The 263,364-nt window shown below is 34.8% G+C and overlaps 1 protein-coding gene across 2 annotated transcripts; it reads right to left on the bottom strand.

Moving 5' to 3' along the window:
- Nucleotides 1–47,304: 47,304 nt before the first annotated feature.
- On the bottom strand, nt 47,305–205,449 carry CLMN (calmin). Of its 2 annotated transcripts, XM_074291380.1 has the most exons (13): nt 204,685–205,449; nt 102,232–102,293; nt 90,542–90,637; nt 85,810–85,893; nt 82,377–82,469; nt 80,643–80,833; nt 79,083–79,276; nt 78,637–78,719; nt 70,029–71,672; nt 60,679–60,872; nt 51,158–51,218; nt 50,003–50,070; nt 47,305–47,505 (listed from the first exon to the last, which is right to left on the bottom strand). In XM_074291380.1, the coding sequence occupies exons 1-13, from the start codon at nt 204,764–204,766 to the stop codon at nt 47,340–47,342; spliced, it is 3,018 nt and encodes a 1,005-aa protein (XP_074147481.1). In that variant the 5' UTR covers nt 204,767–205,449; the 3' UTR covers nt 47,305–47,339. The 2 variants fall into 2 exon arrangements, 1 of the variants encoding a protein (XP_074147481.1); XR_012486627.1 differs by lacking the exon at nt 60,679–60,872.
- Nucleotides 205,450–263,364: the final 57,915 nt, after the last annotated feature.

The raw sequence follows: 263,364 nt of genomic DNA, 5'->3' as shown, positions 1-263,364 counted from the left end.
ATAGCACTATTTTAGATCAATTGTTTTTGCAATACATTTCCTTTGATTTTTTTTCTCCTATCTTTTGACTCATTTTAATATTTCTTCTTATCTCATGGAGTCTTTAAGTTTATTTTGATTTGATCCAATTTTAGGGATCTATGTCTTGGAAAAAGTTTTGTACCTCTTAATTATTATGTTGTTCATTCTCTTTCCAAATGTCTCTACCATAGCTGTCATTTCTTTTTCAGTTGTTTCTTCTATTACTCTCATTTCATTACTAATACCATTTTAAAATCCTAAATCAAACAAACAATAAATGCCAACTACATCAGGCACCATGCTAAGTGCTGAAGATACAATTAATAACAAGATAGTTTTTGTCCTCGAGGAATTTATAATCTAATAGAGGGAGACAACACACAAAAGAAAGCAGGAAAGCAAGGGACAGAGTAAGGAGAGGGGAGTACCTGATTCAGGAGCATTTTGCTTTTTGGAGTTTAAACAGGGAATAGTAGCAGAATGGAGTGAGCTCAGAAGTCCAGTTTCTATAAACTCTATAAAGGAAGGCATTGAGAAGAATAGTTCTCCACTATTCAACTCTTCAATCAAAGATGAAAGAAGTTAGTCAAGGTTTCAGTTAACAACACAGTGATGAGATTAGAGGTGTTAAGCTTAAACTGGTGAAGAACATCTTATTCCTTAAGAGTTGAAACCAAGCATCATTTCTTCTAGAAATGCTAAATGATCTCGTAAGTATGTTACATTTTCTTTAAGGTTTTTTCATACAGATGTTTTTGAAGTGATTTTTCTCCTTCTGACTCTGTGTATTGGGTATCTCTAGTCTCATAATAGCTTTTTTCTTGTTTTTTGTTTTTGCTTTTATTTAGTCAATTTTCCAGCAATATGGTCTGGGTGAACTGGAATTGCAGACCTAATTGGAGATTCTTTCAGGGTGAATTTATAATCCTGGCATTTCTGGAAAAATCCCTTTGGAATGCTTTCCCAGCCTAGGCAGAGGACTGAGTCAGGATCCATTCAGAGTGATTCTGTACTGAGAAACCACTATGGATTTAGTTTGTACTAAGTCCCAGATTCAAAACCATGAGCTGCTTTGGCTGGGTCAGAGCTCTAGGCACTACGGAGCTGTCAGCTCAGGGGAAGCTGGATACTAATTCCATTGTACACTCTAGGCTGTCCTAATTCAGAGCCCTGGAAAAACCTGGAAAAATTCTGTGTTGAGTCTGAATCTGCCAGAATCAATAATCAACTCTGGGTACCCTCACACTGCTACCAGAATTCAGAGCTCTGAAGACTAAATTTCATAATCCCAGGCTTTTTTCCCAATTATTATCCTGATCACCTCCTCATAAGCCAAATATATAATGTTGGACTAGAAAAAATGAGCCATTGAAAAATTCTCTTTTAAAGGGAAGTAAACAAATTGGGAAAAATATCTTTAAAAGCAAAGGTTCTGACAAAGGTCTCATTTCCAAAATATATAGAGAAACTGACCCTAATTTATAAGAAACCGAACCATTCTCCAATTGATAAATGGTCAAAGGATATGAACAGACAATTCTCAGATGAAGAAATTGAAAACTATATCCACTCATATGAAAGAGTGTTCCAAATCACTACTGATCAGAGAAATGCAAATTAAGACAACTCTGAGATACCACTATACACCTGTCAGATTGGCTAAGATGACAGGAACAAATAATGATGAATGTTGGAGGGGATGTGGGAAAACTGGGACACTAATACATTGCTGGTGGAGTTGTGAAAGAATCCAGCCATTCTGGAGAGCAATTTGGAACTATGCCCAAAAAGTTATCAAACTGTGCATAGCCTTTGACCCAGCAGTACTACTACTGGGCTTATATCCCAAAGAAATACTAAAGAGTGGAAAGAGACCTGTATGTGCCAAAATGTTTGTGGCAGCTCTTTTTGTTGTAGCTAGAAACTGGAAGATGAATGGATGTCCATCAGTTGGAGAATGGTTGGGTAAATTGTGGTATATGAAGGTTATGGAATATTATTGCTCTGTGAGAAATGACCAGCAGGAGGAATACAGAGAGACTTGGAGAGACTTACATCAACTGATGCTGAGTGAAATGAGCAGAACCAACCCCCAACCAAAAATTAAACTCGAAATACAAAAATTAAAAGGAGAAATCAATGAAATTGAAAGTAAAAAAACTATTGAATTAATAAATAAAACCAAGAGTTGGTTTTATGAAAAAGCCAATAAAATAGATAAACCTTTGGTAAATTTGATCAAAAAAAAGAAAGAGGAAAATCAAATTGATAGTCTTACAAATGAAAAGGGGGATCTTTCCACCAATGAAGAGGAAATTAGAGAAATAATAAGGAGTTACTTTGCCCAACTTTATGCCAATAAATTTGATAACTTAAGTGAAATGGATGACTTCCTCCAAAAATATAGGCTCCCTAGATTAACAGAGGAGGAGATAAATTGCTTAAATAGTCCCATTTCAGAAAAAGAAATAGAACAAGCTATTAATCAACTCCCCAGGAAAAAATCCCCAGGGCCAGATGGATTCACATGTGAATTCTACCAAACATTTAAAGAACAATTAGCCCCAATGTTATATAAATTATTTGAAAAAATAGGGGATGAAGGAGTCCTACCAAATTCCTTTTATGACACAGACATGGTACTGATACCTAAACCTGGTAGATCGAAAACTGAGAAAGAAAATTATAGACCAATCTCCTTAATGAATATTGATGCTAAAATCTTAAATAAGATATTAGCAAAAAGACTTCAGAAAATCATCTCCAAGATATATACACTATGATCAAGTAGGATTTATTCCAGGAATGCAGGGCTGGTTTAATATTAGGAAAACTATTAATATAATTGACCATATTAATAATCAAATTAATAAGAACCATATGATCATCTCAATAGATGCAGAAAAAGCATTTGACAAAATCCAACATCCATTCCTACTAAAAACTCTTGAGAGTATAGGAATAAATGGATTATTCCTTAGAATAATCAGGAGTATATATTTAAGACCGTCAGTAAGCATAATATGCAATAGAAATAAAACTGCAACCTTTCCCAGTAAGATCAGGAGTGAAACAAGGTTGCCCACTATCACCATTACTATTCAATATAGTACTAGAAACGCTAGCCTCGGCAATAAGAGCCGAGAAAGAGATTCAAGGAATTAGAGTAGGAAATGAGGAAATTAAACTATCACTTTTTGCAGATGACATGATGGTATACTTAGAGAACCCCAAAGACTCTGCTAAAAAGCTACTAGAAAATAATTCAAAATTTCAGCAAAGTGGCAGGATACAAAATAAATCCACATAAATCCTCGGCATTTTTATATATCACTAACAAAATGCAACAGCAAGAGATACAAAGAGAAATCCCATTCCAAACAAATGTTGAGAGTATAAAATATTTGGGAATCCATCTACCAAAGAAAAGTCAGGAATTATATGAGAAAAATTACAAAACACTTGCCACAAAAATAAAATCAGATTTAAATAATTGGAAAGACATTCAGTGCTCTTGGATAGGCCAAGCGAATATAATAAAGATGACAATACTCCCCAAACTAATCTATTTATTTAGTGCTATACCAATCAGACTCCCAAGAAACTATTTTAATGACCTAGAAAAAATAACAACAAAATTCATATGGAAGAATAAAAGGTCAAGAATTGCAAGGGAACTAATGAAAAAAAACTCAGAGGAAGGTGGTCTAAGTGTACCTGATCTAAAGCTATATTATATAGCAGCAGTCACCAAAACCATTTGGTATTGGCTAAGAAATAGACCGGTAGATCAGTGGAACAGATTAGATACAAAGGACAAAAAAGGGTACATCTATAGCAATCTAATCTTTGACAAACCCAAAGATTCCAACATTAGGGATAAAAATTCATTATTCGGAAAAAACTGTTGGGAAAACTAGAAATTAGTATGGCAGAAATTAGATATGGATCCACACTTAACACCATATACCAAGATAAGATCAAAATGGGTCCATGATTTAGGCATAAAGAGGGAGATAATAAATAGATTAGAGGAACAGAGGATAATCTACCTCTCAGACTTGTGGAGGAGGAAGGAATTTATGACCAGAGGAGAACTAGAGATCATTATTGATCACAAAATAGAAGATTTTGATTACATCAAACTAAAAAGTTTCTGTACAAATAATACTAATGCAAACAAGATTAGAAGGGAAGTAACAAATTGGGAAAATATTTTTAAAAACAAAGGTTCTGACAAAGGTCTCATTTCCAAAATATATAGAGAACTGACCATAATTTATAAGAAACCGAACCATTCTCCAATTGATAAATGGTCAAAGGATATGAACAGACAATTCTCAGAGGAAGAAATTGAAACTATATCCACTCACATGAAAGAGTGTTCCAAATCACTACTGATCAGAGAAATGCAAATTAAGACCACTCTGAGATACCACTACACACCTGTCAGATTGGCTAAGATGACAGGAACAAATAATGACAAATGTTGGAGGGGATGTGGGGAAATTGGGACACTAATACATTGCTGGTGGAGTTGTGAAAGAATCCAGCCATTCTGGAGAGCAATCTGGAATTATGCCCAAAAAGTTATCAAACTGTGCATACCCTTTGACCCAGCAGCGCTACTACTGGGATTATATCCCAAAGAAATACTAAAGAGCGGAAAGAAACATATATGTGCCAAAATGTTTGTGGCAGCTCTTTTTGTTGTAGCTAGAAACTGGAAGATGAATGGATGTCCATCAGTTGGAGAATGGTTGGGTAAATTGTGGTATATGAAGGTTATGGAATATTATTGCTCGGTAAGAAATGACCAGCAGGAGGAATATAGAGAGGCCTGGAGAGACTTAAATCAACTGATGCTGAATGAAATGAGCAGAACCAGAAGATCACTGTACACTTCAACAACAATACTGTATGAGGATGTATTCTGATGGAAGTGGAAATCTTCAACATAAAGAAGATCCAACTCACTTCCAGTTGATCAATGATGGACAGAGGTAGCTACACCCAGAGAAGAAACACTGGGAGGGGAATGTAAATTGTTAGCACTAATATCTGTCTGCCCAGGTTGCATGTACCTTCGGATTCTAATGTTTATTGTGCAACAAGAAAATGATATTCACACACATGTATTGTACCTAGACTATATTGTAACACATGTAAAATGTATGGTATTGCCTGTCGTCGGGGGGGAGGGAAGAGAGGGAGGGGGGGTAATTTGGAAAAATGAATACAAGGGATAATATTATAAAATATATATATATATATATATATATATATATATATATATATATATATAAAAAAGAAATGAGCAGAACCAGAAGATCACTATACACTTCAACAACAATACTGTATGAGGATGTATTCTGAAGGAAGTGGAAATCTTCAACATAAAGAAGATCCAACTCACTTCCAGTTGATCAATGATGGACAGAGGTAGCTACACCCAGAGAAGGATCACTGGGAAGTGAATGTAAATTGTTAGCACTAATATCTGTCTGCCCAGGTTACATGTACCTTCGGAATCCAATGCTTATTGTGCAACTAGAAAATGGTATTTACACACATGTATTGTATCTAGGTTATATTGTAACACATGTAAAATGTATGGGATTGCCTGTCATGGGGGGAGATAATTTGGAAAAATGAATACAAGGGATAATATTATAAAAAAATATGTAATTAAAAAAAAAAGAAAATTCTCTTTTAATTTCCCACTCACTATTCAATCTAGCATTATTCTCAGATCATTATTATGGAGTAGTTGTGGGAAAATATAGATGTATTATATATATTGCTTCTTCCTACTTTACCACCTTAGCTGTGTTCATCAACTGACTTTTTTGACACTTCAAACAGTATATAACATAAGCATCTTAAACTCAGTAAGTCCAAAACAGATTCATTATCTTTTCCCACAAAACTCTCATCTCTTCCAAAACTTTCTAAAAACTATCACTATCTTCTCAGCCACCCAAAACCTCAACCTGACTGCCACTGACTCCTCATTCTTACTCATTTCATATATACAATCCTTTGCCAATTACTGTCATTTTTACCTTTATATCTCTCATATATGCTTATCACATAGCTCACACAGTCAATATCCTAGTTCAGGCTCTCATCATATCTTGTCTGGACTATTCTAACAGTTTTCTAACTAGTGTTCCTATCTTAAATCTCTCCCTTTTGGAACCTTGCCTCTAATTAGCTATCAATATGGCCTTTTTTTTCTTTTTTCTTTTTTTTGAGAGTGTATACCTTTTACTTCCAGGATTAATTATAAAGTCTTCTGTTGACATATAAACTCCATCATAACTTGATCCTTTCTTATAACTTCAGTCCTCTTATACTTTATCTTCCTCCACGCACTGTACAATCCAGATACACTGGCCTACTTTTTAGAGTGTAGTGCAAAGACTATACTCTTGTTTCATATCGATACCTTTGCAGCATGGTACTGTCTCATGCCTGAAATACTCTGCTCTTTCACAGCAGCCTCTTAGTTTCCATGGTTTCTTCAAGGCTCTGCTCAAATCTTACTACCTACAAAAGTTTCATTTCCCCATTCCCCTAGCTGCTAATATCCTCCCTTTTGATATTATCTTTCATATACTCTGTATGTCCTTATTTTCATGTATTCCTCATTAGAATGTAAGCTCCTAGAGGAGTATTTTTGGCTCTTTTTTTATATCCCCAGGATTTTATATGGGACATAGAAAGTGCTTAATAAATACTCATTTCCTAGACCCATATTCACTACTCAATAGATAAACCTACCACCTCTATCATTAGGGAAAAAGATGGCATCCTTTGCAAGTTCCCCAATTGCCTCTATTCTGCACTAAAAACACCTTTACATCTTCACACAGGGCCATCTCTAATCATCCTAATCTATATAACTTCCTAGTGGACCCAGATAGCTCTGGAGAAAAAAGTGAAGCTGAACTCTGGACAGCTCACCCTCACTTAAAGTCAATTTGCTTGTCATGATATCACCTCTCTGATACCATGGTATTCTTCAAGAATAAAGGACATCCAAAACAATCCCAATTTTTTTTCCTCTCCCCTGGTTTTTCCCTTTTGTTCTAATTTTTCTCCCCCAACATGATTCATGAAGCAATGTATATTAAAATATATATATATATTTTTTATATATTTATATATATATATATATATATACATATATATATATATATATATATACACATATATATATATATATATATATATATTTTTTTTTTTTTTTTTTTTTTAAAGAATGAAAGACAAACAACCTCTGTGAGTAGAGATGATGCACAGGGAATTCAAATGAAACTGGTCACTTTGGCTACTTTGTTTCTCTCCTTCCTTTTGCCTCTACTTCCTTCCTCACTGCCTTTTCACTTTCCCTTCTGTCTGTATAGGGTATCATATCCATACCTGCAAGTGCTCTTGCAAAGTGAATGTTATTTTTTTTTGAACACTGAAACCCCCCAAGATATCTTGGGGTTTAGAACCTGAATTTCTTTAAGAACCATGCCTTAAACTCAATTCATTCAAGATTTCATAGATTGGCCAACAATAGGTCTCAAACCAAACCCCAATTGGTCAAGGTTTGGGACTTGACTTTGGGACTTTGACTTACAGTGAATGAAAATAGCAATTGTTTCTGTTTTGGCAGAAATCCTAAGGCTCTTCTCCCAGAGTAATTATTTTCTGGACTGAATAGAAGAGGACACTCTTTGCCTCAATTCCTATCTAGACTGAATGAACATTCTTACCACTGGAACCAGGTGGCTCTAGAAGAGAAAGTGAGGCTTGTGAAAATGCACAGTTCACTTAAATCCCATTCACTTGCATATCATGGCAGTACCTTCCTGAAGTTCTAGTCCTCTTCAAGCATAAAGAACAAACAAAAACATCTCTTTCTTTCTTTGCTATAGTCTCTGAGGGAGAGATAATTCATTCCAAAGTTTCTATATATAACTTCCTCACCACCTAAACATGTTTTCTACTCCTTTCTGAAAAATTTTTCATTTGACCCCCATATTTCCTCAAATAATGATCACCACAAAACTATTTAAAAAGAATCAACTATCTACCAGAGTTTTTATTCCAAAACCCAGGAACTTTTAAAAAAAAAAAAAAAATTCTTAACAGCATTTCAAAATAATTGGGTTCCACTATAATCCTATGTATTCTACCCATTTAAAAACCTTATTTTAAAAGGGTTGCATGGGCTTCAGCACATGGTCTGTGGCACCATAAAAATTAATCCCTGATCAATAATGCTTCCACTTACTCATTTTTCAATTCCTACAACCTAGTTAGCAATCCTACTCTAAGAAATATAATTCTTTCCAGTAATCTCAACTGCTAAATCCAAAGTCTTTATTCTCACCAGGCTAGTCAGGGGACTAAAACACAAAAGTGATACCATCCCTGTCTTTAAGGAGTTTACAATCTACCAAAATAACAGTCACAGATAAGCTAATTTAAGATAGATAGATAGATAGATAGATAGATAGATAGATAGATAGATAGATAGATAGATATAAAATGCACAGTAATTAAGGTGACAGTACAAAGACCAGAAACTTAAAGAATTAAGATTTTTTAAAGAATTATTTACAGACTTCCCTCAGTATCCTTTACCCATTTACCACCTATTACTAGGTTTGTAAATTCTGAATCATCCTTAATTTTTTCCTCTTCCTTATCTCCCACACCCAATTCCTTAAGAAATTTTGTCAACTTTACTTCCAGGATACCTCAGTTAAGCCAACATCACTACTCCCCAGACTATTAACAGCCTTTTGCCTGCTTTCAGGTTCTTTCTCTCTCCATTTATCCTCCACAACAATTTTTTAAAATAATCTCTTCCTAAAGAAGAGCTCAGACCATGCCACTCCCCTACCTAAAATAGGTTTCAGTAGCTCCTTATTGCCTATAAAATAAAATACAAAATCCTCAGTCTGATATAAAGATCTTTGACAATCTGGTACTAACCTATCTTTCCAGATTTATTTCATTTTATACTCAAGTACTCCACATCTGACATTCCAAGTATCCTGTTCATCCAAAATACCCATAGTAGAAATGAATTTCGTCCTAGAAGTCACCCCTAACTTCAAACATCAGCTCAGATGATATATCCTTAGTTAAGCCTTCTCTAATCCCAGCTTTGGTCAGTGCTCTGTCTCCCCTCAGATTACTTTGTACAAAAGTAAATTAACAGTTTGCTCATAGTAAATACAACATTTAACTAGACAAATTAAAATGTTTAGGGGGCAACCCTCAGATCATATAAAAGAAACCTGCTAATTTTTCTTGTATTAAAAAAAAAAAAAAAGCTTTTGTTTATCCCAGTCTGTCTCTTCAAACTATTCTATTTCCTTTCTTCCTGATTACTTCCACTCACTTACAACTTGCTTCCGATTTTTTCTCCCTTTAATCCAACCTATAAACAATCAATAGACTAATCTTTCTCTTTGTTTTTCTCTTCTTTCTACATACATGTGACAAATATGATATGTATATATGCATACAGATACAAATAGTTATATGTGTGTACACATATACAACACATATTCTCAAAAATTAGGCCTAGTTCATTTTTACCAGCATACCTTGGTTCAAACTGATCTGCCTTCCAAATCAGAATACTCTTCATACTTTCCCCTATACCAAGCATATTTATTCTTCAAAGTCCACCAAAATCCCCTACTTCTCTATTATACTTTCCACAATTATGCTGATATATTCTTCACAAAAGAATTGGTTCTAAGATTTTAATAGACATTATTAACATTGACTCCATTACTTTCTTCAGTCTATGCAATCAACAAAACGAATCAAGTGTTGATTTGAGATGTTTATCCATTTCTGAGGTGTAAATGCTTACAATGAAAATGTAAGAATCAGGAAGGTCTGGTATGATAAGGCTTCAGCATTTCCAACCTCCCAATCCCCCCAACACACACATACTTAAACACCCTTCCACACCTTAGCATCTTTTTATCTATTCTCTCATTTCAACAACTAAACCACTTACTAGTAAGCTTACCATTCCATTGATAGTCATATACTTTCTTGTATTTTTAATTAACTTTACATATGTTTCTCTTCTCTCTTCAGCAAGACGCAAGGGTACCAGGGAAGGAGGAGGTGTATTGATATTATGTATCTCTGGATTATCTGTATTTGTTAAATATGCAAAAGAACCCAAAATTTAAAAAAAAAATTTTTACAATCTACTACTGGAATATATTTATGATTATATCTAGCCTGTGTACAGAAATAAAGACAATGGATCAAAGTTAAAAAGAAGGAAACCAATTTTCATTTATTAGGAAGTGAGTTTTGTATTACGGGTCTTCTATTGAATGCTTGCTTTTCAAGTATACTATCAAGGGAATTCACTCTCCAGATATGGTATGACCTCTATGATTCCCTCTAGACTATATTTAGAAGGATTAACAGTAGGTATGAGAGCAAGAGGAATTTGTATAGCATTGGATTTTTGGGTCTGCCTTTTTTAAGGGATACATGGGGTCTGACTGTATTGCAAATCAAGTTATTATATAGCAATCTTGTGCACAAATATGCAGAGGTTTATTTTCCTATTAAACCTACATTGTTAGTAGTAAGCAGAAGGTGGCATAACTGAAGTACACTTAGAGCACTGTAAGATCTAAATATTAATTCCAATAAATAGATATTACCTTTATTATTTTACAGGTGAGAAAAGCTGACTTAAAAGTTAAAAGTGTTGCCCACAATCATGACTAAAAAACACTTCAGCATTAAATTTCATTTGCAATATCATGGATGGTCTAGGGAACTAGTCAAAGAATGCTAGGGTAAGAAAGTTAAAAGTAAAGAGTCCATAAGAATAAAGATTACTACTCCAGGCCAAAGCTGACAGCCTCTCTCATCTCTCTGTCTACCTTGTCTCCACTTTGCAACCTCCCTAAGGAAATCAATACTGCAATAAACAAAAGAGCAACTGGCAGAGTATTTTATAAGCTAGGTTAATTTTAATTTCCTCCATAGTACTAATATCAATACAGTTGACAGGAAATAGGATCTAGTCAGCTTCTGAAATAGCTGCTAGAAGCATTTACAAATATTCTACTTCAGCAGCTGCCTTCCTGGCAAAGGGTCAGTCTTTTTCTTTGTTTTCAATAGGACCCAATTGGAGCTATGCAGATTTCATACATTTAATGAATACTAATGAAGCACCTACTTCATGCAATGTACCGCCTGGAGAGGGCTAGAAAGACAGACAAGATTCTTGCCCTCAAGGAGGGCAATCTAGTGGGTTTTTCTACTGAAAACCAAATAAATTACCATGTGCATGGAAGTGAGGATACACATATAGGAAGTGAGACAGTCCTTATCCACAAAGCTTAATGCCTATTCACATACAAGTAAATATAAGATAAATGCATAATGGTGGAGGGTGGGGAGAGAAGGGAAGAAAGGAAAGTGGGTGAGGATTGTGGAGGAGGGGAAGTCAGAAAAGTCCTCTTGAATGTGGTTCCCCAGATGAGACATGAAGACATACAGAGATAAGGAAAGGAGGCATTATAGAAATGAGGACAGTCTATGCATAGGCAAAAAAGACAGAATGACATATAAAGGGAATAGAAAGTAGTCCAGTTTGAATGGACTAGAGAGTATTTAAAAGAGAATAATCTATATAAGGCTGGAGAAATAGGCTGGAATCAGATTGTAAAAGAATTTAAATGAAAAACAGAAGACTTTTATTCTCAAGATCACTAAAGGAAATTGCTGAAGTTTCTTGAGCAGGGAAGTAACATATTCTGTAAGACTCTCAATTTAACAACTATGTAAACCAAAGTTCAGAGGGAGGACAGATTGGATACAGGAAAATCATTGTAATCGTCATATCAAGAGATCATTAGAGCCAGAACTAAGTGTGACTGTGAATAGAAGGAATGGAACAGATAAAAGAAATACTGAGGTAGTAAAACTATAACACTTGGCACAACTGATTCAATAAGAGAAATCAGGAGCAGTGAGAATGAAAAGTCCTGATGACTGCTAGGTTGTAAACTTGGATAACCAGAAGAATGTTGGTGTCTTTCAAGTAAAGTCAAGGAAGATTTAATAAGTACCTAGTGTGTGTCAGGCACTGTACTGTGTTGAGGAGGAAAAAGAAAATGAAGCAAAAAATATTGTTCAATCATGCCCTCAAGAAGCTTAAAATCTGGGGCAGCTAGATGGCACAGTGAATAGAGTATCAGTCCTGAAGTACAGGAGGACTCAAATCTGGAGTCAAACACTTAATATTTCCTAGCTGTATGACCTGAGCAAGTCACTTCACCCCAATTGCCTCAAAAAAAAAAAAAAAAAAAAAAAAAAATTAGAACCTTAAAATCTAACAAAGGAGACAATAACTACGTACAAATAATAAATGTTAAGATAAATTGGAAATAATCACAGATGGAAAATAATAACATAAAGAGCCTAGGAAAAGCTTCTTGGAGAAGATGGGATTTTAGATGAAATTTAAAGGAAGGAACTAGAAATGAGAATGAAAGGTAACCAACAAAAAGGTCATTGGTTAGGTGAGTGTCTTGTCAGAGGAATAGGCATGAATCTTATTACTAGAGTAATGAGTAACTGAAGAAGGATAAAGTGTAAGAAGACAGAAAAGGTAGGAAAAAAACAGTTTATGAATGGCTTTAAAAAAGCAAAAAAAGGATCTTTTATTTGATTTTAGAAAAGAAAGCTACTGAGGTTATTTAACCTGGGAATGAGGGAATATTTTGACTGCTGTTCGAAAGATGGACTAGAGTAGAGAAAGCTTACAGAAATTAAAACTCAAAGTCAGAAGCTTATGACAATAATCCAAGAGTGAAGTGATGAAGGTTGTACCAGGATGAGGGCAGGGTGAGTATTAATAAGAGAGCATATAGGAAAGATGTTTTCAGAAAAAGGATAGTTAGGGGGGATACATTTAAGTAGAAAGATAAATTCAGTTTTGGATGTGTTAAATCTGAGATGCCTAAGGTACCTATAGGGAGAGATGTTCAGATGCCAGCTAGGAACATAGGCCTGGACCTTAGGAAAGTGATGAAGTCAAGATATGAATTATGAGATTTCTGGATCCATGAGATTAGCAACAGAGTAATGCAGAGAGATGAGAGATCAGGAGAAAATCCTATGGTACATGTAGGGAATGAGATAAGGATGAGGCTCTAGCAAAGAAGACCCCCCCCAAAAAAAAAAAAACCCAGTCCAACAGGTAGGAAGGGAACCACAGCACCTCAGTAATATGAAAAACCAGAAAGGAAAGAATGCCCAGATGGAGAAGAGGTGATCAACAGTATAAAATGCAGAGGAGAAGTGATGAAATTTGAGAACTGAGAAAAGATCATTGGATTTAGCAATAAAAGGGTCATTTGAAAAGGAAAAAAGTTTGTATTGAATGGAAGGAAACAACATAAGAGGTTGAGAAATAAGTATAATATGCAATAATCATTCTTCTTGGTTATAAAGAATGTCAATCTATGGCTAAGATGACAGGAAAAGAAAATGATAAATGTTGGAAGGGATGTAGGGAAACTGCAACAATAATACATTGTTGGTGGAGTTGTGAATACAACCATTCTGGAGAACAGTATAGAACTATGCTCAAAGGGCTATCAAACTATGCATACTCTTTGATCCAAAAGTGTCTCTACTGGGCCTATATCCCAAAGCGATCATAAATAAGGGGGAAAAAACCTACATGTGTAAAAATGTTTGTCACAGCCCTTTTTGTAGTGGTAAAGAACTGGAAATTGAGTGGATGCCCATCAATTGGAGAATGACTATATAAGCTATAGTATATGAATGTTAAGGAATATTATTATTCTACAGAAACGATCAGAAGGATGATTTCAGAGAGGCCTGGAGAGACTTACATGAACTGAAATGAAGTGAGTAGAATCAAGAGAACAATAAGGTTATATGGTGATCAATTCTGATAGATGTAGCTCTTTTCAATAGGGAGGTGATTCAGGCCAATTCCAATGGTCTTGTGATGAAAAGAGTCATCTGCACCCAGGGAGAAGACTGTGGGATCACCACATAATATTTTCACTTTTTGTTATTGTTGTTTGCTTGTTTTCTTTTTCATTTTTTTTCCTTTTTGATGTGATTTTTCCTATGTAGCATGATAATTGTGCAAATATGTATAGCAGAATTACACGTTTAACATATATTGGATTGCTTGCTGTCTAGGTGAGGGAGGGGGGAAGAGAGGGAGAAAAAAATTTGGGAACACAAGATTTTGCAAAGGTGAATACTGAAAACTATCTATGCATATGTTTTGAAATTAAAAAACTTTAAGAAAAATAAAGAGAATGATAATGAGCTTTAATTAAATATATGCCATTGGATATGAGATATGGTTAAGTATTAGCACTAAAGAAACCAAAGTCAAAAACAATGACTGAGTCTAGATAGGAGTTAATTCTTAATATTGAAAATAATAATAATAACAACCTATGTTGACTTTAACACTAGTTTCAGTATTATCTGCCTACCCTGCAATTCTAATCATTGCCTAAAAATGACTCTGAGAATAGTCTATTCTATCATGGAACCTATAATCCAGACTATGCCAAAAACATGTATGAATAAGATTTTCAAGATGATTCATATTAAAAGACACAAAATACAAAACTTCTCTAAAGAAACATCATCCTTCAAAAGAAACATCAGTGTTACACATTGGGATCGATTTGTATCAAAGGTGAGTTTATTCTAAACAAAGTAACAATATTTCAAATCCAAATCAAATTATATTAACATTTGAATTTCCTTGGTTTCAGTAGATTAATTTTGATCATGTTAATCATTCTACTAAAGTTTTCAAGTACAAAATTCCACTTATTACTTATTACATACATCATATGGCACCAAAAAAAAACTTTATCTTTAATCACTTTAAAATGACCCTTTTTTAAATGGAAAAGTTTATCTAATTATTTTTAGAGAGAAAATCACAGTCTACCTGTTAATTCCAAGTCTCTCTATAAATACCTTAAGAAGGAAAATCCAGTTGTTTGATCATTTCAATTGGGTGCAACTCTTGTAACCCCTTTAGGGAATTTTCTTGGAAAAAATACTGATTTTCCATTTCCTTTTCCAGCTGAGGAAAATAAGACAAATAGGGTGAAATGACTTGGCCAGGATCACATAGTTAGTTGTATCTGAGCCTGAATTAGAACTCAGGGTTCTAATTCCACATCACCACCAAAGCTGTTAGGTACCACTTTTCAATAAAGATTAGAACATTAATCCTATAGAAAAAAAGTAAATTTCTTTTTATATTCTAGAAATCTTTTCTAGATATAAGACAAAGAATATATCTCAAAACATATCTTAATTAAACTATCTAAATAGAATCTTTACTTAACTGTGTTTTTCCCCCTATTCCTAGTTTTCTGGGGGGGAAAAAAAGAAATCACAAGGAAACAAACATAAGCAAGGAATTTTGCTTAACCATACACACAAAACCATCAAGGATATGCTAGAGCCAGTATATATACTATTAGTAAAACTTCATTAAGACTCCAGTGAGGAGGGGGCAGATAGGTGGCACAGTGAATAGAGCACCAACCCTGAATTCAGGAGGACCCAAGCATTTCAGATAGCTTAGATATTCTTTTAATATCCTGACTGGTATTAGCAGTTGAAATCAAATTAATCTACTGCCAAACTTAAACCAGTAATAGATAATGCCACAATACTATTGACATGTGGAACACATTGACCACTCCGCTATAATAGCATAAGCAAACCCAAGTCATGAAATTCCACTTTAATAATTTTTGGCCAATAGTCCAAGACATACATCAGATTACAAGATCACATACATATACTCATTTAAGACATGAAGAAGCAGAGGCCCAGAAAAATGAAGTGACTTGTTCATGGTCATTTAGCAGCAGAGGCAAAATTTTTTATTCTTACCTCAACTAAATGATCCAAAGTATTCACTTAAAAACACAAGGGATCAAACAATAATTTAGATCATAATTTGCCTGTATGAACTCTATGACAAGATTTACTCCTAAAATCCACACTCTCTTTATTACAATAAATTGAAATGGCCACAGACGGAAGCATACATGAAAAAGTGTAAGAAATTAATATCTGAATCTGTACTACAGAAATATAACTATTCATGTTAATAGTTTCTTGAAAGCAATGTTTCAGTTTTATCTTTGTATATGCAATGGCTAGCACAGAGCTTATCACATGGGAGACATTTAAATGCTTATTGAATTAAACTGAACACTACAACACAATAATAATTGATACCTTAAAGCAGTTAAAGAATATTATGAGAGATCTAAAAATAAAAATGTCTTGTACAACCAAAACTAATGAGACTAAACTCATTACCAAAAATAATGTAGCTAAAGAATACATGTACCATACTGATAATTACACTTATCAGCAAAGTTCAGTAGTCAGGAGAATTTTCAGTGATATATACTATAGTATCTATCTATACTATCTAGAGGGGTTCTCAAACTATGGCCGGAGGGCCAGATGTACCCCTCAGAGGACATTTACTTGGCCCAACGGGTTATGGCAAATGGGCTGAGGGGCGGAGACAGAGTGTGAGTTGTTTTTACTATAGTCTCCAACAGTCTGAGGGACAGTGAACTGGCCCCCATTTAAAAAGTTTGAGGACCACTAATCTATAGTACACTTTACTCACAGAATTTCTGAATTTAAAGAACATCTTACTTATTTTAGTGGATCCGTGATTTCATCAGTGTGGGTCTTCCCTCCACCAAGGCAGATCGAAACCTTTCCATGCCTTCTCATGCTGTTTGATTCTTATCCATGTCTTTCTATAGATCCTTTAAAGAGAATCTCTACCCAACTCACTGGAGGCCTTTTTCTTATTCTTTTAATATCTCCAAAGGTACCAATGTACCACTATTTGTTGAAATTGCAGGAGTTGGAAGTATGAAAAGAAAAACCCTAATCTGTACAAGACATGTGCAGAAAAAGGAATGAAAAAAATTCTTCTCTCTTAACTAATTCACTTTTTTCAAACTCTGATCAAAAAGTGATTTGGTTTTAAGAAAAAGGGCAATGTAAATTCAGCTAGCAATCAATAAAATGACTTATTAATTTGCAAGGCTATCAATAATTTTTATATTGCTTTCATCCTTGAAATCAAAATGGTTTATGATTATTACTAATCTTTAAAATACAATCATGCAACAAAAATCATTAACTGCATACAATTAAAAATTGTTAACTAGCATTAAAAACTTCAGACTGCAAAATAAATTGAGGATTTTTGTTTTGATATCAATCTCCCTTCATCACATATAAGTTTACTCCTCAGATTACTTAAATTATTTTAAGAAGCACTCAAGGCTTAGTTCTTTTAAAAAATTATTTAATAAATAAGGTTTACTTCAGTACTGCCAACATCACTATTTCAATTCTTCTATAGAAAAAAAGGAAAACTGCACATATTGTTTGTCTTTAGAACTTACTTCATTCCTGTCTATTTAGGAACTTTTATTTCCTATGCATTTTACTCCAAACTAACAGCTATCCTAGATTAATGAGGTAAAGGGATAATTTTAAATATGAATGAATTACAAATAAATCTTAAAAGCCAAAGTGATCAGAATATGAGAATAAGCACTATATAAAAGTATGCCTAAAGTTTAATGTATTAGTTACACAGTTAACAAATGTCTGATGATTCAACATAATTTCTTTCCATCTATCAGATATACATTATAAATGGCTCAATAGAAAGAGGGTTTGAACCTAGCTCTGCCTGCAAAATAATTCTGATTAAATCACTTAATCTCCCTCACAGAGTCTCACTTTCATCATCTATAAAATGGAAATACTTTTCATAGAATTGTTCCTATGAAGCAATTTGAAAACTAAAGGGCTACATAAACATGAGTTACTATTATGAAAATAAGGAATCACAAATATAATGGGTTTACATATTTCTTAATTATCTATTAGCATACCGATTCCACTAATTAAATGAATGTACTTAAATGCAACATATTAGAATTTATTCAATTATTTACTGAGAACCTATTATATACTTAAAGCACTGTTTTTAAAATGGCCAGAAAAATATTAAAGATGCACTTAATTGATGGGCAACACGACCAAACTGACCACTTTAACAAATCAATCCAGCATTTCTGGAAAAAACAAAACAAAACAAAACAAAAAACCTATTGAAAATCCTTTTTTAGGCATCCAATTCCCACTAAGAGGGGAAAAAAGGCCTTCTGGTATTCAAGACATCCCCAGCTCCCCTCAGAACAACTGATAAGAGGAGGAGGGGCAAAAAGATGGCCTCTACCCACCTGCCAGTCAGGACTCTCCTTGGTCATCTGCCAGCAAACACAAACAAGCTTTTCACTCTAAATAGTATCATTGCCTCAATCTTTCCTGCCAGCCCTGTCATTTCTCAAGATCATTCCTGCCCGTTTTAGGAAAAAAAAAAAAGGAGTAAAACTGAGGCCAATAATGGGGTGAGAATGATTAGAGGGAAAGGTGGAGGATGGATTGGAACTCACTGCAGGAGACGACACGGACTGGATTAGGTCATTTCTCACTTCCACGACAAAAAGGGTTTTTCAATCACTTGTAGCAGACTTTATGGTTTTAAGTGCTTTAACGGTACTCATCGAAGAAAGGATGAGGCAGAAGAGTTCTAAGAGGACCGCAGCATGGCTGGGGGTTTTTGTTTTTGGTCCCCCACTCCCCTTCGTGCAAAGACATTTTGCAGAAAGGCCGCAGGCTCCATCCCTGGATGGTTTTTGTTTCTCTTCTTTTCCAGGGGGATGAAGGGTACAGGGGAGGAGGGAGGGATGCATGGACCGCACAAGGAGCGAGGATGGGAGGACCAGCCCAGGGACAAGACCGCCAAAGAAACGGATCCCTGCTCAGGCCAGGCCCGCCAAGCCACGAGCAGCCCGAGGGCGGTACGGAGAGGGCCCCGGCGCCGGGGGGCGGGGATGGCGGCCACGCGCGGCCTGGCGCGGCGCGGCCCAGCCCGACCTGGCCTGCTCCAGCCGGCGGGAAGATAGGCCGCTTCTAGGCTGGCTGGCAGGCAGGCCTGGCTGCGCGGTGCAGTCACCTCGTTCCCGGGTTCATGAGGGGCCGGCCTTACCTGCAGGATGGGGCGCAGAAGGGCTCCGGGAAGCATCGGACCCCGATCTCCAGACTTCCCCCTCCCCTGGGCCGCTACAGCCCGAGCTTCATTGTGCCGCTGCCCGCCGCCGCCGCCGCCGCCGCTGCCGCCGCCGCCATTTGCTCTTGCTCGCTCCCTCGCTCGCTCGCTCGCTCGCTAGTCGCCGCCGCCTCTTCCCCTGGCTGTCAGGTTACTCCATTCACCTGGGCCTGGATCAGCCTCCGGCCGCCGCCGCCGCCGCCGCCGCCGCCGCCGCCCCTCCCCGCCGCACTTGCGGAAACAGCGCAGCGGCCGTAACCGGTCCCCGCAACTGCCAGCACTCAGTTTGCGACAGCAGCGCAAAAAGGCTCTGAGAATATCACTGGCTCGCGGCCACCATCACCCTACCTCCCACTGCTTTACTTGCTCTCCTCCCTTGTTCTGCAGCCACTCACAGACCCCCTGATTTCCCTCCTCCTTGTCCTTCTGAGAACGAGCCTGCGATTGGCCAGGCCCGGGGAAAGTGGCGAGACCGAAGGGCGCGATGTTGGAGTAGAGGAGGAGGTGTTTGCGGCCCTGCATGAGACCATGGACTAACCTAGGATAGGACCCTGGGAAGCTAGCCTGGTGCTGGGCACTGTTGGACTGCTCTAGGGGCGGTCGCCCTCTTGAGTTTTTGGGAATCTAGATTTCTTTTCTCACTCTTAGCCACTTCCCTAGAGGGCTTAAATGGATAACAGAATGGTACGAGAGGTAGAAAGGATCTTAGAGATCAATCAACTATCGTTCATGAAGAGCCTACTATATATGTGCCAGGCACTGTGGGAAGACAAGAATCCGCCCCCCCCCCCAAAAAAAAAAAAGTCTTCTATCAAGGAATTCCCGCTCTAATCTTGAAATCAGTGAACATGTTTTGATAACTTGATAGCTGCATTTTGGGGGGGGGGGGAAAGTTTCCTTCCTAATCTGATGCATTTTTTTGGTATTAGTTTAAAAACATTCTGAGGAAAGACCCCAACTTTTGGGATAAGAATTCATTATTTGACAAAAACTGCTGGGAAAACTGGCAATTAGTATGGTAGAAACTAGGCATGGACCCACATACCAAGATAAGATCAAAATGGGTCCAAGATTTAGGCATAAAGAATGAGATCATAAATAGATTAGAGGAACATAGGATAGTTTACCTCTCAGACTTGTGGAGGAGGAAGGAATTTGTGACCAAAGGAGAACTAGAGACCATTATTGATCACAAAATAGAAAATTTTGATTATATCAAATTAAAAAGCTTTTGCACAAACAAAACTAATGCAAACAAGATTAGAAGGGAAGTAACAGACGGAAAATATTTTTACAGTTAAAGGTTCTGATAAAGGCCTCTTTTCCAAAATCTCTAGAGAACTGACCCTAATTTATAAGAAATCAAGCCATTCTCCAATTGATAAATGGTCAAAGGATATGAACAGACAGTTTTCAGATGATGAAACTGACTCTATTTCCACTCATATGAAAGAGTGTTCCAAATCACTACTTGTTAGGTTCTTAGTAAGTGCTAATGAGGTAATGAGATATTAGGTTTTTACTAAGTGCTAAGTAGGTACTTAACAATTCTCTAGTTCTGGCCTTTACTGGGAGTTTTACTTGTGAACTCCTGGGGAGGAGCTTGCATGCTTAGGAGGAACAAGTTCATTGGTTGAAGTAATTTTTCCCAGAAATCCTTGCGTTATCCCACACCCGGCACTCCAGAGATAGAGAGTCTTGTGTGGACCAGACTTGAGACAGCTCTCTGGAGGAAAGAAGAGTCTCTGCTCTAGGCCAGAGTTGAGTCGGCTCTCTGGAGGAAGAAGTCTCTCCTCTAGACCAGAGAGTGATCAGCAGTTTCTGGAGATGACAGCAAGTTACATATTGGCGTCCACAACGTGAGGCAAGGACTTTTGCTTATCCTGACAAGGACTTATTCTGAAACCTTTAGAGGAGCTAGACTGGATCATTGCAACTACTGATCAGAGAAATGCAAATTAAGACAACACTACACACCTATCAGATAGGCTAAGATGACAGGAACAAATAATGATGAATGTTGGAGGGGATATGGGAAAACTGGGACACTGATGCATTGTTGGTGGATTGTGAACAAATCCAACCATTCTGGAGAACAATCTGGAACTATGCTAAAAAAGTTATCAAACTGTGCATACCCTTTGATCCAACAGTGCTACTACTGGGCTTATATCCCAAAGAAATACTAAAGAAGGGAAAGGGACCTGTATGTGCCAAAATGTTTGTGGCAGCTCTTTTTGTAGTGGCTAGAAACTGGAAAATGAATGGATGCACATCAATTAGAGAATGGTTGGGTAAATTATGGTATATGAAGGTTATGGAATATTATTCTGTAAGAAATAATCAGCAGGATGAATACAGAGAGGCTTGGAGAGACTTACATCAACTAATGCTGAGTGAAACAAGCAGAACTAGGGGATCATTATACACTTCAACAATGATACTGTATGAGAATGTATTCTGATGGAAGTGGATATCTTCAACAAAGAGAAGATATAATTCAGTTCCAATTGATCAATGATGGACAGAATCTGCTATACCCAGAGAAGGAACACTGGGAAATGAGTGTAAACTGTTTGCATTTTTGTTTTTCTTCCCAGGTTATTTTTACCTTCCAAATCCAGTTCTTCCGGTGCAACAAGAAATTCAGTTCTTCACATATATATTTGTAAAGGGCTAGAACTGAGCAAATGCACTTGGATAATGGAGCACATGAGACTAATTGCCAATTGGACAATTCTCTATTAACATGTTTGAAGGATGACCCTCCCCAGCTATTCTGTGCTGGCTGGATGGGTGGGTGTGGACAAAGGAGGGGAAATGACATGAGTGGGTGAAATAGGAGGAGGAAATTGAAGCATTCTCCTGGCTGTGGAGAGAGAGGAAGGAGGTGTGGAAATTGCTAGATCTAATTCCCTGACCACGACCGCAAAAGACCAAGAATAAAGACTTTTGATTATCCTGACTCCGGCTGATTCTGGAAAGACAGGGTTCCAACAATATTGTATCTAGGATATACTATAACATATCTAACATGTATAAGACTTCCTGCCATCTAGGGAAAGGGGTGGAGGGAAGGAAGGGAAAAATCAGAACAGAAGGGATAATGTAAAAAAAAAATTACCCATGCATACGTACTATCAAAAAAAAAAAGTTATAAAATTATAAAAAAAGGAAAAAAATATTATCTTCTTTTATTTATTTATTTAAAATAAAATATGAAATAAAAAAATGTATATTTCAAGAAAGCATTAAAAAACATTCTGAGGAGTCCATAAATTTTACCAGACTACTAAAGACAACCAGGACACAGAAATGATTAAGAATTTCAGGCTTCAGGAGTTATAATATAAACTATTTGGGCAGCTAGATGGCACAGTGGATAGAGCACCAGCCCTGAAGTCAGGAGGACCTGAGTTCAAATTTGACCTCAGACATTTTACACTTCCTAGTTGTATCACCCTGTGCAAGTCACTTAACCCCAATTGCCTCAGCCAAAAACAAACAAACAAACAAACAAAAACTATTATAAAACAGCAGTTTTAAAAATCAATTGTATTGGCTAAAAAAAAAAAAAAAATAGAAATCAATGGCACAGAGTAAACAAGGGAGAATCAGTAACATAGAATTCAACAATCCAATGTCATAAAAAGAAAACCATAAATTACTTAGGAAAATTCTAATTTTATTTAAAAAATAAACTACTTGGAAAACTGGAGAGCAGTAAGACAGCAATTATAGTTAAACCAGCATCTCACACCACATTCCACAATGTTAGTGTCAGGCCTAGTACCAACATTTTAATAGTTCAGATCTTTTTTTAGGATGAAAAGAGGCATTCCCTAAGTCACTGGACAGTTTACAAAAGGAGGTTTACTTAGCCATAATATAGCATAGTTGTCCTTAGGAAAACAGAATATAGTGGTTGCTAAATATGGAGATCTCTAGAACCCCACCTAGTTAGGTCCTCTTGAATCTCCCTTACCTCTTGGTATGATCTTTTATCCCAGCAAGTAACCAGAAAGTCTTGTCCCAACAGAGGCTACCAGGAAGCTGACTTTAGGGAGACATGGCCTGAATCTTGCTCCATGCCTAAGAAGAATCAAGTCTTGACTTTGCCTATACATTAGGAAGTTCAAAATGGATAAGTGACTTTAATATTAAAGATGACACCATTAAAAAAATAGAAGAGAAGCAGATTATATACTTTTCATAGCTGTAGAATATAGGCAATTACATATGATAAAATTGATTATTTGGATTACATGAAATTGAAAAACTGCTGAGCAAACAGAATTAACGCATCTTAAATAAGAGAAGTAGTCCAATGTAAAAAATATTTGTTTCTGGGGGCAGCTAGGTAGTGCAGTGGATAGAGCAACTGCCCTGAATTCAGGAGGACCTGAGTTCAAATCTGGTCTCAGACACTTAACACTTCCTAGCTGTGTGACCCTGGGCAAGTCACTTAACCCCAGCCTCAGGAAAAAAAAAAAAAAAAAGACCACATTATAAAACATATTTGTTTCTGATTTCTCAGATAAGAGTTGGTATCTAAAATAAATAAATCATTAGCAGAAATAAATATTTAAATAAGTAGAGATGCATATGTCACCAAAAATTCCCACATATGATAAACCCAAAAATCCAAGGTCAAATAAGGTCAAAATGGGTACATGATTTAACATAAAGGATGGTACAATAAACAAATTAAGAGAACATGAAATAATTTATCTGTCAGATTTAAGGAAAGGGAAGAATTTAAAAGCAAAGAAGATATAGACAGCATTAAAAATAGAAAATATAATTTTTATTGCATAAAATTAAAAAGGTTTTATATAAACCAAATCATTGCAATTAAAATTGCAAGGAAAGCAGAAAACTGGGGGGAAATTTGCAGCAAGTATTTCTGATAAAAGACTCATTTCTCAAATATATAGACAACTAAGTCAAATTTATATATAAAAAATACAAGTCATTCCACCACTCTAAATGCAAGTTAATATAACTTTGAGGTATTTACTTTGTATCTATCAACATGACTGATATGACAAAAAAGGAAAATGTTCACTATTGGAAGGGATGTGGAAAAACTGTAATACTAATACAATATTGATAGAATGGTGAACTAATCCAACTGTTCTGGAGAGTTATTCCAAAAGGGCTATAAAACTATGCATGCTTTTTGATCCAACAATACCAGTTCTAGGTCTGTATCCCAAAGACATTCCAAGAAAGGGAAAAGGACTTATTTGTACAAAAATTATACAATGGTAATGGGATGTTATTGTGTATAAGAAATTACAAGCAAGATGATTTCAGAAAAAAAAATTGTTAAGATTCATATGAACTGATGCATAGTAATGTTACCAGAATGTTGTACACAGTAACAGCAATATTAAAGGATCCAAGATAATCACAAAAGACTAATAATGAATCATACCATCCACCTTCAGAAAAAAAAAAAAAAACTGATATTGATTGAATACAGACTGAAGTTATTTTTTACTTTCTTTCATTTTTTTCTTTTATTCAAGTCTTTTTGTACAAAATGACAAATATGGAAATGTTTACACAATTGCATATGTACAACCCATATTTGATTGCTTGCCTTCAGGGAGGGGAGGGGCAGAAAGGAAGGAGCTATAGAATTTAGGATGGCATTATTAAAACTTTAAATTAAAATGTTATAAAAATAGAGCAATAAAATTTACTTTAAGATAAAGACCTAGATTTGTCCAATCCCTTCAAATGCTTATGAGTAAACCTAGTTCTGGAGAATTAAAATGACTTGCCACATAACCCATAAATGGCAGAACCTTTGTTTCAAACTTAGGTCCACCTTCTTTCAAAACCAGGACTCTCTACCATATCAACTTCTAATTCATCATGCAATTTGCTTCATCCTAAAAAAGAATCTGAGTTTTAAAATATTAGAGCTGAAAGAGAATATGGAATGTCAGACTGAAAAGGACCTCAAAATCATTAGAACTACCGAATGTTTAAGTGGGAACCTATCTTAGACTTATAGGATATAGAATGTTAGTGGCAAAAAGGACTTTAGAGATTTTTCTTCCAACTCTTAAGTAGAAAACAACTGAGTTTCATCAAGGAGAAGAGACATCAAAAATTATATGAAAAATTAGTGGTTAGGCTAGGCCTTTAGATTCTAAATCCTGTGCTCCAAATGAAAATTTACCCTGGTGATAATGAAAATATTTAAACACTGTCAGCAAAGCTTTTGACCAAAGTTTTGTTCCCCCTTCAAAAACAGTCTCTGACCTTAGATACTTCATGTAACTTCTAGGTCTTAATTCCTTCTGTTGCCTTTGAGAAGTCAGTTGTTTTCATGCCAGAGCCTTCAGTGTAGTGTGATAATTAAACTTGTTTTGATTTTGAAAATATTTTTGTATTCCAGAAGGATTAGGAGGACCTCCAGGAGAGTTATCAAATTTGCAACATAGTTTATAAAGTATCTTTCCAGAAATGATTGGCTTATAGAAATTCTACCTTTTTTTTTCTCCTGTTCTCTATAACCCATTAGACATATCTCTTTTAAAACAGGAGATTTTACAATTTGGAACTATGCTCAAAGAGTTATGAAACTGTGCATACCCTTTGATCCAGCAGCATTACTACTGGGGTTATATCCCAAAGAGATTTTAAAAAAGGGAAAGGGACCTGTACATGCAAGAATGTTTGTGGCAGCCCTCTTTGTAGTGGCCAGAAACTGGAAACTGAGTGGATGCCCATCAATTAGAGAATGACTGAATAAATTGTGGTATATGAATATTATGGAATATTATTGTTCTGTAAAAAATGACCAACAGGATGATTTCAGAAAGGCCTAGAGAGACTTACGTGAACTGATGCTGAGTGAAATGAGCAGGACCAGGAGATCATTGTACACTTCAACAACAATACTATATGATGATCAATTCTGATGGACATGGCCCTCTTCAACAATGAGATGAATCAAATCAGTTCCAATAGAGCAGTAACCCAGGAAAGAACTCTGGGAGTTGACTATGAACCACTACCTAGAATTCCCAATCCCTCTATTTTTGTCTGCCTACATTTTTTATTTTCTTCACAGGCTAATTGTATACTATTTCAAAGTCCGATTCTTTTTGTACAGCAAAATAACTGTTTGGACATGTATACATATATTGTATTTAACTTATACTTTCACATATTTAACATGTATTGGTTAACCTGCCATCTGGGGGAGGGGGTGGGGCAAAGGAAAGAAAAAGTTGAAACAAAAGGTTTTGCAATTGCCAGTGCTGGAAAATTCCTATGCATAAATTTTTTGTAAAAATCAAAAAAATAAAATAAAAATTAAAAAAAAAAAAAAAAAACAGGAGATTTTACAATTCAAAATAAGTCCTCCATGCAAAGATAAGGTGAAAAAAAAAATCCAGAGCATTTCATTGTTGTCTCTAGATTTAAAACAAAGAACAGAGACTTGATAAGCAAATTAGAAAAACAAAGGATAATTTACCTCTCAGCTCTGTGGAGAATGAAGGAATTTGTGGCCAAAGAAGAACTGGAATACAATAGATAATTTTGATTACATCAAGGTAAAAAGTTTTTCTACAAACAAAACTAATGTAGATAAGATTAGAAGGGAAGCAATAAACTGGGAAAACATTTTTACATTCAAAGGTTCTTATAAAGGCCTAATTTCTAAAATATATAGAGAATTGATTCAAATTTATAAGAAAACCATTTCCCAGTTGATAAATGGTCAAAGGATATTGATGAGATTTAGAATTGGGGTAACTAAATGAAATTAGGTTAATTGAAGTCTAGTGGCAGGTTCGGGGTACAAGGAGTCAAATGGAGTTCCTCTTCAACCCCTTTGGATTCAGCACAAGGATAGGGAGTTAAATGAGGTCTAGTGGTGGTGCAGAGTCCCCTGTAAAGGAATTTACAGACCCAAAAATCTAGATTGATAAAGGAGGTTTATTTTGGGGTTTGCAAGTAAAGTTAAAGTCTAATTAGTAAAAGGTAAAGATAGAGATAAAAGGGCACCAGAAATAGGATTCCAGTGGGCAGAGATCGTTGGCATGCCAGGTGTAAGGCTGCCATGTTAGGAACCTCTGGAAAGAGAGAGTTCCTGCTTGACTCTTTTATGAGAGATTTAGCTAAAGCGGCCTGTGGGTGGTGTCCCAAGTTAGCTTAGATCTGGGTGGGGGTTGTGAGATCCCAGATCTCCTATTGGGATTCAAAAGGGGGCTTTTGACAGGATTTGTGAATCAAAGGTCCTAACTTCTTGAATTGATAATGTATCAGCTAGGTGGGGCTGGGAATCAGAAAGGAATAAATCAATCTGAAAGGATTAGTTTCTAAAAGGGAGCACAACCCACATCATTATGAACAGATACTTTTCAGATGAAAAAATTGAAACCATTTCTAGTCATATGAAAAAACGCTCTAAATCACTACTGATCAGAGAAATGCAAATTAAGACAACTCTGAGATACCACTTACACACCTGTCAGATTGGCTAAGATGACAGGAAAAAATAATGATGAATGTTGGAGGGGATATGGGAAAACTGGGACACTGATACATTGTTTGTGGAATTATGAACTAATTCAACCATTTTGGAGAGCAATTTGGAACTATGCTCAAAAATTTATCATGTCCATGTTATGGGCCAGAACTCTTGTACTTGAAACAAGGATTCTTACAAGGTACTAACTCAGTGGAATTGATAAGACAATGTTTATCTAATTTAACATGGTGATTAATAGTTCTCTAGTTCAGTACATGTCCTTAATACTTAATATAGTTCCACAAGATTCACACCTATGATAATATAATTAGAATAGAGCATATAAAGCTGAGGCAACTCATCTAGAGACATTCCATCTTCATCAGCCTCTTGGTAGCTCTCCTGGGGGACCAAGAAGCTTGGAGACAGACTCAGAGAAGACAAGAGGATTGGAGGCAAAAGCTCAAGCTCTCAAAGTCAAGGAGAGACATTCACTCCATCTCACACCACCACTGTGGTGGCAGGCCTGTCCTCCTGCTCCCCACACTGAGACCAACGCTCATCTGAAGGGCATCAAGAAAGCTGACTGGGCCCCAGACAAAGACAATAAAGAATTTGGCCTTTGGACTTTAACACCTGGCTATTCTTGTGGTGATTACTGAAATGAAGGGTGGTTCAAAAACCTCTAGAAAACCAACCAAAAAGAACATTACATGTCCATAACCTCTGACCCAGCAGTGTTACTGATGAGGTATAGAGGGAACCAAAATGAGAGGTTTAGATTTGGGGTACCCAAATGAAATTGAGCTCTAGTGACAGGTTCAGAGTGCATGAAGTCAAATGGAGTTCCTCTGCAACCCCTTTGGATTCAGCGCAAGGATAGGGAGTTAAATGAGGTCTAATAGCAAGAGTACCTTGTAAAGGAATTTACAGAACCAAAAACCTAGATTGATAAAAGAGATTTATTATGGGAATTGGAAGTAAGGTTCAAGTCTAGTTAGTAAAAGGTGTTAGGTAAAGAAAGGTTGGCACTGGAAAACAGTATTCCAGAGGGCAGAGAGTCCGTGGCATACCAAGCATGGTATGGCTGGCATGTTTGGACCCTCTGCAAAGAGAGGATTTTAGTCTGGCTCCTTTTATAATGAGAGATTTAGCTAGAGGGGGCTTGTGAGTGGAGTCCCAAGTTAGCTCCTAGCTGGGTTTTATTGAGGGCTAGAATTTGCTTGGTTGGGGTTGGGAAACCTGAGCAGATCATTAGAATGGGGGTTGGGACAGCCCAAGTTGGCTCAGATTTGATGGGGGCTGGGACAACCCAGGATCTCCTATTGGAATTCAAAGGGATGCTTTTGACCAGGCTTTGTGAATCAAAGGTCCTAGCTTCCTAAATTGATAATGCATCAGCTAGGAAGGATTGGCAATCAGAAAGGAATAAATCAATCTGAAAGGACTAGTTTCTTAAAGGGACCACAACCCGCTTCATTACTACTGGGCTTATAGTCCAAAAAGATCATAAAGGAGGACCCACATGTACAAAAAAACCTCTTTGTAGTGGTTAGAAACTGGAAACTGAGTGGATGCCCATCAATTGGAGAATGGCTGAATAAATTGTGGTATATGAATATTATGGGATATTATTATTTTGTAAGAAATGACCACAGGTACCTGATCTAAAAATATATTATAAAGCAGCAGTCACCAAAACCATTTGATAATGGCTAAGAAATAGATTAGTTGATCACTTCCAGTTGATCAATGATGGACAGAAACAACTACACCCAGAGAAGGAACACTGGGAAGTGAATGTAAATTGTTAGTACTACTGTCTATCTATCCAGGTTACTTGTACCTTCGGAATCTAATACTTAATGTGCAACAAGAAAATGTATTTACACACATATATTATATCTCGGTTATATTGTAACATATGTAAAATGTATGGGATTGCCTGTCATCAAGGGGAGGGAGTGGAGGGAGGGAGGGGATAATTTGGAAAAATGAATACAAGGGATAATATTATAAAAAAAATTACTCATGAATATATACTGTGGGGAAAAAAAACAATTATGATATGAAAAAATGCATTAAATCACTGATAATAAAAAAATGAAAATGAGAAATAGAATAGTTGATCAGTGGAATAGGTTAGGTTCATAAGACAAAATAGTCAATACCTATAGCAATCTAGTGTTTGACAAATCCAAAGATCCCAACTTTTGGGATAAGAATTCATTATTTAACAAAAACTGCTGGGAAAACTGGAAATTAGTATGGCAGAAATTAGGCATGGACCCACACTTACTAAGAGAAGATCAAAATGGGTCCATGATTTAAGCATAAAGAACAAGATCATAAATAAATTAGAGGAACATAGGATAGTTTACCTCAGTCTTGTGGAGGAGGAAGGAATGTGTGACCAAAGGAGAATTAGAGATCATTATTGATCACAAAATAGAAAATTTTGATTATATCAAATTAAAAAGTTTTTGTACAAACAAAACTAATGCAAACAAGATTAGAAGGGAAATAACAAACTGGAAAAACATTTTTACAGTCAAAGGTTCTGATAAAGGCCTCGTTTCCAAAATATATACAGAACTAACTCTAATTTATAAGAAATCAAGCCATTCTCCAATTAATAAATGGTCAAAGGATGTGAACAGACAATTTTCAGATGATGAAATTGACTCTATTTCCACTCATATGAAAGAGTGTTCCAAATCACTATTTTTTAAAAGCATATGTTCTTGGGCAGCTAGGTGATGCAGTGAATAGAGCACCAACCCTGAAGTCAGGAAGACCTGAATTCAAGTCTGACCTTAGACACTTAGTTTTTCCTAAATATGTGACCCTGGGCAAGTTACTTAACTCCAATGGCCTCAGGGAAAAAAGAAAATATAGGTTCTTTTCCTTTTTTTCTGATCATCTTTGGAAATAGACTTAGTAGTATTACTGCTAGGTCAAAGAATATGTAGGCTGAGTTTAATAACTCTTTGTGAATAATTCCAGATTGTTCTACAAAATAGTTGGATCAGTTTACAATTCCACCAATAATTAATTAATATCCTGACATTTCCATATCCTTCCAGCATCTGCCACTTTCCCCTTCAATTATTTTAGCCAATCTGATAGGTTTAAAATGATATCTCAAGGTTGTTTTAATATTCATTTTCCTAATCAACAATGATTTAGAGCATTTTTCATATGACTATAAATTATTTTAATTTCTTCATCAGAAAACTGCCTGTTCAAAACCATTTACAAATTGGGGAATTACTTGTTCTCTTATTAATTTTACAAAGTTCTATACATATTTAAAATATAAGACCTATATCTGAGAAAGTGTAATACCCCCCATTTTCTGCTTTCCTTCTGATCTTGGCTACATTGATTTTATTTATATAGACCCTTTTTAATTTAATACAATCAAATGATCTATTTTACACCTTATTTTGCTCTCTCTTGTTTATTCATAATTTGTTCATCTGTCCATAAGTCTTGATAGGTTATATATTTCATGTTCCTCAAGTTTTCTTATATTCTCTCTTTTTATCTAGGTCATGCATTCATTTTGAGTTTATCTTGCTAAATAGTGTAAGAAACTGGTCTATGTCCAATTTCTATTGTGAATTACCATCTACAATGGAAAGCTTTCTAGCTTTCCCAAGAATTTTTTTTGCCAAATAATGAATTCTTGTCCCTCAAATTTAAGTCTTTACACTTGTCAAACACAAGGTTACTGTAAAGAGAATATTTCTATTCTCTTACACTGATCTATCTTTCTATTTTTAAATTAGTGCTAGATATTTACTGTTTTATAATAAAGTTTTTAGAGCTAGCACTGCTAAACTTCCTTTATAGTTTAAAAATTATTTGTTTTGGTATTCTTGACCTTTTTTTTTTTTTTCTAAATAAATTTTGTTATTTTTTCTAACTAAGTAAAATATTTTGGTAATTTAATTGGGATGTAATTGAATATGTAAATTATTTAAAGGTAAATCATCATTTTCATTATATTGGCCCTTCCCAGTCAATTTCTCCAATTACCAAAATACATGTGCAATCATGTTTTTATTGTACTATATTATTGAAATGCTTGTTTTATTCCATAAATCAAAAATAAGCACATTTTTCAAAAGTTTTTTTTTTAAATACTTTTGTCCATATAGTTCCTGGGTTTGTTTTGGCAGGTGTACTCCCACGTATTTTATATTGTCTATAGTTATTTTAACTGGGGTATTTTTTACTATCTCTTGCAGAGTTTTGTTTGCGATATATAGGAATGTTGTTAATTTATATTTCTACCCAAGAACACTTGATATTCTTCCAATTGTTTAGATCTGACTTTATTTGTATGGAAAGTGTTTTGTAGTTGTGTTCATATCGTTCCTGACTTTGTGTTGGCAGGTAGACTCCCGAATACTGTATATTATCTATAGTTATTATAAATAGAATGGAATTTCTCTTTGTATCTCTTACTTCTGGACTTTGTTGGTAACATGTAGAATTGTTAATGATTTATGTGAGTTTATTTTGTATCCTGAAACTTTGCTAAAGTTGTGAATTGTTTCTAATTGTTTTTTAGTTGATTCTCTAGGATTTTTAAAGTATACTATCATTTCATCTGCAAAGAGTGATAATTTGGTTTTCCCATTGTCTACTCTAATTCCTTTAATTTCTTTTTCTTTTCTTATTGCTAAAGCTAACATTTCTAATACAATATTGAATAGCAATGGTGATAGTGAGTGACATTGTTTCACCCCTGATCTTATTGGGAATGCTTCTAGTGTATCCCTATTACATATGATGCTTGCTGATGGTTTTAAAGAAAACTCCATTTATTCCTATGCTCTCTAATGATTTTAATAGGAATGGGTATTGAATTGTGTCAAATGCTTTTTTTGCATCTATTGAATTAATCATATAATTTGTTAGTTTGGTTATTGTCATATTCAATTATGCTAATATTTTTCCTAACATTGAACCCTGTCAAATGCTGTTGATTTATGTGAATTTATTTTATTTCCTACTACTTTGCCAAAAGTATTGTTTCAACTAACTTTTTAGTTGAGTCTCTGAGATTTTACATGTATATCATAATGTTGCCTACAAAAAAAAGAGATGATTTTATTGTCTCATTTCCTATTCTGATTTCTTCTCTTTCCTTTTCTTCTATTGCTAGGATTTTCAATACAATATTGAATAATATTGGTGATGGTCGGCATCCTTGTTTCATACCTGCTGTACACTAGCAGCTTATTTCCATTGTAAATAATGCTTGCTGATGGTTTTAGGTAAATACTTTCTTTTTATCAATTTAAGAAAAAGTTTATGTTTTCAAGTGTTTTTTTTTTTTTTTTTCCCTGGGGCAATTGGGGTTAAGTGACTTGTCCAGTCAAGTGTTTTCAATAGAAATGAGTATTGTGCTTTATCAAAAGTTTTTTCTGAATCTATTGATATAGTAATGAATTTTGTTACTTTTATTTATGTAATCAATTACACGTTCATAGTTTTTCTTATGTTAAACCTTCCCTGCATTTCTTGTATAAATCCCATTTGGCTTTTATAATTTTTGGAATATATTTTTGTATTCTTTTAGCTAGCATTTTATTGATTATTTTTATATCTATATAATGTAGTTGGTCTATACTTTTTTTCTCTGATTTTACTCTTCCTGATTTAGACCAGCATCCTGTTTTGTAAAAGCAATTTGGTAATAAAACATTTTCTTTGCCTATTATTCCAAATAACTTATTTAATATTGGAATTAATTGGTCTTTTAATATTTACTCAAATTCACTTGTAAATTCATCTGGTCCTAGTGCTTTTTTCTTATGAAGTTCATTTGTAGTCTGTTCAATTTCTTTTTTCTAAAAGAAGTCTATTTAGATATTTTATTTCTTCTTCTGCTAATCTAGGCAGTTTACATTCTTATGTTCTTCCATTTCACTTAAATTGTTAAATTTGTTGACATATAATTGAGGGGCAGCTAGGTTGTGCAGTGGATAGAGCACCTGCCCTGAATTCAGGAGGACCTGAGTTCAAATCTGGTCTCAGACACTTAACACTTCCTAGCTGTGTGACCCTGGGCAAGTCACTTAACCCCAGCCTCAGGGGGAAAAAAAAAAGATATATAATTGAGCAAAATAACTAATAATTGCTTTGAGTTCATCTTTGTTATTGTTATATTCACACTTTTCATTTTTAATATTAGTAGTTTATTTTTTAAATCATATTAACAAATAGTTTATCTATTTTATTGTTTTTTTTTTCATAAAGCCAACTCCTAGTTTTATTTGTTAATTAAATGATTTTCTTACATTTGATTTTATTATCTTACCTCTAATTTTTAGGATTCACAATTTAGTATTTCATTTGGGATTTTTAATCTGTGCTTTTTCTAGTTTTTTTTAAAGTCACATTTTAAATTCATTGGTCTAATCTTTCTCTATTTTTAATAATGTAAACATTAAGAAATATAAATTTTCTTTGATCATGTTACAATAGCCTTTCAATAGTGGGTGGTCTGACTTACACAAGGAATTCCATGGGCAGAAGTGACTGTAGGATTTAGGAGGATTATATGACACCTATATAGGACTGTGACCTATGAGGATTACATGACACTTTACCCCATGGCATCATGGCCCCTATGCTCAGATTGCAAATATACCAAACTTTCTTAAAACAGCATCATTCTAGTTTAGTTCAAAAGAGGGCAACTTTGATGGGTGCTGATATTCCCTCCCTCCCCCCAAAAAAAACTTTATTCAGGAGGCACTGGCAAATTTTCTTTTTCTTTCTTTTTTTTTTTAATTTTTATTTTATTTTATAATTATAACATTTTTTTGACAGTACATATGCATGGGTAATTTTTTACAACATTATCCCTTGCACTTACTTCTATTCAGATTTTTTCCCTTCCTACCCCAACCCCCTCCCCCAGATGGCAAGCAGTCTTATATATGTTAAATATATTACAGTATATTCTAGATACAATATATGTGTGTAGAACCGAATTTTTTGTTGCACAGGAAGAATTGGATTCAGAAGGTAAAAATAACAGTTTACATTCATTTCCCAGTGTTCCTTTTCTGGATGTAGCTGGTTCTGTCCATCATTAATCAATTGGAATTGGATTAGCTCTTCTCTATGTTGAAGACATCCACTTCCATCAGCATACATCCTCGTATAGTATCATTGTTGAAGTGTATAATGATCTTCTGGTTCTGCTCATTTCACTCAGCATCAGTTGATGTAAGTCTCTCCAAGCCTCTCTGTATTTTTCCTGTTGGTCATTTCTTATAGAACAATAATATTCCATAACATTCATATACCATAGTTTACCCAACCATTCTCCAATTGATGGACATCCATTCATCTTCCAGCTTCTAGCCACTATGAAAAGGGCTGCCACAAACATTTTGGCACATACAGGTCCCTTTCCCTTCTTTAGTAGTTCCTTGGGGTATAAGCCCAGTAGTAGTATGGCTGGGTCAAAGGGTATGCACATTTTGATAACTTTTTGGGCATAATTCCAGATTGCTCTCCAGAATGGTTGGATTCTTTCACAACTCCACCAATAATGTATCAGTGTCCCAGTTTTCCCACAGCCCCTCCAACATTCATCGTTATTTGTTCCTGTCATCTTAGCCAATCTGACAGGTGTGTAATGATACCTCAGAGTTGTCTTAATTTGCATTTCTCTGATCAATAGTGATTTGGAACACTTTCATATGAGTGGAAATAGTTTTAATTTCATCATCTGAAAATTGTCTGTTCATATCCTTTGACCATTTATCAATTGGAGAATGGCTTGATTTCTTATAAATTAAAGTCAATTCTCTGTATATTTTGGAGATGAGGCCTTTATCAGAACCTTTAACTGTAAAAATGTTTTCCCAATTTGTTACTTCCCTTCTAATCTTGTTTGCATTAGTTTTGTTTGTGCAGAAACTTTTTAATTTGGTGTAATCAAAATGTTCTATTTTGTGATCAATAATGGACTCTAGTTCTCCCTTGGACACAAACTCCTTCCTCCTCCACAAGTCTGAGAGGTAAACCATCCCATGTTCCTCCAATTTATTTATGATTTCATTCTTTATGCCTAAATCTTGGACCCATTTTGATCTAATCTTAGTATGTGGTGTTAAATGTGGGTCCATGCCTAGTTTCTGCCATACTAATTTCCAGTTTTCCCAGCAGTTTTTGTCAAATAATGAATTCTTATCCCAAAATTTGGGATCTTTGGGTTTGTCAAAGATTAGATTGCTATTTTTATTCACTATCTTGCCCTGTGAACCTAACCTATGCCACTGATCAACTAGTCTATTTCTTAGCCAATACCAAATGGTTTTGGTGACTGTTGCTTTATAATATAGCTTTAAATCAGGTACACTTAGACCACCTTCCTCTGAGTTTTTTTTCATTAGTTCCCTTGCAATTCTCGACCTTTTATTCTTCCATATGAATTTTGTTGTTATTTTTTCTAGGTCATTAAAATAGTTTCTTGGGAGTCTGATTGGTATAGCACTAAATAAATAGATTAGTTTGGGGAGTATTGTCATCTTTATTATATTCGCTCGGCCTATCCAAGAACACTGAATGTCTTTCCAATTATTTAAATCTGACTTTATTTTTGTGGCAAGTGTTTTGTAATTTTGCTCATATAATTCCTGACTCTCCTTTGGTAGATATATTCCCAAATATTTTATACTATCGACTGTTATTTTGAATGGAATTTCTCTTTGTATCTCTTGCTGTTGGATTGTGTTAGTAATGTATAAAAATCCTGAGGATTTATGTGGATTTATTTTGTATCCTGAGACTTTGCTAAAATTCTAAATTATTTCTAATAGCTTTTTAGCAGAATCTTTGGGGTTCTCTAAGTATACCATCATGTCATCTGCAAAAAGTGACAATTTGATTTCTTCATTTCCTACTCTAATTCCTTGAATCTCTTTCTCAGCTCTTATTGCCAAGGCTAGAGTTTCTAGTACTATATTGAATAGTAATGGTGATAGTGGGCAACCTTGTTTCACTCCTGATCTTACAGGGAAAGGTTCTAGTTTATCACCATTACATATGATGTTTACTGAAGGTTTTAAATATATGCTCCTTATTATTTTAAGCAATAGTCCATTTATTCCTATACTCTCAAGCGTTTTTAGTAGGAATGGATGTTGGATTTTATCAAATGCCTTTTCTGCATCTATTGAGATGATCATATGGTTTTTATTAATTTGATTATTAATATGGTCAATTATACTAATAGTTTTCCTAATATTAAACCAGCCCTGCATTCCTGGTATAAATCCCACTTGGTCATAGTGTATTATCCTGGGGATGATTTTCTGAAGTCTATTTGCTAATATCTTATTTAAGATTTTAGCATCAATATTCATTAAGGAAATTGGTCTATAGTTTTCTTTCTCAGTTTTCGATCTACCTGGTTTAGATATCAGTACCATGTCTGTGTCATAGAAGGAATTTGGTAGGACTCCTTCAATCCCTATTTTTTCAAATAGTTTACATAGCATTGGAGTTAGTTGTTCTTTAAATGTTTGGTAGAATTCACCTGTAAATCCATCTGGTCCTGGGGACTTTTTCTTAGGAAGTTGGTTAATAGCTTGGACTATTTCTTTTTCTGAGATGGGACTATTTAGACTACTTACTTCTTCCTCTGTTAATCTGGGCAAGCTATATTTTTGAAGGTATTCTTCCATTTCATTTAAGTTATCGAATTTATCGGCATAAAGTTGAGCAAAGTAGCTCCTAACTATTGTTCTAATTTCCTCTTCATTAGTGGTGAGTTCACCCTTTTCATTTTCAAGACTATCAATTTGCTTTTTCTCTTTCCTTTTTTTAATCAGGTTTACTAAGGGTTTGTCTATTTTGTTGTTTTTTTCATAAGACCAACTCTTAGTTTTATTAATTAATTCAATAGTTTTTTTACTTTCAATTTTATTAATCTCACCTTTTATTTTTTGAATTTCAAATTTTGTGTTTGTCTGGGGGTTTTTAATTTGTTCCTTTTCTAGCAATTTTAGTTGTAAGCCCAATTCGTTGGCCCTCTCTTTCTCTATTTTATGCAAGTAGGCCTGTAGAGATATAAAACTTCCCCTTATTACTGCTTTGGCTGTATCCCACACATTTTGGTATGATGTCTCATTATTGTCATTTTCTTGGGTGAAGTTATTAATTATGTCTATGATTTGCTGTTTTACCCAATCATTCTTTAGTATAAGATTATTTAGTTTCCAATTATTTTTTGGTCTATTTTCCCCTGGCTTTTTATTAAATGTTATTTTGATTGCATTATGGTCTGAAAAGGATGCATTTACTATTCTGCCTTACTGCATTTGATTTTGAGGTTTTTATGCCCTAGTATATGATCAATTTTTGTATAGGTTCCATGAACTGCTGAGAAGAAAGTATATTCCTTTCTGTCTCCATTTAGCTTTCGCCAAAGATCTATCATATCAAACTTTTCTAGTATTCTATTTACCTCTTTGACTTCTTTCTTATTTATTTTGTGGTTTGATTTATCTAATTCTGAGAGTGCAAGGTTGAGATCTCCCGCTATTATAGTTTTGCTATCTATTTCCTCTTGCAGCTCTCTTAATTTCTCTTTTAAGAATTTAGATGCTGCACCACTTGGTGCATACATGTTTAATATTGATACTGCTTCACTATTGATGCTTCCCTTTAGCAGGATATAATGCCCTTCCTTATCTCTTTTAATTAGATCAATTTTTGTTTTTGCTTGATCTGAGATGAGGATGGCTACTCCTGCTTTTTTGGTTTTGCCTGAAGCATAATAGATTCTGCTCCACCCTTTTACTTTTAGTTTGAATGTCTCACCCTGTTTCAGGTGTGTTTCCTGTAAACAACATATAGTAGGATTCTGACTTTTAATCCAGTCTGCTAACTGCTTCCTCTTTATGAGGCAGTTTGCCCCATTCACATTTATGGTTAGAAGGACTAATTCTATATTGCTTGCCATCCTTTTAACCCCTGCTTATGCTTTTCCCCTTTCCTTCCCTTTTACCCTCCTATCCAGTATTAAACTGGTGAACACCACTTGCTTTTCACAGCCCTCCCTTTTTAGGATCCCTCCCCCACCTTAAAGATCCTCCCCTTATTTTACCCCTTTTCCTCGAAATTACTGTATTCCCTTCCCCTTAGCTTACTCCTTCCCTTTCACTCTTCGAAGTGGAAGAAGTTTCACCATAAATCGAATATGTCTATTGATACACGCTATGTTCATCTCCCTCCTTTCTTTCTCTCAGATATAATAGGTTACCTTTGCCTCTTCATGAGATGTAGTACCACCACTTTACACTTTTTTATGATATAATCTCCTTTCCACCTCTAGTTTCTAAGACAAATTGTACATATGTTCTTTACATATTATTTTGACAGAAGTATAGTTCTCAAGATTTCTTTTTACCTTTTTAGAAATCTCTTGAGTTCTGTATTTGAAGATCAAACCTTTTATGTAGGTCTGGTTTTTTCATCAAAAATAGATGGAATTCATTTATTTCGTTAAATGTCCATCTTCTTCCCTGGAAAACGATGCTCATTCTTGCTGGGTAAGTTATTCTTGGCTGCATACCAAGTTCCTTAGCCTTTCGGAATATCATGTTCCAGGCCCTGCGTTCTTTTAATGTGGATGCTGCTAGATCCTGGGTTAGCAAATTTTCTTCATTGGTCCTGACACCAAAGACAAAAACCTTTAATTGTCCACTTTTATTCTTTCTCAGTTGCACATCACTTAGATATGACCATAACCCAAGAACCATTGTAGATGAAGATCTTATATGTATTATGCACTATCTCTTCAAAGCACTCATTTGCCATCTGTGCTGCCCATAGTCCTTCCCACAAGAACTTGATTCCCCTAGGTATGCTGCCTTGAGAGGATTGATGGCTTTTTAAAATCCAGTGTGCACCACTTTATTGGATCCAGTGGAGCCATTGGTGAACTAGACAAAACCAGGTCCTTAGAGGCCAGGGCCAGGGCGAGGGCCAGGGCCCATTGGACTAACAGAAAAGTTAGGATGAGATGGTAGGTACTGAAAGTCTCCGTCTCAGTCTCAGTCATAGTCATAGTTAAGGAACCCCTGGGCAGGGAAGTATGGACCCTTTAGCTTCAACTTTACCCAAGATATCCCTCAAATCCCCTTTTCCACTGAAAAATAAATTGGTGATAGGCCTATGGCAGTTAAGTGACCAGCAAATGGACAAACTTCAAGAGGTTGTGAGATCACATAATCTTAGCAATTCTCAATATACTGTGAAACCAGAAGAGGGAAGTTGTGTCTTTAGGTGATTTGTATATATGTTGTTCTAATTTTTGTTTGCGGAGTTTGTGTGTGTGTGTGTGTGTGTGTGTGTGTGTGTGTGTGTGTGTGTGTGTGCGCAGCATCACATCCCAGACCCCTTTCTAGGAAGCATGTCCAATCTAAATTTGTACCACCCCTACGCCTAATACATTACCTTGTAACTCAGTAGGTAGTCAATAAATGTTTGTTGAATTTCATGGGTTGAACTGTGGGAAAGGGATAAACTAATATAGCTTTTGTCGTGAAAAGTATATTTTCATCAATAAATGGTCAGTCGCTAAATCTATATTTTAAAAAGCAACAACAAAGTTTTCCATGTAATGTCAAGACTGCCTACAATATGTTAAGAAGGGGAAAAACCCCAACAAATAAAAAACCCAGCCTCTCCTCTCACAGTGTAAGGGGGGAAGACAAGAAAACAATTATATACATATTACTTCAATTGAGAAAATAGGTTAAAGCCTAATGTATAAATTATTTTCTCACATTATTTCAACAGAATTTGTTCCAAAGTAAATTTTGAACTTGTTTATATATTTTCAATTACTAAAAATAAATTAGGTCAGAAGTTTTAGAGGAAAAAGAGCAGCTTAAATCCATTTCTGTCTGAAATATGCTTTTAAATTCATAGAAACTGCTTAAAAAAATTTGAGAACATTACTTAATTTTAAAAAGCACTAGGGATTAGATTCCCCCAAATTAATCTCACAGTTCTCCCTCCAAAATCACGTCTCTAGTTTTGAAACACATAGCATTTCAAAATGAAACTTCCAAAAGTGCCTTCTGATACCTTATGAGCCAACCCATTAGCCTGGGAATTTTTTTTTTCAAAAATTTTATGTAAATAGTCCCTTTATTAGAGCATAAACCCAAGCTCTAGGATCCTTTAGTTGTCAACATACAATTAAAGATGTTTTTTAGGGGAGAGAAAATTCATGAGAAAGAAAGACTAATCTAGGCTAATCATTGAATTTTTAGAATTGGAAGGAAACTTAAGGCTCATTCAATTAAATCCTTGGCTTTCCTGGCTTTCTTCAATACTTGGCGCAAAGCTCACCTTCTGCAAAAGGGCAGGAACCATGTCTAAACTAAATTTGCATCACCCCAGGGTCTAGTACATTGTACCATGAACACAGTAGGTAAATGTTTTTTAAATGTCATGGGTAAATTAAAGGGAAGTGAAAGCCGGTACAACTTCTGCAGGAGTCTGACTGCCTAGTGTCTTCTCTGAGATTATCTCCAATTTGCACTGAATATATCTTCTATGTATTTAGTTGTTTACTTATTTTTACCATTAAAATATGAGATCTTTGAAGGCAAGGACTATTTTTGCCTTTCTTGGAATCCCTAAAGCTTAGCAAGTGTCTCTTACAAAAGTTAGCATTTAACAAATGTTTGTTGAATGATTGAAAGATTATTCTGTAATTCTGAACAAATTTCAAAGCAGAAAAATTAAAATTGTTCAGCGTGAAACATCATTGAGCAAGTTTCTTTGCCACACATTTTGACTTAATAGTTGGGTTGGGAGAGAAGTGTGTTTAAAAACATGACTGTGTGTGTCATACACAACAAAAAAGGGTTTGTCATTCTCAGAAACCACAACTGATTTCACGGAACGTCTGTTCCTGCTCCTAGTGTGGGAATTATAGACTAGATGATAGATTTTCATCAAGGTTCTCAAAACAACTTATAAACATAAATAAATAAAGCTTCCCAGTACCTTTGAGTGTGGTAATTCAAGACTGGAAAAGGCACTGAATTTAAATAGATTCTGCCTTCTCAAATGGAAAAATTGGAGTCCTGACTAGAAAAATCCTCTTCATAAATCATCAATTTGGGCACACTTCAAATACCGTTGAGATTGCTGAAAATGACAAGTGACTGCCATCCTGTGGATGGAGTAAATTGAGAACTAGAAAACCCTAGTTCAAATCTCAACTCTACTTATTTGTAATTTGTGATTCGATGGATACATCATCTTAGTTTCTTCTTATCTACAATGGGAATAATAATCCTTGTGATGTTACTCTTGTAATGTTTTTGGAAAGTGCTTTGAAAAACAAAGCAGTAAGAAGAAATGTAGACTGTTTTTATCATTATCTTGTGGAGCTCCCAGACCCTGAAAGAAATGCAGTGTACCTCTTTACCCAAATAGCTTTCAAGTCTGGACACTTGAATGAAATTATTAATCTATAGCTCAACTTTTTAAAAAATGAGAATTGCACTTTCTGTTCTATATAATGTTGGTATGTATATTAATAAATGTGATTTCATAGGTATACATATACATATGTGTGTATGTATAAACAAACCCATGATTTCATAGGTGCAGAGAATTACCAATGATAAAATTCCCACTACCAACACAGATGAGCAACTGCTCAGCAATTTATAGTCTTCAGAGTGATACGGAAGGATTATAAGTGACCCAGGGTCACAAAATCTATCATCAGAGATAGAACCTAAATCTTGCTAAGACTAGCTATCAACTATAATACAATAAATGTAATACTTTTAAAAATGATTCAGAAAGCACCTAATTATCTCATGATACCTTAGAGCAAAACAAAAGCCTTCTTTAAAACATTAACATATTTAAAAGCCAGCTAATAGAATATTCTGGATAATAGGATGCTAATTAGATTTTATGGGAGATGGTAGTGTTGTCCAAAGGAGATTTCAACTTTCTTTCACTATCTCTTCCTCTGTCAGGATGGGAGGTGAGCCCTCCAGCCTCCTGCTTCTGGAACCAAGAATACAGGAAAGTGCCAGATGCAATAGATTTTAGGGAATGTGTTATCATTGGGGATTTGAATGGAACAGTCTGTAACATGCTAAAGCAAGTGTCCTGAGGTGAACTCAAAGAGGATAGAGCCCTTCTATGAAGCAGAAAAGCTCACTTGATCTTGATTCTCGGAATTAATACAAATTTTGAAAATTATACGCATAATCCTTTAGACTCTTTAAAAAAATGGGTCCAGAGAAAGACAACTGGGTCATCTACAAAACCTTGCATAGGAGAACTGGATGGAAGAACTGAAGAACTGCATGGAGAAGAGAAAAATGAGAAAATACACAAATGCTTTCTTTAATATTGAAAAGCTCTCATGAAAAAAAGAGACCACATTTTTTTTTTTTTTATTATTGTTTTGTTTTGGGTTTTTTGGCCATGGGGGAATGGCCAGAAAAGCAATGGGTAAGTTTGAAAGATTTTAAACTTAATGTAAAGAAAAAAATGTTCCCAAGTATGAGAACTATTCAAAAGGAGAACTGGTTGCCTTAGGAGGCAGTGAATTCTACATCCCTGAAGGTCTTTAAGCAGAAGTTGGTGATTGAATGTGATTCTTGGTCAAGCATTGACTGGATCTCTTGGTTCCTTCGTTCTTTCATACTCTAAACCCTATGACTAAATTCTAAATTTCCTTTAAGTTTTCACATATTCACATATTAACATTTTAAAAAATATTCATCAACTTACATAATTGCTCAGGTCCCTTCCTGCTTTCATTCTTGAAGCCACCTATTCCAAAGCCCCATCACCATCCTCACCACCATCACTTTCCTTCCCCTTCCTCCAGGTTGGGAACTATACTATTATTTGTTGATAGTATGTATTGATCTGATTCCCTATGACCCCATTTGCCATCCCCTAAACTTTAAGAACCAAAATGGCTTTCCTTGGTTATCACTCTTAGGTGTCTTATTTCTCTCTTGAAAATATAATCTTCTTAAAGGAAGGAACTGGCTTTGGTTTGCATTTATATCCCTCCTGGCTGGCATGTAGTAAGTGCTCAATAAATGCTCTGCTCATTAATCCCATTCAAAATCCTATGATCCTATTTCTTGAAAACATCCTTGCATTAATGGGGGAGAATCCAAAACACTTTTTTTCAGTTACTTCCCCCTCTCTTGGTTTCTTCCTATTCATTTATAAATTGAATTAGGCTACATGATCTCTACAAGTGTTTTCAATAATATCAGCAAGTTCAGTAAGAAATGCATTTATGTGAGATCCCTAGGTTATGGAAGAATATGGTTTCATTTGACAAAAACTTTATTGCTAAGGAGTTTTAAGACCCATATAAATTTTATAGGTGCCATTATTTTGAAGAATATTAATTCAAAGAATAAACCACTGGTTTAAGCTTGGGGTTTTTTAGTTATCCAGAAATTCTTCTTATAATATTACTTATAATGGGATTTGTTTTGCAGTAGCTGGATAAAGCTAAAGTAGAAATAAAGGAGGCTCAGGCATATTTTTCAGGCAGCATTATAACTCATGTCCAGGAGGTTTTGTATGAAAATACAGCAATAATAGTTACTTGAAGATGTCTAGTGATGGGAAGCTTATATCTATTTTCCAAGATTGTATTATTGGATAGCTTTAATTAGTACTTCTTAAAATGAGTTCAACTTTGTCTTTCTGTTATTCTTAATCATTTGTCTATCTCCTTTTCTAGTCATGGCTGGTGAGAATGACCATTTAGAGTGATGCTTCTAAGATTTTATATTATGCTTATTTATCAAAGAAACAACGAATTCAGCATTTTGTAATAGGTTGTAGAATTTTTAATAGTGAGAACTGAAATGAAAAGATTGTGTTTCTATCAGAAATTCAATGAATTAAAATGTTATTCTGAGTATAATGGTTAATTCAAGTTGTACAGAGAGTTGCACAGAACTATGCCTACCATTAATGTGTAATGATTAATTTGATGGGATTTAGAATTGGAACGTTTTTCCAATGACTTATTAACACAATTCAGCTGAAGCACATCTCCTTCACCAGGAGGCTTTTGCTGATCCCTCCAGTTGCTAAACCTCTCCCTGAAATAGTGTTTTTGTTTTGTTTTGCTTTGTTTTTGTTTTTTTGTTTGTTTGTGTAGAAAGCATATCCTTAGTACATATCACAGGACCTAGAATATAGAAGCATGTAAACAAATGCTTGTAGATTGATTTTCACCATGTTTGTCTCCTGTGTCAAGGTTAATGCTACTTAAGAAGTGCTCTCTGTGCATGAAGAAAGAATTAAATAACCCACATAATGCTGAAGACCACACTAGTGCTAAATTGCTAACAAATTCATTATTGTACCTTACTGTACAAAAATTCTTTTTGTTACAACAACCTCTTGAGGTATATAAGTACTACCCCCAGATTATATGAAAATGACAAGTTTCAAAGGGAGATTTATGAGAGTCTTAATTGTGTTATAATCTAATAGGACAAAGACTATATATTCTATGTTTCTTCCTGCAGAAACTTTTTGAGGGACAAAGCAAAAATGTCTATATTTTCAAGTCTGTCCAAAATTTTCCTCTACAGACTAATCCAAATTCAGCTGTCAAATTACAAGTTTAATTTCTAGTTCCACCTGCCTTTATGTTGCCTTCTGTTCCCTAAGCAACACCCACATTTAAACAATTAAGGCCAGGGGTTCTCAAACTATGGCCGGCAGGCCAAATGCGGCCTGCTAAGGACATTTATGCGGGGTTATGGTAAATGGGCTGAGGGGTGGAGACAGTGTGAGTTTTTGTTTTTACTCTAGTCGGGCCCTCTAACAGTCTGAGGGACAGTGAACTGGCCCCCTATTTAAAAAAGTTTGAGGACCACTTTAATTGGCAATTGGTGGCAAAGGACTTAGAGTTGTGGATTTGGGAGTCAGAAAGACCTGAATTTAATTCCAGTTTCAGATACATACTAATTGTATTGTCCCAAGCAAGTCATGTAACTTCTCTTAGAGGCTCATTTTACTCATCTGTAAAGTAAGACATATTTCCCCTATTTTCCAGAGTTGCTTTAAGGGTAAGATGAGACAATATCTGTAAAGTACTTAATAAACATTAAAGCACTACATAATGGGTGCCCATTATTATTATTAAAATTCAAGGCTTTTCCTCAACAAAATCTCTTGCATAGTTTTGCCTATGGCAAAATTTTTATTTGCCACCTCTTCTCAACTAGAATTGTGCCATTTTTGATTTGCTGATACTTACAGCTCATATTGTGATAATGGCATTCATGGGTTCACAAATCAATTTCTTCACAATACTTTTGTGATATAGGAAGTACAAAGTATCATATGCCAATATTACAGATCATGAAACTTCAACGAAGGGAGCCTAACTACTGTGTACAAGATCATATGGCTAGTAAATAAACATCAGGGCTGACACTGAGAAACTAATGATCTTTTCATTACCTCCAGCTTGCCCTCCCTGTATGAGGGCTTGGTTGGAAGAATTTCTCCAACACGTGTACAGAGACCAGATTCCTGGTGTATCTATTTGATCTTGGAGGGAATGCAATATTTTCTTTCACTAGTCAAAGTCTAGCATTTGACTCAGAATCTAGAAAGATAAACAAATCATCTTGGTAAACTTTTGTGATCATCTCTGCTCATATGGTTTTTTTTTTTTTTTCTGAGGCAACTGGGACTAAGTGACTTGCCCAGGGTCACAAAGCCAGGAAGTGTTAAATGTCTGAAGCCAGATTTGAACTCAGTTCTTTCTGACTTTAGGGCCGGTGCTTTGTCCACTGCACAACTTAGCTGCCCCCCTCTGCTCATGTCGAATGAAGCCTTCATTGGCCAGGACCGCAGTTAAACTAGGGCAATTGAACCTGCAGCTCTAAATCCAGATTCCTGCCCATACTTGTTAAATGCACTTAAAGTATGACAGCTTCCTCATAGCATGGGGAGTTTTCAAAACTATTGGAATAAGCATGGAATACAAGTTGTGGCAAGTCCTAACAAGATGGGAAGACATCAAATACAAGTCTACACATGGCCTGGGTGACTCCTGTATCAGGATTTGACCTCACTAAATGAGGTATAGCTATCATCAGAAGGGTGGCTGCTCCCTGATCAATTATTTTTAGCCACAGGACCTAATTAAACTTTCCAACTAAGACATAAAGGAACTATAGCCCAAATTGACATGTAATGGCAGCTTCTTCTTTTGAAGGACTAAATGCAGATAAAGCAAAACCCATCAACTTAAAATTTTTTCTGGTAATTAATTTACTTATTTTTCTTACACATATTTTGTGACAATTTTAGTACCAAGGAATAAAGACAGCCTTATCCTTGAACTGATCAGAGATAAGTTTATATTTCACCCCAATCACTGATCTGTACATACCTTGATTCTTCTCAACAACCACCCCTAATATTTAAAAAAATACAATTAAGTCTCTGTCCTTTATTATTGAAACACACAAATCAAAGTTTTTTGATATCAAGCTGCGGAAAGAGCAAGAGGCAGTAAACCAGCAACCAGAGGAAGAGGATGAAGTACACCAAGTCTTGTTGTTGTGCAAAATGTACAAATGAGTCAGAGTGGGTACCATGATCTTGCAGCATGGCCTCTCCATAATTGCTCACCTTCCTAGAAAAGAAAGACAGGGAGCATTATGAGCTGATACTGGATAAGTAGACAGGGTAGTGGGACTATGAAATGAGTCAGGACCAAGGAGAGGGGTAAACACTGGACAGTAGTCCAACCTGATGGTCTCAATAGAAAATAAGGGCTTTCACAGAAGCTCAAAATCAAAGAATCTGAGAGTCACAGAACTTAAGAGTGATAAGGGACCTGAGAGATGATCCAGTGAATAGGATGAAGAAGGCATCTCTTAGGTATCTGTTAGGCAGCAGAAGGTAAGGACAGTGTAAACTCAGAGACAAGCTCTGATGTTTTCATTTGCTCCATAGAAAGAAAAGCTTTCTAACAATAAGAGTTGTCCCAAAATGGAATGGATTGCTTTGTAAGGTAATGAGTTTTTCTTCACTGAAAGTATTCATGCAGAGGTTGGATAATTGATTCTTGGGAATATTGTAGAGAAAGATCTTACTCAGGTACAGTTGGACTAATTTACCATTTCTGAACATTTGTGTATACAGGTTTTGTTAATTATACCATAATTAAAATAAAATTAATGTCTTTATTATTATCATGAAAATAGGTTTGACTCTTGGGGATCTCCACACCATACTTTGAAAATAAGTACAACTTCTGATTTTTGAGGTCCTTTAGACAGATGAGATACAAAAAATAATAAAAGCTATTATTCTTTCTAGCACCAAGGCTCCTTCTAATGCATGGATTCTCTCAAGCACAATCCCAACTAGTTGTTGGCCTGCCTTCATTTGAACATTTCCACTGACAGGAATATCTCACTACCTATGGAGCAGTCCACTAACAGTAATTTTGTAACTTACCCTCCCATTTGAAATGATTTCTATCACTATTTGTAACATTATTTCTATCATATTTTTAACAAAGATAGTTGACTATATTCATTTCTCAATTATCCATTGGCAGAGAGCACCATTCTTAATCATTTATAAAAATGGTTTACTCTACAATTTGATTTTCAGAAGATTTGTCCAATGGCACTTGCTTTAACTGGTATTAATATTAATTTGAAAAAAAACAAAATAAAAAATAAAAACATAAAAAGATTAGTTTGTATTCCTGTTTGATATGGAGATGGGGGCCTGCTGCATGGCAGAACAGAACCTACAGATGAGGACTGAAATAGTGGCTATTGAAATACAAGCTATGAATTAGGAGATCTACATGCAGAAACCAGAAGAGGTTGCATGTAAGATTAGGCAGTTTTTCCTTATACTGTGCCCAAATCTTCTGTAACATCCTCTTTATGCTATTTTCTGAAAACAAGCACACTGAGTTGAATCCCTTTGATACTTGACAGCTTTTCAAATCCTTGAAGATGATTATTACGTCTTATAGATCTCCTATTTTCAAGGTTAAATTTTCCCATTTTTTTCAAGTGATTCTTAGATGTCAGGATCTTGGGGGCTTTCACTACCTTGTTTTGATTTCCTTTGATGACACTTCAGTTTGTCAATCTTATTTCTAAGATATGCTGTGGAGAAACTATCCATAATAACTTTAAATATGGCCTGACCAGTGTAGAGAACAATGGGACTATCACTTGTCTTATTCTGGAATTCATACTTTGATGTTCTTCTACTTTCTAAGAAGGCAACAAGTGATTTTTCTGGAACTTAACATTTCATAACAACCTAGCCAAACATCATTCTAGTCAAATTAGCTTTAATGTAGATAATTCTTCAACAGTAAGAAAATTTCTTAGATTTCCTTGCACTTTTGCATCCCCTCTTCATGTCTACATTAAATCCACAGACCTGTAAAATTAGCTCAGTGAATTTCTTAGTATGATACCTGCAGTGATATCCTAAAACATTAACTCATTTGTCAGGCTCATCATCATTGGTCACGCATAATCATCAGATGAGGAAGAGGATCCTAGAATTGTTTTTGCTACTTCTCTGTCTTACATACTGGATCTGCTTCCTATAATGAGTTTATGCTATTGTTCTAAATGTATATTCAGGATTCTAACATCCTCTTTTCCCACTTAACACTGATGTTTTTCCCACCCTCACCCTGGGGGTGAAAGTAAAATTGATTTATTTTCTGAACCAGGTATGGAACTGAAATAGTCATCATTCCCCTTCCCCCTAATTTATTTGCCAACCTATCCCCCATTTGTATTAATTTATAAAAATCCCATTGGCTGTATTTTCTAAAACAATCAGTTTAAATTAATTTAAAGATTATGGGTATATTATTGTTATCAATAATATCTTATTATAATAATTAATATGTTTCTATAGTGCTTAACATTTTTATTCCCTTTAAATTACCCTGTAAGAGAAGCAGTAGAAGTACTATCATTCTCTTTTGACAGTTTTGAGACTTGGGCCAACTTTTGTCTTAGAGTTTTAATGCAAATACAGGAATTCTTTCCAACATAATACATCTGCCATCTTATGATGGTATAGAACTGTCATCATGATCATGGGATGTTGTTTTTCAATTTTTAAATATTACCTACCTGATTAATAACCGAGTTCTTCTTTCTTCCATGTCTGAAGGTCTCAAACGGCCATGGCTGACATGATCCTACCATTAAATATACAAACCAAAAAACCAGAATGAAATACTGGAAAGAGAGATATCCATGAAATTTTTAATAGAAATGGGATTTTTCTGGATTCTTGAAATATGAGTATAGATAGATAACTACAATTCTTTATATAAACATATACATATGACATATATAAAAATAACACATAAAATATATATAAACATTATATGCATATGCAATATGTGATATCTTTAATAATAGTATAGCAACAATAATATATGTGTTTAGTGCTTTACAAAGCTCTTTCAGTTCAGTTCAATTAAATAATTTTGTGCACATGCACATGCATCTGTCTGTGTGTGTGTGTGTGTGTATTTGCATCAAAAATGTGAGGGGCCCATACATTATTTTTCTAGTTCTTAGTATGGCAGTATTGGCATTATGCTGACAGCCTCTGTGGTATAGTGAACATAGGCGATTTCAGAGTTGGAAAAACTAATGCACAAGATCCATTTAAATTTAATAAATTTAATAACATGGTTGTATGACCCTGGACAAATCAAAGTCTCTCATTCATTGCTTTAGGTAATTCCCTAAGACTCCAAGTTCAGAACTCTATAGCTTCTATTCTACCTCTGTCTCAAAATATGCTATACTGACCATATGATTTACACATTAAGAAAAAAAAATCCTTTTTCATCTTAGTATATACTTAGCACCTTGGTATAATATCATGTTTATAAATCATCTAAGATGATGTTTAATTCATTTTTATTGAATGGAAAAATTCATTTCTAAATCATTTATTTCAAAATTCAATCGTTTCTAAAGGTAAAATTAATCTTCAGTTACTTTGCTCTATTAGGAAATTAACTTTATAGATTTTTCATATGTTTTCATAGTGAAATAGTTTTTCTAATTCCTAAATCTATTTACATTTTCCTTTTTTGTTCAAATTGGTAATCTGATTGGTTCTTCCTTAACCACAAGATGTCAATTGATTGTCATCTCCTTTCCATATTTGACTATAATTTTGCTTTCAAAACCTGGATTAAGCCTGGGATAGAAAGGACTTGATGAGTTAGCAAGGAGTTGTAGCAAGGAAGAAATGAACATACTAACCATGTCTGAGGATCTATTATTCTGTCTTCGGACATAAAGGCTGGAGTCACTGTGGCTGGTCCTAGAAAACCAATAAATTATTTTAAATTGTTATTAAGCCATCTCTATCCATTTCAGAGTTACAGCCTCCCATATACAGAGTTTTTGTTATATTAGCTTTAGGCACATAGAGACTCAAAATTTCAAATGTAAAGATAGATAAGAGACTTTTTCCTTTCTTTTTGCCATATTAGCAGTGTGTTTATAAATTGTACAATCTAGGCCCTGGTTCTAAAAGAAATGAAATTGAGGGAAATCAAAGAAAGTCATGAAGGAAACTATATAACAGGTATTTAGAATTATATTTTTTTAGAGGGGTAACATGGCTCATGACTGTTAGGGCTGGAAGAGAACTTGGAGCACACTGGATTGAAAGTCAGTGAACATGTGGTGCTGCTCTTTATTACCTGTTTAATCATGGATGAGTAGCCACATTTCTCTAGACCACAATTGCCTCAAATGAGGAAAAATAAGAATGTCTGACTAGATGATATCTAAAGTTTCTTTAGTTCTTGTAGTTCTATAATCAAGGTCAATTAGGAGCTAAAAAGTAGAAATGATACATTCAAAGGTAGAGAAAATTCTGGGGATGGGGTGAAGGGAGAGGAACAGGTTTCCTAATTCCAAATCTATAGCATATCCCCAAATTCTCTTCTCATTTTTTTCATGGTCCCTCAATGAAAATATGGAAAATAACTCTTTGATGCCCTAGAAGAATTAATTTGGTCCATTCTTAGAAAATTTAAAATTCATTCTTGATGCTTAAATCCAAACATGTTTGACAATTTAAATTTAACCAGATATAAGAGTTCAAGAACTCTTATTTTAATTGGTGAAGTCACAATCTAAAATAGAAACTACAAAGACAAAGAACATTTGAGTTAATGAGGTGAAAACAAGAAAGAACCTCATAGAACTTGGCAGGAATTAACTCACCAGAAAAGGAGACAAGAGCACTTGAAAATAAAGGAGTTAAAGTTCCTCTATTTACATAGATATCTAAATTATTTTAAGGGGTTGGCACTTATTGAAAAGAAATACACATTTAGAAATACTTTAAAAAACAAATAAGCCATCAATAATCAATAAAGTCTACTTTTATGTCTCTACAATCTTTTTGAATGTGCTGAGCATGAAATGAAGGAATCTTGGATGAAAATATAAGGAAAGTTTATTTTCTAGAACAGACCACATCTTATAGACATATGAAGGACTGATTGAGAAGTGCTCAAAATATAAGATTCTGTTATTTCTAAGATGTGCCAATTAACACCTCCCTCTTTCCCAAAAAAGTACTTGGTAGAATAGAATGTATAAAGGCACTCCTCAAGGGAATCTCCCATTCATCTATTAATATATTACAAAACTCCATGATAAAGGCTACCACAAGAAATAATTTTGTTCAATAATCCATTGAAAGTCAACATCAAATAAGAAGAATAGCCTCAAATAGCTTGAAAGCTGAGAAGGGTGTAATGGGGAGATTTCCTACAGGAAAAAAATTATTCTATGGAAGTTTCTATTTATGAATAGCAAAGCTGATTGCCTCAAATCCTGGAAATAATATAAACTCTCTTCAGTAAAATCCACAACCTAATCAACCAAACAGGAAAAAGTGGATGAAAAATACATTTCTTGCCCAAATAATGATATGTAGCTGAATTGTCAATCTACTCATAATAAGTTGAGCTAAACACATAATAACTTACATTATTTTTAGTGATCCCTAAAATAAAAATCTATCATTTTAACAACAATAATCTCTGAGATGAAATTCTACAATCTTAGAAGCACAGTGTAGCCTAAAAGGAAATGAAAAGATGCATGATAGTTATGAGCTGTAAGAATGTCACTCACCAACAATGACTTGCATGTGAGAAGCAAAGTAAAAAATACCATTGAAAATATATTTGATCAGAAAAAGAGGGAAGTTAGTTATTTAGTTATCTCTACTGATGTACTCAGTTATGAAATATTTAAAGCAGTAGTTGGCCTCCAAAATATTAGAAAAATCTTCTCTCAAGGATTTAAGGAAGAAGGTCAAAAGTTATTCAGAATGAGAAGATATGAACAAAGCACTTCGATGAAATCATGGATTCATTTAAATATACCACATTTCATTTAACCAGATGTTAAAAGGAGCTCAGAGCCAATCCACCTATACTTGGACTGGGACCCTCCTCTACCATAATAACCACAATAAATGGTGGCCTACTTTGCTTCAAGACTTCTAGTGATGGGGAAATTCACCATTTTCTCAGGCAATTTATTCTGGTTTTGTGATGATTCTAAGTTCTAGAAAGTTTCTTCTTACAATGAATGAAAACTTGTCTCTTTGCAAATTCTACCTTCCAAGGCCAAACAGAATCTATTACATATCTCTTCTACATGACAGTCAAATACTTGAAAGTAGCTATTAAGTAAGTCCTGTGCCTTCTCTAATGTAAACATCCATAAATCCTTCATTCCTTGTTTCTAGGCTTGTCAACATTCTGGTCACCCTCCTCTGGAGCTACTCCTATTTGTCAATGTTCTTCCTAAAACATGACTTTTATAAACCGACACCATTTTTCCAAATGATAGGGAAGAGTCATATAGCTGATCAATTCAATTGTTTCCATGATTCTAAGAATTCAGCCTCTGATATTGGCTTTTTTTTTTTAACTATTCTGTCACTGGGCCAAGATTATAGTTCACAAAAATTCTTAAATGCCTCTCACAATGATTCAAGAAATATTATATACCAATGAGGAAAGTGAAGCTAAAAATGGTGCAGTTATTTGTTCCATGTCAGGTCTTGTTAATAGAAGATCTGAGCCTCTCACTTCGATAACTTCAGAAAGAGCTCTAAGTTCACTTTTGTTCTCTACCACCACCTCTAATACATTCTACTACTGGATATAATTATAATGTTAGTTGTGACATTGATTATAATGGCATTTAATTTATATTTCACAGTTGCATTATATAGCATCATGCCCAAGTGGGTCAGTTCTCCAAAAATGACACATGCATAAACCTACATAAGAACTATCCAGCGGGTATTACCATGATGAGGTCATGTACTTTCACATGATTTCTTCATAGCTATGGTTAGTGTCACAATGAAAAGGCAAACATCCTAATTATGTTTGCCCTAGGGTCATCTTTGGTATTTAAAAGTGGAGGTATGTTTGCCTGGCAAGGCAGGCTCAGACTAAAGTACACAAGTGGAGAAGAAGATGTGTAATACCAGGAATTATATCGTCAAGAAGAAATAAATATGCACTTTTCACCTTCTTCTATCCCATCCCAACCCCTATTCCCTGTAACACTGGTGAGGATTACAAAGAAACAGAGAAAAAGAGAAGTCAGACTTCTTGCTAGCTCCTGCCAGGTTCCTTCACTAAGATTCATCTTGCCTCTTCCCCGTAGTTCCCTTTCCACTGCTTTTCCCTCACCCTAGCCATCAGTTTGTTATTTATATGAAAGAACTGAGGAATTTTTGGAGAATGGAAAAGGTTCTACCAAACTGCAGATGGATAAAAATTCATTGTAATTTTCAAAACAGGTTATACATACTATAGACTTAAAATTCATTATGAGCAATCATGGCACAGTAACTTATTTATTTGTAATCTACTCTTTTGCTCTACTCTCCAAGGAAGAGCGAGTTCTTCTGTTTTCCAAGTCCTATCCCTCTTCACTAAAGCCCTTGATCCTGTCCATTTAATGTGCTGTGCTGTGCTGTCAGAGGTTTGGCTTTTTAATTAATCCCTTCCAAAGAGCTTTGGCCTTTTGATTAATTTCTTCCAAAGATCTCTGGTCTCTTTCAGTCCACTGTCTTCTTTCTATAAGCACTCCATATATATCTATATTCTTCAGCATCTAATAAAAAACCCTCAGTGATGTTTTCTGGATGGCATGTTAAGAACACAATTTGGCAGATTCCAGAAATGAGTAGACCAAATCCAAAGAAAACAGATTAATGGATCTAATACAGTCAGATTATACTGAATAAGGAGGAGAAGAATATTTAGAACAGAGATACATGGATTGGTCTTGACCCTCTCATTTTTCAACATTTTTACTAATAACTTTTTGTACTCATAGAAATTTTCCTCTTCATAAGAAGCTGAATTCATGACCAACTTTCCACTAATGATAATTCCTTCTTCCATAACATCTGACATCGGGCAGAGCCATAACTCAGAATTCTTGCATCTGAAACAAATTCCATTGAATGGAAAAGGAAACAGCCCGTGGGTATGGTCCTTCTAGGACAGAAGGTAGTCTAACTCATAGAATGTTTGATTCATTTTGATCCTGAGGTTGGGGAGGGGGGTTGGTGGCAATGCAGGCTGTGGGGAAAGAAGTTGCTACAGGGATAAAGAGTCATAACCCCCATCTCTATCATCCATGTCAATGGTTATGATAAATCCATGGTTGCCCTGAGCTAGTGATATGGCTTAGAAAATTGGTCAACAATAACAACAACAAAAGACTCAGCAAATTCCTTGCTTATTATTGCTACAATCATAGACTGTAGGTATATAGAGAACATAATCTAAAGGATCATATTCACTAGCATTTCCTATGAGACTTCCTATTTTCTGAGGCTTATCTCCTCTCTAAACCCAGTATGTTTCATCCAAAAGAAGCAAACACTATTTCAAGGGCCAACAGCAATACTCCCAAAGGATGTGTCAGCACTGGGAGGCTATGCCATATGCATACTTGTACTCCAAAACTTTTATTTTGAAGCCTCTACCCTTTTGAAGTTCATTAAATCCATCCATCTCTCTCAATCCAATTCTTTGTTGCTATGATCTACAATTCTCCTTTCTTCCTCCTTTCTTCCTGAATTCAATACTTGGCCTTCAGTTTTTCTCTCTATTCTAGCCTTTATACTTGAGATTTGCATGTAGACATTAGTAAGACTTTGAGCACACCTTCCGATCAATGATCCAAGGTTGAGCCCATCATTCTCCTCACTGCTCCTGCTCCCATGTTGTTAAATGCTACTGGCATAAGTCATACACTTGCTCATCAAGTCAACTGCAAAATTAATTCAATCTAATCTAAAACTGGCTCCTCAGTGCTACATGGCTGTCTTTTTATTTCTCTCTGATTGTCTAGTACAGTTCCTCAAGCGATCTTCCTGCTATCCAACATACGGTGAGCTTTTACTTATCCCATTCTGCATCTCACCACTTGTCTTCTCCCTTGCCCCAGTCTCTGAAGGAGAGCTAGTACTTTCTCATAGTCAACTTTTCTTTGAGGCTCTGATCCCATGCATTCTCCTCTCCTCCAGAATCATTGTCTTTTGATCGTTCCTATTTTCCCTCTCCCTGATGTCAATCTTCAGTTTCTTCCCACTGGCCTAAAGCACACAAATGATAATCCCCATCTTTAAAAACATCCATCATTAAAAAACAAAACAAAAAAGACTTTATTTTAATGCAACCATACCCTTAAACTAGCATCTTCCATTTTTTCTCCCTTTCATAGCCAAACTTATATAAAAAGTTATCTGCTTTCATTTGACTCTAGTTCCTTACCTGCCACTCATTTGAATTTTCACCTTTTTGCATTGATTTACAAATGCTCCTTCAAATTCTATCAGTGATCTTTGAAATGATTCCTCTAACCTTTTCTCAATCTTCATCCAATTTGACCTCTCTGCAACTTTTTGGTGGTAATCATCTCTTTCTCCTGAATACTCTCTTCTTCCTTGGTTTTAGTAACACTGTTTTCTCCTTTTTCTCCTCTGAGCTGACTGGTCTTTTCCACTAATCCTACCTGTAGGACTGCTTCTTTTCAATCTCCTTTGTTGAGTCATCATCCATCTCCCATCTCCTAAGATAGACGTCCCCCAGTGATCTCTTTTGGGTTCTCTTCTCTCTCCACATTTTCTGCCGTAGAGATTTCATCTGCTTCCAATTATCTTTGAACATGAGGAAGCAAGGAGCAGTAAACAGAATCCTGGTTTTGGAGTTGGAGGGCCTGGATTTGAATCCTAGCTCAGCCACCCCCAGTTCTGTTACAATGAATTAGTAAATGAACTTCTCTGGGCTTCAGTTTCCTCAACTGTAAAATGACATCTAGAATAGATGACACATCTAAAGCCTCTTTCTGTTCAATATTTATAATTGTATTTTCTCATGACTTATATCTCTATATCTAGTATCAACTTCTATTAAACTGCATTCTCACATTACCAATTGCTTGCAAATCATCTCTTACTTGGATATCCCAAAGGCATTTCAAATTCCAAGTATTCAAACATTACTTATTCTATTTCTCTCTCAACTTTCCCCTCATGTGAGCTTTTCTATTTTTATTGATAGTACTAGAAAGATTCCTAATCACCCAGATTTATAACCTTAGGGTCATCCTTAATGTTTCTACCTTCACCCAGAAAATCAATTGCTAAGTTGATGCTAAGATGACATTTCTCACATTCATTTTCTCTTCTTTACTTTCAGGGCCACTACTCTTGGCCTCTCTCTAGCCTCTTCCCTTGTCGATCTGTTTTCCAAATAATCTTCCAAAACACAGACTTGAATATGTCACTTCCATATACAATTCTCTCCAGTGACTCCCTAAAGACTCTAAGACAAAAGGCAAACATTTCAATCTAGCATTTAAGATCCTCTACAGTTTGGATTTAACCTACCTTTCCAGACATTTCATATTACCCCCTTTCACATTAATTTATATTGCAAACCAGGCTATTAGTCTTCTATCTCATCTTTATTCCATTTCCCTAGGTCCATGGTCCATTCTTTCTCCTTACCTCTTCCTTTTAAAAGCTTCCCCCCCCCTCCCAGCCCCAAGGCTTATGAAACTCTCTCAAAGCCCTCTAGTAGTTCTCTTCTTTATCAAATTACATTGTAACAAATTATCTGGTACATGTTGTGTCTCCCTGTAGAATGCATGCTCCTTGAGGACAAGAACTATTTTTCATTTTTGTCCTGGTTACCTAGAGACCAGAGACCTAGCATAATGTCTTCTATATAAAATATACTTAATAAATATGTGCTGAATTGAACTTGTCAATACATATTATAGAAGTTGAAGTTAGAAGATAGAATATAGATAATGCAATACTGGATAGTAGAATGCTGATTTCAAAAAATGTCAACCGACTGTAATGACAGGCTAAAAATGAAATTTAAGGAGAGAGATAAAAGTCCTGTTCTTGGATTAAAAAAATATTGAAAAAGTTCAAGAGAGGTGGGCTAGAAAACAAGTAATCTAAAAAAGACTTAAAGGTTTCAGAGACTTGCAAGATCACTATGAAGCAAAAATGTGATGTGGAAGGCAGGCATTAATGTAGAACTAATTCTCTGTTCTGATTAGGCCACAGCATCTAGTTCTAGTTCTGGGCAAACCTTTTAGAAAGAATACTGAGAAAGTGACCTGGACGGTGAGCAGACTTGAAATAATATTTAATGAGGATCAGAGACATCTAATCCAAAGAAGAAAAGACAGAGTAGACATGTTAATGGTCTTAAAACGAATTTATTATCTTTTTCTCCCATGTATTTTTTTTTCACTCTGGTCAAAAGAACTTTCCTAATACAGCCCCACTATTATCATGCTACCCCGTTACTCAAAAAACTTCATTGATTCTCAATATCCTATAAGAAAAAATACAAACACTAACATTTAAGGTCTAAAATTGTCTAGCTTTATCCTATTTTTTCAGCCTTCCTTCTCAGCTCTCTTTTTCATATACAACCTATATTTCAGGAAAGCTTTATTTCCTAATCTATTTTATTACTATTATTACTTATATTATTCCTATCATTTCTTCATCTCATCCAGACCTCTCTTAGCATTTATGCACATGCCACTGTTCACATCTGGGGGGACTGGAGCATTTAAATGTCTCTTCCTCTTATTTCAAAATATAGTTCAGGTACCATATCTCCTCTAAAAATAAATTTCCCTGGCTAGGAATTCCTTCACCAAATATTTTGTGCCTGCTTGGTGTGTTGTGTATATTTATTTTATTCTATCTTCTATTATGATTATTTGGATCTGTCCTTCTTCCCCCAACTAGATTGTTATCATTTTCTCAAGGGCAGGAATTGTCATTTTCCTTTATATTTCAAGGACATAGCATGGAGCCCTGAACAAAGATTAGTCATCTAATGTTTTCTCTTCTTCATTTCTGCTCAGCCGTAGATACAAGGTACATAGGTACAATAGATGGAAATTGGGAAAGAGGGATAAATTTTAGTTTAATAAAAGGTTGAGATTTTTAAGATCTATTCCAAGTTAGGTGGGGTAAGCAATGAGTCTAGTTCAACTTTGGGATCCATTCAAACTCTAGAATATTCAAAGACAGTCTTAAAGATCATATTCAAAGACAGCTGGATATTAATATCTGTCAAATATATTTTCTTTTTTTTTTTTGAGGCTGGGGTTAAGTGACTTGCCCAGGGTCACACAGCTGGGAAGTGTTAAGTGTCTGAGACCACATTTGAACTCAGGTCCTCCTGAATTCAAGGCTGGTGCTCTATCCACTGCATCACCTAGCTGCCCCTCAAACATATTTTCTTAAACATAAAGATATAAGAATCACCATGAATGTTCATTTTTGGATACAGAAGGCTAGGAGATTATTCAGCATATATGCTATTAAACTATCAGGCTTTGTAGAATTTATATCTGAAAGAGATTTTTGAGATTATTTAAGCAGAGACACTGAAACTTAAGACTGAGGAAGAGCTTCATCCAAAGTCATGCAGATGTATAAATGATAGAGATGGAATATAAAAAGCCTGGGTTTATTTCAGCACTGGGTTTCCACTCCTCTTTCTTATGCTTTCTGAATGATCAAAGGAGATGTTTACAATTCACTTTCCATTGCCTTTTAGTGACATTTAGGCCCATTTAAGGCCTACCAGTGATTGCAAATTGACCAAGTTCTTCTGTTTCCTTCTGTTAATAATTATTTCACTGCTGGTTAATACCTCCATCAGAGGGTAAATACAGCTAAAAAGAGGAGATAAAACTTAAATCTTCCTTTTTTTGCTCATTTTACAGATCTGGTGAAGGACTGGCTAATGAAGCTGAGAATAATACTTATGTTATAATTGTCCACATAAACCTCTGCCTTCCCATTATGGTAGTTATGCCTTATACTTAAATGGTCTTTTACAAGTGCAAAATAATTTCATATTTATTAACTAAAATCACATTTATATAGGGTTTTAAGGTTACTTTCTTTGAAATAACCTAGTGAACCATATGGGAGTTATGCCTGCTTTAAAGATGAGGAAACTGAGGCTCAGAGGAATTATATGACTTGTAAAAGTCATGTAACTAGTGAGTGGCAGTTTTGGGCCTAGAACCCAGGTCTTCTGGCTTAAAAGTCCAGTGCTCCTTCCTTTTGTGCCAGGTTGTGCCCCATCATAAAGTGAGATGCAATTAAGAAAGTCATTTTCAGGTTCTTGAATTTGAGAGAAAACTCTGTTAATACCAAATACCTTGAAATCACTTTGCGATCAATGATTTCTTCTTCTAGATCCTCTGAGAAATGAGCAGCTTTAGCTGCCACAAAGAGCGAACTATCTGATTGGTCCCCATGATTCCATTCTTCAGTCTTCTTATTGCTGCTGGCTTCTTCAGGCAATTTCTCCAGAGAGATATATAGCTTGCCCACATTCTTAAAATCCTGGGACTTAAAAGAAATCAGTATTTTCCACTGAGGTGTGAAATAATATAACTTTGTCACACTTCTGTCTCTTCTGACTAAGTCCAATAGAACTTCCTTCACTGCAGTTTCTTCAATGGGATCTATCGTAAATCTCAACCCTGAGTTCTTTTCTAGATTCCCCCATACTTTCATCTGAACTACCCATCCACCCAACTGTGAGCCAACAATAAAATACAAATAACAACTCAAATTTTTCCAGTGCTGTTCACTATTTACAAATCAAGTTTCTTAAAAATAATTCTGTGATTCAGGTAGCATAAGGATTATTATCACTCTTACAGGAGATACTGAAATCAGCACAATTTACTGAAGGTCACACAATTTGTAAGTATATAATAAGTGCTTATGATTAAGAAATGTTTTTTTGACTCAAAGACCAGTTCATTTCCAGTCCATCATAATTCCCATAATTCTTAAATCTGTATAACACTTTGGAAGTATGATACGGAGGGATAAAATGCAATTCTTGAAGTCAGGAAGACCTTAGCTCAAAAACTGTTTTTAGTATCTACTATATAGTTCTGGGCAAAATAATGTGTTTATTTTTAGCTTCAATTTTCTGTATATATATATATATATATATATATATATATATATATATGTTTAGCACTCATCAATCTGGATGGTGGTATAGACCAAATGAAATAATGTATGTAATATTCTTTGCAAATCTTAAAAATGTTTCAGATTAGTTACTTAGTATTATTCTTAAATTATTGTAATACTCATCATTTAAGCCTCAAACCAAATTGAGAGGAGTACATGGAAACAGAACATTATCCCCTTTTTAACCAATGAAAACACTAAATCTCAGAGTAGTGAAGAGACATTTTTAAGGTTAGATTAATAAGCAGGACTTCTAACTTCCAAGTTCAGAATTTTTCTGACTTTATCCTTTGATTAATGATAAGGTTTTTCATTATACTGCTTGCTTTTAATAAGAACACAATAACAATCAACTCAGATCAACAGTTTATATAATTCACTTACCCCACAAACATTGGTTGATTAAGCACTTACCACTTATAAAGCCTTGCCCCCCCTGGTCTGAGAGATATAAAGAAAAATAAGACATGGTGTGTAATTTCTACTCATTAAAAAGGTTAACTCAAATGATATCTCCTTCAAAAAAATTATCCTTTGTTCTTTCCATTTTGGACCACCTACAATCAAATTTTATTTTGGAGCTCTCTAATGTATTTATCATGTAATATTAGGAATTTGGGGGTTTAAAACAGGAAGAGAACTTGGCACTGATAAGTTACTTTCATTTAACAAATGAAGAAACTGAAGACACCAGAAAGTAAAAGTGATTTTTCTAAGTAGCAGAGTTCAGAATCTAAACTAGGTACTCTGATTTCAGATGTAATGTTTTTTCCACTATGTTTCTTAAGTACATGTATTATTGGTTCAACTCAACAATTATGTCACAAAAATTAAATTAAGAGAGAGAATTCAGGAGGAGGGTGCCAAAAACCATACAGAAATTAAGAAAGCTAAGGACAAAGCAAAGAATATTGCAATTAAGTGATCTTTGATAAGTGGAAAGAGCAGTTTAGTTGACTATTGGTACCAGAAGGCAGAGGACATCTAGGTAGTACAGTGGATAGCATTATGATCTTGGAATCAAAAAAAATTATCTTTATGAGTTCAAATCTAGCCTCAGACACTTATTAGCTATGTGACTAGGAAAGTAATTTTAACACTAGAGTTCCCTTAGTTCCTATTTTGTAAAATTAATTGAAAAAGAAAATAAATGGCAAAAGATACCAGAAGGTAGGTTGAGAAGTAAAAGAAATATTAATATGAAGAAAGTATAGATAATGTTTTCTAAGAGCTTGAATGTGAAAGGGGGAAGAGCTTACTGGATGTTGGGATCAAGTGACAGGTGTTTTTTTTTTTGTTTTTTTTTTTGGTTTGTTTTTTAAATGATAGTAGTTATAGAGAGTAGAGAGATTGACTAAGGGTAAGATAGCTTTCCTAGAGAATCAAAGGAATGAGTTCACAAAGAATGAGATCAAGGGCACAAATAAGAGAACTGGCTTTGGCAAGAGAGATGACAACTCGTTACAAACTAAACCAGAGGAGAGAAGGAGCTACTTGAAGGCAGGGAATAAGTTGTATCTAAACTGTACTTCTTCCCCAGTCTAGCAAGTGCAGGGCACACAATAGGAGGTTAATAATTTTTGTTCATAAGAATGGAATTGAGTTCAAAGAGCTTAAAATACAATAGGGAGTAAAATCATGGAGACTCATTGCCATACCATAATAATGTCTGACGTGTGTCAAGAATAGCACTAACAGTTACACAAAGAAAAAGGGGGGAAAAGAAACCATAAATAGTCGAGTATTCAAAAAATCTGAACTAAACTGGGCTTAATGATAGGCAAATCCCAAGTATAGTGTGATAAGACTTTTGCCTTCAGGGTGTTCTCAGAATATTACATCTTGGACCCTGAAAAGTAGAATTAAATTATATGTGAAAAGGAAATGTCTGCCTTTATATATGGTTCTCCCTCTTCCTCTCACCTTAAGAAAAATAAAATAGCTCTCTTGTGATTTAGAGGAGAGGCAAAGTCTGGAATTATCAATGTTACATATCAGGAATCTCCCTAGAGGGCTGGGAGAACCTGCTGCACAGGTTTGTGCCTGAAAGGACTTTAATGGTCAAACTTAGGGGGGCGAAATGGTCAAAGATATGCACAAAGGCTGGTGAGGAAAAACTGTTCGGAAGAATTTGAAATAATGCCTTCTCCTCTCTCCTTCCAATTTACCAGACAAAAGCTATCTTTTTCTTGAAGGTGAGAAGAATCACAAAGGAAAGAAAATTCTGAGAGCTGGCCTCTGGTTAATAATAGACCACATTTACAGTTTTCTTCATAACTACCCAGCCAGGTAACATTAATCTCTCTCTTATTTTTTTTAAGGAGCAAACTGAGGTTTATCTAGTTACGAAATGTCAAGGCCAGCATCCACACTTTGTGATGCCTCTTTATTAAAGCAAGTGTACAGATCACTGGATTTGGGAGTCAAGAAGATTTGAATTCAAATAGTAGCTTAGTACCGACTGGAGAAATGACTTAATTTACATCTGCATCAGTTTTCCCATTTATGAAACTGAGATAAGAGGAGCAACTATCTTCTAGAGTTTCTGTGAAGTTCAAACGAGAAATATTTGTAAATTTTAAAGTGTTATATAAATGTTGTAACTGTCACTTCTCCAGTTTTCTTTCTCACTTTTTCTTTCTCTTCTCACTTCCTTATTCAGGGAGCACCTAGATTCCAACAGGTACCAGAATAACATTCATGTCAAGAGATTGGATTAAAAGTCAAAGGATGATGGATTTAGAGTTAGAAGGGACCTTAGAGATTAGTCCAATTTGTTCATTTATTACATTAAAAAAAAAGAAAGCCCATTGAAATTAAGCTCAGATGGGCTAAATTAAAAGCCTTTCCCAAAGTCACAGTTCTTTAGTGGCCAAGATGGTTTTTGAACTATTCATTTGGGCTTGGAATATCACCAAATACTTGGGTGCTGTTCATTAAAATTTGTTTTTAATTGCAATCACTTAACTTTCCAGTTTACCCATGCTAATGAATTCCCCACTGTGCTGATAGCCAGTTCCTCTCACCCCCTAGTTTACATATGCATAGTGTAAAGGACTAGGCAGGGGTAAGAGAACAATTATACTTTGTATCTGCATTATACATGTCTGGGTAAAAGCCCCGGCTCTCATAGTTTCCCGTTCCTAGAATGTCTTTTCTCTTCATATGTTGAAATTCTACCTATCCCTTAAGGACCAATTCAAATGTCTCCCCCACCCCACTCCCAAAATGTTCAGGAAGTTCTCAATCTGTAGTACCTTGCCTCCTACCCATACCTCACATGGCATGCAGAGTCTGCATTTTTGTGTACTGATTACCATTTTGGATAATAACTATTTAATCCGTATGAATTAAAATTTCCTTTGAGAGAGAATTTCTAAAAGGCAAGGACTATAATATCTAAAGTTGCACTATGATCTAAATATAGTTAGAGATTATTTTTTTTTTTGTTAAAGTTGAAAACATTTTTGTGTCCATATTTAAACCAGTATTGCAAACCATGAATTGAAGCCAAGTAGACATTCAAGCTTCACATTTTGAGTCCTTCTTCCCTAGTAGATTTTTTTCTCAAATTTTATTGGGCTTTGCTTTAAATGACTAGATAATTTCCTCCAGAATTCCATTTCCCAATTGCTTGTGCATGCATCACTCATATGCTGCAGAAAAGCCCTGCTCAGAATCATTCCTAATCCATCCACTCTTTTGTGGTGCATCTTATTTTGCAAGTCTAGAACAGGGAAAAGATATGGAAGATGAAGTTATTCATTGGTCAACTTCAAAGTATTTTTATTTATGTAGAGTAAAAGGATATCAAGATGGACTCTTCACTTGATATCAAACTTGAATCAGCTTTCACCATGCAGGTCGGGGCTTTTCTTACAATACATAGATGAAATGGGAAATACACAAGTCTTATCATAGCCATTTTAAATAAGGAACATTAAGGTTTAGGAGCATGGGGAGTAGATCATTAGAAGCCATTTTAGAGATGAGGAAAATGAGGCTTGCCTAGGACCACACAGTTAAGTAGTTGAGGAAAAACTTAACCTCAGTTTTTCTTGCCTCCAAGCCCAAGTGCTATCCACTGTGCACACAGAGCACTCTAATGCTTTGGGTTCTTTATCTCATTACTTTTTGGATTTGTTCTCTTCTAGGAAGCCTTTAAGGCCCAAGTCCTTTCACCTTACTCCAAAGTACTCCACATTTTGGGGGTATACTCTGATTCAAAAGCATTCATTCTTAAGCTAAATTCCCACTTCTGCTTTTCTGTTGGACTGGGATATTAGGCTAATGAGCAAAATCCAAGGTCAAGAGTGATATAGATTTGTCAAGCCCCTAGGAATTCCCTCTAAAGATAAGACAGTTCTTTAGACATTTACTTGAACAATGAACCAAATAGTGGAGATATAACATCAGTGAAATGCTGGAGCCAGCTAGAACCAATTCACAAAAGGCAATTGTTAAATTTTCAGTGTGAGCACTTATATTTCAGAAATTGGCAGATGCTATAAATCTTGAATTGATGTATTGTTTTGTTGATTGTCTAAGTGAAGGATATAGAAAGTGAGACAGAAAATCCTAATAATGTATATTAAATTAAAAAGTGTACTGTGGGTATATTTTTCCTGCACAAAAGCATAGTTTTAGACATTTACCGTCATATTTGGAATATGGTAATGTAGAAAGAGCTATGAGAGTTGGGAGAGCTCAAATTTTGAGTCCTTATTCTAATAATTTCTATCTAGGTGACTTTGGCAAGGCAATGTGCCTCTGTGCGTCAGTTTCTTCATCTGGAAAACAAATTCTGATATATAGCTGGATGTTATATTAAAGATCATCTAGCCCAGAGGTATCAAACACATGGCCCACAACATTCCCCAACTGGGAATGAAGGGGAGGAGACAGAAAAAGCAGATTAAAATGTAATTAGGAAAGATTTACCAAAATAAATACAATAAAATGTAATGTTAATATATGGTTTCTAAGTCAAGAGGAACTGCAAGAGATCTTTATGTATGGTTTAGTAGCCCCCATTTCTATGAGTTTCTACTGATCTAGCCCACTCTTACCCCCCAAAAAGTAAGGAAACTTCATCTCAATAGATAAAGTTATTTATCTAAGGTCATATATATATTTTAGTATACATTATATATATATATATATATATATATATATATATATATATATATATATATATATAATAAAAAGCAAAGCTGAAATTGAAACCAAGTCTTCTGACTCCAAATCCAGGGAACTTTTCATTATACCACATTATGAGATAATATCTATTATATCCTTCACACAGTTGTTGTGGGGAAAAAATATTTTGCAAATCAAAAATTGGGAATCATGTCAATAGGAATCATGTTATTATTTGAAAGCTTCAGTATTAGAAATTCGATTGTATATAAGGTTAAAAATTTAAACAAAGGCTCTATTTTGTGACTCTCAAATATAATTTTTGTATATTTCCTATAATAGTTATCCATGTTTGTCTTATTTCCCTACAAGAAGATGAATTCCAAGAGCCAGATAATGAGTCCTTTTCTAAATTATGTATTCCTCTTAGTTGCTCATTCAGCATTCTAAACACAGAAACTTAATACAAATTTTTGTTGATAATAAAACAAATCTATCTTGGGGCCTCAGCCTGGGGTAGAAGGCTTCTAGTAAAAAAGACTTAAGCCAGAAAAAATTATTATCTTGGAGTATTTGAAAGACTATCATGGACCAGAATTGTTCTGTTTCGCTCCGAAGGAGAGAACAAGAATTAATTAATAGAAATCTGGGATAGGGTAGATTTTGGCTCACTGGAAGACAAAGTCTCCTATGAATTAGAACTAAATGAATGGTTCTTCTCCATTGGAGTTCTTTAAGAGGAAGTAGATAACCATTTGTTCGAGCTCTTATAGAGTGAGTCCCTTATTCAAGGACTAGTTGAGAACTTTCCAAATCTAAGGGCCTATGATTCTTTGGCATTTTTAATTATTTTGTTTTGTTATCACTACATTCCCAATATCTTTTCCTGTTTTTGATCTAACCCCGCTTAGGATTTTAGAAACTAAACATAACATATCATTCATTGAGCAATCAATTAACTGAATCTTTATACCTTGTGACTATCTCCAATACAGTCATCTTAAATCATTACTTAGCTTCTTATAGTTTTGTTGATCACCTCTTCAACTTACCTATAGACCTCTTCAGGTCATGGATTACAGCATAACTTAATTTTTTTCAACTGTCACAGTACCTAGGACAGACTAAGTAAGCAGTTAAATATATGTTGGTTCTAAATTTTAGATTAGTGAAGTTCAAATTAATGAGCACATATAGAAAGTAATTACCTTTTGCAAATTCAGAGTATGATCTGTGTGTTGGGCTGAATTTTGATCTTTTGAAGTTGATGGGAAAATGATATGTATTTTGTGTTAAGTTTTTCTTAGGAGGCATAGGGAAGAGTTGAGAGAATTAATGTAGGTAGAACATTATAAGTTTACAATTATGTCAAGAGGTTGCACTTCATTGTTTGAATCTTGCATTACAAAATGAACTAAGGAGATAGATTCAAAGAGTTCAGGTTGTCCAATTTGGGGAGTGTATTGAAGAGAAGAGGGACCCAGAGGAAAGAGATGTTTCTGCCTAGGGGGAAATCAGGATGATCCAGACTAAGTATAAGTATGTTTAATTTCAGCTAAGGAATAGGGTAAAAAGTTTGGATGCTATTCAGGTTAATACTGGGTGGATTCCTTTAATACTTTAATTCATCAAGGATGTGTGAATCTTTTATCGACAGATCATCTTAGTAGGATGGTCTCAGGAGTTGCTGAGACCTAGAACATCACCATAATCAATCTAATGATGATCTTTTTTTGAACTTAAAGTAGTCTTCAGAGAAAACATAAATGTGTGTGCATGATGCACACACACACATACACACACACACATACATACACTATTGCTGGGACTGTGCTTAAGGCATTTCTAACTTGACAGAGTTTAATCCCACTGAAATAGCCTTGGAAATCAAAGATCCCCCCTCAATACTATGATGATGCATTAATGAAGGGCTTTAGTGAAAATTTATTTTATATGAACTTCTAATTATTTTGCCCTAGAATATTATTTTAGAATTTTTATGTTATCTTGTCCTTCAAACCTAGAAATATACTTTTACAGCCTTGAGGAGCAAGAAATGAAAAAGGAGAAATGAAAGACCAGGATACCTAAAAATGGTGGCAGTATTAAGAAGTCCAGATAATTCGGGAGGAAGATCTGAGATACTCAGACTTGAGCTGGGGGATTTAAGGAATAGGTAACAATTTAGAGGGCAATAGTAACAGCTCACATTTCTATAGTAAGACTTTCTAAAGTGCTTTCTGGAAATCATGATGATGCTATGAAGTAGATGGTACAAATACTACTGTCCCCATTTTAAATATGAGGAAATATAGGCTTAAAGAATACAGTGACCTTCCCAGGATCACAAAGTTAGTAAATGGTAGCAACAGGACTCAAAAAAGAGCTTCTGAACTTCATTGTTAACTCTCTTTTGATTATATTACAGGAAACTAAGTGAAAAACAGAAGTTTGAGTCTAATGGCAAAAATCCCTGGATTGACTCTGAAAAGAACTAGTGTTCTGACAAGCTGATTGAGAATTGGTGAGGAGCCCTAAATTCTAGGGCTGATCTACATAAAGTTTGTACTATAAGTAGAAGCATGTATGTGGCTTCTCTTTTAGCCATCCTGGGCCCAGTCAGATATAGTCTCTATATAACATCTCTTCAACCTTCAAAACTTCAGACTTTTAACTCTTCAGCTCCTGTTTCTGAGGAGGTAATGAAAGGAACCAGTCTTTTAGTTAAATGGATGCTCAACAGACTACAGGTAGGAAGTTTTTCTTTTACTTATATACAATTTCAAGGCCCAGGTTAAATCTTTTAGTTGATGCTTAATTAGATAATGGACTCCAAAAACCTTTATCTTTGTAACTTGTCCAATCTCAAAGTCTACCTAATTCTTAACCATCCTTTAGGGGCCAAATCAAATTTCACCTCCTTTTTGAAGTCATCCCTCCCCTCAGCCCTCAGACAAGAAATAATCTCTTCCCATCCTCAGTATTCTAGTATATTATTTCTAGTTCTCTTCTCAAGCTTTCGCATCCTGTCTAGTAATATAATGATGTCTCTCTTTTTAAGTTCCTCCTCACTATTCCCTGACCAGATAGTCAGGTCTGGATTAGCCTGAATAATGAATCCCCCACATTGTTTAAATTTGCACAATAGACCCAATGATCATGTTTCATATAATTACAACTTTAAATATTACAAATATGTGACCATTTTAGGAGATTCATTGTTCACACTAATTAAGACTTAGCTATAAAACTGTATACATACAACTATGTCTTATTCATCTTTATATCTTTCCCACAGGACCCGAGATGCATAGTAGATACTGTTGAATTGAACAAGATTGGGAAGGGTCACTGAAATCCCTATCAAATAAATACCTGAGAGCTGTTCACAGATCCACTATATGAAGGTTCCTTTTCTTTATGTTCCACATGGCCGTTTGCCTCAACAGTTTTTGAAGATGGCTGTGTTTCACTTGGGTGACCAGGAGAATCCATCTTTTGGTCGTCAGCCCTCACTTCAGTCACTGAATAGCTAGGTTTGCTCTTGCAATATTTTTGAGGGTCTTTCTCTTTGGTGTCAAGTTCTTGAGCATCTTCTGTGGATTTCTCCGGAACCATTTCTTCATTCTGAGAGCCATGAGAGTCTTCCACGTAGGCTTCTAGAACAGCGGATAAGGGAACATCGTAATGAGGGTAATAGAAAAGGTCATGGGGAATCACTGAGACTTTTGAAGAAGGTGGAGAGAGCTTAAAGTCAAGACTATCTTCACTTTGACTGCCAAGAGTTTCAAGACTGATGCTGCTACTAAGTGGGGTAGAGATCTCATCATCCAGATCATCCTGACTTTCAAGGTGATCTTCAGGTGTAGTATTTTCCTCTTGATCAAAGTGGACAGACTTCTGTTTTGCCTTTTCACAACTATCTAGTTCAGTCATTAAATGTTTTTCTTGTAGGTTCCAAATGTAATTATAGATATCCTTGTCAGGGGAAGCTAGGGACAAATGATCACTGGGATCAATCATGTTTCCATTAGAGCTGTGCATGTCAGTGTCAGATTTGTCTGTAGTTGAATCTTTCATTTTACGACGACATTTAGATGCTTTTTTGGTCAACTGTTCCACATTTGCCTCCGAAATTTTATCAGAAGCATTTTTCTCACTAGGGGAAGAGGTTTTGTCATGGAGGATTTGGCTGACCTCAGTCAAGCCTTTTATTTCAGTGCTTTGTTTAAGAGTCTTCAATGTCATCTCTTCAAACTTTGCAGCTTCATCTAGAGTCTCTTGAATCAGTTTTTGATCTTTGACTTCCAGTGAATGAGGGCTAATATCCTCTTTGTTTGTTTTGACATTTTCCCTTTCAGTAGTCCCTGGTAACACCTCTGAAGCTGAAAAAACAGTATTTTTTTTATGTGTCAAAGGATAGTCATCCAGGATTTTGTTGAGAGCTGAGCCCAAAGTTTTCATACGTCCTTCTTTGGCTTTTGTTTTATTACTTATTCCAGATGATGATACAGAAGCATCCTGTTTCAATGGCTCATTAATCTTCCCTGAGTCTCTTTTAAAGGAAATGTCTTTACTGCATGAAGCATCTCTAGATATGTCTGACTCAAAATGGACTGTTTTCTTAATTGGCAGAGAGTCAGGCCTGTGGCCAGCCTTTTTAGGTAGTAAAATAGATGGCTCTGATACTGATTCATTAATGTCACTTGGCTTATTTAAGCCTCCTGGAAATGCCTGCTCAGCAATATGGGATAGCTGGTTCTTTGGGCTATCAGGACGCCGATGGCCAGAAGATTCACTGGGACATTCACTTGGGATCAATTCCTTTCCCACTTCTGAGGCATCTGAGACAAATATTATTGGAGGAGGTGGTTGGCTGGTTTCACAGTTAATGGTATATGTATGTTCTCCCTTTTCAGGGAGAAGGAGAATCTTGCTCTCTTGTTCAGTAGGAGTTTCTTTGATACGGACGAAGGTAGATTCAATAGGAATCTCTTTATCGGGATCAGTGAAATCTTCCTGCAAACAATTATGGGATACTATGAAGGATGCTTTATAGTTGATATAAAACATAAGAGTATTAGAGCAGAAAGGGCCCTTATGCATTATTAATTCTTGCCCTTCTCCCATCTCCCCCTCACTTTTAAAGAAGAAACTATTCAAGTGCAGAGAGATTATATGTGGAAGAATTTAGAGCAAGGAGAGACCTTAAAGTTCTATTTTAAAGTCTTTACTCTGTAGATGACAAGACTGAAAAGAGACTTGTACAAATTAATATATATGGCAAATGATCAAGCCAAGATTTGAAGGCAGGTCCCCTTTATAATTAAATGTCTGAATCCAGTGTTCTTTCCATGACTCATGGAATCACAGAAATGTCAGAGCTGGAAGATATCTTAATTGTTACATAGTCTAATCCTTTCATAATGTTAATTTTAAAAAAACCAGATTTGGAGAGAATTCAAATGACTCTACTTCTTTCAAAGTTCCTTTTCTCATCTACAGAATAAAGACTTTAAAGCTCCTCTTTCTCATCATTCAATCAATAATGCATTTATTAAGCTCCCTATTATATACTAGGCACTGAGCTCCTTACCTAAACTTATCTGAATTCCTTAATTGGACATTTAATGTCTTCCCTAATCTATTACTATTTGCTTTTTCATTTCAAGTTATTATACAAACCTCCCCCTTACTTGACTCTCCTGTACTATAACTATATTGTACCATAACTATGAATTCATATGTCAAGCTTATAACAGACAAATAATCTTCTTCCACTTTGTCCTCTCTTCTAAATTAGCTTTCAGGACTAATTCCTGAAATTTAGGATTCAGTCAGAACTAAATTTTCTATCTCCCTAAAACAGTTTACATGTTCCCTTATCATTTAGTTGTAAGCTATAAACAAAATATATACATAACCTGGCATTTGTTGGCCTGTAGGACTTTATAAATCTAAGTTGAAAGTAATATAACAAACTCACAACTAACAGAAAAGAAGGATGAGCAATATGGGGAGCTGGGTAGAAGGGATCACTAGATTAGTCCTTTCTTTGGAAGCCATGGAGCTGCATATCACTGGCACTGTGGCTCAACTTGAGCTGTGATGGCAGCACAAGATCAGTACGGACCCTCTATCAAGCTCTTATATATCATGTGTCCCATTCCCTCAAGGAGTTCTCTTCCTTATCTTCTACCTTCTTTCTACTTGTTTGGCTTCTCATGTTTCTTGTTCCTTTCTAAATTCTACCTACAAATCAGTTTTCAAATGTTTGTGCGTGCTGGAGACAGAGGAAGAGGAAGAGCTTGGGAGTTAAGGTCAGCCCACTCTTCCAGAGCAACAGGGTATTTTATCTCAAGTATTCTGTCCCTCTTTTTTTGGGAATGGCTGCCAAGCCAGGGCTACATGTTTTAGTTATTATTGGATGAGTCACATGTCCCATTTCTTCCTATATACCCCAAATTAAACTGTAAGCTTCCATGAGAACAATAACTAAAACTTTCTGTCTTCCTCATGGTTTCATACAGCATTTCCTACATTGTAAGGAGTTAATGCTTGTTGGTTGTACTGAATATTTCAAAAAGTTCTCAGTTAATGAAAATCTTATGATTATTTTGAAGAGGCTGCAAAATCTGAGGTTCAGAGAGAAACTACCAGATAGTGATTGTAATTTTTTTAAATTTGAGCTCCAATTTTCCCTTACTAAGTTGTGGTTTCTTGTTCTTTAAAAAAGCAAGGCACTCCTTTCTAAATCTGTACTTCCAGGTCAGTCTGGTCACAGGATAATGAAGTGTAAGATTTGCTGAATCCTGGTTATAGCCTTCAATGACACAACTTCCAAAACTTTAAAGAAATGAGTGTCTCAAATATCGTGATTTTATTGCTAAATTCAATGATGGACTTTTCTTGGCCCTCATTTCCTTCAAACTTGCTATATCTTTTGATTTAAGGACCTACTTCACAGATTTGTTGTGAAGATCAAATGAAATATAAAGTGCACTTTGCTAACCTTAAAGTTCTACATAAATGCTAGCTTTTATTATTGACTACTGATTGCTTCTGGATTCTTTCTTTTCCCTAGTTTCAGTTACAATTACTCCTCAGTCTCTTGTGCTGATTCACCATCCATCTTGTTCTCAAACTGGGAGCACACCCCAAATTTTATCTTAGGTCCTCTTTTATTTTTCCACAATACTTTCTCCTTTGGTGTTCTCATTTATTCCTAAAGAGCTCAAGAATTACTTTTATATACAAGACTCCTAAAATCTAAATATTCAGACTTAATTTCTCCTTTGAACTGCAGTTTGGCACCAAAATTTCCTGCTGGTCTTTTCCACATAGATGTTTCATTGACATCAAACTCAAATTGTCCCAAATAACTCATATTTAACTTCCAAATACCTCCATTTTTATTGATAGAGACAGCATGTCACTGTGGATAGAACACTGGAAACTGGACTCAAAAAGGCATGTGTTTAAATCTTTATGTTTATTAGTTAAATGACCTTTAATCTTTCTTAGCTTGTCTCTTCTAATATAAAATAGGAGTAGTAATACTTAAAGCATTTTCCACATGGGGTTTTTGGAAAGAGGAATTGAAAGTGCTTTGTGCATGTAAAGTACAATACAAATCAGTTATTAGTTATTATTATTATATATTATATTATTATACATATATATTATATATTATAGTTATTATTATTACACAATGAAAGGTTGTATGGCAGTGGCTAGAAAGCTGAAGTCAAAAGGACCTGCATATGTCACATACTAGCTCTATAATCTTGGGCAGGTAACTTTACAGTTCTTTAGACAACTCTTATAAACTGCAAGAGAGGGTATCAATGTACCATGGTATCTTGGTCCCTTCACTGTCTTATGTTAGATATGTGAGTACCTATTGAATTACATCCCCCAATCCAAACATATGCCAGGTAAAATATATTAGCATGAGGGCTTTATTATTTTATCTTTGCATCTAAAACATATGGCTCATTGCCTTATAAGTGATTAAGACATACTGGTCAAGTTGAATTTTGTGAATTAAAGCTGAGCTGATGATTTTAGAAGTTGGTGATTATGCCATTAAGGTTGTATTTCAACATACAGAACAGATATTGTATGTTTCTGGGAAAGAGAGGTTCATTAATAACAACATTATTTATATAGCACTTTAAGGTTTTGCAAAATACTTTACAAATGATATCTCATTTTATCCTTATAACAAACTTGGGAGGTAAATGAGGAAACTGAGGTAACATACAGCTAGTAAATATGTAAGGCTTGACTTGAATTCAAGAGCTTCCTGACTCTTAAATACAACATTCTATCAAGGATGCCATGTAGCTGCTTCAATAAATACCTTCCTATTTAAACTAGTCAGCACTTACTTATCAAGACTAGTTACTTATTTTCACATGGCAACTGTAGTAAGAACAATCTGTCATGTAGGCAAGTCTAAAATTTCCCTTAAAATACTGAAATAGTCTTTGAGATTTAATTGGCACAAGAGGACTAAATCTTGGACTATTGATGAAACTTCCTGATGAGCAGAGGACGAAAATTAAGGCTATGAAGAAGTCAACTTCTCTTCCCTCAGATTTCTGGCCAACTGACCAGGAAGACCAGAATGGAGACAGCAAAGCTATGCAAAACTGCTTTTTTCTTTATTGACTATTACTTTCCTTGCGTCCTTTTGTTTACAGTAATGTGGTTTATAAATCTCTCAGTCTGTTCTAATTTCAAACCTGTATAACCAGACTAGCCTGAGTCAGGCTTGGCCTATGACACTTGGTGTAAAACCATGATGGCTACCTCAAGATCCCACCACAGTACAGGTAAGTAAGCCTTTGGTGATGTCCACACTACATGTACTGCTAGCCCCATATTGTGAGTCATACTAGGGCCATTCAAGAGTAAACTCCCAACAGGGGGTCAGCAACTAGAGACACATGAATGTGCTCTTTAAGAAATGTGACTAAAGACTGTGTTTTCAAGATGGTAAATGCTTTAAATTGTTGTTGGTTGAATTTGCATAATTTTTGTATTAAAAATGACAATGATCTCCAGACCCACCAGCTGTGGTAGTGCAGGGAATTCCCTAAAGAGTAGAATTTTGAAACTGTCCAGAAACTGAGTGGCTGAAGGAACTGCTTGAGCATTTTTATGTGCCATCTGGGAGGCCATTGGGAACTGTAGCAGGTGTGCTTTGTTTGAAATTTGGTGCTTTTGAAAATAGAGTGCTTAATTCTCCATTGGAACCTAGAGACCTTCCAGAATTGGGATTAAGGACAAATGACCAAATGTACCCCGGGTTATTTATTGAGGATTTGGGAGTGAGGGATGGGGATGGGGATGGGGGAAATAGCATCAATTTTAAAAGCTTTAAAGGACAGGTACTGCTCTCACTACAGTGAACTATAACTTTCATTCTCTCTGGGATTTCCAGAGATGGACAGATGAGGAACTCTTAGGGAATAGGGTCCAATGTAGGCCCCAGCTTAGAAGCAGCAGCAACAGTGCTTATGGCAACTCCTACAGCTGTGTTTTAGTGTGGGAGTAGGGAGAATGCAATCCTTGACACTGAACATGGAGAGGATTGAGGAAACTGTGGCAGCTCCAAGACTTCAGCACTGGTAGCTGTTAGTTGTGCTGAGGCCTGTGGTCCAGCCCCCAGCAAGTAGTAATGCCTAGAAGAGCATTTGGCACAGCACACTTAGGCAATGGCCAGGCCTGTGGCAATGCTCAAGTCCTAGAGAAGGAGAGCAAGGATCACCCAGGCCCTGGCACAGGAAGGTAGGATTTGGCCCCAACAGAGTGGGAAGCTGGGACCAGGGGCAGTGGCTGCAAGCATGGACAGGATGAAGGGCCCATTCAAACAGGCACTGCCCAGGACAATAAAGGCTCAGTGTAGTCTTTGCTGACTTTATCTGGGACCCATAGGAACCTGCCACGTGACCCTCATTTCCATATTACTGTAGTGCACAATAGCATCCTCCCATTTCTTCAGGCTCACAACAGAGGCATCATCCTTACCTCTCCACTATTTCTCCCCTCCCACATCTTCTAGTTGCCAAGACTCAGAAGCCAGAGTGATTTTCCTGAAATACAATCTGACCTCTCCCCACACCTCTAGTCAACACATTTAAGTAGTTTCCTATCACCTCCAGGATCACATACAAAATCCTCTGTTCAGCAATCAAATCCCTCCATGACATAGCCTTGCTCTCCCAAACGCATATTCTTCAATCCAATAATACTAATATTCTTGTTGTTCCACAAACAAGATTCTCTGTCTCTTGGCTTTGGCCATTTTCTCTGGCTGTCTGCTTTGTATAGAAAGGTCTCCCTCCTTATTTCCATCTGATAATGGCTTCCTTTAAGTCCCAACTAAAATCCCATCTTCTACAGGAAACATTTTAGTACCTTCATTCTCTGAATCGTTTCCTTTTTATTCTGTATATAGCTTATTTGTACATATTTTCTTGTCTTCCCCATTAGATTATTAGCTCCTTGAAGAAAGGGACTATCTTTTGCATCTTTTTATATCCCCAGTGCTTAGTGCAATGCTTGGCATATAATGGGCACTTAATAAATGTTTATTGATTGACTTCCAATTCTGAATTCATTCTCTTTAGCAATTACTCTAAAAAATTAGACAATTCCTGCTGCTGAATCAAAATTTTTCTCTCTATAACTTCAATAATAATTAGAGATTTGTTTTTTGGGAACTAGCAAAATCAATCTTGGTCCTTCAGCTACTGAACAGAAGAGCTCATGTCTTCCCTCAGCCTATTCTTCTCCAGACTTAATATGAAGGTCTTTTTTCAACTCAATTGGTCTACATTTAATGCCTGTCTGGTCATTTGCTCCATGGTAAGTTTTGAAGGATCTGATGAATTTTGACTATATCTGTGACAATGGTAATTCTAATCCGTGGTTTACCTTCCATCTTGAGCAGAATAGTGACTAATAAAAAGATTTCAAGGGGGCATGTCTTTTCTAATTTCATAAGATTTAGTTCTACATAGACCCCTAGAATTTAGCTATCCAATGCTTTCTTAATAAAAGAGAGAAAGGTGAAATGATTTGATTGCAAGTCACACAAGTAATTTGTAATAAGCCAGGATTCTAATCGAGATCTTCCCAGTTCGCTGTCTATTGGGGTAGACTTTTTTTAAACAGACTTTAAATCTTCTTGATTAAATATGAATATAAAGGGTCTGGCTCAATTTTTACTTCAGCTTGAAGTAAACAAGACAGCTGTGGCTTATTCTCCAAGTGAGCAGCTGTCTTGTAATTTTCAATGGATTTCAGTAAAATGTGATATGCAGCTTGTAGTTACTAATACAGGATTTCACAGAATGAATGAACACGCCTGGATTCTGTAAACTGCTTTTTTTGGTCTTACTTTTTTTAGATGTGAAAAATGTAGTAAGTGATATTTGATAGCAGAAAGGGAGATTGAACCTTGGCAGGGCAATTATGTGTAGACTTAGTTGAAACTTCTGACTATGAATTTATCGGTTACATGTTTCAGAGTATAGCTCAAAGTCAGCTTTACCAGTGATTAACTCTGAAATATTAAATTAGGACTGAAAGGAAAGAGGGAAAAGAAAAATGAGAATAAAAAGAAAAAAGAATTTTAAAAAAAGAAATTGAAAGAAAAGAAGTTGAAGAAAGGGAAAAGGAAGAAAAAAGAGAACAAAATAAAGAATAAACGAGAAAAAAGAAGGAAAAATAAACAATTCACATTTTTATAGGTTTACAAAAGTTTTTTTTTTTTTCAAAAACCCTCAGGTAAATGCTGATATTATTTTCTGAGTTTCAGAGAAATGACATGACTTTTCTAAGGTCACAATTAATTACAGGAGCTGGAATTTGAACACAGGTCTCTCCTGACTCTAAGTTCAAAACTTAGGAAGAAAGGAATTTTGAAAGGCAGGCAAAGAAGCCAAGAAAAGGAAAAAAAAATACATACTCCTTCTAATTCGGGGAAATGCTCTAGGAACTGTGCCACATATGTCACGATCGACTGTTCATCTGGTGATTCAACCATTATATCTGTTAAGAAATGCACACATATTTAGCATGGTAAGCAAACAAAAATTAAAATAAACTCAGATAATCAGAGATAGGAAGGGCCTTAAGCATCTACTAGTGCAAGTTCCTCAACTTAGATGCAGATTCATTAGAACATTGATTGAGAGCTGGGAAGGAATTTAAGAAATCATCTAACCCAATGTTCTCATTTTACAGGTGAGAAAAGGTTGCTTTGAGAGATTAATTTCAAATTTTAAATACAGACTTTTAGCAGCAGTTTTGGAATTTACCTTTAAGCATTACCTCTGAAGTGAACACCACAAAGCTTACTTATTATGCTTTCTCAGTCCCCATCCATTAATTGTTTGTTTTTAACACTCCTACCTTCTGGCTCCAGAAGTCTAGGTATGTGAAGTTTATCATGTGCTAAGCTAAAGGCTTTCTCCAGGTTCTCCCGGGCAGGAGTCTCCAAGGCTTGTTTTATGTCAACCAAGCTGGGATCAATGGCCTTTATTATGGCGAGAAAAGCAAGACCACTTCTCCAGCTGCCTGCAAAGTCCTGTACGGCCACTCCATATCTAAACAATAACAATAGAAAGAAATATGGTTAGAAAGCAATGGATACATCATTGTTTGAGCTGCTGTCAACTTAACCCACCTCACCTTTGAATAGAAAGTGTTTGAACTTTATGTCCTAACATGACAACATCCTTCCACATTAGACTGTCTAAAATATTAGCATTTCTATTTTGTTCAATCATTTTGTGGAGTAAAAAGCCCTAGTCAGGAGGCCTAGGTTTTGAGTGTCAGATCTAACAGTTATTATGTTTGTGGACAAGTCATTTCACTTTTTTGGGCCTTTCCCATTTATAAGATGGGGATGGCAAAACTGACATGATACACCTCAAAGGGTAATGAAGTAAGTATAAGGATTTTTTGTTTTTGTGTTTTTTGTTATTGCCTTTTTTTTTTTTTTTTTTTTTTTTTTTACTTTGAGATTAGGTCTTCCTATCTCACCCAGACAATAGCCCACAGAACTTATCATTTTCTTCATACTGGCACAGAAACTTTGCCTTCTTCCCTTTACAACTTGGATCATTATGTCTCCTCTTAGGTACTATGTTGTGGCACACTGTTCTCAAGGGCTCAACCATTATTAGACCCAATCAGCTCAAAACTTCTGAAACTAAAGTGATCTACTAGCCCCAACCTTGCCCAGTTACAGGGATTATGGACACACATCAATATACCTGGCTTCTGAGTTTCAAAATGTCACAGACACAGAAGCCAAATAAACTCCAATTCTAAATTTTTAGGTATGCAAATGAGCATATTTCATGAAGTGGACTGTACTTACTGAAACTGCCTCCTTATGAGTCTCTGTATCTATACTTTCTTTTGATTCTAATCTATTCTTTCCAAGTTTCTAAAGTTATCTTCCTTATGTATAAATCTGGTCATGTAATTCCTCCATTCAAAAATTATAAGTTGCTTAACTTCACTGATAGAATAACTTTGATTCTCATGCATTTAAAATACCAAATACAGAATGTTTGGGATGGGATTGATCTTAAGATCAGAAAAACAGAAGGGTAGTGGTAGGAAATGCCTTAGAGATCACTGAATCAAAACCCCTCATATTTTATAGATGTGGAAAATTAATTTTTAAGAGTTTGATGGGACTAAGGCTAGTGAAGGAAAAAGAAGCTGATCTGTGTACTGTGGTATGACAAAAAAGTAAAGACTCTGAAGACCAAGAACAGATTAAAAATGAGCACATCCCAAGGATCTTTTATTCCTTTTTTCCTTGATTAACAGGGATAATTTTTCTTCTAGAGCTTCTGTCCAGGCTGAAAGTGTGAAGCTGAGCTTTAGCTTGTAAAATCAGATAAAAAGCAAAGAACTTAAGAGTATAGTAAGGGGGCCACAAAGAAGGGAACTTACTTTCTTGTTCTTCTTTGGACCCAGTTTAAAAGGGTCCTGATGGCCTTTCTCTGATCCTTCACTGTCAGAGCCACGATGTTTTCTCCTTTGGGAGTCATTGGCAGGGATGAATCTGAGTCAGGGCCTGGAGTGCCAGAGGACAAGCTGGAAGATGAGGAATTCCTATTGAGATTGCCTGTGAGTTCCTTAATCTGAAGGAAGAAAAAAAATTTCAGAATGAGTCTTATATCATCCCACAGAAATTCCACTTTTAGGACCAATGTCCTTATTTCTCTAAGTGCTTTAAAGCCATTTAAAACAATTTTGGGAGATGGGAAATATGGTGAGTGACATTTTAGGGTAGTGGTAAGAGCAACTGCCTTGGAATCAGAAACTTGGTATGGTTGAATCCTGGTTCTATGATCAGTAATACCCAATAGGAACCTGAGAAATAACATTAACAATAATAAAAATGACTTAAAAAGGGAACTTAGAAACCCTTCTTTGGGAGTTTATGATAATCAATACAAATTAAGGACCTATTATATGAAGGACACTGTGAAGGGTTCTTACAAATGTCCTTTAGGACATTTATCCAGTCCTGTGACTCAAGAGAATAATATTTGTATTAAGAACACACAGAGCTGTTGTTAAGGTAGTTCTTTGTAAACTTCAAGGTATTATATAAATGTGAATTATTAAGTATATAATTGGCTTCATCTTAATAATGATAGTGCTCAATGGTTAAAATCATACACATAAAATATATTTAACCAGAGGAAACTCCTTTACAGAATCAACACCGACTTTATGGCTGGTCTTTTTACATTAGGCTACTATGTTTAGTTTCACTTTACCTGGAGAAGATGAGACTTTGAGAGAGGATTGAAGGATGATAGGAGGTTCTGGAGTTAATAGTCAATTAAGAAATTCTTTGTTTAACTTTTTTGTGTAGATAATTAAAGGATAAAGCATCAATTCTACTTCTAAAATGACAAGTTTTTCCAATAAATATGTGACTTGTAATAGTACCTCATTCTGGGAAATAACTTTTAGTAGAACTTTTTTATAAATATCAAACTCTTCCAGCCATTGTAGTCTTCTCAGAATTTACAGATCTCACATTTTCTGTTTTATAAAATCTAAATTTCCAAGATACAGACCAGATTACATTAGGAGAATAAGGTTTTACATTCTCTATGTCACTGCCATGAGTAATTGACATTACTTAAATTGTGGTCTGAATCTGTTTAGTATAGACAATTTAAGAACGTTCTTTTAAATTATGAATAATTCCAGAGAAAAATTCAGCACTTCAAAGTTTGATATTTTTCCTGAAAGGCTTATTTTCCCAACTTCCTTTACATATTTTCAAAAGGAATATGAGGCTCTCTAGAATTAGTTTGTTTTTTTTTACCCTTAAAAAACAAACAAGCAAAAAACAAAACAAAACAAAACAAAAACCCAAATACAACCTAATTTATTTCTTTAGGTTAAATTGGACTGGTGCGGTATTCTAGTAACCTTTATTATTCACTTCCAGTGATTTGTGATTCTCTGCTCTTTGTGAGTATTCATCTCCATCAGCACAGATGGTATTTTCTTTACAGCAAATATTCCCTGAACTCAGCTTTTAAATAAACTAGACTTGTGTTATTCTTTGTTAGTAAACAGAAGAATTCACAATCTGTCAGAAATGAAATTTTGTTGTTTTTTTTTTTACAATCTCCAATTAATGAAAACAAATGATTTTACCTGAAAAAAGAGGATTATATTCCATATCAATCCAAGAACCAAAGAAGAGTTTCCATCTGCTATTTCAGCTGCATCAATGCTAACCAGTTTTACCTAGAAGAAAGGGAAGAATGAGATTAAAGAAATTAGCAATTTTGATTACATTTGTGTTGAATACAATTGTGGAATGTGCTTCTTCCAATCAGTTCAGTGCTATACAAGAATCCCCAGGGGCATCTAACATGCCAAACTGATGTTATATTTCAGTACTTAATTCTCATGGAGACCAGATGAGTACTAAAGGGAGGTGGTATGCCTTGTACTCCAAGAGATAGGAACTGCACCTGAGATTTCACTGTAAAAAATCTCAGCATCTTGTACATAATGTATGTAATTTAAGAGTTGCCTCAAGAACTCTAAGGTTGAATGGTTTATCTAGAATCATACATGCTAATATGTATCAGAGGTGTGGTTGAATGGTTTTTTTAGAATCATACAAGCTAATATATATCAGGTAGGCCTTGAACCCAAATTTTTTAGATTTCCAGGTTAGCTCTTAGTTTACTATGCTATATTACCCTCCATTATAAAACAAAACAAAACAAAAACTCACCATTAAATTAACATAAGCAACACCTAATAATTTAATATTATGTTAACTAACATTTAATGTTTGGCTTCTGGTAGGAAGAGGTTGGTGGAAGAGTAGGGGGAAAAAGAATTAAGAAGGAAATTATGGGAGTAATTTGTATAGGTTGGATTTGAATCAGTGAAGTAGGTCAAAGGTTGAATTTAGAGTAGAAATTTTGGAAGAAATTGAAGAAAATTTGAAAAGAACAATTGCTAGGCCCAGATTATACTGCTATATTGAAAGAAAAGAGTCAAATACAATTGAGGACAATCAAAGATGATTAGGAAGTAAAAACTGAAAAAGACTCAAGAAAGAAAAGAAGGTAATAGGCAAGATGAAGCAAGGTAAACAAGAAAAAGTTAGGAAAATTTGCAGGGCAAAATAAATCGAAAAGAGTGAATAGGCAGATCAAACTGATAAGATATATCTCAAACTGATTATATCTGTAAGGCTCAGGGGAATGGCTTATATATAAATTCAAAGGGAGGTTTAGAGACAGAATCACAACTCTTCAAATTTAGACTTCAGGACCATCTACTTAATTCAATCTAATCCTGAATTTAAGAACCTCCTCTTAGAATAAACTCCAAAAGTGGTTCATGGGATCATAAATTTAGAATTGTTGGAGATCTCTAGCCCATTCCTTTCATTTTACAGATGAGGAAACTGAGGCTGAGAGTGTCATCCAAAGTCATAGAAGTGGTAAGTGACAGAGCTGATTCTACATTAGTTTTCTGCCTTATAGATTCCTCTGACTCTAAATCTCTTTTCCTGCAATACTATGCTGTACCTCCCATTTCTATAACATCTTACAATTCATTCCATTCCTTAAAACAGTTCTGAGAGTCCATGAGTATAAATATTATTATCCCCAATTTCCTGAAGAAGCAACTAGAGCTTGAAGAGATAAACCAAAAAGCATTTATCTGTTATATAATAGTCACAGTACACTTGGAATACAAATAGAAAAGCAGGAGATTGTTTGCCTTTAAGGAGTCAACGTTCTACTAAATTTTAACGTTGTAGACACAAATGATTACTGAATTAGATTATATACAGAATTGAGGTTAAATAGATCAGATTTTCAATGTACATGTGGGTATACAGTGCATTTACAGGGGTGACAAGGAAAAGCACAATTTAGAAATAACAAGTGGACCAAAAAAAGTTATATTATTGCATAAGAATATATTGCAATTATGTGAGGCAAAGTATGCTGACAATTATAAAATATTTTATATATTTTTTTCTGTTTGGTATTTTCAATATCCTTAATGAAGCAAAAGGTAGGTCATACTTTCATACCTGTGTATTTCATGAAGTTATCCTAAGGACCAAATATAGTAATATGGATAAATGTTAAAGCACCAAATAAATGTTTTTATTAACTATTTCATTGAATGTGACTTTTCCTCGATAACTAATGCTACCCTCAAAGCTCCATTCATCATCATGTTAAAACTCCCCATTGGTTTTTTTGCTGTGTTTTCATCTGATCTCTTTTCACCTCTCTCCTCTTTATTTCCAAATAAAAACTTAGCTGTTTAAGAGTTATAATTAATAATAGTTATCATTTATATACTAACATCTACTGCTGAGAATAAGGAAGTGGAACAGTTCTAAAAAGAACTTAAATGTGCATGTTAATGTTTTAGTAGTTTTCAATGCAAAAGTGATGAGATAATGATAAAATATATATTAGGAAATTGACTCAAGATGAAGAAATAAAAAATTTTGTAACAATATACAATTCACATCTGTGTATATCCTGTGTATCATGAACACTTCTAAAAAGTAATTTTTATTAAAGTTCTTTTTAGGAAATTACTGTCATTTTCTAACGACTATCTCTTCTACCCCACACTTGCCCTTATAACAAAAGTACAGTACAAGTTAGCAAAATAATTCAATTCTTTGGAAACTGGTTATATATGACAACACACATCTCATTCTACATCTAAGATCAATATCTCTACAACATTCTGAAGTCCCAAGTGGTCAATATATTAATCAAAGTACTATTGTACTTCAGAATTGTTTTTTTTTATTACGTTATTTTAGCCAATATATAAACCATTCTATTGAATTTGTTTACTGCATTCAATACCAGTTCATAAAAGTCTTCCTAAATTTCCCTAAGTTTTTCATGTCAATAATTTGTTACTGAATTCTAAAATTTCATTCATTTGTATGCCATCATTTGTTCAATCATTTTTCCCAACAGATGGTGACATTTTATTTCTAGTTCTTTGTTACCACAAAACATGAGTTTTTGCACTCATTGTACCCACTTCCACAACTCTGCCACAATGACTGCAGAAGGGTAAAAGAATCACATAATACTTATTTTGAATTTTTCTTCATTTCATAGGTGGTTATTGACCAAAAACTCATAAGCTACTTGTCAGCTTATTTTTGATTAGCTTTTTGATATTTAACTTAGGTTGTTCATTGGCAACCAGCCAATCTGTCATTGGGATAATATTTTCCATTATAAAATGGAAGAGTATGCCTGATAACAGTTTTAAATGGCAAATAATTTGAAAGAGAACTTTAACAATAAAGTAAAAAAAAAAGATTGAATAATAAAATGTTAGGTTTGAAAGAGAGTTCTTATTTGAATGTATGTGAAAAGTTTAGGTAATATTCTGCAAATCAATGAGATTCTACATTGATTTTAAGTATTCAAAAAATGAAGCATCATTATTACTGAAGATTCCTGTCATACCCTTCTCTTGGAGTTTTCTAAAAGCTGTAAAATACATTTCTTTCCTTTTGAAATTGTATAAACAGAGACTGACACCAAACACAACAAATACTTACATTGCTATCCTCCAAAAACTTAAGTGCTTTTGCTATGTTGTTCAACCGAAAAATACGATGGGATGAGGATTTATATTCATGCAGCTATAAAACAAAACATAGTTTATTTAAAGTGGTAAAGTTTTTTAAAAACGGTTTCACTTTAGTTTAAAGTGAAGATCTGGGGCTCATATGTATTGATCTGAATCATAATCACAGATAATTAGAACTAAATGGAACTACTAAAATTATTTAATCTAACATCCTGATTCACAGGCAAAGAGATTAAACTCTAGAGAGAATAAGTAATTTGCCCAAAGGGAGTTAGTGACAAAGCCAGGACTAAAACCCAACCCAGGAGTTTTCACTTCCAGGACAGAATTCTTTTCACTACACCATGAAAAAGAGAGTACTTGTGTGTTTCAGAATAAAGTGGTATCAGTGCTTAAGGTCAAAAGTCAAAGTAACCACAATGGGGTCTGTTTAATTCATCACAAGTGAGGGGAAAAATGAGTTAAGGAATAATAAATTGGTTTCAATTTTTAGTTCACATTGCTTCTAGTTTTTTAACATATCTCATCTGCTGAGAACCATGTCTAAGATTTTTTTATTGCTTGTATTGATGCCTTATGTCATGGCACGAATGATCAACTATATGAATTACCAGGCAATTTCTAAATCATCAGACAAGTTCTTTCCTGATGGCAACGGAAATTTCTGTTTTTGAGCCAAGAAATTTGTACACTGCTATGTGAGGAGGGAGAAAATGTGCTTGTAGGAGCAGATTGATATCTGGAAATGTTAATTTTACATATTGGAAGGAACTATATAAGAGGGCCAAGAATGGAATTCAAATTTCCTTAAAAAAAGTGAACCCATGGTAACCAAAGTTATTTACTAATTAAACACGTTTTTCATGGTCTTTTCTAGCAGATTGGCTACTACAGATATATTATAGTTATATAACATATTTTAAAAATTAGTAGCAGCCAGGGAGTCAGATTAAGATTTGTTTTTATCCTGGGCAGGTCAAAATATAGAATGTTAAGAGCGGAAAAAAGCTCTGCAATAACAGATTCACAGAATATTAGGGCTGGAGGGAACTCAGAATCCAAAAAAATTAAATGTCAGAATTAGAAGGAATCTGTATCAAATAATATAAAGCTGATGTAAAGGTCATTTAGCTGTAGCCCTGTCACATTATTTTTCAGATGTGGAAACCGAACTCTTTTTTTTTTTTATGTTTCCCAAAGCCCTCCACATAGTTCTGCATATAATAAAGGAACTTATTGGTTGGCACCAGTGGTAGGTCCTGAGCCAGCGACGGGCTGTTATGTGATCCTGTCCCACCATCTCTTTAATTCTCAATTTTTTCCATAATAAGAATTTACATTGAGGGATAATTTTGTTGTTGATAATAATCTCATTTGGAAAGTTTTTTTCCCTATCACACCACTACAGATCATGCTTGGATTCAAAGTATCAGGAACTGATGTTTATATAGTCCTTTATTAAAGTTGTGTGAAGAGTTTTACATATATTATCTCATTTGACTCTCAAAATAAACTAGTAAAGGAGGTGCTTTTATAATCCCCAATTTATAGATGAGGAAATGGAGGTTAAGAGGTCAAACAACTTGCTCAGGTTCACACAGTTATTCAATAAGTCTTTGAGGCAGATAAAATTCCCATCAAAACTTATCTGATAAAACAACAACAACAACAACAAACTTAAATGGTAGAAGTGTGGTGTAGTCCTGGATTTGTGGACCGAAGAATGTGAATATAAACTGTTATTACTATGTGGTGACTTCCCTTTTTTTACTAGTCTCATATACAAATGAGGGGGATGGACTAGATACTAACTAAGGCCCATTATAACTCTAAGTCCTATGATGCTGTTATATAATTTTTTTTTTGCTTTTTGGTTATGCACGTACATATGTAAATATTTCCATATGAGTCATGATGGGAGAAGAAAAAAAATCAAAAAAGAAGAAAAATCATGAGAAAGAAAAAAAAAAGAAAAAAAAAAGGTGAAAATAGTATTGCTAATTCCAATAGACTTGGGATAGAAATGGATGCTCTCTGCATCCAGAAAGAGAACTATGGAGTCTAAATGTGTATCAAAGCACAGTATTTTCACCTTTTTGTTGTTGTTGTTTGTTTGTTCACTTGTGTTTTTTTTTCTTTCTTGTAGTTTTTTCTTTTTATATGATTTTTCTTGCATGACAAATATAATTAGAAAAATTGAACATATTTATGTTGGATTGTTTACTGTCTTGGGAAGGGGGAAGATGGAGGGGAGGGAGAAAAATTTGGAACACAAAGTTTTGTAAAGGTAAATGTTGAAAACTATCTTTGCATGTATTTGGAAAAGTAAAATACTATTAAAAAAAAAAAAGAAAATAGTGTGTGTTGATCCACATTGAGTCTCCATAGGTCTCTCTCTGGATGCAGATGGCATTTTCCATCCAAAGTTTATTGGGATTTCCTTGGATCAATGAATTGTTTTGAAGAACCAAGGTTATCATAGTTGATCATCACATAATCTTGTTGCTATATACAATGGTTTTTTTTTGGTTTTACTGGCTTCATTCAGCATCAGTTCATGTAAATCTTTCCAGGCTTTTCTAAATTCAGCTTGTTCATTTTTTATAGAATAATAATATCAGGAGGCAGTACTTTATAATAGAAAGAGAACATAGGCTCTGGAACCAGGAGTCCTGGGTTCAAATTCCATTCCCAACCATCTTTGGAAAATCTCAGCCTCTTAACCTTTTTCAGTTTTATTTTCCTCATGTATAAAATAAGGAGGTGGGTGGGATTAGATGCTCTCCAAGATCCCTTCTAGTTCTTATCAATAATCCTATGAGGATAGCTATGATAAAAAATATGTTTCTTGAAAAAGATTCCCATCTGTTCAGAGAATAATGTAGTTCCCTAATATTTCTTTCCTTTTGTTATGGGAGAAATGACCCTTCTCCTCACCAAAGCCAGTCAATCTCTCTATGTGCCTTTGATCCTATATTCTCCTGTCTTCTCTAACAGATTTCTGCCACTATTATCCCTGATATCTAATCTTCAATCTCTCCCTATATTCTTGTTCTTTCACGTTTGCCTGATACCCAACATCTTTGATTTTGAAAAAGCTAAACTAAAACTTTCTGCTACCTTGCTATGTCATTTTTCAGATTTTCAGCCAAAAACTATGAAAAACCTGTCTATATTTATTATATTTATTGCCTCTCTAGCCTCTCTTTTCACTCATTTTTATTTGGGCCTCAAGAATAAGGAAAGGGAGGATTTTCATTTTGCTAATGTGGGAATAATATAGGGTAGGGTTAAAGTTCAAGCTGAACATCTATATTAGAACTAAGTATGGGTTACTTATTCAAAGGCTTAAGTTTTCAATTGTAGGCTTAATCAGATTTTGATCAGGTTGGATTAGAGCTTGTCAACAGTAATAATGTTGAAAGAGTTGTATGTACATAGTTTCAAAGAGAATGAGAGTGGTAAAAATATCTTGTCTGATTTAAAATCTTCATAAAAATATCCTGTGTCATTGAAATAAGCTCAATGTTAAAAATGGAAAATCTCTGAGTCAAAAGAACTGAATTCAAATAAATACTGGCTCCAAAACCAGAAATTTTGTTGATACCAGGCAAGGTACTTGACTGTTCTAGATAAAAGTTCCTTAAGCAAGAGCCAGCAGGGAAGCTTGAATTTGTACAACCCTCACGCTTAGAATTATTTTTACATTGATTAATAACAAATGTGTAGGGCATGTGATTGAATATTAGAGATGGAAGGGAGCTGATCTAGCCAAATCCCCTCATTTTATAACTGGAGAGGAAACATATAAGATTTACTCTGAGCCTTATGGGCAGTTATTGAGAAATCAGTAATTTTATACATTGCCAGTTGAAACCACACACATCTGCCAATAGTTTAATATTAATATTTTACAGTTAAAATCTAGATATGCTCTTATTTTGTTATTTTGATTCTTAACCCCTATTTTAGTTAATATTACTATTTGTTCTTCAAAGTAGATATTTGTAAGAATTTTAAAATAACAGATATACAAAATGCTAGGTATATTTTTTAGTCTTTAAAAATAAAGACTAAAAAATACATGTTGTAGTGGAAAGCATACTAGATATATGTGACACAGACCTGGGCCTAAGTGACAACTTGAAACTATTTGTATTCTTCCTTGGGGAAAGTCATTGTATCTAAGATTCAGGATATTCAACTTTAAAATGGGAATAAAAATACTTTACCTACTTTACAAGGCTATCTCATGAAAATGATTCATGAACCATAAGATATTATAAAGGTTGTGCCAAAAGTCCAACTTTAAGTTTTCATAAGTTATCTTGCATAAATCATTCTCTATAAATGTGCTGTTATTAGAAATCAGATCTAATTATAAATGAAAAGAATATATTGGTATAAGACATATGTCCAAGTTTATTTGTATATACATGTATATGTATATATCTATGCATACTAGCAGGGATGCAAAAATCAGCTACATAATTTAATAATAATAATAATGTTGCATTTATGTGGCATATTAGTTTACAAGACACTTTTTCCCAACAATTTTATGAGTTCAGTAGTGTTTTAAAGTATATCATTTTATGGATAAGGAATCTTGAGGACCCGAGAACATTAAGTGACTTAATCCAGAGTACACACCTAGTTTTATAATATATGTTTCCAACCCTTCCCCCCACTATACCTACCAGGCTTTGTCCTGAGAGAACTTCTAACAATGCCATCAGGATCTTTCCATCTTGTATATCAATGAATAAATCTTTCACTTCTAGAGGAGGTTTGCACTGTGAAGAAAGAGATAGAAAATATTCACTACCCACAGACCATGTGATCAATTTAAATCCTGAACTTTTATATTGACATTTCTTTTTAAAAAAGGAGAAAGACCACCTTATATTATAACTCTTCCTCCTCTTCAAGAAAATCTTAGAACTATAAGGCCAGATGGATCTTAAATATTCTTTAATTTCTTCATTTTGTAGATAAGAAAAATGAGACCAAGGGAGATTGCCCAATAGTATAAAATAGTTAATTACTTGTTAGATGATAGGTAAAAGCAAATACAGGCTGGAATTAGAGACAGAGGTAGCAAAATATAGGAAAAAAATATTCACTGTGGAGTCAGTTAATTTCTATTTCTAGTATTTAACATCCAAATAATTTTAGGCATCTTATTTCATCTTCCTGTGCCTTAATTTCTCATCTTTAAAATAAGCTTATTCCTGCCTTATTTCCTTGATGGGGTAGCTATGAGAATCAAATGAAATAATGGATAAGAAAGCATTCTTTATTCATAAAGCATCAGGTAATTTTAACCTTTCATTGCTACTCTTAGTCCTTTGAAATTAGTGTAATGGAATGATTTTTTTTTGCTTCATGAGGATATCTTTGATATGTTGTGATAGCCTGGTATGGGGTAACGGTGACCACAACATATAGATAATTATGTTCATGGATATGTGGATGGTGATAGATGGGTAAGGATCACAATTGGAAAATATATAGCTTGGTAGATGATACTTTATGGGTACAGGAATACACTCTTTTAACCATCCCCAAATCATGAATGTATCAAGGATGAGAAAAAGAATTGGAGGAAAAACTAAGCAATTTTTTTGAACGCCTTGACTTTATTCCAGCTATTTTGGGTAAGTAGATAACTATGAGAACAACTCCAGTAACTTAAGAGACTGCTCTTAAGACAATCAATTCCACCAAGGAAAATGTATGTTTCTATAAACATATGAACCAATATTTTCAGTTTTCAGGAGGCATGTATAAACTGAGGGAATATCCCCTACCAGAAAGGTCAAGATTCATCTGCTCCCTAAAAGCCCTTTCCTAACTTCTGAGATTGGATCACATTACTGCTGTTTGAAGAATAGTAATCAACCATTCTAACTGGCACTCATAGAAGCTATATGGCTAAATATACCCATTCAGAATATTTCCCAATTTCAAGCTCCAATACAGAGAAAGCAATTCCAGGTGGACAGAAATAACTGAATATTCTTAACATAAAAGTAAAATTCTTTCTTTGAAAACTTTCATTCTTTGACATATACCATGCCAAGCAAGATAGTATCAGAAGATGAAGACAAGAATCAGCTGGATCTGTATTTTGGTTCCGATGGCTACGTGACCATAGGTAAAATTAGTTTACTACTGGGATACTTAGTTACCTGATAAATAAAATGAGCATAATACTACTTATATACTCATTACCTTGTGGGGTTATTGTGAGGAAACTGTTTTACAAGCCTTAAAAGGCTATATACATGTGAATTATTTTTAGTGATGACCTCACTCCAGACCTTCTTTGAAATGAACATGACAAATGAGTCGATTGACAGGATCCATAGCTACTCTCAGAGTGATAATGCCATGATTTTTGATAAAAATACATTCTATGTAGTGGCAGGAAAAAACTATAATAAATACAGATAAACATTTCTTAGGCCTGCAATGTATCTTAAATTTCATGTGAATAGTACAGCAGAATTCAGATATTGAGGGACCATGGACTACAAACAACACTTGAACCTAAGTCAGCAAAAAGTTGCATGATTTCATCTCCCCAAATTGCCCCTAAACTCAATAAGGATAAAAATAAAACTGTTAATTTTATCAGTTTGAATTTTTGTCATTTATGTTACCCTATAAATTGACTTTGAAAAGGGGTGGGATGGAGAGAGAGAGACTTAATTTCCACAATATATATTTTTAAAATTTTATTAAAGCTTTTATATATAAAACATATGCATGGGTAATTACCCATTTCCACATTGACCCTTGCAAAACCTTCTGTTCCAAATTTCCCCCTCCTTCTCCCCATCCCATTCCCTATATGGCAGGTAGTCCAATACATGTTAAATACGTTAAATTCAATATATGTACGTACATTTATACAGTTAACTGGTTGCACAAGAAAAATCAGATCAAGAAGAAAGAAAAAGAAAAATTAAGAAAACAAAATGCAAGCAAACAACAACAAAGAGTGAACATGCTATGTTGTGGACCACATTCAGTTTCCACAGTCCTCTCTCTGGGTGTAGAAGGCTCTCTCTTCATCATTGAACAATTGGAACTGGTTTGAATCATCTCATTGTTGAAGAGAGTCAGATCCTTGATTTCCACAATTTAAAGGGATGGGGAACAAAATGGGGATTTGAATGCTCTTGGTAAAACTATCAGACAGTATTTCCTACTTCTATGACTTATATCAGATCCTGAATTAAGTATTTCAAGATTTTAGTTTTGAAAAGTCGTTTTTGCTTACTTCTTTCCAAAATCCAAATCCCTCCCACTTTATCTTATGACTGCTAATAATGAATTGATATTCACATACAAAATTGGACATTAAGTCAAACATTTCTATCTTTAACTTATTTTTAAATGTTTAATAATTTTATTTATGTTAAATATTTTCCAATTATATGTAAAAAATTTAACTATCACTTTAAAATAATTTAGTTCCAAAATTTCTCCCACTAATTCATTCTTCTTTCTTCCTTGAGAAGCCAAGCACTTTGATTTCATTTATACATGTGGAGTAACTTCAAAGTTATTTCCATATTAGCCATGTTGTAAAAGAAAATACAAATTTTTAAACAACAAAATAAAGGAAACATTCAGAATCCATCAGTTCTCTCTTTGGAAATGGATAGCATGAGTATTTTGGGATTGTCTTGGATCACTAAACGACTAAGAATAGCTAAGTCATTCATATTTGATCATCATATAATATTGCCATTACTGTGTACAATAATCTCTTGATTCTGCTCACTTCATTTTGTTTCAGTTGACCTCTTTTCAGGTTTTTCTGAAATTATCATTTCTCATAATATTCCATTATTTCATAAACAAGTTATTCATCCATCGCCCAATTGACAATTGCCACCACTACAAGAACTGCTATAAATATTTTTGTACAAATTTTCCCCCATTTTCTTGTGGTATTGCTGGATTCAAATGGTATGCATAATTCTTGAGCACAGATGCAAATTGTTCTCCAGAATGATTGAATCAATTCACAACTCCAATTAACAATGCATTAGAATTACTATTTTCCCACATCCCCTCCAACATCTTCCATTTTCCTGTTCCGTCATAGTAACTGATAACTTAATAGGTATGAGAGTAGTATTATCTCAGAGTTGTTTTGATTTCCCTAATTAGTAGTGAGTTAGCATTTTTTTCCTGTGGTTATAGTTTTTTTTTTTTTTTTTTTCTGAAAAGTCTGTTCATATCTTTTGACCATTTATCAATTGGGGAATGGCTCTTATTTTTATAAATTTGGCTCTGTTCCCTACATATTTGAGAATTTAGAGAAATTTACTGCAAAATTTTCACTGCAGTTTCTTGATTTCTTTCTGATTTCGGCTGCATTGGTTTTGTTTGGACAAAACATCAAAATTATCTATTTTACTTCCCCAAATCTCTTCTGTCTCTTGTTTAGTCATAATTAGATTTCCCCTTAGCCATAGATCAAAAGATACATTTTTTCTATCCTTCCTTATACATTTCTATTTTTTATGAATCCTTTTTTGGGGACAGTAACTTATTTTTAGGTACTATTCATCTGTACAACATCTTAAACAGTTTTTAAAGTACTTTTGTAAAATTTTTTCACTGATCACTCAAAAAAACTGAGAAATACTTGAAAGGTGATGTTGAATGGGAGAACTATTATAAAATCAAGAGTGGCAAATGTTCCAATTTTCAAAAGTAGGTGGAGAGTGACATCTACAAATTATAAACAGAAATGCTTGACTGATTTCTGGGAAAATTCCAGAATATTTTAATTCTTTTTTATCATCACCTTAACATGTAAACAAATGGGAATACTGGAGTATTATTCAAGAATTTAGTTATTAAAGATATGATTAATGAACAGCAAGAGAAGTGGTGAATTAGCCTGCCTGTATCAAAAGTGGATCATTCAAAACTAATTCTGCACCCCACCTCTTTCTAAGTCAGATTGGTAAAGTAGTAAGAGAGTGTGTGTAATACAGTGAATAATAGAACACTGAATTTAGAAATTGACTGAACTAAGTTCAGTTCCCACCTCTGACACTATCTATCTATACTACATCACATCAGTCAATAACATTTATTAAGCACCTACTATTCCAGAGGCACTGAACTATTTATTTAGTACATTTAGTGAGCACTGGCTGGCTATTCACCTGTTTGACCCTTACCATGTAGTTTAATTTCTTTAATTTCTCAAACAATTAAAATTAATAAATTACCTATTGATTAGAGTCCTTCTGCAATGATGGGAGAGAATATCCAATTTAATTCAATGATATAATGGCACATAGGACTGGAAGATAAGAGGAATGCAGTAGGCAAAGTCAGGTATTTGAAACCTGGTTACATGGGTATTTGAAAAATATAATTCTGGACATACAGCAAGGTTTCTCCTCCTTGTCCAAAGTACATGAGTAGTAGGATGGAGTCCTGCTGTGAGGGAAGCTTTTGAATTGAATACTAATACTTGCAAAGCAGGGGAGGGAGAGACACGTGTCTCAAATGAGCAAGCTTAATGAAAAGGCATCTGAAGTGGGAGAGTAAGGCAGCCAAGCTTGGAGCTATAGCAGTCAGAGCCTGAGGTGCCACAACTGCCTTTGCTTTCAGTAAACAGAATGGGATATTCCCCATTCAGGAGAAAAGTTCTAGTTTGTAGAGGATGGTCTCACCTTCTCTCCATCCTCCTCAACGACCCAGTGGGCTAGAAGATGACCCAAAAGCTGATGTCCTGTAAAGGTACTCTTTAATTTCTGTTTTAGTGGTATGACTTTCTTTTGCCAGCTAAATCAGTCTCAGCAATCTCACAACTGATCTATTGCCTTGTTTGTGAAGAGGGAGGAATAGTGTTTGGTATTACTATACAGAGATGCAGAAAGGCCCACTAAATTCCTCCAAATTTCCAGGCTTTCTCCTATCTGGGGCTGAATTAAATTGAGAGAGAGAAATGCTATTATCTTGATCTATTAAGATTAAAACAGATTAAACAAATTAACTTCATGATTGGACTTTTCCTTTTCCCTAGGCTAAAAAAATGAACAAAAGTGAAATTTTTATTGTCTGGGATAAAGATGATCTGTCTGTAAATCTGGCATCATTTGATTTCTTTCCTTCTTCCTCCACACAGGAGTCGAAAAGGCTTTCTGCCAGGGTAGAGTCAAGGGCAGTAACTGGAGGGTTGGAGCTCGTGGGAGGAAAAAGGTGGGGCAGATCCTCACATTCCAAAGATGGGGGCAGGACTAAATGAGTACTTTTCCCCTTGGCAACCTCACCTCTTACCTCAAAAGCGTGTTTCCAAAAGGGTACAGAAATGCTACAAAGTGAGAGCTTTTTCATGAGATTTTTTTTTTCCCCTTGAACTTTTGGTTTCTGCAAAATTTCCTGTATTACTGTTGTTTACTGATCTTGTTTATTTTGAAATTTTTGTTTTCTTTTTCTCTTTGTAGCTACCATCATTACAGTCGATGTTCTATATTCTTATATCTTTATATAATGGCATGTAATTTGGTTGTAACAAAAGGAACCTGGTTATGTTACTACAAGTAGATGCAGAATGTTATTGGTGTTTGTTGTTGATTATTCACATACCTGCATTGTTGATACTTGTTATAATGACGATAATTATCATATGTCAATTGTTTTGGATCATTGCTTTGATTAGTTAATACAGTTTTTGTTTTTTTTTTTGGAAATTGGTCAAATATTGCTAATCGTTACTGACTTTTGCTGATTATTATTGACCAGGTGGGGTATGAGTTGGCTTGAAATGCGTGATACTGTTTTTGCATTTAAATCCATGGAGTGGGATGCTCCTCATTTGAAGGGCAGGACCAGAGAGTAAAAATAAAGTTAAAATAGCACTAAGAGAGTTTAAATAATTAGAAGGTAGTAAAGTAATTCTTGGCAAAGTCAGGGCTGGAGAGATTATCCAGTTAGCATTCTGTACCTTATCCCATTCTGCTGAATCATTTAGAAACACCAGGTGCAAGGACTATAGAAGATAGCACCTGTGGGTTAATCTTCTCTTTAGAAGGAGGGATTGGTCTAGAAGGCAGAGGCCTTAAAGTTTAAAGAGAACTGCAGAAAGAAGAAAGTTGCCTGGGGGTAATAATGGATACTTCACTAGAAGAAAGCTCTAAATTTATATCAGGAAGAGATAGTTCACCTGTAGGAAGAGTGGAAGCCAGTTAATTCCCATGTGGTAGAATTCTGCCCTTGACTTTTTACTACATAACATTTTATTGATAGCACATATCAAATCCAATTAATACACAAAACTGAGAAGAGGTAGCTAATACAGTAGAGAGAAAAACCGGGATCCATAAATGATCTCAAGATGCAAGAACATCAGGCCAAATAAAATAACATGAATTTTAATTGGGAAAAATGTAAGGTCCTTCATTCAGGTTCCAAAAAAAATCAATTTCACATGTATAATATGGGACAAATGTGGCTAGAAAGCAGTTCAGATGCAAAAGTTTTAATAGGCTATAAACAGAATATAAATTAAATGAGACACAACAACAACAAAAAACTAGTGAGACTTTAGGCTCTATCACAGAGACTTGAAAGAAGCTGGTGATATACATGCTACATTCTCTACTGTGAGTACTACTCAGCTAAATTCTGGACACAATATATTTCAGGAAGGACACTAATCAATTGAAGCCTTCTCCAATTAGAGCTTCAAGAGCATACCACACAAGAATGACTGAAGGAACTGGGTATATTTGGACTGAAGAAGAGAAGATTCATGAGCAGAAAAGGATAACACTTTTTTCTCTTTGGCCTTAGAAGGTAAAACTCAAAACAATGGATGGAAATGCAAAGATACAGAAGACTAAAACTTGCTCTGAGGAAAAAGAAAAAAAAAAAAACTTGTTAATAATATCTATCCCAAAGGGGGGGCAGGTTACCTTTAGAGAGAGGATGTTATGTATTATTTATATCAGACTGCTTGCTGTCTTGGGGAAAGGAGAAGTAAGGAAAGGAGGGAGAAGGAAAAAAATTGTAACTATTGAAGAAAAAAAGTAGATACGAGTATGTTATCTTTCCATTAAAGAGTCAGGCTATCACGACAATTTTCTGGGAAGGCTGCAGAAGAGATTCTTGTTAGATATGACTCCGACTAGTTGGCTTCTGAGATCCTTTCTAATGCAAATTTTTCAATTCTCCATGCATTTATTATTAGCACCATTTTGCAGATGAGGACATTTACATTCAGAGTGGTTAAATGAATTGTTCAGACTCATGTATAGCTAGATAAGAGGCAGAATAGAACTCAATCTTTCCACTAAAATTATACTTCTTTTTAAAAATTTTTTCATATGCAATATAAAATGAGTTATTAGAGAATTTGAAATTTTAAACTTTTGTTTTCAACTGTTACAAAGTTTTCAAATATATAAACAACAAAAAAGACAGTTTGAGTAAAACAAAAAGTAAGAACATAAAAAAGAATTGCAACCAGTTAACAAAATGAAAGGGAAAAAATGCAACCTGAAAACAATTCAGAAAAACGTTTTTTTTAAAAGTTGCAAATAACTGTTCAGAAATTGTATTCCTGTGTTAGTTACCAGTTGTTAAAGAATATGTTCATATCAGCCTTTAAGAAGGCAGGAAGTATTAATGATGTCCACTGTATTTGCAATTTAATGCTTTCTTCACTGTATTGAGGTAACTAGGTGGCATAATAGAGTGCCAGATCAAGAAGACTCATCTTCTTGAATTCAAATTTGTCCTTAAACACTTAGTAGCTGTGTGACCTGGACAAGTCACTTAAGCCTGTTTTAGTCAGTTTCTGTAAAATAAGCTGGTAAAGGAAATGATAAATTACACACTGTTTGCCAAGAAAACTCCAAAAGGAGTCACAAAAAATAAGTTGTGACTAAAAGAACTTAACTATAAAGTAATTGTAGACACTTTTGCATTTTTAATTCTGTGTCAGTTCATATATATCTTCCCATATTTTGATATATTCTCCATATGTATTACTTCTCATATAGCAATAATATTCCATTACATTTTAATATTACAATTTATTTAGCCATCTTCTTATTATTGTGATACTTGTTTCTCTTTTGGAGGAATAACATATATATATATATACTGCTCTGTATTTTCAAATATTTTCATTTGGATTTTTCAACAATTCTCAGAGGCAGGAAAAACAAGTGCTATTTTCTCCATAGATAATGGATGCTTAAGGAGATATAGGGATTCACCCAAGATAACAGCTAATAAGTGTAAGAGCTCAAATTTTAATCCAAGTCTTTTGTCCTTAAAATCAGTGTACTTCTACCATATACCTCTGCATTTTTCCTGATCTGTCCTTTCCTGATTCCATGAATTGGCTAACAGTATTCAAGATAACTATGATACATTCATTCTATATTCTTCTTATTCATTCTTTTCCATCTATTAAGTCAAAATTTAAAAGTTCCTTTAAGAATTCTTCCTTCATCCTCAAACTAGAAATTTCTTTTCTTTTCTTTCCCTTCACCCCCAATATCAAACAGCACTTTGGACTTCTATAATGTGCTTTTCATATGTTATTATGTGTTGCCATTGCCTGTGTTGAACCCTTATTAAACCCCTAACTTCATGTGAGAAGATCTTATCTCAGATAAAGTGTACTTCTTGTGCCCCACTTACCCCTATGTTTTTCAGATTTATAAATCCATGGTTCTTTCAATTTCATATTAAAAGAGCTCACAGCCTTCATGATTGAGGTTAAGTAGTGACAAAGAAAATAAGACCTAGGTTTTACTGAACACTGAAGAATATTCTTAATTACATGTAAGATTTTTCAGACAATTTTTCTTATTGTACTTATAGCAGGATCATGCTGTATACTCAGATTTGTTCCTTCTTGTGGGGTATATGGAGTAAATACAGATATTTTCAGTTTTGCTTCTAGTTCATAGCATAGAAACTCCACCTTTAGGAGAGGCAAATGAATGTATGCTTACTAATCATGTATAAAGGCAAAAAATTGGTTTCTTTTGAGTGCAGGAAGGTATGTGTGTGTGTGTGTGTGTGTGTGTGTGTGTGTGTGGTGTATGAATGAATGTGCTCTTGCCAGGGGACTGAGTTAGTTCATCATCACAGTCTAAGAATAAGTCTTCCCAGTCAAAAAAGCAGAGGTGTGGATTATGTATGAACAGATTTAAACATTACCATTCACTCAATCAAAGGTTTTAAACTTACTGTGAAAAGTCCTTAATTTAGAAGTCCTTGAAAATAATTGGATTGCCTAAGCATTGTTTTAATATATAGTTCTCTTATTATTAAGGGATTAATAATATTTTTTCATGATAGCTTGAATTTCTTTTGAAAATTGCTTTTTCAGGCTAATGCAGAAATATAATTAGATGACTGTGTATGCATATGTATAACACACACACATACATATATATATATATATATATATATATATATATATATATATATATATATATATATATATATAAACATTTCTTGCCTTTTTAATAGGTAAGGGAGAGACTAGAAGAAGGGAGAGAATGTAAAAATGAAAAAAATAAATTTTTGAAAAAAAAAAAGAAAAAAGAAAATAATTGGATTGAGTTAGATGATGCTGCAAAATAAAGGTGCTTAAATTGGTTTAGATTGGTCGTATCTTATGGAATAAAAGAGCAGGTCAGGTTAGAAAGCCAGGGATTTGAACATCTGGCAGCTCAAAATGGAAGGAATCATGTCAGGGAGAAGAAAATCTTAGCTCCTCTAATCTCAAGTTTTTGCCTATCATATCAGCTAGAGAAGGCCCTCGTGAGCCTTAAACAATTAAGAGAGGTAATGGTCTTCTAAAACCTGGCCAGGGAAAAAGAGACAGTATCAGGAGCTGAAGTGAAGTGAAAAGGACTCTAATAAAAAAGACATACCACATCTAAAGGGACCATTCTTGAGGAACTTAGCAAAAGGAGATCCAGAAATTTTATTATTTAGCCTTTGGCCAAACATGTTCTTCAAGCTCAAGTCTATTTTCTCTAGGATTCTATATGTATTGGTAGGAATATTACAAATTCCCAGAATTAACTATTCTCTCCATATCTCCTCAGTAAATATCTTTTACCAAAAATTAATTAAGCTTGGTTAACTAATTGATATCAATTGATAATCATAAGGAGTACATCTGTAAGAGCTTGTGAGTCCTAGCATTAGACAAATATTTTGCAATTCCTCAAGGTTAAGCAGCAAAATTCTGAGGGGACAAGATGCAGTATTTCTTTGGGGATCTATCCTGCCAATGCTAATGGAGATCTGGTACATTGGGCAGAATTTGTACTATACAGATAACAAAAGCATACTAAAGAAATACAGTTTTATATTTTTTGGTTAAAAAAACAACATTTTGTGTTTATAAAAGTTTGTTATTTCCCGAGGTGGTCAATGAGAAGAAAGTGGAAAGTCTTGATTTTGCTGTTTACTTTTACTTGGACCATTTGAATTTCAAATTTCACATCAAATAATAAAGTTTTGGACAAGATGACCTAAGGTTTCCTGTAACTCTTACTTTCTATGTTCTAAGGTTATTTTCAGCTTTAACATTCCAAAGTTTTATTAGTCTGTGGAATTAAAAAAAAATTCAAAGAAAGTTGTTCTCTTTAAGAGAAAATATGATCTCATTGTTCATGCTCCTAAAGTCTGTACAAAGTTTGGTAATTTTAAAGAGCTAATAGGTGAGTAGACTTAAAGCCACCAGTAGTGCTGAGATTACCACTAGTATTCATCTCCTTTCTAAGGCATAGTTACACACCACAGAGATCTTACACTGGTAATCCAGCCTTGATTATATATAACAGGAGACTTAACAAAGCTATATTGGAAACACATATAAGCAACTTAATAATGAAACTTTTGGAATTTTAGAATCTGGAAGCAATGCTCACAAAAAAATATTTAAAAACAATCTTTTTTTTTTAAAACTGCAAAAGAACCAAGTATATAGATAGAAAAAAAATCATAGTCTTATTTTTAGTATCAAAAAAACCAAAAATACCATAGTCTTATTTTTAGTATCAAATCAGATCTGATATATCACAAAGCACTTTGCAACCATAAAGACTAGACAAACATGGATGGTTAGTGATATTATTGTCGGATCTATCATATTTCTAATATTTCCCCCCATTCATTGCTAAGGTAATGGAGACATTTTAGAAGGAAAGTGTCAAATTAGGAAAAGTAAGCAGATTGTTAGGTTTGCCTTTCTGAAAGTATTTTATGATAGTATTAAAAAAAAAAGTCAAGAGATATTTCTCATTGAGTCTTCTATTCCACTTCTCACCTCCCACTAAAGAATCCTCCCTTGTAGTCATAGGCTTACCTTTTCCAAGTGTAAATTGATCCACCGGGTGAAGGTTCTCTTCTGAACATTTTCCCTCTCAACTGGAAATAAAGTATAACCGTTAGCTAAGAAAAGAATCATACTTCAAATCTTTACCTCATAATTCCTTATAAAATAAGATGGCAAACTTGAATAATAAATCCAAGACTATAAGGAGGTTATTCTTAACACATGAAGGGATTGTGTCCCAAATTTGGTCAGAGTCAGATGTGTGGAGCTCAAGAGGAGTTTTTCCTATAAAAATTTCACATCTATAAATCACTTCTAAAAAGTTCATAAAGTTCTATTTAACCCTATTTAAGTGTGTATATAAGAATCACAAAATTACAGAGCTAGAAAGGCTTTTGAGACCATCTATTTCAACATTCATGTTCTAAAAGAATAAAATGGACTATTTTAAGAATACAATTTACTGACATCTTTTGCTTTTAAAGATGTGTTTTTACTTTTAAATTATCTACATTTCTCAACATGTCCCTTCTATAATCTATTCCTGGTGAGTCATCCTTAACAATAAAGGAAAAAGTGTTCTTTAAAACTGACCAATGTATCCAAAAAGGCAGACTTATGTAAGGTTTTGCATCCATGATTCCTTATCTCTGGAAAGAACAGCAGGTTCTTTTTTTCTTACATCTCTTTAAGGTAAAACTTATGAATAAGAACAAGGCTTCATCATCATAATTTTGCAGCATTTGGTTTAAACTATGTTGCTATTATTGTTCTTTTTATATTAGATTTTAGTACTTATACATACATATATATGTACATATTACATAATTTATTTAGATATCTTGGAAATCGAACTTTTATTTCCCCCTTTTTCAATATGTATATATCTTCTAATTTTTTAGATATCTTGGATATTTACCAGAGAAATTTGGCACAATTACTTTTTCATTTGACCAATTCCCTTCTTATCATGGTGTATTAATTTTTTTCATGTGAAAGCTTTTGAAATGTATATAGACAAATTATCTATCTCATCTTTTATAGTCTTCTCTTTCCTTTGTTTGCTTAAGAATTTTTCCCATTAGAGTTATGAAAAACATACGGTCTGCTTTACATTTGAGTTTTTTCAACATTATGATCTTTAATCTTCAAAAAAAATGACTCAAGATTTTATAGCTTATTACTATTACAGCTAGGGCTAATCACAAAATCTTAATGTTCAAATGTTCTTTAGAGGTCATCCTATTTTATTTCTTGAAATACTAATAATATTAAAGACAGTACTCATAATATTTCTTTGGATAAAATTTATTTGGAATTCCAACTTATGAATTGTTTTTAGGAATTAAGAATATGTTTTTTCTTACTACAGTCATGTATTTTACAAGCAATGCCCTGACCATGTTCCTTCAAATATGCAAAACATCTTGGTAATGCCAACTTCAAATCATTGGTTGTATCTCCTACATTTTGAGACAAAAATTCCAATAGTTTGGGGGATATGAAGTAAAGGATAAGAATTTTTTTAATGGTTTCTCTTTTACTTTCTGATCTCAAGAAAGCAAAAGATAAAAAAATTTTAATGGTGAGGTAAAGACCTTTATGAAGGAAGAACAGAGAACATGACAACTCTTAGTAGATAGGTTCTATTATTATTCCCATTTTACAGTTGAGGAAACTAGAGGTAGAAAGAGGTTAAGTGACTTGGCCAATTACATAGCTAGTACAAATTCAGAGTCAGGTTTTACTGACTCCTAACTTTATCCACTGTACCAACTAGCTGATTTAATGGGAATAGAGGTAATATTTACCTTCCATTCCCCCTTTCTATTCTGCTCTCCACCTCAGCATCCAACTTCAAATCATCTTTCAAGATGATTCTGTCCTCAGTCATCTCCCTCTTCTTTCAAAATTCATAATACTGAATTAGAACCTTAAAGCTACACTGAAGTGGAATTTGTAGTAGTGATGGGGCAAAGGGAGGAAGGAGAGAGGGAATGCACTAAAAATAGATAAGGAAGAAGAACCTCTGATGTCATTGATCTTGATTAAATACCTTAAAATAAGGACTTAGAATCTCGTAGGAAATTCTTAAACAGAGCATGAAAAGCATAGTCTATTTTCCTTCTATTTTTTTTTTCAATGTTATGATCTTTTCAGGTAATGGCCCAAGTTTATACAGCTCATTAATACTGGAGATAAAGCTAATCACAAAATCATAATGTTCAATTATTCCTTAGAGGTCATCCCATTCAATGGGATCTCAGAGACCCAAATCATCTTCCCACCCACTGTTCCACTTTCAACTCCCCAAATCCTCCTTTCCTTGTGCTCCCCTTTCTCTTCCTATTGGGCTGCTGCTCCTTGCTCCCAGGCGAACTTTCTGAGACAGTGTCTGGTAGTAACTAAGCACTGTGCTGCCTGTGACCATGATTTCTCATCTTCACACTGGCCATTTCTGTCCCAGCCTGATCCTTTTCTCCTTGTCCTCAAAGCTGCTCCCCTTAAAGAGGAAAGTTCAAGATCCTTGAGGGCAGGGGCTGTCTCACTTATCTGTCTGTATCCCCAGCTCTTACAACAGGCAATGTTACACAGAAGAATTTTTCTTAGTCCTTATGACAGCCTTTCAAAGTGATTTGTGATCATTCATACTGCCTTTCTCTCAACATTCATCGGCTTATCAATTTGCTTCCTAAAATGTGGTTCCCAGAACTGAAAAAAACATTTCAGATGTTATTTTTACCAGGTTTTTCACTTCCTAGGTCTTGGACACTATGCTTCTCTTAAAAGTACTTGTTAGTTTTCCTGGCTGCTATATCCTGCTGAGGACTCATAATTGAGCACACAGTCTATTAAAACACCTTGACCTTTTCCAGCTGTCTAGCCAGACATCCCCCATACTGGATTTGTAATTGTGTCCATACAATTCTTAGGTTTATCTTGGCAAGTAGACTCCCAAGTATTTTATTCTGTGTGCAATTATTTTAAATGGAATTTTTCTTTTTATTTCTTCCTGCTGAGTTTTGTTGGTAGTATATAGCAGAACATCTTAAAATCTTTTTTACTTGTGACCCCTTTTCGATGGAGAAATTTTTATGCAACTTTGGGCAGTTAGGCAAATAAAATAAATATACAAATCAAACATTTACTGATAACAAATCACAAAGAAATTTATTTTAAACCAATTATTTGGGGGCAATATAATTTTGCTATTTGTTAAAGATGAAAACAAATTTGAATACTAATATACTTGCTTATTTTTACAAAAAATAATTACATCTAGATGGAATATTTATTACCTTTTACTATTGCCAAATTTTTCATGACTCCCACATTCAGTTACACAATCCCATATGAGGTCACAACCCACAGTTGAAGAAACTTTGGGATATAGAAATGCTGATGATTTATATGGGTTTATTTTAATATCCTGCAACTCTGCTAAAGTTGTTAATTGTTTTCACTAGGTTTTTAATGAATTCTCTAGGAGACTTTATACCATCATGTCATCTGCAAAGTGATAGGTTTGTTTCCTCTTTGCCTATTTTCATTGTCCTAATTTATTTTTCTTATCTTTTTGCTATAGCGAGCATTTCCAATAAAACACTGAATAATAGTGGTGATAATGAACATCCTTGCTTCACCCTGATCTTATTGGGAAGACTTCAGAGCTTATTCCCATTATTACAGATAATGCTTGCTATTCATTTTAGATAGATACTATGTATCATTTCAAGAAAAGTTTCACTTATTCTTATGATTTCTAGTGTTTTGTTTTGTTTTGTTTTTAAATAGGAATAGATGTTGTATTCCCATATTGTATTTCTAAAGTTGATTTATTGAAATCAAGTATGAAACTTAACATTGGTCACCATTAAACTTAATCTTTTATGATTTGGTTCAATTCTACAGCCCGTCAGGATCTTTATGAAACTTCATTTCTCAAGAAAGATAATTTAGCTGCCAATAAAACTAGTTTAAAATATAATTGAGAAAAATTTGATGAAATAAATTAAAATCCTTTAAGAAACAGATAATGTTAACATGTGGTTTTTTAATTGGATCTGTTTCTGAGTTTCTCATCCCTGTCTAAAACATCTACATGCAAAATCTCAAAGGGAAACACAGTTTGGGCACAAATTCAACTAGAATTCCTAGAAGAGATGAAGCAAGAGTTGTTTTTAAAAGTCTTAATTTTTTTTTAATAAATAAAATGTGACCATTAACCACAACATAAGATTTATACTCTTTCTGTTATTGTTTGCTTGCATTTTTATTTTTCTTCTAAGGTTACTTTAAACCGATTTTTTAAAAATCTGATTTTTCTTGTGTAACAAGACAACTATATAAATATGTATACATATATTGTATTTAACACATACTCTAATATATCTAACATGTATGGGACTACCTGCCATCTAGGGAAGGGAGTGGAAGGAAGGAGGGGAAAAGTTGGAACAGAAGTTTTTGCAAGGATCAGTATTGAAAAATTGCCCATGCATATATTTTGTCAATAAAAATCTATAATAAAAAAGAAAGAAATGTGACCACTAGAAGAAAAAAGTGGAAGAAAAATAAAAGTTGTAAAAGAAAAAGTTATAAACTGAATCCACAGCTTAGCAGAAGAGGTATAAAATTTTAAAGAGGAAAAAAAACCTCTCAGAAAATTAGAATGGACTAAAGAGAAGCTAATGACCTCATGAGATAAGTGATATTTTTAAAAAGTCAAAAGTGGAAAAATATTTTTAAAAAATGTAAGGTACTTTATAGCAAAAATAACTGACCTGGAAAACAGTTTGAGGAAAGATAATTTAAGAATCGCCTACCTAAATCACCACCTAAAATCATGACTACAAAAAGAGGTAGACATCAATTTCAACAAATCATAAAAAGAAAACTGCCCAGATCTCTTAAAAAATCAAAGGGCAAAGTAGAATTAGAAAGGATTCATTGGTAACTTTCAGAAAAGAAAATAACCATATGAAAACTTAGAAATATTACAGCTAAAATTCAGAGTTTATAAATCAAAGTAAAAATATTGCATGGAACCAAAAATAAAGAAGTTAAGAGCCAAAGGGCTACAATCCTTACCACATATGATTTAGTAGCTACTGTTATAAAGGAGTAGATGGCTTATGATATTTCAGGAGACAAAAGATAAAGGCTTACAACCAAGAATAACTTACCCAGTTATCTGAATATAATCGTATGGTCAACCAAGAATAATTTACCCAGAAATCTCAATATAATCCTATAAGGAGAGAGGGGGAGAGAAGGAACACAGGGATCTTTAATAAAAGAGAACTTATAATTATCCCTGATAAGACAATAACTACACAGAAACTCTGAAGTGAAAACAAAGGAGTTAAGAGAAGCCTATTATAAAAAGTAAATATAAGTGAACAGTACTAAGATAATAAACACTGAAACTATTTACATTCTCATGTGAGAAGATGATAAATATGTCTTTAAACTTTTTTTTTTTATCATCAGGAGACATAAAAAGGATTCTAGAGGGTTGTTATGATCTGATGATCTTTTAAAAAGACTGCAAAGAGAAAGAAAAAGAACATATAAAGAGGAGCAGGGGATAGGGGAAGGAGAAGGCAGTTAGGAAAAATTACTCTATATAATCAGGGTGCATAAGCACAAGTCCATATAAACAAGGAGAAGGGGTCCAGGTGGGAAGAAACTGATACATGAAAGTAATTTTCATCTGAATTGGATTAAGTAGGGAAAACTTAGAAAGTTTGATATAGAAATATATTTCACTCAACAGTGAGATAAGAGGACAAGGGGTTACATCACAAACATGTGGAAAAAGGAGGGAGAGGAGGTTGGGAATAAGGAGGAGGGTAGTTTAAAGGAGATAGTAATCTTAAACAAAACAAACCCTAAAGATTTATAATATTCATAGCAACTCTTTTTATGATAGCAAAGAATTGGAAATTGATGATATTCATCTATTGGGGAATGACTAAACAAGTTATGCATATTAATGTAATGGAATAATAATTTTAAAGAAATAAGAGGATAATTTAAAAGAAATCTAGAAAGCTTATATGAATTCATGAGGGAACTTAGAGAACAATTTATATTACAATAACACTGTAAAAATGAACAACTTTAAAAAATTTATGAATCAGCATAATGACCAACCACAATCCAAGAAGACTCATGATGATACTATCACTCCTAATTGAGGGGTAAAGGACTCAAGAGTGCAGAGTGAGATTTTTTTTAAATATAAACAATTTAGAAATTTGTTTTGCTTGATTAAATGTTTGTGATATGGGTTTGATTTTTTCTTAATCAGGAGGAATGGAGAGAAAGTAGATTTTTGCTAATTGAAAAGTATCATTATTAAGTGACTACTAAGTGTAAGGCACTGGAGTAAGAATTGGAGATACAAAAAAAGGCAAAATAAAATAACTAACAGAGGGAAAGCATTGGAATCAAGAGAGCTTGGAGAAGGTTTCCTGTAAAAGGTAGGATTTTAGTTGGGACTTAAAAGAAAATATGTTAAGTTAGTAGTAGGGGAAAGGAGGGCAACCATTTAATTAAAAAAAAATCTTCTTAAAAGATTGTCTGGAATGTTTATTTTTGCTTTAGGTTTTTGTACCTGGGAAAATAAATCCTCTCATCATGTCACCTGGGTAGCTTAGACCAGTTACCTTGTCAATAGTGGAAAAGGGGGACTATGTATACAAAAACAGACTGATTAATACATTCATAAATTTAATTGCTAGACCTGAAAGGAATTGTGCTAAATCTTTACATCCTTATCTAGTTTAAACATAACTGGTACAATTCAAAGGTACCTGGGGTTCCACTTATCCTGTATTGCTACATGTATTAAAAAGAAAACACTACTCTCTTCATCTAACAGAATACAAAACAGTATAAACCCATGTTGGGGTAGAATTCAAGGTGTGTAAGTCACAGATTAGCACATATCCTTGCTGAATTCTTGATTTTGATATCTGCACTTTATAACTAGGTTAGGTCCTCTGAGCATGAACTTCATTTCTCTTCTGAGAACCTAAAAAAGGAAAGCTATAATACCACTCTGTCCTCAAATCATAGCTTTCAATTTATAACTGGAAGGTACCTTGGAAATCCACTTTAGAAGACCACCATCATTTTCAGAGGAGGAAACTGATGTTCTCAGAGGGAAAATTACTTGCCTATGGTCATAAGCTAAAAGCAGAGTTCTGGGTGTCTGACTTTCCAATATATATCATGATATAAATTAGAACTTTGTTTTGCTTAATTATATGTGTTTGTAACAGGTTCTGTTTTTTCTTTCTCAATTAGGAGGAATAGAGGGAAAGTGGATTTTTGCTAATTGAAAAATATTAAGTGACTGCTATGTGTCAGGAATGGTGGGGGGGGGAGCAAAAGACAGCCCCTGTTCTCAACAAGCTTATAATCTAATAAGCAAGATAACATGCAAAAATATATATACAAAGCAAACTATACACAGGATAAATAGGAAATAACTAACAGAGGGAAGGCACTAGAATCAAGAATCAATTAGAAGCATTTGCTGAATATTCCATATATTTATTTCTCTGCAAAATGAGAAAAGGTGAGGTCTTAATAAAATATGGTACATTTGGTAAATCTTTGAGGTATTGTAATGGAATGGAATGATCGTTAGAGTTTTGTTTGTTTCCCATATAATTGGACAAGCCACTGGACCTATCTAGGTCTCAGTTTCCTGATCTGTAAAATGAGATAGATTAGGCAATCCCTAAGGTCCTTTGCAGCTTTAAGACATAGGACCTTGTTCTGCAGTCGTATCTCTAGGAGAAGTCTTATGTGCTAGGCTATGCTGTAAGCTCCCAGGGCAGAGAACAATGATGAGTTGGGCGATCAAAATATAAGACACATGTTCTTGAAATCACCTTGTGAGCTTCTCTCTACTCTCTGCCATACCTGCATGTTGGATCTTGGTAGGGACACACTACATTTGCTATTCATTGTCTTTTGCCTAACCTCTGGATATTTCCCCAATTCTGCCAAAAATAGACCGCAGAATACCCTTTTTAATCCTAGGGAGACAAGGTTAGACAATTAACTAAGTATGTCTTTAATTAAATTTTTGTATTCTTTTGTTTTTCTCTTTAATACTCTAATAAATGATGTTGAACCTAAGCGTATTTTAGCTTCATTGCCGGGGAGGGGGGGGAGGAGCTCTTTTTTTTCCTCCTTTCCATACGAGGAGAGGTAAGAGAGCAGTAAAAATTGAGGTGTTACCTCCTTGCCAGATCTGGTATATAGTTAACTAATGGAGGGGGAGGGGAAAAAAAGAAAACTTTAGCTAGAACTTAATCTATGGCTTTAATTACTCATTCCGGCCCTGCCTATGTTTATTTCGTTCCACAGCTCAGGCAATGTAAATATAACATCCTCTTTAACATTTCTAGGGTACTTTACTGTTTGCAAAGAAGCCTCATGACTTTTTTTATACAACTCCCACATGAACCTTTGGAAAAATTAAATGTTAGTATCTCAGTGTAGTAGAGTAGGAACAGCAGTAGATTGGGTTTCAGAAGACCTGGATTCATATCCCAGCTTTATCACTTATAGTTCATTAACAAGTCACTTAATTAAGACTTTGAATATTTGTATTTATATTTATATATTTATATATACCAACTATGTGCCAGGCACTGTGCTAAGTGCTTTTTGCAAATATTAATCTCATTTGATACTCAAAAACTCTTCAAGCTAAGTGCTAATATCATCTTTTTAGAATTGAGGAAACAATGACAAATAGTGGTTGTGGTTTTCCTGAATTATAAATTAGGAAATATTTGAGTTTGGATTTGAACTCGGGGCTTCCTCATCGCAGACTCAGCGCACTATTCACTGCACCAACTAGTTGCCTAGATATCATTATTATTACTCCCATTTTATAGATGATGAAACTGATTGAGAGGTTACATGAGTTGTCCTAGAACACATACCTACAAAATATCTGAGGTAGGATCTGAACTTGGATCTCCCTAACTCCAAGTTCAGCCCTCTATTATAACACACATATCCCATGGAAATTGTAATAGTCTGGCATTAAAACATTTGCATATATTTTTTAAAGTGACTCACTCCCCCTTTACTGTCTATCTCTTCCCTCACTATTCCCATGTGTATCCTAATTAATTACCTATCTATTCCCTCTGTTCTGCCTCTACACAACCCAGTGATCACTCAGATGATTTTCCCCCTCCTCTATCAATTGAGATCTGCAGATACTATTGGAATATTTCAGACAGAAGTTCCTAATGGAAAAGTATTCAAAGATCAAATTCAGTGGCTAATGAAGAAGGCGTCCAGTAGACCCGAACATGGTAGCTTCTTAAGCTTCAGTTATGACTTTCATTACTTTTCTTGAAATGCACTAACCAGAAAACTATTGAATTACCCAGTTTTGGATTTCGACATACCAAGAAAACATATTACACGCACTGAAAGCTACTGCATGATTCTTAAGCAATAAGAAAATAAGAGCCAATTTATCCCTTGGGAAATAAAGGTTACAGTATTTTTATGGAAATTTTTTTCTCCTCCTCTCTCTAATTATTAAGTAACTCCCATAAATCAAATTTTTAATATTTTACTTTTTGATCTATTTAATTAAGGATTCAGTGAATAGTATTACATGTGCTACTACATTCCCTCATTTTTTTCCCCTTTAAGAAGAGGTAGGAACTATTGTATGCCTATCATCATCAGTTCTTCATAGTGGTTAAATAAGCAATTTTAATTATTTCTTTGCTTTGCAGATAGAGGGGATAGGGCAGGGAACCACAGGATTGTGAGCTGAAAGGAAACTTAGAAATCCCCTCATTTCACAGGGGAGGAAACTGAGGCCATAGGAGATAAAAGTATCTCTCTTGTTTGAGGTAAAATTTCTGGTAGTTCTCATAGATGATATAAATAAAGAAGGTAAAAGATTTCTTTTAATTGCAAAATTATGTTCTGGTCTCACTGATTCCTTCAACAAACATATTGCAAAAATGTTTTTGGGAGCATTAAGTACACATTTAACTAAACTTAATCATTAAACAGATTGAGAAATTACTTGTGTATTGGTTTTTGCGTGTCCTTTTGCTTGATACTGAAGAATATTGAAATGTAAAAAATAAATAAATAACAATCCCTAACTTCAAAGACTTTTATCTGAGCAGGAAGATAAGATAGGAATAAGGTAGAATATGAGAAAGGGAGGAATAAGATAAAGTACCAAGATTTGAGAGGAAAGGGAGAGATCTATAGTAGAAAAACCCTTGAATTGAGTCCTAAATTTCTAACCAGGCTCTCCCTTTCCTGAGTTGGGTAATTTCAAATAAGTCATTTAACATTCCTAGCTCTAAGTATTCTCCAACATGAAGAGGTTGGACTAGATCATAAAATTACAAATGACCTCTGAGGTACTTACCAGTTCTTGATCCATACATAAGAAGTGTATGGAAAATCTTGAATATTGATAATAAGTTGGAGATCAGAAAGGCCAAGTTATTTGCAGATATTTAAATCCTTGAGTGATAAAATATTTGTAATCACTGACCTGAAGTACTGGAGAACTTCAATTCAAGTACTATGATATTTAATTATCTTTCTGTCTTTTTTTCCCCCTCCCTTTTGGGACTAATGTTTCTTTATTGATAAAATGGGAATATAAACACATTATTAGCATGAAGGATTGTTTTTGAGGAAATATTCTCTGTCTGCCATAAAGTAATATTAATAACTCATTGACCCACACAAACTGATGGTGAATAAGAAAATAATAGCAACAATAACTACAACAATTTTTACTTTGATTTGAAAGTGCTTTATAAATATCACCTCATTTCATCCTCACAACAGCTCTGTGATAGAGTTTGTAAAATGTAAGTACTCCATAAACTTTATGAAAGTTGAAATTTGGAAAAGAACTTATGAAATAATAAAGAGGCTATCCCACACAGATAAAGGACATAGATAGGGCATCTCATGCATATGGAATCTTGAAAAGATGGACAACTTGTTATAGTGTTGGCATTGGGGAGTTGTGAATAGGTCACAGGATTAATATAATAAAAGAAGTAGACATGTCATTTGATATAAAAAAGTATCCCTATATTCCAGTCCTTTTAGATGAGGGAAAACCAATCCAAACTTCCAATCTGATACCAGGAAAAGGAAATTGAAATGACTTTTCCAAGTATAGAATATAAATAGAATTCAGATTCAGGTTTTCTGATGCTATCCCCACTGCTTTGATCCCTAGATCAATATGATAGAACTAAATAATGAGTCAATGAAAAGTAGGAATGGAGATAAAATTTCATGACAGAAAACTAGAATATGTTAAAAATGTCTAATGAAACTGGCAATAAATATTGTTTCTAAAGATAAATTGTCATGGTAAAGAAGATATATTGAAGAGAAAACTCAGAAAGCTACAGTGATATTTCAGACAAAAGGTAACAATGGATAATGGCTTTTTGGTATGGGGATGGAAGGGAATCTAGGGAGTTTGGTCACTGATGAGCTGTGGAAGGTGAAGGAGAAGGATTGATCAAAGAAGACTCAAAGGTTTGGGAATTTGAGAGAACTGAAAAACAAGGTAGCGGGAGTGTGTGTGGGGGAGCGGTACAGAGTTGGGTTTTAGAATCACATTGAGTCTGAAGTGCCAGCAGAACAGGAAATTAGAAAATTTTAGCAGAAGCTGTTAAGAGAGGAATTCAGGGAAGAGGATGGGAAACAGGATTGGAAACATTGAGAGCCATCAGCTTAGAGGTGAAGCCATAAGAACAGATGAACTCTCCCAGGGATATCTTATAGAGGAAAAGTATAGAGACATGTGTGGGGGAAATGACTAGTAGTCTAGTCTAGTTGCAATATAGAATGCTGGGTATGAGACAAGGTTAGAAAAGCAGATTAGAGCCAGACTGGTCATCAAGGGAGGTCAGATCCTTGGCTAAAGAATTATACACTCTGTGGGAGTCATGAGTGAGAGACTGTATGCAGAGGTATGCCTTGCCAAAAGTTACAAGAGCTTCTTGATCTATCTATGATCTAAGTGAGCTAATAGCTAGTATTTATATTCAATGTTGAATTTTGCTAAACACTTTTTATATGTCAATGAATTGAAATCTCTAGGTCAAATAAGCTTGGTTCTAGGGAACTCTTGTTTTTTCTCCTGGCTAAGGTCAATTGGTCAATAAATTTCTAAAATTCAAGCTGATTTGCCAGAGGACAAATACCAACATAGAATACTGGAAGGATACTGTACCAAAGTACCAAATAACAGGCTTCCTTCCATCATCAGGATAGCCACAGAACAGAAAAACCAAGAACACAGGCTTCTCTAGGCATTCATTCATTCCAAAATCTCTCTGGAGAGCAGAAGCCCTGAGAAGGACCCTATACTCTTTTCTCCCCTGAGCTGCCAAGAGCTAGCTCTGTGTCTCACCCTGTCTGAGCGCCTCCCAGTTGAGGACATTTTTCCCAGCTATGGATTGGTGAGACTTTGTAAACTTTATATACCTTCCATAAATCCAATGGGTTCTTTCTTCCTCTGCATCTATCACATTGTAAAGGTGTCAAAAACCCATTTTCTGGCAGAGCCTGGCCTTGTTATGTACAGTTTGTGGAGACTATAGTGGGTTTACTGGGTGACTAGAGAGCGATAACAACAATATAAAATAATCATTATACATGCCATATGGTTAGGCTGGGCAAGGCTATGCAGTATATCTCATCCAAAGAGGAAGAACTCATGCTGGGGCCATGACCCAGGGGGCTCCAGAAGGAAATGATGGGGTGAGGCCATTCTCTGGCTTCCTTCTAACATTCTGAGAGACAGCATGGTTTGGTGGAAGGAGTATTGCACTAGATTTGGAATCCAGAGACCTGGCTTTAATTTTTAAAAACATGAAAAGATTATTTTAAAAAAATATATTGATATTGTAGGATCATAAATTTAAAGCCAGAAGGAGCCTTAAAAGGCTATTAAGAACAACTTCCTTATTTTATAGACAAGGAAACTGAGGCCCAAGAGTTAAATAATTTTTTCTGAGTCATAATAAGTATCAGGGGCAAGATGTGAACTTAGACCTTCCTGACATCAAGTCCAGTTCCCTATTAATCAAAGCACATTGTGTCTCTACCACCTTTTATTTTAAGATTCTCTTTATTTCCAAATATATCCCCCACCCAATAAGCCATCGCTTATAAGAAAGAGAAAACAAACAAAATATAGTTCAGCAAAGCAATTACAATGTGTTCCATAACCATAGTCCCCCAGGCCTGCAAAGAAGGGAAAGGAGTACAGATTTCTCTGGAGAACATTGGAGAGCTGAGAGATGAGTTCCTAAGTTTCTAAGTAAAAAGAACACTGGTTTGGGGTATCAGAAGACTACTATTCATGTGGCCTTTGGTAAATCACTTAACCTCTATCTAGGGGCCTAACTTTTTTCATTTATACAATGAAGAGCTTAGAGGGGATAGCTTATAAGTTCTCTTCCAGCTTTTGGTCTAAAAATTAGCCCTGATACTTAACTATGTAGTCTCCTTTTTTCTTAAATACCTGAATAACTATTTTTTTTAACCCCATTTGGGTTTTTTTTTTTTTTGTTTGTTTGTTTTTTGAGGCTGGGGTTAAGTGACTTGCCCAGGGTCACACAGCTAGAAAGTGTTATGTGTCTGAGACCAGATTTGAACTCGGGTCCTCCTGAATTCAGGGCTGGTGCTCTATCCACTGCACCACCTAGCTGCCCCCCTGAATGACTATTTTTAATAGCTTTTTATTTTTCAAATACATGCAAAAATAATTTTCAATATTTACCTTTTGCAAAACCTTATTTCAAATTTTTCTCCTTCCCTCCCCTCCCCCTCTCCTAGATAGCATGCAATCCAATATAGGTTAAACATGTGCAATTCTACATCTATTTCCATATTCATCATGCTGTGCAAGAAAAATTAGATCAACTAATTTTTCTTGCACAACATGATAATTATAGAAATTTGTATAGGAGAACTGCATATGTTTAACCTATATTGGATTACTTGCCATCTAGGGGAAAGGGTGAAAGGAGAGAAAAATTGGAACACAAGGTTTTGCAAGGGGGAATATTGAAAATTATCTATGCATATGTTTTGAAAATAAAAAGCTTTAATAAAAAATCAAATCAAAACGTGAAGAAAAAAGAAAAAAGCAAGCACAAAACAACAAAAGGTTAAAAAAAAAAACAACCTATGCTTTGATCGATATTCAGATTCCATAGCCCTCACTCTGGATGCAGATGGCTTTTTCTATTACAAATCTATTGGAATTGCTTTGAATCACTTCATTGTTAAAAAGAGACAAGTCTATCACAGTTTATCATCGCATAATCTTATTGCTGTGTATAATGTTCTCTTGGCTCTACTCACTTCACTTAGCATCAGTTCATGTAAGTCTTTTCAGTTGTTTTTTTTTTTTAAACTGCTCATTATTTCTTATAAAACAACAATATTCCTTTATATTCATATACCATAACTTATTCATCCATTTCTCAACTTATAGGCATCCACTCGGTTTCCAGTTTCTTGCTACTACAAAAAAGGGCTGCCACAAAAATTTTTTGCACATGTTTACTACATAATCTTGAGCAAATCATCTAACATTTTTGGGACATTATAAAATGAAGAAGTTGTTTTATCTCTTCCTGCTCTAAGTGATTATATTGTAAATAGTGGACAAGTAATTTTACTCAATAAGTCTCCATTTTCCTCATTTTTACTAAACAAGAATAATAACACCTGCTCTATTTAACTTGATTTGTCATGAAGGGAGTTGGTTTATAAACCCTGATTCATCACATAAATGTAAGTTAATATGTTCTGAATATGAGAGCTTAGCTTTAGCATTCAATTTGGCATGAAAGGATAGTTTGAATCACACAAAGGGAATAATTTCACCACCTTTTGGGCAGTAAATGCTTTTTTTGAAAGACAATATCTATTAATGACATGACCAGAAACTGAAAAGTAGTAATTCTAATGAATTGAAATGACATACACAAGGATAGGATTCAGTCCTGGGACATCTTCCTGCCAGAAATTAATAATTCTTTGGTTTATTAAATCTCTATCTAGAGTTTATTCTGGAAAAAATTTAAAATATTGCTAATTCTCTATAGTAATGAAAGTCCTTCAGATCCTATATAGGCATTCAAGATAAGTCCATTTATATATACACAGGATAGCCGTTATTCTACATGACAGAAAATGTAAAACAAACATTTATAGTATTTACAGAAACCTATAAACAGTACAGAAAAACACATAAAAGGCTTTATCAATGTCACTTTTATAATGTGGGACCCAGAACTGAACAAAATGATCCAAATGTGGTCTAACTCCGGCTTCTTAAAGAGTTCATTTGAGACCCTACATGGGGTTTTATAACTGAATATGATGGTTATGAAATTATAATTAGCAGTAAATGTTTGATTTGTATATCTATTTTATATACCTATATTTCCTAGGTCATGTAAAAGTTTCTCAAGTTAAAAGGGGTCATGAGTGGAAAAAATTTAAGAAGCCCTGGTCTCAGTACAGCTGCCTCATTTGTTTATAAAAGGGAAGCAATAATGCTTTTACTACCAACCTCATACCAGACTGTTGTAAGAAAAATGATTTGAAAATAGTAATAGGCTACAAAAATATGACCTCTTTTAATAATGGGTATATTCCTCATACTATCTTGGGATAGTGAAAAAGTTACATTCCGTTACTCTTCCATCTTTTCATACCTTGCTCTGGCTCTTCCCCTTTTCCAAAGGTTCATGAGAAAACTCTGTTAAGTTAAAGTCAAAGGAAGGGTATCCCTGAGGTCTGCTTATCTCCCTCATGGGGATTTTTTTTTTTTATTCCTTTCAGTATTTCAACACCTCTGAGAAACACCACCTCCTTCATCCTATTTCCCTTTATTAATAAAACCAAGGAACACTTGAAAACAATGATTTATTTAATTTTATGAATGTATTTGTCTTTTTTTAAACAGGCAATAGTCTTGATGATATGGTACTGGATTAGGTTAAGAGTACTATGGGATTTATACTCATATTTCTACTTTACTAGAATCAGAACTATCAAAAGTTAAAACTAACACTAATTTTGTGATTGCCTTTGTTTCCTTCCAAACCATTTCCCTGATTCCCTCACCAGTTCTCTCTTTTATGGTTATGCTTGAGCTAACACACAACTCTTCTTGGTCTTTCAACCCAAATATGGTGTACGCTGATATCAGTCAACATGGTGAGAAACCAAGATCCTAGTCACTAGTGACTAGTCATATACTTCTGTGAGCTTGCTTTAGTCTTTCCTAAAATTTTAGCCTTACTGTCCTAGAATTTTTGAATAGATTAGTACTGGTCACAGAAAGAAGAGACTAAGGAAATTTGGCCCAGATATAGAGGCAGGTCTCTTGGACAAATTAGTGGTCTCCTAACATGAAGCCATGAAGATTGGAATAAAACAACCAACTTTTAAAATATGGGACTTAATTTCTATGCTCAGAGGAGGCCAAATAATACTCCATTTGACACAACTATGGCCCCCTGTTTCTTAACTGTTTCAAAATACATTATTCATATCTCCAAGTAACTAATCCCCAATACAAACCAAATTGTTTTAAACAATTTGTATATATCACGAAGTTTTGCTTAAAATCCCCCTGCTTCCATCTCTTAAAAGAAAAAAAAAAACCTTAGTATGGATATATGTGTGTATGTGTGTGTGCACGTGTGTGTGTGTGTGTATATATATATATCGCCTTGTACATTATAGCTGGCTTGATCTCATTACTGAATTTCAGCTGATTCTGTTCTTTAACAGATGTCATGTCTATCTATGGGCTGTGGGCTAGCATAGATGGACAGATCAGCATTATATTACTCACTATATTACAATGCCTCTGGAACATCCAGCTGAAGTTGTTAAATGAATTATTTGTCATAAATCACCCTGTCACCAGGCTTTCCTTTCAAGTCTTTACAATACGTGCTAAAATTCTTCTGGAAAGAATTTTGTATTCAAAATCTGGAGAAAAAAATATAGCGTTTGCTGCCGATGCTGTTTGTTGTTTAGTCATTTCAGTGGTGTCTGACTCTTTGTGACCTTATTTTGGGATTTTCTTGGCAAAATTACAGGAGTGGTTTGCCAATTCCTTCTCTGGCTTGTTTTGTAATTGAGGAATTGAGGCAAACAGAGTCAAGCTACTTGCTCAGGATCACACAGCTAGAAAATGAGGCCTAATTTGAACTCCATAAGATGAGTTTTATGTAGAAAAGTGCAATTGTACATAAGTACCAACAGGGGAGGAACTCAATACTTACAATTCATAATAATATGTTTCATAGAATGTTAGAGGTAAAAGGAGATTTAAAATCCCTATCTAATCTCTCCTCCACAAATTGCCATTTCCACTTTCCTCCTGCATAGGTGTAATTGTGCATGGTATTCTTTTATGGGTTTCTCACTGCCTAACTTATTAACCTTTTTTCTTTTCCTTTAAACAATAAAGAGGAGAGAGAGGAAAGAAGAGAGAAGAGAGAGAGAGATTCCCCTTTGGCAATCTAGTAAAACCTATGGACCTCTTTCTAGATTAATATTTTGAAATTCACAAAATAGAATATATATTATTATAAAGCAAACAATTTTTACTGAAATGTAGTTTAAAAGTATTAAAAAATAAAATCTTACATGATCCCAGATTAAGAATCGCTGGTCTAATTAATAAAACCCAACCTTATTAGTGTAGCAAGCAAGTCTTCTAGATTAGAATCCCTGAAGGCTATATATTGACTTAGTTTTAAAATATCATCTTTGTTTTATTATATTTTAATTATTTTATGTTTTAATCTGATTCTATCCTACTCTGGAGTGTTGCCAGCCTCTGTTCTAGAATCTGGCCCCCATCTTTTCCCCCCTCATACATTCTTTGCTATAGCCAAACTTGAGTTCTAACCATCATCTCTAGACACCCCCCACTTTCCCAACTCTATAACTTTGCTCATGCTGCTTTCTGCAATATTTCCTCCTCATCCCCAAATTTCACCTCTTAATCCCAACTAAATTTTTCTCATTTGAATTCACAGCACTTTACACTCTGACAAAAAAAAATCATTTATACTGTCACTTAAAAGATGTGAGGGACCTTAGAAATCATGTAGTTCAAAAGCTCTAACTTTATAGCTGAGGAAGAAGAGGCTGAGAAGCAAAGACATCGAGTCACTTGTCCAAGGTTCCAAGGCTTATTTATTAAGCAAAGGTGGAACCATAACCCAAGTATAGACTTTTAGAACTTTTTTAGTTCTTTGAAGTATACCACACTGCCTCTCTACCAGCTACTTATATACACACACCATATTATCTTATGTGTGTTTTTTCCTTTCTTTCTTAGTAAGGTAGGAGGTTATTTTTAAAAGCAAGATACAGATTATTTCCAATTACCACATATGAATAATGAAATTTTATTATCTCAAAGACAGCAACAGAAAATTCCCTGGTGTATTGACACTGTTCTTTTTTCAGATATTGAGTTAATGAGTCTCAAAGAAGTATTTTATAAATGGTTTCCACTGACCAGGATTTCAGTTAAAGTTTATTCATCTTTTGACAATAATAAGTACATACAGTAAAGCATTTTTCTTAACAATAGCTAGCATTTATAGTTGCTTTTTTTTTTTTTTTTTTTTTATTTTGAAAATGTGTTTATTTTTAAAACACATTGCTTTATGAATCATGGTGGGAGAGAAAAATCAGAACAAAAGGGAAAAACCATGGGAAAGGGAAAAAAAAGAACATATCATGTGTTGATTTGCATTCAATATCTATAGTTTGTTTGTTGTTTTTTTCTGGATACAGATGGCATTTTCTATCCAAAGTCTTGGGATTGCCTTGAATTTCTGAACCACTGAGAAGAATCCAAGTTTTTCATAGTTGATCATGGCACATTCTTGCTATTGTTGTGTACAATGTATTCCTGGTTCTGCTTGTTTTGCTCAGCACGAGTTCATATAAATCTTTTCAGGCCTTTTAAAAATCAGTTTGTTCATTATTTTTTTTTTTTTTTTTTTTAATTGTTTTTTTTTTTTTATCTTGTTTCTTTTTTTTTTTTTTTTTTTAAGGCAATTGGGGTTAAGTGACTTGCCCAAGGAGATAAAGCTAGGAAATGTTAAGTATCTAAGGCTGGCTTTGAACTCAGGTCCTCCTTAATTCAGGGCCAGTACTCTATCCACTGTGCCATCTAGATGCTATTATTCTTCCCAATTTACAGATAAGAAAATTGAGGTAGACAGAAGTTGTGACTTGCTCAGTATCACTCTGAGGCTAGATTTTAAACTCAAGATTTCCTGACTCTAGGATCAGCATTCTATCCACTGCTTTACCTAGTTGCCCCCAATACAAGAGAAGATGAAATATCATCTTTAGGGCTTTTGTAAATTCTTCTCTTAATTCACCCTGCTTTTTCTTATATCTTGTTGCTTTTATGAAAAATTCCCAAGGCCTGTAATAGGCTCATTCCTTATTAACAAATCTTATTAGTGATATTTTTTCATTGCTGAAAGGCATCACTGAAATGCTAGCTCCTCCAGGAAGTCATTTCTGATCTTCCTTAGCTATACAAGCAATTTCTCCTTCAAGTTTCTCTGGTCACTCTATTTGACCTATATCACTGATTTTTAAACTCAGCAATTCTCAGCATATGTGTGGCTGTGAATTCTATATAAGGGTCCCTGAGACTTTTTAGGGGACCCTAGAAGTCAAAATTATTTTCATAATAATACCAATTATTTTCATAACAATGCCAAGATATTATAAATCTTTTCTCTCTCTATATATCTTTTTCTACTTATATATCTATATAATTATATCCTTCAACCAGAACAACATATCTCAACGCTTTCCCTTTTTAACCTATATATCTATATGATTATATCCTTCAATCAGAGCAACATATCTCAACAGATTTTTAAGTTAGAGATTTAAAGAAATGTGCAAAAACATATAAAACAATGCTATTCTTCTCAGTCAACTTTTGTTTTGTAGAAATCATTATTTTTCATAAAAATGTGCTGTTAAATATATAACAACAAATATATTAAAATTTTAATTTTTAAAAGGCAAAATTTATAGATATGATCCATATAAAGAAGAGCTCCTTAGAGTAAGAGTATAAAGAGGTCTTAAGGCCAAAAAGTTTGAGAACTACAGTTCTCATTCAGAATTGAGGACAAGATGATGAAAGGTTAGTGTAATAACAAGGTGATTCCTTTTTGAAAGTATGAGCATCCCTCTAAGTCAAAAAGGCTAAGATAATTGTCTGGGCTGAAAACTGGTTATGTAAATTGGACCCCTTTATAGGAATGGATGTCATTAGGGTGATAGTTCCTCTGTCAGTACAGTGATTACACCTACATCTCCTTTTTTGGGATTCTTTTCCATATCTATATAGTGGATCCATTTAATTTACATGTTTTCTTGTTCTTTTTAAATCTCCAATATTAGGAGGGGGAAAGAGAGTGGGTAGGCAGTAATGAAGCAAGGACTAATGTTCTTAGTCCTGTTATATCCTTTATTTTTACTATAAGAACAATCCACTTATTCCAGTTGTAATGAAGTCTTTGACACCATTTCTCCTATGTAAATCAACACTTATAATACACCACAGTAATAGTATATATTACAGAAAACAGCCTAGTTACACTCATTATTCATCCTTTCTTTGTTTTTAGGTCATCCACAAGAGTGATTCTTCTAAAATCATGGTATTCCATGATTGGTGCCATAGAGCACCACTAAAAGAACACCAGTTTGACATAATCTTATTTGCTCTCTCAACAGGCCTATGACATTTTTCATGATAGAAAGGATGAGAAATAAAGTGGGTCAATTAGGTTATGAATGCTAAAAAAATAATAAATATAATTCAAAGAAGTATGGAAAGACTTATGTGAATTGATGCAAAATAAATTAAGTAGAGCCTGGAAAGTAATATTTAGGATGATTATAAAAATGTAAAAACATAGGACTAACAACCAAAAAAAAACCCCCAGAAAATGCATGTTTTAATTAAATGAAGAACAAGTTTTGCTCCAAACTTGAGAAGACACCTCTTTTGCAGAAGTTTTGGAGACCATGAGCATGAAACATAACATATAACATTAGAAATCTTTTGAGATTTCTTGGGGGTTTTTTTGGACATGATTGCTTTTGCTGATTTTTTTTCCTTTTAAAATCTATATATTTTTTTGTTATAGGGGGAAATTCTTTGAGAAGGGGGAAGGAGAAAAATCTAAGGGATATAGAAACAAAACATATCAATAAAAATTTATTACTTGAAAGTGACAACACCTCTGGGAGATATCACAAGTATTATCACTTCCATTTTATTGAGGGGGGAAATTGGGGATCTGAGTAATGAAATGACTTATTTAAGGCCATATAACAATGACTCATACCCACATCTACTGACTCCCAGAATAGTACTCTTTTCAGTCTAAACCCAACTGTATTAGGTACACAATCATTGTTTCTCTGTATAGCTCAGTACCTAGAAATTAAAAGAGAACCTTTGAAAGATACTAGTCTTATATCCAAACCCAACAAAACCCATTAAAAATAATAACAGCAGCTACCATTTTAAGGTTTGCAAAGTGTTTTGCATAGATTACCTCATTTAATATCTTCACAACAGCCTTGTAAGATAGGTACTTTTATTAATTCCATTTTGCAGGTAGTGAAACTGAAGCTAAAAAGATGTTAAGTGACTTGACAAGGCCACACAGCTAAGGTAATATTTAAACTTGGGTTCTTCATGACTACATGGGTAATTTCCACCTTTTCCATCACAACACCAGCTGCAGCATTTTGTTTGAACAGCTTCTATTAGACAGCTTTTCATTTAAGAAATCCAATTGCCATTGTATCCATTATCTCGGACCTCCCAAATATCTCCCCTTCGTTTGCCTTTGACTCTACAGCTGCACCCTTGAGCTACAATGTGCTCTGCTTGTGTTTAAAGGTGTTTGGCTTGGCTTGGTTTCTCCTATGATAAAATGATGAGTTTACTGAAAAATGGTCCTTTTAGGATCTCTGGATTAGGGAGGTAAAGCCTAATTTGATTGAAAAATAACTTCACTCCAGGTCACTGGAAGGCCTTTTGCTCATAATCACAGCTCCAGCTGGGTTTGGCCACAAGCCTTGCAGACTCTAGTTGGTTTTTAGGTTTCAAGTGGTCAGTAATTACCAACAATGCCACATGGAGGACTGAGTAAGCTTTCCAAGGTACTTTTCCAAAATAAGATGGTAGTAATGTTAAAAACCAAAAAGCAAGTGACAAAGTGAAATTAGGAGTTAGCATTTCCCCAGATTTGGGGCTTGAATGATCCCTTGTGGCTGTCAACACCAATCAGACCAGAAAAAGTCTCCTTCTCACACTGATACTAAATCTGAAGTTAATTCACTTTGTTGGGTGTAGTCTTAGTGTGACCCAGAAGAAAAAAAAATTAAGCCTGGAGCCAGAACATCTGGGTTGAAGTTTCAGTTTTGTTCTTTTTTTTGTTCACAGATAAGCCACTTGACCTCTCTTCAGCCTCAGTTTCCTCAAATAATTATATATTACCATGTAGCAATAATATTCTTGTGAGAAAAACATTTTATAAATGATAAAGTGATATAGACATGTTTTATTTGGTTAACTTCCATAATCTAAAACACAGATGGCTTCCTGAAAATCAGGAGAAAAAAGCAACAATAGTGAATATCTCAGTTAAGTCACTGGCAATGCATTTACTCATTCATTTTCTGCTGTGAGTTTTTTCTGATTTTTACACATTCAAATGTCAATAAACATTAGTTCAACAAACATTTAACAGGGTCTATCTGTATACAAGGTTCTAGTCTGAATGCTGTAGTGGGATATAAAAATGAATAGGACCAAGTATCTTCATTTACGACAGACTGAAAAGCAAGCAGAATCAAGTAGATTGATTGGATGGATTCCAGGCTGACTGAATGACTGGACTTCAAAGCAAAATCATGAACTGTCACAGTGTAATAATGGAGTTATGAAACTTAAATGGGGAGGGGAGGAAAATCTGGCAACAGTAAAAGGTATCAAATGTTCTGTCGAGATTTAATTCTTTATGTAAAAATAAATAAGCATCTCATTAGTATGCAAATTTATCTTCATTTTTAATACATGGTAAAATTACATATATGCCAAAAATTGTTTTAAAATAAATTTCCTTATGATTTATTATCAATAAATGTTTGATCTGTATAGCTGTTTTATATACCTACTTATGTGGGGTTGTGCAAAAATTTCTCACATGAAAAGGGGTCCCAAGTAGAAAAAGTTTAAAAAGCCTGCTCTAAAGGACTATCCCTAGGGTGAATCCTTAAAGATTCAGAAGAAGGCATACCAACCTATTTACCAAACATGCAAATTTTGCAAGATTCAAGGTTTAGCTAATATGCTGGATGAGGATTTTGTTAACATTTATCATGTACCTTTAGTAAGGGTACACCTACTGCATCTGATTTAAGAAATCCTCCATAAAGATACAAGGTACATATAACTTAGATGATAGTTCATGTGAAAAATACTTGGACTTTTATGGGACTGAAAATTCAAAGAGAAAAGTGTGACATGGCAGTCACAAAAATTAATGTTGGTCAGTTAATATGCACTTTTTAAGCATCTAATATGTGCTAGGCAATATAATTTGGGACTGTTTAAGAATGCCAAGGTAGATAAGTAAGTAACTGAATCTTTGCTCCGGTCAGACCATATAGCGAATATTGTGTCCAAGTGTGAGCATCACATTTTAGAAGGGGCAATGATACAGTGAAACATGTCCAGAATCAAAAGAGACCATGCCATACTAGAACTAATTGAAGAACCTGGGAAGGTTGAGACTAGGTAAGGAAGACTTTGGCAAGAAATGATAAAATACATTTCAATATTTGAGGGATGGACGTGTAGAATGACTGAACTTGTCCTGCTTAGTCCTAGAGAGTAAAGACCCTAAGTTTTAGGAAAACAGATTATCAAAAGTATCAAAAGGGCTGCTTTAGGAAATAATGGGTTTCCCAATCCCTGGGAGGTCTTCAAATGAAAGATAAATAACCACCTGTAATAGCTTAAAGAGAATTATTTCTCAGATATGGATTTGACAACCTCTGAAGTCACTTCTAATTTTGAGATTCTATAATTACAATCCAATGGGTAACTAGGTGGTATAGTGGACATAGTTTCAGACCTGGAGTTAAAAAAATTGAGTTTTCTGAGCTTAAATGTATCTTTAGGAACTCACTATCTCTGTGACCTTGGGCAAGACCATTTACCTCAGTTTCCTCATCTGTAAAATGAGTTGGAAAAGGAAATGGCAAACCACTCCAGAATTATACAGAGGATATAAATACAAATAATTGATGCTTGAGAAGATGATAATTTTAACTCCTTCAACCAGATCGCACAGAAAAAAGTGGAGCTCTCAGGCAGAGGAAGTTTGGGGTGAGGAGAATGGCTGTATCAGATGACTTTCAGTATAAGCTCAGGCCCTTAGACAAGTTGCATATAAAAGATTTATGAACTCTTAATTGCTTTGCTATAGATGATCATTTGCTATAGATGTCATCTGTGCTGTGGAATATTCTTAATGCTGCTCCTAGAACTATTTTTTTTTCTTTTACATCAACAGACCCACTTTGAAATGTTCCTGTTATATGAGTTGTACTTTTTATAAAATTATTCGTATTACTTTATCTTTTAATTATTTGTATTAACTCTCTCTCCCCCCCAACTGCTCCTCTTAAGTACTACTAACATTAGCAGTATTAAAAGAGTATTTTAGAAGCAGGATATCCCATAGTAAAAGTCTGGGACTTTGTTACTAAGAGATCTAGTAGAAGTAGCACCTATTTTATGTAGGTTGAATTGATTTTCCTTTAAGGGGACAGGGAAGTAATTAGGATTAACATTGATTTAGCCCTCTGGGTGTCAAAAGTATAAAAGGCTAGGGTGGTACATTTTAGCAGAACTGTACTGAACACCTTTTTGATCTAAAGGGTTGAATGATTTGATAAATTCTGAAGTAAAATGAAGTAAGCACTTTACGTTTGTATTCTTTTTAGCCAAGATTGTGTCCTTTTAAATCTCGTTATTGGTTAAAAAAAAAAAACATTTCTTATTGAATTTTATGGTCCATGAGTATCTTACTGCATTCTAAGCTTGAACCTGAATCTCTGTACTTGTCTAAGATAGGTCCACAGTGATCTAGTATACTCTCCTTATAGAACTACCTATCCAATTTATTAAATAATGCTACTATTCATAACCACAATTTAAGAGCTGTTCCTTAATCTTATCCTGCTGTCTCCTGATCCATACAACGAAGGAGGTTCTACATCGCCTGCCTGGATATTACTCTCTCATCCTTTCTCTACCTTTAGAAATCCTCCACTTTCTAGGCCAACTTAGGAGTCATCCCTCTCACTAAAATATTCCAATTCTTCCTTCATCATGCCCAACACTGTACTTTGGTGCTCATTTACTTTATAATTACTTTATAATTTATTTATTATGTAATATTCTATTGTATCTTATAATGTTATATTAAATATGCATATACATATACATAGTGTTTTGAATGTTAGAATTTGGTACTTAGTTCAACTGCTTTACAAGTAAGGTAACATTCACCCAAGGTCATGCACAGTTAATTAGTAACAGAATTTATGACTAGATTTTGCAAGTCTTCTGGTGTTTTTTGACTCTACTCCACTACAATAGTCTTTCCTTTTATATGTACTACGTTCTACATATAGTCTATAAGCTTCATGAGGGCAAGGAAAATTATTCATTGACGGTTCTTCACTATAACCATATAGCTTGACAATCATGGTGCCCAGCACTGTAGCTTACACACAGTAGGTCGGTAATCAGTCTGCTTAATTCAGGAGGATCAGGAATGACATTAATCATTCAGAGGAAAAAAAAAAAAGGATAAAAAGATCTCAGGTTCTATGGCAACATTGGAAAAGTGGGAGCTTAGTTGTCAGTACAGCTTAGGAAAAAGGACTAAATCTAAAGTCACTTTTTAATTTTTTTCCATTGCTTGAATCATTTTTGAAATACTGCTATTGCAAGTGCTGCATGATGCCATTCTCTCCTGTGTTTCCCAGAGAAGCAAGCCTGTTACTCTGGCAACTAGCTTCTAAGTGAAATTGCTGCATTCTTATCTCATGTTAAAAATTTTAGCTGAGAGCAGAGGCAATGAGAGCCTAAAGCAGCTCAGATTCCCCAGGCTTAACCTCAGCAAACAAATCCAGTCACCGTGAATGTCACCTAGAATGCCCTAGCATGAATGCCCATTTGCTTTGGTTGTTGTATGCAAAAACAACAGGTTAGAGTTTGTACCCATACCCTGGCTGGGGCCTCTCATCTCCTTAGACCTGGTTAAGATCTTAAGTCAACAGAGCATCTAACCAGATGCCTGTGAGTTTCTATGTGCCTTCTATGTGCCTATGTACCTCTTGGCCAATGGTAATAAAAGGACCTGGTAACCCTTAGAAACCCTGTCTTATAAATTACTTATGGTTAAATAGCTGTATATGTTATTCTGTCCCTAGACAAGATGCTTCACTTCTGAATCTCAGTTTCTCAATTTAATTCAATAAATGTTTATCAAACAATTTATCATTTAATGTAATAAACTATAATAAATAATAAAATAAAACAAAAAGATTAATTAAATATTTATTATTTATATAACAAATATTAATTTTATGTAATTTATAAATATTATTTAATAATAAATATAAATGAATAATAGGATGTAAAAATGTAATAAACATTACAAATATTTGCTAATTCACTCTGCAATCACTTACTATGTGCCTATTGGGAACAAAGCATGATGCTAGAGGAGATTTTTTTAAAAATTTAGTTAAGGTCTGGTTCTCTACCTTCAAGGGTGGGAGAGCAAAGACAGACATAAAAACAATAATATTCAATAATATGTAAGTACATTAGAAGGGTGCAAATAAAGGTCTATAAAGGAATGTGATTACTGAAGGTTATCATAGAAAGCTTTGTGAAGGAAAGGACCTTCTTTGCAGTGAATTAATTTCTTAATAGAGTTGCTGTAGTCTTATTTCATATTAAATCTCTGCTCTCAAGGAACTAATAATTTAACAGTATGATGAATAATATGGATACCTGAGTATAATACAAAATAAAATGGGGCAAGTGCAAAAAAGAGTTCTATGGAAGTCTGTAAATGGAGAAATCATCTGGGGAGTTCAGGGAAAGCTTCTGGAAGGAGACAGTCAGTATCAGATCTGGGCCTTGAAGGAACGGAATCTAGATTTCAACAATGAAATTAGTTGTCATGGCAAAGGGGGCAGGTAGCCTGGGTGAATTCAAATAAATAGAAGTAAAATAAAATGGTGGGCATAGTACTGAGCAGTGGTCAAGGAGGCAGAAAACTAAGAAAAAGCCACATGACTTAGAAATTAAGGCGTAACTGGTAAAATTAGAACAGTGTAGGGATCAACAGTCAGATTATAAGGGTTTTAGTTGGAGGAGAGGAAATAAGAGGCAAGAAGCACAGATTGCTCTCTTTTTCTTATAAATTCCTGGAAAAGGCAATCAGGTAAAACAAAGTGGAGTCTTTAAAGGTTTTATTTTTAGAATAGGAGAGAAGCTAAACATTCATAGGCTAGAGGGAGGAGTCAGCCAAAGGAAAGATTCAAGAGAAAGGGAGGAAGGGAGAGAAAGGGAAAAAGAGAGAAGGAAGAAAGAAAGGAAGGGAGAGGGGAAGAAAGAGGGAATAAAAAGGGGAGAGAATGAAGAAAAGAGAATGAGAGAGAGGGGGGAGGGATAAAAGGAGGAAGGGAGAAAGAGCTAAAAAAGCAAAGATGGGAAGAGTTACCCCTCCCCATCAAATTAATTGTGTATATCAAGGACATAATTAAAAGAGTTGGTCTTGGCAAGAATTAATGACACCTTTATGTCAGGAATTACAGTAAAGTAAGAGACTGCAAGGGGAGAATGATTTAGAGGGACTTTCTGATGTGATATGAAGAAGCTAGAGTCTCAGGACAAATGACCTGGCTCAATTTTCTCAATAAATAGGAGAAAAGAAATTGAAAATGTGGAAGGAAGTTGTATACAAGACCTTTGAAAGGAAGATTTGTTAACAGATGAAGTAGAGAATACAAGCAAGAGTCAATTAGGAGGAAAAAAAAAAAAAAAACACTGCCAGGCAGTAGGGAGGGCCCAGTTAAGTTTAGAGAATGACTTTATTGTGGACCCAGTTGGCACAGTTGTATAACTTCCTCCAATTGCATTTAGTAGTACAAGGAAAGGAATAATAAAGAGGAGTAATTGTTGGGGGGGGAAGGGCGGAGAAGGGAAACAGTAATTGCAGATCTGGATTTGGCAAATCATGAATGGCAATAAAATAAGGACATAAGTAATTTGAGGATAGAGGACAATGTCTACTTGAGTTGGTTAGCTACTGGTTCAAGTCTTTGAAGGTGAAAATTGAAACTGAAATGGAAGTCACTGACTGGAAGTAGGGAGGTGCAATAGCAGTTCATAGTTGGTACAAACAGATTTAGTAGGAATTAGAGGGTGAGATGGATTAAAGGATTTCTGAAAATCACAAACTTCAGAATTCTAATGTGGAAGCAACACAGTTTTGTGATGGTAAAATCAAGGGTGTAATAATAATTTTGGTGTATAGCTAAGAGAGAGTGAAGAGAAGGTTCATTCATGTATAAGACCCACCAGGAGAGAAGCACTTACTCCCTCTCCTTCTCTCAATAATGGACCCCAGTCTGGCTTCAGTCCTGAGAGAGTCTGGCCTCTAAAGAGAGGGGTTAGGTTTTTTTTTTTGTTTGTTTTGTTTTTTTGTTTTGTTTTTTTCTGTCTCTGACTCATGGTGTAGAACTCTGAGAACAACTTCTTAAATAAAGCTTAAGAATGTCTCGGCTCCCCCAAATGGACTAACTGGTCCCATCAATGTAGAAAATAGGATATGGGACAGCTATTTATTCCACTCAAAGAAGAGAAATGATTAAAGTACAAAATACTCAAATAAATGCATTGTGACAATGACTTAAAACATGAAACAGCAGTCTATAACTTCCACTGTATTTTCCTGAGAGGTTGATATTTAAAACATTAAAAGATTTGTAACACTTAGTGTAACAGCTGATTTTAATTAATTAGTCTCTACTGTCCAGGAATCTGAGCTTCCAGTACCAGTCTAAACTATCTTCTATGATGTCACATCTCTCTTAGCCAGAGCTCTGTCTGACTCAGGATGAAGAGAGAACTCAAGTAGTTGCTGACACTTAGTACTTTCAAGTTCCAGTGCTTTGGCCTTGCCCCAGACTCAACCCACACTAAGTCTATAGTGGAGAGGCATAAAAGACTGAAATAGCTTCTCCAAACTGGTGTGATGCTCAGGATTAGAGGCCTCCTCCATCTCATGACCTTCACACCATGACCAGTAACCTTCCTGAGCACCATGACAATCTGAAGAAGGCGGTTATCTTTGACCAGAATTTTAATTAAAATTTTGGTGCCGATTTTTGTCTACATTAGGTACTTCTGCAGCTAATCACTACCATCTGCATTCCTATTCCCTGTGATAAGAAGGAATGTATTACAATGGAAAATGTCTGGAATGTGAAGTCAGAAGATCTGCATTCAAATCTTGAATACAAGTTTATGTTTTTGAATTATGTCTCATATGTCCTTGAAGAAGCTATTTCTCTGAGCCTTAACTTTCTAGAAAAAAGGGGAACTTAGTTAGATGGGGCCTCTGGGATCCTTTCCAACTTGATGACTATGGTTATAGTTCCTAACATATGGTGAGTTTTTGATATACTTGCTGGCTGACTAATTGAACTAAATGGCCTGCTTGAAAACTCATATTTCTTGCCATTTATTCCACAACTTAAATCCCTTTTCCAGTTTCTATCTTTCTGTGCCGCATCCTCCTCCTTCCACAAAAGCCTCTGAATTCTTAGCCTATTGTTTAAGAAAACCTACCTTTATCCTAGATCTCTTCCTTTTACACTCCCCTTCTGGTACTCCCAGGAATCTAGTTTTCTCTTGAATAAAATCAATAATTGATATCCTTTACCATTGTTAGACACTCCTTTCTCATATCCCCTGACACAGTCAAAAGAAAGAAGAAGCTTTAAGTCATTTACTTTGTCAGCCTCAATTTCTTCATCTACAAAATGGGAATAATAGTACCTATCTTGTAGTGTTGTTTTGAGGATGAAATGAGATGATATGTGTAAAGTGTTCTATAAATATTAGCTGCCTCTCCCTCCTCCTCCTCATTCTTTTCACTGTCACTTCCAGAACCACTCTTTACTCCTATCACTCAGTTACTTCTCCTTTCCAACTATATTAATCTGTTTATCTCCTTCCTTTTATCTTATTTCCAGGTTGTGTTCCTTTCATTCTCAAAGAATTTGGTGGTTAGAGGTATTTAGTCTTCCTCTATTCTCCATTCTGTTTCTTTATGCTGAACTTAGCATCCATCTGAATGTCCTTTCAAAATTCTGAAATTCTTTCATGAAAGTCCTTTCATAGCCAACCAGATAAGAAAAGTCAGGCTCAGAGACATTAAAATTCCTATTCTCTTTCTGTCTCTCATCTCAGTCCAGTGTTCTTTCTATTCAATCACAATCTACTTGACAGTGCCCCTGTCTATTCCTTTTGCCTTTTCCCTCTAGTTTTATGACAAAAGATTTCTATTTTTCAATGTTTGCTTCTATTTCTATCTTTCTGTTAAGTCAACTTCTGTCTTCCTTCTCTCCACCTGAGTCCAGTAGCACAGAAAATATGGCATTCTGGACTACATATAAAACCTTTTAAAAATTTCAGGGGAACAAGCAGTATAAAGTACCGGATACAGCATATATTGGATTTAACATATTTCTACCATGTTTAACATATATTGGACTACTTGCCATCTAGGGAAGGGAGAAGAGATGAAGGAAGGGTAGGGGGGAATTAGAACACAAGGTTTTGCAAGGGTTAATGTTGGGGGGAATTGGAACACTACGTTTTGCAAGAGTTAATGTTAAAAAAATTATCCATGCTTATGCTTTGAAAAATTAAAAAGCTTTAATAAAAAAGTATTTGATACTGAAAAGAACACAAATTTGTATTCTAAGCATAGGTTAAAGTAGCACCAACACAGAGGAAAAAAAGCAGGACTAATAAAATTCAAGTATCTCCTCTAGTAGCAATATAATTAGCAGAAAGATGTGTGTGAAATACACACACACACACACACAATACATATATACATTTGTCTTTAGGGTTATCAATATCCATCTTGCTGCACAGCTCTGGCTATCTTCCGAGATACTTAGCTCTGTGAATGAACTAAGACCTGAATAATCCCTAATGAATCCACAAGGACCCTGTGGCACAGCACCAAAGGCCAGTCATTCATTCAATAAACATTTATTGAGTGCTTACTTATATGGGCTAAACACTGGATTAACCAACTAAAGGAATGGATATCATGCAAAAGACAATCCACTAATTGTGATTTTTGTGGAATTGATCCCAAGTGTTAAAATACACGCAAACCGGTATGTCTTATAATTTTTATGACATACTGTTCCTTTATTAGCTATAATTAATGTCTAAAACTTGAAGTGTTTGTGATGACTATGTTCATTTGTTTACTGTTACAAAATGAATTTTTTGTTATGTCTTCTAATATTGTCCTCAATTATTTTATTGTTGCTTATTAAAGCTTTTTATTTTCAAAACATGTGCATAATTTTCAACATTCAATTTTGCAAAACCTTGTGTTACAAATTATTTTCCTTCCTTCCCTAGATGGCAAGTAATCCAATATATGTTAAACATATATTGTTAAACATGTGCAATTCATTCTTCTATACATATTTCCACAATTATCATGCTGCACAAGAAAAATCAGATCAAAAAAAAAATGAAAAAGAAAACAAAATATAAGCAAACAAGAAAAAAGGTGAAAATACTGTTTTGTGGTCCACAATTAGTCCCCATAAATGGATCTCTCCAAAACAAGACCATTGGACTTGGTAGAAAAGAGCCACATTCATAAGAATTGCTTGCTATTGCCATATACAATGAGCTCTCAGTTCTAGTATGCTTTATAATTAACAGGTGGCTTGCCATGGTAGAAAGAGCACCAGGCAAAAAGTTCTAATTATGAAGATCAATTGAGTCATTAGAAACACAAATTCATCTTGGAAAGGATTCATGGACTCTTAAAAACCTAAAGACTAGGTAGAGCTTAAAGTAACCTCAGAAATGAAGATTCTGAAAATCAAAAAGGCAGTGACTGGTCTAAGATAATATAACTGGAACTGAAATCTTCAGGTTTTCCAATGATAAGAAATTCATTATCTGTTAATGAAGAAATCACAGAATGTTAGACTAAAAGGGACTTAAAGTCTATCTGACTTACCTTTTTCAGGAAACTATTTTGCCCAGACCCAAATATTAAGATTCTAAGTGGCAGTACAGGGATGCAAACTCAAGCATTTTGATACCAAATGTAGGGTTATCTCTACATAACATGTGCATCAAATTCTACTTCTGGATAGGTAAGAATTTTTTCCCCTGTATAGAATCTAGATATTACTTGTTATCATTTGATTCTTATTTTCCCCCTGAAATCAAATAAAAATAAATTGAATTCCTTTTCTATATAATAATATTTGTATCATGTTTTAGAAGTGATGTTGGCAAACTAACACAATCAGGGGTGGAAGTGTGATGAAGGAACTGGAATCAAACAACCAAAAAACATGAATGTTAATGGAATAAAAGCACACATAAAAAGGGAGAGTTACGAAAACAGATTAGAAAACTAAAAACAAAAGAAAAATAAGGACATAAATAGCTTTTCAGAAAATTTAGATATGATAAATCATACATAATATTTTTAAAAAGAGATTTTCATGTTCTTTTTGGCCCCAGAGATCAGCAAGAAGCAGCATTGAAAGAAATTGCATAAAAGTAAATCTATAATAGCTGTTAAAAGGCAGTCCCAGTTATTTTTTTCCTTTAATAGTAGGCTGCTCTAGGAAATTAGTTCACCCTCATTGGATATTGTTCATCAAAATTTAAGTAATCAAAAACTTCACATAAGAACCAAGCACCTCTGAAGTCCAAATTAAGTCTCACCTACACCATTAAAATGTCCTTAACTTCTCTACTTTATACTGATCTTAGCCTTTAAATTTTTATTGTTCTGTATACGGAGAGATGGAACAGTGAATAGAACATCTGAGTTCAAATCCAGCCTCAGAGATTTATCAGCTGTGTGATCCTGGACAAGTTATTTAATCTCTGCCTCCATTTCCTAAGAGACATCCCAAGGTTAATGTAAGGATCAAATTAGATAATAATTGTAAAATACTTAGCAGAGTTCCTGACACAAAGTAACTGTATAAATGTTAATTATTATTGTTGTTGTTGTTATATAGGAACTATTCACTAATGAGAATATATGCATTTGTTTTGCACTTTCATTTGTGCCAGAGTTAGGATTAAGGCTTAGGCTTTGGAAGGGCAGCTATGGTATCTTTTGTTTTTTATTTTTCTCAAGGTTGGAGAGCTCATAGGCTTATAGCCTTAGAATTGGTTTCTTTTATGCTGCATCAACAGCTTTCTTAAGTAGGCTGTATAAACAGTTTGAGCCTTAGTCTTCTTGACTAATCAAATTACTAATCACTAATTACTAATCTAATTACTTCTTGACTAATCAAATTATCAAACTATATAGTCCCAATGAAAAATACATTTAAAAGTTCCTTTTGTCTCATGGGATCTTTTTCCAATGATATCAAAATTAGAATTGGACTTGCTAATTATAAATATTAAATATATGCCAAGGAAAGAGAGAAATGGAAGAATTTCAACCTGAATCCTGAATTCACATTGAGCCAATGAATAAAAATAATTCCTATAAATTAGCTTGGTCTCATCTAGTCAAAATCCCTTAAACATAACTAAAGATAGCAAGAAGGCTGGGGTTGAGAAGATATTAAGAGATTTATTTATTTCTGAAAATCAAAGTGAAATGGGAAGAACAAGTTTCAAACAATAAATTCATAGGCATTCATTCTCCTGGGCTGAAAATTTAGATCAGCAATTTATCATTCCATTTATTGCCTGAATAATTCTGGGCAGTTCATTCACTTAATCTCTATAGACCTCAATTTCCTCATCTATGAAAAGAGGCAGTTAAAGTAAGTAATCTCCAAGGCTCCTTCCAGCTCTAAATCTAAATCTAGAAGCAATACCAATGAATGCATGGTGTCAAAACTAGAAAATGGACCATTCAGAATTGGAAGGTATTTTAATAAAAACACAAGACCTAAGATAACTATAAAAATATTAACATTTCCTTACCCCAAAAGAGAACAAAGATTAATAGTATTACGGCATATAATAAGGCGGCAGGTGGCACAGTGTCCTGAAGTCAGGAGGACCTGAGTTCAAATTTGACGTCAAACACTTAACATTTCCCAGCTGTGTGACCCTGGACAAATAACTTAACCCAAATTGCCTCAGGGGAAAAACAACAACAACATATAATAAAAAGGTAAAAAACCATACAAAAATACTGCTGGAATATACAGACGTTACTTTAACAATCAATAGTAAAGAATGAACAGAGGTTTATAAAACTGCACTGGTTAAAATGTGATTTATTTTGGGATAGAGTTTATGAAAGAGCTAAGATCCAACAGTGGAACCAAAAAGTTTTCTGCAGGCCACATCTACAGGAGCTCAACCAAAACAATAGTATGCAAAGAAAAAAGTAAAGAATAAATGTCTAAAACATATTGATTTGTTTAGAAAAATAGAGGGGTTCAAGATATTTAAGCATGTAGTCAGATTATTCAAAGAAATAGTAGAAATTGGACAACATATTACATGTTCCAAAAATTTAATATTTAACCACTCAAAGAGAGAATCAGGCAGTTAGAATTATATCACTAAAAGTCTACTTCATAAACCAATTTCAAATCTCTGCACAACAAATACTGACCTCCAACCTACCCTTAAAAATTTGACAAGTAAATCACTGAAACTAGAATATTATTACAAATAAAACTAATACTCACAATCATGTAGACATAATACTGATCCATAAAAATTTTTAAACAATATTTTAGTGTGTACCATTTTACTGAATATTTCATATTCAATCTACATGTAATAAAAAGCTTTTAAAATATAGGAATCTAGTGGGAGAAATGAAAACCATTGGGGAACATGATGAGGTACATCTCATTCTATTTGCTACTGATTGCCATTGTCCCAAGGGTGTTTTCAGTGAGCCTAAATATATACATTTATATCCAAATTATAAATTTTTAAAAAGCAGATATTTTATTTATGTAATGAATGGTCCACAGAACAACAAAAGAATAAGCAGAGATCCTTGTCCCAGAGATAATACTTATCCCAAGATCATTCTATCTGTGTATTATCAAAGAAGGAAAAAAAATGATTAAAATTACTATCATCTAAATAGTGCTTTAAACTTTGAATAAAAAATCCATTTCAATCTCACTGTGAGTTTGTGAAGTAGCTACTTCTGGCATTATTATCTGCTTTTACCAGAGAGAAACCTAATTAAAAGACAGTCAGTTATCCATCCATAAGGACACAGCTGTTTATTATGAGGTAGAATTGGAATCCAGGATTATTCTGATTTCCAAGTACTCTATCTACTGTGACATATTGCCTCCCCGTCAGTGTCTTTTTTTTTTTTTTTTTTAGAATTTCAGTTACTTCATGATCAAGAGGAAGAAATAACAGGGAGATAATAAAATGGGAAGTGACAAAAAGAAAGAAAGGAAATAAAGAAGAAGAGGAAAACTTCTTCCCTCACAATCTGCATCCCAATCTACCCAAGTAAGAATGTTAGTGACCCAATAGTTAGCTCTTCCATACATTTAACTCAAACTTAAGTATAAGTTCTTTAATGTATACTATTTTAGGATCCTGAATTGTAAAAGTTAACTCTTGTGGTTTCAAGACAATGATCCAATTACATTCAAAATAATAAGTGCCAATTTCATATACACACACGGAAGCATCACAACATAATGATCTTGGAGATTTCAATAATTTGCTCCAGCATTATTTTCTGACTTGAAATTAAGACTTCCTAACTCAATCCAGGCTATTCTTCAGATCTTTTTTTTTTTTAATCAGGAGAAGAAAACTTAGAAGCGAATTTTATTATTTCTGATATAATACAAACCTCTTGAGAGTAAGACTCCAGTGCAGTTTTATAAACCTCTGTTCATTCTTTACTATTGATTGTTAAAGTAACGTCTGTATATTCCAGCAGTATTTTTGTACTTTCCTCACTTTTACCCTCCTCCACACCTCTATATCTTTATATCACTTAGCACCTGCACAGTGTCTGGTATGCATATAGTAGATAGATGAAGACATTTTTCTTGAATGAATAACCCCTGCTGTCTTTTCCAAAAATTACTTTCTGGCAAAAGGACAAACTTCTTTAACATAATGTCAGATGGAAAATAAGAGAGTGAGGGATACCCTAAATTTATTAGATAATTATGTAATCTTTCAGTACTATTATCTGTGGAGAAAATTTTTTTTTTAAAGTTGATCAAACTTAATTATAACATGAATAATTAGTAGGTAATTTAAACTACTAGATCATTTTGAGTACTCAACTTCTGCCAAGAGTCTCTGTCCAGCAATTTATCAGTCTCCTCAAAGAGAAGAGACATTTGCTTGTTCTGAAACTTAGGGTCAGAGAACCATATAATAATAAGGATGCAATGAGAGGGGTATAAGAGATGATCCAGCCTGACTCCCTCACTTTATAGACAAGACAAGTAATTTACCTAAGGATAAACAGCTAAATCACTGGCAAACTTCCTGACTTAATCAAGTATTCTTTTCATTATCTCCCTCCCCCAGTTCTCACAGCAGCTTCACTAAAGACTAGGAAGGAGGTATTTATTCATATATTCAAACAACTAACTACAGAAGACCAGATTTTTCTGACATTAACTTTTCTACCTTTTTGGGGGAAATGAGATGGTTTAAAAAAAAAAAAACAAACAAAACTCTAAGGTATTATAATTGGATTAGAGCTCAAAGTATTGGGTTCAAGTCCATAACCACAATTTTTAAAATATGTGACTTTGGACTAGTCACTTTGAGGTTCTGAGTCTGTTTTCTTAGCATTTAAATGAAGACCGTAGATTAGCGCTCTCTCTCTCTCTCTCTCTCTCTCTCTCTCTCTCTCTCTCTCTTTTTTTTTTTTTTGCTGAGGCAATTGGAGTTAAGTGGGCCAGTGTTACGCTGCTAGGAAGTGTTAAGTCTGAGACCAAATTTGAACTCAGATCCTCCTGACATCAGGGCTGATGCTCTATCCACTGCGCCACCTTGTTGCCCAAGATTACCTCTTAAGATTCATTTCCATTTCATAATTTGAAATAGTTCTCTTTAAACACAACTACTCCCTGAACACAAATTATAACATATTCCCCATAGCAGTGACTTTTACACCTTTTTTCTTTAGATCCTGTAGAAGTATAGAATTTGGAGAAAGAAAGACCTGGATTAAAATCCACTATTACACTTGGCTAGGTCCTTCTCCAGAACTTATCTTCCATATCTATAAAATAAAAAGCCTCTAATGCTCCTTCAAATTCTAAATTTAGGATTATCAGCCATCAACATCACTGACCCCCCCCCCCAAGAGGTTTATGATTCTAAGTTTCCTTTAGGGTGGATTACTTTCTGTTCTGTGTTTGAAAACTTTTAAATCCACAGTCCAAAGTTTCTGTGATAATTAATGCAAATGTATTGTTTCAGTTCTTCATGGTAGAGTGATAAAAAGAGTTGAGAGTCTCATTATCAGAAAACAAAAAGAAAAGTCACAAAAGCATAGTGAGCTTAGAACCAAGTGGACAAAGATGAATCTAGTATTCGGGGGTCAGGTGTGATGAGTGAGCATCCAAAGAGAGGAAATAAGTGTGACAATCTAGGAGATACAAAACAAGAAGCTATCACATAGAGGTTTAAGTAGCCAGATCCAGCATTTGAACTTAGGCTTTCAAGAGATAAAATCCAGTCATAATGAACTCCTTCATTATGGAAGGAATATCCTTCTCTTCAGACAAGAATCAGTCCCAGAATAGAAAACGGTCTGAAGGCCCCTGTAAGAAAGCAAGTGAGAATGCCTGGCTAATGTGTAGTATTTGCAAGAGGTAACAAACCCCTGACCAAAAAAGAACACAAAAGCATGCTCCAGCCATAGACCTTGGAGAGAACCTCGGAGAATACTCTTGGCTAAAATAGAGGGCCAACACACTCATGTGAGAGGGAAGGTGGGAAGAATGTCCCTCATGGTTTCACCCCAGGTGCTTAAAATTCCAGTCACCAGAATCACCTTCTTTAATCGAGAGGGGAGGGCAAAAAACAAATTTGGCCCACTTTCCTCTTTTGCTTGAGGCCAGTGGCCCTGTTCCTCGGGGAGGCAAAGTAAGTAGAAGGAAACCAGGCCAAGGAGAGGAGGAATGGGGTTATTTGAAGGCCACTCCCTCTAAATGAAAACAAAGTTCAAATGTCTGAATAAGGAAAATTCCAATCTGAATGGCCCCCAAAGTAAATGTGTCTGACACATTATATTAGCAGATTCCACATTAATAAACACAACTTTGAAAATTTATACGGGCTTGGCAGGATGACAAACATTTGGCAGCAAGATAAGGAACAAAGATATGTCAAAAATGCAGATTGCTCAGGCTTCAGAAGGCATTCTGCAAAATGTCAAAATTGCCTATACTCTGTTTTTCCCCCCACCTCTATCAGCCATGGTAATTAAATCAAAGTCATAACCAGTCAACCATGTTGCTAGGGCAGGAGGATCTTGACAACAGAGATAATCAGTGGCAACAGCCCATTGGACAGCAGTATTATGTAGCCTTTATTCCCAAACCACAGTAAAGCAGGCACTCAGTTGGTCAAACCAAAACTAAAATAAACAGTTAAGCTGTCTAAACAAGGCTGCGTTTGTATGCCGAGTATCAGGTTCTCCCCCAAGAACATTTTGTTCTTCATTTGTTTGTCTATTGCCTGAGGTCCATAAACATGGTCTGACAGGACTGAGCCCACCCCAATGCTGAAAAAAAGATTCTATTTGCTGGAAGAGAATTAACGTTTACTAATCCAACTCCAGGGAATGCCAGAATATTCCAGGGCAACGGCCTGGATGCAGATCAGCTTCCAGAATAGACCCAAGGGACTCGGTCATATAGCCCTTTCTTGGTTCTTGCCATCTGATCAATCTGGGCAGCAGAGGGCATACAGCTCTTGGGCTGGCACTCTAATTATTATAGGCCCAGACATAAAATCCTAAAATGTCTCTCATTTGAATATGTATTCAATAAAGATTTATTAAGTGGTTACTTTCAGTCAAGTCCTGAGGTGGGCACTGTAGGAAGTACAAAATGTAGATTAAGACATAACCCCAGAGTCTAAAGGGCAATTCACAGGCACAGAAAATTATGGCAGGATAATTGTTGATAAATGTATTAGAAGGAGTTCAAAAACGGGAGTAGAAGCATGATAGATTGGGGAAAGGCCAGGATTTGTAGTCAGAGGATCTCTGGGGTTGGAGTTTAGCTTTGCTCTTTATCTGGATGGATATGAGCAAAAATATCACCTTTCTGGGTTGTTAGTTATTTCTGTTAAAAAAAAAAAAAAAAAAAAAAAGGTTGAACTAAATGACTTCTAAGGTCCCTTCCAGCTCTTGTTCTTATGATCCTAGGACACATGGTGCCATTGATCGGGGATTAACTAAATGCTCTGTGTGGCACATGGATATTGTTCTTCAGTCCTTTTCAATCTAGTCCAACATTTTGTATCCTTATTCAGGGTTTTCTTGGCAAAGATACTGGAGTGGTTTGCCATTTCCTTCTCCAGCTCATTTTATGGGTAAGGAAACTGAGGCAAACAAGGTGAAGTGACTTGCCAGTCTGAAGTGTCTGAGGCCAGATTTGACCTCAGGAAGATGAGTGTTCCTGACTCCAGGCCTGGCACTTTATACACTGTGGACCTAGTTACCCTGGATTACATGGATGTAATAAAATACTTTCACACCAGCTGAAATAATGAATATGAAGAAATTCAGCAAAGCTTGGGAAGAACTATATTAACTGATACAGACTAAAGTAGACTCATGGAAACTACATGAAATGTCTGTTAGAATGAAAATGGAAAGAACAACAACAACAAAAAAAAGATAAATCTCAGTACTGTGTAACTACAATGACCAAGTCTAGATCTGCAGAAAAAAACAGTATTTCCTTCCCTTCTTTGCAGAGATGGTAGGGATCTGAGTGAGGAATATTGAATATATAATCAGATGACCCAGTTGATGAGTTAGTTTGGCAGAAAGATTTTTTCTTCTTTAACTTTTGTTATAAGGGCAAGTTCACTGGGTGTTTCATCAGAAATGAAGTTGTTGTTAAACCTAGATAAAATTCAAAACCTAAGTTAAAAAAAAAAAAGAAAGAAACAAGAGACTATATAAAGTCTCAATAGAAGATGAAGGAAAGGAGTATAAAAAGGATTCAGGGAGAAGGTGGCATTTAAATTGGACATAAAAGGCCCAAAGAGATGAATAAAGAGCGAAGATAAGAGAGAGGGAGAGAGAAAGGGAGAACATTTTTTACATATTTGCTATGTGCCAGGTACTTGGAATACAAGTATAAGCAAGCAAAACAATCCTTGTCTTAGAGGGGCTAACAATCTAATAGCAGAAGAAAAACAGAATGACATCTAGGAGGAGGGAATAGTGGGGGAAGGAACAGGCATTTATTAAGCACCTACTACATGCTAGGTACTGTCATCTCATTAGATAATGGCTACCAGTTTGAACTAATGTTCTTGAGGTAGAAAATTAGTTCCAGGTGAGATAAGTCAAAAGGTCACCAATCAGACACTAAGATTGTTTTAAAGGTAAAGTTAAAGGTCCCCATGGGTAAGAAAAAGGGATAATGGCTGGGGCATAGGCTGAATGATATGAAGTGGATGACAATACATTCCAGAAACATCAGCAAGAGCTTGAAGAACATGGCACATATTTAAGGAAAAAGAATAGTTCAGTTTTACTTGAGACAAAGATGAAAAGGTAAACCTCACCAAGTTGTGCAAGATCTTCAATATCAGGATTTGAACTTTACTTAGCAGGCAATAGGGAGCTACTGAAGATTTCTGAGCAGAGGAGGAGCATGACCAAATCTATTTATAAGGAATATTAATCTGACAACAATATGAAGAAATGATCAGAAGAGGGACAGATGGAAGTGAAAAAGTCATAAAACACATGCAAAAATGTTTCAAAGCATAAAGAAAATTAAAGTTATATAGTCTGTTTAATTTACCGCTACAAAGCTTCATAGTCCAAGCAAGTCTCAGACCCTAAATCTAAAAAGAACGGGTTTGTGTATGAGCATGCATGGGGAAGGGGAGAACCATAGTTCTTTGACATTTGATAGCAATAGTAGGATTTGAAATATAATTGCTACCTTTATTCCTTAAAAACAAAACAAACAAACAAACAAAAAAAAAACCCTGAAGTCACAGGATCAGTAAATGGTAGCCAAAATTCTTTTTTACTTTCCCAGGTCACACAAAAGTGGATGGGAAGAAACTACAATTTGCAACCTGAATGAGGCTTTCATATTTTTTCCCCAGAACATAAAATCTACCCTCTTGCCTTCTTTCTTATTCCTATACTCACATAATGTCCAATACTATGGTTCTCTTTAAGTTATAGATGAAAAATAAAAGTGTTTCTCAAGTCCCACCTGTACCTAAGAAAATTATCATTACATATTTCTGTATTTTGGACACAGTTATAACCCAAGGCATATTCTAGATAAATTATCCCCAGAAGAAAAAACAAATGCCAAGTTATCTTCAATGAAATTTATCTTGGGAGAAGAGGTTAACTCATGAAGAACTCACATTATCCTGCCTGATCTTCCAAAATCAATTCCAGCTCTACCTTTTTCATAAAGTTTTTCTTGGTCACCCTAGTCAGCACTCTTTTCCTCTGAACTCCTTTATCACTTAAAATTACAGGAATTCTCATTTACATAGTATTTTAATTTTACAAAGTATTTCCCTCAAAAACAACCTTGTGAGATAGATAATGCAACTATCAATCTCCATTTTTACAGATGAAGAAAGTAGGCTCAGAGAGTTTATGTGACTTACCAAAAATCAATCATAAAATGACTGTGTGCGCCAGGATTTTATATAGATATGTTGACTTTATATCCAGAATCCATACTGTCTAGAATCACTTAGCAGGCCTACTAAATTATATAATATTTTCAAACCATGATTTTTGATTCACACAAACCCACATAATCAAATTTGAATATGTGCCTTCGTTTTGAGAAAATTTCCTAAATGAAAAACTGAATAAATCAAACAAGAATGATCATCCTTTTAAAATATATATATATATATATATATATATTTTACCAAAGGTAAGCAAGGATGCTTTAGAATTCATGAATTTTCTAGTTCTAGTATTCTGTATTTTAAGGTTCAAACTTCACATCTGATGTGTACTGGTTGTGTAACTATGGAGAAATCATTTACTCTCTGTCTTTGCACTTATTGGTACTGAATTGGACCTGGGATTTCACTGGTATAACAATTCCTTTCTACTAATACAGATCAGTACTTCCTCTATAACTTATAATCTTAAGAGACCATTCAGAGATAAAATGATTTCTCCAGGGTCATAAAGTATGTATTGGAGATAGGACTTAAAACCAGGTCTTTTCTGACTCTGAGAAGTACTCTCCACTCCAGCATGCTGTTTCTCTGTAAAAGGGGAATAATATCCATAATTGAACTCATAGGGTTATGATATAAACCTTATTGCTATTACATTAAAGAAACCTTATAAGATTGTTTTGAAAATCAAATTGGATAATGGATTCAAGTGGCTTTATACTTTGTCAGCTGGACAGCTAGAACATTAAGTTTGGGGTAGACCTGAGTTCAAATAGCCTTAGATACTTCCTAGCTGTGTGACCCTGTGGCCACAGGGTTTGTTTGTCTCAGTTTCCTCATCTGTAAAATGAGCTAGAGAAGGAAATGGCAAAGCATTCTAATATCTTTGTCAAGAAAACCCCAAATGGTATCATAAAGAGAAACTGAAAACTAAAGAATAACAATGTCAGTTGTTGTTATTCTGTTTGAAATAGAATTCGCTGGTTTTCCTTTAAGTAGCAAATCTCTTTCCTTAAGAGAAACCTCAATATGCCTCTGAGACAGAAAATCTAAGTCTGAATAATATATCTACATTTCTAATTAGTTATGCTATTTGTTCCTGTATAAAATGATTTAGGCCTTTCTAGTTCTAACACTGTATTCTAAGGTCTAAATTCCCTTTCAGCTTTAACTTTCTCTAGTTTTTGTTTTTTTTTTTAAAGGATTCCATTAGGAGGCCCCTTTAGATGAAATAGAAATACATATAAAGCATTTCTGAATTTCTCTGAAGAGAAATTGTGGGGAATTGTTATAAAGAGTCAATTTATACATGTTTCAGAAATGTGACTATTGTGTACAAGTGAGGCAATCCCCAATAGGGGCATCTGGGGAGAAGGTCACAAGATACAAAGACATAGTCTTAAAGCAGCCAATTCCAGCATGATTTGATTCACTCAATGCCAGCACCATTTATTTACATAAGTAGGGGGAAAAAAACCTCAGCCATCATAGGAGTCTACTGATATGCTTGAAAACTGGCAAGTTTTGATAATTATGTTTGAAGCCTCTGAAATATGGATAGAGTGCAGAGGGTAGAGTGGTGGTCCTGGAGGACAAAAACCTGACCCAAATTCAGATCTACCCTGAGACAATTACTAGCTGTATAACCCTATACTAGACGTTGAAGTTCTTTTTGCTTCAGTTTCCTCAAATTGTAAAATGAGAATTAAAATAGCACCTATCAAGCAAAGTTGTTGAATCAAATATTTGTAAAGTACTTTTTTATAATCTACAAACCCAAAGATTAAAAGGAGATCACCCTACATGAGGATCAGCTAAAGGATCTGGGAAGGTTTAGCCTAGAGAAGAGGAAAATTCAGGATACACAATTGTTGCCTTCAAGAATTTGAACATTTTTTACATAGACGGGTGCAGCAGACTTATTCTAGGATAAAACTAGGAACAATGAGCTAAAATGGATTGAGGCAAATTTCAATTTGAGAAAGGAAACACTTCCTAACAAAGATAATAGTTTCTTCCTCATTAGAGATCTTCAAGCAAAAGCTGGATAGACAACTTGTCAGGTATGCTGGCATTAAACACAAAGAAATATTATCATTGCTAAAAATTCAAAAGTTTGTCTATATCCTATATCACAAATGTCCCCTGCACGGCACCTCCCATATCTGATGATGCCCAAAGGAATTAAGATTGAAGGGTTGAGAGGAAGCTTATTTCCCCAATCTTAACTTATTGCTGGTACAATACAGAGAGGTGACCTCTGGGGATCCTTCTAACACTGGGATTCTATTATTCTTTGAAATGAAAGTTATATTTTTGATGTGTTGATTTTGCCCCCAAACCATAACAAATCTTAATTCAGACATCTTAAATTCTCATTTACTCAAATTTCCCCCTAAAAAAAAAAAAAAAAAAAAAAAGGCATCTTCACAAACACTAACCCTTTTGTGCATCAGTTCTTTCCTTGACAGAAAGTTTCAGTGTGGCTTCTTAATCTAACCCAAGTAATAAAACTAATTTTTTCCCCTCAAATTCAAGAATGGGGCTAAGTTCACTACAACTTGTTTCAACCTATATCCTATCATCTTGACAATCCTGAATGCTAATAAGAGGCAGCATCTGTATTTAGCACTTATACTGTTTCTAGTCATTGGTCACAAACCTTCTGTAAAATCCATATTTGCTGCTCTGAATTCACTATACAAAGATATCCCTCTCCAGTTCACCACTCAGTCATCTCCAGCACAACAGGGTGAAACCATTCATTTAACAAGTTGCATTCAATAAGCATTTATCAAGTGCCTCCTATACAATATGACATAACAGATTTTGGGAAAAATATAGATAAATGACAGTTTCTGTTCTCAAATAATTTGCAATCTAATAGAGGGATAAAGCCTGAAAAATAATAACACAAGAATAACAAACTACATAGGATTTTATTAATTAATTCATGTATCTCTATTAGTTAATATTTTCTCATGTTTCTGATAACAAAATTAGTAAATAGACGCATCTATGAATCTCCAAAGCATTTGTCATTTTGTCAAATGCTTTATGGAGTTTTCTTGACAAAAATAACTGGAGTAGTTTATCATTTCCTTCTCCAGCTCATTTTATAGATGAGTAAACTGAGACAAACAGGGTTAAGTGATTTACCCAGGGTTACACACACAAGGTGTTTGAGGCTAGATTGGAATTCAGAGAGATGTATTTTCCAGATTCCAGACCTAGCACTCTATCATCTAGCTTCCCAAAGCATTTATTAGGAACGCAGAAAGAGAGATAAGTAAGTGAATTCACTATAAAACAAGTTCATGGTCTACATGGCCTTACAAAATAATATAATTTTAAGACTGCAAGGAACCTCAGAGGACAATCTTCTAGTCTAATTCATAGATAAACAATCATTCCATCAAAAAATTACTTAATGAAGTCATCTGGTCTCTGTTTGAAGGCATCCAATAGATGGGGGCATTTTCCCTCCTTATGCAGCATACTTCACAATTATTTAGCTCTGTTAGGAAGTTTTTTCCATGATATCAAATCCAAATTTGCCTCTTTGAAATTTCCAATGAAAGAACTTGGTACTAGGGGCAGCTAGGTGGCGCAGTGGATAGAGCACCAGCCTTGAATTCAGGAGGACCGGAGTTCAAATCTAATCTCAGACACTTAACACTTCCTAGCTGTGTGATTGATCCTGGGCAAGTCACTTAACCCCAGCCTCAGGGGAAAAAAAAAAAAAAAAAAGACAACCTGGTACTAGAAGGATACCTCTCATTTACTGTTGGAAACTGACTCTACCAATTGAGCCATTTCTCTCTCTCCCTCTCCCTTTTCATCTCTTCTTGTTCCCTTCCCCTCTTCCTCCTCCCTCCCCACTCTGGAATTCCTCTACTGGTCAAACTGAATATTTAATTATTACAAGCAATACAGTATATATAACATAAAACCCAGTTATCTTGAGAATTTGTTGAAGGCTTATTATAAGCTAACGTGCCATTAGAGTGAAGTTCTTAACTATTTGCTGTGTGATTTGCTTTCAGGTAAGCAAATACAAATCCCATCCCAAAAGTCTTAGTGCATTTGTAAGTTAATGAGCAAAGACTTTTGAGACAACCTTACTGAATACTATGCCAAACACAATGTCAGGTGCTCCAGGAAATAAAGAATTCTAATAATATTTTTATCGTGTATATAGAAATTTCTGGTCACACATATTACCTCCTCATTTGATCCTTACAATAACTCTGTCAAGTATGTACTATAGATATTATCAACAGCATCTTGGAAAATGTTTAATAAATTGCATTGTGTTTAATCAGCATCATTAACATTTTTTCCAACGTGTTTTAAAGTCTAGAAAATTAGCAAAATGATAAACTGAGGCTTATTGTAATCTCTGCCCTCTCCTATGTGTAAATGCCCACACTGAGAATTTAATGTTTGACTTATCTTATGGAAACTTAGATTTTTCCCTTTGTACTTAGATTTTTTCCATTGTACAAAATGAGTAAAGAGAATCAGAAAAACAAATTCCCTAAAATCCTTGGTTCAGTCAAGAGCAGTCAGGTCACATAATGAGAGAATCTAAAGGAAGAAGGAACCTTTGAAATCATCTTAGTTCTACTCCATCATTTTACAAATGGGGAAACAATCTCAGGTTCCTGCAGTAACTTTTCCAGGTGCAGGTAAGTAAGTATAGGAGCAGGGATTCAGTCCAACATTTTATTTTCACTACTCTAGCTTCTCCATAATTCATAATTCCCATTCTCTTTCTACTCTATTGAAAATAAAAACTATTTCTTTTTGGGAGAGATAAAACCCAAGTTATTGTCTAACTTGTCCTTTTCAGAAGGAGAATATATTGGGTGAGCCAAAAGTGAATGGAACCTGTTTCTATTTAGGAACTCTTACTTTTAAATCCTGTTCTGCTGTTCTCTTCCCACCCCCTTACGCACCCTACACTTGCCAAATACAGAAGAGGCCATCTGGGCCAACACTTCCATCAGTGCAGCTGCTCTTCAACTCTGCCCTTCATTTATGGGGTACCTATGCCTTGGGCACATGATTCCCCACAGAACTACAAGTTGCCTATACTTCATCAAATATCTAAGAATGAATGAATTTGGACAGAAGTTAAAATTGATGCATAATTTCGAAGGACAGCTGTCTAGCACTAAGCTCATGTTTAGTTAGCATCTAGGCCTAAAATAGTTAAAAAGTAAATGTTTACTAGGAAAGGATAAAATGAAATAGAACAGTTGGGAGTGTGCATAATTTCAAGGGAAAGTATTCACTCTTTGGGAGATCTCTTTGAGGATTATCTTTTCAAAATAATGTAAACTTTTTAAAAAAGCCACTTAATCCTATGATTAAAGGTAATTTACAACAAATTCTTCAAGGCTGCTTCCTTATTCCAAGCAAACTGAAGTTGATCTAATTATAATCAGAGCAGAGTTCTGCAACAAACTTAGAAGTAGTTTGAAGCCTTGCTCTGTCACATAAGCAGTTACATATAACTGCTTATTATCTTAGCCGTCAGATCCAGAAGGGACCTTAATTGTGAGCCTAATTTACATCCTAATTTTACAGATGAAGAAACAAGGCCCAGATGAGTGAGGTGACTTGTCCTAAGCCGCACAGCACAGCTAGCAGGAACTGGCAGAGCAAGCCGTGTAAGCCTCCTACTCTAGCATTCTTTCCAATCCAACAGGTTATTTGATCTTTCTGGGCCTCAGATGTCTCATCAGAAAAAAAGGAGGATAAAAATAACTCACTGGCCTTCCTCACAAGAGTTATTGTGAATTATTATTGAGATTCCATCTTTAGTTTGGGATCTTGCAATAGTTTCTTAATTAGTGTCCCCATCTCCTCTTTCTCCAATGCAGCATCCTCCACAAAGCCCAAATGGTATTTTTAAAGCACTGGTCTATTGAAGTCATTCCTCTGTATTTTATCCTAGAGGTGCTAGAGAGCAAACTACTCCTTGTCAGCCCTTCACAGTCAGACTTTATCCTTTTTTTCCAAACCTCATACATGATTGTCCTTAACAAATTACATGCTAAATAAGTTGAACTGCTTTCTGTTTTCTTTAGAAAACATCCAATCTCCCATTTCCGTACCTTTGCTCAGACTCATCCCTTTCCTATACTTGGAGCACAATTCTTCCTTACCTTTATAGAATCCCTGGCTTCCTTCAGTTCCTATACCTCTGCCCTCTATTAAGGACAGTTAAGAGGTCCCCTGAACTTGTCTGAGTTGCCATATTTTCTAGAAATACCAGACTCTGAGCATGCCGGAAGCCCACCTCACTCCATCCCAGGCCAGCTGACAATTTGTGGTCCATATACTAAACTGGACTTCCGAGGTGTCCTCAGGAGTCAAGATAGGTGCCAGACAGTCTGCACTAGATTTGTGCAGCTGGGCCCTTGTAGATAAGGAAACCAGCCTATCTTCATGGTCTAGCAGTTCCCAAGGGAAAAGTATGTGGTTTTTGCAGAGGCCTTGCTCCTCCCCTTTGGGTAGGGTTTTCCCACCTTGACTCCCAAGTCACACCCCTGTAGGCAGAGATATGTGTTTTTTTCCTCCTCCTTTTGTTATATTGTTATAAATATGCAAACTTCTATTAGGATTGTGAATTCTCTGGTTTCCACATTCATTTTCATTTCTTGAGCTCCCCAAAGCTAGTACCATATTCTCAGGAATTATTTTTTGCTCTATATTTTGCATTTGTTTTTCTGTGTACACTGCTTCTTCTCTCTTCCCATCCTTTCCCACAATTAAATCCTAGAGGACAAGAAATTTTCCAATTTTGTCTTTGTATCTTCAACACCTAGCATGGGTGTTTCGAACATATTAGGTGCTTAAATATTCATTGAAACTGAATTACAGGGGGCAGCTACGTGGTGCAGTGGATAGAACACCAGCCTTGAATTCAGGAGGACCGGAGTTCAAATCTGGTCTCAGGTACTTAACACTTCCTAGCTGTGTGACCCTGGGCAAGTCACTTAACCCCGGCCTAAAAAAAAAAAAGAAACTGAATTACAATGAAAGGCATTTTCTACAAGGATTTAAAGGATTCTGAAAAATATGACATCTTCTAAAAGTATACTTATAAACGAGTACTCAAGCTTATGTAAACTCTTCCTTAGTAAACTGGCACAATGCACATTACTCAGCAAATAAGCAGCAATTTGAATTCAAACTCTCTCATTAATCTCCATAACACCAATGCTAGGTAACTTAGTCTTACCTGACCCATTTAGACAAAACAGAACAAGTAGAGAATTTAGATGAGTTTTCCAAGGACAAGAGATGACAGGAAAAAAAAAACAGAACCAGGGCCCTGGATAGTGGGGATGTGAGATCTATCTAAGTTAAATCACATAAAGCAGTCCTCTCAATTTCTCTCTATTTGTAATCTAGATGAAATCAGGTTAAAATAAATAGCAAGGGCAGTCTTTCAAGGGAAAAGAAACCACTAAAGAATAGCCTGAGGAGCATCTGTGAAAGCAGGGAAAGAATTGACTGGAATAACTCCTTTTGATATCCTGAGCTTCTGGCTGGCAGTTTCAGATTAGTTTTGGTCACAGAACAGGAGTTTCTATTGCTTCAGGAGGAATTTTCCATGGCTATCCTTTTCCCAGAGGAGGAAAAAAAAATCACAGAATTTAGATTTGGAAGGCATCTTAGCTTGTCTAATATCTAACTTAATAGATGAGTTTAACAAGAAATCTGCACACATGATGTGATTTCTTACATGGAAAAGGCAAGGAGCCTATTTCTGGGAGATTCTTGATAACATAATGAAAATGCCTTTGAGATACTTTAGAGCATATGTAGACATACTATATAACTGTTCCTAGTCTACTAATAACTGGTGGTAAATGATAGTCTCTTGTTTTATAACTGGAACTAGGGTGGAGGGATGCCTTCAAAAGCATTAGTCAACTTAGGTCTTAGCCATTTTCTTGGTTCTCAGTTTCTGGTCTTGATTTAATTCCTTTACTGATGGCTTCCAGTGAGAGAGAATGCTGTAAAGTAGGAGGTAATGGGTCCTTCTCCCTCTGAGATCATGTCGCTCCAGGAAAATAGACCTTCATTCTTATTCTTGATATTTGTTCTTTAATTTTTAGTGAAGGAGATTAGTAACACTGATCTTGTCAGTTTAGAAAAGTCAGGAGAGTAAGAATTGGAGTCTATGTCATATTTTACAACCAGGCCATCAATGATACTAAAATAGGTAGTCTTGTCTAAACAACTGGAAAAATAATAAGTGCTCTTGGATAGGCCGAGCAAATATAATAAAGATAACAATACTACCTAAACTAATCTATTTAGTGCTATACCAATCAAACTCCCAAAAAAATATTTTAATGACCTAGAAAAAATAACAAAATTCATCTGGAAGAACAAAAGGTAAAGAATTTCAAGGAAACTAATGAAAAAAAAAATGAAGGTGGTCTAGCTGTACCTGATCTAAAACTGTATTATAAAGCAGCGATCACCAAAACCATCTGGTATTGGATAAGAAATAGACCATTTGATTAGTACAATAGCCTAGGTTCATAGGACAAAATAGTCAATAACTATAGCAATCTAGTGTTTGACAGACCCAAAGATTCCACCTTTTGGGATAAGAATTCACTACTTAACAAAAACTACTGGGAAAATTGGAAATCTGTATGGCAGAAACTAGGCATGGACCCATACTTAACACCATACACACCAAGATAAGATCAAAATGGGCCCATGATTTAGGCATAAACAATGAGATCATAAATAGATTAGAGGAACATAGGATAATTTACCTCTCAGACTGTAGGGGAGGAAGGAATTTGTGACCAAAGAAGAACTAAAGATCATTATTGATCACAAAATAGAAAATTTTGATTATATCAAGTTAAAAAGCTTTTGTACAAACAAAACTAATGCAGACAAGATTAGAAGGGAAGCAATAAACTGGGAAAAACATTTTTATAGTTAAAAGTTCGATAAAGGCCTCATTTCCAAAAAATATAGAGAATTGAGTCTAAGTTATAAGAAATCAAGCCATTCTCCAATTGATAAATGGTCAAAGGATATGAACAGACAATTTTCAAATGATGAAATTAAAACTATTTCTATTAATATGAAAAGGTGTTCCAAATCATTATTGATCAGAGAAATGCAAATTTAAACAACTCTGAGATACCACTAGAAATGCAAATTTAAACAACTCTGAGATACCACTACACACCTGTCAGATTGGCTAGAATGACAGGAAAAAATAATGATGAATGTTGGAGGGAATATGGGAAAACTGGGACACTAAAGCATTGTTGTTGGAGTTGTGAACAGATCCAACCATTCTGGAGAGCAATTTGGAACTATGCTCAAAAAGTTATCAAACTGTGCATACCCTTTGATCCAGCATTGTTACTACTGGGTTTATATCCCAAAGAGATACTAAGGAAGGGAAAGGGACCTGTATGTACAAAAATGTTTGTGGCAGCCCTTTTTGTAGTGGCCAGAAACTGGAAATTAAATGGATGCCCATCAATTGGAGAATGGCTGAATAAATTATGTTACTGTTCTGTAAGAAATGACCAGCAGGATGAATACAGAGAGGATTGGAAAGACTTACATGAACTGATGCTGAGTGAAATGAGCAGAGCTAGGAGATCATTATACATGTTAACAACAATATTATATGAGGATCAATTCTGATGGAAGTGGCTATCTTCAGCAATGAGAGAATCTAATTCAGTTCCAAATGATCAGTGATGAACAGAGCCAGCTACATCCAGCAAAAGAACACTGGGAAATGAGTGTGGAATGCTTGCATTTTTGTTTTTCTTCCCAGGTTATTTATACCCTTCTAAATCCGATTTTTCTTGTGTAACAAAAGAACTGTATAAATATATACACATATATTGTATTTAAGACATATTTTAACATGTATGGGACTACCTGACATCTAGGGGACAGGATGGAGGGAAGGAAGGGAAAAGTTGGAATAGAAGTGATTGCAAGGGTCAATGTTGAAAAATTACACCCATGCATATATTCTGTCAATAAAAAGTTATAATAAAAAAAAGAAAAAATTAGGTAGTCTTGGGAACCAACTCAGCAGTAGCTGAGGAGAGGATTCATCCAGCAGCAATGCTACATTTGGAAATAAAATTGGCAAGATCAATGCATGCAAAAACTTCAATAAAAGTAAATCTACTCTCCCTGGACTTTGTGATAGAAGAGAGACTCTACCTTACACTACTTTACAAGTTGGAGGGAGAAAATGTTTGTACTTTTTTTTTAACCTTATTATACCTTCTGAATGAATATCCTATTATAAAGCTAATTCATTTTAAGTGGCTGAATGGGAATAAGGATGCTAGTCACAGTGGTGAAACAATAGGAGAAATATTGCCAGTCGAATTCAATCAGATAGCATTAAAGAAAAGCCTTTTCCAACCATTCAGGATATCCCTAAAACCTTGAAAGAAGAGGTAGCCAGTAAAGATATATTGCCTACCTGAAGAAACTAAGGTCTAAGAAAGGGAAGTAATCACTGTTTTTCTGTGGCCTTGAAATGAGAAGATTTAGAAGATCATAACTTTTTAAGTCCTGGATTTGCCACCAATTAAGATCATTTGGGCAAGTCATTTGTTCTTTTTAAACCATATTTTTCTCCTTCCCCTACCCCCAATGTCCCCATATTTCCACAGTCTGCTCTCCAAAAGTATTCTGAAGCCCAGGATGATACTCTTGATCATCATAACTAGAATGGGCTCTGAACAGAACCCTCAGAACTCTCCATCCTGCCTCATTCTATATCTTTCCTTGAGTTTAACTTATAGACCTAAAACACTTTGGAAATAGATTTAAATGAGTTAATGATACTGAAGAGCCTATGGCTGTTGATTCACACAGAGACAATTATAACAAAAGTGAAGATTTCTTGTCTCAATGTATGAAACACCATCAAGGAAAAAATAATGTTGCCCTTCTAATTCCTCCAGAAGCAGACACTTTTATCTTATACATAATTTGGGTTCATATACATCCTATCATGTGAATAACAACTAATTAACAGGAAGTTCAAGCCATTGATGCAAAAAAAAATAGTAAATCTAGTTTTAAAAAATTCCATTTGATATTCATATCCTAAACTTCTGAGTAGTAGTTTCAGATTGATTTTTGGTCACAGAACAGAGAGAGCTTCTATTGTCTCAGGAGAAATTTTCCATGGTTATCCTTTTTTTTTTTTTTTTTTCCCCTAGAGAAAGTCATAGGATTTAGAGCCAGAAGGGATCTTCAGTCACTTATCTCTTTTTATAAATGAGCAAACTAAGGTTGCAAGAAGGAAAGTACTTACCTAATCTACCCATATCACAGGTAAGTAGCAAAACCTTTCTTCAAATTTCAGAGCCAGTGTTTTTTTCACTATTCCATTCTGCCTTACCAAAAAAAAAACAGCTCAAGCTCCCAAATAAACTCATTATCATTTTGTGCAAATGGTGTCCTTGTTGATAAGGAAAAATAAGAAAGAAAATGACATGAAGAAACATAAAGGAATCTCAATCTGGGCTATGAGCTAGGGGAGGAGTGGAGAATATGACATATTAGATTTTTTTCTTATAGAAGTTGGAGGGAAAGCCTCTGAAGACAGTTGCTTGTGATAAATGATGATATAGAATTATCCATAAGCATTGGGGGATAGAGGAATCATTCAGGAAGGAACTGCTTAAGATATGCATAACAATGGCGATTCATAACAATTGTGATTCTCGGATGAAGGATTTTAAGGCAATTATTTGTGTTTTTAACATGACCACAAAGATATCTGCTATTATCCCAGAGCACATATACAGCAAATGAAAAAGAACTTGCCAAATTAGATGAACACTACTCAGTTATAATGACTGGTATAGGGATATATGATAAGGCCACAAGGAATCTATAAAAAAGTTAAATATGATCGAATCCTAACAACAAAAAAGACTTTAGGGAGACAGTTGCTAATTTTCATCACAACTTCTGAAAAGAAAGGGAGACTTGGGAAGTAAACTGGTTATTAAGCAGATAATATCTCACAGTGAGGATTAGACTTCTAGAACGGGGATCAAGATAGAGGAATGATTGCATCTTGACCCAGGATGGAACATACTTAAGAGGAAGGGAAAATATGTTTTCCCTACAGGCTTGGAGCTCTTATCAAAAGGTCAAAAAATTTAAAAGAACACAGTGGGAAAAGAAACTACCAATATACAAGCAATTTGACATAGTCAAAGAGTTTAGATGTAATCTTAATCTAGCAAGCCATCTGACCTTTGGGTTAACTCAATTTCATCTGTAAAATGGGGATATTTATAGGGGAAAAAAAGGAAAGAATCTATATGTACAAAAATTTATAGCAGTTCTTTTTGTGGTGGCAAAGAATTGGAAATTGAAGGATGCCCATCAATTTTAGAATGATTGAACAAGTTATGTATGTGATTGTGATGGAATACTATCTAGAATTGTTTCAGAAAAACCTGGGGAGAATTATATAAAATGATGCAAAGTTAAGTGAGCAGAACCAGGAGAACATTAAATACATTAACAGTAATATTGAAATGATGATCAACTCTGAAAGACTTAGCTACTCTAATCATTACAATGATTCAAGACAATTCCAAGGATCCATGATGAAAACTTAGCTATCTCTAAGAGATAAACTGATGAACTCTAATTGCAGGCTGAAGCATAATTTTTTTTTGTTTTATTTATTTTTTTTGGTAATATAGTTTACATGGAAAAGTTTTTCATGACTTTCACAAGTATAATTTTAGCATCATATTGCTTGCCTTTTTAATAGGGGTGGGGCTCAAGGGAGGGAGAGAATATGGAACTCAAAATTTTTTAAAATGTTAAAATAAAAATAATTTTAAAACAATAGAAAAATGTAAAATGCAGATAACTAATTTTTCATACGATTATAAGGAATCATTTTAATAAATATTAATCATTATCATCATCTACCAAGTTAGATTAAAAAACACTTTTTACAATTCAGGAAGTGTTAGGATTACTAAGTGAGAACTGAGGTTGTCTGGACAGTGACAAGGTGAGAATTCAGGTTTTCTGGACAATTACAAGGTGAGAACTCAGGTTGACTTGATAGAGGGGGCAAGCTCATTGGCTGGGGTGGTTCTTCCCAGAAGCCCTTGCATTATCCCACGCCCATTCTCTGGGAGAATAAAAGAGAGGACTCTCAGAGATAGAAGAAGACTCTCTGCATTACATCAGGCCTGACGGTGCTCTCTGCAGGAAGGGAAGTCACTTCTTTGGACAAGAGTTAACAGCAACTGCCTGGAGACAACGGTTCGTTACAGGAAGAAGAATCTGTCGGAGAGATTTGAGTAGACACAGCAGATCTCTTCCCAGAGAGTGATCCAGCAGCTTCTAGAGACGACAGCTCGCTACATTTGGCGTCCACACGTGGGGCAAGGACATTTGCTTATCCTGACAAGAAGAGCTAGACCAGACCTTCGCATTTTGGCGCCCGCACAGGGACAGACACGGTCCTGATTTCAGTGGAAAAGCCTCCCATCCAGATCTCAGTGTCTCTGACCCAGAACCGTGAGTAACGAGGAAACTTTGTTAAAGATTAAGTGAGTGTGCTAATAGATAAATAAGGAACTTGTTAAGGACTAAACCAGGAATCTCTTATAGCTGAAATGGGGCAAACACCTTCTGTTCAAGGAAAATGTTTAGAGAGCATCATCAAGGTTATGAAAAGCCAAGGATTGATTATAATTTTAGAGGAGATTACTGAACTTTTAAGAACTGTGAAGGTTATATGTCCTTCTTTTTCTCTGGAAGAAGAATTGGATCCAGATGAGTGGGAATTAGTAGGAAAGCAATTAGGTGAACACTACAATTCCAGGCCAAACTCAATTTCCAAAGATACAATTCATATATACAATGTAATCCAATTGGCTTTAAACAATGTTATTCTAAAGGAAGAGATGAAGGAGCAAAATGGGGAGGTGTTAACTAAACTAGGTGAAAAGGATGAATCAGATAACAATGAAGTTAAGTACAATTCTGAGCAACAGCAACAGGAGCACCTCCCATCTCCTCCCTCAATTAACCCTTCAGGGGTGGAGCAAGAAGAAGGAGAGGAAGAGGCAGAAACACAAACAGAATTGCCTGTGAAGCAGTCTAAGCCTATGACAAGATTAGAAAAAGCATTGGTTAAAGCTAAGAGAGAAGGACAGGATATAAGTGATTTTATACATGCATATCCTGTGATTGAAGAGATTGACTCTGTAGGTAATAAAAGGAGAAGATATGCACCTTTAGATTTGAATAAAATTAAGGATTTGAAAAAAGGTTGTACCCTTTACGGGGCTACATCAGCTTATGTTAAAATGTTACTAGATGGTTTGTCTTATGAAGTCCTAACCCCGAATGATTGGAAATCCATAGCAAGGATATGTCTGGAACCTGGAGAAAATTTATTATGGCTTGCGGAATTTCATGAATTATGTAAAATTCAAGTCAGATGCAATTTGGAAATAGGAGTTAACACACAATTCACTTTTGAGCACTTAGCTGGTGAAGGTCAGTATGGAGAGAATTCGGAACAGATTAATTATACCATGACAATATATGAACAAATTGCTAAGGCTGCAATAAAAGCTTGGGGTGTCCTTCCTGGACAGAAAGATCGTGGAGAGGCTTTCACTAAAATACAGCAAGGTCCCAATGAACCTTTTGCAGATTTTGTGGGACGTTTGCAAACTGCTGTCAAAAGAACTATTGGAGAAAATGCAGCTACAGAAATAATGACCAGACATCTGGCTAAGGAAAATGCCAATGAGATTTGCAAAAGAATTATATGGGGATTAGATAAAGATGCTCCTTTAGAGGAGATCATAAGACGCTGTGCTACAGTGGGAACAAATGCTTTTTACACCCGGACAATGATGAATGTGGAAAGACAGGGTCCCTCCTGGCAAGGGACTTCTAGAGAAACTCGGCGATGTTTTCAATGTGGAAAAATTGGACATCTAAGAGCTCAGTGTAGGTATGGAGATACAGTGAGAAGACAGGGTGAAAGAAGACCTAAAACCCCATGTCCAAAATGCAACAGAGGACTCCATTGGGCATCAGAGTGTAGAATAATTCAGGGAAATGGGATGAGGGGCCCAGGTCCAGGGCCCCAGGCAAAAAAGACTTGCGGCATGATGGCAGCTGATGTTATACCTAAAGAGCCTTTAGAAGGCCAGGACTCTGATTTAATCAATCAGCAGAAAAGCAATCACATGGCAGAAAGGGATTACCTGATAAGTGAGTCAAAAGGCAATCAGATTGCAAAAATGGATTACACTTGGGGAGAATATAGGCCTTTTAAACCAACAGGGCTGTGTCCAGTGCAAACAATTCCAATGTAATTGCCAGATGATGAGAAGAGATTTAGAAAGTGGTAAATAGAAGGTAATTAGATAGGTTAACTGCCTGGGGGAGAGGGTTTGCTTGTATTTCTTCAGCAGGAGAAGGAATCAGATGGGTGCCAACAAGTCATATTCGCCTTGTCCATCAGAGAAAGACAGAAAAAGAGAAAGACCTCAAAATAAAGGAGAAGATCTAAGAAACATCTGACACTGAAAGAGCATGGATAATAAGAAGACTGTTAAAGAACTTTAAAAACCAGCAGGAATCATTGGACTTCCTCACACAAGATGAGACTAATGGACAATGGACTTATGGACATTTATAAATTTTCAATTTATGATTATTTGATTATGTTATATACTTCTAGAATGTATTATGTTACTATGTTACTATGTGCTTATGTAATTTATGTAATTATCTGTAATACTTCCCATATTGATGGATTTATGTTTCAAGGTCATTTATGTAATTATCTGTAATACTTCCCATATTGATGGATTTATGTTTCAAGGTCATGACTGTCCTATGTTCTAAATCAAAAGAAAGGGGGAGATGTTAGGATTACTAAGTGAGAACTGAGGTTGTCTGGACAGTGACAAGGTGAGAATTCAGGTTTTCTGGACAATTACAAGGTGAGAACTCAGGTTGACTTGATAGAGGGGGCAAGCTCATTGGCTGGGGTGGTTCTTCCCAGAAGCCCTTGCATTATCCCACGCCCATTCTCTGGGAGAATAAAAGAGAGGACTCTCAGAGATAGAAGAAGACTCTCTGCATTACATCAGGCCTGACGGTGCTCTCTGCAGGAAGGGAAGTCACTTCTTTGGACAAGAGTTAACAGCAACTGCCTGGAGACAACGGTTCGTTACAGGAAGAAGAATCTGTCGGAGAGATTTGAGTAGACACAGCAGATCTCTTCCCAGAGAGTGATCCAGCAGCTTCTAGAGACGACAGCTCGCTACAAGGAAGTACCTAAACATTCTTAAAGGAATCTAAAATTTTAATATGTGGAAGAGAGGCAAAATTACATCCCAATTCTAGGCAATTAAGAAATAGTAAATAAGACATAAGGATGCACACAGAAGGCCAAACTATTATAGTAAATCATCTGTACCCATATCTGTGACAGTTAAAGCATATGCATAATGAGTAGAATGTACAATTAAAGAAGGGAAAAGAAAAGATTGAACAGTACTTGGAAAATTTCCCAGTGCTTTCAACAATCTGAAACTACTCCCTCTATGATGATAGCAACAAGAACCCAACCCTTTTTCTTAAAACATATGCATGACTTAAAATTCTTGAAAATTTCTAGAACATATTATTAAAAGGGTGAAAGAGCTAGAAAAGGAAATAGTAAACACAAAATATCAACATTCTCTTCCTCAAATCAAGTCAATCATCGCATTTCCTTTGATCACCAGAATGATAGATCAAAGGCATGCTGTAGTTTGCTGGTATCTAGTCTGTGCCAAAATAAAAGAAAAATAACAATACTGTCTAAATCAATTTATACCTTTAGTTATTTATTAATTCATATTACTTTAATTAATATAACAAATAAGTATTAAGTGCTTAATTTGGGCCAGGCACAGCCAACTGCAGTGGATACAAAGAAAGAAAGGATAAAATGGTCTTTGTCCACAAGGAGCTCACATTTTAAAGGGGATATGATATAGGACCATAAGTTTAGAACTAGAAAGAATAGACTTCAGAGGCCATCTGGTTCAATCTCTTGTTGTAAAGATGAGAAAACCAACGAAGGTGAAATGATTTGTCCAGCATCATATCAGTAGTATCAGAAGTAGAATTTGAACTCAGGTCCTCAGCCTCCATAGTGGCATAATTAAACTATTGAGATATATTACAGAACCAAATAATATAACAACCAAATTCATTTGGAGTAATAAAAATTCTAGAGACTAAAGGGAAATAATGAAGAAGAAAAAAGTAGGAACAAAAAGATTCCCAGACCTCGAATTACACTACAATTTGTAATCATCAAAACCATCTGGATACTGATTAAAAAAATAGAAAAGTAGATTAGTGGAACAGAGTAGATAAGAAAGAATCAGAAATAATTGAACTCAATAATCCAGTAATTGATAAACCTGATTAAATTAAATTATTTAGGGAAATACTCCCAATTTGGCAAAACTGGAAAAACAATGACAGAAATTAGTCTTAGACAGACATTATACCATATACCATAAAAGTTAAAAAGTGGATGAATTAAATATTATACAGGATTAGAGAGCATGCCATTAAAAAACAAAACAAAAACTTAAAGGATTAGATGAGATGCTTTTCACAGTTATTACCAAGAAGTAAATCCTTAAACAAGGGATAAAGATCAGCACAAAAGATAAACTAGAGTTACATTACATAAAATTAAAAAGTTATCGTGCAAACAAAATTAATGCAACCAGGATAAAAAGGGAAGTGGTTGATGACTAGGGAGAAGAAAAATATTTATATCAAATATCTTTAACAATGTCAAATATTCAACAGCAATTGTTATTAATTGTTCTTCAGTGGTTTTGGTCATATCTGACTCTTTATGACTCCATTTGGAGTTTTTTGGGCAGGGCAGAGGTACTGGAGTAGTTTGCCATTTCTTTCTCTAGGTCATTTTTTAGATGAGGAACCCAAGCAAACAGTGTTAAGTGATTTATCCAAGATCACACAGCTAGTAAGTATCTGAGGCTAGATTTTAACTCAGGTCTTTCTAATTTTAGACTTAAAACTCTGTTCACTGAACCCCCTAATTTTTCTAGCACTCAAGATATTAAGGAATTCATGAAAATATGAGACTGAAAGCTATTTCTCAACAAATAATTGGATACAAACTATTCTCAAAAGAAAAAAGTTCTCCTATTGATAATCTAAACAAATGCTCCAAATCAGAAGAAGAAAAACAAGGAAAAGGAAAAGAAAAAGGAGAAGTAAAAGAAGAGAGATGCAAAGTAAAATAATTCTGATATTTCACTTTACATTTTACAAATTCATACAAATACGGGAATAATACATGTTATAGGGATTATATAATGACAAGCACTTAATGCACCAATGATAGAATTGTGATTAGTTATATCATTCTGGAAAGCTATTAGGAGTTAAGATAAGAAAGAGACTAAAATGTTTCAGAGAATCCACCTCTAGGTCTTAAAGAAGACAATTATTTTTTTAAAAAAACAAAATCCCTTTTACATCAAAATGCTTAATAGAACAGCTTTTATAGTTTCAAAGAATTGGAAACAAAATAGATCCTATGAAAATGGATAAATAAGTTGTAGTATATGAATGTAATGGAATATTGTTGTGTCAGGATTTTTATTAGGGACAATCCTGTTGTTCTAGGAAGTCCCTATTTATTACACCTACAATTTCCTTGAAACTCATAGTCCCATCTATAATTTAGATTACTCTCTAGAAAGTAAAACTACTTTGGAGTTTGTTGAACAAGCAAACTACTTCTCAGGTCTGTGCTAATCTGATTGAATTCTATAGGAACTAAGTAGATTGTACTTTTCTTTATTATTTCTCTGCTTTCTCTAATTAGCTTCTTTTAGTCAGTCAATAAATATTTATTAATAAGTACCAGGTACTGTTTATTTGTTGCATCCTACAATGAAATATAAGCTGCATGAGGTTCAGGACTGTTTTTTCTTTGTTTTTATATTCCCAGTGCTGAACACAGTTCACAGAATAGATGCTTAATAAGTGCAAATTATTAATTGAATTGAATCCACTGAATTAAGTGCATGTTTTAGTCCAGACAAGAGGCATTTTCTAACTATTTAGCTATTCTCATAGGAATTATTGAGAGCTGTATCATGGTGTAGCTTGCCCTGAAACCAGAAAAGACCTTGGTTCCAATCTGACTTCTAACACACACCTGCTGTGCGCCCTTGACTAAGTCACTTTAGCTCTAAATGCTCTAGACATCTTCCTAAGACTATGTGCTGCAGAGAAGGTGCTGACCTATATTTATAGAGGGAATTTCTTCATCTTGGAGTTCTTTGTGCCAGTGAAATCATAGGTCCAATTCCAGTCCCTATCCATATGAATTGTGGACCCAATCTTAATTGACTAGTCATGGATTTAACTGTGTTTTGGGGCTTATCAAGATTGGTAAACTTACCTTTAATCTAATGCAATCTTGGGTTGCATGAAGGGATGCATAGGGTCCAGAAGAAATAAAGTGACAGTTCTGATGTTTTCTATCCTAATCACGACCATATTTGGAATATTATATTCAATGTTGGACACTACACTGTAGAAAAACCAGTGCTACAACTAGAAAGTATCCAAAGGTAATTTTAAAAAGCAAAATCAGTAAACAATGCTTTATGAGGATCACCAGAAACACATGAAGGAAAAAAAATATTTAGAAGAAAATGCTTGCTGGCTTTCAGTATTAAAAGGATATACAAATATATATATATATATATATTTTTTTTTTTTTTTTTCTGCTTGACCCCAAAAGGAAGAACTAGGAGTAACAAGTTGAAGTTGCTGAGAAGCTAATTTAGACTTTATAAGAAACATCCCAGTATATCAGAACTGTGTTAAAGTGGATTAGACTTTGAGGAATCATGAGTTCCCCCTCACAAATGGACATTAAAAGTCATGTAGGTAGACACCATTTTAGATATGATGTTGACATGATTTTTGTTTTACTACAGTTTGAACTAGCTGGCCTTTGAGGTCCATTCAAATAAGGAATTTTTAATAAATCTTATGATTCTCAGCAAAGTGTAATCAGAAATCTGACTACACTCTGTATTCTTTTATTTAATGTTTCCAATGGGGCCATGTCCTTGGTTTTAAATAGCTTGAGGAATCAAGTATAAATATAACTCATTCTTCAGACCCACAGGGGAGAAAGCTCATTCTTCCTTATTTGATGCTCTTGATGTACTGAGGTTAGCAGAAAAAGGACAACTTAGTTTTCTGCTATAGCAGAATAATAACAGCTCCAAGGGACAAGGACCTAATAATGAATGGTTGAGAAGAGTTGGTTGGCAAAAAGAGTAGTTTGGAGAGACAAAATTCAACAAAAACAATTAATGTAAAACAATAAAATTTAAAAGCACCATCATTGCGAAAAGTTGTGAATATAGTTGACTAGGAATTTGCTAGCTGTTAAGTTTCTAACAGTAGAATCTTGGGCAAATAACCAAATTCTTACCTCCATTTCTATATTTGGTAAGCATGGGATAAGAATGAATATACAATCTTGGTCTTATTGTGAAGCCTAAAATTGTGGATTATTAAGTTAGTTTTTCTGACCATTTTCAGATTATTATTCTGACATTGGAGAAATGTAAATATGTAAATACTGACGTAGAAAGTTGGACTTGGTATCAGGAAAACCTTGGGTTCCACTGTTACCTTTGACACTAATACTGAGACAACCCTAAGCAAATCACTGAACATTTCTCAGCCTTGCATATAAAATCAGGGAGGTCAAACTAGATAGCCTCTAATGTGTTTCAACACTAAATCTTTGATTTTATGATTCATTTTTGGATCTTGGTTTCCTCACAGCTTAAAAGAAACAGGGCAAATCAACATTTTCCAAGGTTATTCCTAACTTTGGTCTTGGATTCTGTGATTCTAGGGTCATTACACCCCCACAGTCTAAATCCAGATGGAGTTAAAATTCTATGAGTCCATGTCTAAAGTCAAAGAAGTTTGGATTTTTAAATGCTGGATACATCTTGAATACTCAGTGTGGAAGCTTACTAATTTCAAACATGCAAACAGCTGTGAGCCAGCTACCCAAATCCACATACTAATTGAAAATAAAAACCCTTTGTGATGATTAAGTTTGAGAGCGACAGTATGTCTACTAATTTTTCTCCCCATGCTTTGCTCTCTGGGACAATAAGTGAAAATAAATCTGTTTTAATAAGTCTCAGTGGCTACAGCTGTTGTTCCTACATGCCCCACAGTCGGGGTTTAATTCCTAGGTCTCCCCTTGGGCTAAATGGCCTTAAAATATCATTGGCTGTCAGACAATGCTTTCTTTCAGTTATTGGACCTGTTATTTTTCTAAGTGCTATATGTTGTGAATGCTATGAAAGGAGGGGACCAGCCTTTCCCCAGTGCCTCAGTTTAAGTACTTTACTAATTATTGCAAAATGCTTTAAAGGGAAGATAATCTTTAGATTACCTAGAGAAGCAAGAGGTTAGGGGACAGTAGTCAAGTACCCATCATAATGTAAATCCTCCTAGTAAAGCTAAAAAGGTTTGCTTAGGAAACCGCAGTCTTCCACACCTATGGATTGTAAGGAGGGAGGTATAAGAGATGTGTGTGTGTGAAAGAGAGAAAGTTGAAAGAGAGAGAAAGACAAGAGACAGAGAAAGAGACAGACAGACACAGAGGGAGAGAGGAAGGGAAGTTATGTCACATGCAGTAGAAAGAGCTATGTATTTCGGTTAGGAGATAAGTCCATTTCTTTAACCTTAATAATTCACCTTGCCTTCTCGACTTTAGTTAACTGGACTATAAAATAAAAGACCCTTTTTAGCTTTCACATTCTATAGTTTAGTTTCAAATTTAGTTTCAAAGGAAATTGGATAAGGCTCCAGAAAGGCTAAAAATGTGTTAAATGAATGAAGTCTCTTGGACAACTGTCACAATATCCTGAATACAGAATAGTCAAATCACACACTCTCAAAGCTAAAAAGTGCCTGATAATCATTATAAGGCTTCAGCATCCTTAGTAAAAGGTCATCTAGCCATTCCTATAAGATCCCATGGGGTGGGGAAGGGGATAGGGAGAAGCAGACTACTTGTAACTCAGACTATATCCCTTTGGTATATTAATTCTTCTGAAATGTTTCCGTTAATGGAGCTCAAATCTGCCTTTCTACAACTTCTATCTATGCATTTTCGTTGCCTGGCCCAGTGTCTTCATAAGATTACAGCATCAAAAATTTAAATCTGTAAAGAATCTTAGAGGCCATCTATTTCATCTAGTTTTTTAAAGATGAGAATGAAGGAAGGTTTATTGTTTAGTCACACAGCTAATAAGTACTTGAGGCAAGTTTGAACACATCTTCCTGAAGCCAAGTCCAGTACTATTCACTACATCACACCAAAGATGCTTAACATTTTTTTTTTTAAATTGGTTTGCTCCTAATTCTGCCCTGTGGGCAAATGAAGAATAAATATAATCCCTCCTTTACATAGCAACCATTTGTATATATGGAAACTATAACCTCTTTGGAAGGAAGTTCAGTCTAATACACACTCACACATACAGACATATATATGTGCATTTATTTATATATATAGATATAGATATACATACACACATATATAAACATACACACATACTCTTAAAGGTTTCTTTTAATGAAGCTAAACTTGCCTTGTCCTTTTAACTGTTACACATATGGAATAATTTCTGGGCCACCCTCAGCCTAATCAATGCTCTTCATCAAAATATGCACCTAGAACTGTATGTAATGCTCCAAATGTGGTCTGACCAAGGCAGAGTTTAAAAGAACTACAAACTCCCTCATTCAAAATAATATGTTTCTCTTAATGTAATTTAAAATCACATTGGATTTTTAACTTCTCTATTGTTTTGTTGACTCAATTTAACCTTATGATCAACAGATTATCTCCCCCTAAATCATTTTCATACTTACTGCTACCTAGACATGATTCTCTCATCTCAAAATTATGAAGTTATTTTCTTGTTTTTAAATCAAGTATAGGGTTTTTCGTTTGCCTCTATTTAATTGCATCTTATTAAATTAAGCTCCATATTCTAGCCTTTCAAGATCTCATGGCATCATGACAATTATCCAAAACTATGCCTTCCAGGTTTGTATTATTTACAATTCTAATAAAGATGATATCTATGCTTTCATTTAAGTTAGTGAAAGAAATGTAAAATAATATAAGACCAATGACAGATCCCAAGGCATTTCACTAAAGACTTCTAGCCCAACTGACAATAATCCATTAAATCACTCTTTGCATTCACAATCATTAAACCAAAGCTACATCCTTTTATATCAGTATTATGAAATCTGTATATCTATATGTAATCCACAAAAGGCAGGTAAAGATCATCTGTAACATTTATTCAATACCAAGTCTTTGATTATGTCAAAAATCTTGTTTGGTATTACCTATTCTTGATGAAATAATGCTGACTCTTTATGATTATTTTCTTCATTTACCAAATGTTTGCTAACCATCAACTTTAAAGTGTTATTGCTGCTTCTTGTGTTTAAATCAGTCATTTCTCCTTAAATCATCCCCCATCCTCCTTGAAATGAAATGAAAGGCTGACATTTATCAAAAGCAATCAACATTATCTTACTGATAATTTGGAGAGCATCCAGGAAATGGGAACAAGGATAATCAAAATTTTGAGATCATGTCATGTAAGAGTTAGTTGAAAGAACAGGTCTGAAGAGAAGGAAAAATGAGAACTGTCTTCAAGTATTTGAAGGATAGTCAAATTAAGATGAATTAGATTTCCCCAGAAAACAGAACTAAGAGCAGTGAGAAAAAGTTTCAAAGACTCATATTTAGGCTTGATGTCAGGAAAAACTTAAGTAAAGCTGTCCAGCACTTGTCAAAAACAAAACAAAACAAAACAAAACAGCAAAAGTAGTATTTATCTTGGCTTGATGAAAATGGATTTGTCTTGGTTTAATGAAAATGTTATTTTTCCAAAGGAAGCCATGATAATAATTAATACTTCTACATGTAATTCTCACCATCAAGCAGGAATTGATTATTTAAGTGAAAATAATGGGAACCTTATAAAGACAAATGACTATTGTATATTAAAATTTCTGAAAGAGGAAAAACTAAGGATAGATATTCAGCCCAAGTTTTTGGAAAACAGATCTTTTGAAGACTTGAGGGCTGGTTCCTACAATCTAAAGTTCTACAGAAGAAGCCAGCTCAGGAGAAAAGCTCTCAGGAAATAAAAATGATTATCATGAGATGGAAAAGAAAAGCTCTCTAAGGATCTATCAGCATACCAAGTACTCTTCAGTTATGTTAGATTGTACGATATGTATGGAAAATGAAAACAAGGCCATGTGACAGAATGAATACAAAAGCAATTCTGTAAGAATAGTGTTAGTTGGTAAAGTTCAGAGTGAGCTGAGACTGCCTCAGGAATGTTAAGAATAAAAGTTTTTCCCTCTTATAGCTACTTTGAACCAAAGAAAAGGATCTAGATACCAATTACCTCCTGAATGACTAATTGTTGATTATGTTAAATTTGGAATTATTTTAGAGAGTACTATAAACTAGAAGACATCTAAGCTCCTTCCCAATTCAAAAATTCTGCGATTCCGTTATCTGATAACTTATATATCAATTGTATTGATACCCCCCCCCCCATGACTCTACTGAGGAGGAGGGAGATGTTATTCTTTATCAGTTCTTTGAAACTGAAATTGGTCATTAAAACAAAAACAAGTTTTTTTATTTGTATCATTTCAGTAAATGTATATACTACTACCATATTTCTACTTACAACTTTCTTCATCAGTTCATACTCGTTTTTCCATGTTTCTCTGAATTCCTCATCATCTATCATTTCTTATGGTATAAAAATATCCCATTACAATTATATACCACATAATCTTTCATTTAATAGTGCATTCTAAAAGCTCTGCAAGGACTCAATATCAAGATCATTAACCTGGCTTCACAATGGGATGTTGTTTCTATTTTTTAATTTAGGCATCATCTACCATTCTTTAGACCAGGGGTTCTCTTTTTCAACACTTTCTTCCAAATATCATTAATAGTGCCTCAGCAATCATATCTGCCAGTTTTTATATCCTATAAGATTTAGCTCTTTGGTGCCTTGTGATTTGAGTTCATCACAATGAGCAAGGTGTTCTCAAGCTATCTTCATCTTTCTTATCTTGAGTACTGGCTCCCCATTAGATATTTTCCCCCTGTCCTTCCCAGGCCAAAGGTCATTTGCCTTGGCAAGAAAACAGCAGCAAAACAGGAATTGAGAAATTTAGCCTTTCTTCCATCTGTTATTATCATACCATCCTTCTCAAGCTGAAATTCTATCCTTCCTTTGATCCTTTTCTTTGGTTCAAAGTAGCTATAAGAGGGAAAAACTTTTATTCTTAACATTCCTGAGGCAGTCTCAGCTCACTCTGAACTTTACCAACTAACACTATTCTTACAGAATTGCTTTTGTATTCATTCTGTCACATGGCCTTGTTTTCATTTTCCATACATATCTTACAATCTAACATAACTGAAGAGTACTTGGTATGCTGATAGATCCTTAGAGAGCTTTTCTTTTCCATCTCATGATAATCATTTTTATTTCCTGAGAGCTTTTCTCCTGAGCTGGCTTCTTCTGTAGAACTTTAGATTGTAGGAACCAGCCCTCAAGTCTTCAAAAGATCTGTTTTCCAAAAACTTGGGCTGAATATCTATCCTTAGTTTTTCCTCTTTCAGAAATTTTAATATACAATAGTCATTTGTCTTTATAAGGTTCCCATTATTTTCACTTAAATAATCAATTCCTGCTTGATGGTGAGAATTACATGTAGAAGTATTAATTATTATCATGGCTTCCTTTGGAAAGATAACATTTTCATTAAACCAAGACAAATCCATTTTCATCAAGCCAAGATAAATACTACTTTTGCTGTTTTGTTTTGTTTTGTTTTGTTTTTGACAAAGACTGAGCTACATATTACTGAATAACTGAAGTGCTCCATCACCATTACCTTATATCTCCATGCTAGGTTTATGATCTATTTTCTGAATTCATCTATTTTGTCACTTTGTCCTAGTAGTCTATAAGCAGAAGTGTCAAGTTCAGCTCAAACCAGAATAAAATGTAATTGGGAAATATTTAACAAAACAAATAAAAATACAATACTACACAATAATGTTAATTTATGGTTGTCTAAGTCAATATGATACCTTCAGGAGCCATATTTCTATTTGAATTTAACTCTACCAGTCTAGCATATTTCTAAATATACTACTTTTTTCTCATTCCTCTATTTTTTTTAAATAGACTAATTAAATTTCATTAATTTGGATTTTTTTCAAACCAGTATGTGAGAATATAACAGACTTTTAGGGCAAGTGACGTGCAGAAATTCATAAACAATTATACTGATGAAGTAATATTACTTTTGATTTTCTTTAAATATAGTATTGATACATTGTTGGTGGAGTTGTGAAAGAATCCAGCCATTCTGGAGAGCAATTTGGAACTATGCCCAAAAAGTTATCAAACTGTGCTTACCCTTTGACCCAGCATTGTTGTTATTGGGATTATATCCCAAAGAAATACTAAAGAGCGGAAAGGGACCTGTATGTGCCAAAATGTTTGTGGCAGCTCTTTTTGTTGTAGCTAGAAACTGGAAGTTGAATGGATGTCCATCAATTGGAGAATGGTTGGGTAAATTGTGGTATATGAAGGTTATGGAATATTATTGCTCTGTAAGAAATGACCAGCAGGAGGAATACAGAGAGGCTTGGAGAGACTTAAATCAACTGTTGCTGAGTGAAATGAGCAGAACCAGAAGATCACTATACACTTCAACAACAATACTGTATGAGGAGGTATTCTGATGGAAGTGGAAATCTTCAACATAAAGAAGATCCAACTCACTTCCAGTTGATCAATGATGGACAGAAATAACTACACCCAGAGAAGGAACACTGGGAAGTGAATGTAAATTGTTAGCACTACTGTGTATCTACCCAGGTTACTTATACCTTCGGAAGCTAATAATTAATGTGCAACAAGAAAATGGTATTTACACACATATATTGTATCTAGGTTATATTGTAACACATGTAAAATGTATGGGATTACCTGTCATCGGGGGGAGGGAGTGGAGGGAAGGAGGGGATAATTTGGAAAAATGAATAAAAAAAATAAAAAAAAAATATATATATATATAGTATTGATAGTCGAGCAATACTTTTCAAAAGTTTTATTTTTTTTTTAATCAGGAAGTTATTGAAATGCCTAGATATATCTCTCAAGTTCCTTTTTACCCCTAAAAACAGTTGGACTTTGTGTCAAATACAAGTTTGTATCATGCATATGAAATTACAGATAATCATACTTATGATAAAAATGCTATATCTATGCAGTGTAGGCTTGATGCTGTTATCAGAACAACCTCAACATCCCACCAGATGCAAACAAAATTCTGTCCTATATATTTCCTAAGAAAGCAAACACAGGATCAAAACCAAGAGGTTAAGACAAAAATAAATTAGAAATGTCCTTGACAAAATTCAGCACTGACATCAAGATGCTAATAATGCAGATGGCAGAAAAATCCATTCATTAAAGATGATTCAACACATAAGCTTTGAATTTCCACTCATTGCAAATGGCTTGCTTCCTTGTCCTGACAACTTATCCTTCAAAATCTTAGCTAAATTCAGGTTCCTTTCAGAAATGTACCCACAATTCTCTGGTGGGAGAGCAAGTTTATCTCTGAGTCACTCACTTCTGGTCAGGCAGTGTGCATTCCCTCCAATCTATGGAAACTAATATAGAGAATGCTCTGTTTACTGACTGACTACATAAAGATGGAATTGTTTCACACTGTTCAGGGTGTACTGATGCTGCTTGTGCTATCAGTCAGGGTAAGCCTTGTACTTCATTTAAAGTTCATTACTATTCTGGCAAGAATCAAAATTGTTTTGTTATTCTTTTGGATTAAAGGTTTATTATTGTTTTGATTAGAATTCTAAAGTTGTTTTTTCAAAGTTTATCCTTATTTATATTAATTCTCTACTTCACTCTGAATCATTTCATATAGGGCTTTCCAGTTTCCTAAGTAGTTATTTTCTGTCCACTAGAAAATTAAAATCAAGTTGGGAGGACAAGATATGAATATCAAATAATTAGATAATAATGTAAACACAGAACATAATTAGTCTCAGAATTAAATGGATACTGAACATTATTGCCAGTGAGTGGAGAGAACAGGGCACTGTGATGTGCAGGGCACACTGTTGAAGAATATTGTGGGGACCCTGGCTCATGATAGCAAACTTATAGCAAACAGGTGAATCTAGCAGTGACTGAATGCACTGGTATTAGGGAAGGGACATTAAAGGTAATGAGGCATTTGGGGAGTGGGATAGGGTATATTGGATTGAATCAGCCAGGATGATAGTAAGAATGTGCAGAAAGAAAGAGGAAGTGAAGAACAAAGATTAAGTAAGTCTGAGAGATAGAGTACAGCTTCTGTATCCTACATATTTAATGCTGTTATCTATTTGGTGTGTAGAATATTAATAATCTTAAAGCTGCATGCTTCAGAGTCCACATGCCTTGTTTATCAAAATTGCAGGGATAAATAATGAAGCTAGATTCCATATCCAACTAGCACTGTCTAGTACCAGTTGAAGTTCTGATTTATTGTCCCTAGAGAAAGATACCAAGTAATGGTCATCATCTATGACAGTTATGAAAAGAGAAAATTGGGCAAAAGCCAGTTTGGTGAATCAACCATGCGCCTTTTTAGCCCCTCTCTCTTTCCTTCTATCATGGACTTTATATGTCCCCCAAGAAAAGGACAAAACCATGTGACGACAGAAGACCTATGTGTCCCAGCTTGGCAATGATTAGCTGCCTTGTATAGGTCTAGAAACAGAAAAACTTTAAAGTTAATGACTAAACTGAGACTAGGGGATTTAATGTGGATTTTAATTATTTGTTCTATTCCTATCATCTGTTATCAAGAGTTCTTCTTTAATAATAATAGCTGACATTTGTATAGTGCTTTGCAGTTAAGGGACTTCACACTCCTTACCTTTTTTGAAACTCAAAACAACTTTGTGAGGCAAGCAGAACAAGTGGTATTATTCTCATTTTGCAGATAAAGAAACTGAGGCTGAGAGGGAGGAAGAGGCTAGGTAATAAATGGCAGAACAATGCAATTCAAGTCTTAAGTTCCATTATCTATCACCACCAAACTTTCAATTTCTATTCATAGAAAAAAAAATTGACAAGATACTATAGTGCACAGTTCTCAAGTACATCAGATAATTAAAGAATTTTATTTTAAAGTTTTACAGTTTCTAATTATAAGTCATTTTAAAGATGAGGAAATGGAGACCTATAGGAGAAGATGAGTGTTACCCAAGGTCATAGAGGTGGTATGGTAAGACCTAAGACTGGATATCCCTGCTCTAGGGCTCTCCAGTTCATTGCTATCATCCATTGCACCAAGCTATCTTTGATGCCATGACACCTTAATGGATATATTTTCTCTGGATTAGAAACACAGGAAGAAAGAAGATGCATAAGCTATGTGATCATCAAAGGGCAAGAACGCAACATGGCAATTTATCTAAATTTATTTGAATCTGTGATAGAATCAACTTAAATGGCTATCTCCAATGATGCAGATGGCAGCCCAGCTGCGAATGCCCATCCTGTTTTCATGTTTTTAGATGTTTACTAGAGTAGGTCCATTTAATGCACTTTGCCCACTTTCTTCTAACATCAGGAGAAATCTATCACACAGGTCTTTTATCTATTGTTCTCACTATATGATCAAATCAACTTTATTTATTTTAGTTTTCCTCTTTCAGAAATTTCAATATACAATAGTCATTTGTCTTTATAAGGTTCCCATTATTTTCACTTAAATAATCAATTCCTGCTTGATGGTGAGAATTACATGTAGAAGTATTAATTATTATCATGGCTTCCTTTGGAAAGATAACATTTTCATTAAACCAAGACAAATCCATTTAATTTTAATTATATTGTTCCCTGAAGACATAATTAAAATAATTTTTCAGATACATTGAAGATTGTACACACCTGTGATGTTTCTCAGCTGCTTTGAAAAATATTTATTTTTAGTTGTTTTAAAGCTGTAGTTCTAGATAACTCTCAGTCATTCAATAGCACTGATGGGTCAAGGTCATGAAAGAAACTGTAATTTCCTGATAGTAATCTAATTTCCTCAGAGTGAAATCTCAGCTCACTTAGTTATGTATGTTGATATATATATATATATATATGTAGGTAGACAGACAGACAGACAAACAGGAGATGGTTCTCCATATAATCCATTTAACCACATGTCATAAAATTACATATAGATACTCTTCATCTGCTTCATTTTTCCTATGTGGATGTTTTTTTGAGTGATTATAGTTATCTTCCAGAATGTTCTAGAACATTTCAATTGATGCAATCATCCCATCATCTGCAAACAGGAACTTTTTGAGTTTTGCACTCTTCATAGGAAATTACTCTTCAGTTTGTACTTTTTATTAGATATCCTCCATCATAGTGGTGAAAACCGTGATGTCTCTCCTTTTCAATGTATAACCTAATTTTACAATTAGAGGCTCTCTGAACAAAATTCTATTAAATAACCTTGAATAATTTTGATGTATTGATAAAAGACAATCTTTTAAGAACTGTTTTCTCTGACACATGCATTTTTAAATATGTTACAGGGCGTGTAAACTCAGAAGACATGGATTTGAGTCCTATCTCTGATATATGGCCTCAAAAAAAAAAAAAAGTAACAAGTCAATTATCAAGAGGAGAAGGAGGGAAGAAGGAGGAGGGGGGGAGGAGAGAGACAAAGAGTATAGAGGGGGAGAGAGAGAGAAGGGAAGGGAAGAGAGAGACAGGGAAAGGGAATGGAAGTGGGAGAGATGGCGGGAGAGGGAGGAAGGGAAGGAGGGAGGAAAGGAGAAAGCATGTTTGAGATAAGGTACTATATCTTACTACTTACCCTCATATTCTCACATAACTATAATGAGGAAAGTGTTTTGCAAAGTACTATGTGTAAGTTTTTGTTAAGAAATGAAAAATTGGTGCATTTAATCTTCCAGAATTAATTTTGAATTTAATTGAAATTATTGAGTTAACTGAATTTATTTCAAATAATTAACATAGATATAAACTATTGCCCTGGTTAAATTTCTGAGAAGTTGAAAGTCTAAAAGGGCAAGGACAAAAAAAAAAAAAATGAAATGTAAAGGTTAGAGAATGTCTGGTATAAATGAAGTTTCCATAATCTGGAAAGAGGCTTTGAGTAATTCAAATGTACATGAAAAAAGCCAGTAAAGATTATAGACTTACTCCACAGCACAGATCACCTCAATTCCTTTGTTCCCAGACAAATCATTTACATAAGACCCCAATAGGAATCTGGGAAATGCAATTGAATGGTCACAATAGGTAACAGTGGGGTTGCCACTTACTGAAGAAATTCAGCTTTAAAACAGGAAGAACTGTAGAAGAGGAGAGGATATATAGCTCCTACCTTCCATCTGATGGGTAACAAACTCAGACCCAAGGTCATGAAAAATTGAAATAGAACAGGCTTCTTTCAAATCCTAGGTCTCTACCCTTTTTTGAAAAAGGACAGAGAAAGATTTTAGTCACAACTGGGGGACATGCATAGTATATAAGAAACAAGCTGAAGAGTGGGGATTGTAAGACCTAAGTAGCATCTGAAGAGAGACAGCATGTCTAGTTGATGAATCCTGATTGGGATTTAAAGAGTATTGGTAGAAATAACTGGCAACACAAGGACAATAGAACAAAAGAACAAATGAAAAGAGAAACCAAAAGGAGATAATTAAAAAAGAAAAGGGAAAGATTAGGGAGGGCCAAAAGACTTCTGGCATCTTTGAACAGAAGGAACTAAACTAGGACTGAAACTACTGATATTGTACTAATCTCTTCAGTATCTTAGGGTAATTCAAACAAAAGGTTTGTTCTTTTCCCAGTTTCCCCTTCCACAACTGTATATAAAAAAGATTGTAATATATTTTGACAACTTTTTTTTTTATTTACTTGTTTCCTGTATGCTGATTTTTGTCAAAAATGTAGAGACTAGGATTTGGCTAAAAATACACAAAAGTCTTAAATATTAGGGCACAAAATTAAACCTCTGTCTGAATGCTAAGGATTTTCCTAATGGAAGCCTCAAAGCACAATTTATATTGTGATTTTATTAATAACTTTTCATTTGATATAAATTTTTTTAAATAAGAAGGTAGTCACATGAACCCAAAAGTCATTTTATCACTAGACCAGTTTCTTAAATGTTATTCATTAATGGAACCCTTAATATTTCATTAAGTTTTTCACAGGATTTACATGAACTGATGCTGAGTGAAGTGAGCAGAACAAGAACATTTGTATACATTAACTGCAAGACAGTGTGATGATCAACTATGATGGACTTGGTTTTTCTCGGCAATACAGTGATATAAAACAATTCCAATAGACTTGGGATGGAAAATGCCATCTGCAGCTAGAGAGGGTATTATAATTTGCAAGATATAAGCATACTGTTTTCACATTTTTTTGTTTACTTTCTCCACTGTTTCCCTTTTCTGATTTTTTTCATAACATGACTAATATGGAAATATATTTGAAATGATTATACATTTAAAATGACATACATGTATTATACATAATGATTATACATTATAACTTATATCAGATTACTTTCTGCCTTGGGGGGCTTTAAGGGAGAGAGGAAGAATAATTTGGAATGCAAAATTTTACAAAAATGAATTTTGAAAATTAAACAAAATAAAATAAAGATATGTTAATAATTAGAAAATTAAAATATTAAGAAAAAAATTTTACAGGACCTCTCAGCCAAAAGAAATACTTAATTGTTCCGTTTATTAAGAAGTTAGATCAAACTACTTAAAAAGTATTTATGTCCTAACAACTTGTAGCCACCTAAAAAAATTATATATAAACTGAAAGAAAAAATTCTATTTTCATTTCATTCTATTAAATAACTATTTTTCTTAGTAATCAAATATGTGCACAATATATCTCATATCTTTGAATCAGATTAGGTACCATCGCCCTCATTTCCTATTCCACAATGATTTTTGCATGATAACTTGCTTTTTTATGATAGCTACCACTGAAAATCAAAATTCACAAAAATACAATATAAACAATAAAGTTCAGAAAATTACTCATGTAGCCAAAAGTATAAATGAACAAAAATATGTCTCAAACATTTGAGAACATTTTTTAAAGGAATGCAGAGCAGGACTGGGTAAAATATTTGATCTGAATTTTATTGCCTTTTATTGTTATGTTTACAATAATGAGAATTATATTCTCTGGGTTCTATGTTTTCAGTATTGTATTGTATTCTTTGTCCTCTATTTGTTCATGAAAGTCTCCCCTGTATTCTTCATTTTAAATTATGGTGTAATAATCTGGTGCAATATTCTATTGCATCCAGATGCTATAATTTGTTCATCTAGTCAACAATTAGTAGGCATATGCTTTTTTAAAATTATGGCATAAAAATATTCTGCTGCATTCACATACTATAATTTGCTCTTCCATTCACCAATTAGTAGGTATGGCTTTTTTCTCTCCTACAAAAAGCAAAATGAATGTTTTATAAGTGGGGGACACTTATTGACTTTTTTAATAGCTTTTTATTTACAAGATATATGCATGAGTAATTTTACAGCACTGACAATTTCTAAGCCCTTTGCTCCAATTTTTCCCCTCCTTCCCCTCACCCTCTTCCCCCCAATGGCAGGTTGAGCAATACATGTTACATATGTTAAAGTATAAATGAAATACAATATATGTATATATGATTGACTCTCTTTAAAATACAAGTCCTATAATGAGATCATTGGATGAAAGTGTACAGTTTAGTAACTTTTCTTTCTCTATTCTCTACCAGAAGTGAAATGATAGAGAGCTTAAGAAAACTGTTGACATCACTATCAGCCACTCCAGGGTGAAAGCTGAGACAACCTTACAGGAGCCCCTTGGGCTCTGTGCCACTTTTAAGATTTTTCTCACAGTGGGATATCTGTCTGGGATACAAGAGAAGTGACTGGCTCAGACAGTTTCCATTTCCTTGACTGGCTTCCCCTTTCCCATTTATCTTAACTAACTCTTGGCAAAGTCTAATATTGAGAAGTGAGTTTCATATCCAGATGCAAAATTTAAGAATGAGAAAGAAGGGAGAGGATCTTGGGCTTCATCCCTTCTTGATGGGAAGCTACTGAGGAGGGAGAGAGGTAGAATGAAAGAGAGCAGAGATGGGAGTTTGTCTGGAAAACCAGTCATCTCAGGAACAACATAAATCTAATTCCATGCCTACAAAACAAAGTCCACAACTCGCTTACTTTAGCCTTCTTTTGACAATCTGGTCCCTACCAACCCTCCTCCAAGCTTTATCTCCCACTATCCTCATCATATATGCTCCAGTCAAAATGAACCACTAGCCAAATTCCAAGTGCATCAATTTTCTTTCTTTCCTACCCACTCTCCTAGCACTGTTCCTTAGACTTCCATTATCTCTCCTTCCTCCAGCATCTAATGAAGACCCTTGATGGAAGGAGGATTTCTTATAGGAATTAGGAAAGAATACCTTGGAAATCATTAAATTCTGCTGGGATGGAATAGTTTTCTTCAAGTATTTGGAGGGTTGTCATCTGGAATTGGGATTTGACTTGGTCTATTTGGCCTTATAGAGGAGAACAAGAACTGTTGGCAGAAACTGCAGAAAGCAAGTTTTCAATGACCCAACTATTCATTTGATCCTCAAGACAACTTTAGGAAATAGATGCCATGATTTTCCCCATTTTAGACTTTGCAGTTGTGGAAACTGAGTCAGGTAGAGGTGAAGTGATTTGTCCAGGAACATACTAAACAAAATAAGAATCTGAGAATGTAGTGCCACAGTTCCCTTTTAATGTCCTGACTCAGTTTCTCTAATTGTCCTATTCAGTTACTCTGCCTTAGGTTATAATCATTCCCTTCTAATGTTAGGATAAATAGGTTTTATATCTCAAACCTTAGACTATACTTATTCCCTCTTAATGTTTGATGAGATAAAGGTCTTTATCCATTTTAGACTTCATTAGAAAAATCAGGAGCCTCTCCAGTACCTCCCTCCATCTTGTTATCCTAGGTGCCTCCCCCCATTAGGTCATCCCCATCCAAGTACCTCCCCCATTATGTCATTGTTCTTGTTACCCTATAAAAAATCCTATATCCGATATTCAGTGCAGGATTCTTTGAGAAGATAGTTTTGTTCAGCCCTGGGACCAACCATGGATCCATTTGATCCCAGTAAATCTCTCCATTTAATAAATTCTGTATTAAATACTCTCTAATCTGTTTTCCTCAGTTTCTACGGCGTTACAAGGCAGCATTAGAACTCAGGTCTTCCTCATCCCAGACTCAGCACCCTACTCACAGTACTATCTAGCTACCTCTAAAACACATATTTAATGTATGGGTAGCCCTAATTATTAGGCAATTTGGCCTAGCAATAAACCGAAATCTCCCTTTTTACAACTTCTACCAGTAACTCCCACCTTTTCCTTCTTTCACAGATTACAAGTATCTTCTCAAAATTTTCTTTCCTCAAGGCAAGCCATCCATAGTTCTTTCAACTGCCTGGGCCCCTACGCATAGTCTCCAGGCCTCTCACTACCTTGACCACTTTTCTCCAGACAATCTGAACTTGTATATGTCTTTCCAATAATGTAGTTCCCCAAAATGAAAACTATATCCCAGCTGTTTTCTGATAGGAGCATATAAAAAAGGAAATCTCTGCTTCTTTATTCTAGATGCTAATTTTTTTTCTTACTAAACCTTTAATTACCTATCAAAGCAGACAGATAAATATTCTGCAACTTGTGGCCTTAGAGAGTTGCCTGGGGACACCAATAGGTTAAGTGATTCACTGAGCCTTAGGAGATAAGTAAGAGTCCTATGTTGACCCCAAATAACCTGAAAACCTATCAGTCATTGAGATCAAAGGAGGATACACCCTGCCTGAGGCCACATAGTAAAAAATGGCAGACCCAATACTCTGAAGCAGAAGTATCAAACAGGACTATAATGTAAACTAGAAAATATTTAACAATAACAACTACAACAAAATAGGATATTTAAAAATGGCAATATATGCTTTTAAGTCAATATGCAAATGTAGAGATCCCTATACAATTTTGGTGGGTTTCAATTTGAGATTGACATGGATGCTTTAGAGGATCTCCACAGGCTATTAGGATGGGACAACATATGACAGTGAAATTTAATCGAGGCAGATTAGGTACTCAAGAGAACCCTAGTGAGGTTTAAAAAGGCTGTTTACAAAGTTAAAGAATAAGTCTCAAGACTTTGTTCTAGAAAGGAAAATGTCTTCCCTGTTAAACTATAACCTCTTCTTGCTCTGGGTACCCTGTTGATCTATTGGCAACATTAAGGAAAATCAATTTAGAGCCAGTTTTTGAGCATCTAGCCTAAATCCACCCTTAGATCAGATCTTTAAAAAGAAAAACTACTGGAAAGACACAAGGGGTCGGTCAAACAAAAAGTTTCCTGCAGGTTAAGGAAGCTGGGGCATGCCCCATAGCCTTCTGCTTTCTCCTCAGGGAGTGTTTCAGCCTTAGGGGTAAAAGTGCTGAAGTGACAGAATAAGTCTATGGGATAGATCAAGCTGGCAGAGTCGTTCAGTTCCTGGATCACATGAGAGACAATGCCAAGGGGCAATGAGACACAGAATCAAGTGCTGATCTCTCTTCCGGTACAGTTACACAAGATCCTGCCTCTGTGAGATCTAAGGGCAGGGATCCTATTGCAGCTAAACTTTGTTATTTCTTCTCTGCACAGAACAGGTGTCTGGAAGATGTTTATTGAATGAATTCTTATTTTCATTTATTGTGTTTGCATATGCAAATGAATATTTTTCCTATCTAGAATGACCTTTCTTTTCTTCTCCCTACCTGAGTCCAGCAGTTATGGGATGTAATACCCATAATGTTGGTAATGTGATTCCTGCACATTATTTAAAGCACAGCTGGGACCCTACCTCCTCCATTCTAAAATTTGTCCTACCATGTATACATATATTGTATTTAATTTATACTTAACATATTTAACATGTATTGGTCAACCTGCCATCTGAGGGAGGGGGTGGAGGGAAAGAGGGGAAAAGTTGGAACAAAACGTTTTGCAATTGTCAATGCTGTAAAATTATCCATGCATAAATCTGGTAAATAAAAAGCTATAATAAAAAAAATAAAATTTGTTCTACTTACTTATTCTAAACAACCTCTTCCTCATCAATCTATCACTCAGTTTGCATATAAGTAAAATGAATTGTGGGATTTGCAGTCAAAGAACATATGTTCAAATTTCAGTCCTGCTACTTACTGTCCAAGTGACTTCCTTACTCTGCCCACATATAAAATGAAGAAGTTTAACTAGAGTAGATATTCTTGTTTTTTAACTTAAAATAATTTTATTTTTTCAAACACATGCAAAGATAGTTTTCAACATTCACCTTTGCAAAACTTTTTTTTTTTTTTTTACAAATATTTCTCCCTCTCTCCCTTCCTCCCCATCCTCTCCCAGACAGCAAGCAATTCGATACAAACATGTGTAATTCTTCTAAACACATTTCCACATTCTTCTTGCTGTACAAGAAAAATTTAGATTAATGGGGGAAAAACATGAGAAATTAAAAAAACAAGCAAGCAAACAACCAACAATAGCAAAGGTGAAAAAACTAAGTTTTGATCCATATTCAGTCTCCATACTTCTCTCTCTGGATGCAGATGGTTCTTTCCATCACAAGTCTATTGGAATTGACCTGAATCACCTCATTGTTGAAAAGAGCCAAGTCCATCACAGTTGATCATTGCATAATCTTCTTGTTATTGTGTAGAATGTTCTCTTGGTTCAACTCACTTCACTTAAGTTTATACATAGTTCATGTAAGTCTTTTTCCAGACATGTTAAGTCTTTCCAGACTTTTCTGAAATCAGCCTGCTCATCATTTCTCTATAGAACAATAATATTCTATTGCATTCATAAACCATAACTTATTCAGCCATTCCCCAACTGATGGACATTCTAGAGTAGATATTCTTAACCTGGAATCCATGGATTCCAGAGTCCACAAACAAGGATGAGATAAAAATCTTATTTTCATTGCCTCCTTAATAACATTTAGCATTTCCTTCAATTAGGCAAAAAATATCATACTGGATTTGCCAGAATGCAAAGCCAGTCATGATTTTCAAAAAGGATTAAAAACTCTATAGTAAAAACAACAACAATATTAACAAATCTGCATCACCTTAAGTTTTGTAAAGCCTTATTTATATTTTATTATCCCAATCCAAACTTTACTACAAACTATTCTTTGAGGTAGGTACTATTATCTCCCCAGTTTTACAGATGAGGAAACTGAGGCTGAAAGAGGGACATACAGTTGGTAAATGCCTGAAGCAGAAATCCAATTCAGGTCTTCCAAATTCCAAATCTACTTTTAACCTTTATACTATCTAGTTGCCTCTAAGGTTCTTCCAATATCATGTTCAATATTAGGCAATTATATACTTCATAGGGTTGTTGTAAATATTCTATAAACTCTAAAGGACTGCAAACATACGCATATTAATCATCATCATTATTGTTATATGGGAGTTCCACAAGGAAAGAGATACTGTCTTATTGATCTCCATATTTTTATGAAAGCTGGCAAAAGGTTCTATGCATAGCAGGTAGCTTATAAAGTCTAGACTTGTGCTTTTACTGGCAAAGGAAGCTAACTCATGGCTGAAAACTGACTTGACCAATGAAGGGATCAATGTGCTCTGCAATTTATATTCAATCTTCAAGAATTGTCAAGTGGCTTGCCTGGGGCCATACGACCAATATGTGGCAGAGGTGAGCCTTGAATCCAGGTCTTCCTGAAGCCAACTCTATCTATTATTCCATACTGCCTCTCAGAGGTGCTTTATAAATGGTTAAATTAAATTGCTTACATCCTCATTCTTATTCCCATTGCTGCTCCTACTTCTATATACTTCTTCAAAGTCCACAAAACACTTTTCTGATAATAGCTTTGTAAGGTGAGAAGGGAGGAAGGAAAAAAAAATAATCTACTTATGTGTAAAGCATTGTGCTAAGCACTAGGGATACAAAGACAAATAAAAAAGGAGAGTTCCTATCCTTGAGGGTCTTACATCCTAATGGCAGGTGAGAGTACATAGAAGAGATAGAAAGGACTGAGAAAGAGATGAAGACATGAAGACGAAGAGATGAAGATGTCTTCATCTTACACAGAGACATGGTTTTGAAGTCCACAAGCCAAGAACAGGATAAGGATAGAAAATGGAGGGCCTTATAGAGGTCAGAAATGGTTGGGAATTCCAAGGAAAAGGATAACCCAAATACTGAGGGAATTTTTGGTATAATAAGATTTCAAAGTGTGAAAATCCTGGAGGAAATGGAGGGAATGGAAATCTTGGTACTACAAGTTTTATTATCTCAATTTTCCAGAGAAAAAAAATTGAGGTTCAGAGGAATAGGATAATTTGCTCATGATTACACATCTAATGACTGTGAATTCTAGGCTCTGCTTCATTCACAATCCTATGGTGTTGCTTGAGAGACACCGACACACACCCCTCTATATTCATTTAAAAACAAAAAGAAAAACCAACCAACAATTATTTAATTTCCTAAATTTGTTACTCTGAGCCTATATATTTTCAGTAGGGAACACAAAGATACACAATTTGTTTATAAATAGGGCATATTGCAGACTTCTAGATCAATACTGTAATTTTTCTAGAGGTCCCCTTAGGGTTGTTTAGCCATGACTCCATCCCCAGTAGTTCAAAAATCTAGAACATTGAATAAATTCAGCCTAACATTATCTGATTCTCAGCTTGGCCAGGATAATCTCTTGGTTAAAAATAGCTTTATGTTCAAAACCACACTGCAACAAATTCTCTCTCCCCAAAATAACCTGGGGTTTTTGGATTGGAAGGGTTTTAAAATGTATTGGAGCTACAACATCAAATAATTCAGAAACCAAATGTTACATTCCCTAGGCAGCTTCATATATTTCTTCCTGCAGTTTAGATATGTAACTTGTGAATGCTCTATGTTAAGCTTGGAAAAAAATGTGAGGTTTAATATTGGGTCATCAAATTAAAATTCCATTTGGCAAGCTGAACTGCATTTTAAATCCTACTGATCAAATCTTAGCTTTGAAGGTTCAGCAAAATCTCTGATGAGGATTTTTCTCATCCTGTTCATAGGAGAGGAAAAAAGGCTACAGAACTCCTGGCTACTGCTAAGATAAAATTAAGTGGAAAAGTTGAATGGAAAAGTTGCTTATGTGCCCTCAAAATATAACCCAGAGATGCTATTTAATTATGTCATCTTTTAAGATAAGCAGTTTTACTATATTAAACTATACCCTGTAATTCACAAAATCTTTGGGTGAGGGTCTCAGATGTCAACATTTATAAGAAGAATCCCCTCTCTAGCATTGCCCCTCTATAGCAGTGATTATACATCCAGTCTATTCCTTGAAGATTCTTAGAAAGGGAGAACCCACTGCCTACCAAGCCAGTCCAGTCTACTACAGGAAAACTGTAACAGTCAGAAAATGTTTCTTTACATCAAGCTTATATCTGCCTCAGCAACTTTGGTTCATTATTCTTGGCTTTCCAGAGCTAAGCAGAAAAAGTATAATCCCTTTTCTACATGGAAAGCCCATCAAATACTATTCAGTTATCATGTCCCTTTCTAAATCTTCTCTGGGCTAAACATTCCATTTCTTTAAACCAATCATTGTGGCTGTAGGCTCTTTATTACCCTCATATACTTCTCTAGATACTCTCCAGTTTAACAATATACTATCTACCTATCATGTGGCATCCAGAAGTGAATATACCACCTAAAATGTGCACTGATCACGGTAGAGTGCAACAGAATTATCATGTCCTCCCCCTATGGATGCAGGACCCCTCTTGTTTAGAGTTCCCCCTATGGATGCAGGACCCCTCTTGTTTAGAGTTTGTTACTCTTTGTGACCTCATCTGGGTTTTCTTAGCAAAGATACTAAAGTGATTTGCCATTTCCTTCTCCTGCTCATTTTCCAGGTGAATTAACAGAAATAGACAGGGTCAAGTGACTTGGCCAGGATCACACAGCTAGTATGTGTCTGATGCTAGATTTGAATTCAGGAAGATGAGTCTCCCTCACTCTAGGCCTGGAGCTCTATCCACTATACCTACCACCTATCTGGTCTATTGACCTCTCTTAATGTAGACAAATCATATTAGCTTTTTGGACTGCTCCTCTCAGACCTGAAATACAATTAAAAAAAAAAAACCAAAAACACAGATGTTCTTCAGATAAGACATTATTGAGCCATTCCTATCTCAACTTGGACATGTGAAATAACTTTTACATATGCATGGAAAATTAATGGGAAGAAAGTTTTAAACTCCATTTGCTTCACTGAATTAATTTTTTTGCATAAATCAAAAATTATGGATCTTGTAATTTCTATAATTTTTAGTCAATTGTTATATAACTTATGGACTACTTTTAATATTTTTCTTAAAGATCATTTTCCATGATGGGGAGAAACTGCAGGAGTTATTGATAGTCTCTTGATTCCTTTTTAGGAAAAAACCTGAATTTTAAAATAATTATTTAGACTCTCATATTTAGACATTTTAAAAATTGGTTCCTCAATGTTTTCAAAATAATTATTTCCAGAACATAAATTTTTCTATTTGGTCTAGGGCCCAACTATTCTTTCTACTTGAATTTCTTAACTGCCATTTCAATAAGATTACTCAAGACAGCTGTGAAGGACTCTGCTCATAATGGTAAATTTTGTTATAGAAGTGCTAAAAACATTTGGTTGTTTTTGTCCATTTTTCTTCTATTTTTGTCTCTGAGTGATCTGGCATATTTGGGTCTCAGGTTAAATATGCTGCACTTACTTATCCCTTCCACATCTTTGCTGCTTTCTGACATAGAATATGCATAATCATCTATCCTCATCCTTTATGTCTATATCTCTAGCACCTAATACAGTGCCTGGCATGTAGTGAGAATTGAGTAAAACCTTGTTGATGGATTTCCCCCTGGAACACTTTACAAATGATGTATATTCCAAAACAATGTTATCTTTGGCTGCCTTGTTTTTCTATTTGGAAAAGAGAACACATTTCTTGTAGTTTAGGGGCAGGCAGCTAAGTGGTAAAGTAGATAGAGCACTGGGCTAGGAATCAGGAATATTCATCTTTATGAGTTTAAATTCAGCTTCAGATACTAGCAGTGTAATCTTGAGAGAGTAGCTAATCCTGTTTGCCTCAGTTTGCTCATCTGTAAAATGAGATAAAAGAGGAAATAGCAAATCATTCTAGAATCTTTGCCCACAAAACCCCAAAATGAGATCATAGTTGGACTCAAATGAACAAACACAACAGGAAATTTCTAGGTTGGTTTTTTTTTATTATTATTTGTTTTGTTTTTGTTTTTTAGCTCTCTTTGCTTTTGATATTTGTACCATATTAACTAAAATTCTGGAATAAATTTTGATAATCATATCAAATGTCTTTTTCCTTTTCTATTTCTCTTTCCCATTTATGATATCAATAGTTTACATGAGGATGTCCATTAGTTGGGAGTGACTAAACAAGTTATGGTATATGAATGTGATAGCAAATCATTATGTTGTAAGAAATGCTGAAAGGGACAGGTTAAAAAAAAAAAAAAAAAAAAGCCCTAAGAAGACTTGCATGAATTGATGAAAATTGAACAGAACTCTCCCAAAAAATTTACATAGTCACAGCAATATTGTAAAAACAATCAACTAAAAAAGTCTTGATAATTATTATCCATACAACATTTCAAACCACGATTCTAAGTGACTCACAAGTGATAATGTTATACATCTCTAGACAGAGAACTTAATATAGAGATTAAACATATCTTTTCCTCTCTTTCTTCTCCCCTCCCCCCTGGAAATATGGCTGATATGGAAATATGTTTTTCATAACTTTACATGTGTAGTGGACTATTATATTTTCCCCAATGAATGAGGGAGAAGTAAAAAGAGAACATTTTGAGCTGAAAATAAAATTGAATTTTTAAAAGTTTATTTGAATAAGTTAGGATGGATTTGCTATATTTACTGATGATTTTCACTTCTGCTAAAAAGGTAGGATGCTTTTAACCTGGGGTCTGTGGATTTATTTTTAATTTTTGATAACTATTTAAAAATCATTCTTTCCCTTTGTAAACATGTGCATTTTATTTTATATATTAAAAAATGTAATTCTGAGAAGTGGTCCACAAGCTTTAGGGGCCCAAGGGAGTCCATTAAAAAAATTAAGAAACCTTTCTTTAAAGAAAGATATCACTACATTATTCCATTCAGTATTTGGGAGGAATAGGATAATAGATGATAAGAGAATCTATAGAACTACAAGCTATTTTGTTTTGATTTTACTCTGCTGAGAAAATATATGATACTACAGAGAATAATATAGGTTTAATATATCAAGTTGTATAATTAAGAAAAAGCGCCATGAAAAGTAGTAGATAAGCCAAGATGTCCCACACAAATCACAACAAATATCTGAAAAGGACCCTGAAAGGATAACTAAAATTAAAGAAAACTAAAAAGAAACAGAAATAAATGTGTTACCCAGTCAGACAACATGCCATTTCTAGCCACACTGTTTTTAATTGACGGAAAAAATTACAAAATGTGTAATACAGAACAAGAGGATCTCAATTTAGAGGAGACTACAGAGCATATGCAGTCTACCAGATATCTAAATAGAATTAATCCTTATATAAAACCCCAACAAGTAGTCAAACAGCTATTGAATAAAGAGTTCCAGGGGCAGCGAGATGATGCAGTGGATAGAGCACCAGCCCTGAAATCAAGAAGACCTGAGTTCAAATCTGGTCTCAGACACTTAACATGTCCTGGCTGTGTGGCCCTGGGCAAGTCACTTAACCCCAATTGCCTCAGCAAAAAAAAAAAAAAAAAAAAAGACTTTCAGCAATGGGGAACTTGCTTGCTCCAGAGACATTCCACCTTTGTATAGATGTCATCATTTGTGAATTTTTTCTTCTATGGAGCCAAAATTTGCCTTTCTGCAATTTCCATCTACTGCTTCTTGTTCTGTCTTCTGAGAACAAGAAGAAAAAAATCAAACATTTCTCTTCCACATAACAGCCCTACAGTTTCAAACTCCATAGCTTTGTTGACCCTCTTCTGTGGCAGTGCTTCAAGTGTCAATCCCCAATTTGACAAATATCAATCCAATATATGATCTATTTTCCCCTTTAATTCAGATGGTTATTATGAATATGGGAAGGAGAGGGGAAATTGCTTTGAGAGGGTATGGCCAAGTGAAAAGAACCTTATTGAATCCTGGCTAGAAGGAGGTATTATTATTCATGGGGACTGGAGTGTACCCTGTTTAGAGTTAAATATTGATGTGACTCTGGTGCCTGGAATGCAGAATCTTTGATTTTCAATTTACTGAGGACTTTGAATGACTGCTGGGTTATAGAGAGTTTCAAAGAAAGGCACAGCAGGACCAAGGACAATGAATTTTCTTTTTTGGTTGGATTAGCTCAAATTTAAAGCTTTTTATATAAAGTATTCTTTTGAAATTATTAAAGTATTTATTTTTTGTTAACTGCCTATTTTACAGACTTGTACTGAGAATTAGCTAAAATGATGTTATGTAAAAATGCTTTGAATAATATAAAATGCTATATCTTTTTCAGTAATTATTATGTGTTATTCAAAACAAAGAGTTATGTAAAGAAAGAAGCAGAAGTAAGCTCCTTTATCCAGTCTAAAATTGTACAAAGAACACAACAAAAAGCCAGAACAGGCATACTGAGGTACCAGAAAATTCTGTGCACTGTCAAGTATCAGCAAAAGCCAGTAGAAGCAGGGAGAAGAATCATCCCAATGAACCCAGAATACCCAGATAAATGGGCTGGAAGCCAATAGTGTTAAGAAAAAAAGTCATTTCAAGGAAGTCAGTATGAACTCCCATAAAAGAACCTGAAACTCGCCAACAACCTGCAAAGAGAGAACAGTATCATAAGCCAAGGAGGGCTTTAATGATCAGGAACATAAAACCAGATCCTGGCCCTAACTTCTCTAAAGAGAACCAGGGGATATTACAATGAAATTATAAGTAAAATGAGAGTTCAAGAGAAAAAAAAAGAAAGGAGAATGAATAGCTTGGAAAAGAAGATGAAAAACTTTATTGGAATAATGAATTATATGAAAAAGAGAATGGACTGAATGTAAGTCAGTGATTTACTAAGACAAGAAATATTAGAACAAAGTCCCAACAGTGAAAAAGTAAGAGAACTTGTAAGGTCTCTAATATCAAAATCAGATCAGATGACTTGGGAGGATTCTAGGGAAATGAAGACGTAGGTCGATAAATTTCAAGCTCTCCAGATTTCCCTCACAAAGAGAACAAATTTGATCTCAAGGTGAACATAGCCTGGTAGAAGAACAGGAGGACTTAGGACAGAACAGGAGGACTTAGGACAGAACAGAGATAGATCCTCTGGGACAGCTCTGCAGAAATACCAAATAGTCTTTGGCTGGAGCCTCAGCAGAATCCACAGAAATTTCAGTGTTTGCAGAGTCAGGGGTCTGAGCCTTGGAAGACTGAGGGAACCTCCCCTGATTAGGAATGCCAGGCCCTGTTGTGCTGCTGAAACATGGCCCTGGGCAAGAAGGATCTAGCTAGCACCCCCAGTGAGTGCAGAAGCAGTGAGGCAGGGACACTGTGGGCCCAGGCAGAAGAGTGGAACTTTTGGTTTGGGGTTCCAGGTTAGAAGGGAGAGCTGAAGTGAAGGCAGAGGCACCATTCCCCCCACCACCACCTCATGATTATAAGTGCTTACACTAATATTTCTCAAAAAAAAAAATACAAGGTCTTAATGAAGCCTGAAAACAAAGTATCTCCTGAGAGTCGACAAACATTCTGGACCAAGGATTCTTTATACTAGTATTATTAAAGACAGATACAGTTAAAAAAAAATACAGGGAAAGAAGAACCCAACCATAGAAACTTACTATGAGTAATAGGGAAGATGGATTCATCTTCAGGGGACGACACTGCAATAAAAAGAACTTCTTCTATCCCAGAGTAACTTTAAATGACTACCTGCCCAAAGAGAATTTATAAAATCAAAAGAGAATTTAAAAATCAAATGAGAAAAACTAAAAACTAAAAATAAAATCCATACAAGAAAAACAAGATTATGAAAAAAAAGAGTTATCCAACTAGAAAAGAAAATACAGAATCATAGAGTAAAATAACTCTTTGAAAATTAGAATTGGTCAAGAGGAAGCCAGTGAAACTATGAGACCAAGAAATAACAAAACATAATAAAAAGAAAAACAGAACAGAATGTGAAATATAAGAAAAACAATAGATCTGGAGAAGAGATCAAAAAGAGAAAATATAACAATAATTCTTATAAAAGTAGGAAAACTGAGATCAATAAAAGTCCCTTTTCACAATAATTCAAGAAATAATCCAAGAAAATTGTGCTGGAGTGATACAACATAAGAGGAAAGCAGAAATAGAAAAAATCCACCAAACACCACTTCAAAGAGATACTTTGTGGAAAATACATAGGAATATCATTGCCAAATGTTGAAACGCCCATATCAAAGAGAAATTTTTTTAAGAAATAAGAAAAAAGAAATTAAAATATGCTGGAGCTACTATTAGAATTGTACAGGAATTCTCAGCAACCACAGGTTGCAGGTCTTGGAATCATATATACCAGCAATCAAAAGAACTAGGCCTGGAGCCAAAAATATCATATCCAACAAAATTATCCATAATATTCAATGAAAAAATGGACATTCAATGAACTTCCAGAATTTCAGGACTTTCTAACAACCAAACCAGATCTCAATAAAAAATTTAGCATATAAGAGCCAATATCTAAGATTAATTTGAAGGAACTTTAACATGAACAAAATTTTTTTTGTGCAACATGGTAATTGTGGAAATATGTATAGAAGATTTGTACATGTTTAACATATATTGGATTACTTAATGTCTAGAGGAGGGAGGGAGGGCAAAGGAGGGAGAAAAATGTTTGGAACAAAAAGTTTTGCAAGGGTAAATATTTAAAAATATCTAATATACGTTTTGAAAATAAAAAGCTTTTTAAAAACTGACATCAGTAATTGGGGACCTCAAAAGAAAGCACCTAATGAGGTGCAGAGGAGACACAGAAGCATTAGAGGGGAAGAAGGACTCACAGTTTTGAAAACTTATATCAGGAATAAGTTAAATATGTAACACTACATAAATTCCATGAAAGGTATAGAAGCTCCAAAATCTATACAGAAATAAGGGGACAGCTATCACCATTACTATTCAATATTGTATTAAAAATGTTAACTTTGGCAATAAGAAAAGAAAAAGAAATTAAAGGAATTAGAGTAGGTAATGAGGAAACCAAATTATCACTCTGCAGATGATATGATGGTAAATTTAGAGAGCCCCAGAGAATCTACTAAAAAGTTTTTAGAAATAATCCACAACTTTAGAAAAGTTTCAGGATACAAAATAAATCCACATATATCATCACATTTTTATACATCACTAACAAAATCCAAAAGCAAGAGATACAAAAGAGAAATTCTATTTAAAATAACTGATGATAGTATAAAATATTTGGGAATCTATCTGCCAAGGGAAAGTCAGGAACTATAGAAACAAAACTACAAAACACTTTGCACACAAATAAAGTCAGCTCTAAACAATAGGAAAACTGTTCTTGGATAGGTTGAGTGAATATACTACCTAAACTAATTTTTTATTTAATGCTATACCAACCAAACTCCCAAGAAACTATTTTACTGATCTAGAAAAAATAACAAAATTCATCTGGCAGAACGAAAGGTCAAAAATTTCAAGGGAAATTAAAAAAAAAAAAAAAAAAAAAAGCAAATGAAGCTGTACCAGATCTAAAACTATAATAAAGCATCAAAACCATTTGGTACTGGCTAAGAAATAGACTATTTGATCAGTGCAACAGGTTAGGCTCACAGGACAAAATAGTCAATGATAATAGCAATCTAGTGTTTGACACATCCAAAAGACCCCAGCTTTTGGGATAAGAATTCACTATTCCACAAAAACTGCTGGAAAATTAGAAACTAGTATGGCAGAAACTAGGCACTGACCCACATGTAACACCATATACCAAAATAAGGTCAAAATGGGTTCATGATCTAGACATAAAGAATGATATCATAAACAAATTAGAAAAACATAGGATCATTTATCTCTGAGATCTGTGGAGAGGGAAAGAATTTGTGACCCAAGAAGAATTGGAGATCATTATTGATCACAAAATAGATAATTCTGATTATATTAAGTTTAAAAGCTTTTGAATAAAACAAAACTAATGCAGACAAGATTAGAAGGAAAGCAATAAACTGGGAAAACATTTTTACATTCAAAGGTTCTGATGAAGGTCTCATTTCTAAAATATATAGAGAATTGACTCATAATCGACAGCTTATAAGAATTCAAGTCATTCTCCAATTGATAAATGGTCAAAGGGTATAAACAGACAATTTCCAGATAAAGAAATTGAAATCATTTGTAGTTCTAAGAAAAGGTACTCCAAATCATTATTGATTAGAGAAATGCAAATTAAGACAACTCTGAAGTACCATTACTCTCAGATTGGCTAAAATGACAAGAATAGATGACGAATGTTGGAGGGGATGTAGGAAGACTAGGACACTGATGCATTGTTGGTGGAATTGTGAATGGATCCAACTGTTCTGGAGAGCATTTTGGAACTATGGCCAAAGAATTATCAAACTGTGCATACCCTTTGATCCAGCGGTGTTACTACTGGTCTTATATGCCAAAGAAATCTTAAAGGAGGGAAAGGGACCCATATGTGCAAAAATGCTTGTGGCAGCCTTCTCTGTAGTGGCTAGAAACTGGAAACTGAGTGTATGTCCCTTAGTTGGAGAATGGCTGAATAAGTTAATGGTATATGAATGTTATGGAATATTATTGCTCTGAAAATGCAACAGCAAGAGATACAAAGAGAAATTCCATTCCAAACAAATGTTGAGAGTATAAAGTATTTGGGAATCCATCTACCAAAGAATAGTCAGGAAATATATGAGAAAAATGACGAAACACTTGCCACAAAAATAAAGTCAGATTTAAATAATTGGAAAGACATTCAGTGCTTGTGGATAGGCTGAGCAAATATAATAAAGATGACAATACTCCCCAAACTAATCTATTTATTTAGTGCTATACCAATCAGACTCCCAAGAAACTATTTTAATGACCTAGAAAAAAATAACAACAAAATTCATATGGAAGAATAAAAGGTTGAGAATTGCAAGGGAAATAATGAAAAAAAAGTCAGATGAAGGTGGTCTAAGTGTACCTGATCTAAAGCTATATTATATAGCAGCAGTCACCAAAACCATTTGGTATTGGCTAAGAAATAGACAGGTCGATCAGTGGAACAGATTAGATACAAAGGGCAAAAAAGGGTACATCTATAGCAATCTAGTCTTTGACAAACCCAAAGATACCAACATTAGGGATAAAAATTAATTATTTGGAAAAAACTGTTGGGAAAACTGGAAATTAGTATGGCAGAAATTAGATATGGACCCACACTTAATACCATATACCAAGATAAGATCAAAATGGGTCCATGACTTAGGCATAAAGAATGAGATCATAAATAGATTAGAGAAACAGAAAATAGTCTACCTCTCAGACCTGTGGAGGAGGAAGGAATTTATGACCAGAGGAGAACTAGAGATCATTACTGATCACAAAATAGAAGATTTTGATTACATCAAACTAAAAAATTTCTGTACAAACAATACTAATGTAAACAAGATTAGAAGGGAAGTAACAAATTGGGAAAATATTTTTAAAGTTAAAGGTTCTGATAAAGGTCTCATTTCCAAAATATACAGAGAATTGATCCTAATTTATAAGAAATCAAACCATTCTCCAATTGATAAATGGTCAAAGGATATGAACAGACAATTCCCAGATAATGAAATTGAAATTATATCCACTCATATGAAAGAGTGTTCCAAATCACTACTGATCAGAGAAATGCAAATTAAGACAACTCTGAGATACCACTACTCACCTGTCAGATTGGCTAAAATGACAGGAACAAATAATGATGAATGTTGGAGGGGCTGTGGGAAAACTGGGGCACTGATACATTGTTGGTGGAGCTGTGAAAGAATCCAACCATTCTGGAGAGCAATTTGGAATTATGCCCCAAAAGTTATCAAACTGTGCTTACCCTTTGATCCAGCATTGCTGCTATTGGGCTTATATCCCAAAGAAATACTGAGGAGGGGAAAGGGACCTGTATGTGCCAAAATGTTTGTGGCAGCTCTTTTCGTAGTGGCTAGAAACTGGAAGATGAATGGATGTCCATCAATTGGAGAATGGCTGAGTAAATTGTGGTATATGAAGGTTATGGAATATTATTGCTCTGTAAGAAATGACCAGCAGGAGGAATACAGAGAGGCTTGGAGAGACTTACATCAACTGATGCTGAGTGAAATGAGCAGAACCAGAAGATCACTATACACAGCACCAAGACTATACAATGATCAGTTCTGATGGAAGTGGCTCTCTTCAACAATGAGATGATTCAGATCAGTTGCAATTGTTCAGTAATGAAGACAGCCATCTACCCCCAGAGAGAAGACTGGGGAAACTGAGTGTGGTTCACAATATAGCATTTTCACTCTTTTTGTTGTTTGCTTGCATTTTATTTATTTTACTTTTTTTTTTTTTTTAAACTGGTTTGATTGGATTTTTCTTGTGCAGCATGTATGTATGCATATATTGGATTTAACATATTTCTACCATGTTTAACATGTATTGGACTACTTATCATCTAGGGGAGGGTGTGGGGGAAGGGGAGGAAATTTGAACACAAGTATTTGAAAGGGCTAATATTGAAGAATTGTCCATGCATATGTTTTGAAAAATAAAAAGTTTTAATTTTGAAAAAAGAAAAAAAAAAAAAAAGAAATAAGGGGACAGAGATGGGTGGGGCAGGAGGGGAGAAGACCTGGGAAGGATCCATGGGTGGGGAAAGATTAAGTAATAGCAAAGCAAGTTAAGGAGCAGAATTAAAGCAGAAGAGTTAGCAGGAATAGGAAAGAAAAGATATACACAAACCACAAACATATTCTGGGAGTCAAATTTATTAGAAAAAAAAAAGTACAGCTAATAATCATTAGCACAGTCAAACTTATATTCAATCAAGAGAAAATTGACATAGGTCAGCCATACTAATATTGTTTTAGATGCATGTTTGTATATGGGTAGATGTTTGTATATATGTGTTTGAGTATATGTAAATATAAAAAACATGTTGCTCTATCTATGTATGTATATAGATATATGTATATGTGTACAAGTTTGTGGATGAGTGTGAATGTATATGTATATATATGTGTGTATGTATATATATGTGTGGGCAGGGTATGTGTGTATATGTGTATATTGTGTGTATATGTATTCATTAAATATATCTGTGCTTAAGTACAGCCTGCTTAGGGAGATGGGGGGAATAAAAGGGGGAAAAAAGAATAAAGTAAAAAAAAAAAAAAAAGGGCACAGAAGAAAATAAAAGGACAACCTACAAGAAGGAAAAGAAAAAATTCAGCTGGAAAACAAGAAGTAAAGGGGGGGGGGGGGGAAAGGATAATTTCAAAATCAAACTCCCTGAAAGGACAACCATCTAAAAACTTGGAGATCATAATCCAAAATATCAAAATTGCCCAGTTCTATTAGAACTAAAGAGAAAAGGATCCACTGTTCATGTCAAAAGAAACTTAAAAGCTCTTAGAAATGTCATTGACAAAATCCACAATTTCCAAGTCAAAGAAAAAAATACTGCATGTAGTTAGAAAGAATATAAACATTAGGAACTAGAGACATGATCATAATGTAATTTTGTAGTACTTTTGTTTTTTTTTCATTCTAGCTCTTTAAAAGCACTAAAGATAAAGAAAACAATATCCCAATTTAATACATATATACTATATGTCAGGGTATCTAAGAACATAAAAGAAAAGTTATTGAATTAGAGAAATAACAAAGAGACCCAAATAAATTTTATAAAAAGTTAGACATAACCTCAATTGCTGAATGGAAATAGAATGAAATATACATTTTTTTAGCTATGCATGACACTTACAAAAACTGATCACATATTAAGACACAAAAACAAAAAATGTTAAACACCCCTCCTTGTTAACTACAATGCAATAAAATTATAATTAATAAGTTGTTTGAAGAAAGAATCCAAATTTAAATAAAGACAAAAGAATTTAATCTTGAAGAATTGGTGGGTCAAAAAACAAACAATAATTACATTTGAGGAAATAAAATATAGAGCAACAGACCAAGGTTGTAACCAAAGCATTCATTAGTAGGGAAATTGCCTTTTTAAACACTTTCAATGAGAGAGAAAGAATGAATTGGGTAATCAAGGCAGAAAAATCCCAACAAAACACAAAGATTGTTAGATAAAAGAACGCTAAGGATAAAGTTTATTTAAATTTTATTAAAGTTTTGAGAAAACAGAGAAAATATGGAGAAAAAGAGAGAGATTGATCTAGATTAGAATACCATAGAACAAGACTCAGAATGGGTTGCTGGCCAGAATCCAAGAGCAGGAAGCCACCAGTGCAGTAACCCAGGGGATAGGAACAAATTATAACCAAGATCCCTCTCCTCCCCAATCTTACTAGTTAGGCTAGATTTTCTCAGAAGATGACAAAGCCAGGACTTAATGGCCTAGAAATGGGGCAAGGCTCAAGATGTGCCGCCCTTGACCAGCTTCCTGGTAGTCTCTGACTGTACTGATGTGGCTTCCTGATCACCTAAGGCCATAAATATGCCCACCTACAAAAGATGCCTTTCAGATTTGATGGCTATCCTAAGACTATGTGAGTCACTATATCCTGAAGACCAGATATGTTTACACATGGAAATGAAGGGGAACGGGTCTGCTGAAGCTAAGTGCAAAGGGCCTTCTCACCCTGGCTCATCAATCTCTGTTCTATTAGGCCATTCTCTAATTAATGAGTTTCTCTGAGGATCCCCATTTTGGGGAAGACCCCAGCCCTCCATCCTTCTTTTTTCTCTGTTTCAGACTCTGGATTTTTTCAACTGTTTTCAACACTGGATTTTGAACTCATGTCTCAGATGCCACCTCACCTTGGAACTTCCTCAATGTCTGGGCCCTTTTCCCTTGAAACATTCTTCCACCAAGTTAGCCCTCTGGGTGAGTTGCTCTCCAAGGGCCTCCTATTTCATCAGGGAGGCAAGGCTCTGTTTCTGCTTCTCAGGTCAAGATCCACTCCTTTACCGCCTTCCATTTTTCAGCTCCCTTTTGGGAGTTGTTTTCCCCCATTAGAATATAAACTCCTTCCACAGAGACTAATTTTTTTTCTTGTATTTGTATCCCCCACATTTAGCAGTTTCTGTCATTTAATAAATGTTTAATAAATGTTTGACTGAATATTGTTGCCAAGCTAGGTTTAAATAAACCTTTTGTTAGCTGTTCAACAATAATATATGATAGATGGCTGTTATTCTGAATGAGCTGTGTAGTTTTAGTGAAGCATAAGCTAATAGGAACAATCAGTAATTTTTTTTTTTTACCTTGAATACCCAATTCATTGATTTGTTCTTTCTCTTTTGTTGATGAAAGTGTTTTTAAGAAGATCATTTTCTCCCAATGAATGATTTGGTTAAAACCCAAAGTTTTGGTCTAGTGTCCCAGTGTTTTGTTTTCTCAAAATTATTGTTTATATAATGTTTTTTGACCCACCCATTCTTTGTTTTCATTTAAGTTTGAATTCTTTCTTCAAGGAGTATATGCTAATTAATAGGAATAATAGTAGTAACCAAAAAAAAAAAAAAAAATTGCTAACTGGACCTTAGGTGGCATTTAAGACAAGTAGAACTTCCTTCCAGGAATGGACAACTAGAGGGTACAATTACAGGCTGGCCCAGCCCTTGAGTCAAGAAGGGGAGGGAGAAAGGGAAGGGAGAGGAGAGGATAAGGCAAGGTAGGGAAGGAAGAAAAAGACCTTAGTTTAAAAAGGCCAAGGTCTCCCACTGCATCCAGGGCTATGTGCAGCCTAGTTGTTCTGATCTCTACTTTTCCCCCGAAAACAGAAGATTCTGGGGGAGAAAATAAGTTTGGTGCCTTTGCACAGCCCTCCACCACTTAATTCCAATTTACTTGCAACATATGGCATCACCACTCCGAAATCAGGATCCTTTTTGGATTGTACTTTTCCAGTATCATATAATTTGATGTGATGAAGGAGTTGGATTAAATGACCCAGTATTATATTCAATATTCTAGCATTGACCAAATAATTTCCTTTCTCTAACGTTTATTCCTCATCTGCATATTAAGGATAAAACTTATAATAATAATATTTATAACAGCAGTACTCTTATGAGAAAGTTACTGCCTAAATCTTAAAACATCTCCTTTGGGAAGTCTTTCTTGATCCTATTAGTTATGACTTTTTTTCCTCAGACAACATAGTGAGTGAGGGTAAGGGTGGAGATAAGCATTTGTATAACAGCTACTGTGTACCAGATGTTGAACTAAGATCTTTACAAATATTATCTCATTTGATCCTCACAACAATCCTGAATGATGGTCAGAGCAATTATTATCTGTTTTTTAGAGTTAAGAAAACTGAAGCAGACAGGTTAAGTGATTTATCCTGAGTCACTTTAGCTAGAAAGTATCTAATTCCAGATTAGAACTCAAGTTTTTCTGACTCCCAGGCCCAGTATTCTGTCCAATGTCTTTGTTTTAAAGCCTTCTTATGTGATGATTATATAATCTTGTGTCACATAGCAATCATGTTGGTAGCTTTATTAGACTGTTAGACCCAGATCCATGAATGAAGGAAGAGGATGGAAGCTCAAACATTTGTTGAATGAGAAAACAACCAGTCTTGCTTCTCAACTTATTTTTTTCTGGGAATGTTTATCAGCAAATTTCCAATTTCCTATCTTTCTCTGATAGAAATTTTTAAAAAGGTGAAATGAGCTCATATAGGAAAGAAAATACTTCAAGTAATTCTTAAAATCACATTTTTAGATTTATTTCCATTTCACACAAACTACCTACCCCTTTACGGAAACATTCATATTGGATAAATCATGCTGTTTCCATGAGAACCAACACTTCAATTTTTTAATAATGCTATCACTAAGAAGACAATGAGTATTTATTTTCTGCTATTCCCTTCCCCCATCACTTGAAAAGAGCATTCATAAAGATCTTGAATTTCCCAAGATTTCCTAATCAGTGATTTTATACTGGCCAGAGGTGAAGGCCACAACTTGCATAAGCTAATACACAGAGAAATGAAACAGAACCAGAACACTTTAAATAATGACTACTGCATTGTAAAGACAAATGACTCTGAAACACTTAAGAAGCTTCTGCTCAATGCTGTGCCCAACAATTCTAGAGAACAAAATTTAAACTTATTTCCCATCTCTTGATGGAGGGGGTGATGGATTAGAAAAATAAAGAATTTGTTTTCAGATGTGGCTAATGTGTGGATTTGTTTTGTTTTACTACACATATTACAAGTGAAAGGTGAAATATTTTGCAGGGGCTGGAGGAGAGCATTGAATCAGTAATAATAAAGTAAAAAAAACAGTGGTTATCAATAAAGGGGAGGGGGAGGAGAGGGAAGGAAGGAAAAAGGAAAAGGCAGGAAAGGAAAGGAATAAGGCACTGAGATGGGAGAGAAAAGGGGCAAGAGGTACAGAAAAAGGGACAGGGAAAGGAGGAAAAAGGGAAAGGAGAGGGGAATGTAGAAGTAAAGCAAGAAGAGGGGAAGAAGAGGAAGGGGAGGGAAAGGGGAGGAGGAGAAGAGAGAATATTTATTATGCATTTACTAAATATTAGGCACAAGTGCTTTACAAATACTATCTTTTCATCCTAATAACCACCTTGGAAGTTAGATGCAATTCCTAAACCCATTTTACAACTGAGCAAAGGGAGGCAAACAGATTGTGACTAGAATGTGTTTTCAGCTGGAATAGAATTCAGTTTTTTCTGAATCTAGGCCTAACATTCTATTCATTATGCCATCTAGATGCCTCCAAGGTAAGGAAACAGGACCAAAAAGAGGTAAAACAATCCAACCAAAGTGACTTGTGCTGTAAGTAGCATAGCCATACATTTTGTACTACAAAGGTCTTTTACAGTTAAAGTAACCCAAACATGAGTCAAACTATCCTTAGCCCCAATAGACTGTTAATTCTCTTCAACTCTTCTTATCTCTGAAGAGCTTTAGAGGTCTGTCAAATCTCTGTGATTTTATATTGTCATTTTATCAATAGGTCAGCAATATGGGTCCCCTCAGCTTCCTTAAAAAGCATTGTAAAAAAATAAACAAACAAAAACGCCAGCAGGGACATTATCTGCTGAAGGGATGGGTGTGTTCTTCAGACAAAGCCAGCTAAATACCAGCTATGTATAAGCTGCTAAAGTCAACATCAAATGACAATCCTTATCCTTGCACTTATTAAATGTTTAGATGGATTATACCCCTCTCTTATCTATTTCCTACTAGTTATCAACTCCAGCCCCAGAAACATCGATAAACATACTTTCACCAGAACTGTTTTGTATATCACAATAATCTCTTTTTAAAGTTCCTTGCTATTGTGCACTCAGCTAGTGTCCGAGAACCACAACTAGCAAAGAGAAGATACAGACACCACATTAGAACAAAAATCAGGCCTGTTCCTATCAAAATGAGCTGTCCAGGGCAGAGTACATATAGTCATGGTCCTGTATTATCACAATTTTAAAAAATCCTAAGTGCATTTATGGGAGCTTTGAATCATCAGGATAAATTATACTACCTAAGCAATGTAATAAGCAAACTGCAGGCTTTGAGACGAGAATTATTTGAATTAGTATTCCTATTTCCTTAATTCCCACCCACATTGACTGCTGAGGAACTCAACTCCAAGAGCTAGTGCCTTTAACAGGTGACCTGTCAAACTTGTCATGGGTTGGGAAACTAATCGGTTTTGTCATAGGCTGTTAAATACCAACAGAGCACGAGGAAACTACTGGACTTGGCAAACAATGCCTCCACTGAGGCAAGACATATGGATTAAGCTCATATTTAGTAAATGATTGAAGAAGAGAGAGAGGGAGCCAAAAGCAGGTTGGGATATTTTGCTCTCAGACTCATAAGACTGTAAATTGGAAGGGATCTTGGGGACCATCCAACTCAATTACTTTCATTTTATCAATGAAGAAACTCAAGTCCTGACAGGTAAAATCACCAAAGTTATACTTAGTTATACTTAGGCCTTTCGCAATAATTCTAGATAGAAAAGATATTGGTATCCCCTTGCCAGTCAAAGAAGAGAACACAGAAGGGATGCATTCATAAAATGCCTAAGTCATTACACCAAAGCATGTAAGTAATCAATTAGTACTTATTAAGCAGCTAAAATGTGCCTTCCACTGACTAATTAAGAAACACAAACAGGTATTAATCTATTGATAACACAATATGAATACCTTTATTTCTACTTGAAATAATTAAAATACTGGGAGAGAAAGCTATCTCTGAGTGAGGAACAAAAAGGCCTGGATGCTCTTGAATGTTCATTTCATCTCTAATAGTCTTATGTGTTAACATTCAACATTTTAAGGTTCTAACTAAAGCCTTAAAACATCATCAGAGAAATGCTGGCATTGCCTCGGGCATAAGGATCATAGATTTAGAACTAGGAAGAGAATCCTAGTGTCGCCCAGTTCAATTACCTTATTTTTACAGAAGAAACTGCAACCCAGGGAGATTAAGGGAATTAATAATAGCAGCTAGCATTCAGATAAATGCTTTGAAGTGCTTCACATGTCTTATCTGCCTGAATTGCCCAAAGTAAACTGGATGGAAACCCAGTTCTTTCTTAAGATTCCAAATCCAATGTTCTTCCTGGGGGAACACCTTCCCAGGCTAAAAGAAATGCAAATCTTAGTATTCTTTTAATAACTGCAGTAGGAAAAACTCTAGATTTGGAGTCTTATAACTTGACTTTTAATGGTTGATCTGCTATCTATGTAAGGGCAAATAATTTAACCTTTCTGGTCTAATTCTTCCTCATCTATAAAATGGTTGGCCTAGATTATCTCTAAAATCCTTTCAGTTCCAGTTCCTAGATATCTTGTTTTTATGTATATCACAATGTGGAGGATATCGGGCTAGGTAGCAAACAGCTTCCATCCTTCCAAGAGTAAAGCTACAAAGCCCCCCTTTCTGGCCAATTTATCTCAGAGAATACAGTCCTTACTCAACCTACTGGGGGGAATGATAAACAAAACTTCTGAGGAAACATTCTAACTGTGTAATGTTTAAACTTTACTGCACCGGTCCTCCCAGCAAACAAACAAGCTTGCCCTCTGGCAATAAAGTCAGATCACCTGCTTGAGAAAGCTGCATTTCTCTGGCCCAGTCTCCCATCCAGTTTTATTACAGTTTACAAGGCTGCCCCTCCTCCCCTGCCTATTCAGAAACTGAGGTTTCTCTTTCAATGACTAATTTCCAAGAACACCATTCTACATTCTACAGCATTCTACATCTTAGGGTCTCTTCCAGTCCTAACACTGTATAGTTTGATTTTAGTGGTCCTTTTCCCACTGATAACTATGATTCTAAAAGGCCTTCCAAGCCTCTGTCCAACTTATTTTATCCACACATTGCCTGTGAGGCTAAGTGGAATAAGTATTTTTCCCAAGTTACCAATGATGAAAGCACAAAAATTAAATGACTGATTTGAATTGTCTCGACTTTTTCTTTCTTTTCTTTTCTTTTTTAAAAAATTCATTGCAACCTGCTATTATGCTAGGATCAAGAGCAGGGAGAGTCTCTAAACCCAGACCCCGACGTAAGCAGAGCTCTGGCTGCTCCCTCACATCAGGATCACCAATAAAGGAGCCCATATGGTATCATTCCTTCAGGAATGTGATCTTGGGGGGGAAGCGGAAGTGCCTCTGCCTGACCCCACAGGAACGATTTCAGAAACTTTTGCCTGTCTCCTCACACATATGTTTGGTTTCTCATTCATTCCCATTGTCCATGGCTTTTTTTTTTTTTTCCAAAAAGTTCCTATTATATCTATAATCATGTTTATATACACAGTCTTAAAAAAAAAAAAAAGTTCCTGGTGGTTTAAGGATCTTGAGAAGTACCTGACCCCAGCGGCAGAATCTCAAGCAAGAACACTAGTCTGTGTCTCCCTTCTACCCACGACCTTGCTGACAAACGCAACTGGTCCAAACTTTGAGGCCGGGAGGAGACACCTGCATTTGGCCGCGTGCGCGCCAGCCCAGACACCTAAGTTCCCCGAGGACTTCAGCCGGCACCTCTGCTCTCTCCTCACACCTGCACTGGTCCCGGAGATCCCCAGCTGCTCCCCAGCCGCACGGGCTTCCTCCCCCCGTCAGGCAAGGGCGCAGTCACAGCGCTGAGAGACCGGGGTGAATGGTCTCCACAGCCCCGGCCTGGGCAGCGGAGGGAGCAGGAAACGGGGGGAGTTGAATCAGAGTTCTCGAACCCTTTAAAGAGCCATCAATCTAACCCATTCGTAACGAAAGTGATTTATTTATTTATTTTACCTTGAAGGTTTTGAACTCGGATGTCGCTAATCTGCCCGATGAGCTCTTCCCGTTGAAACCAGTCCCACTCGTGCCCGGCCATGAAGGGGGGTGGGGTAGGGTAGTGAGGGGGGAGAGGAAAGCCGAAGCCAGGAGCGGAGGAGCAAATCAGCTGTAGCAACAGCAGTAGTGGCAGAGAACAGCTGGGGGGGGGGGGGCGGAGGGGGGAGACTAAGGGGAGGAGGGTTAGGAGGAGGGGCCAGAAAGGAGCTCCGCTGCAGTCCCCGCTGGAGCACAGCTGGAGAGCACCCGAGCCAGGTCTTCCACCACAGCTGGAGGAGCGGGGTACCGGGAGATGGAGGGAGGCCTGGTCAAAGAAGTGGCCTCGCCAGGGCTACCGGGGCTGCCCCGTGGTGTCCAGGAGAAGGGCAGTCGGCTACCCGCGCGTCTCCCGCCCACGCTCACGCTCGCGAGCCTCGCTCATGCACACACATTCATTCCCATGGAGGCTGTGGGCCAGTGGTGGGGAGGGGGCAGGGGGTGAGGGAAGGTAAGGAAAGGGGAAGAGGGGGATAGGGAATGGGGAAGGGGAAGGGAGGAGGGAAGAGGGAGGAGGGAGGAAGGCAAAACTCGATCCGAGCCCGAAATGGAGCAGTTGTTAGTGTGTGTGTTTTCCTTTCCCTGTTTCTTTTTTTTTTCGTGTTTTTTGTTTGTTTGTATTTTCTTTCTTTCGTTACTGGCGATGATGAAGTCTGAGGTCCCCGCCGCCTATATTGTGATGTCTCTGAGTTGCCGAGGCTCTGCTCCGGGTGACGCACAGCAGGTTTAAACCAAATGACGGCGGCGATCGGGAGAGACAGGCACACCTGGTTAATATTTGCCGATGACCTGGCGACTCTCCCGGCCCCAGGGGCGGGGCCCTGCCCGCCCTCAGACCCGGGGTCATTCCGAACTGTTCTAGGGCCTCGCTTCACTCCCCGCATTCCCCGGAGGCTGCAGCCCACCGGAGAGGAGCCGCCCACGCCCCGGGAAATCGGCCTGGCATTGAGACAGAAAGAGCGGGGCGGAGCCAAGGGGTGGGAGAGGCAGAGTCGGCATGGAGGCGGAGTTCGGTTCTGAGAAGTTTCCCGAGAGCCTTGCGCCCCCCCCATTATTGTTCCTGGGGAGCGGGAGCGGGGTCATCTTGGAACATCTGATTTCTATCTCGGCACCTCTGGATTTATTCCGGAAATGAGATTTGGGGGAATGTCACTGGGAGCGACGAAAAACCATTCCTCTTTTCCCTATCAAGTCAAATGATGGTTCCCACCATTTGTATAGCTTGTCTGTTAATCATTAAAGAGCTTTCATAAGCGGGGATGCTTGGTTTGGTGGAGAGAAGAATCAGAACAACTTGATAGCCTCGGCTCTCATTAACTTGGGCGAGCTATTTCCCTTCTGGAACATGTTTTTCCTTCTAAAAATGAGTCTGGGCCGAATGACCTGAAAAGTCCTTCTAGCTCTCACTCCTGTCTTCTATGATTCTAAGGACGCTTCCACTCCAGAGAATGGGTGCTCTGAGGGCCCTTGTGGCGCGAGAGTTTGTTCCAGTATCCCTGCTCTACCTTCTGACGAGCCTGACTTAGGAGAGAGGGGTGTTAGAGATGAAGAGGATGGAACTGGGGCCACAGTGCTCCCTGCTCCTAACTGGAGCCGGTCCGAGGCCCACTGTTTCAGAGGGAGGGGGAAGAGCCGTGGTATCGGACAACTCCTAGGCATGAGGCGCTCTGATCCAAACTCTGCCCCATGATACAAAGTGTAGAAGTGATGTAGGGTTTCGTGTGAAAAAAGGAAGATCGGTGACAGCCACAGGTCATTCCTGAGCATTCCCAGGACTTCATCTCGCCAGTGACACCCTCGAGTTTCACAATCTCCATCTTATAAAAAAGGGAACTGGGGCATGGCAGGTAGTCTGGGGCCAGAGAATAAGTAAATAGAAGGGCTGGGCTGAAACTTCAGCAGCTCCTACACCCAGGCGCCGGTGATAAGGCAGTCCATGTACAGTGACAGATAAAGAATAGTTAAGGAAGACACATTCAAACTTCAAGTTACAAGACACAGGTTTAAGTCACGACTAACACTAACAGGCTGCATAAGCCGAGAGGTGTATGGTAAGGAAAGAGCCTTATAAGCCTGAAAGTGCTTGAAAAGCAATTATTTGGTGATGACTTCACGTCCGTTTTACATACAAAACAGATTCTCTTTCCAGGTTCCCCAACTGTGGTCCTCCATGAATCCATGAATATCAGAAACCTCCCTATTTAGTTCCTTTGTTAGCCATCTCTAGTATTTTCATACTTCAATTTATTTTAGTTAATAGTCATGGAATTATAACTCTCAGGAAGTCATTTTCTTTCCAAATGAAAATCAAAAAGAATCATCCTTCCTCTATGATAAGGCAGTCACAAGGGAAACGAGTCCTTTATCAATATGAAACATGGACATGTGACTCAAGAAGAGGTCATTTATTATAGAATCTAGTGAATGGAATGAGTTTAGCAGAGACAACAACCAACTGATTATCCTGGTTTAACTTTTATTAAACATTACATATTCCCTTCCAGTCCCATGTCTATGAGCTGATGGGGACAGATAGGAAATATCAATCCTCTTAGATTGATGGGTTGAGTCGTTTATTCAACATTTCTTAAATGCCATAGTTGAATTCTGTGCTAGATGTTGGATGATACAAAGATTAAGCAACGTGGTCCCTTGTCCTCAGAGTTTACATTAGAGAACAAATGCTATAGCTACCCAGATCACCATAATACAAAATAGTACATAAATACATTTAAAAACTCACATTTGTGAATTATTTTAATGCTTACAAGTTTCCTATAACATTTCATCTCTCAAATGAGGAAACTCTCAGAGGTTAGATGCTTGTTCATATCCACATAGTTAACATGTCAGGAAAGGTTTCAAATTCTGCCTGTATAGCCAGTGCTTTCCCCCAAAAGTTGCTTATAGACAAAGAGTATTAGGATCCAAACCCCAGCTCTCTTGCTATCCATGTGAACTTGGGTAAATTAATAACTGTAGGATTCAGTTTTCTGATCAGTAAAATGAAGGGGGTGATTGATTAGGGGACTTCTGAAGTCTCTTTCACTCCTAACTTGTACAACTTTCTGCAGATTGCTTCATCCGTGTCCCAATTTCCTCATGTATAAAATGTATGATACTAAAGTACTCTATATTTTGTTGTTGCTGAGTCATGTCCAACTCTTCACGATCCCATTGGGGTTTGGCTTGCTATTTCCTTCTCCAGCTCACTGTATTTTATTTTCTCTTTTAAAACACATGAAAAGATAGTTTTCAATATTCACCTTTGCAAAACCTCCCTCTCCTTAAGACAGCAAGCAATCTGATATAGGTTAAACATGTGCAATTCTTCTAAGCATATTTCTATATTTATCATGTTATACAAAAAGAAATCAAAAGGAGAAATAACACAAGAAAAAACAAACAAGCAAACAACAATAACAAAAAGGTGAAAATACTATCAACATTCATTCTTCATAGTTCCCTCTCTGGATATGGATGGCTTTCAAGTTCTAGCTCATTTTACAGATGAGGAAACTCAAGCAAATAGAGTTATTTGCCCAGGGTCACACAGCTAATATCTGGGGCAGGATTTGAAATCATTTTTTCTGATTTCAGGTCTAGCTTCACTACCTAGCTACCTTAAATCTGTTATGATCTGAATCTATGCTGGGATTGTCAATGCTGTAGGAAATCTCACTTCAGAAGGAAGTTCTTTAACTACAAAGAACAATCATACATTTTACTGATGGCTACAGGACTAAACAACCTATTTGTGTGAGCACTTTTTAGAAAAGGAGAAATAGGGGATAAATATGAAATCACCTCTAAAAGAAAAAAATCATGAAAGTTTGCCAGACTTTTTTTTTAAAGAGCACTATTGATTTGGACAAATTGCACAACTTTTCTGAACCAGCTGCCTCATCTGTAAAATGAAAAGGTCATTAAGTGATATTTAAGTCCTTCCTAGTTATGTATCTATGATCCTTTGATTTAGATAGTGGCTCTGGGCCTGGAATTGGGAAAACCTTAGTTCAAATCCAGCCTCAAACACCTCTCAGTTACATGATCATGGGCAAGTCATTTAACCTCTCTGATTTCCTCAACTATAAAATAAGGAACATAATAGCACCTACTTCCCAGGATTGTTGTGAAGATCAAATGAGGTAATTATAAAGCTCTTAACACAATGCCTATCCCTGAATGAATGCTTGTTTCCTTCCTCTCCCATGATCTCTGTCATTATTTGTAATAATTACCACTTTAAAGGAAAAGGCTCAGGGTCATACAACTTATAATTAAAAATCATGAGCAACCTTTTCATTTTACAGATGAAAAATATGAGATCCAGAAATATTTAGTGACTTGCACAAAATCACATGGATAATAAATAGTAAATTCAACTATCAAATCCATTCCATTGGGGTCCAAATTACATTAATTACTAATATATAGATACTTCTGAGAGTTAGAATGTGAGAAATATAAAGCCTATAGATACTTAAAGACAACTATCATAAAACAAGTCTGACCTTCTGCACAATAAATTTGAAAATTGTCAATTGCCATAGAGAACAACATCAAGTTGTGTTGATGGTAAAGTCAATTGGATTGCTTCCATGCTGTAGCATTCTATTTTTTAAATTTTACATTTTTTAATTAACAAAAATTTATTTTCCTTCTCCTTCCTAGCTCACATCTTTTGAAAAAAAAAAAAAAGAAAAACAAAAATAAAACCTTTGTAACAAATATGTAACATTCTTTTTAAAGTACAACATGGCCAAAGTCTGAAAAGAGGGTTAATGTCCGCTATTAGGAAGAATACTTAGTAAATCTATTACTACTTAGAATTCACAGATGAAAACATTCATTTCAATTAGGAAGGTCAACCTTAGAGGCTACATAGTTGTTTGACAATCACTGGTTCATTATAGCTATTAATAATCACTTCATAACAAATAAAACAAACCTCCACTGGAATCCTTTAATGTCTTATTTTTAGCATAAAGGCTTTACCTGTATTAATAATAATGGTAATTATGATAACTAATTTTATATAATACCTACTATATAACAGGTACCATGCTAAACACTTTTTGAATATTAACTCAATTAATCTACAACATCCTGTGGAGGTAGATACTATTATTATCCCCTTTTTACAGATAAGAAAAGTGAGATAAACAGATCAAGTGACTTGCCTAGGGTCACACAGCTAATTATGTCTGATGCTAGGTTTGAACACTGGTTCAAGGAGCTGAGAGTTCATCTTTATCAGTATTTCCTTGGGAGTGGCAATCAGGATATTTTCTAAATTGCTTAATAAGGAATTAAGAAGGAATGATGAAGAGCAAGGCACAGAAAATTTAATTCTAGTTATGCCACAACAAGCAAGAAGCTAGGAAAGGGGACAATACCTAGTCTCAGGGAAACCTAAACAAACATGAAACCATATCAGTCAAAATAATTGTTATATTATTTTATTATAGATTAGAAATTTGGGTTACAATAACAAATAATTCTATCAGAAATATATAAGCTAAAGAAATCATTTTAATAGATCATTTTATGAAAATTATTGGAGGTACATAATAATTTTTTGTTTCCTAAAAAGACTACTGCCAGAAATATGAAAGAATTTGAAGATTAAGAATACTTACCAAGACTATGTCCTCATACTTCTGTGGAATTTTGTGATATGCTGACTTCTTGCTTACTTGTAACATGTACTTCTCTGGTCCTTTAGAAAACACACAACTTTGATTTTTTTTTTTTTTTTTGAGACTGTAGTATTCTCTCATCCAAAGCCATGGAGCATCACTGGAACAAATTTTTTTTAGTTTTATTTTTAACTTATGGAATAAAACAAGCATTTCTATAGCAGTACAATTATAAAGATGATTGTGTATGTAACTATAAATCTACTATGCACAACTTGCTATTCCTTTCAAATACATAACAATATTGTCCTGCAAATTTCTTTTTTTTTCTTCCCTTCTCTCTTTCTCCCCCATTTTAGAGATGTTTGTCATTAGACCCAAACAGGTGTGTGTTTGTGTGTGTGTGTGTGTGTGTGTATGCATGTATGTATATGTGTATATATATATATATATATATATATAAAATTATTCTGTAAATCTATTTATCAGTTCTTTCTCTGGATTCAAGTAGCAACAGGAATTTCATTTTTAAAAGAGCAAATGTTGTTTCAGGGAGAACCATTAAAATTTTGATTGGGGGGGGGCAGCTAGGTGGCAGTGCAGTGGATAGAGCATCAACCCTGAATTCAGGAGGACCCTAGTTCAAATCTGGTTTCAGACACTTAACACTTCCTAGCTTTGTGACCGTGGGCAAGTCACTTAAACCCAGCCTCAGAAAATAAATAAAATAAAATAAAATTTTGATGCAATTTTTCAAAGACAGTCTTGCTCACTCTCCTGCCAGTTTCTATTTGTCCCAGCTCATCATCCATTTGCAATGGTCACCCAAGAAATGAAGGTATATCCATCCAACTACACATCAAAACCTAGACAATAGACATTCTTCATAATTTGCTTTTGGGGTTTTTTGTTTTGTTTTCTATCATAGATGGGCCAAACCTTTAAATAAATGAATAAAGTTGCTCAGAAAAAAAAAAAGTCAGAGAAATTTATGACCAAAAAGAAAAAAAAAAGTCATTCACATAATAGTTGTGAAAAATAACTGACAAAACCCCATGTCTGTGTGTTCCATTGGCATCTATACAACATAAAAAGATCTGGAGAAGCTCCAGTTCTCTTATATAAAATACTTCCTCCAGCCAGTATAATGGGGGTCTAATGTATGCATTGACACTCTCTTCCTAATTAGCTTGACTGACTTATCACACTCTCCATATAGAGGATGCTAAGAAACTTGCCCCAAAGAGAATTGTGATGATGTAAAAAAAGAGTCTCAGAGAAACCATGTAGCATATGTAGACATTTTATAACGGCTAAGCATGTAATTGGAGGAACCTTTCTCAGTTGACTTATTTCTCTTTCTTACTGAGAAACCATGTAGTAAAAAAGAGCACAATATGATTTTACAAAGCCCCAAGAAACAGGCCTTAGTCCTTGAGCTATTAAATTATTTTTCCATTCTAGGTTAATGGAATGGTAAGAAAATGAGCCACAAGAATCTATAAGTTGAAATCCAGGATCATTTTTGTTACCAGTGCAGCAGTGATTCCCTGAGGAATTTGGGGTGACTTTTGGAAGTGACCTTAGGGATCTCAGCCCAGGAGTGGTTGACACAAAGACTAATCAAGTAGCAGGAGCGCTTTTGTTTGTGAACTTAGTGGAAGCAATGCTATGTAGGAACTGATCCTAATCTTCTGACATATCTGAGACTGAAATGGCTTAGAAGATATCATACCCCTGAGATGTTGGGGGAAATGTTTGTATGTTTATCTTTCCTATATCTCTGAAGTACATAGACTTATAGAAGCTATTAAATATTAAGTGATTCCCTGACCCATAACATGGAAGGATGTGGTGGGGAGGGGACAAGGAGGATCCAGACAGTTGGGGCTTAAAGCAATAGAAGTCAGTGATAGTAGAAAAGTGATTTTCATAAAACTTTTCAGAATCCCCCTCCATAAGGGCAATGTAACAGGCCTAGACTTGAGAGTGTGAGGCCAGATCATACACATTCCAGTTTAGAAAAAGCAAATAATTGACTCCAGAGACAGGTTTATTATTTTTCCATGTGCATATACACGAGAATTTATAAATAGTGTAAATTCTCTGAAAAGAAACCATATTTTTTTTTCTCTTCCTTGCAAGAACAAGCAATATAAAATGCTACCTTATCTATAGTTGCAAGCACAAACAAGAAAATTATTGGAGAAAACATGTATGAAGAGATATCTGCAAGAATGTTGCAGAAATTATTCATTTAGACTATGTAATAAAAATTGAGCTTTCCAGCTGATATTCATCACTGAGAGAACTTCAGCAGAATGTCTTAGGCCATCAAAGTCAAAAGCTTAAGAGGAACAAAATTCACAACCATAGGATCAAGGCTGTAATGATACATACAACTTCTTTGACTATTTTGGATGATATTATTGAAGAATCAAAAGAGAACATTCATAGTTAAGAGATGAACTAAAGGAAAATGAAGGTTCCTTCCTATTCCACTATTCAATGAATCTATAATTCTAACCCTCTGCCTCCTAAATCTATATATCCTCATTGTCACTTCCAATATCTGTATTCTTTCTTAATCTCCCAGTTCCTTATTCCTATTTGGGACTCAGTTCTCCTTTCTTCATAGTCTTGACCCTATAATCAACTAATTCAGCTTTAATCTTGAACTCCTTACACCCTTTGCCATTTATGACCAGCCCATCTTTGCTCTAAATCATACCTACCATCTGCAATCAAATTGAGACTATTGAAGACATTAGCTTAAAAAGGTCAAGGTCTCCCACTGCATCCAGAGCCATCTCCAGTCATATGGTCTATATTTGGCCACTGAATCCAGATGTCTCTGAGCAAGAATATGAGGGTTAGTCCTCCCTCACTAAAATTCAATTCACTTGCATGAAATGGTATCATCTCCCATTTGTCATGTTCTTTTTTGAGAGCAATGGACAAACAACAACCCTTAATCTTGGAGAAAAAAGGCAGATCTGCAAACTCTAACTACAGCTATATAACCATATTCTATCAACTGAAGTACAGCCCCACTGCTGCATGGAAGTCCTTTCATTCCCACTATTAATAGTTTATCATATTCCTCTCAGTAGATTTTCTAAATATCCTCCATTCTAGGCAAGTTCTCTGTACTGTATTCATCTTTCTCTTTACCCCATTTTGTCAATTCTGTCTCCCCAACATCTTTCATCAAAGTGATTATGCTAAAACCCAGATCAGTCCATGTCACTAAATCTGTTTATAGACAATCTGCAATCGTTTTGGTTCTCTCCCAGAGCCAGGCTGGCAATACCTTCTCCTCAAGGTAATGGTTACTCCTAAGGATTTAGAGTGTAGTTGGCTAATATTAGCTCAAGGCTCTATGAGTTAGGTTCCCTCCACTGTTAGGTGGAGGTGACTAGCACTCCAGTTCAGTCAAACCACTTAACATCAATTAACATTTACAAAAGGCCCCATTTACTTCTAAGAACTAGCAAGAACAAAAACATAAACATCTTTCTCATACCTCAGGTCACGTTCTCCTCTCCAAATAGAATATTGGTTCTATCACGTTCGTGTCTGCTATGACTTTACTGTCAAGTGAATTGTCATTTTAGTTTCCTTTAGTTTGAAAGTGTCCTTTCAGTCAGTTCTGAAGTTTGTTCTCCATTCCTAGAATGCCAGTGCTACAAAACCCTGATGTTGTGACATGGGGCATGAAGAGGCTTACCCTTACCTTATAAAACTCATGAGGTTGAAATCTTTAGTCCCTTTATCCTTAGCATAATGAAAAGGCTAAAGATTGAGGTCTGTTTTACAATTATTTTCAGGTTATTTCTCCCATTAGGCTATGAGCTTCTGCAGAGCAGGGACTATTTTTTGCATTTCTTTTTTCTTCTCTAATGCCTGGCATATAGTAGGTGCTTAATAAATGCTTCTTTCCTGATTGATTAATTGATTATAAGGCCACATGTCAGTCTTAGTGGGGACAGGGTCCAAAGCCTCTATACTTATACCAGAGGATGGACAAAAAATCTGGTCACTCTTCTGGGTGCATAAGCATTCACAAAAATTTTACTGACTCATGTGATTGACAGAACTAATTACAGAATTTCTACACATACTCAAGTATCTTTGAGGAGTTTCTATTACACAGTATACCTTTTCCAGAACCAGGCTTCCTAGGCTCCTCCACATGGGAGGCATTCTTAGGCCCTATTTCTCACTGTCACCTCTAATATCTCCAGTCTTCCTAATTTTCTCTCATCTTTGTTATGGCCTCAGTTACTACTGGATCAAAAATAAAGCCTTTTTTCTGAAATTTAAAGCTTTTCTCCACATGGCTCTTCTCCCACTTTCCAGTTTCCTTATCATCCCCCCTTTTATAACCTATAGCCCAAACATACTGACAATTTGTTTTTCCTCTCATGTGATATTCCTTCCATTTTATATTTGATGTTCTCCATGCCTGGAATTCCTTTTCTCCTTACTTATGTCTCTGATATTCCCTAGTTTCCTTCAAGACTCTGGTCAAGGGCTACCTCTTATATAAATTTTGTTCTGTAGGCCAAGCATGACTCATGACTAGTCTGGTATTTCAGGTTAGAGGTTGGAACAAAATGAAATATTTGTCATTCTAAATGTCATTTAAATTAAATATTTATCAATCTATAATGTGGTTTATTTCGAAGAGGTTAAAAGGATAAGATGTGGAAACATCCAGTTTAATTGACTTTCTTAAGAAGTTTAAGTGAAAATGGGAAGAGAAATAAAGGTTAAAATCTAGCTGGCATGATAATATCTGGTGAGGATTTTTTAAGGGATAGGAGAAGAAAATGTATTTGTAAGCCTCTGCAAAAGGAATAGGAGAGATAATAAAAGAAATAAATAAAATAAAGGAGAGGTAAAGAATTAGACAAAAGAGAAATGATAGTTGAGGCAATCTTCTGGAGAAGACAGAAGAGCTTGCAATCAAGGATACTATGTAGAAGGTTTTGTCTTGGCAAGAAGGAAAGGCCATCTCTTTCATCAGAGATTAGGGCGAAGGAAGAGATTGTGAAGGATGATTTCACAGGGATGTGAGATGAGGAAAATGGAAGAAGACAACTTTTGGCAAAGGGCTTCATTTGAGCAGGGAAAGGAAAACAAGTGTTATGGGAAGCTTAAGGAGTGAAGATGACTTTTAGAAAAGCCATTATGGTGAATAAGTAATTAATTACAAGAAAGAGTAGAATGGTCTTACTTTGATGTAGGTCTAGTTGAGATTAGATAGCATAAATTTATAGTAGACCAGTATTGATTTTATTTCCCCTTTTGACAGGGGAACTAGAATGCTAGTTCAAGAAAATGTTAGAACTTTAGATTATCCTTATTTTAACCAAACATTTGACAAAAATCTTTCATGGATACTTTATGTGCAAGATTGAGAAGTATGATGTAGATAATATCACTGCCAGTGGTTCGGGAAAAAGAGGAGGAGGCCTATTTAGTATCACTATATCAGCTTAGGAGAAAGTCTCAAATTTACTCCAGGAATTTGTGCGTTGTTCTGAGCTGTTTTTTATTTTTATCAATGACTTGAATAAAGACATAGGTAGCATAGTTATGAAATTTGTGGGTGACAGAAATCTAACATGTTAAGGACAGCATCAATATGCATTTGGAATTAGTTAAATAAACTTAAATATGATAAGGATAAATATATGTTCCTTGGCTTGGTTTAAAGTAATTTACTTCACAAAGATAAGATGGGAGAGATTGAGGCAATAACCTGACTAAATTACAAATTGTTTTAAAAAAATAAAAATTTTAATGGATGATAAACTCAAAATAAAGCAGCTGCATGGCATAAACCAAGCTAATCCTATTGTAAAATGCATTAGTCATACAGTGCCCAGAATTTAGGAAGTGATTGATAGACTTGCTGAATTTTGAGATACTATAATCTATTATAATGTTCAGTTTCAACATTTTAGGAAAAATTTTGATAATCTGGAGAAGCACCCAGAAGAAAGGGACCAAGATAATATCAAACTTTAAAACATGTTGTATGAACACCACTGGAAATAGCTTGGGGAAGAAGAGATTTAGAATGAAGGGAACTAGTAGAGGAGGAAGTGATGTGAAATGATAATTATCCAATACTAAAGGACTAGAAAATGTGGAAGAATAGGCTTGTCCTACTTTATCCTAATAACAGAGCTAGTGGTAATAGGTGGGAATTTAGAGACATTAATATAATTTCTACTATTAGGGAGATTAAGGCTGGAGGATTATTTGAGTTTGGGAGTTCTGAGCAGCAGAAGGACAAAAACTGGTTGGTGGTTTGTGTAAAACAATTTAAGGAGGTATAAACTGCACTAAATAGTTCAGAAATTGAATAGGTCAAAGCAAGGTTGTAGGGCTCATGAGTAGTTTCTGTAATTCTAGCCCAGAAGAAATGGAGAATCAGTCTCAAAAAAAAAAAAAAAAAAAAAAAAAGAAAGATTTTGATCAACAATATGATTGGTCTAGTGGTCCCTGAGGTCCTTTGCAACTCTGATGTCCTATGATTATGTGATTTTTGTTCTGGTGACTTCCAAATATTTGTATCCACCCCTAACCTCCCTTCTGGATTTCTCTGAACAAAAATCATCAACTGCTACATATCTCTCCCTGGACAATCTGTCAGCATATCAAACTCAATGTGTTCAAATAGCTAATTATCTTCTCTCTTTACCTGTCTTTTACTAATTCCTTACCTCCTCCCACCATAACCTGTCTATTTCCAGGTCTTGATAATTCAAATTCCTCAGTATCTCTTGTACCCCTTCTCTTCTCTCAACCTCACATTGCCACTGTACCATACAGGTCTTTATTACTTCTCACTTGGACTGTTATAAAAAGTTCCTATTAATTTCATCTTCCACACAGCTGGCACAATAAGCTTCCTAAGGAATAGATCTGACTATGTCACTCCCATGCTTATAAAGTCCTGCAGGGACATCCTATTTCCTTTAAGATAAAAATACAAAACTTCTCAGCCTGACATTTAAGGCACTCTGCAGTCAGGCCCCAAACTATCTATGTAACTTTATTCACATGTTTTCTCTTTATATATTAAGTTTTAAGCAAGCTAGGCTGCTAGTTTCTCCCTGAATTCATATTCCTTCTCTTGCCTCCATGAATTTGCCCAGTAAAAGAAAATCATACTCCTGACCTTCACCAGATTGTTCTCTAGAAATGGCTGGACCTGCTCACTAATCCACCAACAATTCATTAGTCTCCCTTCCAAGCATTTATCATTTCTGATAGCTATTAGCTAGTACCAAAGACTTGTTTTAAATAGCATTTCTCTAATAAATAGTAATTTAGAACTTTTTTTTTTCATATAACTATGGGTAGCTTTGATTTCTTTGAAAACAGTCTGGTTACATCCTTTGACCATTTTTCAATTTAAGAATGAATTTTAAAAAATAAATTTGATTCAGTTCTATACTTAGACATTTGAAAAATAATACTTTTATCAGAGAAACTTGCTGCAAAATTTTTGATATTACTTCATGGCCTATGATACTAATTTAAGCAAAAATTATTTTCTTTTAATTAGGTCTATTTTTGCTTTTGTTTTGGCAGATCTGATGATTGCTACTGCTGCCTTTTTTTTTTTTTTACTTCAAGTCAAGTTTATTAGATTTCCCTCAAGATCTTTAACTCTGTGTGTCTTTCTGTTTAAAAGTGTGTCTCTTGTAAACAACATATTGTTGGATCCTGGCTTCTAATCCATTCTGTTATCTCCTTTTATTTTATGGATAAGCTCCTCCTATTCACATTTACTATGAAGATTGCTGTGTTATTTCTCTCCATTCCATTTTCCTGTTTCTTCTTCTCTCTTTATATTTTGTCTCTTTTTAAAAGTCTATTTTGCTCCTAACCACTGCTTCCCCTAATCCTTTCTCCTTTTTATGATCTGTCCCTTTCTCTTATCCCCTTTCCCACCTGTTTTTCTATTGGATAAGTTATATTTCTATACATAACTGAGTGTGTATTTGTGTATATGAATATGTATGTATGTATGTAGGTATATGTATACATATGTGTATACACACACACAAACACATGCATATATAGTCTTCCCTCTGAATCAATTCTGCTAAGAGTGAGGTTCAAACATTGTGTGCCACCTTGCCCCTCCCACTTTTTCTTCCACTGTAAAAGTTCTTTCTTGGGTGCTTCTTTTATGTAGAAATAAAATTTTCCATTTTACCACTCTCTTGGAGCAGGTAAGTGGTATAGTAGATAGTGTGACAGGTCTGGAATGAGGAAATTCAAATCCAGCTCCATGACCCTGGGCAGGTCACTTGTTTCATCTATAAAATGAACTAGAAAAGACAATGGCAAAGCACTCTAGTATCTTTGGCAAAGAAAACTTCAAATAAAATTATAAAGAGTTGGGCACGACTGAAAAAAACAACTGAACAATAAACAACTTCTTCTTTTCCCCTTCTCTGAAAGCATCCCTCTTCCTCACCTCTTCACTTTTTTTTTTTTTTGAGAATATTCCAATATAATCAACTCCCACCCATGCCTTCTGCTATATAAACTTTTTTTTTTTTTTTTAACAGCCCTGATAATGATAAAATTCTTTGAAGTTACATGTATCATCTTGCCATATGGGAGTATAAACAGTTTAATTTTATTGAGTCTCTTATTATTACTCTTTCATCTTTACCTTTTTAAAATGGTTTTTTTCAGTCTTGTGTTTAAATGTCAAGTATTCTAGACAGCTCTGGTATTTTCATCAGGAATTTTGTAAGTCTTCTATTTCATTAAATATCCATTTTCCCCTCCCCCCTTAAAGGTTATATTGAGTTTTGCAGGGTAGTTAATTTTGGTTATAATTCTAGCTCCTTTGCCTTATTGAAAATCATATTCCCAGCCCTATCTTCCTTTAACATGGAAGATGCTAAAATTTATGGGATCCTGAGGCAGCTAGTTGGTGTAATGGATAGAGCTCCAGCTCTGAAGTCAGGAGGACCTGAATTCAAATGTGATTTCAGACACTTAACACTTCCTAGCTGTGTGACCCTAGACAAGTCACTTAGCCCCAATTGCCTCAGCAAAAAAATTGTGTGATTCTGATTGTGGATCAACAATATTTGAATTGTTTCTTTCTAGCTACTTGAAGCATTTTCTCTTTGATCTGGCAAGTCTGGAATTTGACCATAATATGGCTAGTATTTTTCATTTTGGGGTCTCTATCAGGATGCTATTGGTAGATTCTTTCAATTCCTATTTTTCCTTCTAAATCTAAGATATTGGGACAGTTTTCATTTATAATTTCTTAAAATATAATGTCTAGGCTCTTTCTTTGATCATGGCTTTCAGCTGGTCTGATAATTCTTAAATTATCTTTTCTTAATCCATTTTCCAGGTCAATTATTTTTCTGATTAGATATTTCACATTTTCTTCTATTTCTTTTCATTCTTTTGATTTGATTTCATTGTTTCTGCATGTCTCATGGAATCATTAGCTTCTACTTGTTCAATTCTAATGTTTAAGGAATTCTTCTGTGAGATTTTTATACTTTTCTCTCCCTCATTTAGCGTATTTTGCTTTTTAAGGAGTTTTTTTTCTTCAATGAATTTTTTTTAATCTCTTTACAATTTTTTTTAATAAAAATATTTTTTAATAAAAATTTATTTTTAAGGTGCTATTTTCTTTAGTATTTTTGTGTCTCTTTTACTAAGTTATTAATTCTCTTTTCAAAATTCTTTGTGCTACTCTCATGTACCCCCAATTTTTCTTCTACTAGTTTTATCTTTCTATAAATCTTCCAGGAATTCTTATTAGACTTGGGTCCAATTAGTAGTTTTTCTTTGAGGCTTTGTTTATAGATGTTTTCACACATTGTTTCTTCTAAATTTGCCCTGATCTTTATTATCACTGCAGTACTTTTTATGGTTGAGTTTTTTCTCTGTTGCTTTTCCATTTTTTCCAATTTAAATCTTGACTTTGAATTTAATGTTAAGGTTGAACTTTGCTGGTTTTGATATGGAGAGGCATTGTGCCTAGCTTTAGACTTTTTCATGCTACTTTTTTCAGAGCTAGTTCTGGGAGTCTGCAGGTTTTTGGTACTTTCAGGATGGTGTGCTTCATGGAGAGGTTGGTCACTACTCTCCTGGTCAATGCTCTGGTCTTTACCCAGGAAAGGCCCCTGGATCCCTCTAGCCACAACTTTTAGCACTATCTCTTTATCTTAGAACTGAGATCAGGGCACTTTCTCCCTTGTGATTTACTACAAGAGCTCCTATCCATCCCAACCCAGCAACTCAGAACTCTATATGATCAGCAGAGTTGCCAATCGGTACCAACTGTAACTAGTGCCAGCAAAATGTCCTCTGTGATCTCTTTCTGGCTAGATGTCCTACCCCCTTTTGGTTTCTGTATTAAGAGCTCTCAAAGCTGCTGTTGCTGCAGCTGCTTCTGCCCCAGTGAACTCTGGACAGGCCTTCACCCCAATGTCAAAGATGTCTCCTGTCAACCTCCTGTTTACGTAGGGCAGAAAAATATTTCACCCTGACCTTTTGTTAGCTCTACCATTCCAGAATTTGATTTGATGCATTATTTTAAAGTTCGTTTGTAGGGGAATGTTGAGTGAGTTTAGATGGCTTGCTATCTCTAATTTGTTTTCTTAGCTCCACCTAGAGTATAATTCCTAAGATCTCTCTATATATTTCCATTTTTTAGCACCTACTATGTGGGAGGCATTGGCCTAAGGACTTGGGATACAAAGTTATGCAAAAACAGTCCCTATTCTCTGGAAACTCATAATTTTGAAAAGAGACAGGGAGGTTTCCCAAGTTGGGAAAGCTGGGTAGGAAATAATATGAAGCATGAAAATCAGAACTGATTTCATCTTGCAGAAGAATGAGTTTCTAGAAATGATAAAGTTCAGGAAAACAGCCAGAGTGGGAAGAATCAAATCCCATCTTTTTAACACCATTATTCTTCCAGTGTTCTTTTTATGACTATGAATCATGGATTATCATAGTCTGTGAAGAAAAAAAAGAAGTGGCATCATTCAAAAGACAATTGAAAGATACAAGAACAGTATGAACAAGCTGTAACACATGATGAACAAATAATTATAAATAAGAAGCAATATAAAGGATGGTACCAGAGGAATGTCTAAGTTAAAAATAAGGTAGTTGTTCTTGTGGTAAGAGTGAGGGGTAATGAATGGATAGCCATTACACTCTGATATTGTATCTTCTATAATGAATATATGAGAGAATGTGGTCAAGAGTAGAATGGATGGGCACAAATGGGATGCCTTTTTTTTTTGATAGGGAATATCCACATATTTCTACTTAAATATTTGAGTTTTCTTGAGTAATAAGTATAATTGAAAAGAAATTATTTCAAAAATTCAAAATTTATGGCTTTTCCACTTTTTATTTTTTAGAGCACTGGCAAGGAGAAAAATCACATTAATGATTACAACACCTTAAGAAGGGGACTGTTGCTTATGCCATTGTCAGTTGATGATTGTGTGTGGGCAAAACAGAAGGTTTCTAGCAATCCTTGAGAAAACAGCATTTTATTACTGCTTAATGAAAATAAAACTACTTGAGACATCAGTCCTGGCTCTATTAAGTTTTTAATATTTCCTGAATACTTCTTGGCTAAATTATTACATTCTATTAGGGGCAGCTAGATGGCACAGTGGATAGAGCACCGGTGTCAGGAGGACTTGAGTTCAAATTTATCCTCAGACACTTATTAGCTATGTGACCCTGGGCAAGTCACTTAACCCTGATTGTCTCCCTTTCCCCCAAAATATTAGGTGCTCTTACTGTCACTTCATATCTGAATTTACCTCATTTATGACATAGGAAGTGATTCATAGAATAATAATAGAGAACAAGAATCACATTTTCACCTCTGAAAAATAGTCATCCAGCCTTCCACTGATCACTTCTAGTGAAGGGAAATACACTGTTTCTCAGAGCAGCCCATTACCTTATATTATGGACAGTTCTAATTGCTTTTTCTTGAACTTAACTTTTCTGTAGCTTCTCTGCAGCTTTTATCTGTTGCTTCTAATTCCATTTGTTGGGGTCAAAAAGAGTAAGTTTAATCCATCTTTAATATTATAGTTCTTCCTGAAAATTGAGTGGATGTTCATAATTTGGGGAATAGCTGAATAAGTTATGAAATGTGCATGTAATGGCATATTATTGTCATAAGAAATGATGAACAGGCTGCTTTCAGAAAAGTCTGGAAAGACTTACATGAATTGAAGTGAGTAGAACCAAAAGAACATTGTATAGAGCAACAATAAGATTATATGATGATCAACTACGATGGATTTGGCTCTTTTCAACAATGATGTGATCCAAAGCAATTTCAATAGACTTGTGATAGAAAATGCCATCTGCATCCAGAGTAAGAACTATGGAAACTGAATGTGGATCGCAGCATAGTGTTTTCATCTGTTTGTTATTGTTTACCTGTTTGTTTTTTTTCCTTTCTTGTGATTTTCCCCCTTTTGATCTGATATTTCTTATGCAATATGACAAATATGGAAATATACTTAGAAGAATTACACATATTTAACCTGTATCAGATTGCTTGCTGACTGGGAGGGGGGCGAGGAGGGAAAGAAGGAGAAAGAAAAAAAGGTTAGAATATAAGATTTTGCAAGAGTGAATGTTGAAAATTATTTTTGCATGCATTTGGAAAAATAAAAAACTATAAAAATATTATAGTCCTTCAATTATTTGAGGATGGTTCTCCTGTCTTTCTTAAGTCTTTAGTCTTCCAGGATAAGCATTCCTGGTACTTTCAACTTTAATTCATTCTTGAATGTCATCAGTGGACAGAGTGGACACACCTAAGAAATTTGTAGAGTAGCATCTACATAAGCAGCAAATATATTGGGCAATCTTGTCATTTTTAAGCTTATTGCCTTATAGTTTTCACATTCTCTTTGTTTTGTAAAGAAAAAAAGGGGGGGAAAGCAAAATTTGACCTTTCTCTATCCTGTATTATCTCTCCCATTCTCCACACACTTTTAAAAGTCATTGGCAATAATTCAACAGTCATAATTTCTAATTCTTTCAGTATTCTAGGATGTAATTCATCTGGTCCATCTGACATACTCAACTGCAGCTAATTTCTTTTCTCCTACATTACCTTGGGTATCAATTTCCTATAAAATATTTTTGTTCTGTTCTTTATAGTACAAAGGTCAACTTCAGTTGTTGAGAGAAGTAAAATAATAATTGAATAGTTGTGTCTCCGTGTTATTAGTTATTATCATCCCATTCTCATCTACCTTCCCAGACTCCTCTGGTGCCTGCAAGAGCTTCTATACGATTTTTTTTTCTTGTTATCTCTTTAAGCTGTTTCTTTTCCTGATTTTTTCATATAAAAATCTATGGTCATTCAAAACTGATTTATGCTGCAGATTGCTACTCTGTCTCCATCTTAGGAAGGGAAAACATTCTCTTTCTTGGAATAGAAATCCCAGGATTTTCAGTTAGGGTTTCAGAATATTTTTCTTCCACTAGAAAGTGAAAGTTGTTTACATTGATAATACCCTGCTTCTGGCTTTCCTGTCTCTCCCAGCCAGTGCTCACAAATTGAATTAATGTACTTATTCTGCTCCTTCCTTGGGATTTTTCCTTTGTGCTCCACTTCTTATTATTTTAAATGGATTTTCTGAACAGACCTAAATTCCAGCACTGACACGCTACCTTTTCCCTCAGTGGCTCTGATAGGACCAGGCTTATATTTAAAAATTATATTCTGTTTAAACATAGGTAATCTGGGGAAATTATGCCTTCTTTTCACTATTTGAATCTTCCTATAGGCCAAGTTAATGGAGATGGGACTTAAGCACTTAGCTTAACACTTAACACAAGCCCTCAGTCATAAAAGAACTGTTCTGAACTCTGCCCTGAAAGCCTGCTAAATCTTCTATGACAGAGAATATTATGAAGTAATAATGAAGCATAATTTATAGCTTCTTATAAATTAGAACTTTCAAGAAGAATCAAGAAACAATTACCATCAAGTCATCAGAATCATATTTAATTAAACAAGGAACAAATGTTATACAAGCATGAGGCTATGAGCTATTAAGAATTTTATTTAATGATTAGATGAGTGAGCCAGAAAGCCTTTTTGCTTTCTCGATATTTCTTTTGTCTTTTAGGGGATTCTGGAAAACTTGTTCCCTCCACCCATTCTGTCAGCTGGATGCTAACTCGCACATTGTCACTTCTGTTGTATCCACTCCACTATTTGCCTTGTTATCTCTCCCTAATGTCCTCAAATATTTTGCCATTCATCCTGTTATTTTCTGTCAGAAACTAAGTACTAACTGGCCTTTCCATCTGCCATGAACTGAATAGGAACACGAGGCCCTCTTTAAACATTATCTTCCCGAGGTAGAATGTGAGTCCCTTGAGAGCAGGAGCTATTTATTTTTTTTTATTTGTATCCCCAATGAAGCATGGTGCTTAGTAAATAGAAAAGGTTTGGTAAAAGCTTTTCCATTCTATTTCTCATACATACAGCGAAATTGCAGAAAACTAGAAGGGAAAGGGAAAAGAAGAAAGGAAGATATAAGTATTGATAACTATCTCCATGTTAAAAAATGTTTGGTTATTGTTCAATCATTTTCAGTGGTGTCAAATTATTTGTGATATCATTTGGGATTTTCTTGGCAAAGCTACTGGAGTGATTTGCTATTTCCTTTTCTAGCTCATTTAACAGATGAAGAAATTGAGGCAAGAGGAGGTAAAGTGATTTGTCCAGGGTCATATGGCTATTCCATCCCTATTAAACTATAACTATATGTAGTACTTTCTGTATCTAATTCACTGAGTATAAACATGGGGGAGTATGGTGGGGAAAGAAGAAGAGAGTTAGGAGCTATAGATAAAATGATTGTAGTGATTTTTATATTAAAATTTAATATTTTGTCTCAAAATAGGTCTGGAAAAAGATTACTTTGCATAAGAGGGGATGGGAAGTAATATCAAATTTTGCCTCAGACATAAAAGTAAAATTCTGCTATCCTCATTCAGTAAGTAAAAGGAAGATACAGGTCCTCCATCAGCCAGTACCACACCATTCATGTGTGGAACCATGAATTACAGCAAATGGTGAAATTTCGAATGCTGTGGATAAGTTCATTTACCTTGGCAGTGTACTTCCAGGAATGTCCACCTTGATAACGAGATTGACACATGCACTGTCAGAGTTAGCTCAGTGTTTGGGAGGCTCCATAGGAAAGTGTCAGAGAGGAGAGATATTAGATTTACTACCAGACTGAAAGTCTATGCTGACCTCATTGTTGTATGCTACAAAACCTGGACAGTATACCAGTGGCATGCCAGGAAACTGAATGGCTTCCATTTGAATTGTCTTAGGAAGATTCTGAAAATCACCCAGCAGGATAAAATATCAGACGCTGAGGTCCTTTCTTGAATTAATCTGCCAAGCATTCCAATTCTGCTGCAGAGAGTACAACTCCATCAGGCTGGCCACATTGTTCGAATGCCAAATGTACGCTTGCCAAAAAGGACTATTTTATGGAGATCTTAGAGAGAGAAAGAGCTCACAAGATGGTCAGAAAAATGGATAGAAGGACACTCTCAAGGTCTCTCTTAAGAACTTTAGAATCGATTGTATGACATGGGAGACACTGGCACAGGACCACTCAGCATGGCGTGCCCTCATCAGAGAAGGTGCTGGGTTCTGTGAGCAAAGCAGAAGTGAATTAGTCCCCGATGTTTATATGGACTATTTATGTCTGACCTGTGGCAGAGCAGTCCGAGCTTGTCTTGGTCATATCAAGCCACAGTGGGACACACTAACTTCAGTCTAACACAGTGATATCATTTTGGTCCTCTTCGAGAATGAAGACAACAACTAACAAATCAACTAACCAACCGATAAGAGAGCCAGTGGAAATTTTTATTCTATGTCTAAATCTTGTATTATCTATGGATGCCTTTAAACCAGTTCAGGATAAATGTGTATGTCTATGTAAATATAGACTTACAAATATAAATATTTATAATAGACTTATAAATAAATATAAGTCTAATACAAATGTATATAGCTATATCTGAATCCTCATGCCTGTGATTTTACTGTTAATATAGGAAACTCACAGTGTAGAAAACCCCACTATCAATTTATCTAAACATATCTCAGAATTGCCTGAGAAGTTAAATGACTTGCCTATAGGCACTTCACTGGCAGAGGCTGGATTCAAGCGCAAATCTTCTAATTCTGAACTATTTCTGAACATTCTGAACTATTTCTGCTAGAACAGGTTGTCAAAAATCATCTTTTTATATATTTATTTTCTCCAGGTCAATGGAAAAATATGTTAATTGCTGTCTTCAATTTCACAGCTACAACTTAATCAAATAAATTGGGGAAACCCAGCTAGTTTTATGCTCTTTTACTCAGAAAAGGAACAGCAGCTCTAGGAAATTCAGTGAAGCAAATTTTCTCCTTTTGGCAATTGATACTGAGTAAGCTTACCTTTGACCCTATATCTGTATATCTTTTTGTTGACAAGCTATTACTTCCAGCCAGCCATGGTTTAATAATAGTTGACATTTATATACACTTTATCTCATTTGATCTCATATCAATCCTATGAGGTATTTTAGGACTTTTCATTTTATTATGGGAACCTGAGCTTCAGAAAAATTAAATGATTTGCATGTGATCACACAAACAGTGAGATTCTGAAGAAGAATTTGAACCAAAGTTAGTTCACAGTGTGTGGACATAGTAGGCATTTAATAAATGCTTACTCACTCCCCTTCCTCCTAATCCCAAGGTCAATGTTCTTTCTACTATTCCTTGAGTTCTCCTTCATTTAATTTGGTTTACATATGTTACTTTGTTATTTCCAGTACATGATTCTGTACACCCCTTCTCTAAGAGGTCATTAAAAGTTAAATAGATAATTCTGGCATAAGTCTATGAAATAGTTGCTCAGATCTGCATAATCTTAGAGCTGTATGGAACCTCAGAGACCATCTAATCTAGTTAAAATGCACTTGAACAAGGGAGTCCTATATGAAAAAAGCTCCTAAGAAGTGTTCATTTAGCCTTTGAATGCCTCCAGAGAGGAGGAACACACTATTTCCTGAAGCAGCCCATTTCCCTTTTACAGATTTCTAATGGCAAGGAAGTTTTAGTGCAGCTAGAGCCTAAATTTGCTTCTTTACCACTTCCACTCATTGTTCCCAGATTTACACTATGCGGTCAGGCAGAACAAGTTTAGGTGTTAACATTTTATATTCTTAAAAATACCTATAATTTTTTCTTTTTAAGTGAGGGTTTTTAACCTGGGTTCTATTAACTTGTTTTTTTATTGTTTGTCTTAAAAGAATTGCTAAACGTATTTCGATAAAATTGGATTCCTTTGAAATTCTATATTTTCTTGTATGTACTTAAGAATATTACCTGAGACATGTTGTCTCCCACAATGAACAGTTCCAAGAGTTCATCATTTTAATGTCTATACACTGGCACTGTCTTTCATTATTGGCCTGACCTAAATCCACCTTCTCACTATCCCAGATACACATGGGTGCTGCCATGGTTCATCTCAGGTGTGACTATAGCTGGAATCCTTGGCCTTCATGTGCATTGCTAACAATTTAGGATAGTGTTGTGGTGATAGATTTGTCTTATTGTTGTGCTGTGCTATGCCTTTGGCCTTAGCCTTCAGAAGTAAATCATGATGTTCTATGAATCTCTCCTTCTTCCCACCTCTCCCTTCCAGCACTGGCATCTAGGTAACATTAGGTGAGAGAAAATCTGTAACAATTGTGAAGGGAAAAGTCTTAAGGAAGATGTATATAGCAATAGGGGTGGGAGGCAGGAAGTATAATGGTATATTTGTGTGATGAAAGAAATACTGAACCTAGAATCAGGAAACCTAGATCTGATTCACTGTTCTTATATTAAATGTATAACTTTAGGCAAGTTACTAGGACTTTCAGAGACTCAATTATTCCATCTGTAAAATAAAAATATATCAATCAGCTTTCATTTTTTTAAAAAAAAGTACTTATTCTATAGTAGTAACTATGCTAGATATTAGGATTACAAAGAAAAAAAAAAAAACAATGAAATAATCTTTACCTTCAAGGAGATTACATTCTCTCCAGAAGATAACATATAATATAAATATAGGTAGACAAAACATATCTCAATGCTTACACTACTTATCTAATAATGTTTTATGGCAAAAGGACCTTATAAATTTCTTTTTTAAGTAATAGATTTTTATTTTCAAAATATATGCAAAGATAGTTTTTAGCATTCACTCTTGCAAACCTTATGTTCCAAATTTTTCTCCCTCTCTTCCCCCCCTTCACCCAGGGAATAAGTAATCCAATACATGTTAAACACATATAATTCGTCTATATACATATTTCTACATTTATCATGTTGCACAAGAAAAATCAAATTAAAAAGAAAAAAAATAAGAAAAAAACCAAAAAAATAAGCAAACAACAATAAGGTGAAAAGGCTATATTGTGATCCACATTCAGTCCCAACAGAATGCAGATGGCTCTTTCTGAATGCAGATGGCTCTCTCTATCACAAGTCTAAATTGGAATTGACTTGAATCACCTCATTGCTGAAAAGAGCCAGTCCATAAGAATTGATCATCATATAAACTTGTTGTTGCTGTGTACAGTGGTCTCCTGGTTCTACTCACTTCGTTTAGATCAATTCATGTCAGTCTCTCTAGGCCTCTCTGAAATCATCCTGCTCATTGTTTCTTATAGAACAATAATATTCCATAAAATTCATATACTTATTCAGCTGTTCCCCAGTTGATGGGCATCCACTCAGTTTCCAGTTCTTTGCCATTACAAAAAGGTATTTCTCAAACATTTTTACACATGTGTGTCCATTTCTCTTTTTTTTTACCTTTTTGAGATACAGAAGGCCTTATAAATTTCACACTATTATTTAGATTATTTCTTTTGTTTATTGGACCTTTATTTTATCAGTATAGGCAAGAAGGAAGGGTAGGACTAGAAGGAAAAGGAAGAAGTGGAGAAGGAGGAGCAGGAAAGGGAAGAGAAAGAAGAAGAAAAAAAGTAGGAGGAGAAGGGGAAGAGAAAAGAAGAAGAAGAGAAGGAGGACAGGAGGAGGAAGAAGAAGAGGAGGAGGAAGAGGAGGGAAGAATAGAGAAGAGGAAAAAGAGTAGGAGGAGAGGAGGAGGAAGATGAAATGGAGGAGGAGGAGGAGGAAGAGAAGGAGGAGGAGGAGAAGATGAAATGGAGGAGGAGGAGGAGGAAGAGAAGGAGGAGAAGGAGAAGATGAAATGGAGGAGGAGGAGGAGAAGATGAAATGGAGGAGGAGGAGGAAGAGAAGGAGGAGGAGAAAATGAAATGGAGGAGGAGGAGGAAGAGAAGGAGGAAAAGGAGAGGAGGAGAAGATGAAATGGAGGAGGAGGAGGAAGAAAAGGAGTAGGAGGAGGGAAGAAGAAGAAGAAGAAGAAGAATTTTTCTATTTTTCAAAATAAAGGTAGACTTTGCATATATGTATGTATATATATATGTGTGCATACATATATGTATAAAATTATGTGCATCTTAAGCAAATTACTTGAGCTGTTAGGCCCTATATTTTTTGTCATCTGTAAAGTGATGGGATTGGACTACGTTGTCTCAAAGACAACTTCTAGTTCTAAATTAATTTCCCCTTTCAGTCTAGCTCCCTAGTCTTCTAGTGAGCTCTTTAATAATGAATGCAAATAGCTCCCCAAACTGACTTATTAAAAGATTACCTTTTTCCTGTTTGTAAAATTTAATTCAAGGATCATGTGGCTAATGACATTCCCAGGGAGCTGATTGAACAAGAGAGTTCAACTTTCCATGGAAGAATAATGATGCATTAAAAAAAAAAAATAAAGCAGTCATGTTAAAAGGGATAACCTTTTCCACCAATTGCCTGATGCCAAACTTCAGCAATGTTGTTCTAGTCCATTGAATATTATTTATAATCTTTGGTGACAACTGAATTCCTTTAAAAATACAGCTAAATATAGTTAAGTGTCAGTAGTGATGTCACTTCCTTTTTGCTGTGATTCTCATAGCCATTTTATGCAGCCCTTGAGGTCTGGCAGATTTTACCTGTGCAAGAAAATGAACTAACTAGTGAAGTTGACAAGCATCTGGAAACTAAAAATAGTTTGTAATATTGCCCATATTTGCCTTTGATTGTGGGTGTCCTGCTCCTGAAGGTATTATGGAAAAAAGTCCTAAAGCTGAGTCCCTTTGCTTTCCTCAAACTCAAAGGGTAATAATATGAATGTTATATTTAATGTTCATCTTCTTGAACCTTGGTCACCAGAAAATTGCTCCATGTGAATCAACTTTTTTTCTGTATTGAAAGAAAAGTTATACCATCTGTTGAGCCAGTGAAGCTCAAATGACATCAGCTGAGAAATGTCAACTTCTATCTGTTTTTACAAATCAGGTATGCAAAAAAGACTAAATGAATAGAATAAGGTGCTCTCTTTGAATATACATTAAAGGTGCATGAATAATACTGCTTTCATTTTGAGAAAATATTTTCTGGAGTATGTAATCTTTACTTTAATATTAGTTGGAATTTTTCCACAGTTAGCTTAATATAGTGAAAAAGGTGCTTAATTTAATGTCAGAGAATTTAGATTTGAATACTGATCATCACTTACTAATTTTGTGATAGTGGAAAAATAATTTAGCCTCAGTTTTCTAATCTATAAAATTAGGGAGGGAGTTGGATTGTAAGGTCCCTTCTAGCTCTAAATCTATATGATCCTATATTTGGTCAGAGATAATATAGGATGGGATATCAGGACCCTAATCAATCAATCAATTATTTATTAAGTACCTACTATGTGCTAGTCATTAGAGACACAAATATAAAAAATAGAGCAATCTCTATTTGTGAGGAGCTTATATTCTAATAAGGGAGGCAAGTATATATCAACATAAATGTAGAGTGATAAATACAAATACACACACATATATGTATTTATATTATAATAGTTAAGTATAAAGTAATTTAGGAGAGGAGGCATTAGCAGTGGAAGAAATCAGGAAGGGCTTTATGTAGAAGATAGTGCTTGATTTGCATCTTTAAAAGGAAGACTCTTATTTATTGGAGGTAAGATACAGTTTGTAACAGGAACATTCTCCTAACCCCTTCTCTCATGCAAGTTAAACTAGTTTTCCCTCTAAAAGCACTGAGACCATCCTGAGGTCTTGGATGACTCAGAGGATTAAAGACTAATTAGACTGTTGACAACATTTCCTCATTTCCTCAGTTAAAAATAGCCACAAGGAGCTCTAAATGTTCTCTGTGATATTTGGCAGACCAATGGCTAATTCAGGGGAAATCTTTGCTTAAATGAATTGTCTTGAAACTTCCTCAATATCTATTCTCATCAAATATCCTTCTTGCATTATTGCTAAATAAATATTCTTATATTATCTGTTAAATGTCTCTAATGTTGAATCTAAATTCCAAGGGTCTGGCCTAAAGCAGACCTAGCCCACAACAGAGCATATTCCAGGTGTGTGGGACTACCAGGTCCGGGACCACTCCTATATTAGGAAGTCTCATTTATTTCTCATTATATATATATGACAAGAAAAATAAGGACTGAAGACAGTCCTTAAATAGCATGTGATTAGTTTCTGTCCCTGCAATAAATTCTCTAAACCTGGAAATTTCTGGATTCTGCACCAATTCTTAACTTGTTATCTATTTCCATAGACCCATGACACTAATGATGACATAAATTCTTTAAGATCAGGAAGAGTGCCTCATCTTCATAATTTCCTTGATGCTAATCCATAGTCTTAGTATCTAGCAAGTGCTTTATAAATACTTCCTGAATGAATGATTATTTTAGATCCCAGAGTATATAGATCTTCTATGTGCTTGAGGCTGTTCAAACATGTGATTATTTTTTAGTTGTCAATATTACTTTGAGTATATTTAGAACAATTCCTTTGATGCTATGATAAAGTAGGTATGGTGATAGAAACTAGCCCCTGACTTTGTCAATCCAGTATAAGGAATCGGAGAATTGTTGTTTTATTAGGGCACTTTGGAAGTCAATACAAAAAAGTGAAGAACAAATGAGAATAAGAGAGAGAATGAATGGTAAACCAAGAGTCATTGTGTTTCATATGAGAAAATCCAAGGATTTGAGAATTCTAGCAGTTTGTGTATGGGTCTAAAGTGAGGAGAATGACCCTTGATGAGGAATTATGAGGAGAGTAAATACTAGAACACATGCAGAGAATGGTGAGTCCTGGCTGTGTAGTAAGCCCTGAGAGAATATGTTTACTTCATGTCCCACTGCCTTCTCCTATAGTAGTATCTGTTACAAAGAAATGATCAAAGAATCCATTTGGATTCTGTTTATATGCTAGGCATCTAGGTGGCACTGTGGATGTATCATTGAACATGAAATCCCAAAAACTTAGGTTCAAATGCAGCCTCAGACACTCACCCTTACCTTGGGTAAGGGTCTTGACAACTCTGGTTACCTTAGATTACTCATATGTAAAATGGGGGTAGAAATTACACCTAGTTATCAAGAATGAAATGAGATAATCATTATAAAACACCACAGTTCCTGCCACATACCTAATAAATGCTTATTATCTATCTGTCTGTCTGTCTGTCTGTCTGTCTATCTATCTGTCATTTCAGCAAGGGCTAAGATGGTCATCTTGATGTGGACAGAGATCTAGACTTTGTGATGTCATCAGATGCATTTGGGTTTAGTGGGGGTAAGGTGGAAGTAGAAAGGGAACAAAGGAGATCCAGATTGATCAAGGACCTCCTGATTAGCTCCATATTACATAATTTTATTGGTTCACTGTTACTTATTGATACATTGGTCGAGTAGAATCATGATAAATACATAATTTTATTAATTTGCTGTTTCTTACTGATGCATTGGTGGGGTAGAATCATGATGCCTCAAGGTCAAATATTATTCTTTAATTCATTAAATTATTCAGTTAATTAATAAGTATTTTTAAGTACTTACTATAGGTTAGGCACTGAGCACACAAAAGAAGCAGAAGATAGCTCTTATTCTCAAAGAGCATTCAATCTAATGGGGAAGCAACATGATTCTTAGGTTGTGAGCCTGGGGAATTGGGACAATGATGTCGCCCTCTATAATAATATGAAAGGCTGGAGAGGGAGATGGTTTTGGAGAATTATAATACTTCTGTTTTAAACATATTAAGTTTAAAATATCTACTGGAATCCAGTTTGAGATGTTTGAAAAACAAAGATGTGAGACTGGAGATTGGCTGGCACAAGGAGCCTCAGTGGCCACTAAGCAAGAAAAGAGAGATAGTGGACTTGAGGCTCAAGGAGAAAGGTCAGAACAATCTTAGAACAACAATTCTACAAGATAGCAAGCCCAATTGACAGCTTGGAAATCAGGAAATCAGGGTCTACCCATATAATTTATCATCTGTCCAACCATTATGATTTTTTCCTTACCTGGAATAGCTACCCCTTATGGGCCCAAGGTCTGACTCACATATCATCTCCCTCTCTACCTTGATGCAAAGGAATATGGAAATTAAATACCTGAATTCCAATACAAATCTTTGCATAATTGATAGAGGGGACTGAAAAATTAGTACCATAATTTAGTTAGCATCATCAGGGACATGCTTCTTCCATTTTCATCTATGCATCCTTTTCAAATATGATGACCATTAAAACCAACTATTGCAATAAATTAAATTGCTTTGTCATATTGTTAAACTACGATTTAAAATTAATTAATTACACTGAATCACATTTCTGTGAGAATAAGTTTTTTTGTGCCATTACTTAAGTAGGAGACCAGATGGCAGAGTAGGAGGAAGCAGTACAGCATAGCTATCCCCACAACTACTTCAATAAAAAATCAAGAAAAGTTGATACCAAGTAGTGATCAGGAGATGTAAAGAAAAACTACACTGGGTTATCTTTTAGGTCCAATTCACAAATTTAGCCCACTGTTAGGTGACAAAAGCAAGAACCATAGTAGAGGAAGAATAGAATTGCCCCCTGGGGCCTTGAACAGAGTTCTTGGGCAACAACTCAGGGCCACCCTGAGAAAATTGAGGATTCTGCTCTAGTTCTGCAACAGAATTGGGCCCCAATTCTGTTACTAAGGGATCTAAACATTTTAGATGAAAAGCCCATAGCTGAAAAGAAAAATTGAAATATAAGCCTAAGAGCAAAGTAAAAAGATAAAAAGGTAATGGTGAGCAATCAAAAAGAACTTTATCAATTTGAAATGTTTTAATGGGAGGGAGAGAATAGTACAAGTGCACCTTCACAGTCCTAATGTCATCAGAAGTCACAGAGGAAATAATAGAAAGCCTTCTATGAGCCTGGAAGTGGTATTTAGTGATCTTAGAAGAAGAAAGGAAAGGAAGAAGCAAAGGAAAATTGAACAGTGGTGGGAACTTGTTATCTTACATAATTGAGGACATAAGTAAAAGTCTATTCAGTAAAATTTAAGATTAGTTCTATATTAGAAAAACTATACATTCATATTTAATTATAGGGCTAATAAAATCATATTATAATATCAATAAATGCAAATAAATATTTAAAATTACAATATTCATTTCTGTTAAAAATTCTTGAATGCATTGGAATAAACGAACCTTTTCTTAACATGGCAAATAGTATTTATCTAAAATAAAAGCCAGCATTGTATGTAATGTCTATAAATTAGAAGCCTCTCCAATAACATCAGGGTAAAGCAAGGATATCAATTGTTACCACAATTATTTGTTATAGTGCTAAAGATACTAGTTGTGACAATAAGACAAGATAAAAAATGAGGAAATAAGGCAAGGAAGAAAAAAATACTTCTTTTGCTGATAATATAATGGAATACTTAGAGATACTAAAGAGTCATTTAAAATTGAAAAAATTCATTTAGAAAAAATGAAGAATAGAAGATAAATATGCAAAAATAAGTATTTTTATATATTACAAAGAAAATTTAGCAGCAAAAGAAAGGGAAATTCCATTTAAAATAATGATAGAATATATAAAACACTTGGGTGTCTACTTACTAAGATACTTCAGACAAATAAAGATAGAATTAAATAATTGAAGAAATATTAATTGTTCATGGGTAGGCTGAGTCAACATAACACAAGTGACATTAATTCAGATAATGAATTATTTAATACCATAACACTTGAATTGCTAAAACATTGTTTTAAAGAGCTAAAAAAATGAAATTCATCTAGAGAAAAATCTTTCAAGAAAAATAAAGGCAAAAATAGGAAAGAATAAAGCATAAAGATATCAGATTACAGCGATATTACAAAAGAATAATCATCAAAATGTTTTGAACTAGATAAGAAATAAAGAGGTTGATCCCTAGAATGGAGTAGATACACAATGTACAGAAGCAAATGAACCTAGTAGCCTGGTATTTAATAAACCCAAAGAACCCAGAATACAACTTCATTATTTGATAAAAACTTCTAGAAAATTGTAAAGAAGGTTGTGAGAAACCAGGAATAGACCAACTTTTTATGGCATGTGCCAAGAAAAGCTCCAAATGGATACCTAACTTAGATATATAAGATAGCATCATTAGCAAATTAGAGGAGCAAAGAATAAATTACCTTTGAGATCTATGGATAGGAGAAGAGTCCATGACAAAATGGAGAATAGAATGAATCACTGAAGATGAAGTAGATACTTTTTTACACAAGACTAAAGAGTTTTCATATAAAACCAATTTAGCTGAAGTCAGAAGGGAAACAAGTAATTGGGAAAAATCTCTGCCAAAGGTCCAGTTTTCAATTTATATAAAGAAGTAATTGAAATGATAAAAATTAGAACCATTACCCATTTTGTAAATTGTCAAAGGATGTAAAGAGGGAGTTTTTAAAGGAAGAAATCAAAAAAAATCTCTATTTTTAAAAAAATCTCAAAATCACTAATAATTAGAGAAAAGCAAATTAAAGAAACTTTGAATAGATCTTACTTCACACCTATCATGTAAGAAAAGTTGACCAAAGAGGAAAATAACAAATGCTGAGAGGACTATGGGAATACAAATATATTAATACACGATTGTATTATAAATTGGTCTAGTCTACCTAGAAAGCTATTTAGAACTATACTCTAAAAGTCATTTCTGTAGATACCTTTCATTCAATAGTACCATAACTAGAGCTACATCACAAAGAGATTAAAGAAAGAGGAAAAAAAGATCCACATGTACTAAAATATTTATAAAAGCTCTTATTATAATAGCAAAAAAACCACCACCATCAATAAACCTCCCCAAAACAAAAACTGAAAAAACCTAAAGAAGTTATGTATCAATTGAGAGATAGTTGAACAAATTTTGATATATGAATATAATGGAATACTACTGCACCATGGCAAATGATGAAAGCAACAGATTCATTGAAACTTAGGGAGATCTATATAAACTGATCTAGAGTGAAGTAAATAGAAAAAGGGGGAAATATGCAATAACAATAATACTGTAAAAATGAGCAGTTTGAATAATAACTGGTCAATACAATAACTAACCATGATTTTAGAAAGCTATTGATGAAATAAGCTATCTACCTCTTGAAAAAGAGGTGATACACTTAGGGTACAGAAACATATTTATTTGGACATGGTCTTTGTTACAACAGTTTTGTTTTTCTTTCTTTTACTCCCAATGGTGGGGAAGAGGTAAATCAGAGAAAATAGATGGTAGTTAATTGGAAAAATAGTTATTAAAAAGTAAATAAAATTATTTTAAGAATATTGTTTATTTCATTTTTATCTCACTTAATGTCTGTGTAATATATTACTAAATCAGTATGTGTATTTTTTAATTTTAAAGGCATTTACATCTATTTTAAGTTTTTAGAATTTTAAAGACATTTATATCTATTGTGATGTGCATACTCAAAAATTTTTACTTATTAATTAAAAAGTTTGAAAACTGCCAATATAGTTTGTGAAATACTTTTAAAGCATAACCTCTCCACTAGTTTCTAGCAAGTAGCTAATTTAATATCACAGTATTTCTTTTACAAAACTCTACTTTGTAATTCCAATAATTAGATTAATATATTTTAAAAAAACTTAAAAGTAATATACATTCCTGAATAACTGATTTCTATTGGATTTAAGAACAATGGTGAAACCTTAATTAAGATTGCTGTAAAAGTCTGTGCTTCCTTTGGTTTACATCTGACCTCTAACTTTTAATTGTTTATTAATGTTATCAGCAAGGCCTTAAAGCAGCTAGATCTAGTTCATAAGGCAATCTTAAAGAATCAATTTTCTAAATTATTCATTTTAAAATAAAACATCTGATTCATATTGATTATGCATCTAAAAGCATGAAATGGTGTGATATTTAATTCAATTACTTTATCATCAATATTTTATCTCTTGTAAAATTGGAAAAACATTCAAAACAAAGATACTGAGTACACATCTACAAATGAGCTTTGATTTCTGACAGAAATGATTTGATTACTAACTTTGTCCTTACCTTAACCTTCTTCTTCTCTGCTTGCCTGTCAGAACAAAAAGACCAAGCCTTCTGCTCAATAGATCATGTGTGTGTGTGTGTGTGTGTGTATGTGTGTGTGTGTGTGTGTGTGTGTGTGTGTGTGTGTGTGTGTGTGTGTATGTATGAGTGCAGTCTCAATTTACTTGGTTTACCCCAGAGACAACATCTTTATGGAACTATTTGAGACAGGCTCTTCTGATAGAGCAGTTAAAGATTTTGTTAAGAAATTATGGGTGAAGTGCTTAGTGAGGATTTAAATTTTTTCTTGAAAAATAAATCAATTTCAGACAGGGTCCCTATATATTTTTCTATTGACTTCTGATTTAATTCTATATATCTCAAATATTTTTCTCACATATACCTTTTTTTTTTAATTCTTAGCCTCCCTTCACCCATACTGCTCTCTTGGGAAACCAATTGAGAGACTTTTGTGGAGTCATTTTTCTTACTGTTTGATGCATGAGTCAGCAGGAAAGACCTTTAGATCTGAAAAAAAAAAGCCTTTGGAAGTTTACTACTCAAATGGGATTGGAAGGACCCCTCTCTTTTCAAATCTCCCTATTCTCAAATTTATTGTCAGAAAAGCAATGTTTAAGTAGTTTCAGTGAGCCATAGTCCCATTACTGATAATAACCATAAACTGAATTGTTTTTCTTAATGAACCCATAATTGCCATAATAAACTGGGAACAATTTTCAACAATTTGTGACATTTCCAGGGAGTTCCTGCCTGTATCCCTGACTATACTGCTTTGATCTTAACCAGTTTTAGTGATACACAAAATGACGTGTCTTCTTTAATTACTGTAAAACCATAATGTGGGAATGATCTCACAGTTGAACTTCCAAATACTCACATGGACAGTGACAGCCATTGGATAGGGGCCAGCCTGAGCAGACTGGGAAGTTTCCAAATCTGAAAAGAGGCACATATTCTAGCCATTTTTTCAGGCACAATAGTATATATTTGCTGGTTGGGTTGGTAAGTTCCAAATACTCAGAAAAAAAGTTCCAAATATACAGAAAAAAAGCAAAAAGAGAGCAAATATCAATGGATGCAAAATTCTGATTTTTACTTTTAAAAATTAACTTATCTTTAAATAAGTAAGCATTTGTTTTTTTCCTTTTCCCCTCTCATCTCACTAAAAATATCCTTGAACAATGATTGCTCAAACAAAAGAAATTCTCATTCCCATGTTGACGATGTACAAAAGTGTGTTTCATTTTGCATAGTTAGTCTATTACCTAACTAAATCATTGAAACTGAACTGAATCATCTCATTGTTGAGAAGAGTCACGTCCATCAGAATTGATCTTCATATAATCTTGTTATTGCTGTATACAATGATCTCCTAATTCTGCTCACTTAATTTAGCATCAGTTCATGTAAATCTCTCCAGGCCTCTCTGAAATCGTTCTGCTAATAGTTTCTTATAGAACAATAATATTCCATAGTATTCATATACCATAACTTATTCAGCCATTGTCCAACTGATGGGCATCCACTAAGTTTCCAGTTTCTTTCCACTACAAAAAGGGCTGCCACAAACATTTTAACAAAGCATTCATCCAGCTTCCACTTAAATATCTCTAGTGATAATTTAATTCCAGCCCTCTAAGACTAACCCAGCCCATTCCATTGCAAGATAACTCAAAAGTTAAGAATTTTTCTCTATTTTAAATCATAATCTACCTCTCAGCAATTTATCAATTGGATCTATCTCTGCCTTTCAAGGCCAAGCGGATCTAACTTTTCTTCCACATGACCACACACATATTTGAGCAGCACAGTTCTTCCTTTTCAATCTTACTCTAAGTTGAATATCTCTAAATCTTTCACTCGTCCTATATATGACAGTTCTAATCCCCTTGTTATCCTGTTGGATAGCTCTGATCTATGAATGACTTTTACAAACTGTGGTTCTCTTCATCTGCTCCTAGTCTAGATGGAATCTTAAAAAGGCAAAGATTAATAGATCTATAATGTTTTGGATTCTGTAGTTCTATTGATGAAACCTAAGATTATCTTAACTCTTTTAGTTTCTTAGAAGTATCACATTGATAAATTATATTAAACTTTTAATCTCTTAGGTTTCCTAAGTAATGGTATATTAGTAAATGCTTAACCACCAACATATACATATTTGCATATGTATATGCACATACATGTATAGAAATATACACATATATTCAATATATAGATTGTACACATATATGTGCATATATAAAGAATGTATTATGTGGCCTACTTTAAGTTTAATCAACATTATTAACATTTTTCCATCACTTCCTTAAGACTAGAAATCAATAGAGTAATAAATCAAGTCCTGAACTGTAGCATTTGCCAATTTCTAAGATATAAAATAAAGGTTCATAGTGAAAATTTCATAATTGGCTTTAGGCTAGTAAGAACTGACTCTACCCCAGACCTGTTTCTCAGTCTCAGAATTAGAAAATTCCAGAATAGGCAGGCCCCTCAGAAGGCATTTAGTGTAATCCCTAAGTGAATAGGAATTTATTTTATAAAATCTTTTTGTAGTCATCCAGCCTTGGAGTGAGATATTCAGAGATGGATCCAGGGTGAGGGGCTTTTACCTCACAGAGCAATTTTCCCATTTTTATACATCTCTAATTATTAAGAATATTTTTCTTTATATTGAATCTAAATTTGACTTTGTGTAATTTCTTTCTACTGTTCCCACTGTTTCTCTCTGGGGCCAGGCAGAACAAGTCTAACTCTTTTCCAAAGGATAATACTTTAAGTGCTTGAAGACAGCTATTGTGTCTTTTTTTTCTAAACTAATCGATGAGGGGAATTCTGTGGATATAGTTTAATGACTTACAAAATTTTTTCATATAGTATGTCTCCTATTCTTGTACAGAGTATGAATAATTATTGATTAGATGACAAAAGTAGGATTTTGTTTTGCCAGAATATGCTTTTATGTGTTGAGGATTTTGTTCTCTGAAAGTTTTCTCAATATGGGAGTGGAGGATAGCAGAAGGGATAGAACAACTTAAAAGAATAAAACAAGGAATTTTTAAAAAAGGAAAAATGAGTGAACTTGTTTAAGGATAACTGCTTTTGAGGACAACATCTTGCTTAGAGCATCTAAGCCTCCTTGTCCTAAATCTATTTATTCCAAAATCTTATCTTTGGGCTAATGGTTATCTTAAATCTCATGGTTTAATCCCCTTGCTATTGAAAAGTTTATAAGAATTATTAGTAAAAATAAAAATTAACAAGAATCTTTTTCATATGGCTTAAGTCCCAGTCAGAAAAGAAGCTTTTTTTTCCCAGCACTTCAACAATAATAATAATAGTTAACATTTATATAGTGCTTATTATGTGCCAGATACTGTGCTAAGTGTTTTACAGATATTAGCTCATTTTATCCTAGCAACATCCCTGGTAGATAGGGTCTATTATTATTTCCCTTTTATAGATGAGGAAACTGAGACAGATAAAATTAAGTAACAAGGTTCCCATGGTGAGTAAGTGTCTGAGGCTGATTTTGAACTCAGTTGTTCTTGATTCCAGGACCTGCCCTCTCTTCATTGTGCCATTTTTCTAAGTACCAGAGAATTTTTTTTTGATGATTTCTCTCTGTGTACAATGCTACAAGACATTCATCAGTTCATTACATTGTACGAAACAATGTGTTCATATCATGAAGATATTATTATTGGTCATAATTTTATCTTAACAACAAGAATGCTTTTAAGATATTGTGAAGATCAAAAATAATGAACTTTAAAATATAGAAATTTTTTATATAAATGTCTTGTTTTGGGGGGTGATAATCATGTGTGTTGAGAGATGAGGGTTGAAATACTTCACAGCTTTCACAGATCTCACTGAATGGCAACAATCCATTCCAGCCACACCCATTTTTTCTGGGGTTTTAATAAGTAGAAATGACAATCTAGGCAAGAACTCAAGATACTTCCACACCATAGCCTTAGAATCACATCATGAAAGCCAGTTAGAAAAATCTCTCCACCAAAAGTCCCTGACTACAAGCTGTTAGATCCCTCTCAGCAATGGTCTATCTGGATGGTGATAGGTTAGATGCTCCTAATCAGAATCTCAAGAGAGTGAATTTCCAGGATTTAGAGCTGGAAGATTATCATGGAAAATTGATATTTTGTTAATACATAATTTGAGTTACAGGTCAGACAGAGAAACTTTGTTGCTATAATGAGCCATGGCAAGAAGAGATTAATTTATAGCATTTCCATCGTCAAACAAATGAGTTCTGAATACACATTTCCTATATCTGTAAGCTACATAAATATATTAATGTGTAGAAAGGTAGAGAGATAAAAGGGTGCAAAAGAAAATGCAGGACAGTCAAATTAGAAACAGAGCAAAAGTTTCTTTGATTCTGGCTTTAGGGGAGCAGAATAAAATAACTTTATTTTGCTCTGAGGTTAACAAGCAGGCAGATGAACTTGGATAAAGTAAAGGCGAACAGCAAGGAGTAGATACCTGACTTGACTGATCATTTTACATTGAAATGGAGACTAGTTTAAAAATATACTCATGTGGGGAGAGGAAATGTGCAGAACTTTTCTCTCATTGGTAAGACATATTTTTCTTTGAAGTTCTAGTAGCTTAATTCTATAATCTCTATCTTGAAACTTTTATAAATACAGAATTAGCACCCACAGTCCTCAGAATAGGAGACAAGGAAAGCAGCTGGATGGTATCACCTGAAATGACAAAGTATTCCAATCCCACACTTGAAAACTTGTAGGGGAAGGAAAAACTAAAAATATAAAGAGTATAAAATGAGTTATTGGGAACATTTGGAGATATAGCAAGTATATCTAAGTCAAGGGAACTGATACTCTCATTCGAGGGTTCTTTGCCCATGATCCCAATTGGGTGTATCCATGAAGTACAGGAGGAGATGCATCCTCTTTTAAGGATGTCCTCATGGTGAATGGCAATGCTTAGTAGGATTTTCTAAAAAAACTCTTTAAGTGGAAAAGATTGTTGTAGAGTATATCAGGTGGTGGGACAAAATTTCTGATACCTCTGAACAAAATTAATAAATTTTATTAGTGTCTGATCATTTGAGTTTTTGGAGGGTTTTTTTTAGTATGAGACAATAAATATCTTGATGATATTTGCATAGGTCCTGACATGGGAATCCCACATTGTTTTAGGCATCTTTTCATATCACAACATTGCTAATTGCTAAAGGAACAGTAGAATGAGCAAAAAGCAACTTAAGAAAGTCCTGTTTGAGCAAAAGTTTTAGCTATCTGATTCTTTAAAATTTCCTTATTTTCTCGTATAACTCCTGAATATCCAGGGTAATATGAAGAGAATTTACTTGAAACTTCAGAGTCCTGCAATTTCTTCTTTACAATTTGTCCCATAAGGAAATACCAAATCTGGGAAGAAATGCCTTTAATAATCATGACTGTATTTACATCCTTTTAATTCATCCTAAGTATTAGCAAACAATTATAAGTACATATTCTTAGAAAATATTAGTATTAGGAAAATCAGTTTTCATCTTTGCAAAAGTCTTCTGGTTGGAGATGAGCTGCCAATTTCTTCTGTGCAGATTTTTCAATTAGCCTCAAAGATAAGACAGTTTAAAGAGAATTTGTTGGGCTATCACAAGGAAATTTAAGTCACCTTATTTCCTCCAATTGTTTCAATTATAATTGGTCCTGGGAATGGAAGTCTTTAACATAGAAAGTTAATATCTCAAAATAACTAACAGTAAATGGATTCATGATGCACATGAGAAAATATAGGAGGAGATGAGTACAGATATCCTGGAATTAGTTTAATGCCTTAGAATTCGGGCAGCTGATTTATGAATAGAGTTCATCTGCTATTTCCATTTTATGATCTCCTACCCCATAAAGGTATATTGCATAGGGGATCACTTATCATCATTATCATCAGTGGTAGTAGTAGTTATTCTAATTGTAGAAGTAGTATTAGTGTAAGAAAAGGAAGAAGAGTATGTAAGGTTTAAAGATTTGCAAAGTGCTCAACAAATCTCATCATTTCAACTCGTAGCAAACTTGGAAATTAGAAACTATTATCATCCACATTTTACAAATAAGGAAACTAAGGCAGACAGCAGTTGAATGATTTGTCCAGAGTTACACAGCTAGTAAGTGGCTGAGATGGAATTTAAACTGAGTTCTACCTGACTTCATGCCTAGTATTCTATTCACTGGGCCACCCAGATACATATGTAGGATAGTGTGATAACTTCAAACTTTTATTGAGTCTGAGTCTGAAAACTATAAACTGATCATAATTATGTAGGGATAAGACTACTTAATTCTGTTTAATTCAGGGTGAAGTGTCAACAATCATTTGGAGAAAAGAAATTATAACACAAGGAACATAACTCATTTTATGGATAGGTTTTTTTTTTCTGTTCAAAGAGAATGATAATGACAATTAGCATTTATATAGCACTTACTATGTGCCAGATACTTGCTAATATAAGCACTTCACAATTATTATCATTTGATACTTTCAATAACCCTGGTAGGTAGTTGCTATAATTTCACTATTTTACAGAAAGGGAATTAAGAGGCTTGTCTAAGGTCATACAGCTAAGTGTCTGAGATAAAATTTGAACTCAACTTTTCTGTTCCTGGTCTAATACTATCCACTGAACTACCCAGCAAAGTATTGGGGGAAATGAGTCTGAACGGCTATCAGCTCAATGTTTCAGAAAATCAACATCTATTTAGAACTGCTTTAACATTTGGAGGTATTAGACAATATTCTCTGGGAAGTAGATGATGACATTTTCCCTTGTGAGTACCTTGTTTCTATGTCAACATAACTTTTGCCTGGATCAAAGTAAGGTCATAAGCAATAAATAAATCAGCCCTTATACATAAATTAAATGATAGTACTTATATAATAGATTCTATTGAGAGCAATTTAGTTCTGGATGTAATTGCTACTATATTGACATTGTTAATAAAAGACACTAGGATATTCTCATATATGTTACATAATTACAAATTACAAAATGTTACATAATTACACAATATAATATCTCAAAATTTTTTGTGTCCACTGAACATTTAAGAAGAGGTTTAACTGTTCAAAATTTTTTTCCTTTCTTATTATTAGCTGTTTTGTCCATCATTAATATATTAAGTATTATTTATTCTATTCATATATTTTCAAAACAAACATCTGTGCCATGAATGAATAATCACAAAAACAAAACAATGACATTATGAGATTTTACAAAGTGATGGAGTTCTATCAAAACAAGAAAGGCATCTATTAAGATGAGTGTGTATCTGGACACTTTTGAAATTGCAGAATTTGGATTGCAATTTCTCTGCCCCTTTGGGTGGGAATTCAGAACCATTTGGAGCTGTAAATATTTGTCCCATTGCCTAATGGTGTCGGTTAGGGCATCCCCCCATTTCCAGGTTCCTGTCTTTTAAAGTGGTCATGGTTGCTCCTTATGGATAAGCATTGAGTAACTAACTACAATGTTTATGGTTAAATGAAAGACATCAGGCTCTATCATCTGTTCTGCCAAAGGACCTTGGGTCTTACAAATTGTCTTAATTTTAAGCCCTCCAGATTCCTGGATGCTACCATCTATCTGATGCACCAGTAGTACTGACTCTTAGAACTTCTAGTCCTTCATAATTTCTCTACAATTGGTCTTTATAAGTATTACCTTCTCCAATTAAAATATGAGCTTTCTGAGAAAAAAGGATTTTTCTCATTTTTCTCTTGTTATACTAATTGTAAAATGCTTGGGCCATAATGGTAAAGGGGGTAGTGATGCCTACTATATTTTAGACACTTTGTAAGCAGATTATAAATATTATTTTATTTGATCCCATTCACAGCAATTCATCAAGTTCCAGAAAAAACATTAGTCTGAGTCTGAGACTAAATACATACATTTACAAAATCAATTTAGTTTTCCTTACAATCAGAACCTTTAGAATCTAATAATCAATTTTGCAATGATCATATTTCTATATCAAATTTCTATTAAAAAGATATTTAATGATTCCATTTTGGGTTTTTTTTTCATAGATGGTTTCTTCAAGACCTAATTTATCATTTTCCCCACTTGAGGCTTAGTTCTCAGTATGCCAGGCTAGGCATTAGACTAGGCAAAAATTAATTTTTTTTTATCTTTTAAATAATAATTTCTGAACTAAAAGTCACTCTATTCCCCATATGAGTGTTTTTGACTATACAATGGCCATGGTAATTATCTGTTGACTTGATCTTAAAGATGTAATTTTAAAACATTGAACTAATCCTTTAAGTAATAAGAAACAATAAGAGATGATGGCATAATACTTTAAGAGTTATGATTCGCATGAAATATTTAGGAATCTATCTGTCAAGGGAAAGTCAGGAACTATATGAACAAAACTATAAAACACCTTCCACACAAATAAAGTCAGATCTAAACAATTGGAAAAATACTAAGTGCCCTTGGATAGGTCAAGCAAATATAATAAAGATGACAATACTACCTAAACTAATCTATTTATTTAGTACTATACCAATCAGACTCCCAAGAAACTATTTTAATGACCTAGAAAAATAACAACAAACAAGAGGTCAAGAATTTCAAGGGAACTAATGGAAAAAAAATCAAATGAAGGTGTCCTCACTGTACCTGATCTAAAACTATATTATAAAGCAGTGGTCACCAAAACCATTTGGTATTGGCTAAGAAGTAGACTAATTGATCAGTGGAATAGCTTAGTTTCACAGGACAAAATAGTCAATAACTATAGTAATCTAGTGTTTGACAAACCCAAAGACCCCAGATTTTGGGATAAGAACTAACTGTTTGACAAAAATTGCTGGGAAAATTGGAAATTGGTATGGCAGAAACTAGGCATTGACCCACACTTAACACCATACACCAAGATAAGATCAAAATGGGTTCATGATCTAGGTTTAAAGAATGAGATTATAAATAATTTAGAAGAACATAGGGTAGTTTACCTCTCAAACCTGTGGAGGAAGAAGGAATTTGTGACCAAAGAAGAACTAGAGATCATTATTGATCACAAAATAGAAAATTTTGATTATATCAAGTTAAAAAGCTTTTGTACAAACAAAACTAATGCAGACAAGATTAGAAGGGAAGCAATAAACTGGAAAAAGATTTTTACAGTTAAAGGTTCTGATAAAGACTCCATTTCCTAAATATATAATTGACTCAAATTTATAAGAAATCAAGCCATTCTCCAGTTGATAAATGGTCAAAGGATATGAACAGACAATTTTCAAATGATGAAATTAAAACTATTTCTACTAATATGAAAAGATGTTCCAAATCATTATTGATCAGAGAAATGCAAATTTAGACAACTCTGAGATACCACTACACACCTGTCAGATTGGCTAGAATAATAGGAAAAAATAATGATGAATGTTGGAGGGGATGTGGGAAAACTCGGACACTGATGCATTGCTGTTGGAGTTGTGAACAGATCCAACCATTCTGGAGAGCAATTTGGAACCACATTCAAAAAGTTATGAAACTGTACATACCTTTTGATCCAGCAGTGTTACTACTGGGCTTATATCCCAAAGAGATCTTAAAGAAGGGAAAGGGACCTGTATGTACAAAAATGTTTGTGGCAGCCCTTTTTGTAGTGGCTAGAAACTAGAAATTGTGTGGATACCCATCAATTGGAGAATGGCTGCATAAATTGTGGTAGATGAATGTTATGGAATATTATTGTTCTGTAAGAAATGACCAGCAGGATGAATACAGAGAGGCTTGAAGAGACTACATGAACTGAGGCTGAGTGAAATGAGCAGAACCAGGAGATCATTATGTACTTCAACAACAATACTATATGAGGATCAGTTCTGATGGAAGTGGCTATCTTCAACAATGAAAGAATCCAAATCAATTCCAATTGATCAGTAATGAACAGAACCAGCTACATCCAGTGAAAGAACACTGGGAAATGAGTATGGACCACAACATAGCATTTCCACTCTTTCTGTTGTTGTTTGCTTGCATTTTTGTTTCTCTTCTTGGGTTATTTTTACCTTCTTTTTAAATCCTATTTTTCTTGTGCAGCAAGATAACTGTATAAATATGTACATATATTTTGTATTTAACATATACTTTAGCATATTTAACATATTTAACTACCTGTCATCTAGGGGAGAGGGTGGAGGGAAGGAGGGGAAAAGTTGGAACAGAAATTTTTGCAAGGGTCAATGGTGAAAAATTACCTATGCATATGTTTTGTCAATGAAAATCTATAATGAAAAAAGAGTTATGATTCTGTATATGTATTATTTGAGGAGGTTAAATTTTCAATTCTGAAAGATATTTTCTAAGACTTTTTAAAGCTTCTATGTATTGTCTTCCATTCATTTCATTTTTCTATTTTTTAAAAATAGCAATACATAGATTCATACTTCAAGGCTTCTTGTCTTTTAATTTGGAATTACAATTTAAATATTTTATATCATCATATTCAAGATTTTTCCAAGTCATACATGTAACTTACATTCTTATAGGTATACATATATTTATTTAAATTTAAAAAGAAAATTAAAAATTTCAGGATACAATATAATCATGATTATACGAGGGAAGTATTAGCTTTAAAAAGTGATATAAAATCATTTTCAGCATGACAATGGGTTAATTTGACTAGGCAAAAGGAAAAAACCAATTGATCAAGTAGTTAATTAATAGATATTTATTAAGAGCCTGATATATGACACATACTGTAAGAGATGGGGTATAAAGATAAAAATTGAGTTCACATTGTAGCAGACTATATTGTGTATGTATGAATAGTCAGATGTATATATATATATATATATATATATATATATATATATATATATATATATATATACACTCTGTATATAAGTATGTATAACTCAGATGTTTTGGGAGAAAGGGCACTAGTAGCTGAAGAGCATCAGGAAGGATTTCATTTAGAAAGTAGAACTTGAATGGAGTTTTTGAGACATAAGTTATTAAAGCACAGGGAAGGGATCCATTTCAGATATTAGGAATTATAAATGCAAAGTCATGGAGATATGTAATAAAGTCATATATGAGGATCATCAGGAAAGTCAATTTTAATGAACCAGATAATAAAAGTATAACAATAATGCATCTGGGAAAAGAAACCATCAGGATCTATGTTTTGAAAGGCTTTTATCTTAAAGGTCATAGGGACCTATTGAAGTTTTTTGAGTGATTGGGGAGGGAAATATAATACGAGACCTATATTTTAGGAAAACAATAATTGAGAACTCTGTGAAAAATAGATTGGCATGGGAGAGTCTTCCCAAGACTTGATAAGGGCTAAAATGGTGATTGTGTAAAGAGAGAGAAAGGAATATATGTGAGAGATGTTGAGGAAGTAGAAACAATAAACTGGATAACTGATTACATGTAAAGTATTGGGAGAGAACAAAAAGATAAGGAGAAAGCTGAAGTTGCGAATCTAGGTGATGAAGGATCAATGACAAAAATGAAGATGTTTGGAAGATGGATATGTTTTAAATAAAATGTGGTAAATTCTGTTTTGCTCATGTTGAATTTGGAGTGTTTATAGGACATCTAGTTAAGAATATCCAATAGATAGATGTTCACAAGAGGGATTGCATGTATATGTAGATATGGGAATTATTTATAGAACACCGATAATTGGAAAAAGGGAAACTGATAAAATAAAAAAAAAACTATAGAAAAAGAAGAGAAGAAAGCTCAGGACTGAGTCTTGGTATATACTCACAGTTAGGTAGTTTGAAGAGGATGATGTACTTGCAAAAACACAAAAAACAAAACAAAACAAAACTTCTTGTGTCAGTGGCTACAGGTCCTGGATGTTGACCTGGTACTGAATTAATGTTCCTCTCAAGCCCATAGGGAAGCTTCATGTTAGGTGCTGCTGTGCTGGGGAACTGGGATGTAGGGTGCCTTGCACTGCTCAAAGTCTAACAGCTTGCCTGGAACTGAGCTGGGGTCCTAGTGTTTCCTGGGTGCTTCACTAAAGATGTGGAGATGGCTGCTACAGGTTGCCTGTTTGATTGGGGCTGTGCTGAACCATGTGATAGTTCCTAGAGCTGAAGTCTATTGCTTCCCCTGGTTATGCTGAGGCATGTGGAAGGGTCCCATTGTTGGTATTTGAGTGCTCCACACTTTGGGGTTTAGATCTCCATTTATTACTTTCTGATATACTTCATTCCACTTTTGTATAGCTCTGACTTTTAGAAAATTTTCCTTTGTATCAAGTTTAAATTTGTTTCATTTCAATGTTTGCTATTGTGGCTAGTTCTATCCTGAGAAGCCAAGCCAAACAAATTTAATTCCTTTTTATTGTGATAGTCCTCAAACACCCTGGAAGTATGGACTAAATCTTGGTGAAATCACTTCAAGATTAAGTTTAGGCATCACCATCACTATGAAGTGCTCCTTGAAGCTTTCTCTTCTTTTTTGCTCCCACTCTTCAAACTTTCCTAGAATTCCATCATAATCACTACATCTTATTTTGTATAATATTTAGCTGAGTGAATGATGTGAAGTCTTCAGTAAAATGTAAGCTTCTAGAAAGAAGGAGTAATTCAATTTTCACAAATGAATAATTGCTAGCATTGAATACAATGCCTTGCACAAAGTAGGTGCTTGATACATGTGTTAATTTCTTCCTTGAACTTCAACATCTTTACCTGTAAAATGTTGTTTCTACTTAATATGAAGATGAAGCCAGATGATGTATATAGGCATGTTTTTAATTGTTTAAATGATAGAGATGTAAGTGATTCTTCTTATTATAATTACTTATAAAAATAAGAGAAATATTTTCCTTCAATGATTTTTAATGGCCTGAGAGTTAAAATGCCCCACTAAAGGGCCTTATTTAAGTTGCTACAATAATAAGATCTGGCTCCATATATCCAGCGGTTTATTCTTTCTTTTGATTACCTCAGATTACTTTCCCATTACTCATTTTGTGGATTCTCTGCACTTGGAAATACCCAGTGAAATATTTTAATCAGAGCCCTGTCCTATCCAAAACATTAATATTTAGTTAGGAAGATAATAATTGTAAAAGTAATACTTCTATAGTTCAGGAGATGCACATTTTCATCATGATGGGTATTCTGCCAACATAGATTATATCCCCTCTTCTCTTTATGTAGATAGTCTTCATGAACTGTGGTGGCCAAAAATAGTAACTATTTGGTAGCTAGCATACTGATGATCCTGCTAAAAGAAACTACTCTTGTTTTTAGGCAACAAGCCCAGAATCCATTATTTCAAATTAAATAATTTATGGAAAGCCCTTGGCAAACTTCATGGTACTATGTAAATATCATTTATTACCAGTGATGTTATTAATAATCTATCAATTTATTTCTATGAGCCAGGCAAATTAGCCTATTAGCTATTGCTTACATTTATTCCATCTTTTGCTTTCACATATTTACACAAGTTATTTCCTCTTTATCTCAGTAGTTCCTGTCAAAGATCTCCTTCAAGGTTCAGATCAAGTATTCCTCCCTCCTGGAGCCTTTCCTGGTCTCCTAACTTGTTAGTGTCCTTTTCCTCCTCAAATTACTTTCTATTTATTTGACTACTGGGTATAAAGTGATTGGCTCCACAGTCTCTTTAGGAGGTGGAGGTGGTCTTGGCTTGTCTAAGGCTAGGCTGGTGAATTTTAAGCTCTTTCAGGTTTGCAGAGCATTGAATACGGTGCTGATATGAAACTGTCTGTTATCTAGGGAACTTATCAACTAAACTGAAAGTGCTCATTACCAGTAGGCTGGCCATTGGGTGATGAAGTCTTTGACTATACCAACCCTTGAAACAAAGAAAACATAAAATGCTCTCTATATATATCTGTTTCCTCCATGATGGTGATAGTATAGAGAAAAGAAGGGCACAGGATCCCAATAATATTTGTAAACTGTACTTTTCATTATATCAATGTATATATGATCTCATTGATTGGAGCAGTTCTTCCAAACAGTACACATTACCCACATCCCAACACTTTCTCAATCTATGCATCCTTTTGTTCACAAGTAGTTTTTTGGGGACATTTTCTCTAAGTCTCCTTGCTATTGGCACAATAGAGTGCTGACTTTATCAGAAAGACCTGAGTTCAAATCCAGCCTCAGATACTTACTAGCTGTGTGATCTTGGGCAAGCCACTTAATCTCTGCCTCAGTTTTTCCATCTATAAAATGAGGATAATAATAAAAAATGCCTACCTCAATAGCAAAAAATACCACAATACAGGGTTATGGTGATGATCAATTGAGATAAAAATTGTAAAATACTTAATACATAGAAGGCCCTTACTAAATACTTGCTTCTTGAAGCATACAAGCTGTCCATTGCTTATGATCACTCTAGCTAAATAACTGACCTCTTTGCCTTTTCCAATTTGAATAATCTTTTTTGTTCCATTTCTTGACTATGGTGATAGAAAGCCAACCCTAGAGTCAGTATGACCTGATTTTGGTACTCGTTAGCTATGTGACATAGAACAAGGTACTTTATCTTCTAGTGCCATGTGAAAATCTCAGACTCTAAATTTTCAGTTGAATTGTTCATCTGCAATAACAGTGGAGTAACTTTTTATAGGTTAATACAATCACAGGGGTTTTTTTGGGGGGGAGTAGAGGCAAATTCATCTTATGCCCATTATTTTTGGGCATGATCTTGACACATCTTTTTCATCAGTTGTCCTGGTTATACATATTCTCTGACCATAAGCATTATCTACCCATGTGGTTCTTTATGTATATTCATTGGTTTCCATGTTTTCTGTATGTATACCCTATCCTTTTTGGTTTTGTGGTAATCTATTGGAGTTCTTCACTGAACATGTATGTGTGTGTGAAGGGATTTTCTTGTAATTTATTTTATTATAATGTTTATTTAAATGAATTTAATTTAAACCCAACTATCCTCTGGTTAGCTGGTATAAGTATAAACACATGGAAGAAGCTTATTGACTGTAAAATGCCTCAGAAATAGGATAGATTTCAGAGTACCTATGTGTGAGGAGAGCCATGGGTACAATAGGATGATTTGTTCAATTGGGTCACTCCAAGCTTTCTGTAAACTTGTTTTCTCTTCCATTGCCTCTTGCAATTTATGAATAGATCTACTTATACTCTCCTGTCACCTTCTATAAGATTTTTTGATAAATATGCTTATATTCTGTAGTCTCAAGTTTAATAGTCAATAAAAGTTGCCAGGGATATTCAAGATGTCAGAAGTGCTGAGGGCGACCAAAGAGAAGTCCATGAAAAGAGTGGCCTTAAAATTTGATTCTGAGAATCCTGGGGAATAGAGGGTGCAATAGGAGCAGAGAATCCATATTGCCAGCCACTCAGATGTGCAGAAGGTTTAGGTGTCAGAGTGGTATGCTCTAGTATAGTTCACCTTTTCTTCCACCCTCCAATCAACTACACTCTTAACCACTCTTCACTTGGATTGTTGTGGATTGATATTGTCAAAAATAGTATTTAGAATATTAAGAATGATTGCTCTACTGGGAACTGATGGCCAGGATGGGTGAGATTATGGCACAGCACTTGTAAGCTTTTATTCTCCTTTTGCCTGAGGAAGGGGATTTAGTTGAAAGCTAATATCCCTGGTAGATTGTCAATATATTCTGGGTTCCTTCCTGCCTAATACAGGAAAGAAGAGTCAGAAAGAAGGCAGTAGGTTATCTTTTCCTCCTGGGTTACAAACATAAAGTTTCAGATGTTTATACATTTATTACCCACACCTAGATTCCTTCAAGTCCCCCCTCACTCTTATATAGGAGGTCTTTCCCAATTCTTCTTAATTCTAATGTTTTTTTTTTTTAACTGCTGATTATGTCCACTTTATCCTTTATGGAGCTTATTTGCATGCACATACTATATTCCCCCATTAAATCATGAGCTCCTTGTCTTTTGGCTTTCTGTGTATCCCTCACACTTAGCACAATGCCTGCTACATAGCAAGCATTTAATAAATGTTTATTGACTGACTGATTATAACCCTTTAAATTCTGATAGTATTCAAATTATTTTAAATGATTGTTGTTACTTCAATTGTTTAAAAATAAAATGACTTGCCTGAGATCTCACAGATAATGAGATCTACATTAGATCCAAAATTAAGACCCAAATCTTCTGATTGCTTGTCCTGCGTTTTTACCACTCAATTACAGCTGCCTTCTATGGAACAGTTTTAGTGACATTTCAAAATAGAATGAAAAGCCTATCTGACCCCTGTTCTTGGGTAGTCTTTGTTTATTTCCTGGTTTGATGGGTTCACCTGTTAGTGATTAGATACTAGGGACATTTACAAGGCAAAAAAGGTTAGTCTTCCTCTTTCTCCATTTCTCTCTACTTTCAGGAAAAGACTACATCTTTTTTACTCTCTCTTTGGCTGTTCTGTATTAATGGTCAAGAAGGATTAGAGGGGAGAAGAGAAAGATGAAAGCTTTTGTAAATCTTATGTAAAAATTTAAGTTATTAATAGTGACATAATTTTTGTATCAGAGCATCTCTCGTTACTTGAAGAGAAAACATATACTCTGGAGCTTCTCATTTCTTCTCTGTTTTTGAAGTTTTGTTGATTTTTAAAAAATATCATTGTTACTTCCTAATGACTCTTCTCTATCACCAAGTTTTTAATCTTTGTAATAATGTGGTCAGGTACAGAGATAATGTATTCAAAACATACAGCCAATTATTTGCTGATTCAAATATGAGGAGGAGTATAATAAGGACTGGGGAATGAGCAGAGAATTCTGGAGAAATCTCCCCATGTGAAAGAGATATGAATAAATGAATAAATAAATGGATTGAATGACAGCTGAAACCCCAACACTCAGATTCTAGCATTTGGGTTCTTTCTCCTTTGATTTCAGAATATCAATTTTTGTGTTTCTTTGAGGATTTAAATTTGTTGACTTCTGGGGATTTCTGTTGGCATAATTACATGATCTTTATTTCTTTTGTAAATAAAAATGTTTAGAAATATAATTTTTTTAAATAAGGAAAGATTTTTCTGTATCACCAAAGAATGAAAAATCCACTTTGGTGAGCTGCAAATTAGTCCAGTCGCTCTGAAAATGTGAAATTATGCTAAGAAAATGATTAAAATTTCAATACTTCTGCTTTTATTGACCTCAGTTTTAAGCTTTTATATACCAAAGAGATCAAAGACAAATGCAAAAAAGTGACATATACCCAAATATTTATTATAGCAGTTTAATGTGGTATCAAAGAAGGAGAAGCAAAGCACAGCCTATTTAATGAGGAATGACAAAACAAATTATGATATATAAATATAATAAATATTACTGGGTTATAAAAAAGGTAATCATGAAGAAGAATTCTGAGAAGTATGGAAAGACAATTAACAAATTATCTTTTTAGATTAATTTTTAAATTAATAAAATATAAAAACCAAGGCCAATTTATTTTTAAAATGTTCTAGAAATCTAATAGGGTTGAGTAAAGCAAGATTATCTATTCAACTACCAAAGAATGTTGTCTCATCATTTTATTTCAGAAAATTATTTGCCATATATATATCATTTATTCTTTTATTTACTTATTTTTTCCTGTATTTTTTTATTTTTCACAAGTCTGAATTCTTTCTTCAAATTATATTTTATTATATTTTTCCATGTGATTGGTAAAGGATATAGTTTGTTTATATTTCTGATTTTTTGCATTTGTTTATGCCATAGTACATGTTAAATTATTTTAAGACACCATGCTTGCTTGTAGGTTGTTTTTTTTCTGCCTTTGGTTATTTTGCATGCCAAATTTAAAAAAAATTATGTTTGCTGAATAATCTTTTGTTTTATTGACTATGATTTCTTGGGCTCTGATTCCTTTCTTTTTGGCTTCTTGCAGAACTTTTTCTTTTTAAAAAAATGGGAAGCTTTGGAAGTTAGGAATCATATTTCAAGAAATGTATTAACTTTTAGGTTTTTTCCCCCAGGTGTTTACCTCATGAATATGTCTAGTATCACTTTACTCTCTGATTTAAGTAGTTTTAAGCTATTTTCTTTCAGGATTTCTTGAAATATAATATCTGACAGCTGAATATAGCAGAATCACTATGATGATCATAAGGTTGTATTTCTATTTCTTTTCTCTGTATCCTGTTCACATTTCTAGATCCAGTTCTGGATGGGAAAACGGACCCTCTTCAGTACTAGTTCATATCTTGATCTAATAGCATGGGGATTATTTCACAGGTAGTTTTTTTTTTAACTCATATATGCAGTTTATTGACCTTCTGCTTCCTTCAGTAGGATTTCCATAGTTCCCGAGGTAGTTTTAGATCTGTAGGAAAATAATGGCAGGACTATTTTGATTTACAAATGAAACATATAAATCCCTAGCATGGAGAGGAGAAATAGAGTAGAAAAATAAACTGATCATAGGTATCATCAAAGAAGTAAGACAAGGAGGAAGAAAGCAAAAAAGATGGAGGGAAGAAAGCAGCAACAGATTAATATTATATTTTTCAAATGGAGGGAACGAAAGAAGACAAAACTGGATATGAGAGTTACATGGAGAGAACTAAATGGGAAGAAAAAAAAAAAAGCTTTTTTTCCTACAAATATATGAAAATTCCTAAAATGTTGATGGTCTTATAAACAAAAGGAAGAAGATAGGGAGGACTGAAGCTATAATGTCACCAATATAGAGGAACTCCCAAATGAAATAAACTACTCCTTTTGTCAGTTCTTATCAGTACCTCCTCTGCTACTTCTAGTCTTTGAGAATTGCTTGCAGTACAGAATACATGACTTGCCCAGGTTCACATAATCATTATGTGTATAAGGCAGTACAACTACCCAGGACTTCTGTTCCAACAACTATATCAGTATGCCTCTTGTAGCATTCAAAGAAGTCCTAAATACATTTAGAAAAGAAGATATTTTAAATGCTACATTTATAGATAAAAATGATATAGAATGATAAGTGAGTCAGTCACTCAATAAGTATTAAGTGTTTACTAAGTGTGGAGCATCCAGCCAAGTCCTAGGAATACAAAAAATAGAAGTAAGACATCTTTGAAAATTAAACCCTAAAGTTTGAGGCATAATTCCCCCCCCTACTCCACAATTAGAGGTACTTGTACTAATATCTCTTATTTTAAAAAATGAACTGGCAAAGAAGAAAAAACCCCACCACTGAAACATAATATGGGAACAAGGAAGACTGGAATTATTTTTCAGAGGAGGACACTTTAGTTAAATAAAAGGAAGTTCCTATCCTAAAGGATAATGTGAAATGGCTCCTTGCTCAGAGAGAATTTATAGAAGGACTCAAAAAAGAATTAAAAAATCAAATGAGAGACGAGGAAAAACTAAAGAAAAAATTAAAATCATTCAGGAAAAACAAGATCATTAAAAAGTTAACTAATTACAAAAGCAAATACAGAATCTGAAAGATGAAAATAACTTTTTGAAAATTAGAATTGGGCAAGGGGAAACCAGTGAAACTATGAGAGACTGAAAAATAACAAAACAGATTATAATGAGAAAATAGAACAGAATGTAAAGCATCTCATCAGAAAAACAACAGATCTAGAGAACAGATTAAGAAGAGAAAATATAAGAATAAATGGATTGCCAGAGTGAGCAAAAAAAGAACCTTGATACAATAATGCAGGAAATAATCCTAGAACATTATCCTGGAGTAATAGAACACAAGGGGAAACTAGAAATAGAAAAAAATTCACTGATCATTACCTCAGAGATTCTTTGTGAAAAACACATAGGAATATCATTGCCATATTTCTAAAGCCCCAGATCAAAGATAAAATTTTGCAAGAAACAAGAAAAAACAATTCAAATATTCTGGAGCTACAATTAGAAGTGTACAAGACTTATCAGCAGTTACAATAAAAGATGACAGGTCTTGGAATCATATTTACAGACAAGCAAAAGAACTAGGCCTGAGGCCAAAATACTATATCCAGCAAAATTATCTATAATTTTTAATGAGAAAAAACAGACATTTAACAAACTTGCAGATTTTCAGGGCTTTCTATCAACCAAACCTGAACTTAACAGTAAATGTAATATATAAGAGCCAATATCAAAGAGCAGTTTTAAGGAATTCAACATGGACAAACTGTTTAAACATAAACAAACTGCTTTTTTTTTTTAACATGGGAAATGTATACTTTATGTTTAAGATTTATATCAATAATAGGGTAAGCTCAAAAGAAATATTAGTAAAGTAAAGGTAAAATAGTAATCATGTTATACAAATAACATGCAGAGGAAGAATAGATACAGAGACATTATAGGGGGGAGAAGGGCTTGTAGTTCTGAAAACCTACTCACATTAGGAATGAATTCAATAGACAATATATCATGCAGGATATAGCATTCTTCAAAAATCTATAAAGAAATAGAGGGGAAGGATAGGTAGATGAGGAAAAAAAGGATGAAGGAAGAAGACAAGGGAAGATCTTTGGGTGGGGTTAAGTAATAGTAAGCCAAGTTATGAAGTAGAATTTAATAAAAGAATTAGCAGGAAGAAGAAAGACATGTGTGGTATGTATATGGGGGGTATGCAGGTGTGTGTGTGTGTGTGTGTGTGTGTGTGTGTGTGTGTGTGTGTATGTATGTATGTATCTACATATGGATATATAAATATGTCTTTTCTTAATTGTAGATAGTTTGGAAGTGATGGAGGGATGAAAGGGAGATATGTGTGTGTATATATGTGTATATCCAGTTATATACATATTTATATACATATCTATATATAAATATATCCTTTCTTAATTATAGCCTGCTTGGGGGAGGTGGGAAGGATGAAAGGGGGTGAAAGAATAAAGTAAATAAATTGTGCAGCAGAGAACAAAAAATCAATTTACAAGGAAATAAAGAAAAGATAGACACTCATGAAAATAATTTCTTCTATTTATATATAATCTTTCTTAAACTGGTATTTATTGTTATATATTTTGAATCCAGAGCATGATATCCTTCTGGTCATATGATAGTGTTCTCTTTTATTTTGTTTCATATTGTTTTGTATCACTTTTCTGGGCTTTGTTTTTGTTTTTGTTTTTGTTTTGCTTATTCTGTTTCTTCAAATAAAATAAAATTTTGAAAAAAAGAATTAAGGGAAAATATATTTTATGGGATGGCTCTCTGGGAGAAATGATGAGAAAGAATACAGGTACAAATGTTAATGAAGTAAAAAAAGTTGTCTAATAAAATTTTATTTGAAAAAAAAAAAACAACTAAGCCCTATCAGGAGAATAAATAAATTTTGATTTACTGAGTAATGGTTAGGAACATTATCAAATTATATTAAAGATAGTAATCTATGATCCAAGCGTATCTGTACCTTTTCAGATTTGGATCCAAATTATGGGTAAATTTTCTTTCTTTTCATCTGGGTTCAAATCATATTGTCTGCACAAAGCTTCTAGTTTGCTGACTCCTGATCCTATTCTGGATGATACATGGCAATATAGCTAGCAGAATTCAGTATTAACTTCCTTGGCTTCCAAGAAATACCTTTTTACCAACAAGCTGTTTTCATGGACACATGGCCTATAGAAAATGAATATCTTATGGTCTTCCAGTAAATATTTGTGTTCTAAATTGAGACATACTGGAAAATATAATTATTTCCTATTTTATTCATGCCTTTTATAAAAATAAGGACAAAACAAATTCATCATATCAAAATTTTATGGGATATGGTTGAAGCATTACTCAATGGCTAATATATATTGTGTATTTAAATGTTTATTAATAAAAGAAAAAGAAAATTTAGTTGTTTAAACATTAGAAAGTAAACAAATTTATAAACCAAAAATAAGAATAAAACACTTCCATAAAGAATAAATTAATAAAATAAATAACAGAATTAATAAAAATGTCTTTAAAGACCAGTAAAGTTTATAAAACATTAACATTTAACTTAAAGAATGGGAGAATTTAGCATCATGAATACAGGATGGACAAAGTATAGTTAGATCGTACTTTTTTCTGAAAAAGATTTGAGAGTATTAGTGGTCAGTAAATTCAGTATGAAGGAGTTATGTGAGGTGGCCACCAAACAATTAAATGCAATGCTGGGACACATTAAGGGAGACATAGCTCTAGAGATAAGGAGTTATTAGTTCCTCTATACATTGCTTCATTAAATTACTGTGTTTAGTTCTGGATATCCCAGTTTAAGGACATTGATAAGTCAGAAAGCATTTGACAATACCAACAGGAAGGAACAGTGACTTGAGACTGTATTATTTGAGGATCTGTTGAAATTGAGTTTTTTTAAATCTGAGGAAAAGCACATTTTGTGGGGGGCTAAGATACCTGCCTTCAAGTATTTAAAGGTTTGTCATATGGAAAAAGAATGAAAACTTTTCTCTTTAGCCTCACAAGGTATAGAACCTAGAGGAATGATTAGATGCTACAAGAATGTAAATATAAGCTTGATGTCAGGAAAAATATTCTAACAATTAGTGGTTCCTCAAAATAGGATTCTCTGACTCCAAAGGCAATGGATTTCCTCCATTGGAAGAGGCTGCACACTCATTTGTCAAGTAAATCATAGGGGAAATTCTTTTTTCTCTCCTATCAGTTGTATTAAATCACTGCTGAGGTCTCTTTCCTACTTTGAAGGTCTATGTTTCTATGAAAGTCAAATTACTAAAATTAGAAATAAGAAGGAAAGTCACTAAATATGAAGAAAAATTAAATAAAACTCCAGAGATTAATATATTACATATGTTAGTTAATATGTTAATATAATTTAGACTATAAAAGAATAGATCATTATTTATTTAAAGATATAGAACTTCCAAATTGACAAAATAGGAGAAAAATAACAAAAAAATCATCAAGAGAAATTGAATAAGTTATTCATGAATTGTCATGTAAAAACATACAAGGATCAGATGTAATTATAAGTGATTTTATCGGACAATTAAAGAACAAATAATTCCTTTAATGTATAAAATTTCAAGAATAAAGATATCATTTTACTTGTCATTTTTAATGAGACAAATAATGGTTCTAATGCTCACTCCCCACCTGATAAAGATAGAGATAAGCACAGACTTATTTCATTGAAGAATATTGATGAAAGAAAATCTTGCAAATCAATTCAATAATATAGAAAAACATACATTGTGATTATACAAAACAGATGAGGAATATAAAGATTGTTTAATATGAGAGAGACAGAATAATGAACTACTCTAATGATAAAATACACAAATGGCATATGATCACATTAATGTTCATAAGAGCAGCTATTAATAAGATGCAAGTCATTCATATTGAAGATGTTAAACAGCACAGGAATGGAAACATTTTCTCCTAATACAATTAAAAAATTACCCATTTGAAACTGAGGTAGCATTGTTTGCTATAGATAAGCATTAGAAATTTTCCTATCCGTAACAAGGGCTAACACAATTTACCCAGTCACGCCATAATTATCCAACATAATTTTGATAGAAAGGGAAATATACAAAGGCATTCTTTTCTAATTTTTGCTAGTGAGGCAGTGACTCATACCCTGTCATTATGTGTAAAGCATTATCTATTATTTTTATCATAATTCTTCCCCCTCCCTCTAATATCTCATTTATTTCTTTTGAAAATAACTTTTAATGATCTTCTTTTTTTTTTTAAACCATCATCTATTTTTTCTATTGTATCCCTTTCTTTTTTCTCTCAGAGATCCATATTTTATAATAAAGAATTAAAAGAAAAGGAAGAAAACAAGGTTCAATACTAAAAGCAAAAAAGTCTGGTGTTAAATGCAATATTACACAGTCATGACTGTTAACATCTTCAAATAAATTGAGGGGAGGGGCTATCTTTTTATGCCTTTATTTTGTGCCATACTTGGTCATTCAGTTTTTTGTGGCATTCAGTTTCAATTATTTGCTATTCCTTCCATTCCTTTTGTTGCTTCCATTGTATATATTGTTTTCCTGGTTCTGTTTATTTTATTTTGTACCAGCTCACACATGTCTTTTCATGCTTCTCTCTACTAATGCTATTAATTGTTCTTACTGAAAAGTAATATTTTATTACATTTCTGCTCCAAAATTTGTTTAGCCATTCCTCAATCTATAAGCACATCTTTTTCTGCTCCTAGTTCTTTTCCACAGCAAAAAGTGCTATTATGAATGTTTGGTTTCAGTGTTAACAGAATCTCTAGGTCAAAGGATATAGGGACTTTGATGTGGAAGAAATATCCAGGGATCCTAAGGTTGCTTAAGCAAGCACTTTCTTTAACTTTCACATGGGAGCAATCATCATATAGCCAGATCAGGGAAAGGGTCACTTCCCCTCCCTGCATCTCCCACTAGGAGGGACTCATAAAGTTCTAACATGATCTATAACCTGTAAGAAAGGAAAGTGAGAGAGGGTGGTCATTTCCTTTTAAAGATGTACTTATTCAATTGCTCTTCCTTCTCAGTGGCTAATCAGTTTACTTCATATATGTCAAAAGTGCAAGCCCTTTCTATTTGATTGATATATATCCTAAGAATCTTCAGAAGTTTCCAGAGGCTCTCCAATGCAAGTTGAAAAGAATGGTCCCCAAAGTCCATTTCCATGCATCTTGCATGAGTTATACCCTTCTGTAGAATTTCCCTTACATTTTATTAAAAATAAAGTTTCAGTTCTGGAAGGATAAGAAAGAAATAAGTCAAGTCAGCAAGTATTTATTATGTGCTTATTATATTGCAGGCACTGGACTAAATGCAAATACAAACAAAATAGTAAGTTAGTCCCTGCTCTTACAGAACTTAAATTTTAATAAGGGAAAGACATTGTATAAAAAGGAGCTGAAAAGTGGAGAACAGGGAAAAGGAGGAAGAAGTAAAGTTTGGAGAACAAAGGATGACTGAATGATTGCTGGTTGAGGACATTCTTCAAAATGGAGGTTCTAGGTTAACTAATGGAAGCAAGGAGTCAAAGGGGTCGATGGAGAAGGTAATTGAGATATGGCTGGTCTGGGCCCTTCCTTTAACAGAGGAAGTATGTCTAGAAATGGTAATGATTCTAAAAAATATCAACAAATCTTATGTAAGAAAATTTTTAGATCCTCATCTATTTTTTTTTTTTTTTTTGAGATGGTAGACAATCGAGATTAAATGAGTTGTCCAAGGTTAGACAGCTAGTAAGTGTCTGATCCCACATTTGGATACAGGTCTTCCTGATTTCAGGGTCTGTGCTCTTTCCACTGCACCATCTACTTGTCCTCCCTCCTATCTTCTTTTAAATCTTAACTTCCACATCAATCCCTTCCCA

The sequence above is a fragment of the Sminthopsis crassicaudata genome, chromosome 2, assembly GCF_048593235.1.
Source record: "Sminthopsis crassicaudata isolate SCR6 chromosome 2, ASM4859323v1, whole genome shotgun sequence".
In the NCBI taxonomy this organism is placed as follows: Eukaryota; Metazoa; Chordata; class Mammalia; order Dasyuromorphia; family Dasyuridae; genus Sminthopsis; species Sminthopsis crassicaudata.
The sequence above is the reverse complement of the archived record's forward strand: the minus strand, read 5'-3'. Positions and strand labels throughout refer to the sequence as shown.

Excerpts from the sequence above, each read along its gene's own strand:
- CLMN (XM_074291380.1), bottom strand. The coding sequence starts at position 204,766 with ATGGCCGGGCACGAGTGGGACTGGTTTCAACGGGAAGAGCTCATCGGG. Across the intron at positions 85,894-90,541 it reads TTCTCTCAGGACAAAGCCTG|CTGCATGAATATAAATCCTC; the intron begins GTAGGTATAGTG and ends TTTGTTTTATAG. Across the intron at positions 51,219-60,678 it reads GATCGCAAAGTGATTTCAAG|GACCAGCCACAGTGACTCCA; the intron begins GTATTTGGTATT and ends TTGGTTTTCTAG.